The sequence below is a fragment of the Patella vulgata genome, chromosome 8 (assembly GCF_932274485.2).
Source record: "Patella vulgata chromosome 8, xgPatVulg1.2, whole genome shotgun sequence".
Taxonomy (NCBI): domain Eukaryota; kingdom Metazoa; phylum Mollusca; class Gastropoda; family Patellidae; genus Patella; species Patella vulgata.
In genome coordinates this window covers 47,852,486-48,105,196 of record NC_065886.2, presented here as the reverse complement: position 1 = coordinate 48,105,196, position 252,711 = coordinate 47,852,486, and the positions used below count along the sequence as shown (strand labels likewise).

Genomic DNA, 252,711 nt, shown 5'->3' with positions numbered 1-252,711 from the left:
GAAGATTCGTGTTTTTAGCTTGTAGTCCCTCTAGAGGTCACAATTTTTATCTGATTTAAAAAAACGTTTAAAAATATCACCGTTACACCTTAAGGCCGTGAAAATCAGACCACAACTGCCGGACAAAAAGGCCGCCCCTTGTGCGCAAATAGTGTAAAAGTATGGTATATCAAGGTTGTGGACCCTCTAGAGGCCACAATTTTGATCAGATATCGATGAAACTTTAAATTTATGTTTATATCACAAAGGTCTTGATTCCTGTCGATAATCACGCATATCAGAACGTAACTTCCTGGCTGATTGTTCGAAAAAAATGCATTTTTGTACGCCCACATTTTCATGTGGACGTATATTGTCATCGCCCCTGTCCGTCTGTCCACAATTGTTTGTGGACACTCTACAGGTCACAATTCTTATCCGATTTTGACGAAACTTGACATATAGGTTTATCTCCAAAAGATCTCGGCTGCTTTCGATATTGGCATGTATCGGATCGAAACTTCATGGATTATGGACCCTGTTTGTACGAAAAATCACGTTTTTAGCTTGTAGACCCTATAGGTCACAATTTTTATCCGATTTTGTTGAAACTTGAAATGTAAGTTTATAACCCAAAGATCTCGGTCCCTTTCGATATTCGCGCATATCGGACCGTAACTTCCTGAATTATGGCCCTTGATTGTACGAAAAATCACGTTTTTAGCTTGTGGACCCTATAGAGGTCATAACTTTTATCCGATTTAAAAAAACGTTCATTATATCACCGTTACACCCTAAGGACGGCTGAGTTCGAATTTTGTGAAAATCGGCCCAAAACTGACAGACAAAATGGCCGCCCTCTTTCCCAAATAGTGTAAAAATATGGTATATCAAGGTTGTGGACCCTATGGAGGTCACAATTTTAATCCGATTTTGTTGAAACTTGAAATGTAAGCTTATAACCCTTAAGATCATGGTTCCTTTCGATAATCGCGCATATCGGACGGTAACTTCCTGAATTATTGCCCCTGATTGTACTCAAAATCGCGTTTTTAGCTTGTGGACCCTATAGAGGTCATAATTTTTATCTGATTTTAAAAACCATATTATTATATCACCATTACACCCTAAAGACAGCCGAGTTCGAATTTCGTGAAAATCGGCCCAAAATTGACAGACAAAATGGGCGTCGTTCGTTCTCAAATAACGTAAAAATATGGTATATCAAGGTTGTGGACCCTATAGAGGTCACAATTTTTATCCGATTTTGTTGAAACTTTAAATGTTAGTTTATAACACAAAGATCTCGGTTCCTTTTAATATTTGCGCATATCGAATTGTAATTTCCTGAATTATGGCCCTTGATTATAGGAAAAATCACTTTCTTTTTAGCTTGTTCTCTATCCATCTCTCGAAAATGTGGGCGTATCCTGCCTGGCAGCCGCTGGTTAGCTTGTGGACCTGCTAGAAGTCACAATTTGTATTCAATTTTTAAAAAAAAACGTTTAAATATATCATCCTTACATATTAATGAAGCTTGAGTTCGAATTTCGGAAAAATCTGAGTGGAATTGCCAGACAAAATGGCTGCTCTTTGTACGCAGATAGGTTGTGGACACTCTAGAAGTCACAATTTCTATCCAATTTTGATGAAACTTGAAATGTATGTTTATAATCCAAAGATCGTGGTTCCTCCTGATATTTGCGCATATAAGACCATAACTTCCTGGATTATGGCCCCTGATTGTACGAAAAATCACGTTTTTAGCTTGTGTGCTTCTAGAGGTCATAATTTTTACCCGATTTCTAAATAAAAAAAAAACGTTTAAAAGTATCACCGTTACACCCTAATGACTGTTAAGTTCGAATTTCGTGAAAATAGGAACGAAACTGCTTGACAAAATGGCCGCTTTTTGAATGCAAATAGTGTAAAAGTATGTAATACCAAGGTTTTTGACCCTCTAGAAGTCACAATTTTTATCCGATTTTGATGAAACTTAAAATGTATCTTTATATTTCAAATATTTCAATCCCTTTCGATATTCGCACATTTCGAACCAGAACCTTCTGGATTGTACAAAAAATTTATTTTGTTTTTAGCTTGTTCTCTATCCATCTCTTGCAAAATTGTGACATTAGCAAAGCATTCGATAGGGTTTGGCATTCACGTGGCTAAGTGGGTAAGACGCTGGCTCGCTAGCCTATCGGTCGGGTGTTCGATCCCTGCATTGGGCGAGAAAGTTCATCCAGATTTTCCGGTGTGGTTGCCCCTTGTCAATGATGCAGGACGGAGGACCTGACAAGGACAAAAACAAACCCCCGACAACTTCAGTAATTTCAGAAATTTCTCATTGTCGCCGAATGTTCGAAATAGATTTAAACCAAAGATATGGGATTTATTAGACAAGTAGTTTCTTGAGATATGCTCAAGTGGAAAATAAAACGGCCAATGTGTTGGATGATTGTTTTTTTGGTAAAAACAATCATCACTAGAACTGCAAAGCAGTGCCACCGGTGCAACGTTACCCTTGAACTTATGTCACTTCCGGTGCCACGTTATCCTTGAACTTATGTCACTTCCGGTATCAATGAAACCGTTAAACAGATTTCCAGATAAGCAATGCACAAATAGGCGCAGAATCAACCAAATCTAGCAATATCAATTGCATCTATACATTTGTTACCATGTGTTACATATGTCAAAAAAGTGATCCTGACAAAATTTGTTACTAACTTACCGATAAGTTAGCTAACTTTCTAATGGGAGATTAAAATGGGGGAAAAAAATCTGTAAAAGTCATCCTGACAAAATTGGTTATTTCTCGACAAGGGAAGATGCTAGAAGCCATTTTTAGACATCTATATGATCGTATTGATCCAATCTATATGTCCATTGGAATCAAATATCATAATGTTAAACGAATAATAAATATAATTCACTTCAAAAAAATATTTGTTTTGAAAGCTAAAAATACAGTTTCTGCCCAAATGACATTACTTCCGGTGATAATGAAAATGTTAAATTAGTTCTATGAAATGATAAATGGCATAAGGCATCACATGCTGAAAATTTTATGAAAATCAAATAATAATTTACACTTTTATAGACAAAAAACTTTGAAAAGTGACTTGAAGAAAATCATCTATTACTCTGCAACCCTTCAAGTTAGAAATGTTTTTGTGGTACTGTATAATCGTATGGGTTAATTCTATTTGTTGATTGGAATCAAATATAATGTTAAAAACATTACAGATCAGATTCATTTGAATAAAATATCTGTTTTGATGGCTTAAAATACAGTTTTTGACCAAAGGACGTCGTTTCCAGTCATAGTAAAAATGTTAAATTGGCTTGACCTAGTCCAAATTGGCATTAGGCATCAAATGGTAAAAACAAATTGAAAATCGAATGATAATTGACTCTTTTACAGGCAAAATAATGTGAAAAATGACGCATGCAAACTTGCCTATTTCTCGGCAACTGCGCATATTACAAATTAATTTTCACATACATTCTCTTCGTATGGATTATTGCTACGAGATTAAGAAAGTTATGTAGAGATATTTTAAAAAATGAAGACGTGGAATGGGTTGTAAATAGCTTAATTTTACACCTTTTTTCACCTTTTAATCGAAATAGCTCGAAAACAAATTCGAAATTAAAAGATAGGTTGCCAGGCAACAAAACATACGCCCACAGCAGCTAAATCGTCCGGGCAGTCAGCAAGTGTTGTCGCATATTTTTACTTCTTTCGGTAATGAAACATTTATAATACACTAGTCTCTATCATCCAGAAAAATATTCTACGAATATTAGTCTGGACAGGTTGTCAACATTTGAGAAAAATTGGCTAGATAATCTGGTCTTTCACATTATCATTAACAATGTCTAAGGGAGGTAACTCCTCTTAAAACAAGAGGTTTACGTCCATGAAATTAATTTAAGAATGTCATTTCAAAAAATCCATTTGATTGCATGCGAGTTCAATATCTTAATTTTTTATTGTAAAATTTCTCTCTTCATGGTCCATATCTATGCTTTTAAAATTAATCCTAATTCGTCGTCACGATTCATGTTTGTTTATATTAATGCAAGAATTATGGGATTTACTGTGGGAAGGGGCGCAACTCTTAGTTGACTTGGCTAAAGAGACTGGATAATCAACCACATTAAAAACCAAACTCCCGGTTACGCATGGGCAATGGACTTTACGTCAAATATTGACAACCTTCCCAGACCCTCTGTATCTTGAAGACTAGGAGGTTCTGGGTGACCGAGACTAATAATACACTCATGAAGTAATTATCAGAAAACCATTAGAATTTGTTTGGTTTTTAATATCATGGATTTAGCTGTTCAAGTCATAAAAATTCATTGAAAATCAATGTACTTGATCGTCTCAAGCTCTTAAACTCTGTGTATCAATCTGAAGTCAATCGGATGATAACTTTAGCCTCTAGAGCGTCACAAGATTTTTCAAAGTGATCAAGGGCCATAACTGTGACAGTAATTATCGAAAATCACTGAAAATGAATAGACTTCTTTGTCTCGTGACCTTAAACACTGGAATAAATTTAAAGTCAACCGGATATAGACTTTGGCCTCTAGAGCGTCCACAAGATTTTTCAAAGTGATCAAGGGCCATAACTCTGGCAGTAAATATCGAAAATCACTGAAAATGAATAGACTTCATCTCATGACCCTAAACACTGTGTATAAATTTAAAGTCAATCAGATATTAACTTTAGCCTTTAGAGTGTCCAGGGGATCACGGTGGCTAAGTGGGTAAGGCGCTGGCTCGCTAGCCTGGAGGTAGGGTGTTCGATCCCTGCATTGGCCAAGAAAGTTCATCCCGATTTTCCGGCGTGGTTCCCCCTTGTCAGTGATGCAGGACGGAGGGCCTGACAAGGACAGCTGTCTAGTCATTCGGATGAGACAAAAAACCGAGGTCCCGTGTACACATTGGCGTGCACGTAAAAGATCCCTTGACAGTTGGAATTCGATATAAGAGTAGGCCGTAGTGCCGCTGTCCGGGCAAAATTTCCCTCATAGCACACTGTATGGCGTATGCCCGTCTTCATTAGCCCAGTTCGGAGCAAAACAGTAGGACATTAAACCCCATTTCATTTCATTTCATTTCTTTAGAGTGTCTAAAAGATTTTTCAAAGTGATCAAGGGCCATAACTCTGGCAGTACTTATCGTAAATCGCTACTTCGTCTCATGACCTTAAGCACTGTGTATAAATTTAAAGTCAATCGGATATTAAGTTTGGCCTCTAGAGCGTCCACAAGATTTTTTGAAGTGATCAAGGGCCATAACTCTGGCAGTAATTATCGAAAATCGCTGAAAATGAATAGACTTCTTCGTCTCATGACCTTAAACACTGTGTATAAATTTAAAGTCAATCGGATATTAACTTTAGCCTCTAGAGCATCCACAAGATTTTTCAAAGTGATCAAGGGCCATAACTCTGGCAGTAATTAACTGAAATCGCTGAAAATCAATAGGCTTCTTCGTCTCATGACCTTAAACACTGTGTATAAATTTAAAGTCAATCGGATATTAAGTTTGGCCTCTAGAGCGTCCACAAGATTTTTTGAAGTGATCAAGGGCCCTAACTCTGGCAGTAATTATCGAAAATCGCTGAAAATGAATAGACTTCTTCGTCTCATGACCTTAAACACTGTGTATAAATTTAACGTCAATTGGATATTAACTTTGACCTCTAGAGCGTCCACAAGATTTTTTGAAGTGATCAAGGGCCATAACTCTGGCAGTAATTATCGGAAATCACTGAAAATCAATAGGCTTCTTTGCTTCATGACCTTAAACACTGTGTATAAATTTAAAGTCAATCGGTTATTAACTTAAGCCTCTACAGCGTCCACAAGCAATTGTGGACAAACGGACAAACGGAAGGACCGACGGATGGGGGCGACGACAATATACGACCACATTTCAATGTGGGCGTATATAAAAATGGAAGCAGAATCAATCAAATCCAGCAATACCAATTCATTTTATACATTTGTTACATGTAACTGATCCTGACAAAATTACATTACTTCCAATGATAATGAAAATGTATGATCGTATGGGTTTAATCTATTTGTTGATTGGAATCAAATGTCATAATTTTAAAAAGATTACAAATCAGACCCATTTGAATGAACAATATCTCTTTTGAAGGCTCAAAATATAGTTTTTGTCCAAATCACGTCATTTCCGGTGACATTGTAAATGTTAAAATGGTTTGACCTAATCCAAACTGGCATTAGGCATCAAATGTTAAAAAAAATTGAAAATCGAATGAATTGACTCTTTCACAGGCTAAATAACGCGAAAAGTGACGCATGCAAAATTGCCTATTTCTCGGCAACTGTGCATATTACAAATTAAATTTCACATACATTCTTATCGTATGGATTATTGTTACGAGTTTATGAAAGTTACAAAGAAATATTTGAAAATATGAAGACGCTGGATGGGTTATAAATCGCTTAATTTTGCACCTTTTTTCACCTTTTAATTGAAATAGCCCAAAAATGAAATCGAAATTTAAAAAAAAAAAGAGCCCGACATTTTGTGCGTCTTGAATGGGTGCACCCTTTCAGTTATACCAGATTTGAAAAAAATAATATTTACTTTCAAAAAGTGGTATCGAACTGTCAAATTTGTAGTTTTGGGTAAAATTATGTCACTTTGGGTGCCGACAGGAAACTTTAACGGTAACAAAAAAAGTGACATTTCGAAAACGAACCTAATGAAGTTTGTTTTATACAAATCGAACAATAAATAATTAATTTTGGACCGAAAAACTAAATTAGCCAATAGCGGCTAACGCAAATTACTGAAACAAAAAATTTTCACATTTTTGGTCAAGTCAGATGACAATTTAATTTTGTGTAAAATACCATCAAAAAATATTCATAAATAAAAAAGTTTTTTGTAAAAATTTTAATTTTCAAAATTTCACGCCTAATATAAGCGAGGATTCGTCGAAAATAAAAAAATCTGAAGTACAGTAGCTATTCGCCCTGTGTCCGGCTATGTCAAAATTTACCAAATGTTAAAATCCGCCGATTATTGTAAATATTACGGCAATATTTAAAAAAACGACAACTTCGGTGATTTCGGACATTTCGCATTGTCGCAGAATGTTCGAAATAGATTTAATCTTTAAGTCATGTCGACTTTCCCGTACCACCAACGATATATCATCGATCCGACAAGTAGTTTCTGAGATATGCTCAAGTGGAAAATAAAACGGCCAACGTGTTGGATGATTGTTGTTTTGGTAAACCAATCATCACTAGAACTGCGACGCAGTAATGACGGGTTTCACCGGTGCCCTGTTATCCTTGAACATACATGTATGTCACTTCCGGTACCGATGAAACCATTAAACAGGTTTGCATATAAGCATTGCACACATCAAATAAAATGTACGCAGAATCAACCAAATCCAGCAATATCAATTCATTGTATACATTTGTTACATGTAAGTGATCCTGACAAAATTACATTACTTCCGGTGATAATGAAAATGTTAAATTAGTTTTATGAAATCAGAAATGGCATAAGGCATCACATGGTGAAAATTTTATGTAAATCGAATAATAATTTCCACTTCCGGTGATAATGAAAATCTTAAATTACTTGAATGAAATCGTAAATGGCATTAGTTATCACACATAATAATTGACACTTTTATGGACCAAAAAAACCTTGAAAAGTTGCCTGTTGAAAACCGTCTATTTCTCCTTAACTGAACAAGGTAGAAACCATTTTGTGATATCTATATGATCGTATTGACATTACGCATCAAATGGTGTCACTTTTGTGAAAATCCAATAATAATTGACTCTTTTACAGGCAAACTAGCGTAAAAAGTGACTCATGCAATATTGCCCATTTCTTGGAAACTGCTCATATTACAAACTAATTTTCACATTCATTCTCTTCGTATGGATTATTGCTTCTAGTTTATGAAAGTTGCGAAGAAATATTTTAAAATATGAAAAGCCTGAATGGGTTGTGAATAGCTCATTTTTTCACCTTTAAATCGAAATGATCCGAAAACGAAATAAAACAAACTGAGCGCGATGATTTCAGCGCCTTAACAGGGCACACACTTTCAGTCATACCAGATTTGAAAAAAATAACATTTGCTTTCAACCAGCGACTGCCAGGCAGGATACGCCCACATTTTCGAGAGATGGATAGAGAACAAGCTAAAAAGAAAGTGATTTTTCCTACAATCAAGGGCTATAATTCAGGAAATTACAATTCGATATGCGTAAATATCGAAAGGAACCGAGATCTTTGGGTTATAAACTTACATTTCAAGTTTCAACAAAATCGGATAAAAATTGTGACCTCTATAGTGTCCAGAACCTTGATATACCATATTTTTACGCTACTTGAGTCCACAAGTCCACAAGCTAAAAACACGATTTTTCATACAATCAGGGGCCATAATTCAGGATGTTACGGTCCCATATGCGCGATTATCGAAAGGAACCAAGATCTTTGTGTTATAAACTTACATTTCAAGTTTCAACAAAATCGGATAAAAATTGTGACCTCTATAGTGTCCAGAACCTTGATATACCATATTTTTACGCTACTTGAGTACGAGGGACGGCCATTTTGTCTGTCAATTTTGGGCTGAATTTCACGAAATTCAAACTCGGCCGTCCTTGGGGTGTAACGATGATATAATAATACGATTTTTTAAATCGGATAAAAATTATGACTTCTATAGGGTCCACAAGCTAAAAACGCGATTTTTCGTACAATCAGGGGCCATAATTCAGGAAGTTACGGTCCGATATGCGTGAATATCGAAAGGAACCAAGATCTTTGTGTTATAAACTTACATTTCCAGTTTGAACAAAATCGGATAAAAATTGTGACCTCTATAATACATTTATACGGTCGAACATTGATAGTTTTTGCGATTTTGACTGTTTTTTTATTTTTTTTATTGGTCGACCATGACCTTTGACCCCACCCCAAAATTTTTTCCCAAGCGATCATGATGGTTCATTTTTTTTTCTAGAGTACCTGCGATCCCCACCTTTCATTTGAGACCAACTTTGCTTTGATGGGACCTTTTTCCAGCAGACTATGAAGTTACTACCCACTATTAATCATACTTTCCTTTTTATTGCATATACCTAGGGTTAAACAGTGGTTTAAAGAATATTTTATTTCAAGTAGAGATATATATATATATATAAATACACAGAAATAATGAGATTAAGTCAAAGACATATAAATATTGGTCATCCTTAATAAGTATGAAAAGTTTTCAAGACAATCGATTAAGAATTCCAGCCTGTAGGCGACACAGAGACACACAAAAAGAAAATGGACGTGGCTCTGCCCCTGGGAGTTGAGCCACTCGGCAAACCTCGGCAGATTCCGTTACTCTACATCTAGCCTCAGCTGTATGACGGTAAGTGATATGTACCTACGCCTATACAATTGCGATGCGGCACCGGATTACTTCAGTGCAAAGTTGTCCTTGTTTGAAGAAATATGGATGTTCCTTAGGGTATAAGGAATAATTATGTAAAATTTCAAGATGATACGTTAAGAAATCCGGATTGTAGACGAAAAACCAACACAAGAAATGGGCGTGGCTCTGCCCCTGGGGGTCGCGCATGCATCATAAACAATAGAGATCATCTTTAGGATATAAGGAATGAGTATGTAAAGTTTCAAGATGATCAGTTAGGAATTGCAGCCTATAGGCAAAGCATGGACACACACACATACACACAGGAAAATAAATTGTAAATCTTGTGTACGAATTCAAATATTCTCAAGTGGACTATGTTTTTTGTATTAATACTTAATAAATTAAGCCAAAGAAAATAAATTGCAAATCTTGTGTACGAATTCAAATATTCTCAAGTGGACATTTAAAAACCATAGGCTGCCAGGCAACGAAACATAAGCCTACAGCAGCTAAATTGTCCGTGCAGTTGACAAGGTTTCTTCGTTTTACTATTCTAATAATGCATATCAATTTAATACAGATCTGATGATAACTTTAGTCATTAGAGCGAACGCAAGGTTCTACAAAGTGAAAGATAGGTTGCCATCCAACAGCAGCTAAATCGTCCGAGCAGTCGACAAGGGTTGTCGCATATTTATTTTTTGTAGGTAATTAGGGCAATTTAATAGACAATTTCATACAGATGACATTATAATTTTCTTCGTTGGAGGGTTCACAAGGTTCTAAAAACTAAAACAAGGGCTGTAACTCTGGAAGTAATCTACAGAAATTGATGAAATTCGACTGGCTTTTTCGTTTTACTAATTCAAATAATGCATATAAATTTCATACAGATCAGATGATAACTTTTGTCGTTCGAACAATCACAAGGTTCAACAAAGTAAAACAAGGGCCATAACTCTAGAAGTAATTGACGGAAATTGCTGAAATTCAATAGGCGTCTTCGTTGCACTAATTTAAATGATGCATATCAATTTCAAACAGATCGGATGATAACTGTTGTCATTAGAGCGTTCAAAAGATTCAACAAAGTGAAACAGGAGCCTTAACTCTAGATGTAATTAACGGAAATTGCTGAAATTCAATAGACTTCTTTGTTTTACTAATTTAAATGATGCATATAAATTTCATACAGATCAGATAATAACGGAAATTGTTGGAATCCAATAGGCTTCTTTGTTTTACTAATTTAAATGATGCATATAAATTTCATACAGATCGGTTGATAACTTTTGTCGTTAGAGCGTTCACAAGGTGCAACAAAGTGAAACAAGAGCCATAACTCTAGAAGTAATTGATGGAAATCGCTGACATTCAATAGGCTTCTTCATTTCACTAATTTAAATGATGCATATGAATTTCAAACAGATTAAGTGATAACTTTTGTCGTTCACACGATTCAATAAAGTTAAACAAGAGCCATAACTCTAGATGTAATTAACGGAAATTTGCTGAAACTCAATAGGCTTGTTCGTTTTACTAATTTAAACCATTCATATAAATTTCATACCGATCGGTTAATAACTCCAGAAGAAATTAACGGCTTCTTCATCTCACTAATGCAAACAACCAAAACAATCCGATGATAAATGTAAACGATAGAGTGTTCACAAGAAATTGTGGACAATCGACGGACGGACGGGGGCGACAGCAATATACGACCACATTTCCATGTGGGCATATAAAAATGGGTCACAACTCTTAGAATTAATTAGCTTAAATAGGCTCTTCCGTTTTACTAATGTAAATAATACACGTGAATTTTATACGGATCGGATGATAACTTTTGTCAATAGAGCATTCAAAAGGTTCAACAAAGTAAAATAAGGGCCATTACTCCAGAATCTATTCATGGAAATCGCGGAAATTCAATAGGATTCTTAGTTTTACTAACGGCAATATATGACCAAATTTCCATGTGGGTGTATAAAAAGAAGAGTTTTATATACATTCAGAAATGCAATGAAAACAAAAGCCAACAGTCTAATGTCTCCCGCCCAATCTCATATTACATATAACACAACACAGTTCTATGGATAACAATCACTATATTATATACACACGACGTTTCGACAAGAATTCACTGGTCGTTGAAACTAGGCGTTCACTTAAAAATGTTGCCCAAACAGTGACAATGTTTAGCATTATCCGCATTTGTATATTACTTTCTTGTGTTTTTCCACATATAAATTTAACTGTATTTATTGTGATTAAAGGTTAAATTCTTTGAAATTCTAATTAGGCTATACAGCATTTAAGTTTTCTAGTCAGTCGATCTCACTGACAGTCAACTGGTCGATCTCACTGACAGTCAGAATCTAAGATTATTTCCTATATATTACAAAAAAATAATCTATAGGTTATTTCCAATATATTACAAAAAAAGATATTACATTTATTTCTTGGTGAAAATGATCCTGCATGAAAACTAACACATTGATATACAGACTTATAATTTTTATGAAGACTAAGGGTCATCACAGGATATCAGTTCGAACCCATAACTTTTCGTAAGAAGAATTAACTGCATAGGATTTGAAAAAAGCAAGAAAACTATAAAAAGCAATTCACGCATCACCTAGTTTTTATATAATTATATAACTCTCCTTTAAAAAAATATCAATTATTTATGTATCTGTGTGAGTACAAACTTTATCACATACTAGATCTTAGCATTAAGTAACAAGCATTAGATCAAAATAGTTTTTCTGTCAGATCATATTTAATGTATTGCATTAGTAACTTTCAAAAATGATAATGTATGCATAGAAATTAAGCCCTCCTTTTTTTATAATAAGCATTGAAATTGAAACACTAATAAAACAAATCAACAGTGAGACTGATGTCTCCTGCCGGAATCACAAAATGAACAGATGACACATTAATTAATTGCACATTTATCTTTTTCAAAAGTATCGAGTAATCAAACTGATTATCTATGTTTAAGTCTAAGCATAAAATTTTCACTGTCAAACTCAGGTTTTGAAGTACCTGGTAGTGAGTGAAACTATACAATAAGTTTGATCACTCTCCGTCAGTCAGAATCAATGTTATCTTGTCCCAAAGCATCGATCAAAGAAATTGGTTAGGTCTGCTTAGCTTTAATGGGAAATACTAATCATTGAACTTATCAATTCTCATTATCGAACTTAGTCAATGTATTGATATAATGAATCTATACTCAGAGTGTCATGTGTCTCAACCCTGTGCTGTTAGGATCGTTGTTCCACAAGGATCTGTATTGGGACCTCTACTTTTTCTTCTATACATTCTTCCAATTGGTCAAATCATAAGACATGGGGTACAAAACCATGGCTTTGCTGATGACACCCAAATATATGACTACTTTCAACACAACAACTATCTTGCTTAAAGGATTCTAACATTAGACTAGAGTCTTGTCTTAAATGACATTTGAGGATGGATGACCAGAAATAGGCTAAAACTTAACGATGACAAATACAAATTTCTTGTCATATCATCAAAATCACAATCCAGTAAATTGTTTAAAGTGGATTCCATTCAGATAGGTGATTGCTCTATATCTCCCAAGACGCAGGCTAAAAATCTTGGCTATGTGACCGATGAATTTATGTCCCCAGTTCCCCAAATCAATAGTATCATACGGAAAATGCATCTTCAAATGAGAGCTCTTTCGAGAACACGCTCTAATCTTAATATTGATGCTTGCCAGAGTGTTGTTAGAGCATTAGTAACATCGCATATGAACTATGCAAATTCTTTTCTATTAGGAGCACCAGAAACAGCTTTAAACAAACTACAAATAGAGCAAAACAGTGCTGCATGTATCATAACTAGAACACGAAAATTTGATCATATATCAGCTAAGTTACAGAAACTCCATTGGCTTCCAGTTCGAGTGAGGGTTCAATTTAAAGCTCTTGTGAATGTGTTTAAATCAATTTATTCTGACACTGCACCCAGTTATTTAAAAGAACACTTTGATTTCTATTCTCCCCAGCGATCCAATCTTCGTTCTTCAAGTGATCGTAGCATATTGAGGATTCCTAAATATAATAAACGTTCTGGTGAATATGCTTTCTCCGTCAGAGCAGCTAAAATGTGGAATGATCTTCCAAAAACTCTTCTAGAGTCCTCTTTCATCCAGAGTTTTAAGACTAACTTAAAAACCTATTTATTTCAAAAATGATTTTGGAACTGTTTTGTTGTGAATGCGCTCAGAAACACTTATGTGTAATTATGCGCTATATAAATCGAACAATAATAATAATAATAATAATTCTCTCCCAATTAGAACCAAAGTTATCGTGTTCCAAAGTCTCAACCAATCAAATTGCTTACCTCTGCTTAGCCTAAGTGGAAAATGTGCATGATCGAACTATGTCAAGGCACTCACATAATAGACACCAACACCAATTTTGAACATTTTACCTCAATTAGAAGAGAGTTATTGTGTTCCAAAGTCTCAACCAATCAGATTGAAGTCTCTATTTCAGCATCGAGCCTTGTTAAGGTATTGATGTAATAAAACTATACACAAAGTTTCACCACTATCACTCGACCAAAATGCTTATCGCTTTGCTTACCCTGAGCCGAAAATGCTCTTATAATCAAACTTCATCATGGTATTGATGTGATGAAACTATACACCAAGTTTCAACTTAATTAGAACCAAAGTTTTCGTGCCCCAAAACATCAACCAATCCAATTGCTTAACTCTGCTTACCCTAAGCAGAAAATGCTCATCTTCAAACTCCATCAAGGCACTGGCCTAATAAACACCTACACTAAGTCTGAACATTCTAGCTCAATTAGAAGGAGAGTTATTGTGTTCCAAAAAGTGTGACGGACGGACAAACCCATTTAAATAGTCCCCTCCTTTCTTCGAATAACCACAAAAAAACAAATGTGTTTGCAAGAAAACAACTATGACAATAGACTAACACCAGAATGACATCAAAATGGGGTTTTCCAAGCAGAAAGTTATGGCGCAGAATCGTTGTCATATTAAGAGAGAATATCATGGTTAAAATTACATAGCCAAAAGGATAAAAATGGCCATTTTCGAGATTTTTCGCTTGTAAATATCACATAATACATATTATGTATATTTTGCACCAGGAAAATCACAATATTTGTATTAGAACGAAAATGACTAGACAAAAATTAACAGTGTAAAATCTAGTTATGATTTTCTCACTCTATACTTTTCGCCTTTGAAAATTCACTGTAACTTTTTTATCTTTGCATTTTCAATTATCAGATTGTCTCCATTGCATTTTCTCCAATTAACTGAACATATAAATAAAAGAGCAACTACGTAATCCATTAGATTTCAATACTGACACTGGCTAAGTTCAATCACAACTATCATGATCGATTGAAAAGGTAAATTAAAATATTCTTGGAAACCGACTCAGCAATAACAATAATACACACCACTTTTCAGGGATATTTTTTTTTTTAAATTTTCCACAATTTACAGATCTTTCTTTAATGACAGAAACATGATACTCTTTCATTCCTAATTGTCTTGTTTGCAAATATTGCAATGTTTAATAACTGCAAAGCTTTTCTTAATAGGCACCTCCTCTGTAGTTACACTTATTTTAGACATAAGCCCAGTAATCCACTCCCATTCATACCAATGTACTGTCAAAGATTAAAATAATTTATAATAATAATTTATCATTTATATAGCGCCGAATATCCAACGAATTTATTACAATATTTTCAAAAAATTAATCAATAAAATTGGACAGTTCTTAAGAGTAATGAAAAACCCAATGGAGCATTAATTTTAGCCGAGACGATAAATACTGGGGTCTGTTTCACAAAATTTTAACTAAGATAAAATTCAAATTTTAGTAATTTGATTGGATAATATTAGGTTAATTTTAGTGCTTAGCCAATCAAAATTGAGAGAGAGATAGAGAAATGGGGTTTAACGTCCACTCAACACAAACTAGGTCATTTCGGGACTAACATATGGTTTAATTTTATTTCAATATTTCACTTGCGCGTAGGGGTCTTTAGCAGTGGGAGGAAACCAGAGGACCCGGAGAAAACCCACGAGATTGGACAGGCAATCAAAATTGAAGTATCTACTAAATTTTGGATTTTAACTATTAGAGAAACAGGGCCCTGATGTCTTATGATGTCAACTTCGGCTGAATCCGGAATCACACCCTCCACCCGTTCGATTGCAGAAATTTGGGTGGTTGAAAATACAATGGAGACATTTTGATAGTTGAAAATGCAAAGATGAAAATGTTACAGTGAATTTGAAAATGTGAAAAATAGAAAGTAAAAAAAAAAACATAACTTGATTTTTACTTTCTTAATTTTTGTCAAGCAATTTTTGTTGTGGTTTGATTCTAATTAGTAATTGTGTGTTATGTGATATTTACAAGTGAAATATCTTGAAAATATCCATTTTTCTCTTAATATGATATTGATTCAGTGACATAGAAAGTCACGTGATGGAACAAACACTGCTGTTTGTTATTGTTATTGTACTACTGCCATTTTCAAGTTTAGTCTAACAATAACATAAATAAATTAGTAACCATGCAGACTAAACAATATTTGTGTGGAACTGCAACATATATAAATGTAAAGATTATATCGTCTGTGTCCGAAGCCATCAATTAACAATGAACGATGTAAACATTTGCATAAGTAAAATGACCATTCGATACAACAGCACCGTTATAATGGTTGTTCACAATTACAATAGGACCTTCAAAATAAGCATACAGCAGAAACTGGATCATTATTTGCATCTTGTGGAAAATCATTGGGTGAATAGAAACTAGGCCTACATGTAGATGTTAACTTGAATTCATTTTTCATTTAGTGAGGTGTGGCGGATGGGATATGAATTTTTTTTTTAGGTGTTTACCATAATTGATGGCTTTGGAAATGGATGGAAAGTAACATCGATCATATCTTTTATATTTGCTAGCACTGTTGCAGTTCCCCAACAAACATTGTTTAGTCAGCATAGTTACCAATTTTCGTTACTTGATAGTCTGAAAGTGAGAGTAGTAGTTTGCACTTCGTCACATGTTTTTCTTTTTGGAAAAACCCATTTGACGTCATTCTGGATTATGTATATTAGAAACCATAAAAAGTTGATCTTGTTTTTGAGCTTTTAATCATGATTGAGATAGCCTCCAGAGGCACACTGTTTTTGAGGTGCACAGTCAGGAACAGGATCAACTTTCTATGTCCTATTATTATTAATGGACCCATAACCTTGGATAAAGTTAACATCTACACATAAAGTTTAAATGTAACTGGATGATTGACTTAAAGCTGTGGAGTATCATCACCAGCATGCTGAGTAATAAAATTGAGAAGATCTATTCTTGTTGCTATACCAAATATCATCTGCTTCTTACTAATCGAATTAGCTCCAACATCTAATAAAAAAAACATATAATTATCATTAAAACCTGAATGTTGATTATCAATATGGTTTATCCACAATGCTTCACATAAAATTTGAAAAGAGTTTGTTAATCACTGTAGCCTATATCGTTTTCAAAATGTTTTCGGCTACGGGGTTTAACTCTACAGGGGAAAGTTGTGGAACTCTGAACTGATATGGTTCGTCCTCTCGTGACAAAACAAACTTTTACAGAATACACTAAAAAAACCTAGGCGTTATCGTCATCAGGTTTTCGGCACGGGTGATCATTCAAGAATAAATATGGTTCATTCTATCAGGACCACAATGCTTCATACCAAATTTAAAAAGAACCTGTTACAATATAGTCTCTATTGCGTTCACCTGATTTTCGGCAAAAGGGCACAACTCTGGAATAGAATATTGAAGAACACTAAATATCAATAGGGGTCGTCCTCCAATGACCCCAATGCTTCCTACCAAATTTGAAAGGAATATGCTAAAGATAGCTTATCGCATATTTTTTCTTTTGTCAGTAATGAGAACATTTACAACACATGAAAATCTGATTACAAGTAATAACCCATGAAGTAATTATAAGAAAACATTAGAATTTGTTTCGATTGTTTGTCTCATGACCTTAAAAAATTTATATTAACTTTAGCCTCTAGAGCGTCCACAAGATTTTTCAATGTGATCAAAGACCATAACTCTGGCAGTAATTATTGGAAATCAGTGAAAATGAATAGGATTCTTTGTCTTGTGACCTTAAACACTGTGTATAAATTTAAAGCTAATCGGATAGTAACGTTAGCCTCTAGAGCGTCCACAAACAATTGAAGTGGACGCCGGCCGGCCGACAATATACGTCAACATTTCAATGTGGGCGACAAGGTGTATAAAACCTAGATGATGCAAATCGATTACGCTGAAAATTTCAGTCAAATTGCTTCACTCTAAGCTGAGAAAACCTTATTTCAAAATCTCTGTAGCCTCGATTGTCATTGTTACCACAGTCACAATAATTAACAAAGTCTCGATTACATATTTTTATTTTAATCATCAACAGCAGGTTAGATTCAAATCCAATGAAAATCGGACCGATAAGATGGCATCGAGAGTTGATTATTGTCTTTTCATGTTAATAAATGTCTAATTAATAGTTTATATGACATTTCAGGCCTAAAGAAAGACCTGCAATAGGCAGATTTACCTCTGGAATAATTCATGTTTAAACGATTCATATAAATTTCATACAGATCGGATGATAACTTTTGTCGAGCGTTCAAGAGTTAAACAAGGGCTGTAACAGACATTGACGAAATTCAATAGGCTTCTTCAATTTTACCCAGGTGAGCGTATAAAAATTAAAGCCTGTATCGCGTTCACAAGGTTTTCTGCAAAGGGGTTTTAAATCCAGAACACTAAATATCCATAGAGTTCCCTTTCGCATGACCCCAATGCTTCAAACTAAATTTGACGTCCATTAAAAACTTTGAATCCCGGTTGTACGTGACAAGGAGTAGGGTCGCCTGTCCAACCTCATGGGTTTTCTCCGGGTCCTCCAGTTTCCTTCCACTGCTAAAAACCCCTACGCACAAGTGAATTATTGAAATAAAATTAAACCATATGTTAGTCCCGAAATGACCTGAGCGGACGTTAAACCCCATCTCTCTCTCTCTCTCTCCCATTAAAAACTGTAGCCTCTATTGTGTTCACAAGGTTTTCGGAAAAGAGGGGATAACGGGATAACTCTGGAATGGAAAGTCACAGAACTCTGAAAATCAATAGGGTTTATCCTTTCATGACCCAAATCCTTTCGACCAAATTTAAAAACTTTCAATAAAAACTACAGCCTCTATCGTGTTCACGAGGTTTTCGGAAAAGGAGCGTAACTGGTACGAAAGTCACAAAACGTTAAATATCCATGACCACAATGCTTTACTCTAAATTTGAAAAGAATCTGTCAAACACAGGCCAATTGTTGACGACAGACGAATCAAGAACATAATACGCCCACACTGTAATGTGGGCATATAAAATACATTTATTTTCGTTGTACTTACATTGTCTTTGATCATGAACAACTAGAACAAAGTGATCTGTATCTAGCAGCCGTGATAACTGACTCAATGTTGTACCCATTTCAATCTGCAAGATAAAGTTAAGTAATTAGTCTTATTTAGACAGTATCTGTTGCAATATATTGTGCAGTTGTACAAGATACAGAAAGGCAATCTCTTCTTTTCCTGTAATCAAATGCAACATACATAAAAACAACAAGCGAGATTAAATTAGAAAATAAAGGTGGCGTATAATTAAAGAGGCATTCAATTAAAGTGGTATATAATTACCATTTCGTCACACAATTACACTTCTGTAGTCAATGTGATAATCAATGTTCTTTCTACTTTTCAAAGCAGAACTGTTATGCCACTGTTCATTTTACCAGCCGCTGCCAGGCAGGATACGCCCACATTTTTCAAAAGATGGATAGAGAACAAGCTCAACAAAAAGCGATTTTTCGTAACATCAAGGGCCATAATTCAGGAAGGTTCGATCAGATATCGAAAGCAACCAAGATCTTTGGGTTATGAACATGCATTTCAAGTTTCATCAAAATCGGATCAAAATTGTGACCTCTAGAGGGTCCACAACCTTGATATACCAGATGTTTACATTATTTGCGTACCCAGGTAGGGGGTGGGGGCGTGGCCATTTTGTCTGACAGTTTTGGTCTGATTTTTTTTCATAGCACAGCTACTATGTCACATATAATCACGCAATGTCTTGGTGTAAATAAACTAACTTCCATCACGTAGCTTTGGCAGAGATTGACGTTCTTAGTACAAAGCTATCATATGGATTGTTTGAAAATCATTCGGTAATTGAACTTGAGGGATGTAAGTGACTGTTACGTATTCTTTCTTTCGCTTCTATATTTCGAATAATACAATGTCAAAATACAGGTCTTAATACATTTGATGGCATTTGAATTTATGAATTATTTTCTCCTGTTTATGAACAAACTAGACAGGTGATGGCACTGTTCAATGATCAGCGCTACAGACATCTGAAAGTAGACAGAAATCTGTGAGTGGTGAGTAGATGCCCAGATTTCTCTCATTAACCCTTTCATGTCGGTAAAATATGCGTACCCGGTATTACCGTGTACTCAGTAAAGCCCTCGCTAAAATTAGTACCATAACTGCAAGTGCCATCTATTGTATTTTCAATACACTAAAACATATTTCCACGTGTTTCAAAGCGGCAAACCGTAAAATGGCGGAGTGCATAGTGACAACGTAGATGATGCACTCTCGACGAAGTCGTGAATGACGTCTTGCTGACCAACACGTGGACAATTTCGAGGCGGGTGATACACATAATTCGTTTCCAGTTACTTGATAATGATAGTAGTCAGGACAGTGATTGGTATTATGAAGTGTGTGATTTTTTGCGCGACGTTCCGCCCATGGCCAGCTATGTCTCCCGTGCATGATGAACAAGCCCAATGTGAACACGATAGCCCTGTGTCTGCAGGAGATTCTGACAATAATTCTGATGTTGATAATAATGCTGGCCTGCTGGATCGTAAAAGACGTAGGCAATTCCCGAGTCCCGAACGTGTAGATCTATTGACTGACTATATTGATAATGATATGGGACTTGGGGATGAAAGTGAAAGTGAAAGTAAAAACAAGGTATTGCAATCCGCACATGGTCATGGCAGCGGGAGACGTGATGCGCGTGTTTGTGGTGGCATTGCTCATGGCTGCTATTGATATTTTTGTTCATTTTATATATCTTTATCAAAATCCAGTGAAAAAAACAATATCTCATAAGTATTTCATGGAGAAAAATTCGTTTTCGTGTTAGCTTTAGTGAGAAATGAGAAATCCAAAATGGCTGCCACGACGTCACGTGACTACATTATTATGCAAATTTCCAAAATTCTATTTTTTCTTCTTAGAGCAACCTCATGCCCATCCCAACAGACAAAAAGATTTTTCGTAAAAGCTTCCATAAGTACTGTTTGGCATTCAGTTCCAACCCCCCTTTTTTCCTCAAACCAGCGGCTGCCAGGCAGGATACGCCCACATTTTCGAGAGATGGATAGAAAACAAGCTAAAACGAAAGTGATTTTTCCTACAATCAATGGCCATAATTCAGGAAATTACAATTCGAAAGGAACCAGTTTTAAACTTACATTTCAAGTTTCAACAATATGCGCAAATATCAAAAGGAACCAGTTTTAAACTTACATTTCAAGTTTCAACAAAATCGATAAAAATTGTGACCTCTATAGGGTCCACAACCTTGATATACCATATTTTTACGCTATTTGAGAACGAAGGGCGGCCATTTTATCTGTCAGTTTTTGGCCGATTTTCACGAAATTCGAACTCAGTCGTCCTTAGGGTGTAACAGTGATATAATAATATGACTTTTTAAATCAGATAATAATTATGACCTCTATAGGGTCCACAAGCTAAAAACGTGATTTTTCTTACAATCAGGGGCCATAATTCAGGAAGTTACGGTCCGATATGCGCAAATATCGAAAGGAACCGAGATCTTTGGGTTATAAACTTACATTTCAAGTTTCTACAAAATCGGATAAAAATTGTGACCTCTATAGGGTCCACAACTTTGATATACCATATTTTTACACTATTTGAGAACGAAGGACGTTCATTTTGTCTGTCAGTTTTGGGCCGATTTTCACGAAATTCGAACTCAGCCGTCCTTAGGGTGTAACGGTGATATAATAATACATTTATTTAAATCGGATAAAAATTATGACCTCTATAGGGTTCACAAGCTAAAAACGCAATTTTTCGTACAATCAGGGGCCATAATTCATGAAGTTACAGTCCGATGTGCGCGAATATCGACAGGAACCGAGATCGTTGTGTTATAAACTTACATTTCAAGTTTCAATAAAATCGGATAGGGTCCACAACCTTGATATACCATATTTTTACGCTATTTGAGAACGAAGGGCGGCCATTTTGTCTGTCAGTTTTGGGATGATTTTCACGTAATTGGAACTCAGCCGTCCTTAGGGTGTAACGGTGATATATTAACACGTTTTTTTTAAATCGGATAAAAATTATGACCTCTATAGGCATACATGCCAACCTGAGGAGATTGAAAATCAGAATGCCTTGTATTGAGGGTAGAGCGAGGACCGCAGGTCCAAGTTCGATCGGTGCAAAGCAGCGTGAGCGCTGGAGGCGCAGGAGGCTTGAAGGGCGTGGTGTTTGGGGCCCACCCAAGGGCCCCAAGAAAATTTTGAAAAATTAGCACCTATTTAAGGCAGTACCTTGTATTATTGGATAAAAACAGCTGGTGATTTAGGTCCATGCATCTGAGGTTTTTTACCTATTTATTTCTATACACGAAAGTATGCTTTTGGTCATTTACATGTAGGCATGACCTAAATTTGTTGTTAAGTGAAGATAATAGATTACCATTAGCTATGTGCTTAGTTGGGATCGACATTAAGTATATGTTAGTTAAAGGGGTAGTCCCAAATAATCCAGGCCTCGAGTTAAGAAAGAAAAAAATCCCAGTTCATATTTTGGAAGCCATTTTGTTTGTCTTGACGACCGACACGGAAGTAGAAGTTGTAAATTTTTTATACTGGGTTTTATTTATAATTGTAATTTGTTTTTTTTTCACACATGGAAAACAGCTTGAAAACATTTTTTATCAAGTCAGAAGGAAATATGGCTAAGGAAGAAGCAACAACGTTACTGGCAACTAACGGTAAACCCGCCGTGTACTGTATGAGTGTATGCGAGAATGGCTCCGCGTAGCAAATAATATCCGCGAAGCAAATAATATCCGCGAAGTATGCAAATTAGACACGGCCTATGACGAAAAAACCACATGACATTTTAATCTCGATTAGTCCAGACATATTAGCTTATTCCATTTTATATTAATAATAATCAGGGGCTTAGCACTACAGGTGATAGTTTTCAGATATGTAACTGACCTTTTAATTTTTTGGGACTGGGCCTGAAAATTTTTAGTCAATGTCATGATAAATGGGACTAAAGTATCGTTAACGAGAGGATAAGAAATGGGACAGAATCTTGAGGCCTGTTTTGTGAGAGTAGAAATATCAATTCTACAGTCTGTCGCCCCACTCACTAGTGGTACTACTAACTGGGCGATTCACTGTAACTGTGAATATGATAATGATGAGATTCTATAAGACAGAGGAGTTGAAGAATGATGACATAACAAAATTTAGATTATGTAACTGAGCCTTTAATTTTGGGGGACTGGGTCTGAGGGGACTTCAATCTGATTAAAATAGAGATCTATATTTCATTTTGTTTTTTTATACTTTCGATGGCCTACACTCCATGAAGATCTGACAAGTTATAGCCATAGGTCACGTCAGGGGTCAAAAGACCGACTTATGACCCTATGACGTCAGACATTTGATTAACCAATCAGCATTGATGTTACTAGTGGATTACCCACAGTTCCGTGAAAAACATGCCTAAAGTTTGCCGTAACAGACCGTTTCATTGGCTTATCCCTGACACCATTCAGAACACAAGTTAAATAACAACTCTTCCAGATCAAAGTGTAGTAAAGACAAGTAAAACAAAATTTTGAACTATAAAAACAAAACGAAATAGGATCTGTGTTTTAACCAGATTGAGGGGACTTTGTCTCACGGGGGCACTTACTGGACTTTGGGGTCTGGGGAAAGGTTTTGCAGAATTCTGATGGTCAGAAAATACTTACAACCTGAGTAAAATACGTTTTAATTTTTACTGGGATTAAATATGCAACAAGTAAAAATTCTTAAGTTCAAGTTCAATAGATCGCTTAACATTTCATAATTTAAAGATTTTTTACATATTTCTGAAACAAACTATCCTTCTGATAGCTTCTTAACAACTGTTCGACTAATGTTATTCGTATGAAAATCAATAATATAATTTGAATTATGACAAGCCAACAGTGAGGCTGATGTCCCCCGCCGAAATAGGAAAATAATTAGAGGACACATATAAATTTATCACAAATTATCTTTTACAAAGTATTGAACAATCAAACAGTATATCTTTACTTATAGTCTAAGCATACAATGTTTTTGATGGAATAATTATAGCATATTAAGGGGAAAACATGCTCTATGCCTACAGATCTAGAGTTTGGTTGTATCAACGGGTCTATTTTCCATCTTGCTGCAAGTTGTGCAAAGTTCACTGTTTTCTTTCTGTCATTAAATGTCAATTCATTATTGCATACTACATATTTAATTAATTTATAATAGTTTCTTTTTCAATTTGTTTTTTCCATTTATTTGTTTATTTACCTTGCCTATATTCATTGTATTGGATTGTATTGGAATTGCTCAATTGATGCTTTTATCAATACCTGGTTATAATATTATGACATGTAATGTGGCAAGTTGAGTCGGGACATGTAGGCTATAATATAACCTAAATGTATACATAAGTGGATTTCGTTTCATTTTTTTCGAAAATATTGTACAGATAAAAGAGGAGGAATTACAGGGGTAATACATTGGAAAGCTTCTTCAAGAACTAAAGCATAAACTATATAAACGAGCTTATAAAAAGGAAAAGTTTGTATAAAGTGTCCCAAAGCATCAACCAATCAAATTGTTTATCTACTTAATTAGAACTAAAGTTATAGTGTCCCAAAGCATCAACCAATCAAATTGTTTATCTCTGCTTACCCTAAGCGGAACGGACAGACAAACAGACAGACGAACGAACCCATTTTAATAGTTCCCTGCTTTCTTCGAAAGGCGGGGGACAATAAGCATGAACATTTACTCAATTCGAAGATCAACCAATCAAATTGTTTATCTCTGCTTACCATAAGCGGAACGGACAGACAGACAAACAGACAGACGGACGAACCCATTTTAATAGTTCCCTGCTTTCTTCGAAAGGCGGGGGACAATCAAAGTAGGAGAGTTATTGTTTTCCAAAGTCTCGACCAATCAAATTGTGTATCGCTCTGCTTACCCTGAGCAGAAAATGCTCATTATCAAACTTAGTCAAGGTATTACTGTAATGAAACTATACACCAAGTTTCATCAATCTCACTTAATTAGAACTAAAGTTATCGTGTCCCAAAGCATCAACCAATCAAATTGCTTATCTCTGCTTACCCTAAGCGGAAAATGCTCATCTTCGAACTCCATCAAGGCATTGACCTAATCAACACATACACCAAGTTTGAACATTCTAGCTCAATTAGGAAGAGAGTTATCGTGCCCCAAAGTATCAACCAATCAAATTGCTTATCTCTGCTTACCCTAAGCGGAAAATGCTCATCTTCGAACTCCATCAAGGCATTGACCTAATAAACACATACACCAAGTTTGAACATTCTAGCTCAATTAAAAGTTATCGTGTCCCAAAGCATCAACCAATCAAATTGCTTATCTCTGCTTACCCTAAGCGGAAAATGCTCATCTTCGAACTCCATCAAGGCATTGACCTAATCAACACATACACCAAGTTTGAACATTCTAGCCCAATTAGGAAGAGAGTTATCGTGTCCCAAAGCATCAACCAATCAAATTGCTTATCTCTGCTTACCCTAAGCGGAAAATGCTCATCTTCGAACTCCATCAAGGCATTGACCTAATAAAAAACATACACCAAGTTTGAACATTCTAGCTCAATTAGGAAGAGAGTTATTGTGTCCCAAAAAGTGTGACGGACAGACAGACGGACAGACAGACGGACGAACCCATTTTAATAGTCCCCTGCTTTCTTCGAAAGGCGGGGGACAAAAATCTTCATAACAAGGTCTCTCAATTTCTTAGACCAACATACCCATCACAGGGATTGTTTTTTTTTTCAAACATGACAAGTTGACTGGGTTATTTTATATACTATACCGTTGGCGTTGCAATTTAGGTGCACGGATTCATGCAAATACATAATATTTGGGATTTGTCCTTCTATTTTGGCATTGTTTGTTTAGCTCATTAATTTAGTGAGCACTTATTTTGAGATCGACTGCACTTATTTTGCGACTGACTGCACTTATTTTGCGACCAACTAATTATCAATTATCACATTGATAATCAGTGGGTGACAGTCGCCATTGTGATGTCATACTTATAAGATTATTGGCGATGTGCCAAATATGTCGACAAGAAATAATAAATCAAGGTCCTGAAATTGATGTCCACAAGAGACAAATAGCTAACAGAATTTCAAGAAAATAGTGCAAAACGGTCCATAAGAAGAAGATATAAGTATAAAGCATGTAGAAATCCTTCGGAACTAAATCCTATGAAATTGTATAGCCATTTGTTGCAAAAGTTCTTGATGGCCATTTACTCAGAAGATGCTAAATGGATTATAAAACATCGCAATGCCAACACTGTAGTTTTTGATAAAGAAAAGTTTCAAAACATCATACATTTTCTCATTGACAATGCCATATTTGAGGTTGGGGATCAGATAATACAGGAAACTATTGGTTTACCAATGGGAACTGACCCCGCCCCATTTATGGCAAATGCACATTTACATAAATATAAATTCTGCTTTCAGGATCATAAATGAAAAACAGAGAGATAGAGAGAGAGAGAGAAATGGGGTTCAATGTCCACTCGACACAAACTAGGTCATTTCGGGACTAACATATGGTTTAATTTTATTTACATACAGTAGAATCTGCATTAAGCAGCCACCCAAGGGAATTTTCACAACTGACCACTTAACGGGAGTGGCCTCTTAATAAAATCTCGTTGCTTTTTGTGCTGACATAAATTAAATATTACGCTTGGATGCATTGGAAGCGGTAAATTTGACCGTCGCTGAATCTTGCGCCGAACGAAATTCTCGGACATAACATAACGGGAATGGCCTCTTAATAACATCTTGGTGCTTTTTGTGCTGACATAAATTAAACATTACGCTTGAATGCATTGGAAGCGGTAAATTTGACCGTCGCTGAATCTTGCGCCGAACGAAAATTCTTTACTCAAATCTCGGACATAACTTCTGTAAACTTGTCATTTTGTACCAACTTTCGATACTACTGCCTACCATTGTGATGCATTCGATACTATTTATCCATTTTTGTGAAGAAAATCGATGAATTCATTTTATTTTATCAAAAAAGCACATGAACAAAAAAACATCGCTAATTTTATCACTATTTACAGGGGGTGTAACTCTGTATGTAATATTATAGGAGGCGCTAAAAATAAAGAGATACTAGATGATCGTGACAAAACTCGGTACTTTTATTTTATTCAATCAGTATCAAATAATGTGTCGTTACTCGTGAAAACAATGATCAGGTTAGTCGTTTAATAAAACAAAAGATTAATTAACAGATAATCCCGGGTTGATTGTTATTTTTACATTTCTTTTTACCTGAACAGTGGGGATCCAGTTAATTAACTACTACTCACGGGATTAGCGGGGGTGTTACAAAGAACGACAAGATGGTATCATTCAACAATGGCAGTTGAATGGGCGATGTTTTGTTGAATTTATTTGTCAAATAGTGACCACTGGCCACGTTAGAGGAGTGACCGTTGAATAAAGAGATGAAACAACAGAATTCCTACGGGGGGAATTTATCGTGACCGGTTACAAGGAGATGTCGCTGAATAGGAGTGGCTGCTCATACAGATTCTACTGTAATTTGCTTGCGCGGAGGGGTCTTTAGCAGTGGGAGGAAACCGGAGGACCCGGAGAAAACCCACGAGGTTGGACAGGCGACCCTACTCCTTGCCACGTACAACCGGGGATTTGAAACCACGCCAGTCGACTCAATGACAGACTTTATGATACAGCGCGCGCACGCTAACTGTTCAGCCATCCAACCCCCCAAATGAAAAACAGATTACAAAGTAGCTAAAAGTCTAAACGATATACCTTCCGATACATTGATGACATAACACATATCAATGATAACGTAAATTTCAACAAATATAAAAGTGAAATATATCCCCCAGAACTACTATTAAATAAAGAAAATTCTGGCACAATAAACGCATCTGTTCTTGACCCAGACATTAATATAATTAGCAATGATTTAATGTCGGTATTTTTGACAAAACGGAAAATTTGGTTTTGAAGTAGTAAAATACCCATCACTTTATAGTAACATACCAGATATCACGCTATATAGTGTTTTCTAATCACAGGCATTACGATTTTTGACAATATGTAACGATTGTAAGATGCAAATTATAACGAATTATCTTTTTATATATTTCGTTAATAGAGAGAGAGAGAGAAATGGGGTTTAACGACCACTCGACAAAAACTAGGTCATTTCGGGACTAACACATGGTTCAATTTTATTTCAATAATTCGCTTGCGCGTAGGGGTCTTTAGCAGTGGGAGGAAACCGGAGGACCCGGAGAAAACCCATGAGGTTGGACAGGCGACCCTACTCCTTGCCACGTACAACCGGGGAATCGAAACCCCGGCAGTTGACTCACTGACAGACCGTATGATACAGCACGCGCGTGCTAACCATTCGGCCATCCAACCCCCAATATTTCGTTAATATTGATTTCGTTTCACAATATTTTGGTCTAAGAATGCATAAATTTTGATCAGATTTAAGCAAGAAGGTAAGCTAGATTATTTAGGCCTGTCATTGTTTTAGTTTAGCCTGGATGTGGGAGACTGTTATTTAATTGACAACTGGTCTTCAGCACCAGTTTTGTAATGCTTGGAGGGCATAAAACATGGTAAGATGAATTACCGCAGCATATTAAGTTACAGTTTAATCTAATACATAAGTTTTGTAACGTGTTATAGTCGTATATTATTATTCGATGATATTGACAGTCGACATGCATGACTGATTTATCACATGGTTGTGCAGGTCCCAGAAAATTCCAGGCACTCGATGCTATTTTATGTTTCTTTATTAAGATAGTTTATTGATAATTATTGTCAGGTGCTTGATTGGTTTATTTATCCTTTTCAGTCAATCACCACCACTCTAATCACCACCATCACCACTACTGTCACCACCATGTATACTATTCAAAAAAAGTAGGGGATATTTGATTTTGGGGGCATAATACTAAAATATGCAAATGACTACGAAAAAAGTCACTATAGAACCTAACAGAAGAAACATTTCCAGTTACATGTGACGCCCAAACGCACCAATAGCTACCACATGGAATGCAGGTGATGCTTGGGATCATCATGGGTGTCCAACCCAAGATTTGCACGACTCTGACTTTGAATGTTACAGTCATTGTGGCATTGAATTCCAGGGTGGAAACATCTGTTTAATTGTTTTAGTGACCAGAAAACAAATTTTGATATGCGTCGGCTTACCCAAAATGAAAGGTTACGTGCCCTTGGCATGCTACAGATCGGCACAACACAGGCGGTTGTGGCGCGGACGATGAATGTTTCTCAGTCTGTCATAAGCAGGCTATGGTCCAGATACCGTGATACACAATCTGTACAGGACAGACCACGCTCAGGTCGACCAAGGGCGACAACTCAAGCCCAGGATCGATTTATCCGTACCTTGGCCTTGAGAAATCGTGTCATCACAGCAAATCAGATCAGCGTGTTACAGGCCAGTACTACCAGGACAACATCTTGGCAGTCCATGTTGTGCCGTTCGCACGACGTCATGGCCGCCGTTTCATCTTCCAGGATGACAACGCAAGATGTCACAGGGCCAGGATCGTTACAGGTTACCTCCAACAACAGAACATCACCACATTACCTTGGCCAGCACTGAGTCCCGACCTCTCCCCCATCGAGCATGTCTGGGACATGCTTGGACAGAGGTTACGTCAACGTCAACAACGTCCTGCCAATGTCTAAGAACTTGCTGCTGCGTTGCAACAGGAATGGGACAATCTGGACCAAAATGACCTTAGACGTCTCATTAGGAGTATGCCACGTCGGATCAATGCTTGTTTGGCAAACAGAGGAGGATTTACCCGTTACTGACTTGGTTGTGATGCTGTGGTAACTTTGCTGTTTGACCCCGGGTATCATTTTACCCTTATAATGGTCAGTCTGTGCCTTACTTAGTCTAACGATCATTTGGAATAAATCGATGAATGTGAACTTCATTTCATTTTGTCATTTGTTTCTTCGTCAGTTTCATTAGGTGACTTTAATAACACTTAAAAATCAAATATCCCCTACTTTTTTTGAATAGTATATTAATATGTAGCCTACTCTGTCTCTAGTCTTGAAAGATCTTCGATCAACTGTATAAGATTTTGAGATGTATTAACATTGTTACCAAATTAAACAATATTCTACGAGTTTTTGGTTTATTGTTGTTTGTGCCCTACAACGACAAGAACTATTTCTTTCCCCGAATAAAATCTCTTTATTTTAAGTGCACTGGCAAGGGTGGTACACAATTACGCATTTTAAAATAAATCTCGAAACTTCCATTTCTTCAACATACCAAGTTTGACATTTCTTATAAGTATATAACCGACTACATATTGGATAATGATCCAATTTAATATTTATTTTAAATTTTCTGTAGTTACTTAATCCTATCTGGATTATCACCCTTATTTTATGCCTTTATATATACACTTACATAGTTCGATTTCTTCAGCATACCTGTTTTGCATTTCTTGTGTGGGGTATTATGTATTATATTTTGTACAATTACATAACTATTAAAATAGTCAACTGGCAGGGTTTTGATTCCCCGGTTGTACATGACAGGGAGTAGGGTCGCCTGTCCAACCTCGTGGGTTTTCTCCGGGTCCTCCAGTTGTCCTACCACTGCTAAAGAATCCTACGCGCAAGTGAATTACTGAAAAAAAAATGAACCATGTGTTCGTCCCGAAATGGCCTAGTTTGTGTCGAGTGGACGTTCAACCCCATTTCTCTCTCTCTCACATAACTTAATAATTGCGATTACTGTCTGAACCTTCCTATTTTATAAACGGATTTCTTCGATTATGAACAAACTACTTAACTTTGGTTATTATAAACTCACCTGTGTGTTTGAAATTGCCTCTGGTTAAATAAAATCCATTGTACAGCTAAATATCCCATCGAATAAATAAGTTCTCTCTTGTAAAATTGAACTCATCACAAACTTGGACATCGAAAAATACAAACATGGAAGCTAATTACGTCACTTATCGGAATAGATCATTTCGTACGAGGGGGTCGAAGCAAGACTTGCTTATCGTAACGGTGTTTGGCTCTTTTACAACAATTCAAATTTGTGTATGAACAAGCTATTGCTCTCGGACCCAGTAATGAGTTTGGGCGTTTACAAACATAAATACGCCCGTAGTCCCTTATTTTGTTTTCGTCTTGTATTAATTATTTGGTTAGAGAGTTGGGTGGAATTATTTCTTTTTAACACAGGTGCAGAAAAAATAGAACGACATTCGTTTTATGGGTTTTGAATCTCATCCTTAAACTTAAATATCTTTACTATTTCCTGATGACATTTTGTAGATCGCGATCATGCCTTATAAAGACGACAAACGATATTTAGACACCCCGAACTGCTCTTATCAAGAATGTTTTGATTTTAGTATCTGTCAAATAAACAAAAAAGAGTAATTTAATCAGGAATATTATTGACATGAACATTCGGAATGTGGATTAAATATGGAAATTATTGACAAGCGGTGGCCTTTTTTCATATTTTTTGTGGTACCGGTAATCATAAAACTTTGTCAATGGACTAATAACCACAGGGCATTGGGATTAGACCCTGTTATGAAATATGATCAATTAAAATTGTGAAATAAAGTGGGTTTATTTGTAAATGTTAGCCACAAAGTTGCCTATAATTGGCAGGGATTTAATATAATTTATAAAATATACAAGGTATTTACAATTATGGGTCAATGATTATGTGAACGCAATATGATATTTACGAGTATACGTGTAATCAGTGACATATTCATTGTAAATAAGATTTAGTAGACTGACAATCAATTGTTTCCAAATTAATATTATTGTCTTCAGATGCTAATCTTCTTGCCCAAACTCAAACGATCGAAAGGGTCATGTGCTGCTTTGATAGCAACACATGTGATTGTCAAAATTTGTCAATCTATACCCCTTCAAAATATTACGATGGGTTAGCTCATCACGTGACAAGTGCAATGTTGTGATGGAGACTGTCGAACATTAAAGCAAAAACATTGACTTTTCAAGAGAACTTTTTTTTTCGTTGGGATATTTAATTGTGCCATAGATTTTATTCAACCGGAAGTGATTTCAAACACATAGGCAAGTTTTTAATAACAATTATTCAGTAGTTTGTTCACAATCGAAGAAATCCGTTTATAATTTACCACGGTTCAGACAGTAGTTGCTAAATTGATAGTTCATTAACTTTTTGGCGTTATTTTATCCGGATTATCGCCCTTTTTATTGAGGTGTTTTGTCACCTTCTAAATTTTGACGTCATTGGCAATCTACCGCCTTTTTTACGTCACGTCATTCAGTCAGCAGACGGCTGTTTTTTGAGACGGTCTACATTTTCTCATTTGCTTTTCTGCATTCATTCAGTATTGTTTGTTTTTTGCTCTGTTTTTGTGATGGGTGGAACATGTGCCCTAACTATATTCAATATGCCTCGATTCTATTGAATACTAAAACGATTCTTATTGTCTTAGAGCACTTAGTTTTAGACTAGCTGGTTTTTTATACATTTCACCGATGTGGTTACTTGTATAGTTAACCTTTCCTTCAATATGCTTACATTCAAATTTCTTGTAACATATAGCAGATCATGACTCATGCTGGCATTACACAATGGTTTCTCTGGGTTATATTCCTGATTGTTTTCAAATTTGAGGGAAGTCTGTGTTAATTTGAATTGTTCATTTGTTTGTGATTTCTGCATATCGGGTCTTGTCCATATATTTGTTTTTGTGTAAACTATGTGTGGTGCACTTACTATTAAGTGTGAATTCATTTCGATTTAAAATGGTTTAAATATTATCCAACGGTGACATATCATTTATGTCTCAGTCAGGATCAGTCATGAAAAGCCCAATTATTTGTATCGTAACATTTTTTGGAGGGTGCACAGCATGAGCTCTTTCCGAATAGGATAATAGATGCCATTTCTAATGGGAGGCCGGATCATAATATGTTATATAACCGATCGAATTTTGTTTTGGTGAGATAAAAATAGTTTTCGCTCGGATTTGAACGTACATATTTTTATAAGGCGTATAAGAATCTACTTGGAATCAAAATCATCTAAATTTGCTAATCAATTTCCGGAGAATTTTGACTCTGGTATAACAGTATAAATTTGTTGTTCAATTTTCAGAGTATTTTGTACTTTGGTATAATAACTGAAGGCAGAACAAAGGCTTGCTTTCTGATTGGCAGTTTATACTCCAGTAATGATTTGGAAAATAAAATCTATGAGAAACTGAATAGTTTTAAGGATGAAGTAAGAGGTAATTCTTCAGCTGTTCAGTCCAGTGATGGGATTTTGTCTGTATATTCCTGACATGTCCGACGCTATTTTCCAAACGTCCTAAATTGTCCGACCAGGAATATGCCCAATCGGACATCAAGACATGGTAAATAATATCCAAAATTAATATAGTGTAATGAGTGTATAACTACCACTCAACCCGATTATCGTTGATAATAGGCTGGATTAATTAGGTAGTTAAGTGATCAACGTATTTATACTGTCTATACACTTACCTTGATTAACCACTTAATCTGCCTTGATTGGCTGACTCAATTCTTTGTCAGACAATTCATCAATTCAATCCTGAACAGAAGTCATTGCTTCTCCTTTGTCGGACTATATATATACTGAGCGCCATGGAAAACGCATCACTTTTTTTCCCAAATATTTTATTACTAGGTGGTTTTGTATGTATAATATTAAGCAATACTATGAACTATGCATAGTAACGAAATGCACATGAAAAACCCAATATTCACGTGCAGCATTGTGTGTGAGCCCTTTAAAAGCATGTTTTCAACTTAATGTGCAGTACATGAACTGTGAAACGTCAATCTGTCTTAATTTGTTGTTGGACGTGTGAAGGAATCGAGCTAGAGATGCCGAGACTTACTGAAAATCAACGGAATGAAGCCATGGGAATGTCCCACGCTGGCGTGGCTACACGTGCTATTGCCAGACACTTCAATTGTCATCAGTCCACTATTGTAAGGTTGGTGGAACGTGTTTGAGTTACTGGATCAACACGTGACAGTCAACGTCCTGGTCCACAACGCGTTACAACCCAGGCTCAAGACCGCTACATCCGGGTCACTCATCTGCGTGACAGATTCCACCCAGCGACTCAAACTGGTTAAGCAGTCTTCGGAAGACAAGGACCAGTAAGTGCCAACACCGTAAGACGTCGTCTAAGAGAAGTAGGACTCCACGCACGAGGACCTTATGTTGGAGCTATCCTCAGGGATCATCACCGTCAGCGGCGTTTGATATGGGCTCAAGGACACCAGACATGGAGAAGAGTAGACTGGCAAAGTGTGCTCTTCAGTGATGAGAGTCGCTTTCATCTTTATCACGCTGATGGCCGTCAACGTGTGTGGAGACGTCTTGGGGAACGTCTTGCAAACTGCTGCGTCTTCGAAACGAATCGATGGGGTGGGGGAAGTGTAATGGTGTGGGGAGGCTTCACATTTCATCACCGGACCTCCCTACACATTTGCAGGGGTCGCGTTAATGCTGTAGCCTACCGTAATGATGTCTTGCAACCAATTGTTGTTCCGATTCTTCGAGCGCACCCACAACTTCAGCACTTCCATAGGATAATGCACGTCCGCATACCGGCTGTTTTAGTATGGACTACCTGGCTGCTAACAACATCAATGTTTTGGATAACTTGTCTGTGATATTTCTTCAGTGGAAGCCGAAGTTAAATATAGCTATTTCACACACACGCAAAATGAAAGTAGAAATCTCGCGAGACGTGGAATTAAGAGGTGTAAACGTGCCGAATCTAATACCTCTGATGTCGGGAGTTAAGATTCTATTTTGATGGCAAATTGTCGGATTTATGATCATATTTTGAATGGGGTTTATGTTTTTAAATAAATAAATAAACACGCTAAGAAATGTTGACGAATATTTCGATTGGAATAACGTAAGTAGTTACGTTAATTGTTTTAGACGATAGCGCGTGCTTAGAGTCGAATGGGATTATTTAGCTGTTGGTGTCACTCGCTCGTTGTATTAGAGTGATGTTTTCTACGGTTTACGGTCAAATAAATTTTGTGGATGTCATTTTTTTACCTTCCGTATATAAATCGAAATGGAGTATAAGACGAATGCCGGACTTGTAAAATGTATCGACTTATGACCCGAAAAATATGGTAATTTGTGGGGAATTTGAAACCGATACGGATGGGCAGTAGTCGGCACGCTTTCATTCTATGGTATTATGATGTCATGTAATTTTGTTGGAATATTATTGACATAAATTTGAATACCGTACAGGAATTAAATATGAAAAATAACGAAGTGCACCTATTTTTTTTTGTTATGTATGAATTTGAATATTTGTTGACACGTGATTCTTAATTGTGGTTTGAAAACGACTGCTTAAATAACAATAAGAGTTATGTCTCTTTATTTTCGGGAAGAAAATGTCTGACAACTAAAATTTTGAAATCCCATCACTGGTTCAGTCAGAGCGTAAGTGGTCTAAGACCGGTAATAAGATTCAGTATACATTTAATTCTGAATTGATAGATGGATTATCACAGGCAGTATGGGATGTAGTTAACAGGAAACCCAAATATTTTCAGAGGGTTATAGAAGAAATTTGTAATAAACTCAAACAACGCAAAAAATTGATCAAATTAACAGACACCTCAGGAAGGTTGGAAACAATTAGACAATATTCTTCTAATCCCTTTGCTAGTGATTCTGATGATGAGACCAGAATCAAAAAAGCTGAATCATGCTATGCAAGTTGTTAAACACAAGAAACAAACACAGCAGAAATCTTCCACATCTATGCCTAAGTTTAACACCAACTCTAGTTTTTAATTCAGGAATGAAGGGTCTGATCGTTTTTTCAATGGTCGTTATTCTCCTGATCAATATGGTGGATATCCGTCATATGGTGGAAATACAAGCAGTAACAATTATGGACAAGCGTTTCAATCTTTTCGTCCCCAAACCAATTCAAGATCTGGTGGAAGCGGCTTTTCACGAGTTAATAAATGTACAATTGACACTTTTCTAGATGAATTTTCGGATTTGTAACACAGTATTCTGGATGGTCCAGATGATATTTTAATCCTTGGAGATTTTAATATACACGTCGACAAATAAATGACTCAACAGTTAACAGATTTAAAGAGGTTTTAAATTTATTTATAGATTTGGCATGGGTTTTGCTTACTTTGGATAAAACTATTGGAAATGTAACTGTGTTTTGACGAAGAGATAAGACTGTTAGTTTCATTTCTTGCTTGTTTGTACAAGTCCCGATCAATTTCAAGTTTAGATTTACGCCAGTGCTTTTCTGCTTTGCGTCGGTCAATCTTTGACTGTCAAATGTCATCTGAAAACCATTTTCTATTTGGTCATAAAATAATGTTTCTTGTCACTACTGGAGCATGTTCATAAAGTATGTTTGTTAGTACTGCATTATAAAGTTTAATCTGATCGTCAAAATCAGGAACTCCCTGGACACGGTCTAAAAGTTTACTACTTGTTATCGATGTTTTAAAATCTTCAACGCTCAAATTTTTTGTATTGCGATAGGAAATTAAAGTTTGTTTTGGTTTTAGTTTTGCGAAAATCAGTTCACAAATAACAAAATAATGATCCGAGAGGACATTATCTTCAACCTTAAAGACTTGATCAAGTCACTGTTGGCGCAGGTTATCACTAAATCTAAAATAGCTCAACTTGGCATGAACTTGTAACCGTTCACAGGTTTTAAATTCTTTAGTACATATTTTGCAGGGGAGTCGTGTAAAATGGTTTATAGATTACAAAGGCGCTGTCGCCACTGTAAATAAAGGAAGTATGAAAACAGATTTTCAAAATATAGCTTTTGATAGTTTCTTAACTTGCATGAAATCATCTATTGCGTTAGATATAGACTGGATTCCTCGTACTTAAAATGAAAGAGCTGATCTCTTGTCTAAAATTATAGATTATGATGATATCTGGTATTTCTGTACAGTTATTTGATATAATAGATAAACGTTTTGGGTCCCATGTGTGTGACTGATTCGCGTCCAATTATAATGCAAAGTTGTCCGTTTTCTATTTCAGATTTTGGAATCCTGGCACTACTTGTGTTGATACCTTCACTGTAGATTGGCATGGTGTTAAGGGTTTATTTGTACCACCTATTTATTTAATTAGTTGTGTTCTGAAAGACATGGAGAAATGTAAAGCCTATGGAACTATTATTGTTTCCTATTGGAGATCTGCTCCATTTTGGCCTGTATTGTGTCCACCTGGGACAGTCTTTGGTAGTTTTGTCACTGATTATATAGATTACTCCGATTCGATTTGTTACATAATTCCCATCCATCGACTTTTTGGGTAGAAATCGTGGAATAAGTTTTATTTTTAAGGTTTTGATGTTTAATGACAAAAAACCAATGTTGATATTTTTTTCTGAGTAGCTCTTCATAGTATGGGAGGCCATTATTTGAGGCTACCCATTTTGCGATAATATTCCAACTGATTTTGTTTATTTTCGCCAAATTTAAAATGATATCGACTTATCAACTATGATTTGGCAATGTATTAATATCGGCAGGGGACGTGACTATATTTCAGATTTTTTTCCATCACTTCATGGCAATATATCCAAGATGGCGACCATTTTTGACGGGAAAATGGGACGATATGCTGAGTTTGATTAAATAGTAGAGTTTGGTGTCAAAATATATGTTTTCAGGGGCACAGATTCCATTTCTAACAGTTACATCTGTGTAAAATCATCACATGTTCAACTATTTTGGATATTTCCAAGAAACGTCCATTTTTGGCGGGAAAATGGGACGATGTTCTGATATTGATTAAGTAGTCGTCTTTGGTGTCAATATTTATGTTTTCAGGGGCACAGATACCATTTCGGCCAGTAACAACTGTGTAAAATGATCACAAGTTCACCTATTTTGCATATTTACAATATGGCGGCCATTTTTGGCGGGAAAATGGGACGATGTGCTGATATTGATTAAGCAGTCATCTATAGTGTTAGGATATATTTTTTTCGGGGCGCAGATTCCATTTCTGCCGTTTACAACGGTGTAAAATGATCACATGTTCACAGATTTAGAATTTTTGATAGAGTTTGAGGTGAGCTGGATGAGATTGCTATGATTAATGTTAATATTCAGTGGATTAGTGTTTAGAGGTTCATATGGTCTGTTGGTGGTGATAACTTTTAAATGTCTTTGATTTCTCCCAATTACTTCATTAATATCAATGTTGTTGTCATATATATAATCATTCAAAGCGACCGTTTTATTTTCGACGGGCCATGCATTAAAAGGGACAATAACACTCTTGCTGGCTTGACAGCTCCAGAAAATAAATAATAGCCTTATTCTAAGTACTAGATGTTTAAATGTCCTACCTGTTGTGTAAATTGTCCATTACATCCTATTTTACTTGTCCAGAGGGTTCGAAAATGTTTTAAAATCCAAGTCATTTAGTTGAATTTTTCCAATTTTTTAAATTAGGTGTGTTAAGATGAAATTTGTGTCACCAATTAATTGGAATATTGTAAAATAGTACAATTTGTTGACCAGAATAAAGATTGGGACATATTATGCAGTTACAACAAGAGTGGTATTGAGCCTTTAAGACACAATTGTGTGTTGTCTGGGCGTTGATCGATTTGTTCAGAAATTATTGGAATATTAACAAGATTGCCCCTGTTCACTGTTCTGTGTCTTTTTACTGTATCATTTCTAATAGTAGTAGTTGGATTTAAAACATTAATCTTTTTAACCCACTGCATTCCACTCCTTATTATTATTATTACTAAAACAATGAGATTGGCTTGAATGTTATTGTTGTAAGAGTTCAGTTGTGATTGATAGTAGGTGAGTTGATTCAGATAGCTCACTAGCCACAACAGATACAAATTATTATGAAACATTTTAATAAAATACTGCATTCAGAAATACTATTTTAAACAAAAACACACGCTGGACAAATACACAACTGCCTCCTAGGCGCTTACATATTGTTTTCAATCTATACTTCCTAGCATTACGCCTAAATTTTAATGAAAAGGCGATAAATAAATGTTTCTTCGCAATAGTTACATTTAAACAGCAAACACTACTTCGCATAAAAATGTTCCACATGTACGACAATAGAACTGAAATCTATCACAAATTTATCAACAAATTATAACTTATCAAAAACTGTTATACAATTATTTGAAAGTAACGGCTTTACCATGACTGCGCATTAATATTATATATTTGTATGTCGAAATCCACATTAATCCACAATAAATCACAGGCACGAAAAGGACAAGAGCACAAGGCACAGTCAACCACTAAGGCTTTTACAATAAAAGTTGCAGAGATCAAACAATTTGTCAATAAAGGTTGCTAACGGCAGGCCCATCAGGGCTGCCATTTTGAATTTTTGACAGTTGACAGGCACAATGTAAACATTCTCCATGACAGATAAGTCAAAATACAAAAGCAATACATATATTTCACATCAAAATGGTCCTGGTGATCACGCAAAAACATTAAATCAAAAATCTATCACATCCATTATTGATAAATATATAATTATCGAAAAACACTCACAGTACCGTTTGAAGGTACCAGCGAACCCGCGCATGCAATGTAATGCACCAACCCCGACACTGATAATCACCCACAATGATAATGGTATGTAACCATTTTCAAAGAATTGATTGAATTCAATAAAAGAGTAGGCTGGTAGTGCCGCTATCCAGGCAAAGTTTCCCCTCATAGTATACTGTGTAGCGCATACCCATCTACACAATTCGCAGTACAGGACTATTGAAGATAGGCATATGCTAGGCAGAGTGCTATGAAGGCAATTTTCTAGGGACAGTGGCATTTCAAACTGTGAAGGGTTCTTTTATGTGCATGCCAATGTTTACATAGGGGTTTGTGTTTTTGTCCCATCTACACAACTACTTATGAACCATCATAAATTTTAAATGGATTTCTTCAATTATGAACAAGCTACTTAACTTTGGTTATTATAAACTTACCTGTGTGTTTGAAATCAACTCCCGTTCAATAAAATCCATTGCACAACTAAATATCCCAACGAATAAAAAAGTTCTCTCTTAGGCAAAACCAATGCAGCTGTTGCGGGGGTGGTTTAATTTTACAGATAGTTTGACAACCATGTGTTGCAATGAAAACAAAACGCGATCATTACGAACATTTGAGTTTAGGTGACGAAAAATATCAACTGAAGGCAATTACATAGGAGATTTATATTGAAACCATTGATCGCCAGTCTATCAAATTTTATTCACAATGAAAATATCACTAATTGCACGGATACTCATAAAAATAAAGTCTTTATGTTATAAATAATTTATGTGTGTGAACGCTCAAACTCAATGCCGAGCTGAGATTTATAGCTTATTCTTAAACCAAACATGAATTGTCATACCAAAAATCGCATTTGATTTACTATGCTGTCACCCCTTATACGAAATGATATCTCCCGAAGAGTGACGTAATCAGCTTACATATAGGTATTATTCTGTGTCAAAAGTTTTTTATTCGTTGGGATAACTAGTTGTGCAATGGATTTTATTTAACAGGAGTTGATTTCAAACACACAGGTAAGTTTATAATAACCAAAGTTAAGTAGTTTGTTCGTAATCGAAGAAATCCATTTAAAATTTACGATGGTTCAGACAGAAGACACTGTTCTTTGCCAGGCCCTTCGTCCTGCAGTACCGAAAGGGAAAAACCACACTGCATTTTTACGCGACATTACAACATTTTATCTATTTCTTATCTAGAGATATTTTTTTCAGTGAAAAAAAGACTAATTTTAGTCTTAAATATTTCTTAAACCTTACAGCCTTTTGTGCGTTTGCTATAGTTATCGAAATCGCTTTTAATAAAGAAACAATATTGTCAAAGTTATCAAAAAACACTTTGGATTTTTCCCCCACAAATTAGACACTGTGCTTTTCATGTTGGAAGTCAGCATGCTGATCTAAGCATGCACATTTCACTTGGTCTCTAAGACAGCATGGTAGGATAGATTACAAATTACAATTTTTTTTTTTTAAAATTGAATATAAACCAATTTTTATACATATAAATTGTACCCGAAACCATAACTTGTGTACTGTCAATTTTATCTTAAATATCCAATATCAGGATCACATATTTTCACAGCAAGATAACATTGATATTGATTGAAATGTTTGTGCCATATATTTTCATTTATAAATTTTTTTGTTCATTAGTCAATGATATCAACTTTACAAATAGAGAGCAATGAGGGAAATTGAGGCAGTGGACATCAAATTATCATTATAGCAACTAATGTTAAAGGACAAGAAAACTCTAAAAATACCCCGACCACAAATGAAGTGTAGACTAACCCAAACCCTCTATCAAATAGTAAACCTACTTGTTTAAATTGTTTGTACATCACTCTTGATACAGGATCCGAACGACTAACTTTGTTTTTAATTATTTTTGACATCATATTGCCAACAGTAGCCATGCCTATACAATCTCTGAAACAATCAATGGTATGGAATGTTGTACAAAAATTACAGATTTCCAGGATACATAATTGCTAGTAAGAGGGTCATTGAAAAATAGGTTGCAAGACAATGAAACAGATGCCCATAGCAGCTAAGTCTTCCGCGCAGTTGCTAAGAGTTGTCACTAAGAGTTGTCTATTTTCTTTTATCAATGATATGAGAGAGAGAGAAAGAGAGAGAGAGAGACAGGGTATAATGTCCACTTGACACAAACTAGGTCATTTTGAGACTAACATAAGGTTTTTTTTTTTCGTTAATTCACTTGCGCGTAGGATCTTTAGCAGTTGGAAGAAATTGGAGCAGTTTCGGTCCGATTTTTACGACATTCGAACTCAACTGTCATCATGGTATAACGGTGATATATTTTTAAAAAATTTAAATCAGATAAAAATTGTGAACTCTAAGAGGGTCCACAGGCTAACAACATGATTTTACGAACAATCAGGGGCCAAAATCCCAAAAATTACGGTCCAAACCCAACTATCATCATGGTGTTATGATATATTTAAAAGATTTTTAAAATCGGATAAAAATTGTAACCTCTAGAGAGGATCGAAAGGCTAAAATTGTGATTTTTTCATAAAATCAGGAGCCATAATCCAAGAAGTTACGTTTCGATATGCGCAGATATCGAGAGACCAAGATCTTTGGGATATAAACACACGTTTTAAGTTTCATCAAAATCGTATCAAAATTGTGACCTCAATCTTGATATTACATACTTTTAACAGTATTTGCGTACAGGAAGCAGCCATTTTGTCCAGCAGTTTCGGTACGATTTTGACGGAATTCGAACTCCACCATCATTATGGTGCACCAGTGACGTATCCAACCATTTTTTTTTAAAAATCAGATAAAAATTGTGACCTCTAGAGGAATCACAAGCTAAAAACGCAATTAGGGGTTATAATCCAGGAAATAACGGTGCTATATGCACGAATATCAAAAAGTAATTGAGATCTTTAAGTTATCAACATACATTTCAAGTTTCGTGAAAATCCGATAAAAATTGTGACCTCTCAAGTGTCCAGAAGCCATAGGCGTGATTTTTTACCCAATCTGGGGCCATAATCCATGAAGTTGCGGTCCGATACATGCCAATTTTGAAAGGAACTGAGATCTTTTATAGACAAACCTACGTCATATATATTTCAAGTTTCATCAAAATCGGATAAAGATTGTGACCTGTAGAGTGTCCACAAGCAAATTGTGGCTGGACGGACAGGGGTGAAAACAATATACGCGACATGAAAACTATAGCCTCTATCGTGTTCACAAGGGGGAATGACTCCGGGACGGAAAGTCGCAGAATGCTTAATTTTGATAGGGTTCATTCTCTCATGACCTCAATGCTTGCCTACTAATATGAATGAAATTCGTTACCAATTAAAACCTAGGATCGAGATCACAATGTTTTCAGAAAAGGGGATAACTCAGCAACTAAAAGTCGCGAAGTGCTGAATATCAATAGGGGTCATTGGCTTCATCCTCTCGTGACCCCAATGCTTCCCATCAAATCTGAAAAACATCCATTGAAAACTACAGCCTCTATCGCGTCTACAAGGTTTGTAGGTAACGGGACGATAACCCTGGAGCATAGAACATTGAATATCGATGGGTTTCGTCCTCTCATGACCACAATGCTTCAGACCAAATTTGGAAAGTACCCATCAACAACTACAACCTCTATCACATTCACAAGGTTTTTGAAAAAGGGGGCATAACTCAAAACAAGTCTGGGATTGCTGAAAATCGACAGGGTTCATCCCCTCATTGCCACGATGCTTCACGCCAAATTAAAAAAAAAACTGTCAAAAATTGTAGCCTGTATTGCGTTCACAAACCAATCTATTAAAGATAGGTTGCCAGGCAACGAAACATACGCCCACAGCAGCTAAATCGTCCGGGCAGTCAACAAGTGTTGTCGCATATTTTTACTTTTTTCGGTAATGAAACATTTATAATACACTAAAACTTTTTCAAAGTGATCAAGGGCCATAACTTTGGCAGTAATTAATCGGAAATCTTTGAAAATCAATAGGATTCTTCATCTCATGACCTTAAGCACTGTGTATAAATTAAAAGTCAATCGGATATTCACTTTGGCCTCCAGAGCGTCCACAAGATTTTTTGAAGTGATCAAGGGCCATAACTCTGGCAGTAATTATCAAAAATTGCTGAAAATGAATAGACTTATTCGTTTCATGACCTTAAACACTGTGTATAAATTTAAAGTCAATCGGATATTAACCTTAGCCTCTAGGGCGTCCACAAGATTTTTTCAAAGTGATCAAGGGCCATAACTCTGGCAGTAATTATCGAAAATCGCTGAAAATGAATAGGCTTTTTCGCCTCATGACCTTAAACACTGTGTATAAATTTAAAGTCAATCGGATATTAACTTTGGCCTCCAGAGCGTCCACAAGATGTTTTGAAGTGATCAAGGGCCATAACTCTGGCAGTAATTATCGAAAATCGCTGAAAATGAATAGACTTCTTCGTCTCATGACCTTAAACACTGTGTATAAATTTAAAGTCAATCGGATATTAACTTTAGCCTCTAGAGCGTCCACAAGATTTTTCAAAGTGATCAAGGGCCATAACTCTGGCAGTAATTAACTGAAATCGCTGAAAATCAATAGGCTTCTTCGTCTCATGACCTTAAACACTGTGTATAAATTTAAAGTCAATCGGATATTAACTTTAGCCTCTAGAGCGTCCACAAGATTTTTTTAAAAGATCAAGGGCCATAACTCTGGCAGTAATTATCGGAAATCGCTGAAAATCAATAGGCTTCTTTGCCTCATGACCTTAAACACTGTGTATAAATTTAAAGTCAATCGGATATTAACTTTGGCCTCTAGACCGTCCACAAGATTTTTTGAAGTGATCAAGGGTCATAACTCTGGCACTAATTATCAGAAATCGCTGAAAATCAATAGGCTTCTTCGTCTCATGACCTTAAACCCTGTGTATAAATTTAAAGTCAATCGGATCTTAACTTTAGCCTCTAGAGCGTCCACAAGATTTTTTGAAGTGATCAAGGGCCATAACTCTGGCAGTAATTTTCGGAAATCGCTGAAAATCAATAGGCTTCTACGTCTCATGGCCTTAAACACTGTATATAAATTTAAAGTCAATCGGATATTAACTTTAGCCTCTAGAGCGTCCACAAGCAATTGTGGACGCCGGACCGAAGGAGACAATATACGACCACATTTCAATGTGGGCGTATAAAAACTGTAGCTTACTGCAAGGTTTTTAGCAAATGGGCATATAACTCTGGAATGGAAAGTCACAGAACACTCCAAATCAATAGGATTTGTCCTCTCATGACCATGATGCCTCACATCGATTTTGAAAAGCATCTGAACCAAAACTATAGCCTCAAAATCTACTATCACATTAAGAAAGGCTTACGGAAATGGGGCAACAATTCCAGAATGGAAGTTCGCAATAGGGTTCATATTCTCATGACACCTAAATGCTTTAAAACAAATTTGAAAAGAATCAGTTTAACACTATAGCCCCTGTCATGTTCACAAGGTTTTTGAAAAAGGGGCATAACTCTGGTACAAATGGAGAAAAAAAAACCTGAACTGAAAGTTGTGAAATGTTGAGTATCCATAGGACACTTCCTCTCATATTTGAAAAAAATCTGTTCAAATCTATATCTTTTATCATAACTGTGATAGAAAAGATTGTGGAACGCTGAATATCGATAGGGTTCGTCCTGTTATGACTACAATAAAATAATTCATCTGGTTTAGTTTTAACCAACGGCTGCCAGGCAGGATACGCCAACATTTTACAAGAGATGGATAGAGAACAAGCTAAAAACAAACATGATTTTTTGTACAATCAGAGGCAATAATCCAGAAAGTTATGGCCTGAAATGTGCATATATCAAAAGGGACAGAGATCTTTTGGGTAAAAAGGTATGTTTTAAGTTTCATCAAAATCGGATAAAAATTGTAACCTCTAGAGGGTCCACAACCTTCGTATTACACACTACTATGGTGGAATGGTTATGTATTCAAATGGTTTTTAAATTCGGAAAAAATTGTGACCTCTAGAGAATCCACAAGCTAAAAATTCGATTTTTCGAACAATCAGGGGCCAAAATCCAGGAAGTAAAGTTCGGGTATCCATGATTATCAAAAGGAACCAAGATCTTAGTGTGTAATGGTGATATATTCACAAGTTTTTTTTTTAAATTGGATAAAAATTGTGACGCTACAACCTAAAATCATGAATTTTTGTCAAATCAAGGGCCATAATTCAGGAAGTTACGATCCGATATGCGCGAATATTGACAGAAACCAATATCTTTGGGTTATAAACATGTATTTCAAGTTTCATCGGAATTCATTTAAAATTGTGACCTCTAGAGGGTCCACAACCTTGATTTACCAGATGTTTACACTATTTGCGTATAAGGGGCAGCCATTTTGTCCGGCAGTGTTGGCCCGATTTTCACGACATTCTAACTCAACAAACATTATGATGTAACGGTGATATATTCAAACGTTTTTTTTTAAATCGAATAATAGTTGTGACCTGTAGAGAGATCACAAGCTAAAAACGTGATTTTGCGTACAATCAGAGGCCATAATTCAGGAAGTTATGATCCGATATGCGCAAATATTGAAAGGAACCGAGATATTAGGGTTATAAACATACATTTCAAGTTTCATCAACATCAGATGAAAATTGTGACCTCCAGAGGGTCCGCAACCCTGATACACAATATTGTGACACTATTTGCGAACGTGGGGCAGTCATTTTGTCCATCAGTTTCGGTTGATTTTTACGAAATTCGAACTCAACCACCCATAGGGTGTAATGGTGATACATTCAAGCGTTTTTTCTTAAATCGGATAAAAATTGTGACCTCTATGGGGTCCACAAGCTAAAAACGTGATTTTTCATACAATCAGGGGCCATAATTCAGGAAGTTATGGTCTGATATGCACGAACATCGACAGGAACCACGATCTGTAGGTTATAAACAGGCATTTCAACTTTCATCAAAATCAGATGAAAATTGTGACCTCCAGAGGGTCTACAACCCTGATACGCGAACGAGGGGCGGGTATTTTGTCCATCAGTTTGGGTCCGATTTTTACGAAATTCGATTTCAACCATCCTTAGGGTGTAACGGTGATATATTTCAACGTTTTTTTTAAATCGGATAACAATTGTGACCTCTATGGGGTCCACAAGCTAAAAAAGCGATTTTTCGTACAATCAGGGGCCATAATTCAGGATGTTATGGTCCGATATGCGCGAATATCAAAGGAACCGATATCTGTGAGTTATAAACATACATTTCAAGTTTAAACAAATCGGATAAAAATTGTGATCTCTACAGTGTTCACAAACTAAAAACGTGATTTTTTGTACAATCAGCGGCCATAATCCATGAAGTTACAGTCCAATCCATGCCAATATCGAAAGGAACCGGGATCTTAGGGTGATAAACCTATATTTCAAGTTTCCTTGAAATTGGATAAAAATTGTGACCTGTAGAGTGTTCACAAACAGTTATGGACGGACGGACGGACAGGGGTGACGACAATATACGTCCACATGAAAATGTGGGCGTATCAAAAGTAGGACGGACGGATGGACAGGGGTGCCGACAATATACGTCCACATGAAAATGTGGGGGTATAAAAAGTAGGCAAAGCAAAAAATGACTGAAAATTCTAATTCGTTTCAAAGTTTATCATATTTTCTCCTGGTAACCTAAATTTTGTTTCTCTTCATCCCTTTTACTGACAAAACGTTAGATAAAAAGATTGCTTTCTATAAATTTTCTACTTGAACTATCTGGATATCAAAGGCATCATTTTGACTTGGTCAAGAGTGCGATTCAATCAAGTCTTCCTTAATTGGTTTGGTTGGAAGTTACACAATGAAAGGTGTGTGTATCAAAACATTTAACCAAACTCTTTCTGAAAACGAACAGGTTGAGATATTTGGTTGTGTAAAAAAACTCACCCATTATCATCTACTATCGGTACCTGATCAAACCCTTCTTTATTCAATATATCTAGTGTGTCCTGTACAGTTACTGTAGGAAAAACTGTTAAAGGAGCCCTCAGTGAAAGAGCACTGACTTTCAAATTCCACCACCTAAAATGTGGGTAGAAAGAACAAATTTGTTTTTGTTGATTACAATTTTATAGGACATTTTAGCTAAGATTCATGAACACAAAGGAGATATCCAGCTGAAAATTTATAAGCATTTAGATAGATTGATATTATTTCGTAAATCAACAGTTCTTAAATTCTGAAATCGTTTCGATCATAATATAAATCTTTTTCAAACACATGATATTTCTGGAAAATCTGCAGCTTATCCAAAAGGAAAACTTGGATGTTGAGCAAATTTGATAAGGATCTAGGATCCTTGAAAAAATCTTATCTCTAGGGTTCATCCTCTTATTATGCCCCCAATGCTTCAAACCAAATTTGCCCGTCTTCATTTGCCCAGTTTAGGAGCAGATCAGTAGGACGTTAAACCCCATTTCATTTCATTTCAAACCAAATTTGAACAAATCTATTAACCAGTAGACGTGGTACAAGGGTTAATCAGCGAACTGGATGTATGAGATGTGTTGTTGACGTTTGGGAAAGTAGGACGAGGGGAAATGTGTAGGGAGTGAAGTGCTGTAAAGGGATAGTTAGATGTATTATGAATGGTTAGAGTGGCTGTGGTGTTACGGTGAAATACTATGCCGCCACCGTAACACCACAGCTTTATGATTTGTTAGACAGGAGTGATGTAATGGGTGTCAACAACTGGGTATGCTGGTACTGTCGCAACGTAGCCGTGAAATATATATTGTGGGGGGGAAGGGCGGAAACGGAAAAATATACAATGTTGACAGTATGTGCCAGGCATGAGGCTGCGCAGCTCGATAGGGAGTGTGTGGGAGGGTCACCCTCATAAAAATTTTTTTTTTTAAATTTCAGTTTTCTGTAAGCAGTGAAAACACTATTTTGGCATTGTTTGCGGGGTTAAACCTAAAAATCACATTAATACACCTATTGCACGATATTGTGAAATTAGCTGACGAAGACAGCTCGGGCGGCGATTGTTCGACTCGGGGCTGTTCTGTCAGTATCTAACAAACGCATTTAGTTCGCGTACAACTTTTAAAAACCGAATGTCAGTATGGTATTTCTCACATAATTGGTTATCGCAAAAACAGAGTAAACTGAAAGCGAATAATCTCGACTCAAACCTATAGTCTATAGCATACTTACTACACTCGTCACTAGGCTTCCTATATTATTGTTTGTGGACGGTTTACTACTCAGTGATAAGCCTGCGCCGCAAAAAGAGGTCTCGCCTTTTATTATTAGTATAATGACTTCCTCATGTGCGGCAGGTTAGTTTGCTTCTAAAAACACTGTTTTCCGTTCCAAAAAATACAAAAGTAATTTTCTACCAGATGACCATGGTTCTTTTCACCGAGACTAGATAATTTCTCTCGGTGTAAGGATATAGCTATGGATAAGTTCATACAAGGTCAATAAATCCGCGGTCACTTCGGGTCACACTGTTGAGAAAATAAACCGATGGGTTTGTTTAGTAGCAAATCGAGCGTGAATCAACTGAGTTTGTACTGAAAAATTTTTGAGTGATATGTATGAACTGTCTTCACACATTCGGTTTATAATTAGCGATACACAGGTACAGTGGCAAGTGTTGTACTTCACAGACTGTTTACCTCCGAACTACCTCCGCACGAAATCCCCGATTTGGGTACTTGTTAAAAGAAAAAGAAATAGTACCTGTGCGCATGCCAGTAAAAAAACCTAAGAGTTCGCGCATAAAAATGCCCGAACGTACCAGGTGCCAGGTCATCCAGCGGCTGCCAGGCAGGATACGCCCTCATTTTGCAAGAGATGGATAGAGAACAAGCTAAAACAAACAGCAATTTTTCGTGTAACGGTGAAATATTCAAACGTTTTTTTCAATCGGATAAAAATTGTGACCTCTAGAGGGACCACAGGCTAAAAACGCAATTTTTCGTACATGAAAATGTGGCTGTATATAAAAAACGGTTGCCATGCAAGATACACCCATATTTTGCGAGAGATTGACAGAGGACGAGCTAAAAAAACCCCAAAAAACTGTCTTTTTGTCGGGCAATTCAGTCTGATTGTCACGAAATTCAAACTCAATCGTCATTAGGGTATAACCGTGATATATTTGAACAGTTTTTAAAATAGAATAAATATTGCGACTACATTTGGGAACTAAACATATATTTTAAGTTTCATCAAAATCAGATAAAAATTGTGATCTCTAGAGGATCTAAAACCTAGCTATTACATACTTGTACAGTATTTGCACATGTGAAGCATCCATGGAAAATCAATAGGGTTCATCCTGTCATGACCCCAATGCTTACAACTAAAATTGAAAATATTTCATTAAAAGAATGTAGTCTAAATCAAACAAGAATTGTGGTCTCTGGATAGCCTTGGTATTATGTCCTGTCCATCATTGGTAGGTGTAAGTTAACTTCCTGTAGCCTTGATCCTGTTTCAACATGGTTTCTGAAGTCCAAACCAGTATTAGATGCGCTCCTTCCTTTCATCACTGCTATCATAAACTCCTTCAATTGCCAACAGTTGTGTGCCGATTCATTAAAGACGGACGGCCCTTGTGATTATAATAATAATAATGACTTTATTTTCTGAGGGAACATAGTACATGAGTTCTAATTTTCAACATGTCCCTTCTACTCTATAAAACTAGCAACTACACAGTAACAATATTTACAAAGTGCATACAGAAAGTCTAACTGAGATTTCAGTGCAAACGTAAAATTATCTTGTGGTAGTTTATCGGCCTCCAGCATCAAAATTTCTCAAAGAATTTTCTGATCTACTCCATGTTTTGTCTTTCGCGTCGGGGCTTTAGTTATAGTTGGGGATTTCAATATTCACCTCGATATCCCACTTGACAGACATACAAAGAAATTCACTGAACTTATCAACGCATTTAATCTTACTTAGCATGTAAATGAGCCTACTCATCGCTCTGGTTGTTTTCTGATACTGCTCCAAAGTGAAACTGGAAGATATATTCACATTCTACAAACAGGAAAGACCAAATCTCCATTCGTCTGCAGATACTACTTTATTATCTGTGCCTGCATTTAAGAGACTCAGAGAAAAACTATCTTTCCCTATAAATGGCTCAAGAACAATCAGAGAAAATTCAACTATATTACTACTAACTGTGATTTGACTTATTAATGCACTTAGAAACATCACCGGATATGATGAAGCGCTATAGAGTAGAGAGATATAGTAATGGGTTTTAACATACACTCAACCCAAACTAGGTCATTTCGGGACTAACATATGGCTTAATTTTATTTCAATAATTTGCTTGCACGTAGGGGTCTTTAGCAGTGCAGTGGGAGGAAAACAGAGGACCCGGAGAAAACCCACGAGGTTGGACAGACAACCCTACTCCTTGTCACGTACAACCGGGGAATCGAAACCACGCCAGTTGACTCAATGATGGACCTTATGATACAGAGTGCACATGCTAACCAGTCGGCCATCCAACCCTCCAAGCGCTATAGAAGATGAATAATAATAATAATAAGAAGAACTGCATAAAAGCAGTACTGACGTGTTTCGGTACATCGGGTCAGGTCACGACTTGTGGCCCTTGTCATGTCAACAATCAAGTTACACTATGAACTATTAAGTATAGTAATATCCAATTAAAGTGGAAAAACCTGTCATTTTGAAATCTTAGTATAACTTACAGTTAAAATTGTTAGTAGACATCAAGGTCATAAGGTCAATGAACGGCTAGGGTTACTAGACAGTAGGTCAAAAGTAGAAAAAATTTCAAAGTGAAACTGGAAGTAAACAACATCGAAATTCAACTAGCTGTTGCCAGGCAAGGTACGGCAACATTTTGCTAGAGATGAATAGAGAACAAGCTAAAAAAAAAAAAAGAAGTGATTTTTTGTAGAATCTGGGGCCATAATCCAGGAAGTTATGGTCTGTAATGTGCAAATATCGAAAGGCACTGAGATCTTTGAAATATAAAGATATATTTTAAGTTTGATCAAAATTGGACAAAAACTGTGTCCTTTTAACAGTCCACAACCTTCGTATTACATACTTTAACGCAATTTGCGTACAAGGAGCTGCCATTTTGTCAGATAGTTGCGTTTCAATTTTCCTAAAATTTGAGCTGAAGCTTCATTATGGAGTAACGGTGATATATTAAAACAATTTTTAAAATTAGATAAAAATTGTGATCTCTAGAGGATAAAGAAGCTAAATATTTAGAACAATCAGGGACCATAATCTTGGGCCCTTATTCACGAAAACTTTAACTAAGATACAATCGAAATTTTAAGAAATACTGCAATTTGATTGGCTGACCAGTAAAATCAATTTGCATCTATCCAATGAAGTTGCAGTATTTCTTAACATTTCGGTTGTAACTTAGTTTAACTTTTCGTGAATAAGGGCCCAGGAAGTTATGGTCTGATATGTGCGAATATCCAAAGGAACTAAGATCTTTGGGATATAAACATACATTTTAAGTTTCATCAAAATCTAACAAAAATTGTGACCTCTAGCGGGTCCACCACCTTATATACTTTTACACTATTATTTGCGGTTATTTTGTCGTTTCGATCTGATTTTTACGAAATACGAACTCAATCATCAACAGGGTGTAATGATGATATATCTAAACGATTTTTATAATCGGATAAAAATTGTGACCGCTAGAGGGCCCACAACCGTGATATTACATACTTTAACACTATTTGCGTACAGGGAGCGGCCATTTTGTCCGTCAGTTTTAGTACATTTTCACAAAATTTGAATTTAACCATCATTATGCTGTAACCAGGGTTGTAAAAATCCACTAGCCCGACGCTACCAAAAATAACTTACGGGCTAGTGATCTATTCAGACGTACTAATCCTGGGCTAGTGCCCTTTCATTGGTTTGTGAATTAAACTAGTGATGATATAGATAAATAAACTGTAAAACATCCCACATTTATTTCTCAAATTCCAAGGAAAACTCAATCATAACAATAGATTTTCTGTAGTAAAACTTAGAGCTGTATGGACATTTTTTGTACCCCTTCTATTCATTCATTCTTGACATTTCTCCATCTTGCAATCTTTGACAGGTCACTATAAACCAGTTGAAATCAGGTTGATTTAAAAACAAAAGACTCACTTATACTTTATATTAGATTAGTTCTGACATAAATATTTGAAAGCATACCTTTGTATTTTTAAATACAAGATAATTTTTATTTTTTAACATGTCAGGTATTTCCAAAGAATTTAGTACACCTGTTCATTACACACACACACACCATGATGAATGACCCTATCGGCACACAGCATGGCACTCGAGTGATAATATAAACAATTTTACTATCCTGTCTATTTTAATATTATATCAGCGCATCAAACTGATTTGTTTCATTTTGAGACTCTTAAGAATGCGTTTGCGAGAGAACCATGCAGGGACCGGCACATGGTGGGTGACCGATTTTCACAATTTTTTTTATGTATGATGGGTAACCCCTCCAAACCCCACTGCCACAATTTTAGATCAATCGAACCATTTTTAGAGCGTAGAAAAAAATTTGAAATTTTAAGACCGGAAAAAGCCAAAAAATCATCATTTTCAGGCCACTTTTCAATTATTTCGTACAACTAAACTACGGCGAGTAGATTAATGAAACTTTATAGCGTAGCAGATATGGTTAGTGAGTATACATTTTGAAAGTTTGATGGATTTTCATGGAGCGGTTTTTGGTACAGGGACTTATTGCTGCAAGGTACCAAAATAGCTCAATTTAGGTATGTCATTTTATTCTATCTATATCTCACCCACTGCGGGTTTAAGTATTTTTTTTGAATGCTGACTGAAAAGGCAATGATCTATAGTATTAAGATCAAGAAAAAAATTCAGTGGCACTCGACCCGTTTAGTAGTAAATAATTTCCATTTTTGTACAAAAATAACGATTTTCAACAAAAATGACGAAACATAAACCGCTTTATTAACACACTGAAAAGTGTAACATGGCACTTGAAACCAAATTAATGTGGTTTCCAGTTCCATTAACAGCAAGCCATAATAAAAATAGAAATAAACAAATAAATATAAACGCAGATTATATACTTTCATCAAAAAATTCAAGTTTAAAAAATGTTCCATTATCAAAACTACAATTACTTATAACTATCTATCTATCTATCCAATAAGTACCTAATCACGAAAACTGAGCTCACAATTACAATTTAAAAAATGTTCCATTATCAAAACTACAATTACTTATAACTATCTATCTAGCGCTATCTATCTATCTATCTATCTAGCACTATCTTCTATCTATCTATCTATTTATCTATCTATCCAATAAGTACCTAATCACGAAAACTGAGCTCACAATTACACCGCTAAAATTTTCAAACGATGAAGTTTGAAAAGCTTAATTTACTGTAAATGCCAAAAGAGCTGTTCTTGGTAAATACAATTAATCTCTCTAGACTATACTTGACAAACGAATCACGCAATATTTCAAAAAGACAAAAAACAAATTGTATATGAGCGTAAGGTCACTATTTTAGCATACTCCCCACGGTGTTTCGTTTGATTAGACTTAATCCCACTCAACACTGCCGTAGTGAAAGCAAATTTCTGTTCCAAATTATTATTGGTAAGTAGTCCAATTAACAACCAATACCTAACTGCGTAACAATATCATTCTGGTTTAAACAGAGTTTCAAATATGTTAACTTAACGTTACGTCATGATTCACGAAATTTATTACGGCCAATTAACCAGTGCATAGCAGAATATTACAGAAAAACTAATTGCATGACACACGAGGCTATCAACATGGCTACAATGTAAACAATACTGTTTGGAGACGAACAGTACTTTCACTGTTTTTAATACCTTAAATCACTGTCCAAAGTTTTAGGGAAAACCCCAGATTAAACTAAAGACTTTACCTAGGAGCGATTTGATTAAACGGGAAGAATAGACACACTCCCTCAAAAATGTAAGTATCAGAGGTCAATCCAGCAATGGCCAGAGTGACATTTCTCTGGCTATTGCTTCAGGGATATGCTATTGTAGTTTCTTTCGGATAACTGGCCACTAAACCGCATTTTATTTGTGCAAAGGATCGGAAAATGAACAGCTGATTTCATCCGCCATCTTGGATGCTGGAGTGGAAATCTAACTTCGGCCTGACGAATAATAATAATAATATGTACATTTATACAGCGCACGTACTCCATGTACAGATTAATTTACTTAATCTTGATAAGTCTTGATGTAAAACAAGAAAGGGTTTTAGATGATTTAATGATCTCTGGAAGATTGTTACGCAGTTTAGACGCATTCACTGAGCACGATCCGTATCCAAATGATATTAATTTTCACTTTGAGCAACAAAACTGATGAATGTGTGTTCCGCCGGAGGTTACTCGAGGGAACTTGTATGTGCATAAAGTTAGATAAGTTTATTTGAGCTAAGCCATTCACACACTGATACGTCAAAGACAGACTTTTGGAGATGATTGGCAGCCAATAGATTGATTTCTGAACAGGAGTAATATGAGAGTGTTTTGAAGATCTGGTAAGAATTCGAGCTGCGGTATTTTCAACAAGTTGATTTTTTAAAATATTGGCACTAGATGTTTCTACTAACAATTTACAGTAGTCAATCCTTGGGAATACCAAAGAACATACAAGTGTAGCAGCTGCTTCCTGGCTAATAAAGTGTTTATATGGCCAATGTTCCTGGACCAAAGATAACAGTTTCGACAAATTTCACTAATGTGACTGTCCATGCTCAAATTGGACCCCAAGAAGAAACCTAACCTCTTCACAGTGTCTCATGGTACAAATATTGCATCTCATACAACCACATCATTTGAACTTGTATTTTTCAGATGTGTATTTTGACCACGTCATTCTGATTTACTTAATTCAATTAAATTTAATTTGAACATATTTCTTTTCATCCTATCTTTAATGTCATGTGTACACAATTTGATGTCAGAACAATTAGGGAATGGAACATTTTTTGAAAGGGAATAACTTGCGATCACCTGTGTATCATCTGCATAAGAATATCGTCCTAGAAACCATGATTATCGATTAGTTGTCCAAATTCTTAGTACACATTACAGAAAGGACAGGTCCAAGGACTGATCCTTGTGGAACTCCTGAACCTTCTGTACCGGCCCTACAGAGGGTTGCTGGAAGGCGGTTGCATGGGGCATTATCAGACCTAATAATACAGGCAATGAATGATTTTATTGGAAAAATGATGTAAAAAATGAGATCATTTTCGTCAAGTTCAACCATCAAATTTAATATGAAAGAAATCCGTGCCAGTCATTTTGTCAAAACCAAATATTAGTATTAGTAGTCCTCAACTTCCATTATTAATAGAATTGTCCTCAGTCCCGCAGTGGGTGAGATATAGCATCATGAAATTTATATGTTTTAGCATATAGCAAAAACTACGTCTCAAAAAAAAAAAAAAAAAAAAAAAAAAAGTAAGACGCTAGCTCGCTAGCTTTGAGGTCGGGTGTTCGATCCCTGCATTGGCCGAGAAAGTTCATCCAGATTTTCCGGCGTGGTTCTCCCTTGTCAGTGATGCAGGACGGAGGGGCTGACAAGGAAAGCTGTCTAGTCGTTCGGATGGGACGAAAAACCGAGGTCCCGTGTACACATTGGCGTGCACGTAAAAGATCCCTTGGCAGTTGGAATTCGATATAAGAGTAGGCCGTAGTGCCGCTGTCCGGAAAAAATTTCCCTCATAGCACACTGTATGGCGTATGCCCGTCTTCATTAGCCCAGGTTAGGAGCAGAACAGTAGGACGTTAAACTCCATTTCATTTCATTTCATTTCTCAAAAAATAATTCCTCATAGCCTCAAATGGTTTTGGAAAAATTTAATAGTCATATATATTGTAGTAGTAGACATGATCATTCGTAAAAACTAATTAAAAAAAAAAAAAAATCAATAGACAATTTATGGGAAATATTTGAATTTAGGGGTTATTTTTTTAAAAAAATGGCGTTTTTTTTAACCCTAAAATGGCCATAGCTGGTTCTCCGTAACTACAAGGTTGGTGATCCTCATATTTCATGTGGGGTATACGGGGTACCCAATGACCAAATCTGCAAAGTTTGGTCAAAATCGCCTGACATCGCTTGTGCCAGGTTTTTTAAATTTTGCATGATTCTCTCGCGAACTCATTCTTAATAGCGGCAATACTATATACCGGAAAACACCTGAAAACAACCGGAAAACAACCGGAAAACACCATTTTATACTGAATACTGGAAAACACCGGAAAAACACTAAATACCGGAAAACATCCTAAATACCAGAAAACAAAACAAAAAAATTCGAATTTTTCCAAAAAATTGGTTTTACAAAAAAAACATTCCGTAGAAAAATTTAGAATTTTTTTTTGAGAGAAATTTTGGAGAAGAAATTGTTTAAAAAAATCTGAAAATTCTGTTCTTATACAGTGCAGTATAATTTGTGCAACAGAAGATATCTCGAATATCGATTGTCGGAAAAAACATTTTCTCAGGGCCTTTTGTTTCCGAATACGCATTCGGTGTAAGTCTTCAGCCACCAGGAAGTGGTTAACATAGTAATGTTTTATTACGATAGTAGTACATAAAACAAATTGGTTGCCTGAGGTTCTCTGGGAGAAAGTAGCCTCATCGGCTAGAGTCCTCTATTTCACAAACAAAAACAACAATTGCTTCCTTGAAAATTTATCGATCAACCCTTTTTAGAGACGTCCAGCTTACCACTTCCCGTCAATGTAGTAAGATAGAATATGTACTTTTCTCATGGACAATTGGGCGATAGTTGGGGTTTTCTAAAGGAAAACTGGTCAACAAGTTTGGGAAAAAAGCTCGAAAAGTAATCCAGAACAAAATCATGTGTGCGGCCCTCGGAATATGATGGAATATGTTGAATATTATTATGATTCAAGTGATTATATTTGATCCTGGAATGAAAGTAAGCTCAGAAACAAGTAGATTTTTAGCCCTTCCAACGAGATGGATAGCTCTTGGAAAGGATAGACACTTTTCAGATTACAGCCTGTCCAAGAATTGCGTGGCATCCATTTCGTTTGGTGATTAGGACACATAGCGGTTAAACCTGGAACTTCAACTCGAACTATTCAGAGATTTATTAACTCGCTTTTGATGATATTTGCTGTTTTATAATGCGATTTTTTTGTTACCTAGGGAGGAGTTGGCCTAGTCGCGCCTTCCACTAATTCGTACCACCCTGATTCCAGGGTTACTGGTAAGAATCAGGAGACCGGCGCAACCGGCATATAATGGGGCCCTCCGAGGGCAGTGTTTAATCTACTGAAATACTGAAACACTGAAATTTACTGAAAACAAAAATTAAAATACAAAATATAATATGGTCAATGATGGAGGTAGACTGATTGCATCTTTTAAAACATTCAAAACATAATAGGCATCAACAAAATTTTGGAGAAAAAAAATTCGGAACTTTTTTTTTGGGGGGGGGGGGGTGCTATTTGTAAAACGAACATCGTAATGACCTTGACCTTCCTTCATCGGCGCTCACTTGGTCCAAAATCGCACACAGAGGACCAGGCTCCGGGTTACCTATTTAGGGTGTTTTCCGGTATTTAGGATGTTTTCCCGTATTTAGTGTTTTTCCGGTGTTTTCCGGTATTCCGTATAAAATGGTGTTTTCCGGTATATAGTATGGCCCCTTAATAGAGTGACCAGGTAAATAAATACGGCAAAACAATTAATTTGTCAATCAGTCGAGACTATCTCGTGCTTTGCAGTAAGTGCTAATAATAACGTAACGTATACAAATCTTTGAGTAATTTACCGTGATATATTATAAATGACATGTGCTTTATGAAGTATTTACATGGTCTTTAGTGAAAGAAAACATTGTTGTGGCTACCATTCCTGGTTTTGAAGGTCAGATATGATATGGAAACGAATATCGGTTTGTAGTTTTTTTAAACCATTTCACCAGTGCAACCGAACCGTGACTGGTTAACCGAGTAGCCGTATATACATCCTTAATTATTAGGCAATCAAGTCTACGATCTTTATTACCAGCGGCTGCCAGGCAGGATATGCCCACATTTTCGAGAGATGGATAGAGAACAAGTTAAAAAGAAAGTTATTTTTCCTACAATCAAGGGCCATAATTCAGGAAATTACAATTCGATATGCGCAAATATCAAAAGGGACCGAGATCTTTGTGTTATAAACTTACATTTCAAGTTTCAACAAAATTGGATAAAAATTGTGACCTCCATAGGATCCACAACCTTGATATACCATATTTTTACGCTATTTGAGAACGAAGGGCGGCCATTTTGTCTGTCAGTTTTGGGCTGATATTCACGAAATTCGAACTCAGCCATCCTTATGGTGTAACGGTGATATAATAATACCTGTTTTTAAATCGGATAAAAATTATGACCTCTATAGGGTCCACAAGCTAAAAACGCGATTTTTCGTACAATCAGGGGCCATAATTCAGGAAGTTAAGGTCTGATAGGCCCAAATATCGAAAGGAACCGAGATCTTTCGGTTATAAACTTACATTTCAAGTTTCAACAAAATCGGATTAAAATTGTGACCTCTATAGGATCCACAACCTTGATATACCGTATTTTTACGCTATTTGAGAACGAAGGGCGGCAATTTTGTCTGTCAATTTTGGGACGATTTTCACGAAATTCGAACTCAACTGTCCTTAGGGTGTAACGGTGATAAAATAATACGTTTTTTTAAATCAGATAAAAATTATGACCTCTATAGGGTCCACAAGCTAAAAACGTGATTTTTGGTACATAATCCATGAAGTTTCGATCCGATACATGCAAATATCCAAAGCAGCCGAGATCTTTTGGAGATAAATCTATATTTCAAGTTTCGTCAAAATCGGATAAGAATTGTGACCTGTAGAGTGTCCACAAACAATTGTGGACGGACGGACGTTCGGACGGACAGGGGCGATGACATGAAGATGTGGGCGTATAAAAAACGATAGGTTGGCAGGCAACAAAACATATGCCCAAATATTGAAGATTAAATCTTGTACCTTGTCAAACTATGGACTAGTGGATATTAAAATACAGATGTGACGTCATCCTTTGATGTTGGAGTACCATTATTTCAAATAATCGTACGGGCAATGTGCCAAGCGTAACTTCGTAAAATATTAAACTCGAGTGACGTATTTCATTGCAAAGCACGTGCAAGTGTCTGTATTTTAAGTTGTTTAATGGTCTCGAGCTTAAGACATTGCGTAATATATTGTAAAAACATTCAGGCCTCACGGCCCTCATGTTGTCACAATATATTACTTAGTGCAGAAAATCATCAAAGCCACCACCAACCCTCCTACAGATATAAGCAAACCTAAACCAGATAAACCACCAGTGAGAATAACAATACCTTTTCAAGGCAAACAACCGAACCCAAAAGAATGTGTTTATGAAATCACCAGCAGTTGTGACAAAAAATACATCGGAGAAACTAGACAGCCTTTAGACAAGAGAATCAGTCAGCATAAATCTAAGTCCTCTACTACCAATTCAGCTGTGGCCCAACACACACAATTCAACCCAGGACACAGAATTAAAACGTATAGAACCCTGGCAGCCAACCTACCGATAGAAAAAACCCGCAAAATTATTGAGGCCATACACATTAAAAGAAACAGTCCAGACCTCAACCGCGACACAGGGATATTCCTGCCTAGTGCTTATGATGAACTTATTAAATATACCTAAATTATGTGTTTTCCATCACCCCCACTCATTCTTCAGTACTAGACCAGTAAATCTAGATTTTTACCTGGAATAAATTTGCAGAAAGCTGAACTCAACTATTTTTGTATCTAGGGTACTTGCTTAACAAAATACCAAAAGTCTTCCAAAATCGGATTTGCGGGTCTGGGCAAAAATCGACAATCAATCCAAGATGGCGGACGATGGCGGGAAATGGCTTAAAATGCTAAATATCTTCGAAAGGAAGCGTTTTAGACCATATAAATGTATTATGAGTTAATATAAAAATGATACCACTGAATCAGATGATGGGGTCAAATTGTTGCTATGACGTCATAGTGGCGTCATAACACAATATCGAGTCAGAAAAGGAAGTAATTAAATAGAAAGTGACGTCATAATGCAATATCGAGTCAAAAAATAAACAAATTGAATAGAAATGCCCTTTAAATTAAAATAAGAATAAATGGAGGTATTATCGCACCGTAAGCATGAAGTACTGAGAAAATTGATGACCAATCCAAGGTGGCGAATAATGCCGGCAAATGGCTAACAATGTCAAATATCTCCGAAAGGAAGTGTTTTAGACCATAAATTTATTATGCCAATATTGTCTCTATGGCATCATAGTGACATCATAACGCAACGCTTTATGACGTTTTGTGCGTAGCCATATTGACTTTCCGGAGATTTTTAACAAATGTCTCTTCATATCATGTCCACAAATATGAGTATCATTGGGAAAGAGGTATGTCCAATTTGCCTTGATTGTATGAACGATCGACAGATAGTACAAATCGGTGAGAAAGGAGTCAATGGTATAAAAAAGGCGTGTAATGAAAGAGGAGACAACCTGTGTGTGGCCGTTGGTCAGTATGTACATGTTGAATGTAGAAGAAAATATACGAATCCAAAGGATATTGAGAACTTTAAACGTCATTCCACAGCTGAAGCCATCAAGAGAACCAGTAAGAGACTTTCAGTAGGGCCGTTTAATTATAAATCGGAATGCCTGTACTGTGGCCAAAATGTAATAGTAAATATAAAAACGTCCCACCGCCCAGGGGAATCATTCAGTTGTGTTAAAACGGATACATTCGTCAAATCCCTTAAACAATGCTGCAATGAACGTAATGATGAATGGGCATCCGAAGTGAGAGGTCGAATAGAATATTGCAGTGGCGATTTACACGCAGCTGACAGTGTTTACCATAATTCGTGTGACAGTAATTTTAGGCGCGGGGGAACCCTACCAGCACAATTCAAGCAATGCACTAACGTTCTTGAAAGTGAGGCTGAAATTAAAAGAAAAAGGCCAGGACGCCCTGAGAATGAAGAACAGTCGGAGGCTTTCATGAAACTATGCTCTCTAATCGAAAATAATGATGAAAGACAATGGACCATCTTAGAACTTTGTGATAATATGGCTTCATTTCAAGAACATCCTGACATTGGTTCGTACAGTCCAAAGTGGATGAAAGAAAAGTTGAAATCTTACTTCGGGGATTCTTTGGTGTTCTCGCAGAAAGAGGGGCACGGAGATGTAATTACTCTCAGAGAAACAACTCATAAAATTCTATGCACATTTTATGACAATACCAGTACTGATTCTAGTGACGAAGCTAAAAAAATCGCCATGATTAATGCTACAATTAAATTCCTAAGAAACGACACAATATCTAATGTTGAAACTGTAAATGATTCCTATCCAAAATCCAGCGAACTAAGTCTCGCATCTGCTCTTGATTTCCTCCCTGACACAGTTCGATACTTTTGCGAAGGTTTGATCAGTGGAAAGGAAACTAAACAAAAAGTTGCGTCGTTAGGACAAGCTATTGTACAGGCGATAAGACCACGGGCTGTGATAGCACCCTTACAGCTAGGGTTAGCGATCCAATTACATTACCATCTAAGATAGCGACATTAAATACTATGGGGTTTTGCTCATCATACAGCGAGGTTCTCAGATTCAATATGACTGCTGCCTGCTCTGATGCGGATATGCCAATTGGGGCGATGTCTAAACAAATGGCACTCTCGTTTGCAGCTGATAATGTCGATCATGATAAAATTACGATAGATGGAAAAGGTGTATTCCATGGAATGGGGATGATCGCTGCAGTAACACCACGGAACAACATTACTAAGAAAATTCCACGTATAGATATGGCGAAGTTAGATGTAACTGGTCAGAGTAAAATTGACATAAAACACTACCACCATTCGGGACAGACCCGAAAACTTAGTTTTGATGCTCTTCTGAAAGTGTCAATTTGCCCGAAGATTGATATGTTATGGAAACTCAAACCTCATCATAATACACCCAACTGGGGAGGAAGCATGAGTCTGATTTACAAAGACCGTGCTCACCATGGACAATCCTCGTTGTATTTCCTGAATATGATAGATATGCGTTCTAGTGACAAAATGTGTATATTTTCGACATTGTCATATCTCTCAAACCTAGCTCGCAATTACAAGCTTTCGGCCATTATAACGTTCGACCAACCATTATTCTGGAAGGCATCGGAAATTCTGCATGATTTGAATGATGATAATGATTTGAAAAATATTGTGTTGATGCTTGGATCATTTCATACATTGATGAACTTATTAGGCGCTATTGGGACTCTAATGGATGGGGCAGGTTTGAGAGACGTATTACAAGTCATTTATGGTGAAAACACTGTTGAACACATGCTGCGCGGTAAAGCTGTCCAAAGAGCCCTACGCGGTTTCCTAATAGTTGACAAATGTCTAAAACAACATTTGATCAGGCTTTTAGCTGTTGACAATGAAAACTTCGGCCAGACAATGGATACTCTTAGTCAGAAATACGAGTTAATTATGGATGGAAGGGAAACCGTTGAATCACTGGCAGAAGATGAGACTTTTATGCAAGTACTTGATGTTATGAATTCCAAAAAGAACGAATTGTCCTCAAAATCCAAGACGAGTGAATTATGGTTTGGTTTTCAATATATGATGCAAGTAGCTCGAAATTTAGTTAGAGGTGACAGAATGGGTGACTGGCAGATTCATAAAGCGGCTGTGTACGACTGTCTGGAAATCTTTGGGGCTGCAGGACATTTCAACTACCTAAAATCAGCACATATGTACCTTCAAAATATGGCGAAATTAGAAACCACGCAACTTAAAGTAAATGCTATGTTTGAACAAGGACTCTTCGTATTAAGAAGAACCGAAAAATTCTGGGCCAGGCTTGGATTGGATCTAGGTATTGAACAGTTCCTCATGAGGTCCCTCGAGACTTAAGGAGGTTTAACCAGAGGCAGTAATATGATTGAAAAACAAATCGCCTTGTGGACAATGTCGGCACCTGTTTGCTCTCAATATAATCAGGCAATGCAAGAATTCACAGGAAAGATGTTCGAAACCAGCGAACATCACAAAGAAACGATGCCATGTCGCATAAAGCGTGACGCAGAAGATTCTTCGAAGGTTTTCAGCAAATTCAACAACTATCCGCCTTTGATCACATATCCCTCTTTGTGGAATATCATCTCTGGTTTGGAAGCCAATCCACAAGTGAACGTTACTGAGTTTAAAGAAGTGGGCAGGAGAATTATGGAAAAAATGGTAGGACAACAAGTCTTCTCTTACTCATTCAAGCGTAAAGATCGTGCCGTTACAATGGCTTCTACTGCCAGCTTGAAAATAGACGAAGATAGATCTATTAATCCAATTGCATTATTCCAACGCCTCCTTGTAGTATCGCAGACTGGTGAAGTGTCACTTAGTGGTGCCATGGAGTACGAACTTTGTCTGTTCCCACCTTCTTTGTTTGAAAGTAAAAACGTGATGAGGGCGCCCGACAAACCAGCACTGTTGCAAGCCCTCGCAAAGTCTATTCACAATGAAGAAGCTGAAGACAACAAAGCCATTTTAGATTATATACCGAGCACTGACTGGTATGTTATGGACGGTGGTTCATTACTGCACCGTATCAAATGGACACCAGATAGTTCTTATGGTTCAATAATAAAGTCGTATGTGAAACTCTTGGATAAGTATGGTCTAGATAAAACAACGATCGTCTTTGATGGCTACGACAGTGGACCAATGACCAAATATTGTACACAAGAACGACGGCATCCCTGTAAATCTAATAAAGTACACTTTACTATCGATAGCATATTTCACGGAAAAAAGGAAGAATTTCTGTCTAATTCGTCCATCAAACAGCTCTTCATTACGATTTTAGGAACAGAGATTAAGAAAGCTGGAGGGCAAGTTGTCCATGCTAATGGAGATGCAGATCTAGACATTGTACTGGAGACAGTGAACACGGCGCTAAAATATATTCCACAACTGTGATTGGTGAGGACACTGATCTCCTAGTTCTACTGTTGTACCACTTAAAAGACCCAGTAGAGTCAGAAAAACTATACTTTCGGACGGACAAAGAAGCAAAAAACATTAAGGTTTATGATATAGCATTGGTAAGACAAATCCTGGGAGAACGTGTTTGTAAGCAACTACTGTTTCTACACGCTTTTACAGGGTGTGACACAACATCAAGGATTTTCGGAATTGGGAAGTCGACGGCGTTCTCCAAACTTATGAAATCCACTAAACTAGGAAAATCTGCGGATTTGTTCACTACTAGTGGCAAGAATGTGGAGGAAATTTCGAAAGCTGGCTGTGAAGCAATGCTCACGTTATTCAACAGCAAAGAAGAAAGTTTAGGGAAATTACGCCATAATCAGCTGACAAGCAAGGTCTTCTCGTCGAAAAACGTTGTCACGCCTGAACGGTTGCCTCCGACTGTGTCTGCGACGATATTTCACAGCTTGAGAACATATCACCAAATAATGACTTGGAAGGCTGAATCTGGTGATATGGTGGTGACTGATTGGGGATGGAACATGTCTAATGATAAACTCTTACTTTTACCAATCATGACTGATCAACTTCATGCACCGGACGAATTATTGAGAATAGTTCACTGTAACTGCACCACACACTGTGCCAGTATGAGATGTGGGTGTCGACGATACAGACTCTCCTGCACTAGCGCATGTGGTTCGTGTCAAACGGACAGTTGTGATAATAGCATTAAACCCGATATTAATGCAGATGGAGAGGATAATGATGCACTACCTGACATTCCATAGTGTATAATTTAAATAAATGAAATGGGGTTTAACCTCCTACTGTTTTGCTACGACTGGGCTAATGAAGACCGGTATGATTTAAATAAGACACTTAATATATAAAGTGTGATATTACCTCCATTTATTCTTACTTTAATTTATTAAAATCCATTTCTATTCAATTTGTTTATTTTCTGACTCGAAATTGCGTTATGACGTCACTTTATATTTAATTACTTCCTTTTCTGACTCGATATTGCGTTATGACGCCACTATGACGTCATAGCAACAATTTGACCCCATCATCTGATTCAGTGGTATCACTTTTATATTAACTCATAGTACATTTATATGGTCTAAAACGCTTCCTTTCCGAGATATTTAGCATTTTAAGCCATTTCACGTCGTCGTCCGCCATCTTGGATTGATTATCGATTTTCGCATAGACCCGCAAATCCGATTTTGGAAGATTTTTTGTTTTTTGATAAGCAAGTACCCTAGATACAAAAACAGTTGAATCCAGCTTTCTGCAAATTTATTCCAGGTCATAGTGGGTCTGTTCCATAGATTTACTGGTCTATACTGTGGATAAGAAACCTTTGTGAATTTTTATGAGTTTTATTATTTTTCATTTTTCTAATATTATTATCAATTTATCAGTTATATCCACTCTATTTCTTAGATTTATTACAACATGTGGTTTATTCTAGTCTAATTGTACATTTAATCACACAGATATATAATTTAATTACCATTATCTAAACAAACCATGGTATATCATAATTGTATTGTAGGTACTATCCCATTCTGTCAGTAGTATTGTATCTATCATCAATAGCTACTTAATTGCTTAACTTTACCCAATGGCTACTCTTAACACTTAATTAGTTAACAATGGCCGACTAGTGTAGACACGGTGTAAGGCCGGGACAAAATTTTCGATTTTTAACCAGTTTACTGTAATGTAATGTCATATAATTCACAGGACATATTCGGATATGCAATAGACAAACACAGGATAGAATATATTGTGTGTTGTGTGGTTGTAAACATTATAAATTAGGAAAATTTCAGCTCTTCTTTGTGTTTGATGAACTCATGTCAGGTAAAAACTAGACGGACAGCACTTCACCTGAGTAAACTGTTCAACATCTGATTGTGAGTATAATCCCCTATACCAGGTTACGTTTACTAGAAAAATGAAAGGCGGTAGAAAACAGAATAATAAAAGAATAAGGGTTGATCTTTCAATTAGTACTTCTGATAGCATTAACGACTTCCTCGACTCTGTACTTCAGGATGAAGATTCCGTAAAATCTCTTGTAGCCGAACTACTGAAACATGAAACGGATCATAGCTGTGATAGAACCAGAAATTACCAAGCATATCGACAGCCGTACTGACGAATTAGAACAAAGGTTAGATGACCTCGAACAGTATTCTCGACGTACTTGTCTGAAATTCTCCGGAATCCCCGAAACTCCCAATGAAAGCACCGATAACATTGTTCTAACACTAATAAACAAGGTCATTCTTACTAAAGAAAACTGTCGTAAACTTACAGAACAAAACATTGGTAGAACCCATAGAGTTGGCTCCAAAGTGGGTGGACGAAATCGGGATATTATAGTGCGCTTCATCAGTTATAGGGATAGGGCCAGTGTGTACGCCAATAAAAGAAATCTGAAAGTCTACAACAGTGAAAGACCTCACAAAACCTACATCAATGAGGCTCTGACAAGGAAGAGATCACAACTATACTCAAAAGCAAGAGAACTGTTCAAATCAAATAAGATCAAAAACTGTTGGACTTACGATGGTAGAATTTTTGTCAGACCCCTCTCGGACGAGAAGAACGTCTTAATCAATAAAGAAAGTGATCTTGGTGCATTTATTACTCGAACGATACCACAAGAGTTAACGGTAAATCAAGCGACAGCTACTGGTCAGCGTCAACAATCAGTATTTAGCACTTCAACGATACAAGATGGAAATGAATCGGAGTTGGGAGAGTTAACAGCAAATCAAGCGACTGCTACGGGTCAGCGTCAACAATCACTCTTCGACATGGGTGTAGTAATTGGGTCATCTTCTACTCCTGCACCAAGAACTCAAAACTTAGAATAATTTCGCACTGAATAATTGATGTGTGTGATGCTCTCATTCTATATATATACCATCAGAAGTTCCATGTCTTCCGTTTAAACTCCAGTAAGTCCTAAGTAATAACTTCAATTTAATTATATTATATTACAACCAATAAATTAAAGGGATGCCATGGCGCAGCTTATAAGAAATCGGCCTGTAAAGTACCCCAACGACGTTTGCTTTTCCTAAGATTTGTCTATAATATTAAACATACATAGTGCAAGAGCTAAATCTGCCTATTGCGGGTCTTTCTTTAGGCCTGAAATGTAGTCCAGATTACTAGTCAGACTTTATTTAGCCTATCCTGACCATAATCAACTCTCGATGGATCATTTTGGCTGAAATTTTCAGCGGATCCCCTTTGCACTGTCTGGATTTTAACTGTTATAGTTTAAACTGTCAGTTATTTATCTAATCTCCCATCATGTATCTTTAATAATAATAATATTAATAATAATAATGCTTTATTCAGTAATATCTTATGAATGATAACATATACAAAACAGCTAAGTCGTACTGATCACATTCACGTTTTTCACCTCTTTCGAAGAGCTAGTTTATGTATTTGAGGGACAAATTTGCAAAATTGAGAAAGGATAGTATCAATCTCCCTCCTATATTCATAGCTCCAAACTTCGGCCCCATACAACAAAGCGGGTTTAATTACCAAATAGAATATCTTGAAACTGATAGAAATTGAATTCCATCTGGATTTGCGAAGGAAGTCTTGTATTGGAAGAAAGGATTTCCAAGCTTTAACTGTTAACATGTAAATAGCTATTTGTATATAGCTATTATCGAGGGTACAATATGTTAGTGTGTTCATCTAGCTGTTCTTTCGATTGACAACGATAATAACTACATGTAACAGCACCGACTCTTGAATTACGTTAACTTATACCTAATGTATATTAATTTTAAACCTGTTTTTATTGGGAAGGGGGGGGGGGGGGGTGTTTCGAGTTTTTGCGGAGTCGTAATCCTATTTGAGCATAACATAACTTTCAGGTAAATTTATGCGTGTCTAGATAAACAAGTATTCTTTAATGTAAACGATGCAATTTTATAGTGTTACCAGTTTGGTTTTTATCTGTACCATGCCAAAGAAATGTTAATTTTTCCAATAAGATACGAGACCTATTATTCAAAAATACCCCATTCGCTTAATGCATAAAACTTGAGAAATCCTGGCGCAATCTCCACTTTAATAGCATACAAGTACATGGGAATTGTTTACCACAAAAGGCAAGCACTAACGCATTATTACAAACTGTCAAACAATTTCCTTTACATGTATTTAAACTGTCTCAGCGATTACAGTAATAAATTGATTTACAAATCAATCCAGTTATCCCGGATCTCGCACGAGCCATTGTACGTGCACTTTACACCAACCACGTGAGTAACAGTACACGGTCACGTGTACAAGGCAACAACACAGCGTCTATCAGCTTATTAAAGCGGGCATACCATTTGACCGCTTTTGTAAAGTAGCTTGTATATATGTTTCATTATGTTGGTCTTTAAAAAATGTATATATGTTGTTCTATAGATTATCACACATAAACCCAAAAATTATAGATTTTTATTCTTCTGCATTGTCTTTCCTTCATTATTTTTCTGATCCATAAAGTAGCATTGACAACCAAAATTTATCATTTTTATTGTATTACTACCATTATTTAATCAACGAATTTGATATTATTTTTACTTTTGTTATCCCATCACTTCTTTTACAATGTGGTGACATTGAACAAAACCCCGGCCCTAAAAATCTTACTATAGTACATCTGAATACAAGGAGCATCCGTAATAAAATTGATTTAATTGCTTCCGAGTTGGATAGCTATGACATTATCTTGATATCCGAATCGTGGTTAGATTGTAGTATTCCTGATAGTAAAATCTCCATTTCATCTTACCAAGCACCTGTTAGAAAAGATCGCACTACACACGTAGGTGGGGGGGTAGCCGTAAATGTAAAAGACACTCTAGCTTACAAGAGACGCTCTGGCTTGGAAGTTGACGGAACAGAGGGCATCTGGTTAGAAATACATAGTTACAATAACAAATTTTTATTAGGTACATTTTACAGACCCCCTAACTGTACATCAAATATTAACTACTCTATTTTCAATTCATTCAACTTGGCACTCACTGATGATATCTCACAATGTTTTATCTTAGGTGACTTTAATATTGATTTTTTCAACATTTCTAATTCTTTTATCCATGAGGCTATCAATATTTTTGATCTTAAACAAATGATAACTTCACCTACCCGATACAATGATAGTGGGAAAAAGACGTTATTAGATTTAATTTTGACAAATTGTCCGATTCATGTCTCCAAAGCTGAATGCCTCGATAACTTCTGTAGCGACCACTGCCCTGTGTACTGTCAACTTTCATTTCAGAGTCCACAAAAACGATCCTTTAAGCGACTAATTTGGGATTATGGGAAAACGAATACTGATGCACTTCAACAAGAAATCCGCAGTACTGACTGGGACACACTCCTCACTAACAATACGGTCGATGAGTCATGTAGTAAATTTACAAGTGAATGAATAACTGTAGCAAAGAAATATATTCCAAATAAATTAGTAACCATTAGACCACGAGACATGCCGTGGATGAATAATAGCATAAGGAAGTTAAGTAAATTGAAAAATAAAATCCACAAAAAAGCTAAGAAGTCAGATTTGGCAGACCACTGGGCACTTTTTCGTAAGACAAGAAATCAATATATATCTTTAATTCGGAAATGTAAAAGTGAATATCATGAAAGTTTAGATAATAAAATTAATGATGTCAATATTTTTGATCTTAAACAAATGATAACTTCACCTACCCGATACAATGATAGTGGGAAAAAGACATTATTAGATTTAATTTTGACAAATTGTCCGATTCATGTCTCCAAAGCTGAAAGCCTCGATAACTTCTGTAGCGACCACTGCCCTGTGTACTGTCAACTTTCATTTCAGAGTCCACAAAAACGATCCTTTAAGCGACTAATTTGGGATTATGGGAAAACGAATACTGATGCACTTCAACAAGAAATCCGCAGTACTGACTGGGACACACTCCTCACTAACAATACGGTCGATGAGTCATGTAGTAAATTTACAAGTGAATGAATAACTGTAGCAAAGAAATATATTCCAAATAAATTAGTAACCATTAGACCACGAGACATGCCGTGGATGAATAATAGCATAAGGAAGTTAAGTAAATTGAAAAATAAAATCCACAAAAAAGCTAAGAAGTCAGATTTGGCAGACCACTGGGCACTTTTTCGTAAGACAAGAAATCAATATATATCTTTAATTCGGAAATGTAAAAGTGAATATCATGAAAGTTTAGATAATAAAATTAATGATGTCAATAACCTTGGATCAAAGTCCTGGTGGCAGGTAGTCAACTCATTTATAAAAACTACAGGTTCATCGAACCATGACATACCTCCTATAAAAACAAATACTGGCACAGCATTCACACCTATAGAAAAGGCAAATGCACTCAATACTTATTTTGCTGAGCAATCCAAACTTAATGATCTTAATCACCCACTGCCATTAATTAACCGAAATACCAACAGTATAACTAATATTACTCTACAGCCGAATGAAGTTAAAGACATGCTTGACTCTATCGATACTTCTAAATCCTCTGGCCCTGATCATATTAGCGGAAAATTATTAAAATCTATATCTAAGGAAATTTCTAACCCATTATGTACTCTGTTTAATCATTCCCTTAGGTGTGCTATCTTCCCTTTGATCTGGAAACATGCTAACGTCGTAGCGATATATAAAAAAGGAAATAAGGATATATGTTCCAACTATCGCCCGATATCATTACTCTCGATAATAAGTAAGATCCTTGAACGTTGTATTTATAAGCATGTCTTTAACTTCCTTCTAGATAACAATACACTTACACAATTTCAAAGTGGTTTTATGAAAGGAGACTCGACTATCTACCAACTTCTAGACTTAAATGATTTTTATTGTAATGCAATCGATAAGGGTTATTACATGAGAACGGTGTTCTGTGACATCAGCAAAGCATTCGATAGAGTTTGGCATGCTGGACTCTGTCTTAAACTTGATGCTGTCGGGGTCCGAGGCACATTGTACAGTTGGTTTAAAAGTTATATAACTGGTCGATCACAGTGTGTTGTTCTGGACAATGTCGCCTCGGAGTCATCATTCGTCACTTCCGGTGTTCTATTTTTAATTTATATTAATGACATCATTGAAAATATTCAATCAAATATCAAATTGTTTGCTGATGACACGTCTCTCTACTTACTGATAAAAGATCCGTCGGAAAGTGCGAAAATAATGAATTCGGATATCGAGAAAATCAACGTTTGGTCCAAAAAATGGCTGGTTTCCTTCAACCCCACAAAAACAGAATCACTAACAATATCTATCAAACCACACAATAACATACCACCACTTTTTATGGATACTGTTAAAATAAATGATGTGCAAAACCACAAGCACTTGGGTCTTTTCTTCCAACACAAACTTAAATGGGATATCCACATAAATAATATTTGTAATAAAGTATCAAAATTAATCAATTGTTTAAGATCCCTAAAGTACAGGCTAAATAGAAAATCTCTTTGCATAATTTACAATTCCTATATACTACCGCATTTCGACTATGCGGACATTATTTGGGACAATTGCACTGATCGCCTAGCGAACCAACTAGAACACCTTCAACTTGACGCCTTACGCACTATTTGTGGGGCTGTAAAGGGAACTAGCCACCGTTTACTCTATCTGGAAACTGGTATTATTCCTTTGAATGAAAGAAGAAAAAGACATAAATTACAGACAATATATAAAATTATTAATGGAATGGTTCCAAATTATTTATCCAACCACATTAAATTAAAAACATCTCCATATAATCTTAGAAGTAAACCAGAATTAGATGAAATATTCTGCAAAACATCTCTCTATTACAATTCATTCTTTCCATCAGCTATCCGACTCTGGAACAGCCTAGATCCGTCCATAACAAATGTCTTATCACTCTCAAAATTTAAACAAGAACTCTCTAAACGTGATCCGAAAATACCTCTCTTTTATTATATTGGCAAACGTAAAAATCAAATTATACATACTAAACTAAGACTAGGCTGCAGTAATCTAAATTTTCATAAATTTACAAGACATATTTCAAACACCCCCGAATGTTTATGTGGTAATATAATAGAAGATCCTTATCACTATCTCCTTGTATGTTCCTTGTATTCAGATGCTCGCCACAGAACAATCGACACTTTACCTCATACACAACAAAACACTAAAGTGCTACTATATGGATCGGAAACACTATCATACAACGAAAACGTGTCAGTATTTAACGGGGTCCATAATTTTATTGAACAAACCGAAAGATTTAGATTTTAAAAAATATCTGATTTTAATTATTTCAAACTTATGTTTACATGTAAATATTTTTATTGGGTTATGTGTACATATATATATATAATTTCCTTTTATCTATTCTTTTTTCTTCTTTATTTTCAAAATATTGTAATATTATGTAATTTATTGTAACCGGGAGAGGGGTTTATATAGGCTTTGCCTGTTCCTCAATCCCCTCAGTTTTCTGAATAAATATTGTTTATATAAAAAAAAAATTAGTTATTTGTAGAATAAACCCCTTTGATCTTGTTGTTGTCCTGTATGGTTTCATGAATTGTTGTTATAGTTTTCTGTATATATTGATCTCATAATTCTTGCATTACTGTATTAGCTTGATAACGTTGAGAGAATACTCTTCGAAATAAATAAGTAGCTGCTTTTCCATAAGTATGTGTTTTTGTGTACAGATAAAAATTGTGACATGTAATAAAGTGTCCACAAACAAGCCAACAGTGAGGCTGATGTCCCCCGCCGAAATAGGAAAATAATTAGAGGACACATATAAAAATCAAATTGCGTATCGCTCTGCTTACCCTGAGCAGAAAATGCTCATTATCAAACTTAGTCAAGGTATTACTGTAATGAAACTAAACACCAAGTTTCATCAATCTCACTTAATTAGAACTAAAGTTATCGTGTCCCAAAGCATCAACCAATCAAATTGCTTATCTCTGCTTACCCTAAGCGGAAAATGCTCATCTTCGAACTCCATCAAGGCATTGACCTAATCAACACATACACCAAGTTTGAACATTCTAGCTCAATTAGGAAGAGAGTTATCGTGCCCCAAAGTATCAACCAATCAAATTGCTTATCTCTGCTTACCCTAAGCGGAAAATGCTCATCTTCGAACTCCATCAAGGCATTGACCTAATAAACACATACACCAAGTTTGAACATTCTAGCTCAATTAAAAGTTATCGTGTCCCAAAGCATCAACCAATCAAATTGCTTATCTCTGCTTACCCTAAGCGGAAAATGCTCATCTTCGAACTCCATCAAGGCATTGACCTAATCAACACATACACCAAGTTTGAACATTCTAGCCCAATTAGGAAGAGAGTTATCGTGTCCCAAAGCATCAACCAATCAAATTGCTTATCTCTGCTTACCCTAAGCGGAAAATGCTCATCTTCGAACTCCATCAAGGCATTGACCTAATAAACACATACACCAAGTTTGAACATTCTAGCTCAATTAGGAAGAGAGTTATTGTGTCCCAAAAAGTGTGACGGACAGACAGACGGACAGACAGACAGACAGACGGACGAACCCATTTTAATAGTCCCCTGCTTTCTTCGAAAGGCGGGGGACAATAAATGTGAAATGACATCCAGACAGACAGGGGCGACAACATAATTAAGTCCACATGAAAATATGGACGTTTAAAAACTGTAGCCTCGGCTGCGGGAACAAGCCAAATTTGGACTTTCATCTGTATGAACAGACAAAGGTGGCAACAAAATACACCCACACTGAAATCAATAGGCATCTATGACCTTAAACGCTGTGTGTAAATTTAAATTTAATCTGACACTAAACCCCTTTTCATTTCCAAAATAAAAATCTAAACTTCAACTTACCAAGCCTTCAAAGGATCAATATCATTTTCAAGCTGTAGGAAATTCCTCTGACTTAACCAGTCATCACTCAAAAACTTTGACCTAAAAAAAATACATATAAATATAAAGGTATGCAATGGTCTACAATTTATATCGATAGGGTTCATCCTCTCATGACCGCAATGCTTTACACCAAATGCAAGTCCAAGAAACAAACCTAAGGGACACTTTATGGCTATAGACTGGCTTGTCTGGTATCCATGGAAATGCCAAACCAGCACTTGCCAGGCAAGATATGCCCACATTTTGCAAGAGATGGATAGAGAACAAGCTAAAAAAAAACACTGCGATTTTTCATACAACCAGCTATAATCCAGGAAGTTATGGTCTGAAATGTGTGAATATCGAAAGGAACTGAGATCTTTTGAGATATAAACATATATTTTATGTTTCATCCAAATCGGACAAAAACTGTGTGGGTCAACAACCTTCGTATTACATACTTTTACACTATTTGCATTCAAGCAGCATCCATTTTGTCGGTGCGATTTTCCCGAAATTCGAACTCAATCATCATCAGGGTGTAACAGTGATATATTGAAACGGTTTTAAAAATAGTGACCGCACAAGCTAAAAATGTGATTTTTTGTTCAATCCAGGAAGTTATTGTTTGATATGTGCGAATTCCGAGATCTTTGGGATATAAACATATATTTTTATTTTCATCAAAATTGGATAAAAATTGTGACCTTTAGAGGGTCCACAACCTTGGTATTACCTACTTAACACTATTTGCGTACAGGGAGCGGCCATTTTGTGCGGCAGTTTCGATTGTCAAGAAATTCGAACCCAACCTTCATTACGGTGTAATGGTGAAATGATCGAGCGGTGAGGGACCACAAGCTAAAAAAAGCAATTTTTTTTATAATCAGGGGCCATAATCCAAGAAGTTACAGTCTGAATATCGACAGGAAGCAAGATCTTTGGGTTATAGACATAGATTTCAAGTTTCATCAAAATCGGATAAAAATTGTGACCTCTAGAGTGATTTTTCGTACAATCGGGGGTCATAATCCATGAAGTTACGGGCCAATACATGCCATTTTCGAAAGGAACCTAGATTTCAAGTTTTGGCAAAATTGGATAAAAATATCAATTTCTTTAGAGATGAAGAACTAAATACAAGATGACAGGAAGTCAGTTATGACATCATGGACTTACAATGGGCCATCTGGAATTGATTATACTGGATCTCACAGATCACAAGACATCCCACCAAAATAGTGAGGCATTTTAATTTCATCTCCTATGCCGTTACACTATTTTTAGCGGAGTGAGAATCATTTATGATATTTCAGTTAAAAATTTAAGTTCTCTTATTTGTTCAGAAATGGCAATGTGATCCTTTTGAAAAGTACCGAAAAATACAACAAAAGTTTGGAAAATACCCAAAAAATTCTGGAAAAACCAAAAAAAACTCCAGGAAATATATTTCGGTATTTTTCAGATCTTTTCGGTAATTTTTTTGAAATTTTGAGGAGTTTTTCCAGAATGTTTCGGTACTTCTCAATTTTGGGGGGGATTTCTTCCGTATACGGTACAGCCGATCCGTTTTTTTCATTCTTAATTTTAGCTTTTCACTATCCATGGTCATATTAAGACAGCAGTTTAGACATGTTTTAAATATATTATGTAAAATGAATGATTTTATTAGAATTACACCTGTAGAAACAGTGGCCTGGTTGTTATACTTGTAATCTCCCTGTGAAATCGCCCGACCTAATATCCTTAGTGAGTGTCGAAAAAACCTGACTGACTGCCACAGTTTGTGTCAATGTGATCAAAATATCTATTGGGGCTCTCTTACACAATTTCTCTACACGAACGTTTACTTGGCTCATTGAATCTCTGTTCATCCCGACCGCAAGCAAGTTGCAAGGTAAAGAGTCCACATGGCTTTGTTTACAAATGCGTCAATATCAATACCGGAAAACACCATGTTATACTGAATACCGGAAAACACCGGAAAAACACTAAATACCAGAAAACACACTAAATACCGGAAAACACCATAAATAGGTAACCCAGAGCCTGGTCCTCTGTTTGTGGGGAGTTAGGGTTAGGGTTAGGTTTTTCCGGTGTTTTCCAGAGGATCAGCGGGGGGTTAGGGTTAGGTTTTTCCAGTGTTTTCCAGAGGACCAGACTCCGAGTTACCTATTTAGGATGTTTTCGGTATTTAGTGTGTTTTCCGGTATTTAGTATTTTTCCGCTGTTTTCCGCTGTTTTTCGGTATTCAGTATAACATGGTGTTTTCCGGAAGTTTTCCGGTTGTTTTCTGGTGTTTGGTTAGGGTTATAGTATAGTATAGCCCTACAAATGCTATGACCTTGTACTTGACCCCAGATCTTTTGACCGCAACCCTGCAAGCGTGACTGCTGATTGGCCAAAGTTTAATAGCTGTGCAGGATCCAAATCACACCAATGCAAATATGGCTCCGCACTATAAAGAAATAAGTCATCGATTTTTGGCCTGTTTCTAACTTGAACTATAAAATTTACAAATTTTATCGGAGAACTTTATTGACATATTGATTGCACGATTATCAATTGTCCGATTATACCGTTTTAGCAAGAGCGAAGATGACGACATTTCAACCCAAGAATGAGTCGAAATGTGCACGAATCAATAATGAGATAAAGACAAAATAAATGAAAATATTGTCCGATTATACCGTTTTAGCGAGAGCGAAGATGACAACATTTCAACCCAAGAATTCTGCCTAACATTATAGCCACAGCTAAATGAGTCGAAATGCGCATGAATCAATAATGAGATAAAGACAAAATAAGTGAAAATATTGATTTTGATCGAAATTAAGATTTTCACAAAAATGAGTCTATAAATATAATATCTATCGACACAAAAGATCAAAATAGCAATAAAACATTTTAAAACACCTGTATTTGAACGTTTTGTAAGAGTACCGTATTCTTAAATCTGTCCTATTTCTTAAAATTCTCGGCGAAATTAGTTATTTTTCTTCGCTCTCTCAGCGGGACGACCGGTCATTCCTCTTGCATAATAATTGGCATAGTTGTAAAGCTGAGCATCCCTTGTTTACAAATATGATCAAAATATTGTCAATGAATTGATTTTGAACGGATACAATAGAGTTTTAAAACCCCTAAAAAATATAAATATACTCCGCCTGTTGCCATGCTGTCTATACAACTCATTTGCTGATTGGCCCAGACACCGCAAGGCATTATGAATAAATATTTGGTTTTGGCAATAATGTTTTTGGGTACCTACGTGCGATTCACTCTGATCAGTGGCAGAAAAAAATTAATTCTGATCTTCTATAGATTGCTGTTGAGTGTTAATCGAAACCACGTAGCTGATTATGTAAATTAATCGACAAGCGGGGTTGTGTCATTGAGTAATACTATTACTAATCAACTGTCACAGGTCAATGATAAAGCCGTCGACAACTCATTATTTTCTCCGAATAATTAATCCAAGTGGTGATTATTTGATAACTCTTATCTATAGGTCTTAAATTGAAATAAACAAAATGGCCAATATTTTTTTTTTCAAAAAGAATTTTATCGATAGCTGAATTCTGTTTACTGTCGCTTCTTTATACGGCATGCAAAGTAAGGAAAATCTCTTATCACCATGGGTCGAAAAATGAGAATGACCAACGAGCTGAAATGCGATGATTCTCAAGGTCTGCCATTGAGTATCCTCTGAATAATGTTTATATCTACATAAAAGCCAAAATGCACAAAAGTGAACCTAAGCATTTCTTGACTATGAAATTAACATTTCTATATAGGCTAGCCGAGGTAGAACAAAACATTTTGGATATTTTTTAATAGAGTCACATCACCATTTCTATATAGGCTAGCCGAGGTAGAACAAAACATTTTGGATATTTTTTAACAGAGTCACATCACCAGAACTCAAAACTTGATCTTGGACCAGTTGATTTTTCTTCATCGCCAGGTATAAATGTTGATAGAGTTGGTGGTACAGTAGTAAGCCGACAGAACAATAACATCTGTATCATCGCTTCTAATTATTACACGAGAATGGTTATCCACAGTGTCAATTGTATGCAGCAAAATCCTTGTATACGTTTCCTCATGGTTTCTGAAACAATAGGCGTTTCTGGGCGTTCAAGCTGTTTTAATATCTCTCCAAATCAAGATACTTATTAATTCCCTCTGGTTTTGCTTGAACAAACATCTTGGTATATTGCTTTTATAGCTGGCCAGATCATTCTGTTGATAAAGAACAGAAGTTATGGAATGTGTAGTATTTTTACCATTAAGAGTCTCTTCAATTTGATCAAAGTGGCAGTGGCTGAATCTCTCATAGCAGCTCCTTCAGAAGTAACGGGTCTTCTCTATTTAATTGTTCGCATAATAGTGGCGATAGGAAGTGTTTGATTTCGGCGTATGTCCAAGCGCATGCAAAGTCACGGTGCATTTGGAGATAGTATGCGACAGGAACATATTAGCTGGTATCCAAAATTTCAGTAAGACTTAACACCTTCTTGTTGGATATTATGTTGGTTAACAAGCATAAAAGTTTCCATGACCAAGTGGAAGGAAATATTTGCGTAGTGTTAATGTAACACTATTAGTTATAACGGAATATCAGTTTTGTAAATATAAAATTTATTTACACCAGGAACAAGAATATTAAACAGGAACATAAATAAAACAGGAACATAACTACATCAGGAATATAACAATAACACTAACATGGTACATTAAGACAACCATTTCGCCCTTCGCCCACGGCTGATCTTTGTTCTCTTCTGCTTTTCTCCTCTCATCTCAATGTCTTATATATACCTTCGTATTACATTCTATTTAATCAAAGGGTTCGCAGATGTGGAGTTCAAATTGGTTCGAAGTATCTAAATAAATATTTTACATGATAGATTATGGTCTTAATATGATACAAGTTATTGAGCAATTTGTCATATTCAATAACAGATACTGTAACACTATTAGTAGTGATAACAGAATATTAGTTTTGTAAAAATAAAATTTATTTACATCAGGAACATAAACATAAAACAGCTACATAAATTAAACAGGAGCATAAATTAAACAGGAACTAAACTACACCAGGAAACAATAACATTAACACGATAAGTAGAGAATAAATAAAAACATTTTCTATTTTTATCGCTTTCTCTTATCTGATGACAGTCAATTCCTTTTAAGAATAGTTCTTTTCAAACAGATATCAGCTCACAGTCTCGAATAAGAATACTTCATCTTCAGTTGAAAATCTACTGTGTGTAATCACTCTCTACTTCAGTCCAGTAAGGATAACTCATGTTTTGCGTCACTTACCGATTCTTCAAATCGTTCAACCATATCAAAGATCTCTGTGTTAAAATTATAGTTGGAATCTGTAAAACGATTTTTAAGGATCACCAGTTACTAATTCAACGTTTTTTTTCCGAAGAATGGCAACATACAGATATAATGAATTTCTAATATGGTTGTCAGTCCAAAAATGGTTAAATGCCATTCATGATATTGACAAACATATGATGAAGCGAAATCCCATGCAAATGTTACATTTTACTTTATTTGCTTGACATAATCTGTGCGTAATACAGGTTCATATTTCTTCAAAGTTGTAATTTACAGTAGGCTGATTGTTGTCAGGTGACGTCCGCCGCCATCTTAAGGTGTTCGCGAAATCTAAATGAAATGAAATGAAATGGAGTTTAACGTCCTACTGTTCTGCTCCTAAACTGGGCTAATGAAGACGGGCATACACCATACAGTGTGCTATGAGGGAAATTTTGCCTGGGCAGCGGCGCTACGGCCTACTCTTATATCGAATTCCAACTGCCAAGGGATCTTTTACGTCCCATCCAAACGACTAGACAGCTGTCCTTGTCAGACCCTCCATCCTGAATCACTGACGAGGGGAAACCACGCCGGAAAATCTGGATGAACTTTCTCGGCCAATCCAGGGATCGAACACCCGACCTCCAGGCTAGCGAGCCAGCGTCTTACCCACTTAGCCACGTGATCCCCTCGCGAAAACTAAATGATGGTTCTGTTTATAACCCGACTGAATACAAGCCGGGAGAAAAGCTATAGCGTTGTTAATCCGGGCCAATGCAGGGATCGAACACCCGACCTCCTGGCTAGCGAGCCAGCGCCTTACCCTATTTGATAACGAAGGGTGGCCATTTTGTCTGTCAGTTTTGGGTTGATTTTCACGAAATTCAAACTCAGCCGTCCTTAGGGTGTAACGGTGATATAATAATACGGTTTTTCAAATCGGATAAAAATTATGACATCTATAGGGTCCACAACCTAAAATGCGATTTTTTGTACAATCAGGGTCCATAATTCAGGAAGTCACGGTCCGATATGCACAAATATCGAAAGCAACCGAGATCTTTAGGTTATAAACTTACATTTCAAGTTTCAATAAAATAGGATTAAAATTGTGACCTCTATAGGGTCCACAACCTTGATGTACCATATTTTTACACTATTTGTGTATGCGTGACGGCCATTTTGTTTGGTAGTTTTGGTCCAATTTTCACGAAATTCGAACTCAAGCGTCATTACTGTGGAACGGTGAATTATTTAAAAAGTTTTTTAAATCGGGTAACAATCGTGACCTCTGGAGGGACCACAAGCTAAAAACACAATTTTTCGTACAATCAGTGGCCATAATTCAGGAAGTTACGATCCGATATGCTCAAATATCAATAGTAACCAAGATCTTCGGGTTATCAACGGGTCTTTCAAGTTTCATCAAAATCAGATGAAAGTTGTGACCTCTAGAGTCTCCAAAAGCTAAAAACTTGATTTTTCGTACAATCAGGGGCCATAATCCATGAAGTTATGGTCCGATACATGCCAATATCGAAAGGAATAGAGATCTTTGGAAGATAGATCTATATTTTAAGATTCGTCAAAATTGGATAAAAATTGTGACCTGTAGCGTGTCCACAAAAATTATGGATGGACGGATGGGGGCTACGACAATATACGTCCATATGAAAATTTGATAAAAAAATAATTAATAGAATACAATATCAAAAAACCATCGTTTTATCCAACGTTTCGTCAGTAAAAATACTAACTTCTTCAGGGATGAAGAACTAAATACAAAATGACTGGAAGTCAGTTATGACATCATAGGAAGTTATGACATCGTGGGAATGATGACATCATAGACTTAGTAAAATACCTGTCAATCTATAGTAACATACCATATACCACGCTATATAGTGTTTTCTATTCACAGGCATTACGATTTTTAACAATATGTAACAATAAACAACTATTTCTCTCCCGAAAAAAATCTCTTTACTTTAAATGCACTGCCAAAGACGCTACACATTTCTTCAACATACCAAGTTTGACATTTCTTGTAAGTATATAACCGACTACATACTGGATAATGATCAAATTTAAATTTTATTTTAGATTTTCTGTAGTTACCTAACCCTGTCTGAATTACCTCCCTTAATTTTATGCTTTTATAAATACACTTACATAGTATGATTTCTTCAACATAACTGTTTTGCATTTATGGTGTGGGGTTTTATATTAATATATTATAAATTGTACAATTACATAACTTAATAATTCCGATTAGTCGCTAAACTTATGGTTTTTAAGCTTTTAACGTTATTTGATCTGGATTTTCGCCCTTATTATTGTGATTTTTTATCACCATCTAAGATATGACGTCATTCCCAAAATAACGTCGCAACTCAGTCAGCAGACGGCTATCCCTCAAGACAGTCTACATTTCCTATTTGCTTCTTTGTATTCAGTTTTGTTTTTTGTTTTTGTGACAGATGGAACATGTACCCTATATGTATTGAATACTGAAGCGTTTCTTGATTGAATTTAGAGTTTAGACTACTTTTTTATACATTTCACCGATGTGGTTACTTGTATAGTTGAATTTTACTACATATGCTTACATTCGTATTTCGTGTAGCATATAGCAGATCATGACTCATGCTGGCATTGCACAATGGGTTGAATTCAAATTTGAGTGAAGTCTGTGTCACTACAGACCCGGGACTGTACAGCGCAGTGGATGCTTACGGCTAGCCCCCGGATCCATTCACTTTTTTTTAATTGTCTGTATGTTTGTGTTTTCCTGAGTATGATGTCCTGTCCGTGTATTTGTTTTTGTGTAAATTTTGTGTGGTGCAGTCCCCCTGCACTTACTATTAGATACATAACATGAAAGGTTAGCTTAACTAAAACTTAGGTAAAATTTTACAAGTAAGGAAAAATTATGCATGATTATGAATGATTTTGAAACCCCCTGGATTTAACTCATTTAAACCGTTAGGCCAAACTGAATCAAGTCTATGAATCCACAGACTTTCTGCTGTGTTCAATTTTTTCAGGAAATTTTTGTACTAAGGTACACACGAAATCATGACCAGGGGGCAGTTGCACAAAGCAACTTACGATGAAAAATTTGCGTAAGATTATTGTAACGCAAACTTACGTAAAAATCGCGTTTCACTAAAATTCTTAACTTACGAAGTTCGTAACTTTTATCGTAAAGTCTATGGCAACTCTAACCTTGTCGTAAGTTGGAAATTTTTACGTATTAATCTTTGACAAAATGGCCGCCTTGTTACTTTATGCGGATCGGCAACTTCGACGAGAGAGAATATTCAGGGATAGATTAAACCCTCTCGACAACCATACAGACGAGGAGTTAGTTTCGCGGTACAGACTTGATCTGACCAGTATATTACATGTTATTAACTGTATTATTATTATTAATGATGATATCGAAACCGCAACTCACTGATTGCATTATGGTAGGTTTCTAGTAATATGCCACAGGTAGCTTCCAAAAACTCATTGCTGATGGCACATGGAGTGTCTAGACTACTGTCTGATTCATCGTAAATTTTAAACGGATTTCTTCGATTATGAACAAACTACTTAACTTTGGTTATTATAAACTTACCTGTGTGTTTGTAATGAACTCCCGTTCGATAAAATCCATTGCACAACTAATTATCACAACGATGAGAACAATTTCTCTCTTGAAAAATTTGAAAATTTACTTGTAATTTCGACAGAGTCGATGTCAACAATGTCTTCGTGACGTATTGGTCGAATCCAATATACCTGTTGCGGGGGTTGGTTAACATTGAAAGATAGTTTGACAGCGCGATCATTTTAATCGTATATGGGTTTGGGCGACGAAAAATATCAATTGAAGGCAATTACATAGGAAATTTATATGGAAACCATTGATCGCCAGTCTATCAAATTTTCTTCACAATTAAAATATCACTGATTGCACGGATACTCGTAAAAATAAAGTCATAAATAAACTATAAATATCCTATCTTCTTTATGTTATAAATAATTTAACAAGGATCATGAAGCTTACCTCCGAATTCTCTGAGTGTATTTTTAATTTTATACGCATTCTTTCGATCGAATAATAACCGCCTCAGTAACATCTTTAAGCGTGTTGCGGCAGCCCTCAGCGTGTCTATTGCCGTATTGGGTGCCCGGGTGGGTATATAATGCTACTAAGCCCGTATGACCCCGTAAGAAGCGGAACATTAATTCTCGATTCGACAGTTTTGACCGAAGTGTGATAAAGCCCGTAAAACGAATGTATAGTTGTGTTTGTGCGGCATGCGTGTTCAAAAGTAAATAATCCCATCCGAGTCGCTAATCAAATAATTAGAACAAAATATTTCAAAAAGTAAAGCTATAAAATTTGCAGAGATTTTACTAGAATGTAAAAGACGGTAACTAAATACAGGAATGCGGGTAGTTATGTGTGCGAACGCTCAAACTCAATGCCAATTGTCGTAGGTATCCAGACCACTCGGACCAAAGACTACTCGGACTAAGACCAGTCGGACCAAAACAAGACCAGTCGGACCAATTAAATTATATTATAAGGCTAGACAATATGCTATTTATTTATTATTAAATCACAATACAAAGAAGCAAATAATTCTTATACGGAATTCTTATATTTAGAGTTGTTTGGTTCAATTTTGTGTACGTAAATAAATCAACGATTAGTTTTAAAATATCAATCTAATTTTTCTTTACTCTTGCAATGAGACTCGGTATGTCCAGACTTTTGACAGTTTCTACATATACGGGTATACTGTTCTTGTCTGATAGCCTAATTTTACTTTTTCCACATTCGCGGTATCCCCAGTGGTTTCATTCCGTTCTACACCACTAACCCCTGGGTTACTATATATGGGTGGGGTGGGGTGGAGACACGTTTTCAAGTTATCCGCCCTTGATGCGTTAATATAAACAGCACATAATAATACGAAGACTGGACGTTTATATGCCCCTTTTTAAACGTGACTACAAGTGTGGTTCTCGATATTTTGCGATTTGGAATACAATTATCAATTTATTCAAACAACACGTTATTATTAGTTCGAGTAGTCATATTAAAACACACACAATTATCAATTTATTCAAATAACACTTTATTATTGGTTCGAGTAGTCATATTAAAATAAACACAATTATCAATTTATTAAAATAACACTTTATTATTGGTTCGAGTAATTATATTAAAACAAACGCAATTATCAATTTATTAAAACAACATTTTATTATTGGTCCGAGTCGTCTTTCTGTTGGGTCCGAATAGTCTTTTTGTATGGTCCGAGTAGTCTATTTGTTTGGGCTGAGTGGTCTATCACTTGGTCAGACTGGTCTTGAACCGAGTGATCTTTGGTCCGAGTGGTCATGGATTCTTGTCGTAATTGTACTTGAATTTCCTATGCTGTCACCCCTAATACGAAATGATATCTTCCGCAGAGTGACGTAACCATCTTCCATATTGGTATTTTTCTCTGGGAAAAGTTTGTGATATTTCAATTTTTCAAGAGAGAACTTGTTTTCATCGTTGTGATAATTAGTTGTGCAATGGATTTTATCGAACGGGAGTTCATTACAAACACACAGGTAAGTTTATAATAACCAACGTTAAGTAGTTTGTTCATAATCGAAGAAATCCGTTTAAAATTTACGATGAATCAGACAGTAATTGCCTTTTAACTTTTAAGGTCAGGGTCAGTCCGGTTTACCTACTATAATACCGGTATTACTATTAGGCCTAGTATTACTACTATTAAGCCCTGTAGGCCTAAGGAGTAAAGAGTAAGCCTATCGCGGCAAAGACTGACACTTACTTCGTACAAATATTCTCCCAAACTCTGTCCTTCGATGACTTGGTCAGGCTGCTGCTCAATTTTCCTTTCTGAATTCCATAGTTCTGCTCAACGCCCTCAATCAAAACGCCGTGAGCTGCAGGGTTCCAATTTTGTTTACGCTTTTTAGGCTCCATTTCGGCTTTTGGCAGACTGACAGACGACGTATGTTACTATGTCACGCACTATGACGTAGCAAACAAAAACAAGTACACAAAAAATATGAAAATAGCATTTTATTCATAAATACACAGCTAAATCTTAGCGTATATATAAGGAATATATCTTTTCGTGTTTATGTTTCAAAAGGTAAGGATCAAATCAAACATTACGGCTATAATTGTCAACATTCAGACCATGGGAATGTTTACAGAAGTTTGAATGAAGTGACGCAACATGACGTCACGACCATTCGTGACGTATTTACAAAAAAACATATGAGAAAAAGTTAAGAAAAAACTTACTCCTGCCTTTGTGAAATCGGCGTAAATAATTCGTATCTTTTTCGTAAGTTTTTCTTAATGTAGTTTTTTTTCTTAAAGTTACGAACTTTTGTGAAACTGCCCCAAGGTATATTAAAATGGGAGGCTACATGGGGGGAATGGCCAGGTTTTTTAAGCTTTATATTACTTCTGTGCTTAAAAGTCGAGTGCTGAAAGGAGTAATGGTTTGGCCTACATATTGCATACTACATATTGCCATTGGAACTCTGTTTGCTGTGACATATGCTATAACATTTATATGTCATACTGGATGAAAACCTACTATGAACCATTACCTAATAAACCAGATATTTCATGCAGATTCATAGATGATATGTGGGCTTTATCTTCTCTCCCACTAGAAGAATCCAAAGATCAAATTTACTGTAGATATAAATAGCAACTCAGTTAATTTCCTAGATGTAAAAGTTGTCAAAGAAAAAGAAAAGTTAGAGACAAATCTATATTCCAAGAAAACAGATTGCCATCATTATCTTCCTCCATCAAGTTGTCATCTCAAACACACCTTTAACGCTATCCCTTACAGTGGTGCTCAACGATATCCCAAGAAAATTATTCTAAAGGCATTTAAACGCGCAGATCAGAAAACCAGGACTGAATTGTTGACCTACCAATCAAAGACCGATACTAATGTGAACATTATTCCATGGACAACCACCTTTGACCCTCGACAACCTCACCTTCACCAAATGATTAAAGACCGAAGTATTTTAGACAAGTTCACATATGTGACCCACCGTGTCTAATTGCGTCCCATGTTGCATAATGTCATTTTTCAGTATAGGTCAAAATAGGTAAGAAACTGCCATCTGACCGATTTTGAGTTTTCACCAAAAATCAAGTCAAAGGCATAAAATTTTGTACAAACCTGTTTTTACAACATAATAATAATCCCATAGTTCATTAATATGCGATTACAAAGAATTTCGACCACGTTTTTCTCAAATTAATGTATTTATGATTTTGCATCTTCAACATGCCCTTGCTCGGCCAATTTTTGTCTGATTTACATGAAACTTGTTTTATTTTGAAGGGAATTATGTGTAGGATCACCTCATACCAATATCTAAAATAACTAAATTTGTGACATGTGACTGGTTTTGCCATGGTGGGTCACATATGACAAAAATTATGAATAGCAGCAAAATAATAATAGCAAAGAGAAAGAACCACACTATTGGCAATATCTTGAAAGAAAATAAGTTGAGAACTTCTGACACTAGTAATAACCATATTAAGGACAAAATTTCATACAGATGTCAACCTTCTTACGAAAATTATGCAAATCATGCGTAACTATGTGTAATAATCAAGAACTAACCAGTAAAGACATGAAATCATTCAAGATTAGAGACTGTCAACTGTGCCAGTTCTTATCTTGTATTGTCTAACATGTAAAACCTGTAGTATGCAATATGTAGGCTAAACCATCACTCCTTTCAGCACTCGATTTAAGCACAGAAGATTATAAAGCTTAAAAAACCTGGCCATTCCCCCCATGTAGCCTCCCATTTTAATATACCTGGTCATGATTTCGTGTGAACCATAGTACAAAAAATTCCTGATAAAGATTAGAAAATATTGAACACAGCAGAAAGTCTGTGGATTCATAGATTTGATTCAGTTTGGCCTAACGGTTTAAATGAGTTAAATCCAGGGGGTTTCAAAATCATTCATAATCATGCATAATTTTTCCTTCCTTGTAAAATTTTACTTAAGTTTTAGTTAAGCTAACTTTTCATGTTATGTATTTAAGTCTATGCCGTCATCATTCCCACGATGTCATAACTTCCTATGATGCCATAACTCACTTCCAATCATTTTGTATTTAGTTCTTCATCCCTGAAGAAGTTAGTATTTTTACTGACGAAACATTGGATAAAACAATGTTTTTTTTTTATATTGTATTCTATTAATTATTTTATATCAACTTATCTGAATATCAAATGCATCATTTTGTGTCCCCTAGTGGGGCTGCATGCGAATAAAAGCAATCTTTTGTGCAAATCAGGGACGATAATCGAGCATATGTGTCAATATCGCAATTAACCAAGATCTTTTGGATACAAACATATATTTTAAGTTTCATTAAAATAGAATTTATGTCCCTTAAAATTAATACTCAGTTTTCATTACATGTACGGTTTGCTTTATTTACTAGAGTTCATTAACTATAATAATGTACATCCAATCACAAAAGAAATATTTTGGTCAAGTTTAGCCAATCAAAAGGCAGATTTATCTAACGGAAGAAAACAATTACCTCCCTTTGAGCAAAATTGGTATTATTTTTTGGCCATTTTCCATGAGAAATGTCCTCCCATGCATGAGATGAACAGAAGTGTTGTGTTTAAATATGTTGAGTTTCACAGCAAAACCAGGTTATTTGACATATCTGGCTAACAGACAGGAGAGGATTAAAACTCACATATAGTTTCTGATTGAATCTGGCAGTATAACCACACATCGCTGTCCTTCTTTTAATCCAAAGTCCTTGATGGCTTGTATAGCACTGTAAACAACTGAACCACTACTGCCACCTGTTCATTAGAAAAAACACAGAAGATTGGTTGTCAGGTGTCGAAACATATGCCCACAGGCCACACGCCCAACTAGATTGAACATACAACCCATTGTCACAGGTTGGAGTAATAAGCAGGTAAATAAACCCTGGATGATACTTTCATACTGATTGGATGGTAACTTTTGACGATAAGAACGTCCGCAAGGTTCAGTAAATGAAACAAGGAACCATAACTCTAGAAGAAAAGATGGAAATTGTTGAAATTAAATAGATAATATCTGATAGTCTGTGGACAGACGGTGGCAACAGCAACATAAAAACTCATTTTCATGTGGGCGTATAAAAATACAAGCAGTTGCCATGCAAGATACACCCACATTTTGCAATGTGGACAGAGAACAAGCTAAACAGAAAAGCGATTTCTCGTACAATAAGGAGCCATAATAAAAATTGTGACCTCTCTCTAGAGGATCCCCAACCTTGGTCGGGCAGTTTCTGTCCGATTTGAACTTCACTGTCACTATAGTGTAACGGTGATATATTTAAAAGGTTTTTTTAAATTGGATAAAAATTGTGACCTCTAGAGGACAAGCTAAAAACACAATCAGGGGCAATCATTCATTTAAGTTAGGGTACGATACATGCAAATGTCAAAAGGAACTGTATATTTCAACACGGTCGATCATGAAATTCTACTAGAGCAACTCCAGTTCCATTTCGGCATCTCAGACACAGTGCTGCACTGGTTCAGATCTTACCTGACCCACAGAACACAAACTATACCCGTCAACGGAATTCAATAAAATGCCACTATCCTAAAATATGGAGTGCCACAAGGGTCCGTTCTTGGACTGTTATTGTTCACTACATATACTTCTCCCTTAAGCGACATTATTTCAAATCATGGACTTGACTTCCACCTGTACGCTGATGATATGCAGCTTTATATCGCACTGAAACATTTGAAAAAGCCAAACTGGAAAACTGTGTGGCTGAAATTCGTCACTGGATGAAATCAAACCTGTTAAAACTAAATGACGATTATATACTGAACTTATAAAACTTGGTACAAAACATATTTTAAATCAAATCGGTGACGACCGTGTTAATATTGGAGACTGTGCTATATCCGTCAGTAAAACTGTTAAAAACCTTGGAGTAATAATAATAATAATAATAGACTTTATTTAAGAAGGGTTGAAGATTAGGCTATAATAGCCTTTCTAACATCCTGCCCTTCATAGAAAATATATTACAAAAGATATAGACTGATGCATTAAATAACACACCACAATAATTTACAACAGAGGAAAATATATACAAATCAATGTATTGTTTCTTACCTGGTTTGTAAATAGGACTATCCAAGAAAAAAGAAGAAGTAATTCCCACATTATATATAACAAATGATGATTCATAAATCAAATAACACTAATGCAAATAGGAACATGCACCTGCTTGCACCCACGGTGATATTGCCCATTGTCGAACATCTTCTGATTCGATCAAACTCTGTGTAACAAGCTTGTTTTTGCATACAAAATACCGACCTATGACCTAATACTGACAACATGCATTCATATAGGCGCTTGTCGAACATCTTCTGATTTGATCAAACTTTGTGTAACAATGTAGTCTTTGCATGCATGCATAAATAGAGAGCACGGGCTGAGCCTGGCTCCATGTGTTGTCAACCTTGACTACCTTGTTCTATTCATAAAAGCATGCAATCACCTTTGGAAATCACTTTGGTGTCCACTCTAGGGCGCCGTCCTCTCTAAAACAACTTAAATTTTTTTTTTTTTTTTTCAGGCGCTTTATTTGAAATGAATTTCATAATAAGTGGTATTAATTTGTGATTTTGTTTCTACTGTTAATTCTGCTTAATTGTCAGGGCTTCAAAATCTAAAAACTTGACGAAAAACAAATTGTTAATTATGGATACGGGTTTAGAATAATGTTATAGCATGATTTATTTGTTAAAGGCATGTTAATACAGTATGAACATTATTTATTACAGGTATTTTAAACCATGGCTTATTAAATATGTGTCAATACATACCAAAAATAAATCACATAAAACAGATGAATAATACAACGTAGAATTGAAAAAAAGATAGGTTGCCAGGCAATGAAACATACTCCCACAGCAGCTAAATCGTCCGAGCGGTCGACAAGGGTTGTTGCATATTTATTCCTTTGTAGGTAATTGGGGGCTTTTACAAGACAGTTCCATACAGATCAGATTATAATTTTTGCCGTTTGAGGGTTCACAAGGTTCTACAAACTGAAACAAGGGTCTCAACTCTAGAAGTAATCTACAGAAATTGATGAAATTTGACAGGCTTTTTTGTTTTACTAATTTAAATAATCCATATAAATTTCATACAGATCAGATGATCACTTTTGTCATGCAAATGTTCACAATGTTCACAATCGCCATAACTCTAGAAATTATTGATGGAAATTGCTGAAATTCAATAGACTTGTTTCACAAATTTAAATGATGCATATAAATTTCATACCTATCGGATGATAACTTTCATCAATCAAGCATTAACAAGGCTGAACAAAGTGAAACAAGGGCCATAATTCTAGAAGTAATTATTGTAAATTGCTGAAATTCAAAAGGCTTCCTGGTTTCACTAATTGAAATAATGCATATAAATTTCACAAAGATTGGATGATAACTTTCAGGGTTAGAGCGTTCACATGGTTCAATAAAGTGAAACGAGCCATAATTCTAGATGTAATAAATTTCATACAGATCGGCAGATGACTTTAGAGGTTAGAGTGTTCACAAAGTGCAACAGGGGCCATAACTCTAGAAGTAATATATGGAAATTGCTGAAATTCAATAGGATTCTTCTCTTTACTAATTTAAATAATGTATATAAATTTCAGAAAGATCGGATGATAACTTTTGGCGTAAGAGCGTTCACAAGGTTCAATGAAGTGAAACAAGGGCCATAAACTCTAGACATAATAAACGAAAATTGCTGAAATTCAATAGACTTCTTCATCTCACTAATGTAAACCATATATATCAAATTCAAAACAATCGAATAATAACTTTTGGAGTTAGAGCTTTCACAAAAAATTGTGAACGACAGGGGCGAGGGCAATATACGTCCACATTTTTATGTGGGTGTATAAAAAGTATTCAAGTATATGCATAAATGTTTCCCTTTTGTCTAAATCCCATTTATAACTGTTTGATCTCCTTTTTCAGAGCAAAGACTAGTTATTTTGATCGATACTAGAAACCACTTAAGGCTATTATATAATCAGAGAAGATATTTTATGTATTATAAAAAATAAATGTACATTTGGTTTATAGTACACATTAGTTACAATGAAATTGTAGATCAATTTTATTTCCCCTAATAAAGTCTGGCAATAAGCAGTTGTTATATAACACCTAGGTCATCATTGTTCCAAGTTGGTTATCAGCGAAGAGTAGTTTGTGCTCAGGTGGCAGTTTGCTGATTATAATTAGAAATGTAAATAACTACTATGTGAACTGGAAATTCCTTTTAATAATTTAACAAATCCAAGAATAAGAACAAACAAACAACGAATAATCCATTAATATTATTTGAAAAAACATCAAATTTCCAATAAGACAATATATTTTGGGAAATATGATGTAGAAAAATACTTGTAACATAGTCCTATAATTTAATATCAGTCCACGTACACCATGACAATGCCGGCATAGTAGCGCATGTAATAGCCATGCATCTCTCCTTTTCAATGTCATCACATATTTCTAGGCCTTGTAATATTTCTTGATTTACTATGTTGAACCACCAAACATGCAAGTAGACGAGCTGTAGTAGTGATGTGTTGATAGTTTGATAGCTGTATAATAAGTGACTCGTTTTACATCAGTTACGTCACACTAAAAGCCCTCATTTACAACCATTCCTTCCCATTTTGTTGGCACTTGGTCACGGATAAGGGTACAAGGTGAATCTTACAACACTTCAGGCAAGATCATACAGGGACCAAACATCTAAAATCAGTATGTACAAATATTCCATGAACAGTATATACAGGGTAAAATCTACAATAAAATTAAACACTAGCTACAGGGTAAAACCTCCAATAAAACTGAACACTATCTACACAGTAAAATCATCTAAACTCTGGGTGGAGATAACAGGCATAGTCGTATTGGACTCTTCATCCGGAATGAAAACATGCCACGCTTGTCCAGTCAATTAACCAGCTCAAACCGATCCGTCAACTAGAAGTCTGTCATCTTCTATAACACCCTTGCAGCAATAACAAGATACAGATCCTCCCAAGGGGGCAACAACTTCTTACTCTTGAAGGGTTTGGTAATGTTAAGTTGATGCAGCCACAAAAACCTTTCTGCTGACGAGAACAGTTTTAAATCTGAATCCAATGGATCTGCCCTTGAAGGTAAGCGTTACAGAGATCTTATTCTACTTACTGTTGCTTATTTCATTATCCGTATAACTGGGGACCATGTAAAGACCAGTCATCTCCGACGCATCCAACACCATGGAAAAGTTGATACACCCTCGAATTGCTCCAATCTTCTTGTGCAACAACACTGGTTCAGAACTCCAATCGGCATGAGACGGCTCAACATTTATGGAAGCTGTCTGGACATAAAATTTGGTAGCAGAATCTGGAGCCACCACATGTTTAATCAACTCAGAGTTAGCAAGATGTGAACCCTGTTATAAACAAACAAAGCAATTAGAGTCGTCTACAACACTGGTACAGGTTTTCTTTGAAATCACTTCCCCAACTGAAAGGGTACAATTCCATGAGTTAACGACGCATTTATTCTTTTCTAAGAAAGAGCTTTAAATGAATATTGTAACACCAGATAGCAAATAACCAGAGATCAGCTTAGACCCGAAACCTTTTAGTCCAACTGCTTTGCCTAGTGCCACCTTCTCCACCCCATTCCATAGCAGCGGTATTAATCACTGTATCAATTTGCCTCCATAACAACTGGACATGTAGAATTAACCTCACCTCAGAGGGTCCCTTCTAACAGGAAGAACTCGGTAGTCATGGATTGGGCTTTCTGTTTTTAAGACAGGTTGAACACCCTCACAGCCAGTCGACCCCTCACAGCCAGTCGACTGAAGTTTAAAGGATCGTTTCTGTCCCTAGAAATTGATTGCCACTGTGTGTGTTGATCTGCGGCGGACCCTCGAGGATTCCAAGGTAGCTTACATGACGGTGAGCAGGGACGAAACCAAGATAAGGGTTAGGAGATGGAGACTGGCTACAATCAGAAGAAGTGCAGTGACCCAAATTCTGATACCCCCGATTGGGCACTGGAGAGCTGAATCTGGAAAAGGGACGTTGGAGTGTAAGCATATTCTGCTGAATGAACCGCGTGTCATAACGCAGCATACTCTGTTGAATATCGAACATTGCTGGTCTGTCAGCAACACCACGAACTTCAAAGGTTGGTATTGTCTCCATCTGAAAGGACATTTGACGCTGTTGCATGGGAACAGGTTTAACTCCAAATATTCCTTTGAATTAGCCAGAGATCTCTTCCCGTAGGTGACAGCCCGATTCAAGGTGGACGGGGACTTCTCCATTGCCAGACGAGCCGCCTCCTTTTCCGTACAACCACACAGAAAGGCTTCTGTAGCGATCTGATCAATGGTCTCCAGATAAGCTATGGAGAATCCATCCAAGACCAGGAAATGCACCTTCTGAGCAAAATCCTTCAGAGATTCTAGCACCTTTGGATTCACCGATTGCAGTTCCCTCCTAGAGACAACAGGAGCTTCTGTTTTGTTTAAAGCAACAACGCAGCTCCTTGACCAGTGATGAATACCCGGGACGGATACCTATTTTGATGATGTACCTCAGGGCACTACCATGCAGATAATCCACCATACTAGAAAACTTCTTTCTCTCGCTCCAATGTTTGTCGGAGCACCAAACGTTCCAATTGGGTATGAAAGACCAACCAACTGAATGAATCATCCCCCGAAAACCTTACCATCTCTGGTGAGCCTGGACTGTGACCCCTTTTCGGATTGTGATTATCCTCGTCATGGGAAGACACGTCATCATCCAAAATGGTCTTAGTTTTCACCTCAGATGACGAAGGGGAAGATGTGGACATTTCGGGACGGGAACTATTCAACCTGTCTATGAAAGCATTGGCGCGAACATGTGGCACTGATCGAGAATTGGTACAATACCTCTCATCACAACCTGGCTTAGAACCTGGTGCTTGCTGAGAATTAACATCTGACATCAAGGGATCGGAAGCGAGGGCAAACGGAAGTCTTTCCTGTTGACAAGTCATTGGATTATTATCCGAATCGGGAATTTTAGTATGATAGCCATCAGCAGGGACCGAAGAATGAACATTACTCCTAAAGTGATTGGATAAAGATTTTCCATACTTACTGTTTTTTTGAATGGCGCCCAATATGTTGTTGATCACAGTGTCTGAAGTCTCATTGGAATGTGGTGGTTTAACTGGGTCAGATGGAACAGGAATGGAAGTTGTCAGCATTGATTCTGAAATGGGCAACTGTAACCCAAAGTGCTCTAACACCGAAGTAACCTTGCCAACAGGATTTTCCATTGCTTCACAATGTACTGAGCATCATACCTCCTAGTCAACTGATCATAAAGGTTCTCCTGACTAGCTTCAAACTGGGCTAAAGTCAACGCCTGTGGTGCATCTACTTGTCTGCCATCAAAGACATGCCAAAGGTAACATGGCCCTCGTCAACCCATTTGCGCCAAATATCAGGTTGCAACCCAGTCAACTCTGCCATTGTTATGATCCCTAATACTTCCCTTTCTTCTATTATATTCGCCGCCACAAATTTCCCAATCTTCTCCAGACACATTAAGGATCTCAAATCAGCGGTCTTGCATGTCTAGAGGAGACATTCTCCCTTCTTCAATCAAAACTGACAAAGAAAATTGAGAGAATACAATAGGTTATCTGTATTGTAAATTATCACCAAATGGCTGTAAGTCAATATTCAGAAGTTATTTTGTCAGACATTATCTGCCATATACCAAGTTAAATTGACTATTTATGCACCGATACCAATAACAAGTGCAACAGAGACTGTAACTGATAGAACTTGAAGAACCGACTTGAAAAGGTCAGCAAGAGTATTAATTCCTAATTCAGATAAAAATCAGTTAAGAATTAAATACGTTTTCACTGGAGGTATATCAGTAAAATTCATGAAAATTATTGAGAATAAGTACACAGACGCAGTCGTGAATGACAACAACTTACGTGACCACTTTTCTTCGTTTACGTGAAACAAAAGAAAGACAATAATTATCTGTATTAATGCTGTGATCTTTAATATTGTTATTGAAATGTCGTTTATTTACTCTTCTCTCATCTTTCTTCTTCATCCAGATATATATCAAATTACAATAGATAGGCACTTGTAGGACCTTCAGAAATCTCTGAAAGCTATGACCTAGTTTTCAAGCGTGAAATTTACATAACACCTGATTGACTCGACCTAATTGAAATTGCTGAATTAGCACTTTCTCCAGTCGATAAACCAATATCCAATCGTAGTTGTAGACGAGTGAATTTATGGCAATGCCAAAGTAATATTTCTGGACTTACTATGTTGATAGTTTGGTAGCTGTATAATAAGTGACTCGTTTTACATCAGTTACGTCACACTAATCACGTGACCTCATTTACAACAGCCTTATATTTCTTTGAATAATTTGAATAACAACTTGATAACGTTTCATCGTCTTCTCCCTGCCCACTCTTAAATTCCATCCATTGACTATGTTTCTTTTAAAACCCCATAAAATTCTACTAACTATCATTATACTTGAGTAAAGTTAATACCAATTGCCAATTCAATGAAAAACAAGATGACTTGTCATCACCATCCCACACCCTTGCACTTGTTTAGAAGGCATAAGGAAAAACAACTTCTTGGAATATCAATGGGACTAGTCAGAAGAGTCATAATCTGATCACAGTAGCTCAGCAAGGCAGGATTGCTACTCCCTGTAAGGTTTGCACAACAACCTTTGCCTACCTCCATCAGCTACTGTATGTTAAACAATAGATTTATACATCAGAAAATAAAATACTATAATAGGTTGAAGTTTGTACAAAGTTTCGAAACGATTTCTTGAATGGATAATGAAATAGCCCCAAAATCGGGACAGAAGGATGCTAGACGTAAATCCACTGCCTGTGCTAGACCCTTTTGTTATGGAAAAGGGGGGGTTTGGAACTGAATGCCAAACAGTACTTATGGAAGCTTTTATGAAAAATCTTTTTGTCTGTTCGGATGGGCATGAGGTTGGGCTAAGAGGAAAAAATAGAATTTTGGAAATTTACATAATAATGTAGGCACGTGACGTCTTGGGAGGCCATTTTGGATTTCTCATTTCTCACTAAAGCTAAAATGAAAACGAATTTTTCTCCATGAAAAACTTATGAGATATTGTTTTTTTCACTGTATTTTGATAAAGATATATAAAATGAACAAAAATATCAATAGCAGCCATAAGCAATGCCACCACGAACACGCGCATCACGTCTCTCGCTGCCATGACCACGTGCAGATTGCAATACCTTGTTTTCACTTTCACTTTCATTTTCATCCCCAAGTCCCATATCATTATCAATATAGTCAGTCAATAGATCTACACGCTCGGGATTCAGGAATTGCCTACGTCTTTTATGATCCAGCAGGCCAGCATTATTATCAACATCAGAATTATTGTCCACATTGGGCTTGTTCATCATGCACGGGAGACATAGCCATAGGCGGAACGTCGCGCAACAAATCACACACTTAATAATACCAATCACTGTCCTGACTACTATAATTATCAAGTAACTGGAAACGAATTATGTGTATCACCCGCCTCGAAATTGTCCACGTGTTGGTCAGCAAGACGTCATTCACGACTTCGTTGAGAGTGCATCATCTACGTTGTCACTATGCACTCCTCCATTTTACGGTTTGCCGCTTTGAAACCCGTGGAAATATGGTCTAGTGTATAGAAAATACAATAGATGGCACGTTTGCAGTTACGGTACTAATTTTAGCGAGGGCTTTACTGAGTACACGGTAATACCGGGTACGCGCATTTTAACGACATTTTATAAAACCCTGTACTACCGGGTAGACGCAATGAAAGGGTTAATCGCACTTTTATTTTTTTTCAAAAGTATCAAGCAATCAAACTGATTATCAACTATACATTAAGTTTCATCACTCTCTATCAGATAGAATCAAAGTTATCTTGTTCCAAAGCATCGACAAATGAAATTGCTTACCTCTGTTTAGCTTTAGCTCGAAATGTTAATCATTGAACTCAGTCAAGACATTCAGCTAATGAACATCTACATCAAGTTTAAACATTCTACCTCAATTAAAAGCAGAGTTGTTATGTTCCAAAGTCTTGACCAATCAAATTGCTTATCTATCCTTAGCCTAAGCAGAAAAGTCTCATCATCAAACTTAGTCAAGGTAATGATATAATGAATCTATACTCGGAGCTTCATCACTCTCGCTTAATTAACCAAAGTTATTGGCCCCAAAGCATCAACCAATATCAGATTGCTTATCTCTGGTTACCATAAGCAGACGGTGTTTATCATCGAACTCCATCATGGCATTCACCTAATGAACACCTACAACAAGTTTGAACATTCTACCTCAATTAGAAGGAAAGCTATTTTGTTTCAAAGTCTCGACCAATCAAATTGTTTATCACTCTGCTTACCCTAAGCAGAAAATGATTATTATGGAACTTAGTCAAGGTATTGATGTGATATAACCATACACAAAGTGTCATCACTCTCACTTAACTAGAACTAAAGTTATCGAGTCCCAAAACATCAACCAATCAAATTGCTTATCTCTGCATAAGCATTCACCTAATGAACACCTACACCAAGTTTGAACGTTCTAGCACAATTAGAAGGAGAGTTATTGTGTTCCAAAATCTCGGCCAATCCATTTGCTTATCGCTCTGCTTACCCTGAGCTGAAAATGCTCATTATCGAACTTAGTCAAGGTAATGATGTAATGAAATTATACACCAACTTTCATAACTCTCACTTAATTAGAACTAAGTTATCGTGTCCCAAAGCATCAACCAATCAAATTGCTTATCTCTGCTTACCCTAAGCAGAAAATGTTCATCTTCGCACTCCATCAAGGCATTGACCTAATCAACACCTACACCAAGTTTGAACATTCTAGCTCAATTAGAAAGTGAAGTTCTCGTGTCCCAAAAAGTGTGAAGGACAGACAGACAGACAGGCGGACAGACGGATGAACAGACAGACGGACAAACCCATTTTAATAGCCCCCTGCTTTCTTCGAAAGGCGAGAGACAAAAAATTCAAAACCATTCAACAGAGAAATTTGTTTTCATGGAAACACAAAAATTATTAAAGCCGAGAAATTTCTACTTTGCAAAAGGCACAAATACTATTACAGGTTGATGTTTGTACAGAGCTTCATGAAGATATCTTGAATAGTTTATGAGATATGCTCCAGAAAAAAAATTATGCTCCAGAAAAAAAAATTGTACACCAAAAACTAAGTCAAATTTGTTTCCATGGAAACACAAAAAATATAAATCTAAGAAATTCCGAAATAGCAAAAGGCACAACTACTGTAATAGGTTGATGTGTGTACAAAGTTTCAAAAAGATATCATCTTGAGGGTCATTCCATGTCAACTGGACCAATGGTGGGAACATGACCCCCTCCCAAAAAATTATAAAAAAATATATGTTATAGTATTTGACCTTAAACTAAGTAATCCTAAATTTTACCTCTCTAGGTTGGAAACTCGCTGAGATATGGCCATTTGAAATTAGGGTACTAAAACGGATCATAAATTCGGTAATTTTTTTCAGGTTTTTGGATGCCTTTAACTCACATTTCTAATAGGAGTAGGACTCTCTAACTTTGTAATCTAAGAGAGCTTTTGGTGAAGATTTGAATTTAGCATCACAATCATTGTCCAATGCATACTGTTCGTGCCACCAGGTGGCAAAATGTGGAATAAATGAACTATTCACTTTTATTTTCAGGATTTCCACAGCCTCTGGCAAAGTCACTATTGTATACATAAACTGCAAAATTGGCATAGTTAATGTCAGTTTGTCTTATATCATTTACAAAAGATTTTAAGTTGATGGGATATATACTTTTCCAAATATTCAGTCTCGAAATTCAATGCACACTGAAAACGTACAAAATATACTCATTTTCACCTTAAATTTTGGCCATGTGGGACAGAGGTTAAAATTCTGAAAAAGTTTGATAATAAAACTTCAAATACGCTACTATTACATACATTAAAGTCCATCTTGTGTATTTGATGGCTTATATTCTTAATTGGCACTTGAAATCTGTGCGGTGATGAAGTTTTAATGGCTGTTATCCAAATTGTTGACTTTTCACGTTGATTTTAAAATAACTTCTAAATGACCTATACTCCTGAAACGTGTCTATTTAGAGTGACTTATTGCGTAGATTACAAATATGCAATCATTTTGGATGTACATTGTAATGTTCTAATTTTATTTCGGCTCCAAAATGAGAACAAAATGGTTAATACGCTTCACAAATTGGAATAATGGGTTTTGAAGATCAGATTGAAATTATTTCTGAAAGACTTAGACCCCTTATATTTGTCATTTTAGATCAATTCTGAATATAAAATAAGAATAAAGACTCTTTGGGTCTAGAGAGTATCATTCCAATTTAGTTTGGCTTTATTAAAAATAGGTGAAAACGTGTTTTGTCTGCTTAGAAAGTTGAAGTACGACCTTATGTAGTTTCACTATCTCTAGACGCCTCAAAACTACAGGCCGCAATTCTTAACTCATCGTCTTGAAACTATGTATACAAATTTTTTTCTTATATCCTAAGGATGTTCCCTATTTTTTTTGGTGCGTGCCAGACCCCCAGTGGCAGAGAGCCACGCTCAATTTTGCATGTGTCAGTTTGTCGCCTACAAGTCACGATTCTTAATGGATTGTCTTGAAGTTGTGCACACTTATTCCTTTTACCCTAAGAATGATCGCTATTGTTTTTTGTGCATGACCAATCCCCAGGGGCAGAGCCACGCTTATTTTTTCTTTGTGTGTCTGTGTGTTTTGATCATCTTGAAAACTTTTTATACTTATTCCTTATACCTTTAGGATGACCGCCATTATTTTTGGTGCATGCCTGACCTCCAGGGGCATAGCAACACCCATTTTTTTTTATGTTTATTGCCTAGGGGCTGCAATTCTGAATGGATCATCCTGGAGAGTGACAGGGACCAGGCATGCACGAAAAGTTCAGAATTGCAACCTGTGAACGATAACATTGAAATCTGGTGTTGCTATACCCCTGAGGGTCCGCATGCACCAAAAATAATAACAGTCATCCTTTGGGTATAAGGAATATATATGAATAGTTTTCAAAACAATCCATTAAGATTAATTGCAGCATGTTCGCAAAAAAACACACAGACACACAAAGAAAAAGTGGGTGTGGCCCTGACCCCGGTTGGGCAAGGACCAAAAACAATAGCAAATATCAAGTGTTCAGTGATAGTGTAACAACATTACTGTACTTCAACTTTCTAAGCAGACAAAACAAGTTTTCCCCTGTGTTTGAAAGCAAAATTAAATTGAAACGATATACTCCCTGTAGCCAAATGAGTCTATATTCTTATTCTACATTATAAGTTGCTCTAAAATGACAAATATGAGGGGCCTAAGTCTTTCAGAAGTAATTTTAATCTGGTTGTCAAAGCCCAATATTCCAATTTGTAAAGCGGAATAACCATATTTTTCTCATTTGGGGTCCAAATAAAAATTAGAACAATACAATGTAGATCCAAATTGATTGCATATTCGTAATCTACGCAAACATTTACTCTAAATAGACACGTTTGAGGTGTATAGGTCATTTAGACGTAATTTTAAAATCAACGTGAAATGTCGACAATTTTGATGATAGCCGTTCAAACTTCATCACTGCACAGATTTCAAGTGCCAATTAGAAATAAACCATGAAATACACAAGATGGACTTTAATGTATGGTATAGTAGAGTAATTGAAGTTTTATTATCAAACTTTTTCAGAATTTTAACCTCTGTTCCACATGGGCAAAATTGAAGGTGAAAATGGGTGTATTTTGTACGTTTTCAGTGTGCATTGAATTTCGAAACTGAATATTTGGAAAAGTATATATCCCATCGACTTAGAATCTTTTGTAAATTGATATAAGACAAACATACAATAGTGACTTTGTCAGAGGCTGTGGAAATCCTGAAAATAAAAGTGAATAGTTCATTTTCGAGGCAAAATAAAATAAGAACAAAATTTGTAAATTGATAAAAGACAAACTGACATTAACTATGCCAATTTTGGAGTTTGTGTATGCAATAGTGACTTTGCCAGTGGCTGTGGAAATCCTGAAAAAAAGAGTGAATAGTTCATTTGTTCCATATTTTGCCACCTGGGGGCACGAACTGTGTGAATCTCATATTGTGTGTGATGCTAAATTCATAATCTACACCAAAAGTTGTCTTAGATTACAAAATTAGAGAGTTCTACTCCTATTAGAAATGTGATTTCAACGAACCCGAAAACCTGAAAAACAAGCCAACAGTGAGGCTGATGTCCCCCGCCGAAATAGGAAAATAATTAGAGGACACATATAAATTTATCACAAATAAGCGGAACGGACAGACAGACAAACAGACAGACGGACGAACCCATTTTAATAGTTCCCTGCTTTCTTCGAAAGGCGGGGGACAATCAAAGTAGGAGAGTTATTGTTTTCCAAAGTCTCGACCAATCAAATTGCGTATCGCTCTGCTTACTCTGAGCAGAAAATGCTCATTATCAAACTTAGTCAAGGTATTACTGTAATGAAACTATACACCAAGTTTCATCAATCTCACTTAATTAGAACTAAAGTTATCGTGTCCCAAAGCATCAACCAATCAAATTGCTTATCTCTGCTTACCCTAAGCGGAAAATGCTCATCTTCGAACTCCATCAAGGCATTGACCTAATAAACACATACACCAAGTTTGAACATTCTAGCTCAATTAAAAGTTATCGTGTCCCAAAGCATCAACCAATCAAATTGCTTATCTCTGCTTACCCTAAGCGGAAAATGCTCATCTTCGAACTCCATCAAGGCATTGACCTAATCAACACATACACCAAGTTTGAACATTCTAGCCCAATTAGGAAGAGAGTTATCGTGTCCCAAAGCATCAACCAATCAAATTGCTTATCTCTGCTTACCCTAAGCGGAAAATGCTCATCTTCAAACTCCATCAAGGCATTGACCTAATAAACACATACACCAAGTTTGAACATTCTAGCTCAATTAGGAAGAGAGTTATTGTGTCCCAAAAAGTGTGACGGACAGACAGACGGACAGACAGACGGACGAACCCATTTTAATAGTCCCCTGCTTTCTTCGAAAGGCGGGGGACAAAAATACTGAACTTGTGATCCGTTTCAGTACCCTAATTTCAAATGGCCATATCTCTGCGAATTTTAGGCCTAGAGTGGTATAATTTTGGATTTGTTAGCTTTAGTCCATGTACTGTAACATATATTTTTTATAATTTTTTGGCGGGGGTCATGTTCCCAACTTTCCGAAATTTGGTCCACTTGACATGGAATGACCCTTGAACGGATTATGAGATTTGCTCCGGAAAGAAAATCAGGATGAACGGAGTCCATTTCAATATCTCTCTATAACTTTGTTTGGCGCGGGATAATAAATAAAGCACATAATTCATGCGTCATGATTTAATCAAAGCGTTTAATTAGGAATGCATATATGATAATAAATAATGGTATTGTTTATACTCTTGTTTGGTCTATTTCATTTCTTGGTTTGAACATATCTGTGATGACAATATAATGGCTTGGAGAGTGTTTTCGTTTCAAATGGCAAATAAAATTTCCTATGAGAAACATAACAAGCCAACAGTGAGGCTGATGTCCCCCGCCGAAATCCTAAAATAAATAGATGACACATATTCATTAATCGCACATTTATTTTTTTTCAAAAGTATCAAACAATCAAACAGATTATCACCTATACACTAAGTTCCACCACTCACTATCAGATAGAATCAAAGTTATCTTGTCACAAAGCATCAACCAATGAAATTGCTTAGCTCTGTTTAGCTAACTCAGTCAAGACATTCACCTAATGAACATCTACATCAAGTTTAAACATTCTACCTAAATTAAAAGCAGAGTTAATTTAAACATATTTTATTGTTCTATAAACAACTGGATAAGACACACGTTTTACAACTCCAATACATATATACATATTACATAAATGAACTTAAATAATATTAAATAAATTTTATATGAAAAAAGACATGAAGAACACAAAAAAAAAATAATTAATAAATAAATAAACTAGTTCAAAAGATCTTGATCAATACAAAGCATGACTTGTATAATTAATTCATATTGTAAATATTTACTGACATGAATGTTTAAGCTGATATACATATATGATCACATTCTGGAAAAGCGACAAGTGTCTTTAATGTATTTTTGTACGGCTATAAATATAGAACAATTTACGCCATAGTTAAGTTTTTCATTTCCAAATAATAATAGATCGACAGTGATCGGAATACCGATCAAGTTCAAATTATTAATTTCACTGAACATCACAACATGCTTTAAGACAAATCTTGCTATGTTCCAAAGTCTTGACCAATCAAATCGTTTATTGATCCTTAGTCTAAGGATCAAAGTCTCATCATTAAATTTAGTCAAGGTAATGATGTAATGAATCTATACTCAGAGTTTCATAACTCTCACTTAATTAAAACCAAAGTTATTGTGCCCCAAAGCATCAACCAATCAGATTGCTTATCTCGGCTTACCGTAAGCAGACAATGTTTATCATCGAACTCCATCAAGGCATTCACCTAATGAATGCCTACACCAAGTTTGAACATTCTACCTCAATTAGAAGGCGAGTGATCGTGTTCGAATGTCCCGACCAATCAAATTGCTGATTGCTCTGCTTACCCTATGCAGAATATGCTTATTATGGAACTTAGTCAAGGTATTGATGTGACAAAACTATACACCATGTGTCCTCACTCTCACTTAATTAGAACTAAAGTTATATCCCTACACCGAAAATTCTCATCTTCTAACTCCGAACTCCATCAAGGCAGTCACCTAAATAAACACCTACGCCAAGTGTGAACATTCTAGCTCAATTAGAATAAGACTTATTGAATTCCAAAGTCTCGACCAATCAAATTGCTTATTGTTCTGCTTATCCTGAGCAGAAAATGCTCATTATGGAACTTAGTCAAGGTACTGATGTAATAAAACTATACACCAAATTTCATCATTCTCACTTAATTAGAACTAAAGTTATTGTGTTCCAAAGCATCAACCAATCAAATTGTTTATCTCTGCTTACCTGAGGTAGAAAATACTCATCTTCGAACTCCATCAAGGCATTGACCTAATAAACACCTACACCAAATTTGAACATTCTAGCTCAATTAGAAAGAGAGTTAGTGTGTCCCAAAAAGTGTGACCTACGGACAGACAGACAAGACGGACGAACCTATTTTATTAGTCCTCTGCTTTCTTCGAATAAATAGTATAAATTATATAATAAAAATTGGATCCACTCTACCCTTAGTTTAATAGTACAGTGGAGAAAAATCATATTTGCATTAGTGTCATTTGATATGTGAATTATCATTTGCTATATATGGTGTGTGAATTACTTTTTTCTTGGATAGCCCTATTTACAACACAGGTAAGAAACAATACTAATAGGTTTTCATTATTTGCACGATTTAATATTTATAAACTTGCTTTCGAAACATATTCGTTAATCTTATATCAATGGAGATAAGAATATATCGGATAATCAAATTGTGGTTGGTTCGGATATCGGTAAATAATGATAGGATTCATAAAGAAATAAAATATGTATAAGAACGCATGTATGTAACTACAGCACGTATAAATGCACATATACTCTTCAAAAAGAGTAGGGGATATTCAGAAACAATACAAAACTACGGAAATGCACTGCTGTTCTTATTAGAGGTAACCAGTGTATATTTTTGATTTTTGTCTTAATAAGAGTAATTGCTCCACCCATCCTCAGACATTCAGCAATTCGTCATGGCATGCTCCTAATCAACCGTCCAATCACGATTTGGGCAATGTGACCCAGTCCTCTTGCAGTGCCATGGCAGTGAGGTCGGTGGACATTGACGTTGAAGAACATGTCTCCCGATCATGTCCCAGACATGCTCTATAGGGGAATGGTCAGGACTCGTGGCTGTCCAAGGCATATGGACAATATGCTGACGCTGGAGGTAGCCATTCACGACATGAGCGCAGTGGGCACAGGCATTATCATCTTGAAAGATGAAACGTCGACCTGCACATTGAGCAAAGGGCAGAACTATTGGTGCCAGGGTATGGTCATGGTAGTACACACCAGTGACCCTTCCTTGAACAATATGCAAGTTCGTTCTGCCAGTCATGGTGATTCCTCCCCACACCATAACAGACCCACACCCGAATCTGTCATGCTGTCTGACATTAAGGTTAGCATGACGCTCATTTACACGCCTCCAAATGTGAGCATGCCTATCGGTGAAATCCAGAGTAAATCTGGGCTCGTCTGAGAACATTACACGCGCCCATAGACGATAAACCCAATTTCTACGCTGCCTACACCATTGATGCCTGTTTGCAATGGAGGCACAACAAGCAGTTGTCACGCATGCAAAGGGGCTGTATGTAGCATATTTCTGATTTCTGACACATTAAACATGTGGGATACTGCTTGCTGTGTAGAACCCATTTGAAGCATGCCAATAGCACGTAGACGTTCATCATGATGAAGACGTTTCATTGCAAATTAAATGTAACACACTAAGCAAAGATACGCTAAACAGTAAATCTTATGCAAGAACCGATAGGAAAGCAAACATGGATAGGATAAACCAGCACGCGGCAGTTTTCAGCAACCCTTCCTTGAAGTGTCAAATTTGACAATGAACCCCTCCCACATGTATGGCGCTATTGTGTGTCGCACATGCAGCTCAGTGGTTCTATTGGGGCGACAAGTTCTTCATACTCTCAAAACATGTCAAGTGTCCATGACTATTGTATCACAACCTGCATAGGTATTTGCATTTCAATATCCCTACTTTTTTTGAAGAGTATATAAAGACGTACACTTAAAACACACGTTCAAACAGGAAATCGCACAGTAAATTAGATTTAACACCTACATGTCAGATAAAGTCTGCTGGTCCTTTGGTGTAGTTATAACATGCTTTCGAGAAAACTCACCAAACAAAAATACACACCATGTCAGTCGTTCTTAAAACGTACGTTAATTAACACACTCAGTACAGAAAACGTGCCGTCGAAGAGATTTTCTACCCTAGCAATTAAAGCACCTTTCAGTCAATTTCTCACCCCTATTAGATCTTTTGCGATTATTAGAATTTTACCTATATTTGTACAAATTTACCCAAGTAGTTAGAAATCTATGTCCTAACATACAAAAATCACCTATGCTACTACTTGGTGCTGGTTACTATGACTCAAAGCCCTTTACAGGGAAGTTACAACAACTCATTTCCAGGCGCCATTTTGGACCCCAACTATCACCCCATAAAAATTATGATGTCATTGCATCATTCATTTTTACTTAAAAGGACAATAACACTCTTGCTGGCTTAACAGCTCCAGAAAATAAAAAATAGCCTTATTCTAAGTACTAGATGTGTTCGTGTCCTAACTGTTGCGTAAATTATCCATTAAATCCTATTTTACTTGTCCAGAGGGTTCAAAAATATTTTTAAATCCAAGTCACATTTGAAAAGCTTTACATCAGGCTTTTCAAATCATTTAGTTGAATTTTCCAATTTTTTAAATTAGGTGTGTTAAGATGAAATTTGTATCATCAATTAATTGGAATATTGTAAAATAGTACAATTTGTTGACCAGAATAAAGATTGGGACATATTATTCAATTACAACAAGGGTGGTATTGAGCCTTTCACAAAACGTTTAATTTATTTCCTGCAGTATTAAGAAAGATGCTAAATAGAATAGTTATTCAGACTTTTCAACAATATTGCCCAATAATCAACTAACTATAAAATTTTTTAAAGGTGGAGATTATCTTCGATTCAAATATAATACGTATATACATGGAGTTTAACGACCTACTTTTCTACTCCATCAGGGCCAATGAAGACGCGTATTTCATATTACAAATATTAAGGGTACTTTACGTGCACGCCAGTATTTACATTGGACCTCCAGAGCTTTCTTGGCCAAAACAAGGATAGAAACGAGGAATGGGGATAAAGCTGAATACAATCTTAGTGTCTCCATCTGAAATCAGACCGGTTTTGTCTGCATGTGTTGATAGTAATATGCTTATGGCAACCCAAGACCATGAGATCGGTGAAATGAAATGGGGGTTAACGTCTTACCTTTCTGCATCGACTGGGCTAATCAGATCGATGAAACATGTTATTTCACACTAAAATACGTAAATACTTACATAGACGCACAAGCCTGATCGGCAGAAATGGAAGGAGCCGAAAAAATTTACTTCGCTGGGTGCCAGTGAATTAGATGGTCGCAAACACATTTTCCTGAAATTCCAGTCTGTGACAAAAGTAACAAGAAAGAAGTCTAATATAGCCTTATTTTTTTCACTTTAAAACTAAAATCCCACTAGATTTTGGAGAAAAGGGAACAATATAACAATAAATGATATGCTTGAACAAAATCCTGTTTAAAGTCCTGGGAGTCTGTCACAGTCAAGTGCCCAAATCATGAAGCGCGCCCACAGGTGATGTTTGGAATCTGCCCCCCCCCCCCCCGAAAATTTATGAAAATTACAAGGCCGCAAAAGTGTTCCATAATAATTAAGACATCTTAACACCAATCAACAAATCAATCAATTAGACTGTTGCTGTTGCATTCACATGCTGTTGCATATTTATTTCACTAATGAATTAAATATGCCAAAACACATCACACTTAGAACAGAGTGGCACTAGACAACTTTTATTTAAATCGACACTGATTTTAAATGTTTTAACCAGTAGTCAAATTAAAGAAATTTTGATTCCCAAAACATTGATCATATATATATACAATTAATTTAATGATCGATGAACGAAAACTGGCACACAATGCGGAATGACTTCAAACCAAAAAGTAATTAATTTTGGGCACTTTATTTTGACAGCTAGAAGGCAAAAGGTGTTTTCCCAAAAAATATTATTTTAATTTTGATTTTTCAATTTTCCAGTCTGCATGAAAAATCTGATTTTTAAAAGTGTATGCAAGTTAAATATCTTTAATATTGCTTTTTATCTGGTTACCTTTTATATAACTATGTGGGGTTTTTGTTTTATAATATCTATTGACATCCCTGTCTGTCGGGTGAGCCAACTGCGACACAGAAATATAATAAGGCATATAGATAGTGAGTAGGTACTGTTATTTGGGACCCAAGATTGCATCTCAGTACACTTGACGTCATGACATGATATGGAATCTCATGGCTTCACAGTTGTCGCAACTTTATCTATATACGGTTTTGCTATGTACTTCAATTTTCATTTGTGTAGTTGTGTTTTCTTATGAGGAAACACTATAGATGATAATAAAAGATGTTAGATGATAATAAAAGATGGTTTTGTGATACACATGACTTTTGTTTTTAACCACATGAAAATGTGCGCATATAATAAGCCTATCTAACTTGAAATAAGGGCATATAACAAGTGGTTGCGATGCAAGATATGTCCATATTTTACGAAAGATGAACAAAGAACAAGCTAATATATAAGTTTCCAGGCAAAGAAACATACGCCCACAGCAGCTACATTGTACGTTCAGTCGAAAAGGGCTGTCACATATTTATGCTTTTGTAGGTAAAAGGAGCATTTACCGCACAGATATCAATTTAATACAGATCGGATGTCAACTTTTGTCTTTTAGAGTCGTTCACACGGGGTTAAACAAGGGCCATAACTCTAGAAGTAATTAATGGAAATTGCTGAAATTCAATAGGCTTGTTGATAACTTTTGTCATTAGAGCGTTCACAAGGTGCAACAAAGTTAAACAAGGGCCATAAGTCCAGAAGAAATTAACGGAAGTTATTGAAATTAAAAAGATTCTTCATCTCACTAATGCCAACAACATATATCAATTTAAAAAAAATCAGATGATAAATGTAGTCTGTCGAGTGTTCACAAGAAATTGTGGACGACGGACCGATGGACCGACAGACGGACAGACGGGGGCGACGGCAATATACGACCACATTTCCATAAAAAATGATAAAAAAACGATTTTTAATGCAATCAAGGGCCATAATTCAGGAAGATATGATCCGATATGTGCGAATATCGACAGAAACCAACATCTTTTGGTTATAGAGATATATTTCAAGTTTCATCAAAATTGGATCAAAATTGTGACTTCTAGAGGTTCCACAAGCTAAAAACGCGATTCTACGTACAATCAAGGGCCATAATTCAGGAAGTTACAATCCGATATGCGCAAAGTCGAAAGGAATCAAAATCTTTGGGTTATAATATGTATTTCAAATTTCATTAAACTCGGATCAAAATTATGCCCTTTTTTGTACAATCAGGGGCCATAATCAATGAAGTTTCGATCCAATACATGCCAATATCGAAAGGAACCGAGATCTTTTGGAGATAAACCTATATTTCAAGTTTCGTCAAAATTGAATAAGAATTCTCACCTGTAGAGTGTTCACAAACAAATTGTGGACGGACAGGCGGACGTCCAGACGGACAGAGGTGACGACAATATACATCCACATGAAAATGTGGGCGTATAAAAAAGATTGCGGGAATTGTCGGATCAAATTTTTACTACAATTTTCGTCTTCTGCACCCCTGAAAACCTATAGAAGATATAGTAAATAAATTGCATGGTTGCTATGTGATTTTGATTTTGGACCATACTGACATCTTTAACAGCTTTAAACGGACACAGCTTATCCAATTTGTGCCGGATTCAAACCAAAAATACATCATTTTGAAGGTATTGAGATGAAGAATATGAAATAATAATAACTCAATTTTCAAAATTTCTTCATTGAGACTTATCATGCCATCACCGGTCATAATGTATGTCCACTACTGGTGTCAACGTATCAAGTTTATCATGACTTGGATCCCATCTAAGTTTATGTTATTTAAATGGTTTTGGATTCCTCTCTCTTTATCTTTATTTTGATTCACATGAAAATGTGGGCCTATAAAAATTAAACTTACCACACAAAAGACCTTCTTCTCTAATCAACCTTCTGGCCAATAAGAATGATTCTTTATCTACAGATTTATACCATTTATCTACAAGCTATAAATAACACCGTACTAATATTTTGCATTTTCTCTTCTGTCAGCACTAAGTTTTGTTCATAAGATATGACATTTTTTGTTACTTGGGTACATATTAATCAACAAAAAAATAACAACTATGTTTGAAACTTGGCCCAAAGGCATGATAATAATTGGTGCTGATGACAACAAAAGTTGAATTTTCTCAATTATGCCTGGATGGATTTTCATATAATTTGGCTTGAAGAATACTACCGGTAAATGCAAGTCCAAGAAACCTAAGGGACGCCTTTTGGCTATAGACTGGCTTGTCTCGTATCCATCGAAATGCCAAACCAGCAGTTACCAAGGCAAATACACCCACATTTAGCAAGAGATGAATGGAGAACAAGCTAAAGAAAAAAAAAATTGATTTTTCGTACAATCAGGGGCCATAATCCAGGCAGTTATGGTCTGAAATGGGCAAAAATCGAAATGGACTGAGATATTTGGGATATAAAGATATATACTGAGCACTATGGAAAACGCATCACTTTTTTTCCCAAATATTTTATTACTAGGTGGTTTTGTATGTATAATATTATACAATACTATGAACTATTGCTTCACACAATGCTCCCAAACGCAAAAAATATCGGCCCGTGTGCACACAAAAAAAATTGCATGAGATGCACATGAAAAACCCAATATTCACGCGCAGCATTGTGTGTGAGACCTTTAAAAGCATGTTTTCAACTTAATGTGCAGTACATGACCTGTGAAACGTCAATCTGTCGTAATTTGTTGTTGGACATGTGAATTGAGACCACAAACTCAAAACGTGATTTTTCGTACAATCAAGGGCCATAATTCAGAAAGATATGCGCGAATATCAAAAGGATCCAAGATCCTTGAATTATAAATATGCATTTCAAGTGTCATCAAAATTGGATCAAAATTGTGACCTCTAGGAGGTTCACAACCTTGATATACCAGATGTTTACACTATTTGCGTACATGGGCGTCCTTTTTGTCCACTATTTGCGTACAAGGGGCGGCCATTTTGTCCATCAGTTTTGGTCTGATTTTCACAAAATTCGAACTCAACCATCATTAATCCTTTGAACCCTGGCATATATACCATAAATGAGCCACACCCTGGCCTGTGGGGCAAAATTTGACAATATTCAGTGACAAATTATAAAATTGCTAATCACCCAAAGTGCAAACAAAGGGGACACTCTGCAAGTATGGATCATGTGCTACCAGGAAAAATAGTTCTCAAAAATACATAGACATGCAATATGATTTTTCAAGGGAACATTTGTCACCATAGTTCCACAATTCACAAAAAAAAAAACGAAAAAAGTCAAAAATTCAATAAAAACAAATTTTATTACTCTCAACAATATGCAAAAACACCCATGCTTAGGATAATAGAGGAATGTCAGATTCTGAGTGGATTTTGAATCCTATGCAAAAAACAGTCTTATAAATAATGTCAATTATATCCAATAATTGGCTTTGTTGTGCCAGTCTCTCCAACAGTTGTAGGGTGACCCATGTACTCACAGAAATACAGTCCACCGCTGATAGTTCGAGACTACCACTGAAGCGTGCACATTCGCCGTGCCGAGACCAACTTTCTGACAGTATGATACTATAAATAGCCATGGCACGTGCAATTCTCTACAAATCTATCAACTATTACAGCCGTAAAAAATTTATTGTTGACGATTTTGAATAGCAGTTAAATTAAGCTTCTTGGTTATTACAGCAGATTTAGAAATTACGTACGTTTCATTATTTAAATCGCTTTATCATTAACTGTACTGTTAAGAGCGGCATCTTTTGGTTTAGTACAAATAATATCTCTGAATCACTTGGGTTAGGCAGGAACATGATACTAGCAGTAGTTTCATTTTACTTTTACAAGCTTCTTAAAACGATTGTTGAGCTACCTAACGTGCTTATTTCTAAATTCAATTTCTTGTTCTAGCTTTCTGTTACGTTTCGTAAAAAAGTAGTCTTGATTATCCCGACCTGTCAATCAGACGTAGAATGGTCGATAGACTGGTTAAGCGAGACTAATTTCAAAACAAGGGCACGTAACCTATCTTTTACTCAAAAGTGTCTGGATGTTGTGGACGACTCTTGGAACCAGTTTTCAGTCCATTATTTATACATGATTAATGGTCATAGCTTATTAAGTACAACATGATCGTTTATTTAGTGACTATAATTGTGTGAAACTGATTTGAGGCTTGGCATATATATAAATATTGTGGCGTAATTGTCGAGATATATGGAGATATTTATTTATGGTGGGTCACCCTAACAGTTGTTCCCAGGCTCACGTATACAAAGGAAGACTCGACAAGAATTACACCAATATACAGTCTTTGATCGTTTTGGTAAGTCTCTGGCTGTTTTTTTTTACCTTTAAGCTTGTCCATTTTTCATCACAAACAACACATCTTTGATTGGTTGTGGCATGTGGTGCTCTCTCAACTTCGTGCACTCCAACATTCTGTAGTCGCATTTCGGTTAGGGATGGTCGTCGCCGAACAAGCCGAATCTGTGCATAGTCTCGAACTTACTCGTGACACAAATCGCTTATAAACATATGAAATGTTACTCTCCTCCTGTGCAGCAAATTATGAGGTTTATACCAGTCCATAATGATATAAGCATTAAATGCTGCCCACAAAAAAAACAGGAGTCGTCAGGGCCATCTGTAATGTCTACGCGATCTCTGCAGCTTGGTCATTTGGTCATTCTTATCAACTCCGCCCATGTAGGCATTGTACATTTTTACGATATTGGGGCATTTTACAGGCAGTTGTTTGTGTTCTGTAGCATTATACCTAAGTACAGTTACAACAGAATCATTTATGTGAGTCGTAGCTAGAAAATAAATTGGCTTTTTATCACACAAGATGTAGGCGGCGACAGTTCCATTGAAAAAATGTTCATAAGATCCTCTATCCATACTGTGGCGAGTATTCGGCTTCTTTAGTTGATCTGGAAACAATTTCCTGTTAGTCAAAGCAGTTCCTATGATCTTGGTACCATAATTTTGAATCAAATGTTCTGCTAAATTAACTGAAGTATAAAACCGATCAACATACACTGTGAAGCGCTGATTGCGATATGGTTGCAAGAGACGCACAACTAAATTAACTGTAACGCCTAGGTCACGCGTCTGTTCGGGATTGTCAACTTTACCAGTATAGACCTCGGCATTGCAAATATAGCCTGTTTCACTTTCACATAACAAGAAAGTTTTGATGCCCCACTTGATTGGTTTATCTTTGATGTATTGCCTAATTGACAAGGCATTTTTGGTTGGTATCATGCCCTCATCAAGTGACAATTGTTCCCTAGGGACGTATAAATTTCTGAATTTTTCCAAATAGTTGAAGACAGGCCTGGTTTTGTAGATCTTATCTGTTTTGTCAATATTTTCATCATCTTCATTCACACAGTGAAGAAAAGTCCAAATTGCAAGGAATCGGTCACGAGAAAGAACATCTTTCAAGCCTGGAGTACTCATCAGAAAATCAGTTGTCTGCCAGTATTGTTCATACCTATTTTTATTCAGCAACATCTCCATAGCAATTCTGCAACCAAAAAAAGCCTTTATTTCCTCTTGCGACACTTTGGAAAAGTTTTTTGCAGCATAGTTATTTCCTCTCCGCTTGGCAGTTTGTCTCTGTTCGTAGCAATTCCCACAGGTTACGGTCCCAAAATATACTAAAGAAATCTAGAGCAGAGCTCTCACCATTTAAATGTTGTGGCATATTTTTTAGGCCAGGTATTTCATCTGGTCTAAATGGGTCTTCATAGAAATCATCTGTATTATTTTTCCATTGTTTGTTGACAAATGGTGCATCCCCATGACCACCACGACCCCCTCCTCTCTGTTCTGTAGCAGGGACAAAAGATGGATTCTGTAGTTGGTTGTCGTCACAACAATCAGTACTAGGCCTAGTACTAGTAGTAGACAGATTTGCGAATGGTTGATCAACACTTTGACTTTCATGATTGTTTTCACTATTATCGTCGCTACTTTCACTAAGAAAGTCACTATCATTGCCGTAATCAACACTATTTAAGTCCTCGTCATCACTTTCAAGTATTCTAGCAAGTGCCTGGTCTACTGTTACAAGTCTGTGTGCCATTCATATCCGTAAAACAATAATTATTTTCAGGAATATTTGTGTTGACGTCTTCGAGCCAGAGGGGAAACCCCTCACAGCAGACGACACACTGTACCACGTGTTTTGATTGGTCAAGACTTGAGGGAAATCCAAGTGAGTCATACCAGTGTATCACCAAGGGAAACGGGGAAAGCCCTCACTACAACACGTTTGCAGGGCGGAATTCCGAATGTGTCATGCTTGGCCGAAAAACCTGCCAGCCGGGATAATGACATTATTATCTTGGCCGGAAAACTGGCCAGTCGGGTTCAAAGAGTTAAGGTGTAATCGTGATATACTAAGACGTTTTTTAAATCGCATAAAAATTGCGACCTCTAGAGGGACCACAAGCTAAAAGAGCAATTTTGGGTACAATCAGAGGCCATAAGTCAGGAAGGTACGATCCAATATGTGCGAATATCGAAAGGAACCAAGATCTTTGGGATATAAACATGCATTCCAAGTTTCATCAAAATCAGATAAAAATTGTGATCTCTATAACTATAAGGTCCTTGAGATACCATATTTTTATATTTGCGTACAAGGGGCGGCCATTTGGTCTGGCAATTTTGTTCCGATTTTCACAAAATTCGAGGCCAGCCATCATTTGGGTGTAACGGTTATATACTTAAACGTTTTTTTAAATCCGATAAAAATTGTGACCTCTAGAAGGACCACAAGCTAAAATTGCGATTTTTCGTACAATCAGGGGCCAGAATTCAGGAAGTTATGATCTGATATGCACGAATATCAACAGAATCCAAGATCTTTGGGTTATAAACATGCATTTCAAGTTTCATCGAAATCGGGTGAAAATTGTGACCTCTCCATTGTCTACAAGCTAAAAACATGATTTTTCATAAAATCAGGGGTCATAATCCATGAAGTTATGGTCCGATACCTGCCAATATAGAAAGGAACCAAGATCTTTGGGAGATAGACGTATATTTTAAGTTTCGTCAAAATCAGATAAAAATTGTGACCTGTAGGGTGTCCACAAACAAATTGTGGACGGACATTCGGACAGACAGACAGGGGCGACGACAATATACATCAACAAATCAAGATGGTGACTAGCGAAAGCTGTTCTAAATGATAGGTTGCCAGGCAACTAAACATACGCCCACAGCAGCTAAATCGTCCGAGCGGTCGACAAGAGTTGTTGTATATTTGTTCTTTTGTAGGTAATTAGGGGGCATTTAATAGACAATTTCATACAGATGACATTATAATTTTCGTCGTTTGAGGGTTCACAAGGTTCTAAAAACTAAAACAAGGGCTGTAACTCTGGAAGTAATATACAGAAATTGTTGAAATTCGACAGACTTTTTCGTTTTACTAATTCAAATAATACATATCAATTTCATACAGATCGGATGATAACTTTTGTTGTTCGAACGTTCACAAGGTTCAACAAAGTAAAACAAGGGCCATAACTCTAGAAGGAATTGACAGAAATTGCTGACATTCAATAGGCTTCTTCATTTCACTAATTTAAATGATGCATATGAATTTCATACAGATTGGGTGATAACTTTTGTCGTTCAAGCGTTCACAAGATTTAACAATGTGAAACAAGGGCCATAACTCTAGATGTAATTAACTGAAATTTGCTGAAACTCAATAGGCTTGTTAGATTTACTAATTTAAACGATACCTATAAATTTCATACAAATCAGATAATAACTTTTGTCGTTAAAGCATTCACAAGGTACAACAAAGTGAAAAAAGAGAGAGAGAGAAATGGGGTTTAACGTCCACTCAACACAAACTAGGTCATTTCGGGACTAACATATGGTTTAATTTTTTTCAATAATTCGCTTGTGCGTAGGGGTCTTTAGCAGAGGGAGGAAACCGGAGGACCCGGTGAAAACCCACGAGGTTGGACAGGCGACCCTACTCCTTGTCACGTACAACCGGGGATTTGAAACCACGCCAGTTGACTCAATGACAGTCTTTATGATACAGCGCGCACATGCTAACCATTCGGCCATCCAACCCCCCAAGTGAAAAAAGGGCCATTACTCACGGTGTAATTAACGGAAATTGTTGAAATTCAATAGGCATCTTTGTTGCACTAATTTAAATGATGCATATCAATTTCAAACAGATCGGATGATAACTGTTGTCATTAGAGCGTTCAAAAGATTCAACAAAGTGAAACAAGGGCCATAACCAGTGTTCGACACAAACGTCGGTCCGTAGGCCCGAGGCGGACTGATATATCGGAGGACTCCTGCTTGACTATTTCACTTAGGTCCGCCGGGCCTTCGCCTTCTTTCTTATCTCGCATAGTTAGTGTCCACATACGACAATTCGGGAAATGCTAGAACTGTCATAGAAACGCAACCTCCGAGTCTCCGATAGTTGACGGTTATTGTTTACTTGTCATCGACATGATGGAAGCTGCTGTTTTTCCAAACATTGACTCGCGTAACCAGCCTTTGATTTGTAACTGTTTTTTTTTGTCGGCTTTAGCCGCTTGAACTTTAAACAAACCGATTGGTAAAAACAATGAATCGGCCGCTATGGTATCATAAATCAATCTACTTTCGACTAAATTTAACGGGTTAATTATTACTTTTTGATTAAGTAGTCAATCAACTTGCTTGTTGGCTACAATAACAGTCATACCTCTCGGTATGGATTGCGAATCTCGCTCGGGAATCGCGCTTCTTCGACGCTCCATATAGATTCCAGGTACCGGTAGATAATAAAATAATAATTGGATCATGCATTACAGAAATTTGTTACAGAAATTTTAATCTTAGTTGAATATAATCCTCAGAACAGTCATTAATAATATATTTTTCCGACAAAATCTTCGATGCAAAATCCGCCGATGAAACGTGACATCAGTTGGAATTTCTAGGTCAATTAGCCAGCGATGCTAGGTTTAGTTTTAAGTAACGTTTACCGTTATGATTTTTTATTTGATACACATGCTGGCAGAGGCTAAATTTTAAACATATTGTCGTTATTATTATTGAAAACTATATGGCATAGTCGTACGGAATTTTATTTTAAAGTAATTTCAATTATGGCTGTCACGTGATCACTGTGCCATGTGTCTCTCATGGACGAATGAATAAAAACATATTTGCAAGTTATGTGATAGACAAAAACTACAAATTGTGTTATAAAAAATACCACCGTGCTGTATCATTTTATATCCATCCAAAAAACGAAGGCAGTAATTTATTCAGGAATATTACTGACACGAAAATTTTCGGAACGGTGTAGCTGTAGGCCTACCTATTATTAAAGGTAATGGAAGCTTATAATTTTAAAACCATTTCCTACGGGACCTCATTTGACTCAATTCTGGGCTATTGTGCTAACAATCTAGGGCGGGATAAGCGAGTTTATGCCATTCCTCAACGTTATCACCAGGCGTCAAGTTTTTTTGTGTAACTGTTTGAAGTTGGCCTAGTTTGATGAGAAAACCCGTAAATTATGTAGCCGTGAATAGATTTGTTTCCATTAAATTGATATGGAATTAAGTTACTAAACCCTTAATCCTTCTGTGGTGTACTGGCTTTATATGTACTTCCTTTATTCTGATCGTTCTGCGCTTCGCTTGGAAACTATAAATATTATTATTATTGGTTGGGCCTGCGTGTCACCTGAAGGACCCACATGATCACGTGTCACACAGGTCCTGTGCTTGGAAAATGTTTGTTTCGGACACTGGCCATAACTCTAGATGTATTTAACGGAAATTGCTGAAATTCAATAAGCTTCTTTGTTTTACTAATCTAAATGATGCATATAAATTTCATACAGATCGGATAATAACTTTTGTCGTTAGAGCATTCACAAGGTACAACAACGTGAAACAAGGGCCATAATTCACGGCGTAATTACAGGAAATTCAATAGGATTCTTCGTTTCACTAATTTAAATGATGCATATCAATTTCAAACAGATCGGATGATAACTGTTGTCATTAGAGTGTTCACAAGATTCAACAAAGTGAAACAAGGGCCATAACTCTAGATGTAATTAACGGAAATTGCTGAAATTCAATAAGCTTCTTTGATTTACTAATTTAAATGATGCATATAAATTTCATACAGATCGGTTGATAACTTTTGTTGTTAGAGCGTTCACAAGGTGCAACAAAGTGAAACAAGGGCCATAACTCCAGAAGAAATTAACGGAAGTTATTGAAATTAAATAGGCTTCTTCATCTCACTAATGCAAACAACATATATCAATTTCAAAACAATCAGATGATAAATGTAGTCTGTAGAGTGTTCACAAGAAATTGTGGACGACGGACGGACTGACAGACGGACGGACGGAGGCGACGGCAATATACGACCACATTTCCATGTGGGCATATAAAAATGCTCCAGATAAATCTACCTAAACACGTGTAAACATGCCAACATTGAATTAAATTATTTAAACAAGTGACTATGGATATCTGATAGGAATATAATTATCACTGCGAATGATGTAAGGATGTTTATATGGTAAATATTTAGATATTAAACTTAGTTCAGTTAGTCAAGGATCCCAATCGCATTCAGCTAAATTCTTCATCATTAATTGACCTGGCTTTTATTAATTGCCCTGATGACAAAAGAGTAGTTCAGGTTTTGGAATCTGGTATCAGCGACCTTTGTCCAATAGTTCTCCAGCTACATGCCAGTAAACCTCATTCAAATTGTTTTCTGAGAAAGGTTTGGAGATATGAAGAAATAAATGCTGTGGACTACAACAACTTCATTGTTTCCAAAGACTAGAATTCTTTATTCGAGACTGAATCATGTCCCCACAAGCTTACTGAAAACGTAACTGAAGTTATCTTATCTGGAGTTCATCAATTTGTGCCAAATAAAGTCATAGCAGTGAGACAAAGCGATCCCAAATGGATGAATGGAAATATTTGTAGACTTATTCGTTACCGGTATTGTAACAGGGCCCATAAAAAAGCTAAAAGATCAAATCTTCCATACGATTGGCTTGAATTCAGACAAAAACAGACCCACTTGATTAGTAAAATACGAAAATAAAAAAGTCAGTATTACTCAAAGCTTGATAATAACATAAACAAAAATAAATTCGGTAATTCCAATTGGTGGTCTTTGCTAAAAAATATTTTGTTCAAGAAGGTAACTCATCACCAGAAATTTCTCAATTAAATTCGAAGAATACAATATATATTTTGAAAATGCAGGGAAAGCGAACACTCGAAATGATTATTTCTTCTTGCTGTGTACTGACACATTTAGTCCACATACCTTGCCAAATTTATCTCGACGGAAATCGGAAATTTCCAACTTGGTGATCTCACTAGTTGATGTCGAAGAAACACTTCTTTCAGTTAAAAGCAAAAAATCAAGTGGGCCGGACAACATTAACAATTTTATTCTGAAATATATAGCGCCTTCTTTGAAATATCATCTTCATCGACTGTTTCAAACACTGTTTGATGCATCTATATATCCGGTTTGCTGGAAAAAGACCAATATTGTCCCCATCTACAAAAAAGGTGATATTCACAACTGTCCCAACTACAGACATATCGCATTGCTAAGCTCTCTGGGTAAAGTCTTTGAAACACTTCTAACGAAACATATCCATAATTTCATTTTAAAAGAAGGAATTATTACTCCCTTTCAATCAGGATTTCAACCTCAAAATTCATCATTTTAATCAACTGATTGAGATGTACGACAGATGTACGACTACATATGTAAGTCTCTTGATGAAGGGCTAGAAGTGAAAGCAATTTTTTCCGACATAAGTAAAGTCTTCGACAGAGTCTGGTACCAGGGCCTACTACATAAAATCTCATCAATAGGTATTAGAGGGAAAACTTACAAACTTATTGTAGTTAATTACAAAATCGCTCTAAGAAAGTCGTCTTAGGAAGTAAATGTTCATTATCAAAAACTGTTACTTCTGGAGTTCCCCAAGGCTCTATTTTAGGCCCTCTCTGTTTCCTTATTTACATAAACGATATTGTAGATGATATCAACTCCAACATACACATCTTCGGTGACGACACCTCTCTTTTCCTTGTAATCAATAATCCTCTTCTTACTCAGCAAATTCTCAATGATGATATAAAATGAATCTGTAATTGGTCAATCAAATGGAAAGTAGATTTCAACCTTTCGAAAACTAAAGCCTGACCTTTTCAAGGAAGATGTCTGCATCAACATTCAATCTTTCATATAATAACTATGATATAACAGACGATACTAGTCATAAACATCTGGGCGTTTTCTTTAATAACCGAGCTACTTGGGATAAACATATTGACTATCTAACAAGTAAAATAAGTACCATGGTAAACTGTTTCCGGTCTCTCAAATACAGATTAAAACGTAAAACTCTCGAGATACTATATAAATCTTATATTCTTCCAATATTTGACTGTGGATGTCATCTGGAACAACTGTACAAATGAAAAGTCTGAACAATTAGAAAAACTTCATCTGAATGCAATTCGAACAATCACCGGATTACCAAGAGGCACTTCTCACCAGGTATTAATTAAAGAATCTGGTTTCACCTCCCTTTCTTCCAGTCGATTTCAATATAAATTAGTAATTTTCTATAAGATAAAGAATAATCATGTTCCGATTTCCCTCTAAAATCTTGTACCACCTCAAATTTCATCACATCAATCATATCAAATGAGAAACTCTGACAACATTAAACAAATACACTGCAGAACCTCACACTATAAAAACTCTTTTTTTCAGTCAGTAATCAAAGATTGGAATAATCTTGCTAGCAACATATGAAAATCACGAATGCTATCACAATTTAAATCAAAGCTTAGGCAAAATAATTCTGTACAGCCAGCACCCGAACTCTATAGTATAGGCAATAGACAAAATCAAATTATTCTCTGTAAATTAAGAAATCTCAAAAGTGATCTAAAATTTCACAAAATAGTAATGCATATATCAGATGACCCTCTTTGCCATTGTGGAAATGCTATAGAGGATTGTGAACACTTTTTCTTTCATTGCCCTAGATTTCTAAAATCTAAAAAAGAAACAATTGTTAAACTTCCGATGAAAAACAAAAACAGCCAATCCTTACTTTTAGGACAAAAAAGTAATATATATGATGAAAACGCTAAAATATTTAAAACTGTTCATAAATACTTGGATATTACAAAACGTTTCTGTTCGTAATCATACAGAATTTTACTTTTAAATGACGTCAGTTCGGCGTAAATTATATGAAAGTATCCTCTTTTTATCTGTATTAAATGAAGCTTAAAATGTCATAATATTACTGAATGTTTTTTTTCCGTCTATTAAACTTAATATGACGAAGACGACAAACAAATAAAAATAATAATTAAAAAAAAACGGGTGTGGTTTCGATAGCATACCCCCCCGCCCCCATTTATTTATTTACTTTTTTATTATAGTGTGTGCCTTTAAAGGGACATTCGTACGTATCTAATCTAAAAATAATCTTACTGAACAAAAGCAATCAAAGCATAACTTGAACATGTTGGAACAGAACTTCTAAATAAATAAAAGATAGGTTGCCAGGCAACGAAACATACGCCCACAGCAGCTAAATCGTCCGGGCAGTCAACAAGAGTTGTCGCATATTTTTACTTTTTTCGGTAATGAAACATTTATAATACACTAAAATCTGATTAAGAGCAACAACTCAGAAAACCAATAGAATTTGTTTGGTTTTTATAAAGTTCTGCCCCATGCTAACGTTTTGTATACAAAACTTTTAATACTGTATCATGAATTTAGCTGCTCCAAGTCATAAAAATTCATTGAAAATCAATATACTTGTTCGTCTCAAGATCTTAAACTCTGTGTATCAATCTGCAGTTAATCGGATATTAACTTTGGCCTCTAGAGCGTCCACAAGATTTTTCAAAGTGATCAAGGGCCATAACTTTGGCAGTAATTATCAGAAATCTTTGAAAATCAATAGGATTCTTCGCCTCGTGACCTCAAACACTGTGTATAAATTTAAAGTCAATCAGTTATTAACTTTAGCCTTTAGAGCATCCACAAGGTTTTTTGAAGTGATCAAGGGCCTTAACTCTGGCAGTAATTAACGAAAATCACTGAAAATGAATAGACTTTTTCGTCTCATGACCTTAAACACTGTGTATAAATTTAAAGTCAATCGGATATTAACTTTAGACTCTAGAGCTTCCACAAGATTTTTCAAAGTGATCAAGGGCCATAACTCTGGCAGTAATTAACGTAAATTGCTGAAAATCAATAGGATTCTTCGTCTCATGACCTTAAGCACTGTGTATAAATTTAAAGTCAATAGGATATTAACTTTGGACTCTAGAGCGTTCACAAGATATTTTTGAAGTGATCAAGAGCCATAACTCTGGCAGTAATTATCAGAAATCGCTGAAAATCAATAGGCTTCTTCGTATCATGACCTTAAACACTGTGTATAAATTTAAAGTCAATCCGATATTAACTTTCGCCTCTAGAGCGTCCACAAGATTTTTCAAAGTGATCAAGGGCCATAACTCTGGCAGTAATTTTCGGAAATCGCTGAATATCAATAGGCTTCTTCGTCTCATGACCTTAAACACTGTGTATAAATTTAAAGTCAATCGGATATTAACTTTGGCCTCTAGAGCGTCCACAAGATTTTTTTGAAGTGATCAAGGGCCATAACTCTGGCAGTAATTATCGGAAATCGCTGAAAATCAATAGGCTTCTTCGTCTCATGGCCTTAAACACTGTGTATAAATTTAAAGTCAATCGGATATTAACTTTAGCCTCTAGAGCGTCCACAAGCAATTGTGGACGCCGGATGGACGGACGGGGGCGACGACAATATACGACCACATTTCAATGTGGGCGTATAAAAAGCACAAAATATGAAAACAAAATCAACTTGACGTTAACAAAAAATCAAAGATATAATCGTTAAATAAAATATAAATTTTAGTATTCCCCCCCCGTGAGAATGTCCCTTTACGAAAACCAAAATTATCATCTAAATTGTACATAATATGTTTTATACTGTATATTTGTGATAATATAATGACTGCCAGTTGTAAATCTGTTAAAGATCCGTTTTAAGGAAGCAATTTTATATAAGCTGATAAAGCTTGTTATCGTATCCAATATTTATTATATAAATTTTGTAAATTTAAATGAATAAAATATTGTTTAAATAAAAAAATATACATCCACATGAAAATGTGGGCGTATAACAAAATGGAGTGTTTTGAGACGTTCCTTGTTGATTAAAATGGTCATGTGACGTCATTCGACCAATTAGGCGCTTCTGGATACCAACATGTTACCCTCAGTACAATAACAAAACTAACGAAGAGGGACCACATCAAAACAATGAGGATGAAGGTTCAGAAGTCTTGAAAACAAATAGGACAAATTTAGGCTCATTACTGCAGAGAGTGGCTGAAAAAAAGACAGAAATAAAAAGGTTATAGCTATGATTCCAGATGATGGCGAAATCTCAGACCATATTAATCATTTCCATGTAAAGCTACGACGAATTTGAAAATAATATCAGGGATAAAGTGTTTCACCCAATTTGCTAACTGAAGAGATACAAAAATAGTTTCTGATTAGTAGGATCAGTATTTCATGAAATGGTTACAGTTAGAAGACCAGAAGCGATTTGCCAAGGTAAACAGTTAGTTAGTTGAAAAATAATGTTTAGAAAGTTTGTTAATAATTACTAAATCTACATAATCTGTTCATTATTAACTCACAGTGCACATTTGATATTTCAAGGGAGTTAGCTGTTAATCCCTTCCTCTTATAGATATCTATAGTTATCAGAGGAAGGGATTAACAGTTTGACAGGCAAAGTGCTCACATTGCACAGCTAACCATAGAATGTAAATAAACTTGAGTTTTTCCTGATATAACCCACCTAGGCCTTAATTATGGACAATAAATTCCATTTCTTTATTCATTAATACATCCACCTTCATTTATTTCAGAACTGACAGTTACTTATCATCCAGTAATTTCATTATATAATTTAAATGTGAAAGGTTATATGTGACCGCGTATATCAAAGTGATTCGGAATACGCAAAATCTAATTTTGGACTAGAGACAAAATAAGTGAAAATATTGATTTTGATCAAAATTGAGATTTTCACAAAAATGAGTCTATAAATATACTATCTATTGACACAAAAGATCAAAATAGCAATAAAAGATTTCAGAACACCTTTATTTGAACGTTTTGTAAGAGTACCGTATTTTTAAATCTGTCCTATTTCTTAAAATTCTCAGCGAAATTAGTTATTTCCTCTTGCATAATAATTGGCATCGTTGTAAAGCGGAGAATCTCTAGTTTACAAATATGATCAAACTAGAAGAATGCCCGGCTTCGCTCGGGGGTCATAACTCCGAAACCGGAAGTGGTAGACTAACGCCACCTGGCCTATGTTACTCCCCGTTACGAGCTACCGCTATACCCCAAATTTCAGACTCGGGGCAGATCTAGTATTGCCGCCAACCCTGAACAGACAGACAAACAAACAGACCGACAGACAAACGACAGTCACAAATATTAGTATAGATTAATGTCGATGAACTGATTTTGAACGGATACAACCGAGTTTTAAAAGCCCTAAAAAATATAAACCATCTCCGCTTTTTATTGTGCTGTCTACACAACTCGTTTGATGATTGGCCCAGACACCGAGTGAAAAGCATTATATTTATGTGGCTGACTCGAGTGGGCGATAAATATTTGGTTTTGGCAATAATGTTTTTGGGTACCTACATGTGATTCACTCTCATAAATGGCAGAAAAAAATTAATTCTGATCGTATATAGATTGCCGTTGAGTGTTAATCTAAACCACGTGGCTGATTATGTAAATTAATCGAAATGCGTGTGGGTGTCATTGAGTAATACTAATCAACTGTCACGGGTCAATGATAAAGCCGTCGACAACTCCTTATTTACTCCGAATAATTAATCCAAGCAGTGATTATCTGATATCTCATTTCATCTTTAAAAAAATAATTTATAGGCCTTAAATGGAAATGGCCAATAATTTTCTTATCGAAGAGAATTTTATTGATAGATGAATTCACTTTACTGTCGCTTCTTCATACGGCATGCAAAGTAAGAAATGCATCTTGAATATTATTTTTTAAAATTCTCTTATCACCATGGGTCGAAAAAATGTGAACGGCCAACGAGCCGAATTGCGACGATTCCCGAGTCTGCCATTGTTTAATTACATCAAAGCCAGAATGCACGAAAGTGAACGTTAGTATTTCTTGACTATGAAATTGACATTTCTATTGGGACTCATATTTTGATACCGTTACGGTACTGGAAAATAATAATAGACCTATCATACACGCAAAATCTTATTTCAATTCATGAGTTAAATGAACACGCGTACAGCTGTGGCGGCTTCTTTGATGATTATCCAATCATCAATCTTAATCTCCTGACAACTAGCTGGCACTAGGATGCTAATTAATTGATGAGATTAACTGTTAATCTCACCAACGTTATAATATACAAAACAGACTACTAATATATAGATTATTCTTCAGTATAATTAACACTATCATTTGAATATGCCCCATGTGTTATGGATGTTTTGTCACGAAAGGAGCGCATTAACTATGATTTTCGTGGTCAGCACCCTTGAAATCCTAAATAAAAAAAATATTGAACGACAAAATAGAAATAAAAGGCGGAAATCGTCGGATCAAATTTTTACTACGATTTTTGTCTTCAGTACCCCTGAAAAACCATGGAAAGGTATATTTAACGACAAAACAGCAAATAAATGGCCTGGTTGCTATGAGATTTTGTTTTGGTACATACCAAATCTTTGACTTGCTTTTTCTCAAAACTTACTTTTGTGAGTTGGGTAGCTTCGAATGGAAATGAAATGAAATGGGGTTTAACGTCCTACTCCTATACTGGGCTAATGAAGACGGGCATATGCCATACAGTGTGTTATAAGGGAAATTTTCCCCGGGCAGCGGCACTATCGCCTACTCTTATATCGAATTCCAACTGCCAAGGGATCTTTTACGTGCATTCCAATGTTTACACAGGACCTCAGTTTTTCGTATCATCCGAAGGACTAGACAGCTGTCCTTGTCAGGCCCTCCATCCTGCATCACTGACAAGGGGAAACCATGTCGGAAAATCGGGATGAACTTTCTTGGCCAATGCAGGGATCGAACACCCGACCTCCAGGCTAGCGAGCCAGCGCCTTACCCACCTAGCCACCGCGGCTCCCAGCTTCAAATGGACAGAGCTCAGTCAATTTTTGCCCGTTTCAAACAGACCATACATCAAATTGAAGGTAATGAGTTGGAGAATGTAAAAATAACAATAACTCAATTTTTAAAATTTTCTCACTACGACTCAGTATGCCATGGGGGGTCACATATATATTTTACCAGCAGAGAATATGTTGGATAAATTACCAACCTCATCTACTGATATAAACAATACTGACACATCATCTATCCTTGAGGAACTGAATCCAACAAAAACTTTGTATAATTAATCCCAAAAAGTTCTGGATGGGGAATAAATTCTACTTTAGACTGTGATATTAGAGTGACAGAGATGATATTTTGTTATAAACATTCCTCATTTTTGCACTATATGGTTTTAATTTGTGTTTTTATGTTCACATTTTTATGTAAACTAAATGTTTATCTGTATAAATACTGTCTATTTTTTTTTTAAAACTTTTATGTTGTTAATAACTGCCCTCTCTTCAGTAATTTGTAACCAGCGGCTGCCAGACAGGATACGCCCACATTTTGCAAGAAGAGATGGATAGAGAACACGCTAAAAACTGCGATTTTTTTGTACAATCAGGAGCAATAATCCAAAAAGTTATGGCCTGAAATGTGCAAATATCAAAAGTGACTAAGATCTTTGGGATATAAAGATATGTTTTAAGTTTCATCAAAATCGGATAAAAATTGTGACCTCTAGAGTCTCCACAACGTTCGTATTACACACTTCTACACAATTTGCATACAAAGAGCGGCCATTTTGTCGGGCCGTTTCATTTTGATTTTCCCGAAATACGACTTAACCGTCATTATGGTGGAATGGTGATGTATTTAAACGGTTTTTAAAATCGGAAAAAAATTGTAACCTCTAGAGAATCCGCAAGCTAAAAATGCGATTTTTCGAACTATCAGGGGCCATAATACAGGAAGTTAAGTTTGGATATCCGCGATTATCAAAAGGAACCAACCAATTAGTGTGTAATGGTGATATATTCACACGTTTTTTTTTTTAAATCGGATAAAAATTGTAACCTCTAAAGGGACCACAAGCCATGTGGTTTTGATAAACACTTCAAAATCAATTCATCGACAATATTTTGATCATATTTGTAAACTAGAGATTCTCCGCTTTACAACGATGCCAATTATCATGCAAGAGGAATGACCGGTCGTCCCGCTGTGAGCGAAGAAAAATGACTAATTTTTCCTGAGAATTTTAAGAAATAGGACAGATTTAAGAATACGGTTCTCTTACAAAACGTTCAAATACAGGTGTTCTAAAATCTTTTATTGCTATTTTGATCTTTTGTGTCGATAGATATTATATTTATAGACTCATTTTTGTGAAAATCTCAATTTCGATCAAAATCAATATTTTCACTTATTTTGTCTCTAGTCCAAAATTAAATTTTGCGCATTCCGACTCAATTTGACGTGGGCGGTCACATATTTTAAAATCTTTGTTCATTATTTACCTTCAAACAAGATTTTGTGATTTTTGGTAAATTCTTTGAATACATCCACAACAAGTTTTAAAATACAACAATACACATGTAAAACGTAAACTTCAGTGCACTACTCCGCTGCTCTCAAAATGATGTCTTAAGAGGGAATTCCTTCTGACGTCATATATAGATAAACATCAATGGTCCAGTGTGAAACTGTTGCTGAAGGCAGACATGATTGTACTGCGGATGATGTGACCGATGTGTACGACGTCATAATTCATTCAAGAACTGATCTAGGTCAGGGGAAACCTTGATAGTTTATTTCTCACCGCTTGTATCCCCATTATTACACAACAAACCGGTCAGACTTTTATGTTTCCTCTGGTTTATATTTCACATGGAATAAGTATACAAAGTCTTACTAAGGTTGGCGTTGAAAAGTAAGTGTGTATCTTATACTTCTTAACGCCCTTTTAAGAAGAAATGTAGAATTCAGATAGTATTGCTTGGAACTTCAAAACTTGGGTTGTTCAAATTTCTCTTTTTTGGCTAAATATCAGCAGACATTTAGCCAACACAGCCATTTTGTCTTGAAAGGAGAGTGGTACGTACACTTGATGCAGTGTTGAGATTTCAAAATTTTTCTTGACAGATATTTTTACCAAAAATAAAGGTGCATAACTCTTATCGTTGATTAAGCAGGCGATTTCAGACCACAATTAAAAATCATTTGTCAACAAAATATTCAAATTCATCCAGGCAATGAAACATACGCCCACATCAGCTAAATCGTTTGGGCAGTTTACTTTTGTCGGTAATGAAACATTTATAATACACTAAAATCTGATTAATAGAAACAACTCATTAAGTAATTATCAGAAAATCATGAGAATTTGTTTGGCCATGCTAACGACGCTAACGTTAAGTATACAAAACATATAATATCATGGATTTAGCTGTTCAAGTTATCAAAAATCATTGAAAATCAATACACTTGTTCGTCTCAAGACCTTAAATTCTGGTATCAATCTAAAGTCAATCGAAACGATTACATATAGGCATAAACATGGTGTAAAAATATAAAATAAATTAGATGATAACTATGGTCTTTAAAACATCCACAAGATTTTTCAAAGTGATCAAGGGCCATAACTCTGGTAGTAATTATCGGAAATCGCTGAAAATCAATAGGCTTCTTCGCCTCATGGTCTTAACCACTGTGTATAAATTTAAAGTCAATCAGGTATTACCTTTAGCCTTGAGAGTGTCCACAAGGTTTTTCAATGTGATCAAGGGCCATAACTCTGACAGTAATTATCGGAAATAGCTGAAAATAAATAGGCTTCTTTGCCTAATGACCTTAAAAACTGTGTATAAATTTAAAGTCAATCGGATATTAACTTTAGCCTCTAGAGCGTCCACAAGCAATTGTGGACGCCGGACCGACAAGAGGCGATAACAACAATTTACGACCACATTTCAATGTGGGCGCATAAAAATAGGTGCAACTCGTTATTTTTCATATTTAATTCCCGTTTGGTATTCAAATTTATGTCATTAATATTCTTACAAAATTACGTGTTGTCGTAATACGATAGAATGAAAGCGTGCCGACCCGTACCTGTTTCAAATTTCTCCAAAATTACCATATTTTTCAGGTATAAGTCGATACATTTTTCAGTAGAAGTCCGGCATTCGTCTTATACTGCGTTTTGACTTATATACGGAAGGTAAAAAAATAACATCCCAGAATTTATTTGGCAGTAGCCGTCGGTCTACCACGACGAGTGAGTTACATCATCTCCTAAATAACCACATTCGAATGTAGCACGCGCTATCCTCTAAAACAATTAACTACTTACACTATTCAAATCAAAATATTCGTCAACATTTCTTAGCGTGTTTATTTACAAACATAAACCCCTTCAAAATATGATCATAAATCAGAGAATATGCCATCAATATAGAATCTTTTCTCTTGACATTAGATGTGTGGAATTTGTCACGTTACCATTTCAACTGCCGAAGGATCTTTTATGTGCATGTCAATGTGTACATGGGTCCATGTACACATACCACTAGATCATCCCAATCCCCCTTGCGCCCTTATCAAAGATAGTTTGCCATCAGTAGCGGATTATCAGTGAGGCTGATGAGGCTGCAGCCTCAGGCCCAAAGATTTTGTAAAAAAAAATTTTTTTAGACTTGTCTGATACGATTAAAAACGCATAGATAATGAATGTTAGGGGGGTGGGGTTTAGGCCCAACGGGAATCAACATAGGCCCTGACCCGAAATTAGTAAGGCCCACGCCATTTTAAATAGGAGATCTGATCTTATTTTTTCAACGTAGGTCTACAATGTACGTTAAATCCTTGTAAGTTTTCGGTTATGTCTTGCTTAATATATTGTATCCACGTGACGTCATTTATGGGCATATAAAGTTACATTACCAATATCAAACGACTTTGGCTTAGTATAGTCTAAGACGTCATACTAGTTATGACGCGATTGTAGGCCCCTGGATAACCTCAGTAACGAATCCCGTTTTTAATGTTAGCAACTACCTTGGCTCTAACTTTAAAAACTAAATAGGCCCTCCAGCAACTGCCGCCTCAGGCCTTGGTGGAGCTTAATCCGCCACTGTTTGCCATATATACACCCACAGCAGTTAAGTCGTTTGAGCAGTTAATAAGGGTTGTCGCATATTTATTGTTTTGTACGTAATAGGAATATTTAAAAGACACAAAAACTGATCAAGAGAAACAACCCATTAATTTATTAAGTAATTAGCCTCTAGATACTATCCACAAGATTTTACAAAGTGATCAAAGGCCATAACACCACAAGCAGTTATCGGAAATCGATGTGGGTATATAAAAGTTAGAATATTCACAAGAAATAGTGAAGATAACATATTAAATAAATATCACTCACTGATCTATCACATACAGTTGGGATAAAGTCATAACCAATTCCTTCCACTTCATAGAAACTTTTGTCGGTCTTATTTATTTCTTCAGGTTCCGCTATTACAGAACCTTCGGGGTCTACACCAATTATCTTAAAAATATATATACAAATCAAATATATAAAATAAATTAAAAATTCATAATAGTACCTTAGTTCTTTAATGTCAGCTTTCATAAAAGTGATATTGCAGACAAGACGTCAGCAAGCTGAAGCTTCCCTCTGTAGTATTACCACCACTTCCTCAATAACTAATAAGTCTGGAATAGTTCTTGTGATTACTGGAACTTATATATTACATGACAAATGAACTAATGACTTGCCTATGGATGTTGTTGTTGTTTATTACAATTTTAACGTCCAATACATATTACATGATATTACGGACAGATTGAATAAGCTCACATTTTGCCATTAAAACATATGCCATACGTCATGATGAACATAATAATTAAACTAAGCAATAATTAAAGGATTAAATACTTAATTAACAAGGTTAACTCCTGATTAACATTTATTGTTATATAATGCTGTCTCCTTTGTAATGTGTCGACCTCATAATAATAATAATATTTGTAAAGCGCAGCTATTCAATAGCCCTAGGGAATGCGAAAATGAAATGGGATTTAACATCCTACTGCTCCGAACTAGGCTAATAAAGACAGGCATACGCCATACAGTTTGCTATTAGGGAAATTTTGTCCAGACAGCGGCACTACGGCTTACTCTTATATCGAATTCCAACTATCAAGGGATCTTTTATGTGCATGCCAATAAGTGTACACAGGACCTCGGTTTTTCACCCCATCATAACAACTAGACACCTGTCCTTGTCAGGCCCTCTATCCTGCATCACTGACAAGGGGGAACAACGCCGGAAAATCTGGATGAACTTTCTTGACCAATGCAGGGATCAAACACCCGACCTCCAGGCTAGCGAGCCAGCATCTTACCCATTCAGCCACCGTGACCGCCCCCCACCCACTCCCTAGGGAATGCTCTAGGCACTAGAAAATGCTCTCACTTAGGATTGTAACTGACTATATATACTCTTCAAAAGATAGGTTGCAAGGCAACGAAACATACGCCCACAGCAGCTAAATCGTCGCATATTTTTACTTCTTTCGGTAATGAAACATTTATAATACACTAAAATCTGATTAAGAGTAACAACTCATTAAGTAATTATCAGAAAACCATTAGAATTTCTTTGTTTTTTATAAAGTTCTGCCCCATGCTAACGTTTAGTATACAAAACTTTTAACATCATGGATTTAGCTGTTCCAGTCATAAAAATTCATTGAAAATCAATATATTTGTTCGTCTCAAGCTCTTAAACTCTGTGTATCAATCTGAAGTCAATCGGATGATAACTTTAGCCTCTAGAGCGTCACAAGATTTTTCAAAGTGATCAAGGGCCATAACTGTGACAGTAATTATCGAAAATCACTGAAAATGAATAGACTTCTTTGTCTCATGTCTCGGACGGGGGCGACGATAATATACGACCACATTTCAATGTGGGCGTATAAAAAAGTAGGGGATATTCAGAAACAATACAAAATTGAGAAAATGCACTGCTGTTTTTATTAGAGGTAACCAGTGTATGTTAGTAACAGGCCAATTGCCTACACATGAACATAAACAGTTAATATGGGCGGCTTATCTAATAGCCCCATTTCACTTGCAAAGAGATACACTGTCAAAAGTGAAAATAGACATTTTTGATTTTTGTCTTAACAATGAGTAATTGCTCCACCAATCCTCAGACATTCAGCAATTCGTCGTGGCATGCTCCTAATCAACCGTCCAATCACGATTTGGGGAAATCTGACCCACTGCTCTTGCAGTGCCACGGCCAATTCTTGCAGCGTTGACAGTTGACGTCGACGAACACATCTTCCGATCATGTCCCAGACATGCTCTATAATAGAGGAAAGGTTATGACTCATGCACGTGGGGTCAACGAAATGATCCCTTATAGAAAGCCCTGCCAATGTCCTAATCAGAAACATATAACATGTGGTTTTTCTAAGACTATTAAAATGGGTCTGTCTGTCTGTCCGTCTATCTGTCCGTCCGTCCGTCCGTCACACATTTTGTACTTAGGTTAAGCTGAGATAAGCAATTTGATTGGTCGAGACTTTGGAACACAATAACGCTCATTCTAATTGAGTTAGAATGTTCAACTTGGCGTAGGTGTTTATTAGGTGAATGCCTTGATGGAGTTTGAAGATGAGAATTTTCTGCTTAGGCTAAGCAGAGATAAGCAATTTGATTGGTTGATGCTTTCGGACAACATAACTTTAGTTCTAATTAAGTGAGAGTGAGGACACTTGGTGTATAGCTTTATTACATTAATACCTTGACTAAGTTCGATAATGAACATTTTCTGCTGTCATGTCATGCTGATTTCATCAAAACACAAAAGAAATCAGATAAACCTAACTTTATCACTCCATGGAGAGAAAATTGAGCCGTTTACTACAGCAAAATTACTTGGAATTCAAATTGACCTTAATTGGGAAGCACAGACAGCAGATATGTCTAAAAAACATGCATCAAAAGTACTTCTCCTAAATAAGATAAAAGATCATTTACCTTACATACATTTCAAGTTTCATCAAAATCGGATGAAAATTGTGACCTCTCCATTGTCCACAAGCTAAAAACATGATTTTTCATAAAATCAGGGGTCATAATCCATGAAGTTACGGTCCGATACAAGCTAATTTTGACAGGAACCAAGATCTTTGGGAGATAAAGACTTATATTTCAAATTACATCAAAATTGGATAAAAATTGTGACCTGGTGAGTGACCACAAACAAATTGTGGACGAACAGGGTCGACGACAATATACGTCCACATGAAAATGTGGGTGTATAAAAATTAGACTACTAGACATTTCTAGTAGAATCTGTTCTTTTTCTACTGAATTGTAAGTGGTTCTTTTACAAAGGGAAGTAACTGCACCTAGTAGAAGGTTAGCTAGTTTCAGAAGCTCATTATGAGGAGTAAATTGTGCTTCATTCAAAGATTTGTTGAGATAGGAAAGTGCTCATAAAACTTACCTTGCAGTTGGGGCATTTCTCCTTTAATTTCCGTGCTATACCAGTGAGTGTACCACCTGTGCCAGCTGATAGAACCATCATATCCAGTCTATCTATCATTGAGATAAGTATACATTTGTAAACACATGCATTAAAATCCAGTCTTAAAATCGAGGACAAGACATTATCTAAAGACACCTCTAATCCAATTAGATATTATCTCATAAAATCGGAAGCTAGTTAACTTGTCAACTTTAGACTCGTCCACAATTTAGTCATCCACAAGCATTGATTGACTTGCTGCATGGTACTGGTTTTGTCCTCCACAATTATGGGTTGACTCGTACACACATGTTAATTCAGGGATATTTCAAATTTTTGCTTGTGGGACATTATTAATCAGGGTTAATAACGGCCATAATTTGGTCACCAGAATATTAATAGCTTCAGGAAATAGGGTCAATATATTATTATTAAGCTTTCATATGTATTACATATGAAAGCTTATTGTTTCTGTTAAGATTATTATTATTATTATTATTATTTTTTTTTTTGTGTTTTTCCTGCAAATCTTATATCTCAGAATCTAATCGTGGGATCTTTCTGAAACTTTGACCTACCCCCCCAAGAATGGTTGGTGGGTTTGGAATAGGTATGTTTTCAAAACATTTTACACATCCGAAATCACCAAATTTTACGAACGAATGCATTTGACCTACATTGCTGTAACTTTGTGACTTTTTGACCTATTTTACTAAAAAAAAATTCCTTGAGTACCTTGAATCATTTACTTCAAATCTGCTATTTCGGATTTTCGAATTTCAAAAATTCGTCACTGTGAGTTCAAACCGGAAGTTAAAATCAACTTGACAACTTCTTTAATAGTTGCACGATTTTCATGAAATTCAGTATGTAAGTAGATCTTACCGATACAATTTGAAAAATGTCATTAGAAATTTTCTGTATTATCTCCCCTTGATGCAATTAAGGATCAAAGTTTTAAAAAAAATCGACGAAATATAGGTCCGATTGCCTTGAAATTGTATTTCTTTACTAGTTACGACACTACTGATTTGTACACAAAAAATGGAGTTTGTAGCCCAAACCGGAAGTGCTTGAAATGTGAAATATCGCTAAGGCTTTTTTGATATTTTACTTACAGACAAGGGGATTATATTTTCCAAATCCTTGAAGGAAAGCCCATAAAATGTAGGCAGTAGAATTTTGATTTAGGTCAACTGATGGACGCCATTTTGAATTGAAAATGAAAAATAGTGAAAAATCCACATTAATGGGCTTGAAAACATACACAATTGGTCGTGACTTAGAGAATGCGTCTCCTATTACCGAAATTATTACAATTCAGGATAGCCTGGATCATGGTCGAATGTTTGGTATTTGAATATTTCAAAAATTCGAATTTCTCCTTTGATGTTTCCCGTGCCGACAAGGTTGTTTTCGAGTTTAGCTGGTTTTGATTTTGTGCATGCGCTACACAGGAACCAACGGTACCATGAGTACTAAATTCCAGCGAGCAACTTTTCACGTTGGTACCTAGGTACCCTGTAAATTTCAAGGTGATACCTGCATTTGTTCAAGTCGTTTGTTCTTGTCACCTGCCTTTCGTCGTTTTTTTTCTAAGTCAATTTACGGAGGGGAAAAAAGTGGAATTTCGCTGTGACACCGGCACCGATTGTCCGAAAACCATGAAATTTGGACACAATACGCCCATTACCACCCCGGACTTTGTGCTTTGATCCCATTAAAAAAAAAAGAGTTTTAGCAAAAAAACAATTTTCGGAATTTAATATTGGTTTTAACCCTGTCATACCCAGACATGATATACATATTATTATAATCCCTATGAAATATTTTAATTATTTACTGCTATAATATGAATTATCACTTATTCCCCCTTTAAATAAATATCGGTCACCGGGTGCAGCTGTACAACTTCAAGGACCCTGGCCTCAAGTGCATGGGACCAACTCTACATTTTCTGAAATGTCAATAAAAGCCCTGGAATGATTTCATTTAAAAAAAATAATCAGAAAGTAAATCTATTTTTATTTATATTCTATTTGTTGCCAGAAAATATATTTTGTTACTAGTCTAATTCAAATTTAAAAATAAACAATATTTTTTCTGAAAATCAATGTCGAAATTTAGTGTATCATATATGATATAATGGGTCTGAGGCATATTTTATTGATATATAGAAATTAATGCAGTGTTCTCATTATGTGTTAAAAGAGTGCCAGAAATGTCTCGAAATTCGGCCATTTGTGTATTTAGTATATCAAGTATATGCGTGTATTACAAAGCTCTGATTTGTGTGATTTGTGTACACCCCGCTCCCCCCCCCCTCCTCCTCGTGTCACTATCATGTACATATCAATTCTGCTGCCAACCCACCCACGCGAACATGACTAAATTATGAAACATTGTCTAGTCGTTTGTATGTTACGACAAAACGAGGCCAGCGTGGCTCATTTGTGCAGAACAGAAGGCCTTGCAAGGATTAGTGTCTAGTCGTTCGGATGGTACGAAAACCCGATGTCAAAGTGGTTCCCTGTTGGCAGTGGTGAAGTATGGAAGGCCTAGCAAGGATCTGTGTCTAGTCGTTTCGATGGGATGAAAAACGCCCGTCCCCTCGTCCATGGTACAAGGATTAGTGCCTAGTCGCTTGGATGGTATGCAAAACAGAGGTCCCCGTTCTCTCCCTTTGTCCGTGGTTCTTGACCGAAGGCCCGCTTTCCGTGCAGTTTTTTGGGTAGGACGAAAAATCGAAATCCTGTGTGCATATTGGCGTGCACGAAAAATAACCCTTTGCATTTGGAATTTTATGCACCCACCCCACCCTCGAACAACGCTTAACATAACATTTTGTTTTCACTACCTACATTGTAAAATTTGTTTGATTTCAGATGACTTAGCCCCGGTTTTTCACAGTGAAAGATTTTGATGAAACTTGACATGCATGTTTATAACCCAAAGATATGGTTCCTTTCGATATTTGCGCATATCGAATCGTAACTTCATGAATTATGGTCCCTGATTGTAAGAAAAATCACTTTATATTTCGCGTGTTCTCTATCTATCTCTCGGAAATGGAATATGGAAATACACAAGCTAGCTAGTGTGTTACAGGGTGGTGGTGGTGAGGATGAGGTCTTCTATTAGCAATGATTTTTGACTACAAAATATACGCTCTAACTCATTACTCAAACTACAGCAAAAAAACGGTACCGTAAACCCCATTTTATATATTCTTACAATAGCAACGCACTTCGAGTTTAACTTAGAAATGGTTCCACTACTGATGTCTTCCGCCTTACTCCTGCCACAGTAGTGGCTTGTCCTACGGAGTTCCTTTCCGCAAGTTTTTTTTTAGTCAAATGACTACAAAAAGGTTACTGGCCTATGTATAGCTCCCTTAATTTACACATAAACTGACCTAAAACTGCACTGCACATATAATAAACCAATTCCCATTGAAATAAAGGTGAAGCCGTACCGCATAATTATATGATTTGATGAAACCCAACTGCTACCTGAAGTTTCTCGCCTATCGAAGTTATAATATCCGCCGGTGTCATGGCGGCTCGCACATCATAAGAATCATTGCTTTGAAAATGTAGAATGCATTAACACAAAGAAAAACTGATCGGTAACTAGTTTAGTGGTCCAGTCTTCACTATAATTTGTGACAGAATTACTTATTAAAAAAAAACTGAATGATGTAAAAATAAAAATGGTTGGAGTGCCCAAGTTTAGATTTGTCGTTGATTTCATAAACATGTTAGGATATAAAACGTTAAATACTGTGGCCTATTCACCTTCGGTTATGTGTCAATGTCAAATAAGCGGCTTCTTATCAACACGATCGGCTCTGGGCCAGTTTAATTCTACGTATCTCTCGTAGCTGAGAGAAGACAGATTTTTTAGCTGAGAGAATATCTTCCGTCAAAGTGATTGTTGATTCATAGATTCTAATAACCCCTTTTGCAGTTTATATGAAAGCTTTGATATCTGCTATGCAGATCTAGTTATTATTATTATTATTACAGCATATTTATAGTGCGCCCTTTCATATAACATGTTCAGGGGCACTTTACAAAGTGACAATGTAATCATAAATAAACATCAAGATTATGGATATGTTAACGATTGTATACAGAGTCAGTTAAAAGCCTGATTAAATAAATGTGTTTTAAAGTTGTTTTTTAAAATACAGAGATGTACAACATCTTAAACTAAATGGTAGATTATTCCATAAAATAGGTGCTTGATAACTAAAAGAGCGCTGACCATAAGAGACTAGTTGAACAGTTTTGGGCTTTAAAAGTAGTTTATCTGATGTACGTAATGTTCGGCCAGATATATAAAGTTCTAAAAGATCTGAGAGGTAAACAGGAGCTAAATTATTTAAACTTTTAAAAGTAAGTAATAAAATCTTAAAATCAATTCGATATTTAACAGGTAACCCGTGTAAATTATATAAAACAGGAGTTATGTGGTCCCATTTCTTAGTTAAAGTTACAAATCTAGCTGCAGTATTCTGTACTTCTTGTAATTTATCTTTAAGCTTTAAAGGTGAACCAACTAAAAGTGAATTAAAGTTATCTAATTGAGAAGTGACCAGAGAATTAACAAGTGACTTAATTAGTGGCCTCTACAGTTACACATTTACATATTTTACCTATATTTCTGATATTAAAATAGCACAATTTGCAAATTTTATTTACTTGAGCTCCCATTAGCATAAAACTATCAAAGATTGCGCCAATATTACGAGCAGAATAAGATGAAAATATATCACAATTACCAATTACAACAGGGGGGTTATCATGTGCAAATTTACTTAATTGATGCCTTGAGCCTAATAACAAATATTAGGTTTTATCATCATTCAATTTTAGAAAGTTCTTTGACATCCATTTTCTAATTTCACTAATACAGTTCTCAAGTTGCAATTTTGATAAATTGAAAGAAGATTGACAATTAGGTGTAAATGAAATATATAATTGAATATCATCGGCATACAAATGAAGACTGAGAGCATATTTTTTGACAATATCGCCTACTGATATATATGTTTCTATTCCTTTTATTCAGGATGCACTATGTAAGATTTAGATAGAGAGCTGGCTGTTCTTGCTACAATAGTTAAACAAGTGGTTGCCATGCAAGATACACACATTTTGCAAGAGATGGACAAGCTAATAAGGATAAGTTGCCAGGTAATTGTTGCCTTTACAAGATAGTTCCATACAGATTAGATTATAATTTTTGTCGTTTGAGGGTTCACAAGGTTCTACAAACTGAAACAAGGGTCTCAACTCTTCAAGTAATCTACAGAAATTATTGAAATTTGACAGGCTTTTTCGTTTTACTAATTTAAATAATGCATATAAATTTCATACAGATCAGATGATCACCTTTGTCATTCAAACGTTCACAATCGCCATAACTCTAGAAATTATTGATGCATATAAATTTCATACATATCGGATGATAACTATCATCAATCGAGCATTAACAAGGTTGAACAAAGTGAAACAAGGGCCATAACTCTTGAAGTAATTATTGTAAATTGCTGAAATTCAATAGGCTTCCTGGTTTCATTAATTTAAATAATGCATATAAATTTCACAAAGATCAGATGATAACTTTCGCCGTTAGAGCGTTCACAAGATTCAATAAAGTGAAACAAGCCAGAATTCCAGACATAATAAACGGAAATTGCTGAAATTCAATAGGATTGATTATTTTACTAACTTAAATGGCACATATAAATTTCATACAGATCGGCAGATAACTTCAGAGGTTAGAGTGTTCACAAAGTGCAACAAAGTGAAACTAGGGCCATAACTCTAGAACTAGTAGAAGTAATAAACATGAAATTGCTGAAATACAATGGGATTCTTTTCTTTGCTAATTTAAATGACGCATGTAAATTTCATACTGATCGGCAGATAACTTTTGATGTTAGAGCATTTCCAAGGTGCAACAAAGTGACACAAGGAACATAACTCTAGACTCCAAGACAGACCTTATGATACTGCGCGCAGGTGTTAACCATCCACCCCCCCCCCCACCCCCACCCCACCTTGGTTGAGGGGGGAAGGAGATAAAACTTTGTGTATAGTTTCATTATATCAACATCCTGACTAAGTTGGACAATGATTATTTTTACTTTGGTTAAGCAGAGTGATGAACAACTGATTGCCAGATGCTTGATAAAGATAGGTTTCCAGGCAATGAAACATATGTCCACAGCAGCTAAATCGTCCGGGCAGTCAACAAGAGTTGTCGCATATTTTTAATTTTTTCGGTAATGAAACATTTATAATACACTAAAATCTGATTAAGAGTAACAACTCATTAAGTAATTATCAGGAAATCATTAGAATTTGTTTGGTTTTCATAAATTTCTGCCCCATGCTAACATTTAGTATACGAAACATTTATTTAATATCATGGATTTAGCTGTTCAAGTTATCAAAATTCATTGAAAATCAATAGCAGTGGCGGCGCCAGGGGGGGGGGCATTTGCCCCCCCATTAATCTGGTCTGCCCTCTGTTTGCCCCCCCAATAATTTTAGAAAGTAAAAAAAAGTATTTGTGATACGTTTTGGTAATTAATACCTTCTACGGTGAATAAATCCCACATCCCCACTCAGTCATAAACTTGCATGTTGTAGAGCATTTCCGACAGTCTATTTTTCAAAATTTTCTTGGCGAGGTCCCCAATGGACTCGCTACTTTGGCGCTCACAAGGGGAATTTGTTGTGGTTTGCAAGTCCGTTTCTTTGACATTTTCTTCTGGGGGAGGACTCCCTACTTTGACGCTCGTGAGTGGGCTTCAGCGTGATTCGCAAGTCCGTTCGTTTGACTCATCGATCAGTGCCTGAAATACTGCCAGGCTACATTTCCGGCAACCTGTTTTTCAAAATTTTCTGGGGGAGGCCCCCTACCCTTAGTTGAAGCTCATGCCTTTGCCACCTTAACCTTGGACTTTGCCCCAGCTTTGCCCCTCCAATCACCGACGGCTGGCGCCGCCACTGATCAATAGACTTGTTCGTCTCAAGACCTAACTTTAGCCTCTAGAGCATCACAAGATTTTTCAAAGCGATCAAGGGCAATAACTTTGACAGTAATTATCGGAAATCATTAAAAATGAATAGGCTTCTTCGTCCCATGACCTTAAACACTGTGTATAAATTTAAAGTCAATCGGATATTAACTTCAGCCTCTAGAACGTCCACAAGATTGTTTGAAGTGATCAAGGGCCATAACTCTGGCAGTAATTATTCGAAATCGCTGAAAATCAATAGGCTTTTTCGTCTCATAACCTTAAACACTGTGTATCAATTTAAAGTCAATCGGATATTAACTTTAGCCTCTGGAGCGTCCACAAGATTTTTTGAAGTGATCAAGGGCCATAACTCTGGCAGTAATTATCCAAAATCGCTGAAAATCAAAAGGCTTTGTCGTCTTATGACCTTAATATTAACTTTAGCCTCTAGAGCGTCCACAAGCAATTGTGGACGCCGGACGGACGGGGGCAACGACAATATACGAACACATTTCAATGTGGGCGTATAAAAATGATTAAATCTGAGAAATTCCAAATTAGCAAAAGTCACAACTACTTTATAAGGTTGATGTTTGTACAAAGTTTCAGGAAGATATGCTCCAGAAACAAAACTGTACACCAAAAAACCAAGTCAAATTTGTTTCCATGGAAACACAAAACATATAAATCCCAGAATTCCTAATTAGCAAAGGCAAAACTACTGTAATACTAGAACGGTTTATGAGATGTGTTCTGGGACGGACGGACCTCATTTCAATATTCCTCCCTAAATCCTTCGTGCGGGATAACAAGGGCCAGAACAGAAATTATTGAAATTAAATAGGATTCTTCATCTCACTAACGTAAACAACATACATCAATTTCAAAACAATCTTGATTGTAATCTGTTAACTGAACATGTGTATTAGGTTCTAGATGACCTGGAACCTGTTACGTTCGGGCATTTTTATGCGCGAACTCTTAGGTTTTTTTTACTGGCATGCGCACGGGTACTATTTCTTTTTCTTTTAACAAGTACCCAAATCGGGGATTTCGTGCGGAGGTAGTTCGGAGGTAAACAGTCTGTGAAGTACAACACTTGCCACTGTACCTGTGTATCGCTAATTATAAACCGAATGTGTGAAGACAGTTCATACATATCACTCAAAAATTTGTCAGTACAAACTCAGTTGATTCACGCTCGATTTGCTACTAAACAAACCCATCGGTTTATTTTCTCAACAGTGTGACCCGAAGTGACCGCGGATTTATTGACCTTTTATGAACTTATCCATAGCTATATCCTTACACCGAGAGAAATTATCTAGTCTCGGTGAAAAGAACCATGGTCATCTGGTAGAAAATTACTTTTGTATTTTTTGGAACGGAAAACAGTGTTTTTAGAAGCAAACTAACCTGCCGCACATGAGGAAGTCATTATACTAATAATAAAAGGCGAGACCTCTTTTTGCAGCGCAGGCTTATCACTGAGTAGTAAACCGTCCACAAACAATAATATAGGAAGCCTAGTGACGAGTGTAGTAAGTAGGCTATAGACTATAGGTTTGAGTCGAGATTACTCGCTTTCACTTTACTCTGTTTTTGCGATAACCAATTATGTGAGAAATACCATACTGACATTCGGTTTTTAAAAGTTGTACGCGAACTAAATGCGTTTGTTAGATACTGACAGAGCAGCCCCAAGTCGAACAATCGCCGCCCGAGCTGTCTTCGTCAGCTAGTTTCACAATATCGTGCAATAGGTGTATTAATGTGAATTTTAGGTTTAACCCCGCAAACAATGCCAAAATAGTGTTTTCACTGCTTACAGAAAACTGAAATTTAAAAAAAAAAAATTTTATGAGGGTGACCCTCCCACACACTCCCTATCGAGCTGCCGCTCGGTCTGCGCAGCCTCATGCCTGGCACATACTGTCAACATTGTATATTTTTCCGTTTCCGCCCTTCCCCCCCACAATATATATTTCACAGCTACGTTGCGACGGTACCAGCATACCCAGTTGTTGACACCCATTACATCACTCCTGTCTAACAAATCATAAAGCTGTGGTGTTACGGTGGCGGCATAGTATTTCACCGTAACACCACAGCCACTCTAACCATTCATAATACATCTAACTATCCCTTTACAGCACTTCACTCCCTACACATTTCCCCTCGTCCTACTTTCCCAAACGTCAACAACACATCTCATACATCCAGTTCGCTGATTAACCCTTGTACCACGTCTACAGGATGACCTGGCGCCTGGTACGTTCGGGCATTTTTATGCGCGAACTCTTAGGTTTTTTTTACTGGCATGCGCACAGGTACTATTTCTTTTTCTTTTAACAAGTACCCAAATCGGGGATTTCGTGCGGAGGTAGTTCGGAGGTAAACAGTCTGTGAAGTACAACACTTGCCACTGTACCTGTGTATCGCTAATTATAAACCGAATGTGTGAAGACAGTTCATACATATCACTCAAAAATTTTTCAGTACAAACTCAGTTGATTCACGCTCGATTTGCTACTAAACAAACCCATCGGTTTATTTTCTCAACAGTGTGACCCGAAGTGACCGCGGATTTATTGACCTTGTATGAACTTATCCATAGCTATATCCTTACACCGAGAGAAATTATCTAGTCTCGGTGAAAAGAACCATGGTCATCTGGTAGAAAATTACTTTTGTATTTTTTGGAACGGAAAACAGTGTTTTTAGAAGCAAACTAACCTGCCGCACATGAGGAAGTCATTATACTAATAATAAAAGGCGAGACCTCTTTTTGCGGCGCAGGCTTATCACTGAGTAGTAAACCGTCCACAAACAATAATATAGGAAGCCTAGTGTAGTAAGTAGGCTATAGACTATAGGTTTGAGTCGAGATTACTCGCTTTCACTTTACTCTGTTTTTGCGATAACCAATTATGTGAGAAATACCATACTGACATTCGGTTTTTAAAAGTTGTACGCGAACTAAATGCGTTTGTTAGATACTGACAGAGCAGCCCCGAGTCGAACAATCGCCGCCCGAGCTGTCTTCGTCAGCTAGTTTCACAATATCGTGCAATAGGTGTATTAATGTGATTTTTAGGTTTAACCCCGCAAACAATGCCAAAATAGTGTTTTCACTGCTTACAGAAAACTGAAATTTAAAAAAAAAATTTTTTATGAGGGTGACCCTCCCACACACTCCCTATCGAGCTGCCGCTCGGTCTGCGCAGCCTCATGCCTGGCACATACTGTCAACATTGTATATTTTTCTGTTTCCGCCCTTTCCCCCCACAATATATATTTCACGGCTACGTTGCGACGGTACCAGCATACCCAGTTGTTGACACCCATTACATCACTCCTGTCTAACAAATCATAAAGCTGTGGTGTTACGGTGGCGGCATAGTATTTCACCGTAACACCACAGCCACTCTAACCATTCATAATACATCTAACTATCCCTTTACAGCACTTCACTCCCTACACATTTCCCCTCGTCCTACTTTCCCAAACGTCAACAACACATCTCATACATCCAGTTCGCTGATTAACCCTTGTACCACGTCTACTGGATAAAGAGTGGTATTTCACACGTTTTTCATCATTTGTATACTAACCATGCCCTAGTGCCATTAGAAAGTTGATAAACTCATAAACAAAAGCCACCAACAGCTAACCTGTTTTTTCCATGTGATGGAAAGGTTTAGTAGAGGAGGTCAGATTTTAATCTCTGCAAATAATACTCTGTCAAATGGTAATTTTGATATTTCAAACTTACTGTCACATGCTGCTAATATCTCTTCAGCTGTACCATCATAATGAGCAAGTGGATTACTGGGATTACGATACTACAAAAAAAGGAGAGAAAAAAAAAGTATGATAGCCACCTGAAGCGTGGAAACATGCCCACACAGAAGCTTTGACTTGAATAAATAGATTGCAATAGAGAGCACCTTACACCGAGAAGTAGTAAGAGTGAGATTTGTACGTTTTGGGCATAGATATCTCCCGATTTGATAAATTTCTATGAATATCGGTAAAATTCTAATTATCGCAACAAATCTAATACGAAAAGGCTAAAATCTGTAGGTACGGTGTGTTAATTAACAGGGGTGAGAAATTGACTGAGTGGTGATATAATTATGCTAGGGGTGAAAATCTCGGCGACGGTGCGTTTTCTGTACCGGTGTGTTAATTAACGAACGGGTTAAAAACGACTGACACGGTGTGTATTCTTTGTTTGGTGAGTTTTCTCGAAAGCGTGTTATAACTGCACCAAAGGTGTTTTATCAAGGACCAACAGGCTTTATCCGACGCGTAGGTGTTAAATCCAATTTACCGTGCGATTTCTTATTTCCGTGTGTTTTAAGCAGATCGGTCTTTGTTAAGTGTAGGTCTTTATACATGGATTTATACGTGCTGTAGTTACATTTGTTTGTTCTTATACGTATTTCATTTCTTGGTGAATACTACGTGTTTTATACTTCGTACCAAAGTCGGGCTGCAATTATTTATATATTTGTCTTTTTTGTGGGTTTAATTTGTTTATATATTATCGTGCGGACCACTGAAGTATAAATGCACGTTATTTACCGATATCCGGACCAATCTCCATTGATATCAGACTAATGAATCTGTTTTGAAAACCAAGTTTATAAATATAAAATCGAGCAAATGATGAAAAACTATTGGTTTCGTCATGTCTATATTTACTACACGTGGGCGTTTTAATGCATAAATGTATTGTTTCTTACCTGGGTTGTATAAAGGACTATCCAAGAAAAATTTAATTTCCACATATATATCAAATGATAATTCACATATCAAATAACACTAATGCAAATAGGGACATGCGCCGGCGGTGATATTGTCCATTGACCTTTGACTTAATATGGAAATAGAGGCTTTACAAGAACAGCTAATTTTAAACACTTGTTAATATTTCTATTGTTTACGATTGTATGAAATAGCTTTATTATTTTTCTCCCGGTACTAATAAACTACGGGTCCAGTGGATCCAATTTTTATTATGTGATTTATCAACGTGATGACAGATCGAGAGCACAGGCTCCATGTGTCTATTTATAAAAGCATGCAATCACCTATCCAAATAATTAATTCTCTTCAAAAAGAATTGACGGCCTTTTTGAATATTTCCTTCTAGCTCACTGTTAAATTCCACTTGTTGACCATGTTTCTTTTGAAACACCCTAATATTACACAAAATATCATTATGGGAGCAGAGCTAATACGCATAGAAGCGAATGCTTCGGCCCATATCAACTGCCAATTAAAGAAAAAATAAATAAAGCAGATAATTTATACGTTACAATTTAATTAAAACGTTTAATATATGAAGGCATATGCATTTCAATAATGTAATAATAAATAATGGTATTGCTTGTACCTTTGTCTTGTCTATTTTACTTGTGTGTTTGAACATTTCTCTGATTATAATATAATCGCTTGGGTTGTTTTTTTTTGTTTTTTTTCATTTGAGATACTAACCGAAATTTCCTATGAGAAACAAAATAAATTGTATACATGTTGATAAAATATCAAGCTTTATTCAAATGAGATGATAAGAGAAGTAAAACATACATTTATGTCATTGCAATAAGACCAACACTGAACAGACCACAGCATGTCATTCTTGAATTAAGTGTAACAGGTAAAAAGAGTCACACTCCATCCAACTATTTCAGGAAATCCATTAACAGTGTCGCCTTTCGGTCTGAGATCAAAGGGGGTCTGAGATCAAAGGGCAATATTTCGTGTGAAAAGCGTGCTCTCCTGATAGTATAAATTCTATAATAAGGATGAGACTGAATCCACTATTAAGTGATGTGTTTAAATTTAGCCGTTCTCGTAAAACCCATATTTCCATAGGTCGGAATTGTGTATGCAAAGACAAGCTTGTTACACAAAGTGTGATGGAATCAGAGCATACCAGAAGATGTTCGACGGTCAGCTCAACGTGTTGGAGGCGGACGTGAGTTCCTATTATTAGACATGATTAGTGTTATTTGGTATGTGATTTATCTATTGTTATATAGTGATGGAATTCTGTTTCCTTGGATAGCCCTATTTACGACCCAGGTGAGAAATACATTTATAAAATATAACGGTGACGAAACTTACAGGTTATCATTAATTGCGAGATCTTTTGTTTATAATTGTGCTTTCAAAACAGATTAGAGCATCTGATATCAAGAGATTAGAATATATCGGATAATCATATGAAGGTTTAGCGGGATATCGGTAATAACGATATTGCATGCGACTGATTTTAAGACACACGCATTTATACTTCAGTGGTACGCAGGATAATATATAAACAAATTAAACCCACAAAAAAGACAAATATATAAATAATTGCAGCCCGACTATGGTACGAAGTATAAAACACGTAGTATTCACCAAGAAATGAAATACGTATAAGAACGAACAAATGTAACTACAGCACGTATAAATCCATATATAAAGACCTACACTTAAAAAAGACCGATCTGCTTAAAACACACGGAAACAAGGATTTAACACCTACGCGTCAGGTAAAGCCTGTTGGTCCTTGATAAAACAACTTTGGTGCAGTTATTATAACACGCTTTCGAGTCAGTCGTTTTTAACCCGTTCGTTAATTAACACACCGGTACAGAAAACGCACCGTCGCCGAGATTTTCACCCCTAGCGATAATTATATCACCACTCTGTCAATTTCTCACCCCTGTTAATTAACACACCGTACCTACAGATTTTAGCCTCTTCGTATTAGATTTGTTGCGATAATTAGAATTTTACCGATATTCATAGAAATTTATCAAATCGGGAGATATCTATGCCCTAAACGTACAAATCTCACCTTTACTACTTCTCAGTGTTATCCGAAAGGAAAACTTTTTTTTCACCACATAAGGCATGTGCCTTCGAAAAATATATACCCTATACCATGTTCAGAAGCTTTCAGATGGTGGTTAACTGAGGAATGCAGGTTAGAGATCATTGAATTTCGATAGGGTTTGATATCTCATGAACTCAAATGCTTCACATCTAATTTGATAGATTGCCACGCAGCTTGTCTGAATGGAAAAGTTACATTTTGATCAAATTTAATAAGGATCTTGGATTCTCCAAGAAATTTCATGACGCATAATATAGTCCTGTGCTGTAACTAGGGATGTGCAGATGGTACACCGCGGAACAAATTTGTCACAGTATATAGTCCGGCAGAACTATAGCTGAACCTGGAAATTGTATACAAAGTTTTTTTTTATGATTGATTTTAGTAGCCTAGGGTGTCCTCTTTCAGAATCTGCCGGGTGAACCTCGGTCACCCTTGAGCATTTTGAGACATTCAAGATGGCATCCGAGACGGCCGCCACATCAAATAATCCCCTACAGCTTCCATAGTATTTATTGTAGGATGATAATTTTGGTGTCTAACAGTATGTTTCTGGGGTGAAGGAATAAAAAACTGAAATCATTTATTATGTTGTGGGGTGATTAGATGATAGTAAAATCAAACATGCCAGACAATATGGCCCTTTAACTCGTTAGCGGCAGTTGGGGGCGATTATTTCACTGAACCAAACTATATCTAGAGACAAACTATATATTTCTGGACATAAGAGCGTATGAGTGATAGGATAACACCACATACATCCCTAGCGGGGGTTCCAGGTTCAATAGAAATTTTGGGTTTGGCGACCGTACTGTATATTTTATCACATGAAAATTATAATACCAATGTACAATTAGCCTAACAGTATACTGTGCACTAATTATGTCAGTAAATGTAAACAACATTAAATAAAGTAATTAATAATCAATTTTGTTATTATTATTGTTCATCCATCAACAAACCCTTACTATACCCCTGTGCCAAAAAACCTATATTATTGCTCTTATAGCTAGAATACTTGTAAAAATAGGCCCACATGCCATCTGCAGCTTGCTAGCTTCTCATGCACACAAAGTTATTTAATGATTTCTCTGACTATATTAAGGGAATAGATCCCAACACAATAATTTATCAATGCATTAAAATTATTTGAGTATAAATCGTTGCAATCTGAATAAAACATAGATCCTATTTCGTTTCGCTTTCATAGTTCAAAATTTTGTTTTACTTGTCTCTACTACACTAGGATCTAGAAGAGTTGTTATCATAGACGTGTTCTGAATGATGTGAGGCAATAGCCAATGAAACGGTCCGTTACGGCGAGTCATTGGCCTTTTCATGTACGGAACTGTGGGTAAACCTCTAGAAACGTCAACCTTGTATTGTGGAAGCATTTGACCCTATCCAGTAGATTCACCCCAGGTCAAAGTAATTCACAATGGTATTTCTTATTTAAAATTTCCTGTGTAAAGATATATGCTACCACTTTACACAACTGAAAAGGCTGGTTTCAAGCAGGTGATCAGCGATGTCCTCTATAATGTAACAGGGTCGTATTTTGGGACTCTGTCAATTGATGTCCAGGACAGTGTCTTTATTATTGAAAGTTTTGAATTAGTGAGTTTATATTTTGGGTTTTGAGACAATATAAATTAGCTTAAATGTCGTGGGTGGTGGATTTTCTATTGTATGAGTTTGGAATTGTATTGTCCGGATTGTGGTGTTTTATTTTAGTGTTTGAAATGTTTTAGTTCTTTATATGGGTTTAGTTTTAATATTTTTGGTATAGTTCAGTTCTCAAGTTGTTCTCTTTCTGAAAATGTTGTTTATCAGGTGATATGTGATTCTTAGTCCTGGTTGGTTATTTGTAGGTGTAGCTGGGATAAAACTAAAATACATGCATGCATCTTTACCACATTACTGGTTAGCAGATAAGGTCATACATTGGCTCTTTTCCACAAATAAGCTAATTATTTTATACTTCATTTAATAGATAAGGTGACTTTGAAAGGGAAGTGTGAGAATATTTTTACATGTGTTTGAAATATGATTATAGATGTAATAATGTAATGTAAAATTATAAGATGTATAGTCAATAGAACTATTGGTTATGAACATATGAACAATGGCAACTTTGTATTTTCAGGGCCAAGCATAAAATGTTTTGTGTTTATAGTCATGTGTAATGCCAGCATAAGTGTTGTTTAATGGTTATGGTACATGGTATTATGGTATAGATAAACTAGCACCCTATTCCACATTTACGCATTTTAATTCATCTTTTCAATATAATATAAAACTGTATCATTTGTGATTTGTGGGATATATAAACTTATTTAAAACACTTTCTCTTGTTCTCAATCAAGAAATCTATTGCCCCAAACAACGCAGGTTTTACCTACCACCTTTTTACCACACCATTGCAGGTGATTGAAAGGGTAGGTGTGCAATAATGTAGCCCCCAGGGAGGAATAGATTTTTCTTGATTGTAACAAGTTGAACTGTTTACTTTTCAATGAACTTATTGTAAAACTTGAATCTGTTGGCATTTAATTACTGACATTGAAAATTAGAATTTATTCATATCAAGCTTGATTTCTCGTTGTACCTTTGTGATTGTGTTAGACCACTTGGACTGAAATTATGACAGATTCTGTATGAAGGTAGGAACCGGGTAGCAGTGAAGATTGAACATTAATATTTTATGAACTATTGATTAATTTATAGTGTTAATTGTTTCATTTCTCTTTTAATATTGTCTGTTAATGTGGCATGTATGATTGTAAGTATGGACGTTAACGGTATTAATAAATAAATCGGTAAATTTTAAATAAGTTAGGGCATAAAAATACGTAATTACTGATAGACCATAGAACATCATTCAATTCACGTTGCATTATACCAAAATATAGAACAGTTATTCCAGTAATACATTATAAATTGTATTGTCTTTATTTTATCTAGTCAATTTTTCTGATGTGTAGTTTGGGCAGTTGATTGGTTCAAATATGTTGCAGGAGGAAGTTTTGGTCTTGGGTAATACACTAAGAGAGTTAGGTCTTTTTCCAAAGTGTATAGGTAAAACCGAAGATGAGGTTTCTGAGTGGATAAAAGATGTTCTGAAATCTAAAGGATTGCCATCTTGAATATCTTAATTTCCCCATCTGGTTTTTGAAACTATACATATTAAAGATATATAAGCCATCAAAACACATTAGGTGGACTGCATTTCCAAGTTTGTCGTCCTCCTACTGGACTATGTCAGCATTAGGTTTATTTAGCAAATATAAAATTTGTGAAGCAGAAGATTACTAATTTTACCTGATCTAAAATGTGTGAGTTAGGTATTTCTTCCATCAATCTTTTAGCTACACCAATATGAGATTCAGGAGAATCAAATGCAGCACTTGTTGGAGTTCGTACAATTTCGGCTCCTAGAGCTCTAAGAACATCTACCTTTAAAATAGTACTAATAAGTTGGTTAAAAATGTTCACCAAAAATATCCATGCAATGCGTGGAAATATGCCCACACAGCAACCTACAGCAGCTTATCATGAAATCTGATCTCTATTATACCTCCACATTTTGCATTGTCTCATGCCTTACATTCATTTTGAAAAAGACAGACACACAAAACATGGAAATATGTAAACACATTCAATATGTCTTGACAGCTGCTTATCTGAAAGGAAAATTTTTAAGTTGATCAAATTTGATATGCTTTTGAGACATCTGACCTCTATTGTGTTTACAGTGTTTTCAGAAAAGGGGGGTATTTCTGGAAACTAAAATTACCGGGTATGTCCTGAATTGCAATGGTTGTCAAAATTTCTACATCGGGGAGACAAGCACACATCTACGGGATAGAATACGCAACCATGGACAGGATTGTAATATTGAAAATGTAAAAGTAAAATTCCAAATTTTCCCATTTTATAAGATAGGTTGCCAGGCAACGAAACATACGCCCACAGCAGCTATGTCGTCTGGGCAGTCAACAAGAGTTGTCGCATATTTTTACTTTTTTCGGTAATGAAACATTTATAATACATTAAAATCTGATTAAGAGTAACAACTAATTAAGTAATTATCAGAAAACAATTAGGATTTGTTTGGTTTTTATAAAGTTTGGGCCCATACTAACGTTTAGTATACGAAACTTTTAACATCATGGATTTAGCTGTTCAAGTCATAAAGATTCATTGAAAATCAATATACTTGTTCGTCTCAAGACCTTAAACTCTGTGTATCAATCTGAAGTCAATCGGATGATAACTTTAGCCTCTAGAGCGTCACAAGATTTTTCAAAGTGATCAAGGGCCATAACTTTGGCAGTAATTATCCGAAATCGTTGAAAATCATTATGATTCTTCATCTCATGGCCTCAAACACTGTGTATAAATTTAAAGTCAATCGGATATTAACTTTAGCCTCTAGAGCGGCCACAAGATTTTTCAAAGTGATCAAGGGCCATAACTCTGGCAGTAGTTATCGGAAATCACTGAAATTCAATAGGCTTCTTCGTCTTATGACCTTAAACACTGTGTATAAATTTAAAGTCAATCGAATATTAACTTTGACCTCTAGAGCGTCCACAAGATTTTTTGAAGTGATCAAGGACCATAACTCTGGCAGTAATTATCGAAAATCGTTGAAAATCAATAGGATTCTTCGACTCATGACCTTATTAACTTTAGCCTATAGAGCGTCCACAAGCTATTGTGGACGCCGGCCGGCCGGCCGGGGGCGACAACAATATACGACCACATTTCAATGTGGGCGTATAAAAATGAAAACTGATAACATCACGAAAACGAAATTAAGGGTAAACCATTTTATTAAAAAAAAAAATTCCTCGTCAATAAGTAACAATTGGCCATTAACTTCATTTATTTTCTTAAGTCTATCCCAGGATTATCTTCCACTCATTATTCCTAGTGTGTGCATGTTTTCTATTAGTTACTGATATACTATGTAATTATAGACAATGGTAACAAAAGCCAATTAACCCTTTCACTGCGTATACCCGGTAGTACCGGGTATTATAAAATGTCGGTAAAATGTGCGTACCCGGTATTACCGTGTACTCAGTAAAGCCCTCGCTAAAATTAGTACCGTAACTGCAAGTGCCATCTATTGTATTTTCTATACACTAGAACATATTTCCACGTGTTTCAAAGCGGCAAACCGTAAAATGGCGGAGTGCATAGTGACAACGTAGACGATGCACTCTCGACGAAGTCGTGAATGACGTCTTGCTGACCAACACATGGACAATTTCGAGGCGGGTGATACACATAATTCGTTTCCAGTTACTTGATAATGATAGTAGTCAGGACAGTGATTGGTATTATGAAGTGTGTGATTTGTTGCGCGACGTTCCGCCCATGGCTAGCTATGTCTCCCGTGCATGATGAACAAGCCCAATGTGAACACGATAGCCCTGTGTCTGCAGTAGATTCTGACAATAATTCTGATGTTGATAATAATGCTGGCCTGCTGGATCGTAAAAGACATGGGCAATTCCTGAGTCCCGAACGTGTAGATCTATTGACTGACTATATTGATAATGATATGGGACTTGGGGATGAAAGTGAAAGTAAAAACAAGGTATTGCAATCCGCACGTGGTCATGGCAGCGGGAGACGTGATGTGCGTGTTCGTGGCGGCATTGCTCATGGCTGCTATTGATATTTTTGTTCATTTTATATATCTTTTTCAAAATCCAGTGAAAAAAACAATATCTGTCAAGTATTTCATGGAGAAAAATTCATTTTCGTGTTAGCTTTAGTGAGAAATGAGAAATCCAAAATGGCCGCCATGACGTCACGTGACTACATTATTATGCAAATTTCCAAAATTCTATTTTTTCCTCTTAGCCCAACCTCATGCCCATCCCAACAGACAAAAAGATTTTTCATAAAAGCTTCCATAAGTACTGCTTGGCATTCAGTTCCAACCTCCCTTTTTTCCTCAAAAAAGGGTCTAGCACAGGCAGTGGATTTCCGTCTAGCATCGAAAGGGTTAAAACCACAGTGTTACTATGTATAAATATACTATACTGTCCATCTTTATACAATGATGTTATTTATGAATAGTCCCAAGACGGATGAAAAGTACTTTAAAATGTTAAAATGATATTAAACCAGTGTTGAAATCAGTTTGTGTCAGCATACCTTTTATCTTTTCTTCTTTTACTATGAAACAAAGTAGTGCAGCTTTTAGGTTGTCCTAATATTTCTGGATATATATATATTTGCAATTATCAATCAACTAATCATTAATCATTATTCCAAGACAACTGATTAGTACTACTCATTGACGCGATCATCAGCCAGTTGATTAATTTTAATATGACGCCATACCATATATTTACGCTATTTACGTACAAGGGGCAGCCATTTTGTCCAACAATTTTGGTCCGATTTTCACAAAATTCGAACTCAACCATCATTAGGATGTAACGGTGATATATTGATAGGGTGACCCGTGCACTCTACAGAAAGTTGGTCTCGACACGGCTAATTGTGCACGCTTCAGTTGCGTGTCTCGAACTGATTTCTGACTACCCCGCACTCTCTTTGAGTAGATAAATAGCCATGGCACGTGCAATTCTCTACAAATATATCAACTATTACAGCCGTAAAAAATCTATTGTTGAAGATTTTGAATAGCAGTAAAATTTAACTTCTTGGTTATTACAGCAGCTTTAGAAATTATGTTTGTTTTATTTTTTAAATTGCTTTATCATTAACTGTACCGTTAAGAGCGGCATCTTTTGGTTTAGTACAAATACTATCTCTGAATCACTTTCTTTAGCAGGAACATGATACTAGCAGTAGTTTCATTTTACTTTTACAAGTTTCTTAAAACAATTGTTGAGTTGTCTAAAGTGCTTATTTCTAAATTCAATTTCTTGTTCTAGCTTTCTGTTACGTTTCGTAAAAAAGTAGTCTTGATTATTCCGACCTGTCAATCAGACGTAGAATGGTCGATAGACTGGTTAAGCGAGACTAATTTCAAAACAAGGGCACGTAACCTATCTTTTACTCAAAAGTGTCTGGATGTTATGGACGACATTTGGAACCAGTTTTCAGTCTATTATTTATAGATGATTAATGGTCATAGCTAATTAAGTACAACATGATCGTTTATTTAGTGACTATAATTGTGTGAAACTGATTTGAGGCTTGGCATATATATAAATATTGTGGCGTAATTGTCAAGATATTTGGAGATATTTATTTATGGTGGGTCACCCTAATATTGAAACGTTTTTTTAAATCGGATAAAAAAATTGTGACCTCTAGAGGGACCACAAGCTAAAAACGCGATTTTTCGTATAATCACGGGCCAAAATTCTGGAAGTTACATTCCGATATGCGCGAATATCGAAAGGATCCAAGATCTTTGGGTTATAAACATATATTTCAAGTTTCATCAAAATCGAATCAAAATTATGACCTCTAGAGTTTTGATCCAAATTTCACGAAATTCGAACGTCATTACAGTGTAACAATGATATATTCGAACGATTTTTTAAATTTTATAATAATTTTGACCTCTAGAGAGGCCACAAGCTAAAAATGTGATTTTTCGTACAATCAGGGGCCATAATTCAGGAAGTTACGATCCGATATGCGCAAATATCGAAAGAAACCAAGATCTTTGGGTTTAAACATGCATTTCAAGTTTCGTCAAAATCGAATAAAAATTGTGACCTGTAGAGTGGCCACAAACAAATTGTGGACGGACGGATGTCCGGATGGACAGGGGTGACGACAATATACGTCCACATGAAAATGTGAAACTTCCAATCAATAGAAACAGGTAACACAAACCAATTACAGACGGTTTGATGGGAAAATTTGATATTCAGATAAGTTGATATACAATAATATCATTTAGAATTTTTACTGACGAAACGTTGGATAAAACGATAGTTTTTGGATATTGTATTCTATTAATTATTGCACATGAAAATGTGGGCGTATAAAAATCTGCAAAAGGGAGTTAACTCAAGAACAGTAGGTTGTGGAAAGCTGAATATCGATCATGTTCCTGAAGTAAGGACTGTGAGTTACTCAACATTTAGCCTTAGCCTTTCCTAGATTAGTCTCAAACTTTTAGGTACATTATCTCCATTAACCACAGACACATGATACAAGCACATAAAGGAATAGATTCATTTACAGCCATTTTTTTTAGTTGAAAAACTCATGGAAAACCAAAGAAAAGCAACCTTACTAGCATAATAGAAGAACAAAAAGTAAATTAGAAAGGTTTGGACTATGATATGAAGTGGGTCCATAGCATTATCATAGCTGAAAAATGGAAAAGCTCCAGCAACCTTGACATTGAACGAACCTTGAACTTTGCAACTCGATTATCACAGCTAGACAATTCAATTCGAAAGCGTGAGACTTGGTATTCGCAATGATATTTTCTATTGAGGAATCTGAGAGGTCCCCAGCTGGGTCAATAACCAATCAAAACTAGTGACAAAAAATGTAGGGTATTACAAGAAGGCCTTGATAAGTTGTACCATGGACCGTATATAGATGGACAGGCAACGTGTCCCGTTGGTTGCATTCTCTGCCACTCGCACGGGACACGGTGAGATCTCAATGTCAACGGCAAATCAAGCGATGTGATTTTTTACATTGCGGGATTTTATACAGATTAATTTCTCAAACTTCTCCTAAGAATTTACGGTATTCTTATAGTTACTCTGTAATTTTTCAACCGATAAGTATTCCAATCTGGTAGTGACGAATTTTTCCAGTTTAGAACTTTGAAATTTCCAAATGCAGCAGTTGAAATTGTGAAATGATCGATTTCAATATTTTCATAGTTTTTGTAAGCATTTTGGTTTTGTTTAATACTCCAAATTCCTGTATGTATGAAGGATTATAAAATTATGAAAATAAAGTTCAGGTATAATACTGTCTAGAATGATAATTAATTGTGCACAAGTAAAAATTGAAAGCGTGTTTAGTGTTTTTTTTGGATTCATATGGGCACGTCCGAATTAAACAAAGACGATGTGTTCATAAATTTACACCCCAATCATCAGTTAGTAGTCTATCTATGTGTGGGTTGCAAAAAACAAAGAGTAGCAAGATTACTAAAAATATCATGAATTGATTTCTGTTTTTTTGCTTTTAAACTTAATACTGGTAATTGCGCGAAGGGAGGTAATTTTATTTTACTCACGATTGTCAGGTCTATTTTTTGCCGCTGCATAGAATTCTAAAGGCTTCGTGGGCATTGCCAGTCAATCTATACATGGGTCTATGGTTGTACTGAGTTAAAGCAAGATCAAGTCTTCTATTTAAGATGAATATGCTTCTTAATCCCAATGCTTGACACAAAATTTTAACCAGCGGCTGCCAGGCAGGATACGACAACATTTTGCAAGAGAGAGAGAGAGAGAAAGAAATGGGGTTTAACGTCCACTCGACACAAACTAGGTCATTTCGGGATAAACATATGGTTTAATTTAATTTCAATAATTCGCTTGCGCATAGGGGTCTTTAGCAGTGGGAGGAAACCGGAGGACCCGGAGAAAACCCACGGGGTTGGCCAGGCGACCCTACTCCTTGTCACGTACAACTGGGGATTCGAAACCACGACAGTTGACTCAATGACAGGCTTTATGATACAGCACACACGTGCTAACCATTCGGCCATCCAACCCCCCACATTTTGCAAGAGATGGACGGAGACCAAGCTAAAAACAAATTGGATTTTTTATACAATCAGGAGCAATAATCCAGAAAGTTTTGGCCTGAAATGTGCAAATATCAAAAGGGACAGAGATCTTTGGGATAAAAAGGTATGTTTTAAGTTTCATCAAAATCGGATAACCAGCGGCTGCCAGGCAGGATACGCCCACATTTTCGACAGATGGAAAGAAAGTGATTTTTCCTGCAATCAAGGGCCATAATTCAGGAATTTACAATTTGATATGCACGAATATTGAAAGGAACCGAGATCTTTGGGTTATAAACTTACATTTCAAGTTTCAACAAAATCGGATAAAAATTGTGACCTCTATAGGGTCCACAACCTTGATATACCATATTTTTATGCTATTTGAGAACAAACGGCGGCCTGTTTATCTGTTAGTTTTGGGCCGATTTTCATGAAATTCGAACTCAGTCGTCCTTAGAGTGTAACGGTGAGATAATAATACGTTTTTTTAAATCGGATAACCAGAGTTATGGCCCTTGATCACTTTGAAAAATCTTGTGGATGCTCTAATGACCAAAGTTATCATTCAATTGACTTTAGATTGATAAACAGAGTTTAAGGTCTTGAGACGAACAAGTATATTGATTTTCAATGTATTTTGATAACTTGAACAGCTAAATAAATGATATTAAATGTTTCGTATACTAAACGTTAGCATGGAGCAGAACTAAAAGCCAAAGAAATTCTAATGATTTTCTGACAATTACTTAATGAGTTTTTAGTGTATTATAAATGTTTCATTACCGACAATAGAAAAAATATGCGACAATAAAAAAAATATGCGACAACTCTTGTTGTGACTGCTTGGATGACTTAGCTGCTGTGGGCGTATGTTTCGTTGCCTGGCAACCTATTCAAATTTTGGGGTCGGGTCAATGAACCCTATCAACTCGGCGCTCTTCGATATTTTGTTCCGGTATTAACTCACTTTGCCAAAAAATGTGATATAACCAAAGTTATCGTGCCTCAAAGCATCAACCAATCAGATTGCTTATCTCTGCTTACCGTTATTTCTTCTTTACGTTAGAAATCTTCCATAGAAAACAATTTCGTCTGCTTTTTATCGTGTGTTACTATTTTTGTTCAATCGGACACATGTGGAAATTAACGAATAAACTCGATTAACTAGACACACCCAATATAAACTATAATATTATATGGGAATTCTTACTTTGATTTCTTTTTTTACAATACATTTACATGTATTTATTTTTCGATATTGTATTTACAATACGTGGGGGATACACTGGATTTATTTTTTTCAAATTGAATACTGATATAAATACTCGAAATTGACATGTCTCGCAACATGAGTGGTACTACTAGATTCCTTATTTCTAGTTTAATAGTCCCTATTCATAGAGTTATGTCCCTGTGTTATATAGTATAATATAATTATATAGTATTGTGTCTGGGTAGGTCGAGAAGAAAATGTCACACAGAGAATTCAGTTTTGTTTATAAAATTTTATTTGACATTTTGTACACATTGAAAGTGTTGAGAAAGCCAACAGTGAGGCTGATGTCCCCCACCGAAATCCCAAAATAAATAGATGACACACATTAATTAATCGCTTACCCTGAGCAGAAAATGCTCATTATCAAACTTAGTCAAGGATTGATGTAATGAAACTATACACCAAGTTTCATCACTCTCACTTAATTAAAACTAAGTTATCGTGTCCAAAAGTATCAACCAATCAAATTGCTTATTTCTGCTTACCCTAAGCAGAAAATGCTCATCTTCGAACTCCATCAAGGCACTGACCTAATAAGCACCTACACCAAGTTTGAAGATTCTAGCCCGATTAGGAAAGTTATTGTGTTCCAAGGTCTCGGCCAATCAAATTGCTTATCGCTCGGCTTACCCTGAGCAGAAAATGCTCAATATCAAACTTAGTCAAGGTATTGATGTAATGAAACTATACACCAAGTTTCATCACTCTCACTTAATTAGAACTAAAGTTATCGTGTCCCAAAGCATCAACTGTGACAGACAGACGGACGGACGGACTGCAAATCAAAAACGTTAGATTTTAATTTTTGATTAGCATCAGACAAAATATGTATCGCAAATTGTGCTGCGATACTGATTGTCGGCAACCATGTACGCAATACCAAAGAGGCATTAGAGAAACGTTGATCATAGCGAGCATGCACGCCTATCTAAAGACTTGTCGAATGATAAATTGCACAGTAAAACAGTTTTACTAACCAAATTTTGATTTAAAACGGAAGTGTCAGAAAAAGCCTGCTGATCCTTGATTATACACCTTTTGGTGCAGTTATCACAACTATCGAGATAACACACCAATTAAATAATACACACCTTTGACATTCATTTTTTACCTGTCAGTTAATTAACACACCGCTACAGAAAACGCACCATCGCACAGTTTTTCAGTCAATTTCTCGCCCATGTTAATTAACACACCTTATTTACAATTTTAACGCGGTGCCGAGTAATAATCAGGAAATTAATTTTCTTTCGATAGACATACAGATAACATACTAGACAAGTGATTTTTATACGGTCCATGCACAGATCACACTGATAAATTGGTATCGTTTAATTTTGAGTAAATACCGCTAATTTCTGTTCTGTGTTGAAATATTCATAACTATAGTGTATCCAATTTAAATCTTAGTGTTTAATTTTGATTACCAAGCATCTAATTAACTAGTGTTTAGTTTGTCGACACATGTTTAATTATAAGCTTCCCACTTAATTATCACGACTATTCAATAATTAGTTGGACCGTTCAATTTCCCCAAGCCGTGATTAAAATTAGTCAAGGTGTCCAATTACGTAAGGTGTTCAATTTTGTTGTCAAACATCCAATTTCACGTGCGATGTTCAGATATTACGATGTGTTTAGTTGTGGGTCATCGTTCAGTTTTGCCGCAAAATGTATATTTTACCGCACGATGTTAGATTCGCTGAACAATGTTTAAATACGGTGAAATTTTTTTTAGGATTCATACGACGGCAGGTATCTGTATGCCTGTCATTGTCAGGGTATTATTTTTCAAGATCACTACAGTGAAACAGATGTTGGATTTTTAATGGCTACGGGACGAAGCAAAGCTTTCGTTCACATTCATAAAACGTGTATCTATATATCCATTTAAAACAGTATTTCCCACACTGACATAACACATCCACGAATGATAAATCTCACGCATCTGATTTACGTGTGTACACGTCAACTCCCTGCTCTGTTAAATCCTTTTGTTTAAATGTCTTCGCAATTAAGACTAGCAGCATCGGTGTTGCACCAATTACATCATACAGGATCTATAGAAAGCATTTCGGGTTGAGGGGTTGTGCGATTATCTGGGGCAATAAAAATAGAACGCTTGTAGAATTAATACACATGTGTCAGAAGCTAACAGTATGTCTATTGTGTAAGACAAAACGTGAAAATAAACTAATAATTCGATCTATTTATTTCTTTTTAAAATTATGGCTCAGCCCTTTTTCACTGAAAAATCAAATAAAACCTACTAAATACATTTCATGCTAATATGTAACGCATAACTTTACCAAACTTTATTTCAGAGAAAACCAATTTAACCAGCGGCTGCCAGGCAGGATACGCCCACATTTTGCAAGAGATGGATAGAGAACAAGCTAAACAAAAAGCGATTTTTTTAACAATAAAGGGCCATAATTCAGGATGTTACAGTCCGACATGCGCGAATATCGACAGGAACCAAGACAACAATTCTTTTCGTGCCCAAAGCAAATCTCAAGTATTCAGATTCTGTTATGCATACAACAGCAAGCTGGGTTGCAACAAGGGTTCGACCTGTTTGTACGCTCATAAATGTCAAAGATGCCGGGGAGCACATGCCCGGATATCGTGTTCCAACCTGCCCAAAACCTTTAGGCACGAAGACAGGATGTCTGACAATAGGTATAAAACTCAAGGAGGACAAAAACCTCAGAAAAGTGGTCCTTCATCCAGTAAATAAGACCCTCAACGAATTATCTTGCGACCAAATTCTAGCCAAGTATAGTTTAACGAACACAATAGATAAATTGCCTACTCCTATTAACCCAATGCGTTTGGCTTTTTGGCTTCAAGGTTTCGATCTAGATATTACAAAATTTTTGTTAGCCGGTTTTACTTTTGGTTTCTGCATACCTTTCGAAGGTACTCAACAATTTCGTAGTTGTAACAATTTGATCTCTGCACAGCAACATCCCACAATCTTGCGAGAAAAAATTGACAAAGAACTTCAGGCAGGCAGGGTGGCTGGTCTTTTGACGTCCCACCTTTTGAGAACTTTCAGGTGTCCCCTTTAGGAGAAGTGCCAAAAAAGGCTCCGGGCGAGTTTCGGTTAATCCAACATTTGAGTTTTCCCGATGGGTCAGCTATAAACGATGGTATCCCCGAAGAACTGTCTACTGTCCAATATCAAACAGTTGCGGAGGCAGTTCACATGGTTCAGACATTAGGTCCTGGGTGTTTTTTGTGTAAATGTGACATGGAAAATGCCTACCGGCAACTCACCATTCATTTAAACAGTCAGCACCTTTTAGGTTTTAAAGTAGATGGGAAGTATTACTATGATCGTTCGTTGCCCATGGGTTTGAGTTTTTCGGCTCGATTATTTGAAATTTTTAGTTCTTCAATACACTGGATCATGGAAAACAAGTTTGAGGGCACTCGATGCATTCATGTGCTGGATGATTTTTTATTTGCAGCCAAAACTCAGCAGTCATGCCACACAGTATTATCAAATTTTGAACAATTATCTCAGGACATAGGCATTCCGTTGAAACAAGAAAAAACAGTTCCACCTTGCAATATATTAAGTTTTTTGGGACTCGAATTTGACACAATAGCTATGCAGCTTCGCTTACCAGAGGATAAGTTGATAAAACTTCAAAATTTAATAACTGACATGAAATCCAGGCGCAAAACAACTTTATTACAACTTCAATCACTTTTAGGACTTTTGAATTTTGCCTGTGCGGTGGTAATTCCGGGTCGACCTTTCATGAGACGAATTATTGATTTAACTCTCGGCTTAAAAAAGCCTCATTATCATAGGAAGTTAAATTCGGCCGCCAGGGCCGATTTGGACGCTTGGAGTATTTTCATAAACCATTTTAATGGAAGGGCGTTGATAATCCCCCAATTTTCGCGGTCCTCCAGGTCTTTGAACATGTTTTCAGATGCAAGCAATGTGGGTTTTGCTGCTGTATTAAAAAATCATTGGTTTTCACTTCCAGCTTCTAATAACTGGTTGGAATACTCGATTACGTACAGAGAGTTGTTGCCTATAGTAAACGCAGTCCAACTTTGGTCGTCAATTTTGCAAAACTCCAGAATTTGTTTTCATTGTGATAATTTAGCAGTGGTGCATTTGCTTAATAAGCAGACATCTAGAGAACCTAATATCATGAGACTTATTCGTTTGTTTGTTGTGAAAATTATGGAATTTAATATTTTGTTTACTGCCCGCCATGTTCCTGGAGTGTCTAATATTCAATCAGATTTACTATCTCGATTACAGGTGAACGAATTTCAACACAGCTTCCCACACATGGATCCCTCACCTACAGTAGTTCCACAGTATCTATTACAGATCTGAACACTGTTGCAGGAAATTTAGTGACAGATTCGTTAACCCCTGGGTCAAGACGGTCTTATCGTTTAGCTTTCCGTCACTATAACAAATTTTGCAATCAGTTTTACCCTTCACAGGCAGTTTTTCCAATATCAATAACTATGTTGTGTAATTTCCTAGCATATTGTTTCTCTAATCCTTTGGCAGCAAGCACAGTCAATTCTTACGTCTCCGCCTTAAATTTTATTCAAAAATTAACTGGGGGTCCAGATGTTTCCCAGAATTTCGTTTTGCGTAGATTAATAAGGGGTTATCAGAATAGAGCGGTATCCTATGACCAGCGTTTGCCTATTACACAACCCATTCTAGCTCAGTTGGTAACGGTTTTGGGTGGCCTAGGTTTGTCATTTTTCCTGAAAAAATTATTTACAGCTATGTTTCTTCTGGCATTTGCAGCATTTTTACGGATTGGGGAAATGACAGACTCCCCGAACAACCTGCAAACGCAAAATATTGTCTTTCAAAAAGCCACTGATACTGGTGTAATTTCATCTTTAGAAATTCATATGCAAAATTTTAAACACAAGAGGGGTAACAACTATCCAATTCTGACAATCCTAAACTATGCCCAGTGCAAGCGCTTTTAGACTACCTTACTTTCCGCCGCCAATCAAGTTTGTGGTTGTTTACATTCATGAATTCGACGCCAATTTCACGTCATTTTTTTATGCGCCACCTCAATTTAGCTGTTCAAGCATGTGGTCTAAATTGCGCACGTTATAAACATCATAGTTTCCGCATAGGTGCTGCTACGACAGCAGCTGCTAAAGGGATCCCCTTTTCCCAAATACGTCTTCTAGGTCGATGGCAGTCAGAAGCTTTCCAAAAATATATTAGGATTCCAGTGCTTAAACTCTAGATCACTCCTGTTGTCCCACTATGCCATTTCAATGTCAACCGGTGACAGATTTTTGTACAATTTTTACTGAGAAGATTGGGTTATCAGTATTTTAGTCACCGGTTGGTTTTCGGAGAATTGCCCAATTAACAAAACTCGTGAAAGTTTTTTGTCTTTTTCTGGGAATATTTAAGTTTACAATTATTGTGTTTAATTTGTTTTTGTACAGGTCTTTACTGAGAACATTGGGTTATCAGTGATGGCCTTTTTAGTCACCAGCGTGTTTTTTACACGTGTTAATGTTAATGTTGATGGTGTTTGTTTTAGGTTTAATTAATAATATACAGGTCATGGGATGGGGGGAAATTGTTGTTTGAAATCAACAATTTTTGTGGCCGTAGTAGATACCCCATCTTTTGCACAAGGGGACACTTAATGCATGTTTAAATTGTATTTGTGCTATATTGAACCATTTTGATATTAATATATTTTATGTTTTAGTATGTTTCATTTCCATGTTGGAAAAATTGTGTTATTTATTTTGCCCAGTATTTGTTATTAGTCAATGATATGAGGCAAATAAATGACCATTTCAATTCAAACAAATGCTTTTTCGTATGTACAAAACATAGCCATTCCAGGGCACGGGGGATACAAAAGATCTATTTCATATTGTGAAATAGAATTTGTATTGCAGTACAGGGGAGGTAACTCTTGTTATCATTCCTCAACTGCTTCATTTTGAACAAAGCACGAGGCATTACTGCAGCAAAGAAAATGTTGTCAACACAAATAGTACAGGTTTTTTTAAGATAAGAGTTGTCAACACCACCTTCCTTCCCCTCCTCCACCAGTTAGTTTTTACACATATAACGATTTTCAATTGTTTGTTTACTTTTCCTTGCTTTTTCTATAATTGTGGATTTTATACCTAGTTTTTATACCTTTAATTTATTCTCAATTGCCATTGCAATTTTGAATAAGGGTGAATTTTATAAGTATTAATTATGAACATGTTTTGGTTTTTTTTTTTTGGTGCCGTAGTAGATACCCCATCTTTTGCACAAGGGGACACTTAATGCATGTTTAAATTGTATTTGTGCTATATTGAACCATTTTGATATTAATATATTTTATGTTTTAGTATGTTTCATTTCCATGTTGGAAAAATTGTGTTATTTATTTTGCCCAGTATTTGTTATTAGTCAATGATATGAGGCAAATAAATGACCATTTCAATTCAAACAAATGCTTTTTCGTATGTACAAAACATAGCCATTCCAGAGCACGGGGGATACAAAAGATCTATTTCATATTGTGAAATAGAATTTGTATTGCAGTACAGGGGAGGTAACTCTTGTTATCATTCCTCAACTGCTTCATTTTGAACAAAGCACGAGGCATTACTGCAGCAAAGAAAATGTTGTCAACACAAATAGTACAGGTTTTTTTAAGATAAGAGTTGTCAACACCACCTTCCTTCCCCTCCTCCACCAGTTAGTTTTTACACATATAACGATTTTCAATTGTTTGTTTACTTTTCCTTGCTTTTTCTATAATTGTGGATTTTATACCTAGTTTTTATACCTTTAATTTATTCTCAATTGCCATTGCAATTTTGAATAAGGGTGAATTTTATAAGTATTAATTATGAACATGTTTTGGTTTTTTTTTTTTGGTGCCGTAGTAGATACCCCATCTTTTGCACAAGGGGACACTTAATGCATGTTTAAATTGTATTTGTGCTATATTGAACCATTTTGATATTAATATATTTTATGTTTTAGTATGTTTCATTTCCATGTTGGAAAAATTGTGTTATTTATTTTGCCCAGTATTTGTTATTAGTCAATGATATGAGGCAAATAAATGACCATTTCAATTCAAACAAATGCTTTTTCGTATGTACAAAACATAGCCGACTGCCTACACATGAACATAAACAGTTCATCTGGGCGGCTTAACTGACAGCCCCATTTCACTCGCAAAGAGATACACTGTCAAAAGTGAAAATCAACGTTTTTGATTTTTGTCTTAATAATGAGAAATTGCTCCAACAATCCTCAGACATTCAGCAATTTGTCGTGCCATGCTCCTAATCAACCGTCCAATCATGATTTGGGGCAATCTGACCCACTCATCTTGCAGTGCCACGGCCAATTCTTGCAGTGTTGTCGGTTGACGTTGTCGTTATGGTCCGATACATGCCAATATCGAAATTGGATAAAAATTGTGACCTGTAGAGTGTCCACAAACAATTGTGGACGGACATCCGGAAAGATGGACAGGGGTGATGACAATATACATCCACTTGAAAATGTGGGCATGTAAAAAGGAATTGTATAATCATATATTAAGTTTAATTTTTAATAAAGCATGGGGATATCATAAGCATGTTAATTCAATGTTTATGTGGCATGTACTATATTAGATGAGATTGAAAGAGCATTTTAGATTAGAGGTTACAGAACCACAAGTAAGGTGGAATTAATAAGTCGAACAGAACTGTTCTTCAGACTGAAAGGCGACGCCAGGAAACTGAAAGGTCCGACTAATTATTGAACAGTTGTGATAATTAAGCGGGACGCTTATAATTAAACACGTCGACAAAATAAACACTAGTCAATTAGACGCTTGGTAATCAAAATTAAACCCTGAGATTTAAATTGGATACAAGTATAAATTGAACACTATTACCCGAAATTCAATTATAGTTATGAATATTTCAACACAGAACAGAAATTAGCAATATTTACGCAAGATTAAACAATACCAATTTACCAGTGTCTGCCCCTTAAGTTCTCAGTGATTTAACAGCTAACTAACATACCTTTTCCATGCTCATTTTTTCAGGCATCACAATAATGCATCTATATCCTTTCACAGCAGCTGCTAATGCTAAACCAATCCCTGTAATAATAAAATACCGTAGATAAAAAGAACATTAGTCTTCTAACAATAATATGCAAACATCCAGACTCATATATGACTAATGCTATGACTAATGCAGAGGAGAACTAAGGAAGGCATGACTAAAGGAGAGTGGGAGGGAGGTTTAACATCCACTTGACACAAACTAAGTCATTTCAGGACTAACATATGGTTCAATTTTTTCCATTAATTCACTTGCATGTAAGGGTCTTTAGCAGCGGGAGGAAACTGGAGGACCAGAAGAAACGCACAAGGTTGGACAGGCAACCCTATTCCTTGTCACATACACCCGGGGAATCAATAATTAAAGTACAATGTTCGTGTCCACCAATATTACATGTGTGATAGAACTTGTTAAACACATTCCATATATAATATTAACACAGAGTTCATTGCGCAACAAAGATTTGAAGAAACAGGAAGTGGTGCAAAAAATGGAAAACTTGAGTTATCCTTGTATATAACTGACTGAAGTAGAGAGGGATAACAGATACACAATCGAATTTCAGCTCACTGATAATTCCTTTGAAGACGAAAAGTTTTTATATGAGACTGTAAGAGGATGTCTGTTCGAATCTGACAATTCATAAAAAGAATTGACTGTCACAAGATAAGTAAAAGCCAGGAAAATAGAAAGTCATTTACCGTAGCAATGATCACATGGATGGATGGACAGACAGGGGCGACGACAATATATGTCCACATGAAAATAGGGGCATACAGAAATTACAGACCAGTTTCAAATCTATCTTTCATTTCTAAAGTCATTGAAAAAATCATTGCGGATCAACTAAAAGACTACACGAATAAACATAATCCACTAGAAATTTATCAGTCGGCTTATAGAGATCTGCACAGTCAGAGACAGTCTGAACAAGGGTTTACAATGATATTCTTCGTACCGTGGACAAAAAATATGTTATTCTATTTGTATTATCAGCCTCTTTTGACACCATAAATCATCAACATCTCCTGCAGGATAAAGGATAAAACTATCTGATTCATCATTGGAGCTTATCACATCCTAATTAACATGCAGACCGCAATTAGTGTGTGTTGGGGGTTCAAAATCTCAACCAACAGTACTGCTGTATGGGGTTCCCCAAAGATCAGACCTCGGTTCAATTCTAAACGATTCTGTTAACCAGCGGTTGCCAAGCAAGATACGCCCACATTTTGCAAGAGATGGATAAAAACAAAAGCGATTTTTCTTACAATCAGGGGCCATAATAAAGAAAGTTATGGTCTGAAAAAACGCAAATTTCGAAAGGGACTGAGATCTTTGGGATAAAAAGATATATTTTAAGTTCCATCAAAATAGGATAAAAATAGTGACCTTTCGATTTTCCCCTCGTCATTATGGTTGAATAGTAATATATTTAAACAGTTTTTAAAATCGGATAAAAAATTGTGACCTCTAGAGAATCGACAAACTAAAAAGCATGATTTTTCGTACAAGATCTTTGGGACATAAACATACATTTAAAGTTTCATCAAAATCCGACTTCTAGAGGGTACACAACCTTCATATGACATACTTTTACACTATTTGCGTACAAGGAGCCACCATTTTGTCAGGCAAGTTTGATCTGATTTTCACGAAATTAGAACTAAACCATCATTGGGGTGTAATGGTGATAAATTTAAACGTTTTTTCAACTTGGATAAAAATCTTGACCTTTAGAGGGTCCACAAGCTAAAAACCTGATTTTTCATACAATCAGGGGCCATAATCCAGGAAGTTACAGTCCGATATGCGCAAATATCAAGACAAACCTCGATCTTTGGATTATAAACATTCATTTCAAGTTTCATCAAAATTGGATAAAAATTGTGACTTCTAGAGTGTCCACAACCTTGGTATTACATACTTTTACACTATTTGTGTATAAGGAGCAGCCATTTTGTCCAACAGTTTCATTCAGATTTTTACGAAATTCAAACTCAACCTTCATTGATGTGTAATGGTGATATATTTAAACGTTTTTTAAAATTGAATACAAATTGTGACCTCTAGTGGATCTACAAGCTAACAATGTGATTTTTCGAACAATCAGGGGCCATAATCCAGGAAGTTAGATTCAGATATGCACGATTCTCAAAAGGAACCAAGATCTTTGTGATATAAACAAAAATTTAGATAAATTGGATAAAAATTGTGGCCTCTAGAGGGTCCACAATCTTGATATAACATATTTTTATACTATTTGCGTACAAGGAGCTGCCATTTTGTCCCGCAGTTTTGGTCCGAACATTCAAACACAACCATCCTCAGGGTGTAACGGTGATATTTCACACGTTTTTTTAAATTGGATAAAATTTGTGACCTTTAGAGGTACCACAAGCTAAAACCGCGATTTTTAGTAAAATTAAGGGCCATAATTCAGGAAGTTACAATACGACATGTGCGAATATCGAAAGGAACTAGGATCTTAGGGATATAAACATGTATCTCAAGTTTCATCAAAATCAGATCAAAATTGTGACCTCTAGAGGGTCCACAACCTTGGTATACCAGATGTTTAAACTATCTGTGTAGAAGGGGTGGCCATTTTTGACCGGCAGTTTTGGTCCGATTTTCACGAAATTTGAACTGATCCAACTTTACGGTGTAACAGTGATATGTTCGAACGGTGTTTTAAATCGGATAATAGTTGTGACCGTGATTTTTCATACAATCAGTCGCCATAATTCAGGAATTTACGTTCAGATATGCGTGAATATCGACAGGAACGACGATCTTTGGATTCTGATCATACATTTCAAGTTTCATCAAAATCGGATAAAAATTGTGACAACTAGAGTGTCCACAACCTTGTTATTACATACTTTTACACTATTCGCGTACCAGGAGCAGCCATTTTGTCTGGCAGTTTGGGTCAGATTTTTACGAAACTTGAACTCAAAATTCATTGATGTGTAACAGTGATATATTTAAATGTTTTTTAAAATTGAATACAAATTGTGATTTCTAGCAATATAAAAACTGTAGCCACTGTTGCGATCACAAATATTTCTGCTAAGAGGAAAAAAATTCTAGAATGGAATTTTGCAGAGTGCTGAATATCAATAGGGTTTGTTCTCTCATGACCACTACACACCAAATTTGAAAAGAATCTGTCAAAAATTCTAGCCTCTATCAGTCACCTTCACGTGGTTTTCAGAAAAGGGGCATTACTCTGGTACGGAAGCTTGCAGAATGGTGAATATCTATGGGGTTTGTCCTTTCACACCAAATTTGAAAAGTATGCGCTAAAAAATGTAGTCTCTAATGTGTCCACATGCAAATCGCTGACGAACCAACAAACAAGGGTGACTGTATAAATATAAATTTGTAAATTAATCAGCCCTTTTGCCATTAGCATATATTTATTTCTTTGCATTTTGATTGGCAAATTGTATATTGCCTCAATACTGGCTTCAACACAAGAGTTGATGTCTGAGGGGGCAACAATAAAAACTTTCTGTGTACCTGTGTTTCCTGATGTAGGTTCTATTAAAACATCACCTGACTTTAAATATCCTCTAGCTTCTGCATCTTCTATCATTCTCAAACCAATTCTATCTTTAACACTTCCACCAGAGTTAAAAAATTCACATTTTGCCACTGAAATTGAAAAGATAGGTTGCCAGGCAATGAAATATATACGGCCAAAGAAGATAAGTCGTCTGAGCAGTTGCCATGGGTTGTTACATATTTATTCTTTTCCAGGTTGTGGGCATTTACAAGACACCAACCGGCAGTTGCCATGCAAAACCGCCCACAAGAGATAGACGAAGAACAGGGAAAATTGGTTGGACTCATCCTGTCATTGTACAAATGCTTCACATCGAATATGAATAAGCATTTGATAAGGCATGTGCCTTCAAGAAATATAACCTACGTCATGTTCACAAAATTGGAGGGGACTGGTAACTCTTGAACAGGACGTTAGCGAGAGATAATTTCAATATGGTTTGTCCTCTCACTATCCAAATGCTTTACGCTAAATTTGAGAAAAAATCTGTTAACATGCGGGTGCCATGAGATGGATGGAGACCTGGAACAAGCGGTTGCCAGGCAAGCTACGCCCACATTTTGCAAGAGATGGATAGAGAATAAGCTGAAAAAAAAACAAAAACCAGCGGCTGCCAGGTAGGATAAGCCCACATTTTGTAAGAGGTGGATAGAGAACAAGCTAAAAACAAAAACGATTTTTTGTACAATCAGGGCCATAATCCAGAAAGTTATGGTTTGAAATGCACAAAAATCAAGAGGGACTGAGATTTTTTGGAATATAAAGATATGTTTTAAGTTTCATCAAAATCGGATAAAAATTGTGACCTCTAGAGGGTCGACAAGCTTCATATTACACAATTTGCGTACAAAGAGGAGTCATTTTGTCAGGCAGTTTCATTTTCTATTTTCCCGAAATTCGAATTCAACCTTCATTATGGTGGAATGGCGATATATTTAAACAGTTCTTAAAATCAGGAAAACCAGCGGCTGCTAGGCAGGATACGCCCACATTTTCGAGAGATGGATAGAAAACAAGCTTAAACGAAAGTGATTTTTCCTACAATCAAGGGCCATAATTCAGAAAATTACAATTTGATATGCGCAAATATCGAAAGGAACCAAGATCTTTGGGTTATAAACTTACATGTCAAGTTTCAACAAAATCGGATAAAAGTTGTGACCTCTATAGGGTCAAAAACCTTGATATACCATATTTTTACGCTATTTGAGAACGAAGGGCGGCCATTTTGTCTGTCAGTTTTGGGTTGATTTTCACGAAATTAGAACTCAGTCATCCTTAGGGTGTAACGGTGATATCATAATACGTTTTTTTAAATCGGATAAAAATTATGACCTCTATAGGGTCCACAAGCTAAAAACGCGATTTTTCGTACAATCAGGGGCCATAATTCAGGAAGTTACGGTCCGATATGCGCGAATATCGAAAGGAACCAAGATCGTTGGGTTATAAACTTACATTTCAAGTTTCAACAAAATCGGATAAAAAATGTGACCTCTACAGTGTTCACAATCTAAAAACATGATTTTTCATGCAATCAGGGGCCATAATCCATGAAGTTATGGTCCGATACATGCCAATATGGAAAGGAAGCGAGATCTTAGAGTGATAAACCTATATTTCAAGTTTCACAAACAATTGTGGACGGACGGACGGACAGACGTGGGCGACGACAATATATGTCCACATGAAAATGTGGGCGTATAAAAATTGTGACCTCTAGAAAATCAGCAACCTAAAAATGCGATTTTTGAACAATCAGAGGCCATAATCCTGGAAGTTACGTTTGGATATGCGCGATTATCAAAAGGAACCACGATCTTAGTGTGTAACGGTGATATATTCACATGTTTTTTTAAATCAGATAAAAACGTGATATTTTGTACAATCAAGGGCCATAATTCAGGAAGGTTTGGTACAATTTTCACGAGGGTGCAACAGTGGTGTGTAACAGTGATATATATGAACGTATTTTAAAATCAGATAATTGTGACCTCTAGAGGGACCACAAGCTGAAAACGTGATTTTTCGTACAATCAGGGGCCATAAATCAGGAAGTTACGATCCGATATGCCCAAATATTGACAGGAACCAAGATCTTTGGGTTATAACTTTCATTGCAAGTTTTATCACAATCGGATCAAAATTCTGGCCCCTAGAGGGTCCACAACTTTGATATACCAGATGTTTACACTATTTGCGTACGAGGGGAGGCAATTTTGTCTGGCAGTTTTGGTCCGATTTTCTTGAAATTCAAAATTACGGTGCAACGGAGATATATTCGAATGTTTTTTTAAATCGGATAATAATTGTGATCTCTAGAGTGACCACAAGCTAAAAATGCAATTTTTCGTACAATCAGGGACCATAATTCAGGAAGTTATGGTCCGATATGCGCGAGATCTGTGGGTTATAAACATACATTTCAAGTTTAAACCAAATCGGATAAAAATTGTGACCTCTACAGTGTTCACAAGCTACAGTGTTCATAATCCATGAAGTTACAGTCGGAAACATGCCAATATCGAAAGGTACCGAGATCTTAGGGCGATAAACCTATATTTCAAGTTTCATTGAAATCAGAAATCAGTGTTCATAAACAATTGTTACAAGTTTTTAAGCAAAGAGGAGATAACTCCAGAACCATAAGTTGAAGAAAGCTGAAGATCTTCTTATGACCCCAATGCTTACAACCAAATCTAAAAGAATTTCATTTAAAGATACATTCCTGTGTACAAACTGGGTTATTTAATGGTATATATGGACTAAAAACATATTCAAGGTAATTAATTTGTCATAATTTGTCATAATTTTGCTTCAAATCCTTCTCAAACATTGTAATTGCGAAGGAATGCCCTGCTATAAATATTAGATCAAACCAGGTTATGTTTACGTCACGTGACTTACCTTTCTTGGATGACAGAGGAGAATTCATTGCATACATAAGACGATGGTGTCTTTAATCACTTACTATTTATTACAAATATCGAATCCTAATTAAATTCTCGGATTATTCACTACCCGCGCCTTTTTCCGTCATTTTTATCTCAGAAAGTGTTGTACGTCTAACTCTTCATAAAGTTTATCAACTTGTACATCAAGTGCTCAATGTTCGCGTGTGACCTTTGACATCACCTGTGCAGAAATTCCTAATCGTCGGGCTGTCGATTAGGGGAACCCTTATATTTTTGTCTTGTATACGCTCCATGAGTGTGTTTCGGGGAATCCAGTATTTTTCTAGTAAGATTGGATATCTCTACTTTCCATATATACCGAAATTGCCATACTTTTATTGGAAATAACCACCCGATAAATACTTTTCTGGGAACCCATCTTTAACATATAGCCTTCACATTTTTCGTAAAAGGCAGGGAAATGTAATGAAATTGGGTTTAACGTTCTACTGTTCTACTCCAACTGGGCTATTGAAGCCGGGCATATGGTGATACAGTATGCTATGAGAGAAATTTTGCCCAGACAGCAGCACTACGGCCTACTCATAGGCGTAGGAGCCGGGGGGGCAAATTTATTTTCGGGCAATGAAAAATTCGACGACTTTTTTTTTCTATTAACGTTTAGAGAAAAAATATAACTAACTTATTTCTATGAGATCCACACTGCCCGAAAAGTATTTTCTCGTCTTTTTCTTGTCCACTGCATGCCCGAAAATATGCCCGAAGCTCTCTTATGATAGGTATGCCCGAAAAAACGGTATTGCCCGAAAACAGCAGAGGAAACGAGCCAAATGGAAAACTGCTAGGAAACAGCCAGTTGCCAATGTTGCCAGGGTGGATTCGCCCGTTTTCGGTGGTGTGGCAGTGACCAAAACACTATATCAGCTGATATAGTGACCTTGCCCTTCGTTGTTCTTAGTATATTATCTTAAGATGTTTACACTTATCTGTGTACATCAAGCAGAGATCTATGCCTGTACACTGTACATGTCATTCTCTCAAACCACCCACACACTGTGGCGGTGTATAGTAGAATATAATCCATAGTCACATTATACATTGCAGATCGAAGTAGAGGTACCTATATCGCATTTAAAACTTTTGATTCAGTACCGGAATTTAAATTGTTTTCAAAAATTAAAATTACTAGATATACGGATGAGACGATATTTTAGTGTGTTCATTGATTTAAAACTATTACACGTACGGTGAATGTTGCTATTGTTTGCTTTCATGTGCATCTCGGGCAATTTTTTTTTCTGCACACGGGCCGATATTTTTTGCGTTTGGGAGCATTGTGTGAAACAATAGTTCATAGTATTGCATAATATTATACATACAAAACCACCTAGTAACAAAATATTTGGGAAAAAAAAGTGATGCGTCGCGTAAATTTTTAATTTCCGTCCTAGTCCGGACTTTTTTCTGTATGCAAATGAGCTTCGTCGTAGATCCCATATAAGGTATATGTTCTAATATGCTAAGTTCTATTATGCATTTGCCTACAATGCAAAATGCAAAATGGAGAAATGCAATGTGCAAAATAACTATTATACCGTATTTTGTATTATTAAAAAGTGTATTCTGTATTTCAACACCGTGACAATGGTATTGTGAAGCAATGGAAAATGCAAATTGTAAAACTAAAATACGTATTTTGAACTGCTGACATATGCATTTTGCACCGTAAACAATGAAATAATATTGGCACCGTTATACTTCCATAAATTTCTTGTTACCAGATATTAGCAATATAGCTCCTTTACTGTATAGTTTCACTACCAGGTACTTCAAAACATTGGTTCAGTTCGATCGAAAACATTTTCTGCTTAGAATGTTTTTAGGTTAATCTTTATAACACCATTTTAGATAGTTGCAGACAATTTCAAGAAAATTCAGTATGGGAATTTATTCAATCTAATCTATTTGGATTATATATTCACAGAAATGTATTTGCAGTATCGGAATAATGAGTGCATTTGACGGGCTAGATCTATTTGTTAAGGCCAACTCAATTTTCGTTAAGGTGACTGGGATGTAAATAAGGTTAGGGGATGTGATTGTTGGCGAGATTGTAGGTTAGGGTTAGGATTGGCGCTAGCCCTGTATACATCTTGTGACCATTGTCCAAACTTGAAGTTGGCCTTAATCAATTACATCTGACCGCATTTGACGGGGCTTCTATTAAGACGCCGTATGGACGTGCCTCTCATATTTCTAAAATGTTTTACTTTTGTTCCTGAGTCCTGATTTGTACGATCAATCTGGTGAGACGATTATCTCTGAATATCAAAATATTGTTTAATTAATCTAATACCTAGTGTTAGAATTATATTGATTTATATTATATTATATTGATTATATATAATCAATATAATATACTATATATTGATCATATTGATTTCGATATATATATTGATTATATTATATTGATTTCGGGCTATTTTCTCTTATGCCCCCCTGAATTACTTTGAGCTCCTACGCCTATGGGCCTACTCTTATATCAAATTCCAACTGCAAAAGGATCATTTACCTGCACAGGACCTCGGTTTTTCATCCCATCTAAGCGACTAGACAGCTGTCCTTGTCAGGCCCTCTGTCTTGCACCACTGACATGGGGAAACCAAGCTGGAAAATCCTGATGAACTTTCTCGACCAACACAATAATACCAGTACGTATTTCAGTAAGAGGTACATTTAAAATGTTTTCATGTATGGCTTGTCTCATTGGCAATGCATTGATTACCACTAACAATATGTCTGGAAATGGTCAAAACTGTCAAATATGCAACAATTTTAAATTGGAATTACTGGAGGGCAAATAGCCACGGAGAAGACAAGTATGGATTTGTAAAATTGGTTTGATCCAACTGACGAAAATTCGTGGAACATATAAATGACATAATACAGAGAATAGGAGACAAAACTAAAGTATAAATACAATTTGGATCTCCTTAATTTAAAAAAATGTAGAATTACTCTTGCAATATAATTAAGAAGATTTTTTTTACGGGAGCTTTTTTCTCAATTTTTAAATTGGCGTAAGTTTTTTATGGCTCCCGCACCATTTCGTAAACGTGAAGGACTGATGAAGGGATCTAGGCTAGCAAGCTAGTGCCTTACCCACTTAGCCATCGTGGCTCCCCGATTTGAAAATGAATGAAGACCCAAAACAAAGCATTATGGATGAGAGAGAGAGAGAGAAATGGGGTTTAACGTCCACTCGACACAAACTAGGTCATTTCGGGACTAACATTAGGTTTAATTTTATTTCAATAATTCACTTGCGCATAGGGGTCTTTAGCAGTGGGAGGAAACCGGAGGACCCGGAGAAAACCCACGAGGTTGGACAGGCGACCCTACTCCTTGTCACGTACAACCGGGGATTCGAAACCACGCCAGTCGACTCAATGACAGACTTTATGATACAGCGCACGCACGCTAACCATTCAGCCATCCAACCCCCCGCATTATGGATGGACTGACTTGTAAAAAATTAATAATAATTCACTTACATAGCTCACACTTAATGCCTTCTTTCTCTGATATTCTGTTTATTCTAACCAGAGGTGTATTTCCAATATTAAATAATATATTCGGCATGATAACTGGTTTTGGTGAACTAAAAATAAACAAACCAGCGGCTGCCAGGCAGGATACGCCCACATTTTGCAAGAGATTGATAGAGAACAAGCTATAAACAAACAGGATTTTTTGGACAATCAGGGGCAATAATCCAGAAAGTTATGGCCTGAGATTTGCAAATATCAAAAGGGACAGAGTTCTTCGGGATATAAGAAGATGTTTTAAGTTTCATCAAAATCGGATAAAAATTGTGACCTCTAGAGAGGGTCCACAACCTTCGTATTACACATTTTTACACAATTTGCATACAAAGAGCGGTCATTTTGTTGGGCAGTTTCATTTCGATTTTCCCGAAATATGAATTCAACCTTCATTATGGTGGAATGGTGATGTATTTAAACATTTTTTGAAATCGGAAAAAAATTGTGACCTTTAAAGAATCTGCAAGCTAAAAATGCGATTTTTCAAACAATTAGGGGCCATAATACAAGAAGTTAACTTCAGGTATCCACGATTATCCAAAGGAACCAAGATCTTAGTGTGTAATGGTGATATATTTACACGTTTTTTTTAAAAAATGCGAGAATATCGAAAGGAACCAATATCTTTGGGTTATAAACATGCATTTCAAGTTTCATCAAAATCAGATCAAAATTGTGGCCTCTAGAGGGTCCACAACTTTGATATACCAGATGTCTACACTATTTGCAGACGAGGGGCGGCCATTTTGTACAGCAGTTTTGGTCTGATTTTCATGAAATTCGAACTCAACCATCCTTAGGGTGTAATGGTGATATATTGTAACGTTTTTTTAAATCGGATAATAATTGTGACCTCTATGGGGTCCACAAGCTAAAAACTTGATTTTTCGTACAATGAGGGGCCATAATTCAGGAAGTTATAGTCCAATATGCCCAAATTTTGAAAGGAACCGAGATCTGTGGGTTATAAACATACATTTCAAGTTTAAACCAAATCAGATAAAAATTGTGACCTCTACAGTGTTCACAAGCTAAAGACGTGATTTTTCGTACAATCAAAGGCCATAATCCATGAAGTTACAGTCCGATTCATGCCAATATCGAAAGGAACCGAGATCTTAGGGTGATAAACTTATATTTCAAGTTTCATTGAAATCGGATTAAAATTTTGACCGGTAGAGTGTTCACAAACAATTGTGGATGGACGGACAGGGGCAACGACAATATACGTCCACACGAAAATGTGGGCGTATAAAAACCTTCACCAGGCAATGCAACCCCTGATAAGCATTCTTCAAGAGTTTAAGTCCACTCAACACAAACTAGGTCATTTCGGGACTTACATTTGATTTAATTTTATTTCAATAATTTGCTTGCCCATAGGGGTCTTTAGCAGTGGAAGGAAACTGGAGAACCCAGAGAAAACCCACAAGGTTGAACAGGTCACCTACTCATTGTCATGTACAAGCAGGGAATCGAAACTAGGCCAATTAACTCAATGACAGACCTAATGATACAAAGCGCACATGCTAACCACTCGGCCACCCAACTTCCCTGTAAAACATAATAAAATTTGATCTAAATTGGACAAAAGATGTGGCCTCTAGTTGGTCCACAAACTTTGTACACATATCTCATTTTGATTAAAAGATAGTGGAAACAAAATTGTGACCTTTAAAGAATCTGCAAGCTAAAAATGCGATTTTTCGAACAATTAGGGGCCATAATCCAAGAAGTTAACTTCAGGTATCCACGATTATCCAAAGGAACCAAGATCTTAGTGTGTAATGGTGATATATTCACACGTTTTTTTTTAAAAATGCGAGAATTTCGAAAGGAACCAATATCTTTGGGTTATAAACATGCATTTCAAGTTTCATCAAAATCGGATCAAAATTGTGGCCACTAGAGGGTCCACCACTTTGATATACCAGATGTTTACACTATTTGCAGACGAGGGGCAGCCATTTTGTACAGCAGTTTTGGTCTGATTTTCATGAAATTCGAACTCAACCATCCTTAGGGTGTAACGGTGATATATTGTAACGTTTTTTTAAATCGGATAATAATTGTGACCTCTATGGGGTCCACAAGCTATAAACGCGATTTTTCGTACGAGGGGCCATAATTCAGGAAGTTATAGTCCAATATGCGCAAATTTTGAAAGGAACCTAGATCTGTGGGTTATAAACATACATTTCAAGTTTAAACCAAATCAGATAAAAATTGTGACCTCTACAGTGTTCACAAGCTAAAGACGTGATTCTTCATACAATCAAAGGCCATAATCCATGAAGTTACAGTCCGATTCATGCCAATATCGAAAGGAACCGAGATCTTAGGGTGATAAACTTATATTTCAAGTTTCATTGAAATCGGATTAAAATTTTGATCGGTAGAGTGTTCACAAACAATTGTGGACGGACGGACCGGGACAAACTTTGTACACATATCTCATTTTGATTAAAAGATAGTGGAAACAATAGCGCGGTTGGGTAACTGTAACTTAGCATGTCAGCGGGATTGAAGTATGTGTGTGTTAGTGGCGGGGTTTTGGGGTGGGGGGGGTATGATCTATTGATCCAGTACTAAACCTCCATAAAGCTTATCATCTTTGACACAAAAATGTGGGTGTATAAAAATGCAATTATTCATGCAATCAGGGACCACAATCCACGAATTGATGGTCCGATACATGCCAATATCACAAAGGAAACAAATGGTCTGTGTTGTTTTGTTAGAGAAGTCCAATCCATAACCTTTTCGGGTAGTAATCATGGAATTAGCTATATTTTGAAGGTTTTGGCATTTTGTATGAATAGATCTTCATGTGTAGTAGTGTATATTTGTATATATTTGTATTTATTGTATATTGGGTATTTGTTGTATTATGGTATATTTGGTGTTTGTGGTATTGTTCCTTTAATAGTACATCTCTAGCTGGTCAACAATGTCTTTATAATAATTCGAATCTATAATCCCTTTTAACTCACTAAACTAATCATGTCTCAATTTCTATTTCAATTATTACTTGCAACTTAACCTTACATGTATATCACTTGTCTTGTATTACTGTGTATGGTATCAATATTTAAAAAATCAGTCTTTTTATAAACTCCTGTTTTATAGGGTATGTTAATGTATTTGAATGTAATTGTATTAGTTAAGAATTCATTGGAAATATCTTATTCATTCCTTTATTTCAAATAAATGTGGTCCCGCTTTAATTTAAAATATGTATATAATATTTATCATTATTGTAGTTATTTTTATACATTTCTTTATGTTTTTCAGAGTTTTTATCTGTATACTTATTGACCATTCTACAATAAAATATTGAACCTATGACCTGGTGTTTCGTTTCGTCCTTGAATAGAAACCTTGCAACATATGGGACAACATTATTTTAAGGTTGCCATTGTGCAATAGCATTCCAACTCTATTTTTTTATTTTGAACTTATTTATAATGTTATTAACATATCAACTGTCACACAAACGGGAATGTTGTGGGCTATGGGCTATGGGGGCTAGGCGGAGACACCAAAAATATAAATCCCAGAAATTCCTAAATAGCAAAAGGTACAACTATTATAATAGTATAATATACCTTTAGTTTATATCAACATAGACTCTTACTTCAATAGAAACAAGCCAACAGTGAGGCTGATGTCCCCTGTCGAAATCCCAAAATAAATACATGCGACACATATTAATTCATACCACATTTATTTTTTTCAAAAGTATCAAGCAATCAAACTGATTATCAACTATACACTAAGTTTCATCACTTATATCAGATAGAATCAAAGTTATCTTGTCCCAAAGCATCAACCAATGAAATTCCTTAGCTCTACTTAGCTTTAGCTCAAAATGTTAATCATTGAACTCAGTCAAGACATTCCCCTAATAAACATCTACATCAAGTTTAAACATTCTACCTCAAATAAAAGCAGAGTTGTTATCAGGGGCGGATTGGGCCATCGGGCAATCGCCCGAAGGGCCGGTCGGAAATGAAAAAAAAAAAAATTGTACAATTCGTCTAAAAAATCCTTTTCTGCTGAACATTATATGGAGGGGAGGGGGGTATTGGACCGGTCATGGAGCGATGATGATCATGTTGTATGTGGCGGTGGCTTTAACAGCCGCCACGCCATCACTGGAGTCTGGAATGGGCTGGTATAATAGACTTTCTGGGCCGGGTGTGCTGGGTGTGGACCTGAATTCGGAATCCTGCAATGGGGATTTTGAATTTCATCCGAAAATTTCATCGGATTCACCCGACACTAACGAGGTAGCTATATTTTGCGTCCAAGATCAAATTTTATTTTTATTTTTATTTACGCCCGCCACTCCTTACAAAAATCTCGAGGGTAACGCAATTTGTGTGGCCTTACACTCCAATATTCATTATCTGAACTAATGCTATGTTCATTAATCAATATGTAGTGTGTCAAATGTTCAAGTTCGGAGTCAAGGTAAAACAAGATGACTAGTCATCACCATCCCACACCCTTGAACTTGTTTGGAAGGCATAAGGAAAAACAACTTCTTGGAATATCAATGGGACTAGTCAGAAGATTCATACTCTGATCATAGTAGCTCGGCAAGGCAAAGTCGCTACTCTCTGTAAGGATTGCACAACAACCTTTGCCTAACTGTTTCTTAAACATTAAGCTTATACATCAGAAAATAAAATACTTTAATAGTTTGATGTTTGTATAAAGTTTTAAAAAGATTTCTCTGAACAGATAATGAAATATGCTCTACAAATGAAATTGGGACAGAAGGAAGGTCATCAAAAAATAAAATAATAGGTTGATGAATGTAAAAGTGTTATAAAGGTATCTTGAACATTTCTGGGATATGGCTCTAGAATAATAATTATATAGCAAAAAATAATACAAATGTGTAGTAAAAATCATTCAACTGATAATTATTAAATCCGACAAATTTCTAATTAGCAAAAGGCACAACTACTGTAATAGGATGATGTGTGTTCAAAGTTTCAACTAGTAAGAATATATATATTCTGAGCACAGTAGTTCAGCATGTCGGGGTTGCACCATCAGTTGCGCCCAGCGTCTAAATCTTTAGACAAATCTCATATTCCGACACACGGAATATCAATTCACAGAATTTCATACTCTGGTCACAGTAGCTCGGCAAGGCAGGGTCGCTACTCCCTGTAAGGTTTGCACAACAACCTTTGCCTACCTCAATCAGCTGCTGTATGTTAAACAATAAACTTATACATCAGAAAATAAAATACTGTAATAGGTTAATGTTTGTACAAAGTTTTAAAAAGATTTCTCGAACAGATAATAAAATATGCTCCAGAAGCAAAATCAGGACGGAAGGCTGGATTTCAGAAAATAAAATAATGGGTAAAATTATTTTAAAGGTATCTTGAACAGTCAAATGTGTTTCCATGGAAACACATAATATTATCAAATCTGAGAAATTCAAAATAAGTGCCAAGAAGATTTCTTGAACGGTTTATGAGATATGCTCCGGAAACAAAATTGTACACCAATAAACTACGTCAAATTTGTTTCCATGGAAACACAAAAAATATAAATCCCAGAAATTCCCAAATAGCAAAAGGCACAACTATTGTAATGAGTAGATATCTGTACAAAGTTTCAAAAAGATATCTTGAACGGTTTATGAGATATGCTCCGGAAACAAAATTGTACACCAAAAACTAAGTCAAATTTGTTTCCATGGAAACACAAAAAATATAAATCCCAGAAATTCCTAAATAGCAAAAGGCACAACTACTGTAATAGGTTTATTTGTGTGCAAAGTTTCAGAAAGATATGAAAATGTGGGCGTATAAAAACGCGATTTTTCATACAATCACGGGCCATAATTCAGGAAGTTACAGTCCGATAAGCGCGAATATCGAAAGGAACCGAGATCTTTGGGTTATAAACTTACATTTCAAGTTTCAACAAAATCGGATAAAAATTAAGACCTCTATAGAGTCCACAACCTTGATATACCATATTTTTACGCTATTTGAGAACGAACAGCGGCCATTTTGTCTGTCAATTTTTGGCCGATCTTCACGAAATTCGAACTCGGCCGTCCTTAGGGTGTAACAGTGATATAATAAAACGTTTTTTTAAATCGGATAAAAATTATGACCTCTATAGGGTCCACAAGCTAAAAACACTATTTTTCATACAATTTCGTATTTCAGGAAGTTACGTTATGATATGCACGAATATCAAAAGGAACCAAGATCTTTGGGTTATAAACATACATTTCAAGTTTAAACCAAATCGGATAAAAATTGTGACCTCTACAGTGTTCACAAGCTAAAAACGCGATTTTTCGTACAATCAGGGGCCATAATCCATGAAGTTACAATCTGGTACATGCCAATATTAAAAGGAACCGAGATCTTAGGGTGATAAACCTATATTTCAAGTTTCATTGAAATCAGATAAAAATTGTGACATGTAGACTGTTCACAAACAAACGGTCAGGGGCGACAACAATATATGTCCACATGAAAATGTGGGCGTATAAAAAACCTTTTTGGGGTTTTTACTGTATAGTAATAAATAAACCGATGTTATACTGAACACTTGTGTGATTAATTTATTCGTAACTTGACCCCCTACAACAATACAGTCAACTCTGTCAATTCCGACATCTATGGGTTACAATATGCCGGATTAGACATGTCAGAATACTAAATTGCCTCAATTATACCAGAAGTATTATTGTACCTTCAAATACTGGAAGTTTTATTATGATGCACCCTCGAATACACAGAACTTAAAATATAACACTTTCTGTGCATTCAAAATTTTACTAAATTATATCAAACAATTGCATAACAAGACACAATTAACATAACAATACATGTACATAACAATTTACTTTGAATATATATTTAATCATCTAAAGTTGACTAAATAGCACTGGTCATTCAAGCCTTACAATAGGCCGATCAATTGACTGACAGGTTGTGTTTGTCTAGACCCTTAAACCACTTTGTTTGAATTCATCTTTCGCTTTAAAATGTCGGATATTGTAGTAGGACCAATTGAATAGTTAGCGGCTATAACCTGCTGCATGACATCCAATGTCAAATCCGTACAGGCAGGCTTTGCAGGATGATCACACATTATGAACACAATATTATTATAATGATAGTGATTCTTCATCTCAGCAATTTTAATATAACGTTGCTGTATTTAACGTGAGAAACTCAAATCATGTACCAAGAGATTATAAAAATATCATGGAAATCAACAAAGGCCGACGTGTATTTTATGCTCACAGATAATTGATTGGTGATTGCTTGTCGGTTAACACCAAATGATTGAAGGCCGGATTATCCAATGTTAAAGTAGCTAAGTCTCTAACTCAATATCATCCAAAATCTTCAACATTGAAAACACGATTTATTTGTCAAAATAAATCAACATTCATGTTGTGATTTTACCGGAAAAAGATGGGCTTTTGATATCCAATATTTAAGACAAAATAAAAATTTTACCATTGGTACACGAATCGTGTACCATAATGCGCTTCAGCCCCAGTTGTATCAAGAGACTCGAGGGACTAGGCTAGACACATTGCACCAAATCAAACGGCGTATGTAGACTGGAATAACCAGACGCTAGAAATTTGCACTTGCTTGAGGCTAGTGGCTTATTTTGCCGAACATAACTGATTTGAAATTGGAGCAAAAACGGAAACCATTGAATGTAAATCAGTTTATATACATTCATACTACAGTATTGTATGCGTTGCGAACCATTTTTGTCAATTTCTAGGTCCCAAATGTTAGCGATTTAGCTCCTTTAATTGTATGTGTAACAGGACGGGTTATTGCCGATTACACTTGAGCGTCGACAGTGTCTGGCTCTTATGCAACCGGAAGTCCCAGGTTCGTATACAGGATGTCAGGCTTCCCTTGTGGATTAAATTCTTTATTTTGTGAAATACAACAATAAATGACCAAGACGCTTATCGGAGTCAGTTCGTTTTCTTCTTACCAGTGGTAAACCAGCTGAAAATAAAGGACTTGCACCAAGTTTGCATCAACTATCCTTATGTCAGCTATGTCCGATTTACAGAACCAAGAAACGCTTACACCAAATTTTATAACTTCCGATTGAAAACCCTCAGAATCAATTAGAACTGAGAACTCATAACAAAATATAGACAATAATTCGCCTGCCTCAGCCCGAACTAACAATATTTGTACTAAGGTAAGCACCAAATCTTATATCACCCAAACAGAACTCTGAAATAATCAGAAACTCATAACTCTAAAATATAAACACCTTAGCTTTATGCCTGCCTCAGCCCAAACTAACAATATTCGTACTAAGGAAAGCACCAAATCTTATATCATCCAGATGGAGCCCTCAAATAATTATAAACTCCTTACTTTACAATAAGATAGGTTGCCAGGCAACAAAACATACGCCCACAGCAGCTAAATCGTCTAAGCGGTCGTCAAGGGTTGTCGCATATTTATTCCTTTGTAGGTAATTGGGGGCCTTTACAAGACAATTCCATACAGATCAGATTATAAATTTTGTCGTTTGAGGGTTTACAAGGTTCTACAAACTGAAACAAGGGTCTCAACTCTGGAAGTAATCTACAGAAATTGTTGAAATTTGACAGGCTTTTTCGTTTTACTAATTTAAATAATGCATATAAATTTCATACAGATCACATTTGTCATTCAAACGTTCACAATCGCCATAACTCTAGAAATTATTGACGGAAATTGCTGAAATTCAATAGACCTGTTTCACAAATTTAAATGATGCATATAAATTTCATACATATAGGATGATAACTATCATCAATCGAGCATTAACAAGGTTTAACAAAGTAAAACAAGAGCAATAACTCTAGAAGTAATTATTGTAAATTGCTGAAATTCAATAGGCTAGCTTCTCCTTTTCACTAATCTAAATAATGCATATAAATTTCACAAAGACCGAATGATAACTTTTGGCGTTGGAGCGTTCACAAGGATCAATAAAGTTAAACAAGGGCCATAACTCTAGACGTAATAAACGGAAATTGCTGAAATTCAATAGGCTTCTTCGTTTCAGCATTCTAAATAAGGCAAATAAATTTCAGAAAGATCGGATGATAACTTTTGACGTGAGAGCGTTCACAAGGATCAATAAAGTGAAACAAGGGCCATAACACTAGACGTAATATACGGAAATTGCCGAAATTCAATAGGCTTCTTCGTTTCAGTAATCTAAATAATGCATATAAATTTCACAAAGATCAAATGATAACTTTTGGTGTAAGAGCGTTCACAAGGTTCAATAAAGTGAAACAAGGGCCATAACTCTAGACATAATAAACAGAAATTGCTGAAATTCAATAGGCTTCTTCGATTCACTAATTTAAATAATGCATGTAAATTTCAGAAAGATCGGATGATAACTTTTGGCTTTAGAGCGTTCACAAGAAATTGGGCGTATAAAAATATAAACACCATAGCATTACGCCTGCCTCAGCCCAAACTAACAAAAAGATGAAACTCTACTCCAAGCAGAATAAGTGATTACTCCTGCAGGACTTTTCGAGGCACCAAAGACATAGCCTCCCCTTGGAATGCTTACCTCAAGCTGAATAATTAGTTATTCATGCAAGGTTCGCAGTTCGCACCCCCACGACCGTTCGGCCAAGACTGAATCTGACCAGGCTTATATACCCCTTTATACACTATGCACCAGGGAAATGCATATGCATAAACTTTGACACTGCATAAGCGCCAATTCTGAACCCACGCTCCCATTGGCTGATTTTATCACATATTGACCAACAGAAAGTTCCAAACAACAAGTCGACGCCATATTCACAAAATGGCAGCTATTTACGCAATTTCCACCTGTAAACAAACCCCATTACAAGTTCAATGTAATATGAAGGAATATGAATAGATAACTATGCATGGAACAATAATAAACGGCAAGTTTTAGCTATTGTAATGATCTATGAAATACGAAACCTCCACATTCTCCCTTCGCTAAAACAGAACGCCCGACCAAAAACAAGGGCGTGAGAAGACACCAAGAAACCCCAACGAACATACGAAAATAAAAATAGATTCTAGTTATTCATCAGTCCTCATTCCTTGTCGAGAGTTTTAATACAGGCTCGAGCAGGGCCCAATTAAGCGCGTTCTTGTGCTTAGATTTAAGTAGACTTTGCATTTAAGTAAACTTACCCTATTTTGTGTTCCCACAAAATTCTTAAGAACGTTATTGTGCTTAGATTTTAAGTAGACTTCATTGTAAGCACAAGAACGTTATTATGCGTTCCAAGAAAAAACTTAAGCACAACTTCGTTCTTAAACATAGTCAATCTAAGCACAAGTCCCAAGCAAGGTATACGGCTTGCTTACTGCTTCAAAAAGATGGCTGACCGTAGAGTTATTCGGCGGCATTTCTGACACCTTTTGACACCCAAAGAGACAATTACAAAACAGAAAATCCTTCTCCAGAAGAAATTTCAAATTAAGAATGCTATAGAAAATTTCGCTTCTAGGCCTACCCTGAAACCATTTTATTTATTTGCCAATTAGTAAACAATAGGCTACAAACACACAGGCTACTTTAAGATCAGGCGCTCTCACAATTATTCAGTTAGTTTGTATGTGTCTGCGTTTTTTATCTTGTGGCACATTTTATATGTGAATAGGGGACATGTCAAATGCATTGAAATGAACCATATGACGTCAATGAAGCAGACGACAAAAATAAGACGTAATTCACATACCAAAGTTGTTTTTATGACGTTAAAGAGCATCGTTGTCTCAGTTTATGGTAAACTTTACCAGTCACAATGTGCTTAGACTTATACTTGACTTGTGCTTTCGTAAGAATAGTCTTGAGAATTTTCTAGGGACGGTATTTTTATAAGTTTCTTACGTAAGAAAAAGTGAAGCATGACTTTGTGTTGTATGATACCTTGGTAAATTGATCCTCCTACACAAGTGCAGGTGAATAACCAATTTGGAATGGAGATGTCTTGTTCCCTGTCACCTTCATTCAAACTAACAGCTTCGCTGCTGTCATTACACTTGAAAAACGATAACAGAGTTCTATAAAGCGACAAGTTTGAACTCACCCGTTCCGAACTCTCATTACCAATCCCTGCCTCACTAAAACCAATTTTATTTCCATGTTCCGAAAAGCTGTCCCTACATTTAACATTGGGGCATTTATGAGTGGTGATTTGAGAAGGTGCATCTGTGTTGCCATGTGATTCATCTGGTATATGTGTACTCTCATCCATTAAGGATTTGGCTACTAACAATTTCCCGTTAGATGTACAGTTACTAGTGATTTCGTTATGAGTGAATTCTCTAACTATTTCATCTGACCTTGCAGGAATACTTACTGTTTCCTCAAGCATAACTCGTGCACAATTTGAAATCATTTTATTGGTATGTAGGGTTATTAACCCGTTAAGAGTGACGTTTTTAAAACGTTAACTACCCCCTATTGTTTAAAGGGCTAATCCTGATATTTCTTTGGAGAATAAAACTGCTTAATTTTGTGCTAAAATCCCTTAAAATCCTCTAGCTAAGGGCCGAGCAACTAAATCAATATTTGTGATACGTTTTCGAACAACTTAAACCCGTCAGTCTTCATCTGGAAATGGAGACCGGTGTCCTAAGCTGTATTATGCGGTGTCTTGATAAAACCAGACTTTTATTTGATAAAAATAATGTGTAGGTGAAATTTACCTTTCCTTATCAAGTAGAGCACATGGGTCATTCACTATATAGACCTCCCAAGGAACGGGAATAGATTATCAGGTCACCCAACGAAAAAATTGACCCGGATAAGCAGTTTTGACGTTCACGTCCAAACGACTCAATATTTTAGGCTGGAATTTTGAGAGACGGTATATAAACCATTCCTCTATATTTTGGCACTTAAATTTCATACGTACTCCGACTTTTATTTTTGAGACTCTGTTGAAATCGGGATAGTCCCTTTAATTAATTTGACGAAGTGATGAAGAACTATGTACTATGTTCTAAGAATAGGTTGGGGAAAATACCTCCAAGGCGTTATATTACACCCTACACACAGTGAGTGGCAGTTGTCCAGGACATAATATAACGTCCTACACATGCTGCGATCGTGGGGAAATTCCCAAGGGATTCCCCCAAGTGACGAACTATGTTCTAAGAATAGGTTGGGGAAAATACCTCCAAGGCGTTATATTATGCCCTACACACGGTGAGTGGCAGTTGTCCAGGATGTTATATAATGACCTACGCACTTAAAGGACAATATTGGTGCCAGCCATTATCACATATGTGATAGAGCTAGTTAAACACATTCCAAAAATAATTTTAACATAGAGATCATTGCTACGATAGCTGAGTAATACAGGTTTCCTGAGTCGGAAGTGACGAACGCTAAAGGAAAACACGAGTCATCTCTCTATATAACTGACTGATGTGACGAGTGATAACGGATATACTGGCAAATTTCTGCTCACTAATAATTCATTTGGTAGGTTGCAAGAGTGCTCAAAAGTTTAAGGGCTTTACCCCTCAGACACATTATAAGCTGCTGCACTTTCTCTAGGGATGACCACTCATTCCATTCCGCCACTTGCTTTAACTGAATTAGGAAATCTGGCCAATCATCATTATCCCCATTAAACTAGTCCTATACTTTATCCTGTTACTACCTTTAAATAAAATAAAAGACTTGCACCAATTCAAGTTTGCATCAACTATCCATATGTCACCTATGTCCGCTTTACAGAACCAAGAAACGGAGCGTTCGCTTAGACCACATCTTATAACTTCGGAGCGAAAACCCTCAGAATCAATTAGAACTCAGAACTCATAACAAAATATAAACAATAATTCGCCTGCCTCAGCCCGAACTAACAATATTTGTACTAAGGTAAGCACCAAATCTTATATCACCAAAACGGAACTCTGAAATAATCAGAAACTCATAACTCTAAAATATAAACACCATAGCTGCTTCAGCCCGAACTAACAATATTTGTACCAAGGAAAGCAAACAGAGTCCTCAAATAATTAGAAACTCCTAACTTTACAATAAAATATAAACACTATAGCGTTACGCCTGCCTCAGCCCGAATTAACAAAAAGATGAAACTCTACTCTGGAGATCTTGCTTGCCCCGAGCGGAATAAGTGATTACTCCTGAAGGACTTGCGAGGCACCAAAGACAAAGTCTCCCCTTGGAATGATTACCTCGAATTGAATAATTAATTATTCATGCGAGGTTCGCAGATCGCACCCACCGACTGTTTGGCCAAAACTGAATCTGACCAGGCTTATATACCCCTTTATACACTATGCAACTAGGAAATGCACGTGCATAAACTTTCACACTGCATAAACGCTAATTCGGAACCCACGCTCCCATTGGCTGATTTTATCACATATTGACCAATAGAAAATTCTAAACCACAAGTCGACGGCATATTCACACCAGCGGCTGCCAGGCACGATACGCCCACATTTTCGAGAGATGGATAGAGAACAAGCTAACAAGAAAGTAATTTTTCCTACAATCAAGGGCCATAATTCAGGAAATTACAATTCGATATGCGCATATATCGAAAGGAACTGAGATCTTTGTGTTATAAACTTACATTTCAAGTTTCAACAAAATCGGATAAAAATTGTGACCTCTATAGGGTCCACAACCTTGATATACCATATTTTTACGCTATTTGAGAACGAACGGCGGCCATTTTGTCTGTCAATTTTGGGGCGATTTTCACAAAATTGAAACTCAACTGTCCTTAGGGTGGAACGGTAATATAATAATACAGTTTTTTAAATCGGATAAAAATTATGACCTCTATAGGGTCCACAAGCTAAAAATGCGATTTTTCATACAATCAGGGGCCATAATTCAGGAAATTACGGTTCGATATGCGCGAATATCGAAAGGAACCGAGATCTTTGGGTTATAAACTTACATTTCAAGTTTCATCAAAATAGGATTAAAATTGTGACCTCTTTAGGGCCCACAAAATTGATATACCATATTTTTACGCTATTTGAGAACGAAGGGCGGCCATTTTGTCTGTCAATTTTGGGGCGATTTTCATGAAATTCAAACTCAGTCGTCCTTAGGGTGTAATGGTGATGCAATAATACGTTTTTTGAAATCGGATAAAAATGATGACCTCTATAGGGTCCACAAGCTAAAAACGCGATTTTTCATACAATCAGGGGCCATAATTCAGGAAATTACGGTCCGATATGCGCGAATATCGAAAGGAACCGAGATCTTTGGGTTATAGACTTACATTTCAAGTTTCAATAAAATCGGATAAAAATTGTGACCTCTATAGGGTCCACAACCTTGATATACCATTTTCTTACGCTATTTGAGAACGAATGGCGGCCATTTTGTCTGTCAATTTTGTGCCGATTTTCACGAAATTCGAATTCAGTCGTCCCTAGGGTGTAACGGTGATATAATAATACGTTTTTTTAAATCGGGTAAAAATTATGACTTCTATAGGGTCCACAAGCTAAAAACGTGATTTTTCGTACAATCAGGGGTCATAAGTCAGGAAGTTACGGTCCGATATGCACGAATATCGAAAGGAACCGAGATCTTTGGGATATAAACTTACATTTCAAGTTTCAACAAAATCGGATAAAAATTGTGACCCCTATAGGGTCCACAACCTTGATATACCATATTCTTACGCTATTTGGGAACGAATGACGGCCATTTTGTCTGTCAATTTTAGGCCGATTTTCACGAAATTCGAATTCAGTCATCCTTAGGGTGTAATGGTGATATAATAGAACGTTTTTTTAAATCGGATAAAAATTATGACTTCTATAGGGTCCACAAGCTAAAAACGTGATTTTTCGTACAATCAGGGGCCATAATTCAGGAAGTTACGGTCCGATATGCACGAATATCTAAAGGAACCGAGATCTTTGGGTTATAAACTTACATTTCAAGTTTCAACAAAATCGGATAAAAATTGTGACCCCTATAGGGTCCACAACCTTGATATACCATATTCTTACGCTATTTCGGAACGAACGGCGGCCATTTTGTCTGTCAATTTTGGGCGGATTTTCACGAAAATCAAACTCAGTCATCCTTAGGGTGTAACGGTGACATAATAGAACGTTTTTTCAAATCGGATAAAAATTATGACTTCTATAGGGTCCACAAGCTAAACACGTGATTTTTCGTACAATCAGGGGCCATAATTCAGGAAGTTACTGTCCGATATGCGCAAATATCAAAAGGAACTGAGATCTTTGGGTTATAAACTTACATTTCAAGTTTCAACAAAATCGGATAAAAATTGTGACCTCTATAGGGTCCACAAGCTAAAAACGTGATTTTTCGTACAAACAGGGGCCATAATCCATGAAGTTTCGATCCGATACATGCCAATATCGAAACCAGCTGAGATCTTTTGGGGATAAACCTATCTTTCAAGTTTCATCGAAATCGGATAAGAATTGTGACCTGTAGAGAGTCCACAAACAATTGTGGACGGACGGACGTCCGGACGGACAGGGGCGACGGCATAATACCTCCACATGAAAATGTGGGCGTATAAAAATGGCGGCTTTTTACACAATTTCCACATGTAAACAAACCCCATTACAAGTTCGATGTAATATGAAGGAATATGAATAGATATGCATGGAACAATAATAAACGGCAAGTTCTGGCTATTGTAATGATCTATAAAATACGAAACCCCCACATACGCAAATCATCTGATGGGACTTCAGATGTGGGAAGTGACAAGAGTCCACTGTATATATATTTTTTTTCATTTTTTTTTTCCCTTAAATTTCAGTATTATTATTATTGTTATCATTTATATTATTATTATTAGCCCACTTTGAATGGAAGTGCAATTGATTGAATGTAGTTTTATTTATGTATTATATTGTAAAGGTATATTTCTTTTGTCTTTTTTCTTTACATGTTAAAATTTTGTTTATAAAAAAACCCCACCTTTTTATTATCTTAACTGAGAATTCTTCAATTACTTCAATATCAATGAATGAATTCCTATAAAAAGTGTAAACATTTGAAATATCTATTTATAGTATCAGTCATAAACTGAACAGCTAAACATTGAATAAACAATTTATTTTCCACATATTTTTTATCCAAATAATTGTACCTTTATCTTATTTGTTTGTTTTTGTAATATTGGGCCATTATCTTACGGAAATAGATTGATTTTTGATAGCAAGGATTAATAGTTTTAAGTATTGGGTGTTCAAAGGAGATAATTGGCATAGCGAGACATTGTTTAACACAAATTAATGCAATTTGTTTTATGTAATTGAAGTATCAGAATAATGAGGTAGTATTTAATTAACATACATTATGCAAGAGCTAAATCTGTCTATTGCAGGTCTTTCTTTAGGCCTGAAATGTTATCTAAATTATTAATTAGACATTAATTAACTTATCCAGACCATAATCAACTCTAGATGGCATCGCTAGCCTGCGATCTTAAGTGGATTGTGAGCCGATTTACAGCATAACTTTCCTTCTCGATTAAACGATTAAATGGATAATCGAGATTATGCTGTTTATCGTACTGACTTTAGTAATGATGACCGAGGCTAGGCAGAAATTTCATTCGCTTAGTTCTCGGTTCATAGTAGATCAATTTGAATGAAATTTTCAGCAAATTGCCTTTACGTTATCTAGTTTTTAATTATTATAGTAAGAACTGCCAACTCATTATCGAATCTCCCATAATGTATCTTTAGTATTGGGTGGTATTGGGTAGTATTGGGTAGTATTGGGTAAACTGTCCACTTTCATCAGTCCTTAAGTAATTTACTGATATACCTATGAATCACACTATAGAAATGAACTGAAATGGGGTTTAATGTGGCAGAATATCGCCATGAAGAAACGCAATTCAGGAGACAACCACCATCAAGACTGGTCACATTATTTCTGTTGCGTCTTTCGTGTAAATCGCTGGGTTTTTTTTTCATTTTGAGTGGAGTCTGTATCACTACAAACCCGGAACTGTACAATGCAGAGGACGCATATGACTGGCCCCCGGATCAATTCACTTGATTTGATATTCAGGGCTTGCCACGAGCAAATTGGAGGCGAGTAGATGACTACTCACGCAAATATAGACTTGCGCGAGTGAGGCGAGTACATGTATTTACTCACACAGAATGATGTGCGTGAGTAGCCATTTAAATTTCATGTGCCTAATGGCAATGCTCTTGTCACTTCGATGGAAGCGGACGTTGAATAAAGCTATTTCACACATATATGGCAATGCATACTCTTTTACTTCCTAATAGTTCATGATATCTGACGAAACTTTTCCTTTAGTAGACAAAGATTTTAAAAAGTTACTATTTCTAGCACACAATTTACGAAAGAATTGCAATAGAAACGACAATATCCGCTCAATTTTTTATTATCCAGACATGGCAAAGGACATCGGCTTAAAAAACGCCTGGCAGTACGCGTCTCAAAGTATTTTTAGTAACAACAGGTGGCACTGGAAAGACACGCCGCGTGCACAATAGTGCATCAATATGAAGGCATACAAATTGTTTACGGCTTTTTTTATTACGATATTCCATTATTTCTGATTAAATTATTTTTTATATTTGCGCGAGTACTTAATCACTCGCGTCTCGTGGCAAGCCCTGATATTTGGTGTTGATTAACAAAAACTTAGATTTAAGAATAACCTACACTTTATGATGAATATGTGGTGATTCTTCATTATCTTTACTGTAAGTGCATTTACTTGGTAAATCAGGGTTCTTCCAATTCCTATATGGGCTCACTTTTATGTTATGATTAAATTCAGACATCTTCTACCTGAAAAGTATGATTACAGAAATAGAATATAGGAAGTATTGTTTTCGGCAAATAAAGGGTAACTAGTTGAAAGAAGGTTGCAGAATACCTTCTGAACAAAATAGAGGTCATAGTTAGCATTAGAATCTTTCCAAGGGGATATCTGATGTTATATGTACAATAATTATCCAATATGTTGGCCTTTCATTGTAATGAAAGCTTGTTTATAATGGCTGTGGTCATTGTTCAACATTGAGTTTAATAAACGTATGAATAAATAGACATTGTTGTTAGCGATATGACCAAAGTTATTATAAAACTAAAACTTAAGAGCCATTCCACGAGAAAACCATGCAGAAGGTTCGAAGGGGGGGGTCGGCCGATTGAGTTCATATTTACAGGGTTTGGTCAACCCATCGAGCCTACTCCCCAGCCAAAATCATCGATTTGAGAAATCAACCGTTTCTGAGATACAGCCCGATTACGTTTTTCGGTTGATTTTTGTCATTTTCGGGTCAAATTTCGACCATTTTATGTAGCGTTACTATAGCCGTTAATCGACCAATAGCGAACTAAGTTTTGGTTGGTGATTATAGTCCAGGTCTCACCCTACCCTATTATAATGGTCACCCAATGCAGCCTCTCTTTCCGTAGGTGTCATGGCACTACACAAAATACGTGTCTGCAGACACCTGAATTATACTCTTTCTTCAAATTGCGATAACTCCACAGGAGCAAGGTTTGCGATAAAAATGAAAATCGTTTTATTTGCAGCTTGACCTGTTCTAACAACATAAAAAATAAAATCGTTGTCAACTAACCCTTAACAGCATGAAAATTTGTGTCGAAAGTTACGAAATTCGTCACTTTTCGTGTCGAATTTCAGTTTCTTAACTGTTGGGATTTCGCCCGTTACGCTATTTTCCAAATGTCCGGCCAGGAATATGCCCAATCGGACATCAAGGTATGATGAATAATATTCAAAATTTCAAAATTAATATAATAAACCCGATAATTGTTGATAATAGGCTGGATTGATTAGGTAATTACGTGATCAACGTATTTCTCTTATTATACCGTCTATACACCTACGTTGTTTACCTGTTTAATTTGCCTCGCTTGACTGACTTATTACTTTGTCGGGAAATTCACCAATCTAATCTTGAATAGAAATCATTGCTTCTCTTTTGTCGGACTTTTCATCAATCCAATAATGAGTATCAACCTTATTTACGTGATTACCTCGGTGGTTTCTCCATTGTCGGAAAGTTTAATCCATTGATATCAACCGACAGCATGTAGAAACTAGTCCTTGATGTCACATATTATCCTAATAGTATATAACACCCCAAAATCAATGGACAGTCATTATAATAAGTGGTTGCCAAGCAAGATACAACCACATTTTGCAAAAGATAGACAGAGAACAAGCTAAATAAAAAGTGATTTTTCGTACAACCATTGGCCATCATCCAGTATGTTACAGTCCGACATGCGACAATATCAAAAGGAACCAAGATCTTTGGGATATAAAAGTATATAATATAAAAGTTTCATCAAGTCGAATAAAAATTGTGACATTAAGAGGGACTACAAGATCAAAACGTGTTTTTTGTATATTCAAGGATCATATTTTAGGAAGCTACGATGTGATATGCGCGAATATCGAAAGGAACCAAGATCTTATACATTTTAAGTTTCATCACAATCGGATAAAAATTGTGTTTCTAGAGTGTCCACAATCTTGGAATTACATACTTTTACACTATTTGCTTATGAGGAGCGGCCAATTTGTACAGCGGTTTCGCTCCAATTTTCATTAGTTGTCATTAGGGCATAACGGGGATATATTGAAACGTTTTTTAAAATCGGATAAAAATTGTGACCTCAAGAGGAACTTCAAGCTAACAACGCGATTTTTCTTAAAATCAGGGGTCATATTCCACGAAGTTACGGTCAGACATGCGCGAATATCGACAGGGTCCGAGATCTTTGGGATCTAAACATAATTATTTTAAGTCTCATGAAAATCAGATATAAATTGTGACCTCGAGGGTGTCCACAACCTTGCAATTACATACTTTTGCACTATTTGCATACGAGGAGCGGCCATTTTGTCCGGCAGTTTCGACCGGATTTTCACGAAATTCGAACTCTGCCATCATTAGCATTTTTAAAAATCAAAAAAAAAATTGTGACCTCTAGAGGGGCTACAAGCTAAAAACGCGACATTTTGTACAATCATGGGCCATAATCCAGGAAGTTAAGATCTGATATGCGAGAATATCGAAAGGAACCGAGTTAATTGGGTTATAAACGTACCTTTAAAGTTTCATCAAAATCAGATAAAAATTGTATCCTCCATGTGCAGTGTCCACAAGCTAAAAAAGTGATTTTTCTTAAGTTCAGGGGGCATAGTCCGATACATACCAATATCGACAGGAGCCGAATTCTTAGGGGCATAAAACTATATTTCAAGTTGTGTTGAAAATGGATAAAAATTGTGACCTGTAGAGTGCCCATAAACAAATTGTTGACGGACGGGCGGACAGGGGCGACGACAATATACATCCACACGAGAATGTGGGCGTACAAAAATAGCGAGGTGTTCCTATTTTTATTACGTGCTGATTTGAATCTTTTGTTGACACATCATTTTTAATTGTGGTATGAATCTGTCTTCTTAAATAACGATAAGAATTATACCCCTTTATTTTCGGTAAAATGTCGGACAAGAACATTTTTGAAATCCCAACTCTAACTCATTTGTTTTTCATTATTTTCGAATGAGATCTGGTTTTTCGATAGAGCAACGTGTGAACTTCAAATTGTATCCCTGATGACCTCGCGATTGAAGGTCACGGTGAAGACTAAATAGGCGATTTTCATGGAAATTGGGTCTGTTTTGCATAATTGTCGACTTTTATCTGCTGTAACTCGACTGTTTTTCAAAATTTTGAATAGAAATTTCTCATGTTTCATAGAAAAAAAAAAAATAATCATTCTAGATCGAGAATTTGCAAAAATCCATATTCACTGGGGGACGCCATCTTGGATTTGTAGACTGGATACCAAACCACACCGAGACTGAATATTTTGGCAAAGCGGGTTGAAGGGGAGCCGGAGTTGATATATTGACCCTTTGAATAACAATATTGGCGATTGGGTACCTGAATAATCGGCCGATGTAGACTTGTAGATTTGTAGACTGGATACCAAACCACATCGAGACTGAATATTTTGGCAAAGCGGGTTGAAGGGGAGCCGGAGTTGATATATTGACCCTTTGAATAACAATATTGGCGATTGGGTACCTGAATAATCGGCCGATGTATCCCAATCAAAACTAAAGTTTTTGGTAACTTTCGACACAAATTTTCATACTTTGCAAGATAGTTGACAACGATTTTATTTCTTATGTTGTTAGAACTGGTCAAGCTGCAAATAAATTGATTTTAATTTTTATCGCAAACCCTGCTCCAGTGGAGTTATCGCGATCTGAAGATAGGGTACATTTCAGGTATCTCCAGACACGTATCTTGTGTAGTCTCCTGACACCTATGGAAAATGAACTTGAACCGGGTGACCATGATAATGTGATAGGGAAAGACCCCGACTATCACGAACAACCAAAACCTAGTTCGCCAGGGTCATGCAACAGCGGTAGTAGTGCGACAAAAATAGCTAAAATTTGGCCTAAAAATGACAAAAATCAGCCGAAAAACGTACTCGACCTGTATCTTGGAAAAGGTTGATTTCTGAAATCGGCGATTTTGGCTGGGGAGTAGGCTCGGTGGGTCGACCAAACCCTGTGTGTATGAACTTAATCGGTTGACACCCACCTTCGAACATCTACCTGATATTGCATGGTTTTCTCGTGGAATGGCTCTTAAAGAGCACATCAAATGACAATGTAAAAGTTGCATACTTGATTACAAGTATTTTTTGATTACAACCGTAATCCAGTTGATTGGCGCATGACGTCACTGGGCACTACATATCTTATCACTGTGTATGCAAGCTGATATGGAATGACGACATTCTTCAGTTAACATGCTGGTTGTACTAATCATAACTTACTAAGTTATAAAAAACCAGCGGCTGCCAGGCAGGATACGCCCACATTTAGCAAGAGATGGATAGAGAACAAGCTAAACAAAAAGCGATTTTTTGTAAAATTAAGGGCCATAATTCAGAAAGTTACGATTCGATGTACGCGAATATCGACAGGAACCAATGTCTTTGGGTTATAAAGATATATTTCAAGTTTCATCAAAATCGGATTAACAACCTTGATATACCATATATTTACACTATTTGCGTATGAGGGGCGGCCATTCACGAAATTCTAACTCAGCCGTCATTAGGGTATTACGGTGAAATATTCAAACGTTTTTTTCAATCCGATAAAAATTGTGACCTCTAGCGGGACCACAACCTAAAAACGCAATTTTCCGTACAATCAAGGGCCATAATTTAGGAAGTTACAAATATCAACAGGAACCAAGATCTTTGGTTTATAAACATGTATTTCAAGTTTCATCAAAATCAGATCAAAATTGTGGCCTCTAGAGGGACCACATGCTTGATATACCATATATACACTATTTGCATACAAGGGGTGGCCATTCTGTTTGGCAGTTTTGGTCCGATTTTCATGAAATTTGAACTCAACTATCATTAGGGTGTAACGGTGATATATTCAAATGTTTTTTTAAATCAGATAAAAATTGTGACATCTAGAGGGACCACAAGCTAAAAACACGATTCAAGATCAAAATTGTGGCCTCTAGAGGGTCCACAATCTTGATATAACATATATTTACACAATTTGCGTACAAGTTGCGGCGATTTTGTTCGGCAATTTTGGTATGATTTTCACAAAATTCAAACTAAGCCATCACTAGGGTGTAACGGTGATATATTCAAACGTTTTTTTAAATCGGATACAAATTGTTACCTCTCGAGTGACCACAAGCTAAAAACGAGATTTTTCGTACAATCAAGGGCCATAATTGAGGAAGTTACGATCTGATATGCACGAATTTCTAAAAGAATCAAAATCGTACAATCAGGGGCCATAATTCAGGAAGTTATGATCCGCCATGCGCAAATATCACCAGTGGCTGCCAGGCAGGATACGCCCACATTTTCGAGAGATGGATAGAGAACAAGCTAACAAGAAAGTGATTTTTGCTACCATCAAGGGTCATAAATCAGGAAATTACATTCTATATGCGCGAATATCGAAAGGAACTGAGATCTTTGTGTTATAAACTTACATTTCAAGTTTCAACAAAATCAGATAAAATTTTGACGTCTATAGGGTCCACAACCTTGATATACCGTATTTTTACGCTATTTGAAAACAAACGGCGGCCATTTTGTCTGTCAATTTTGGGTTGATTTTCACGAAATTCGAATTCAGTCGTCCTTAGGGTGTAACAGTGATATGATAATACAGTTTTTTAAATTGGATAAAAATTATGACCTCTATAGGGTCCACAAGCTAAAAACGAGATTTTTCGTACAATCCGGGGCCATAATTCAGGAAGTTATGGTCCGATATACGCGGATATCGAAAGGAACCGAAATGTTTGGGTTAAAAACTTACATTTCAAGTTTCAACAAAATCGGATAAACATTGTGACCTCTATAGGGTCCACAACCTTGATATACCATATTTTTACGATATTTGAGAACGAACGGCAGCCATTTTGTCTGTCAATTTTGGGCCGATTTTCACGACATTCAAACTCAGTAGTCCTTAGGGTGTATCAGTGATATAATAATACGTTTTTTTAAATCGGATAAAAATTATGACCATAATTCAGGAAGTTACAGTCCGATATGCGCGAATATCGAAAGGAACCGAGATCTGTGGGTTATAAACTTACATTTCAAGTTTCAACAAAATCGGATAAAAATTGTGACCTCTATAGGGTCCACAAGCTAAAAACGTGATTTTTTGTACAAACAGGGGCCATAATCCATGAAGTTTCGATCCGATACATGCCAATATCGAAAGCAGCAAAGATCTTTTGGAGATCGGCTAAGAATTGTGACCTGTAGACAGGGGCGACGACAATATACGTCCACATGAAAATGTGGGCGTCTAATTAAAACTGGAGGTCCAGCTGACTGATGTTTGGCGTTATCAGTGCGGATAGAAAAAATTCTGAGGGATAATCTTTCGTTCATTCGTTTCTGAGGTTTTACGTCCACTTTTTTTATACATAATATTATACATTAAACATTAGATTGGACGTTAAATCTTTAATAATAAACAACAACAGCTAGAAATCAATGTTTCACTACGCCCGTTGCGCTAGCCACCAGACTATAAGTGTCATACTCAAAAGTCGCAGAAAGGAAATTGATGTATGGACATTCAAATAAAAAGTAGCGATGCTAAACACCGCTAGGAGCGCTGGCTGTACTATTTACCGACATCACAAAAAGTTGACAGAGAAAAGTATACGCCGTGTTATGCCTTGTCATGAATATTCAGAGTGTCAAACATTGACCACGTGATGTTTACCATCGAGAAAAATAGATGAACTTGCTGTCGAGTAGGATTTTGAGAAGCTGAGGTAAGATTTTCTGATAATTTTCATGAATTTGAAGTTGAGAGAAATTTTCGAAAAAGGCCCTCGACGCACAAGATTTTGCTATATTTGGAAAGCCCAATTCATTAACTACTTAGTTTGACCGTTTGTTAAGTCCGTATCCCCCGTAAGAATTCGTAAAATGGCTGAAATTGAACCATGTGGAATTAAAGGGACGTAACTCGTGGTTGATCAGGGATCAGACCATAATTAAAAACCCCCACAGACTTCAGTGTAAAAAAAATGATGTTAGATTTGGACAGGTTTTTTTTATTATATTGAATGTTACTAAAGCTACCAACCAAACTTTAGCCAGACATTTCACTAACAAAGGATAAAAATTGTGAATGTTGTTGACCACCTTGGATTTTTTTTTTTCAGGAACTGTAGCTGAAGAAGTAAGCTACTGCTTATAATATATACTCATCCAAATCCAAACATAGCCAAAGGCGATCCCTGATATTACTTGGTACAACATAAAATAGACAAAAGATGATGATATATAGGCCTACTCATACAATTTGCATAAAGACTATAAAAAGGGGGGCTTGAAACTGACTGTTTCTCAGCATTCTCAAGAAAGTCCATAATTATTATAAATTTGTTATGAATCATAGAAGTTAGTTTAATTTATTGTTTGAAATCAGTATTAGTAATCTTATTTTTGTTATTTCAATATTTGTGATAATATTTATTTTATTTTTAACATTTTCTACCTGAAAGAAGTGGCCTGATGCGTCAAATGTTTTTGTTTATTTTGAAAAATATCGCATATGAATAATGTGATATTTTATATTGTTATTATTGTTTGTTTTTGTAAGAAGATACATGTATTAGAAATCTTATATTTGTTGATAAATGTGATAATGGTTTCTTTTTTTTATCATTTATTTTAAACCGGTGGGTGAACATTTTTAATTTCATATTGAAAAGTAACAGATATGAATTTTGATCTTATTGTAATTTTTTTTTTTAATATTTTTATGACATAGATAATGTCTCGGCAAGATGTATCACCATCTGAATGTTTATATTGTTTTTATTTTCATGGGATAATGTCTCAACAAGAAAGCTAGACTTCTACCACTGATATTATAATATAGTATATCGTAATGCACATGTATCACAAATGAATTTTTTTAATACTCTTTCATGTAGATCATATCTTACTTTTTATAAGCTTACCTTTTAATTTGTTATTAAGCACAGTACATTATGTTTTTATCATTTTGCATATTTATCAGACTATTGAAGTGATCATGATACTCATTGTTTAGGATTATTTGGACTCTTTTAAGATATTCAAATGTTTTAATTATGTCTATGTTACTGTTTTTATTTGAAATTGTAGTGATGTTGATCACAAAAATATAGCTGTTATATAAATCATAGTTTAATTGTTAATTTTCATTCCTGAAACAAACAATCTCAAATTGATGTACATGGCAGCTTATAAACAACTAAAGCAGTTGGCGTGGCAAAGGCGGCAAATCTGCCAAAAGCTTACAGGTTTATTTCTCATTTTGCCACACACTTTCATGATTTTTAAAAATATCCACAGTATACGTTAGTATAACCGGTTTATAATTGTTGTATGATTGTGAATGGCCAGTGGTCAATGGCCTCGGAACCAGTAGGTGCCCAATTATATACATAAACTTGTTTCTCTTCGACATTGACATCATACGGTCAAAAATTGAGATTTAAGGTGTTGTCATGCAAAAAATAAATAACAGAACAGACTGAAAACACTTTAATTAATGTGTGCTTATTCATTCAAAAATAAGCCTCTGTATTAATGTCAAAGCGCTACAATTTAAGTACACACAAATTTGTCCATTTTTTTGCTGTGATTTGTGCGAAATTGGCACGGATCCCAACTTTGAACCTCTGTAACATAAAAAATATATACTAGAATATTATAGCGACAATTTGGCTTTATCAAGTACATCTAGATCTTTAATTAGTGCAATTTTCATAGACCTTGTATAGTTACTGAGATATTGGCTTCGGTCACTTTTTTGCGGTTTTTAAAAAAAGCCGTTTTTTAGCGCCTCTGGTTTGCCTTCTTGCTATAACTTTTTTAATTTTCAATATTTTTTCGAAATTTTTTCAGATTATTCATTCTTGATAGTTCACAATTACGGCATCATTGGTTGTATCTGAAAACCCGTTGGCAATGCTATAAAAAGAATTCACCTATGGAAAGTAAACAAATGGTACGTTCATGAAATATGAATAGAGCTACTACTGTAGTACTACTGTACACGTGTACATGATAGGACAGTCAAATTCAATTATTATTAATATTATCAAATATTAATAATAATTTGAAATAAACTTCGAAGACGGAAGTGCAGGCCTATAAATATTTTGTTTGCTTATAGTTACCTTTAACCTTGTGTTTTACTTGTTTTAGAAAAGCCTACTGAGTGTTAAACCTGGAACTGTAAGGCAGTAAGCCCTTGTTTTTATCAAATATAATGTTTTTAACGATCGCGTACACTTGAATAACGCGGGTCAGTTCATCCCACGACCATTTCACCTCGGGCTTTTCATCCCAACCTATTTTTCATTGGGATGTTTCACCCCCACCCTCGTTATTAGAATAGCAGTTAATTAACTGAGTTGTACTTTATAATATTATTAAATAAACTGTTAAAGACGTTATTAACAGGCCCGTAACTAGGAGGGGGGGGGGTAGCCCCCCCTGTGAAAATATTTTCGACCATAAAAAAAATAGATATACATTGTCCGTCAATATTACAGCACCCCCGAGAACACTTCCCGCCCCCTCGTTGCTCTGAGCTAGTTACGGCCCTGGTTATTAATTGTTAGGGATTAGCATGGAGTAGTAAAAAAAAGGCATGTAATTGAGTTGTATTTACATAAATAGGAAGCCAGATAAAGTAATAAATAAAATTAATTACTTTGATCTAAAGCGTAATCTAGCTATAAAATGATCCGAAACTGGTGTAAATGGATATCACTTCTGTGCAGGCCCGTTGCCAGAGGGGGGCAAGGGTCCCCCCCCCCCAAAAAAAAATTGCGACCATAGCTCCAAAATACCTACCGGTACTGTAGACTGTGCCGGGTGTGCCCCCCCCCCCCCCACCTAAAAACTTCACTGCCCCTCCAAAGCTAGCAAGCTGGCTACGGGCCTGCTTCTGTGGAAGCAGACGTTAAAGCACCAGATAGTAGTAATAGGTGGAAATGGATGCAAAGTGGACGTAAAACCTCAGAAACCAACGAAATTGTATATATATATATATATATATATATAGTTGAATAGTTAATTAAAGCTGCTCTTTGGTAATATATGATTGAAATTAAAGATGGCAAAATAAAACTACATTTTTATGCTAACGTTTTCACCGCGATAGCGGCTCTTCAGGCATTAAAATTAAACAATAATTCAATTAACAATAGTCTATGAAGAGCCACTATCGCGGTGAAAACGTTAGCATAAAAATGTAGTTTTATTTTGCCATCTTTAATTTCAATGAGGTTTTATATATATATTGCATCGTAGATAATATTAATATTATGCATTAAAAAAAAGTGGACGTAAAACCTCAGAAACGAACGAACGAAAGATTACCCCGCGGGATTTTTTCTATCCGCACTGATGACGTCAAACATCAGTCAGCTGGACCTCCTGTTTTAATTTGTTTTATTAATTTTGATTATGACAGCGATTTTATAAGTGTTTTATGGTGACTTTTTGATTTACAAGGACTTTTTTATTTTTCTGTTTTTACCAATAACGAATAATTATCATTCATCTTTTGTATTTATACCAACATGCAGTGACACGTGATCGTTGGTACCATCGAACATGTAATACAGGTGAGTTGACTTTCAATATTCTTGTTGTTACTCTGAATAGACGCCAGACAGCGGGAACACACGGAAGACCCATATGCGCCGACGTCTCACCAGAGAGAACATCCATTGCCATAGACCTTACCGTGGACCGATCCTCATCCCTCGCCATCGACGTGAACGTCTACAGTTTGCTCAACAACACCAGAACTGGCGACACAGGCAATGGATAATTGTTCTGTTCACAGATGAGAGTCGGTATTGCGTATCAACTGCAGATGGCAGGAACAGAATATGGCGTCGACGTGGCCAGCGTTACTCTGACCAATATGTCATGGAACAATACCCATGGGGGGGTCCAAGCGTAATTGTTTGGGGTGTAATCAGCCTGAACCAGAGAGTTGGTCCAGGGAAAGGAGACGGCATCACAGCAGTGCGCTACATCGATCAAGCTCTCAGACCCCACGTCATACCACATTTAGAACGTCATCGAAACAACGTTTTTCAGCATGACAACACTATGCCCACACCGCCAGTTACTCGGGACTTTCTACAGCTGAACGGTGTCAACGTTATGCACTGGCCAGCCCTTAGTCCGGACTTAAACCCGATTGAACATCTTTGGGGTGAAATTCAGAGGAGACTTAATAACGTCGTACCGAGACCGATGGATTGCGCCAGGCTTTTCTGGGAGTTTGGTTCCAGGTGACAATGGCGTCATCAATCGTCTGGTCCACTTCATGTACAGACGCTGCGGTTATTGACACTCGCGGTGGACACACCAGATACTGATCCACGGACTGTGTACACACTCTAAATTTTGGAATTGTGATGAATTAATCACTAATGTGTCAATATACTGTTCACAAAAAATTGCTTTGATCCATTTAGTAAGTCGTTTTCTAGAATGATTTGATTACATTGCCTCTCTGATTTTGAAATCGTACTGACGTTTTTTTTTTTTAGTTTTTTTTTTTGCTGTTTAGTATATGTATTTATACCATTTTATAAATCCAGTTTATTTTAAATATTATATATATATATTATTTAATTAGTGATAGTAAATCCAGTCTATTTTAAATACCCCCCCCCCTCCACGTAATTACTTAATAAAGTTCAGTATTATCCAACTTTGATAGTTTGTCAATGTAGGGGGGGGGGGGATGGCTGAATGGTTAGCGTGCGCGCTGTATCATAAAGTCTGTCATTGAGTCGACTGGCGTGGTTTCGAATCCCCGGTTGTACGTGACAAGGAGTAGGGTCGCCAATCTCGTGGGTTTTCTCCGGGTCCTCCGGTTTCCTCCCACTGCTAAAGACCCCTACGCGCATGCGAATTATTGAAATAAAATTGAACCATGTGTCCCGAAATGACCTAGTTTGTGTCGAGTGGACGTTAAACCCCATTTCTCTCTCTCTTTGTTTCCATAAATCTTACTGGTAATGTCATTGTGTAGGGATAAACAAAATTCATTATTGGTTTTAAATGTAGGGCCAATAATTGTGACTGGTCATACTGTTTGCCTTGGGTGTGCATTTGGGGGGGGGGATAGGTCTAAAGGCTATCTAGCCACCGCCTTGGGTCTCGCCACAGTTACTGATCTTCACGACCTCCCCCCTTAATTGACCGATCGCAGCTGTCAATCAAAATAATAAATCAACCAAACAAAAAACGCCTTCCCTTCTGCGCGAGACGGCTATATTTCATGATCTACGAATATTAGCAGGTAAATTTGTTAACTTCTACATAAAAGTACCTGGGACATCCTTCAGCACTCTGCGTCGTATCAAAACTTGGCTGCGCAACTCCATGACGCAAAAACGACTGCACTGCATAATGGCCTCCTTCATGATCATGGCCCAAAGCATGTCGCCAAGATATTCATAGAGAACAGTCCTGATCGTAGAATGATCGTCTTTGGACGATTCGCTTAACTTCATGATTTATTAATATTTGTGCAGCTTTGATGTAGGTAGTTAATGTTTCCATATCGTCATCATATTACCCCTAGTTACAGCTTTCATCGAAATAACAAATCCACGCCCTTGCTGTTTGCCGAAGTTTGTTTTCGCTTGATTGCACCAAAACACACGAGTTTAACAACTTTGCAAGCTTTTCGCACAAAACCAAAATCGAAGGCCTTTAAAATCCCAGGGTTCTCGGTTTCAACGAGCCAAGTGATGCCATATCTGAAAGAAGACCAACGCAACAACGCTATCAGTCGGTTACGGGTAGGTGAATCCAAGACAGATGTAGCCAGGTTGCTGAATGTTTCCCAGAGTACCATTTCTCGCCTTTGGGATAGGTACCGACAGTGAAGTTCAACACGTGACCGCCCAAGTTCAGGCCAAACAAGAGTGACCCCACCTGCCCCGGATCTTCATATCCAGTTACGTCATTTGCGGAAACGGTTCACAACAGCGACCTCGCTACTGCTGCAGCAATTCCTGGACAGCGTAGGATCTCAGACCAGACAGTCCGTAAACGCCTACGTGAAATCTGATTACGAGCCAGATGTCCGGTTAGAGCTGCTGTTTTGAAATACGCCGACACTGACAAATCCGACTTCAATGGGTTCAGACACATGGTATGGCCACATCAACGCTGGAGAACAGTTTGGTTCAGCGAACAACAATTGCGGTTCCTGTTGCCACGAGGTGATAGTAGAGTGAGGGTATACCGACGACGAAATGTCACTCACTGTGCGTTTCTTTTTTTGAAGAATATATATTATTTAATTAGTGATAGTAGGCCTATTTTATATATTATTGATTATTTATTTTAGTCATTTTCATATTCAAGATTATCTCGCTGCTCGATTGCGTTACTAAAGAAGTAGCTTACCGAGAACCAACACTGACGAAGAAGTACATCACTTTGCTGAACCATGGAACTCCAATTTTGCCGCATCAATGGTACCAGATTTTCGTCATGATGTATCGAGTGCCGCAACCAATGCCGACGAAGAATCGACAACCAATGATCTTGGGGTATCATGCGACATTACTAACACAGACACATACTTGTGGAAGAAAAGTTACTGATTTATTTAGCGATGTTTAGAAGAGTATTCTCTCAAGTGCATTGACATATTGTTATTGTTATTAATGTATAAATTTGTGGGATGAAACATCCTGATATAAGTGGGATGAAATGACCCATATAAATTTGGGATGAAACAGCCTAGATGAACCGGTAGTGGCATGAAACGACCTAGTCCCTGGCGAAGCACCAGGTTGATGCTATAGCGCACCGTTCAAAATACCAAAAAGGGGAGGAGCTAAGCAATAGCTAGCTGAGCAGAAATTCTAACGCATTTGTAGGCGGGAATTAAGAAGCATAACCACGTCTTGACATTGTTAAAAGGCCTGGCCTAATTTCTGACCCTATTAAAGATATTATTATTATTATTAGGGTTTCACACTGCGTAGCTTGTGTGAAACACTATTGTTTTTGTTAAAATTATTAGGGTTTCACACTGCGTAGCTTGTGTGAAACACTATTGTTTTTGTTAAAATTATTATTAGGGTTTCACACTGCGAAGCTTGTGTGAAACACTATTGTTTTTGTTAAAATTATTATTAGGGTTTCACACTGCGTAGCTTGTGTGAAACACTATTGTTTTTGTTAAAATTATTATTCTTATTATTATTATTCTTCTTTTGTTTTGAGTAGATCTCAGCAACTGATTGTCGGATCGTTAGGATTTCTTCGGTTTTATCGGAAAAGTGGGTGTGACTTAGAGGATAAAGCTATTTTGAACGTTCTGCGACAATGCGAAATGTCCGAAATCACCGAAGCTATCGTTTTTAGAAATATTGCAGTAATTTTAACAATAATCATTGGATTTTAACTTTCGATGCATTTTGGCATAGCCGGAGACGGGGCACATAGCTACGCTACTTTTGATTTTTGATTTTCGGCAAATCTTCGCAGATATTAGGCGCTAAATTTAGAAAATTTAAATTTTTACAAAAAACTTTTTTATTTATGAATATTTTTTAATCGTGTTTTACACAAATATAACGAGTCCTCTGACTTGGGCAAAAATGTGAAAATTTTTTGTCTCGGTAATTTTCCTTGGCCCCCATTGGCTAATTCAGTTTTTCAGTCCTAGATTAATTATTTATTGTTCGATTTGTATAAAACAAAGTTCATATGCCCCGTTGTCTCAATTGTCATTTTTTTTGTTACCAATAGTGTTATCTGTCGGCACCGGAAGTGGCGTAAATTGACAAAAAACTACAATTTTGACAGTTAGGTACCATTTTTCGAAAGCAAATATTATTTTTTTCAAATCTGGTATAACTGAAATTGTGCGCCTTTTAAAGGCGCACAAAATGTTGGGACCATGTTTTTTAATTTCGATTCCGTTTTCGGGCTATTTCGATTAAAAGGTGAAAAAAGGTGTAAAATTAAGCTATTTACAACCCATCCAGCGTTTTCATATTTTAAAATATTACTTCGTAACTTTCATAAACTCGTAGCAATAATCTATACGGAGAGAATGTATGTGAAAATTAATTTGTAATATGCGCAGTTGCCGAGAAATGGGCAATTTTGCATGAGTCACTTTTTACGCTAGTTTGCCTGTAAAAGAGTCAATTATTATTCGATTTTCATAAAAGTGACACCATTTGATGTGTAATGTCAATTTTAACTAGGTCAAACCAATTTAACATTTTCAATATCACCGGAAATGACGTAATTTGGGCAAAAATTGTATTTATAGCCTTCGAAACCAGTAATTTATTCAAATGAGTCATATTTGTTATTTGTTTAAAATTTTGATATTTGATTCAAATCAACTAATACAATGAACCCTTACGATCATATAGATATCACAAAATGGTTTCTAACTTGTTCAGTTGCGGAGAAATAGGCAATTTTCAACAGGTCACTTTTTAAGGTTTTTTTGTCAATAAAAGTGTCAATTATTATTCGATTTTCATGAAATTTTCACTGTGTGATACATAATGCCATTTACGATTTCATACAAGTAATTTAAGATTTTCATTATCACCGGAAGTAACGTCATTTTGGCAAAAACTGTATTTTTAGCCTTCAAAACAGATATTTTATTCAAATGAATCAGATTTGTAATGTTTTTAAAATTATGATATTTGATTCCAATCAACAAATAGAATGAACTCATTCGATCATACAGATACCTCAAAATGGTTTCTAACTTGTACGGTTGCAGAGAAATAGGCGATTTTCTACAAGTCATTTTTCAAGGTTTTTGGTCTATAAAGGTGGCAATTATTATAGGATTTACATAAAATTTTCAACATGTGATGATGCTATTTCTGATTTCATAAACCAATTTAACATTTTCATTATCACCGGAAGTAATGTAATTTTGACAGGATCACTGACATGTAGCAAATGAATTGGTTGCTGGATTTGGTTGTTTCTGTGTCCATTTTATTTCATGTGTGCAATGCTTATGTGGAAACCTGTTTAACGGTTTCATTGGTACCGGAAGTGACATAAGTTCAAGGGTAACGTGGCACCGGTGAAACCCGTCATTACTGCTTCGCAGTTCTAGTTCTTATTAGGGTTTCACACTGCGAAGCTTGTGTGAAACACTATTGTTTTTGTTAAAATTATTATTCTTATTATTATTATTATTCTTCTTTTGTTTTGAGTAGATCTCAGCAACTACTTGTCGCATCGTTACGATTTCTTCGGTTTTACTGGGAAAGTGGGTGTGACTTAGAGGATAAAGCTATTTTGAACGTTCTGCGACAATGCGAAATGTCCGAAATCACCGAAGTTATCGTTTTTACAAATATTGCGGTAATTTTAACAATAATCATGGGATTTTAACTTTCGATACATTTTGGCATAGCTGGAGACAGGGCACATAGCTGCGCTACTTTCGATTTTTGATTTTCAGCAAAAATTCGAAGATATTAGGCGCCAAATTTCGGAAATTTAAAATTTTACAAAAAACTTTTTTATTGATGAATATTTTTTACTCGTGTTGTGCACAGAATTAAAGAGTCATCTGACTTGCGCAAAAATGTTAAAATTTTTTGTCTCAGTAATTTTCCTTGGCCTCCATTGGCTAATTCAGTTTTTCAGTCCTAGCTTAATTTTTTATTGTTCGATTTGTATAAAACAAAGTTCATATGCTTCGTTGTCTCAATTGTCATTTTTTTTATTACCAAAAGTGTTATCTGTCGGCACCGGAAGTGGCATAATTTTACCAAAAACTACAATTTTGACAGTTAGGTACCATTTTTTGAAAACAAATATTATTTTTTTGAAAAATTATATGACTCAAAGAGTGTGTCCTTTAAAGGCGCAAAAAATGTCGGAAGCAGTTTTTTTAATTTCTTTTTCATTTTCTAGCAAATTGGATTAAGAGGTGAAAAAAGGCGTAAAATTGACCTATTTACAACTCATTCAGGCTTTTCAGATTTTAAAATATTTTTACGTAACTTTTATAAACTTGTAGCTATAATCCATACGAAGAGAATGTATGTGAAAATTAGTTTGTAATATAAGCAGTTGCCGAGAAATAGGCAATTTTGCATGAGTCACTTTTCACGTAATTTTGGCTGTAAAAGAATCAATTATTATTCGATTTTCAATTTTCTTTCGCCATTGGATGCCTAATGCCATAGTGGACTATGTCAAACCATTTTACCCCTTGCGCTGCCACCGGAAATGACGTCATTTGCTCAAAACTTAAATTTTAGCCTTCAAAAAACAATATTTTATTCAAATGATTCGTATTTGTTATTTTTTTCAAATTATGATATTTGATTCTATTGATCAAATAGATTGAACCCATACGATCATACAGATACCACAAAATGGTTTCTAACTTGTACGGTTGCAGAGAAATGGGCGATTTTCCTTAAGTCACTTTTCAAGGTTTTTGGTCTATAAAAGTGTCAGTTATTATTCGATTTTCATAAAATTTTCACCATATGATATCTTGTGTCATTTATGATTTCATAGAACTAATTTAACATTTTCATTATCACCGGAAGTAACGTCATTTTGGCAAAAACTGTATTTTTAGCCTTCAAAACAGATATTTTTTTCAAATGAGTCTTATTTGTATTGTTTTTAAAATTATGATATTTGATTCCAATCAGCAAATAGATTGAACCCATACGATCATACAGATACCAGAAAATGGTTTCTAACTTGTACGGTTGCAGAGAAATAGGCGATTTTCTACAAGTCACTTTTCAAGGTTTTTGGTCTATAAAAGTGGCAATTGTTATTCGATTTACATACAATTTTCACCATGTGATGCCCTATGTCATTTCTGATTTCATAAAAGTAATTGAACATTTTCATTATCACCGGAAGTACAGTACACTTACATGTAACAAATGTATAAAATGAATTGATATTGCTGGATTTTGTTGATTCGGCGTCCATTTTATTTGATGTGTGCAATGCTTATGTGGAAACCTGTTTAATGGTTTCATTGGTACGGGAAGTAACATGTTTAGGGTAAAGTGGCACCGGTGAAACCCGTCATTACTGCATCGCAGTTCTAGTTATTATTATTATTCTTCTTTTGTTTTGAGTAGATCTCAGCAACTACTTGTCGCATCGTTACGATTTCTTCGGTTTTATCGGAAAAGTGGGTGTGACTTAGAGGATAAAGCTATTTTGAACGTTCTGCGACAATGCGAAATGTCCGAAATCACCGAAGCTATCGTTTTTAGAAATATTGCAGTAATTTTAACAATAATCATTGGATTTTAACTTTCGATGCATTTTGGCATAGCCGGAGACGGGGCACATAGCTACGCTACTTTTGATTTTTGATTTTCGGCAAATCTTCGCAGATATAAGGCGCTAAATTTAGAAAATTTAAATTTTTACAAAAAACTTTTTTATTTATGAATATTTTTTAGTCGTGTTTTACACAAATATAACGAGTCCTCTGACTTGGGCAAAAATGTGAAAATTTTTTGTCTCGGTAATTTTCCTTGGCCCCCATTGGCTAATTCAGTTTTTCAGTCCTAGATTAATTATTTATTGTTCGATTTGTATAAAACAAAGTTCATATGCTCCGTTGTCTCAATTGTCATTTTTTTTGTTACCAATAGTGTTATCTGTCGGCACCGGAAGTGGCGTAAATTGACAAAAAACTACAATTTTGACAGTTAGGTACCATTTTCCGAAAGCAAATATTATTTTTTTCAAATCTGGTATAACTGAAATTGTGCGCCCTTTAAAGGCGCACAAAATGTTGGGACCAGTTTTTTTAATTTCGATTCCGTTTTCGGGCTATTTCGATTAAAAGGTGAAAAAAGGTGTAAAATTAAGCTATTTACAACCCATCCAGCGTTTTCATATTTTAAAATATTACGTCGTAACTTTCATAAACTCGTAGCAATAATCTATACGGAGAGAATGTATGTGAAAATTAATTTGTAATATGCGCAGTTGCCGAGAAATGGGCAATTTTGCATGAGTCACTTTTTACGCTAGTTTGCCTGTAAAAGAGTCAATTATTATTCGATTTTCATAAAAGTGACACCATTTGATGTGTAATGTCAATTTTAACTAGGTCAAACCAATTTAACATTTTCAATATCACCGGAAATGACGTAATTTGGGCAAAAATTGTATTTATAGCCTTCGAAACCAGTAATTTATTCAAATGAGTCATATTTGTTATTTGTTTAAAATTTTGATATTTGATTCAAATCAACTAATACAATGAACCCTTACGATCATATAGATATCACAAAATGGTTTCTAACTTGTTCAGTTGCGGAGAAATAGGCAATTTTCAACGGGTCACTTTTTAAGGTTTTTTGTCAATAAAAGTGTCAATTATTATTCGATTTTCATGAAATTTTCACTGTGTGATACATAATGCCATTTACGATTTCATACAAGTAATTTAAGATTTTCATTATCACCGGAAGTAACGTCATTTTGGCAAAAACTGTATTTTTAGCCTTCAAAACAGATATTTTATTCAAATGAATCAGATTTGTAATGTTTTTAAAATTAAGATATTTGATTCCAATCAACAAATAGAATGAACTCATTCGATCATACAGATACCTCAAAATGGTTTCTAACTTGTACGGTTGCAGAGAAATAGGCGATTTTCTACAAGTCATTTTTCAAGGTTTTTGGTCTATAAAGGTGGCAATTATTATAGGATTTACATAAAATTTTCACCATGTGATGATGCTATTTCTGATTTCATAAACCAATTTAACATTTTCATTATCACCGGAAGTAATGTAATTTTGACAGGATCACTGACATGTAGCAAATGAATTGATTGCTGGATTTGGTTGTTTCTGCGTCCATTTTATTTTATGTGTGCAATGCTTATGTGGAAACCTGTTTAACGGTTTCATTGGTACCGGAAGTGACATAAGTTCTAGGGTAACGTGGCACCGGTGAAACCCGTCATTACTGCTTCGCAGTTCTAGTTATTATTATTATTCTTCTTTTGTTTTGAGTAGATCTCAGCAACTACTTGTCGCATCGTTACGATTTCTTCGGTTTTACTGGGAAAGTGGGTGTGACTTAGAGGATAAAGCTATTTTGAACGTTCTGCGACAATGCGAAATGTCCGAAATCACCGAAGTTATCGTTTTTACAAATATTGCGGTAATTTTAACAATAATCATGGGATTTTAACTTTCGATACATTTTGGCATAGCTGGAGACAGGGCACATAGCTGCGCTACTTTCGATTTTTGATTTTCAGCAAAAATTCGAAGATATTAGGCGCCAAATTTCGGAAATTTAAAATTTTACAAAAAACTTTTTTATTGATGAATATTTTTTACTCGTGTTGTGCACAGAATTAAAGAGTCATCTGACTTGCGCAAAAATGTTAAAATTTTTTGTCTCAGTAATTTTCCTTGGCCTCCATTGGCTAATTCAGTTTTTCAGTCCTAGCTTAATTTTTTATTGTTCGATTTGTATAAAACAAAGTTCATATGCTTCGTTGTCTCAATTGTCATTTTTTTTATTACCAAAAGTGTTATCTGTCGGCACCGGAAGTGGCATAATTTTACCAAAAACTACAATTTTGACAGTTAGGTACCATTTTTTGAAAACAAATATTATTTTTTTGAAAAATTATATGACTCAAAGAGTGTGTCCTTTAAAGGCGCAAAAAATGTCGGAAGCAGTTTTTTTAATTTCTTTTTCATTTTCTAGCAAATTGGATTAAGAGGTGAAAAAAGGCGTAAAATTGACCTATTTACAACTCATTCAGGCTTTTCAGATTTTAAAATATTTTTACGTAACTTTTATAAACTTGTAGCTATAATCCATACGAAGAGAATGTATGTGAAAATTAGTTTGTAATATAAGCAGTTGCCGAGAAATGGGCAATTTTGCATGAGTCACTTTTCACGTAATTTTGGCTGTAAAATTATCAATTATTATTCGATTTTCAATTTTCTTTCGCCATTGGATGCCTAATGCCATAGTGGACTATGTCAAACCATTTTACCCCTTGCGCTGCCACCGGAAATGACGTCATTTGCTCAAAACTTAAATTTTAGCCTTCAAAAAACAATATTTTATTCAAATGATTCGTATTTGTTATTTTTTTCAAATTATGATATTTGATTCTATTGATCAAATAGATTGAACCCATACGATCATACAGATACCACAAAATGGTTTCTAACTTGTACGGTTGCAGAGAAATGGGCGATTTTCCTTAAGTCACTTTTCAAGGTTTTTGGTCTATAAAAGTGTCAGTTATTATTCGATTTTCATAAAATTTTCACCATATGATATCTTGTGTCATTTATGATTTCATAGAACTAATTTAACATTTTCATTATCACCGGAAGTAACGTCATTTTGGCAAAAACTGTATTTTTAGCCTTCAAAACAGATATTTTTTTCAAATGAGTCTTATTTGTATTGTTTTTAAAATTATGATATTTGATTCCAATCAGCAAATAGATTGAACCCATACGATCATACAGATACCAGAAAATGGTTTCTAACTTGTACGGTTGCAGAGAAATAGGCGATTTTCTACAAGTCACTTTTCAAGGTTTTTGGTCTATAAAAGTGGCAATTGTTATTCGATTTACATACAATTTTCACCATGTGATGCCCTATGTTATTTCTGATTTCATAAAAGTAATTGAACATTTTCATTATCACCGGAAGTACAGTACACTTACATGTAACAAATGTATAAAATGAATTGATATTGCTGGATTTTGTTGATTCGGCGTCCATTTTATTTGATGTGTGCAATGCTTATGTGGAAACCTGTTTAATGGTTTCATTGGTACGGGAAGTAACATGTTTAGGGTAAAGTGGCACCGGTGAAACCCGTCATTACTGCATCGCAGTTCTAGTTCTTATTATTATTATTCTTCTTTTGTTTTGAGTAGATCTCAGCAACTGATTGTCGGATCGTTACGATTTCTTCGGTTTTATCGGAAAAGTGGGTGTGACTTAGAGGATAAAGCTATTTTGAACGTTCTGCGACAATGCGAAATGTCCGAAATCACCGAAGCTATCGTTTTTAGAAATATTGCAGTAATTTTAACAATAATCATTGGATTTTAACTTTCGATGCATTTTGGCATAGCCGGAGACGGGGCACATAGCTACGCTACTTTTGATTTTTGATTTTCGGCAAATCTTCGCAGATATTAGGCGCTAAATTTAGAAAATTTAAATTTTTACAAAAAACTTTTTTATTTATGAATATTCTTTAATCGTGTTTTACACAAATATAACGAGTCATCTGACTTGGGCAAAAATGTGAAAATTTTTTGTTTCGGTAATTTTCCTTGGCCCCCATTGGCTAATTCAGTTTTTCAGTCCTAGATTAATTATTTATTGTTCGATTTGTATAAAACAAAGTTCATATGCTCCGTTGTCTCAATTGTCATTTTGTTTGTTACCAATAGTGTTATCTGTCGGCACCGGAAGTGGCGTAAATTGACAAAAAACTACAATTTTGACAGTTAGGTACCATTTTTCGAAAGCAAATATTATTTTTTTCAAATCTGGTATAACTGAAATTGTGCGCCCTTTAAAGGCGCACAAAATGTTGGGACCAGTTTTTTTAATTTCGATTCCGTTTTCGGGCTATTTCGATTAAAAGGTGAAAAAAGGTGTAAAATTAAGCTATTTACAACCCATCCAGCGTTTTCATATTTTAAAATATTACTTCGTAACTTTCATAAACTCGTAGCAATAATCTGTACGGAGAGAATGTATGTGAAAATTAATTTGTAATATGCGCAGTTGCCGAGAAATGGGCAATTTTGCATGAGTCACTTTTTACGCTAGTTTGCCTGTAAAAGAGTCAATTATTATTCGATTTTCATAAAAGTGACACCATTTGATGTGTAATGTCAATTTTAACTAGGTCAAACCAATTTAACATTTTCAATATCACCGGAAATGACGTAATTTGGGCAAAAATTGTATTTATAGCCTTCGAAACCAGTAATTTATTCAAATGAGTCATATTTGTTATTTGTTTAAAATTTTGATATTTGATTCAAATCAACTAATACAATGAACCCTTACGATCATATAGATATCACAAAATGGTTTCTAACTTGTTCAGTTGCGGAGAAATAGGCAATTTTCAACAGGTCACTTTTTAAGGTTTTTTGTCAATAAAAGTGTCAATTATTATTCGATTTTCATGAAATTTTCACTGTGTGATACATAATGCCATTTACGATTTCATACAAGTAATTTAAGATTTTCATTATCACCGGAAGTAACGTCATTTTGGCAAAAACTGTATTTTTAGCCTTCAAAACAGATATTTTATTCAAATGAATCAGATTTGTAATGTTTTTAAAATTATGATATTTGATTCCAATCAACAAATAGAATGAACTCATTCGATCATACAGATACCTCAAAATGGTTTCTAACTTGTACGGTTGCAGAGAAATAGGCGATTTTCTACAAGTCATTTTTCAAGGTTTTTGGTCTATAAAGGTGGCAATTATTATAGGATTTACATAAAATTTTCACCATGTGATGATGCTATTTCTGATTTCATAAACCAATTTAACATTTTCATTATCACCGGAAGTAATGTAATTTTGACAGGATCACTGACATGTAGCAAATGAATTGATTGCTGGATTTGGTTGTTTCTGCGTCCATTTTATTTCATGTGTGCAATGTTTATGTGGAAACCTGTTTAACGGTTTCATTGGTACAGGAAGTGACATAAGTTCAAGGGTAACGTGGCACCGGTGAAACCCGTCATTACTGCTTCGCAGTTCTAGTTATTAGGGTTTCACACTGCGAAGCTTGTGTGAAACACTATTGTTTTTGTTAAAATTATTATTAGGGTTTCACACTGCGTAGCTTGTGTGAAACACTATTGTTTTTGTTAAAATTATTATTCTTATTATTATTATTATTCTTCTTTTGTTTTGAGTAGATCTCAGCAACTGATTGTCGGATCGTTACGATTTCTTCGGTTTTATGGGAAAAGTGGGTGTGACTTAGAGGATAAAGCTATTTTGAACGTTCTGCGACAATGCGAAATGTCCGAAATCACCGAAGCTATCGTTTTTAGAAATATTGCAGTAATTTTAACAATAATCATTGGATTTTAACTTTCGATGCATTTTGGCATAGCCGGAGACGGGGCACATAGCTACGCTACTTTTGATTTTTGATTTTCGGCAAATCTTCGCAGATATTAGGCGCTAAATTTAGAAAATTTAAATTTTTACAAAAAACTTTTTTATTTATGAATATTTTTTAATCGTGTTTTACACAAATATAACGAGTCCTCTGACTTGGGCAAAAATGTGAAAATTTTTTGTCTCGGTAATTTTCCTTGGCCCCCATTGGCTAATTCAGTTTTTCAGTCCTAGATTAATTATTTATTGTTCGATTTGTATAAAACAAAGTTCATATGCCCCGTTGTCTCAATTGTCATTTTTTTTGTTACCAATAGTGTTATCTGTCGGCACCGGAAGTGGCGTAAATTGACAAAAAACTACAATTTTGACAGTTAGGTACCATTTTTCGAAAGCAAATATTATTTTTTTCAAATCTGGTATAACTGAAATTGTGCGCCCTTTAAAGGCGCACAAAATGTTGGGACCATTTTTTTTAATTTCGATTCCGTTTTCGGGCTATTTCGATTAAAAGGTGAAAAAAGGTGTAAAATTAAGCTATTTACAACCCATCCAGCGTTTTCATATTTTAAAATATTACTTCGTAACTTTCATAAACTCGTAGCAATAATCTATACGGAGAGAATGTATGTGAAAATTAATTTGTAATATGCGCAGTTGCCGAGAAATGGGCAATTTTGCATGAGTCACTTTTTACGCTAGTTTGCCTGTAAAAGAGTCAATTATTATTCGATTTTCATAAAAGTGACACCATTTGATGTGTAATGTCAATTTTAACTAGGTCAAACCAATTTAACATTTTCAATATCACCGGAAATGACGTAATTTGGGCAAAAATTGTATTTATAGCCTTCGAAACCAGTAATTTATTCAAATGAGTCATATTTGTTATTTGTTTAAAATTTTGATATTTGATTCAAATCAACTAATACAATGAACCCTTACGATCATATAGATATCACAAAATGGTTTCTAACTTGTTCAGTTGCGGAGAAATAGGCAATTTTCAACAGGTCACTTTTTAAGGTTTTTTTGTCAATAAAAGTGTCAATTATTATTCGATTTTCATGAAATTTTCACTGTGTGATACATAATGCCATTTACGATATCATACAAGTAATTTAAGATTTTCATTATCACCGGAAGTAACGTCATTTTGGCAAAAACTGTATTTTTAGCCTTCAAAACAGATATTTTATTCAAATGAATCAGATTTGTAATGTTTTTAAAATTATGATATTTGATTCCAATCAACAAATAGAATGAACTCATTCGATCATACAGATACCTCAAAATGGTTTCTAACTTGTACGGTTGCAGAGAAATAGGCGATTTTCTACAAGTCATTTTTCAAGGTTTTTGGTCTATAAAGGTGGCAATTATTATAGGATTTACATAAAATTTTCAACATGTGATGATGCTATTTCTGATTTCATAAACCAATTTAACATTTTCATTATCACCGGAAGTAATGTAATTTTGACAGGATCACTGACATGTAGCAAATGAATTGATTGCTGGATTTGGTTATTTCTGCGTCCATTTTATTTCATGTGTGCAATGCTTATGTGGAAACCTGTTTAACGGTTTCATTGGTACCGGAAGTGACATAAGTTCAAGGGTAACGTGGCACCGGTGAAACCCGTCATTACTGCTTCGCAGTTCTAGTTCTTATTATTATTATTATTCTTCTTTTGTTTTGAGTAGATCTCAGCAACTACTTGTCGCATCGTTACGATTTCTTCGGTTTTACTGGGAAAGTGGGTGTGACTTAGAGGATAAAGCTATTTTGAACGTTCTGCGACAATGCGAAATGTCCGAAATCACCGAAGTTATCGTTTTTACAAATATTGCGGTAATTTTAACAATAATCATGGGATTTTAACTTTCGATACATTTTGGCATAGCTGGAGACAGGGCACATAGCTGCGCTACTTTTGATTTTTGATTTTCGGCAAATCTTCGCAGATATTAGGCGCTAAATTTAGAAAATTTAAATTTTTACAAAAAACTTTTTTATTTATGAATATTTTTTAGTCGTGTTTTACACAAATATAACGAGCCCTCTGACTTGGGCAAAAATGTGAAAATTTTTTGTCTCGGTAATTTTCCTTGGCCCCCATTGGCTAATTCAGTTTTTCAGTCCTAGATTAATTATTTATTGTTCGATTTGTATAAAACAAAGTTCATATGCTCCGTTGTCTCAATTGTCATTTTTTTTGTTACCAATAGTGTTATCTGTCGGCACCGGAAGTGGCGTAAATTGACAAAAAACTACAATTTTGACAGTTAGGTACCATTTTTCGAAAGCAAATATTATTGTTTTCAAATCTGGTATAACTGAAATTGTGCGCCCTTTAAAGGCGCACAAAATGTTGGGACCAGTTTTTTTAATTTCGATTCCGTTTTCGGGCTATTTCGATTAAAAGGTGAAAAAAGGTGTAAAATTAAGCTATTTACAACCCATCCAGCGTTTTCATATTTTAAAATATTACTTCGTAACTTTCATAAACTCGTAGCAATAATCTATACGGAGAGAATGTATGTGAAAATTAATTTGTAATATGCGCAGTTGCCGAGAAATGGGCAATTTTGCATGAGTCACTTTTTACGCTAGTTTGCCTGTAAAAGAGTCAATTATTATTCGATTTTCATAAAAGTGACACCATTTGATGTGTAATGTCAATTTTAACTAGGTCAAACCAAATTAACCCTTTCAATATCACCGGAAATGACGTAATTTGGGCAAAAATTGTATTTATAGCCTTCGAAACCAGTAATTTATTCAAATGAGTCATATTTGTTATTTGTTTAAAATTTTGATATTTGATTCAAATCAACTAATACAATGACCCCTTACGATCATATAGATATCACAAAATGGTTTCTAACTTGTTCAGTTGCGGAGAAATAAGCAATTTTCAACAGGTCACTTTTTAAGGTTTTTTGTCAATAAAAGTCTCAATTATTATTCGATTTTCATGAAATTTTCACTGTGTGATACATAATGCCATTTACGATTTCATACAAGTAATTTAAGATTTTCATTATCACCGGAAGTAACGTCATTTTGGCAAAAACTGTATTTTTAGCCTTCAAAACAGATATTTTATTCAAATGAATCAGATTTGTAATGTTTTTAAAATTATGATATTTGATTCCAATCAACAAATAGAATGAACTCCTTCGATCATACAGATACCTCAAAATGGTTTCTAACTTGTACGGTTGCAGAGAAATAGGCGATTTTCTACAAGTCATTTTTCAAGGTTTTTGGTCTATAAAGGTGGCAATTATTATAGGATTTACATAAAATTTTCACCATGTGATCATGCTATTTCTGATTTCATAAACCAATTTAACATTTTCATTATCACCGGAAGTAATGTAATTTTGACAGGATCACTGACATGTAGCAAATGAATTGATTGCTGGATTTGGTTGTTTCTGCGTCCATTTTATTTCATGTGTGCAATGCTTATGTGGAAACCTGTTTAACGGTTTCATTGGTACCGGAAGTGACATAAGTTCAAGGGTAACGTGGCACCGGTGAAACCCGTCATTACTGCTTCGCAGTTCTAGTTAGGGTTTCACACTGCGTAGCTTGTGTGAAACACTATTGTTTTTGTTAAAATTATTATTAGGGTTTCACACTGCGAAGCTTGTGTGAAACACTATTGTTTTTGTTAAAATTATTATTCTTATTATTATTATTCTTCTTTTGTTTTGAGTAGATCTCAGCAACTACTTGTCGCATCGTTACGATTTCTTCGGTTTTATCGGAAAAGTGGGTGTGACTTAGAGGATAAAGCTATTTTGAACGTTCTGCGACAATGCGAAATGTCCGAAATCACCGAAGCTATCGTTTTTAGAAATATTGCAGTAATTTTAACAATAATCATTGGATTTTAACTTTCGATGCATTTTGGCATAGCCGGAGACGGGGCACATAGCTACGCTACTTTTGATTTTTGATTTTCGGCAAATCTTCGCAGATATTAGGCGCTAAATTTAGAAAATTTAAATTTTTACAAAAAACTTTTTTATTTATGAATATTTTTTAATCGTGTTTTACACAAATATAACGAGTCCTCTGACTTGGGCAAAAATGTGAAAATTTTTTGTCTCGGTAATTTTCCTTGGCCCCCATTGGCTAATTCAGTTTTTCAGTCCTAGATTAATTATTTATTGTTCGATTTGTATAAAACAAAGTTCATATGCCCCGTTGTCTCAATTGTCATTTTTTTTGTTACCAATAGTGTTATCTGTCGGCACCGGAAGTGGCGTAAATTGACAAAAAACTACAATTTTGACAGTTAGGTACCAATTTTCGAAAGCAAATATTATTTTTTTCAAATCTGGTATAACTGAAATTGTGCGCCCTTTAAAGGCGCACAAAATGTTGGGACCATTTTTTTTAATTTCGATTCCGTTTTCGGGCTATTTCGATTAAAAGGTGAAAAAAGGTGTAAAATTAAGCTATTTACAACCCATTCAGCGTTTTCATATTTTAAAATATTACTTCGTAACTTTCATAAACTCGTAGCAATAATCTATACGGAGAGAATGTATGTGAAAATTAATTTGTAATATGCGCAGTTGCCGAGAAATGGGCAATTTTGCATGAGTCACTTTTTACGCTAGTTTGCCTGTAAAAGAGTCAATTATTATTCGATTTTCATAAAAGTGACACCATTTGATGTGTAATGTCAATTTTAACTAGGTCAAACCAATTTAACATTTTCAATATCACCGGAAATGACGTAATTTGGGCAAAAATTGTATTTATAGCCTTCGAAACCAGTAATTTATTCAAATGAGTCATATTTGTTATTTGTTTAAAATTTTGATATTTGATTCAAATCAACTAATACAATGAACCCTTACGATCATATAGATATCACAAAATGGTTTCTAACTTGTTCAGTTGCGGAGAAATAGGCAATTTTCAACAGGTCACTTTTTAAGGTTTTTTTGTCAATAAAAGTGTCAATTATTATTCGATTTTCATGAAATTTTCACTGTGTGATACATAATGCCATTTACGATTTCATACAAGTAATTTAAGATTTTCATTATCACCGGAAGTAACGTCATTTTGGCAAAAACTGTATTTTTAGCCTTCAAAACAGATATTTTATTCAAATGAATCAGATTTGTAATGTTTTTAAAATTATGATATTTGATTCCAATCAACAAATAGAATGAACTCATTCGATCATACAGATACCTCAAAATGGTTTCTAACTTGTACGGTTGCAGAGAAATAGGCGATTTTCTACAAGTCATTTTTCAAGGTTTTTGGTCTATAAAGGTGGCAATTATTATAGGATTTACATAAAATTTTCAACATGTGATGATGCTATTTCTGATTTCATAAACCAATTTAACATTTTCATTATCACCGGAAGTAATGTAATTTTGACAGGATCACTGACATGTAGCAAATGAATTGATTGCTGGATTTGGTTGTTTCTGCGTCCATTTTATTTCATGTGTGCAATGCTTATGTGGAAACCTGTTTAACGGTTTCATTGGTACCGGAAGTGACATAAGTTCAAGGGTAACGTGGCACCGGTGAAACCCGTCATTACTGCTTCGCAGTTCTAGTTCTTATTATTATTATTCTTCTTTTGTTTTGAGTAGATCTCAGCAACTGATTGTCGGATCGTTACGATTTCTTCGGTTTTATCGGAAAAGTGGGTGTGACTTAGAGGATAAAGCTATTTTGAACGTTCTGCGACAATGCGAAATGTCCGAAATCACCGAAGCTATCGTTTTTAGAAATATTGCAGTAATTTTAACAATAATCATTGGATTTTAACTTTCGATGCATTTTGGCATAGCCGGAGACGGGGCACATAGCTACGCTACTTTTGATTTTTGATTTTCGGCAAATCTTCGCAGATATTAGGCGCTAAATTTAGAAAATTTAAATTTTTACAAAAAACTTTTTTATTTATGAATATTTTTTAATCGTGTTTTACACAAATATAACGAGTCCTCTGACTTGGGCAAAAATGTGAAAATTTTTTATCTCGGTAATTTTCCTTGGCCCCCATTGGCTAATTCAGTTTTTCAGTCCTAGATTAATTATTTATTGTTCGATTTGTATAAAACAAAGTTCATATGCCCCGTTGTCTCAATTGTCATTTTTTTTGTTACCAATAGTGTTATCTGTCGGCACCGGAAGTGGCGTAAATTGACAAAAAACTACAATTTTGACAGTTAGGTACCATTTTTCGAAAGCAAATATTATTTTTTTCAAATCTGGTATAACTGAAATTGTGCGCCCTTTAAAGGCGCACAAAATGTTGGGACCATTTTTTTTAATTTCGATTCCGTTTTCGGGCTATTTCGATTAAAAGGTGAAAAAAGGTGTAAAATTAAGCTATTTACAACCCATTCAGCGTTTTCATATTTTAAAATATTACTTCGTAACTTTCATAAACTCGTAGCAATAATCTATACGGAGAGAATGTATGTGAAAATTAATTTGTAATATGCGCAGTTGCCGAGAAATGGACAATTTTGCATGAGTCACTTTTTACGCTAGTTTGCCTGTAAAAGAGTCAATTATTATTCGATTTTCATAAAAGTGACACCATTTGATGTGTAATGTCAATTTTAACTAGGTCAAACCAATTTAACATTTTCAATATCACCGGAAATGACGTAATTTGGGCAAAAATTGTATTTATAGCCTTCGAAACCAGTAATTTATTCAAATGAGTCATATTTGTTATTTGTTTAAAATTTTGATATTTGATTCAAATCAACTAATACAATAAACCCTTACGATCATATAGATATCACAAAATGGTTTCTAACTTGTTCAGTTGCGGAGAAATAGGCAATTTTCAACAGGTCACTTTTTAAGGTTTTTTTGTCAAAAAAAGTGTCAATTATTATTCGATTTTCATGAAATTTTCACTGTGTGATACATAATGCCATTTACGATATCATACAAGTAAAGCTATTTTGAACGTTCTGCGACAATGCGAAATGTCCGAAATCACCGAAGTTATCGTTTTTACAAATATTGCGGTAATTTTAACAATAATCATGGGATTTTAACTTTCGATACATTTTGGCATAGCTGGAGACAGGGCACATAGCTGCGCTACTTTCGATTTTTGATTTTCAGCAAAAATTCGAAGATATTAGGCGCCAAATTTCGGAAATTTAAAATTTTACAAAAAACTTTTTTATTGATGAATATTTTTTACTCGTGTTGTGCACAGAATTAAAGAGTCATCTGACTTGCGCAAAAATGTTAAAATTTTTTGTCTCAGTAATTTTCCTTGGCCTCCATTGGCTAATTCAGTTTTTCAGTCCTAGCTTAATTTTTTATTGTTCGATTTGTATAAAACAAAGTTCATATGCTTCGTTGTCTCAATTGTCATTTTTTTTATTACCAAAAGTGTTATCTGTCGGCACCGGAAGTGGCATAATTTTACCAAAAACTACAATTTTGACAGTTAGGTACCATTTTTTGAAAACAAATATTATTTTTTTGAAAAATTATATGACTCAAAGAGTGTGTCCTTTAAAGGCGCAAAAAATGTCGGAAGCAGTTTTTTTAATTTCTTTTTCATTTTCTAGCAAATTGGATTAAGAGGTGAAAAAAGGCGTAAAATTGACCTATTTACAACTCATTCAGGCTTTTCAGATTTTAAAATATTTTTACGTAACTTTTATAAACTTGTAGCTATAATCCATACGAAGAGAATGTATGTGAAAATTAGTTTGTAATATAAGCAGTTGCCGAGAAATAGGCAATTTTGCATGAGTCACTTTTCACGTAATTTTGGCTGTAAAAGAATCAATTATTATTCGATTTTCAATTTTCTTTCGCCATTGGATGCCTAATGCCATAGTGGACTATGTCAAACCATTTTACCCCTTGCGCTGCCACCGGAAATGACGTCATTTGCTCAAAACTTAAATTTTAGCCTTCAAAAAACAATATTTTATTCAAATGATTCGTATTTGTTATTTTTTTCAAATTATGATATTTGATTCTATTGATCAAATAGATTGAACCCATACGATCATACAGATACCACAAAATGGTTTCTAACTTGTACGGTTGCAGAGAAATGGGCGATTTTCCTTAAGTCACTTTTCAAGGTTTTTGGTCTATAAAAGTGTCAGTTATTATTCGATTTTCATAAAATTTTCACCATATGATATCTTGTGTCATTTATCATTTCATAGAACTAATTTAACATTTTCATTATCACCGGAAGTAACGTCATTTTGGCAAAAACTGTATTTTTAGCCTTCAAAACAGATATTTTATTCAAATGAATCAGATTTGTAATGTTTTTAAAATTATGATATTTGATTCCAATCAACAAATAGAATGAACTCATTCGATCATACAGATACCTCAAAATGGTTTCTAACTTGTACGGTTGCAGAGAAATAGGCGATTTTCTACAAGTCATTTTTCAAGGTTTTTGGTCTATAAAGGTGGCAATTATTATTCGATTTACATACAATTTTCACCATGTGATGCCCTATGTCATTTCTGATTTCATAAAAGTAATTGAACATTTTCATTATCACCGGAAGTACAGTACACTTACATGTAACAAATGTATAAAATGAATTGATATTGCTGGATTTTGTTGATTCGGCGTCCATTTTATTTGATGTGTGCAATGCTTATGTGGAAACCTGTTTAATGGTTTCATTGGTACGGGAAGTAACATGTTTAGGGTAAAGTGGCACCGGTGAAACCCGTCATTACTGCATCGCAGTTCTAGTTATTATTATTTTTTTTTTTGGGGGGGGGGGGAAGCTAGATCTCAGCAACTATAAGAGATAGAGGTTTGAAATTTGATTTTCTGTCGGAAAAGTGGTGTGCAGCTACTGCTTAAAGCTATTTCCAAGTTTGTGCGCATAGCGGAAATGCGTCAAATCTTTAACGTGCACGAAAATTGAAAATCGGCCATTATTCTCTTAATTCTCAATGGATTCTTCAGATATTTACATTTTTGGATAGCTGGAGACATTTCTGAGCAGATAGCAGTTCAAAACTGTGGAAATTAGAAAGTTTGTCGCTCTAATTTTTTTGGTGAAAAATGGAAAATTTTCAAAATTTTCTAATTTTTTTATTTTTGGGAATTTTTAAATTTCAGTTATATTTTCGGATAGCTGACATCAATCCGATTCCAACAATATAAGTTTTTTTCTGAAATGTTGACTTTGATTTTTCACTTTTTTTCGCATTTTGGTCAAATCGTAGAGTTCTTATTTTTTTAAAACGGCTCAAACGATTTTTCTGAAACTTCAGGAATATGAAGTCGAAGGACCAGACCAGTCCATGAACTATAAATGAAAATCCCCTAATCACCGGAAGTAGTCAAGAAAGGTATCCAAACTTTGACAAAATTGTGAAAAATGGGCGTCTGTGCGGAAAATGCGATGTATCAACAGTGTTCTTGTCGTTTAGTTAAAGTTTTATATCGTTTAATAGCCAATTGAATTGTCTATCAGATGGTACTTCAGCGACAAGTTTCTATCAAAAACTAAAAAAGTTATATGACCTTGAAAAGTAAGGTATTTTGCGATTTCGAGCAACTTTAGACGCATGTTTCTCGGAAACGCCCCAAACGATTTTTTTAAAACTTTCTCAATCGAGAGATAAATGGGTACTCTGTTGTGTGAAACCACTGTATCATTTTTTGAAATGTCAGGGGTAGCCGAAAAATGAGATCGAAAATCGAAAACGTCGTATTTTTACGATTTGGAGCATTTTTAGAGCTCTATTTCTCGAAAAGTCAACATAATATTTTTTTGGAACTTCTTCTACAGAGAGGCCTATCAGTAGTGTTATATATAAAACCATTGTACAACAGTTGCAAATTTCAGGAGTAGCAGAACAAAGGGATCGAAAATTGAACACGGCACCTTTCATTGTTAAGCGAAACATAAGAGGGGATACAATCTGTACGTTTTGTCAACGTATAGAGCCAATTCAAGAGTGCTTTTATCAGTGATGATATTTGAACTAAATTTATTTCAACTATGAGTGTTTTCTTCTATCCAAAATATGGGTATAGTGACCCTGTAACAGAAATAGTTGATAGCTTTGTGTAATAATTAGTCTTTGAATTAATATTGTTGCTTCTTTGTCAAAATTATCTTATACCGGTAATCATCTGGATAGAAATCGACGGCTCGCGCTGTTTATAAGAAAGTCCAATTTGTTAAGCAGTTGCAGTAGTATCGTACAGTAGTATCGAATATTGCACCTGTGATAAAAGGCGTGACGCTGTTTGAGCATGGACTCTATCTGTAATTAATATTAAAATTTTATTAGTGACGTCAAATCTTTAACGTGCACGAAACCAGAAAATTGGAGATATTTCATTGAATATTCAATCAATTTTTGAACCAGTTACATATTTGAGTAGCTGACATGAACGCGATTTCGAAGTCCCGTGTACACATTGGTGTGGCCGTAAAAGATCCCTTGGCGGTAGGAATTCTATATAAAAGAAGACTAGCGCCGCTGTACGAGCATGTTTAGAGGTCATTTCGGGACTAACATACGGTTCATTATTTTTTATTTCAATAATTCGCTTTCGCGTAGGGGTCATTAGCAGTGGGAGGAAATGGGAGGACCCGGAGAAAAACCACGAGCTTGGACAGGCGACCCTACTCCTTGACACGTACAACCGGGGAATGGAAACCCCGTATGATACAGCGCAGTCCCAAAGGCTAGTCTACCGTGCAAATTCCAGCCAGCATAATGAATCTATATAAGAAACATTTATTCCTACTGGCGATTTACAAACAGTCCCCAAGGCTAGCCTACCGTGTAATTTCCAGCCAGCATAATGTATCTATATAAGAGAAATTTATTCCTACTGGCGATTTACAAATATTGCATGAAGAAATTAAATTCATAAGAACAGAAACACGACTAATGCACAGTATCATATTGATTATAAAAGTACAATGTAGATATTGGTTACACTATATATGTCACAAAACAACAATCATTAGATAATAATAAGTATTTACTAATTATAAAAATCATTTTAAGAGGTAGGAGTTATCCGTTGTTTAATTTAACAGTTATATAATTACTTTTCTCGGAAAAGCCGCCAATGATTTCTTTCAAACTTGCTCAATCGAGATTCTACTGGGTAGTGTATTTTGTGAAACCCTTGTACAATTTTTCTAATTGTCATGGGTAGCCGAAAAAAGAGATCGAAAATTGAAAACAGCGTATTTTTACGAGTTGGAGCATGTTTAGGGGTCAATATCTGAGTTATGCTAGAGTGTGTTTTTTATTTATTTTTTTTTTGGGGGGGGGAGTGGTTGGGATAGTCTTTTGTCATATATCTGGCGATCGTGTGACGCCTTTGCGACCGTGAAAGCCTTCAGCATTGCGCGCAATTCTAGTGATGATTGTTTTTACCAAAAAAACAATCATCCAACACGTTGGCAGTTTTAATTTCCACTTGAGTATATCTCAGAAACTACGTGTCGGATCAATCCGATATCTTTGGTTTTACAGGAAAGATGGCTTTACTTAGAGATTAAATATATTTCGAACATTCTGCGACAATGCGAAATGTCCGAAATCACCGAAATTTTTTTTTTTCTTAATATTGCCGTAATATTAACAATAATGGCCGGATTTTATCATTTGATACATGTTGACATAGCCAGAGACAAGGCACATAGCTACGGGTCTTTAGATTTTTGATTTTCGATGAATCTTTGGAGATATTAGGCGCCAAATTTTGAAAATTTAAATTTTTACAAATTTTTTTTTAATTAATGAGTATTTCTTTATGGTATTTTATCCAGGGCTAAAGGGTGATCTGATTTGAGCAAAAATGTGAACAATTTTTGTCTCAGTAATTTGCGTTAGCCGCCATTGGCTAATTCAGTTTTTCGGTCCTAGATTGATTATTTATTGGTCGATTTGATTAAAACAAAGTTCATATGCTCCTATTTCCAAAATGTCATTTTTTTTGTTACCGAGAGAGTTATCTGTCGGCATCTGGAGTGACATAATTTTAACAAAAACTATAATTTTGACAGTTCGGTACCACTTTTTGAAAGCAAATAATATTTTTTCAAAATTTGATATTACCAAAGGGATGCGCCAAGCAAATGTGCACAAAACATCGGACTCAGTTTTCCTAATTTCGATTTCGTTGTCGGGCTATTTCGATTAAAGGTTGAAAAACGGTGTAAAATTAAGCTATTTACAACCCATTCAGCGTCTTCATATTTTAAAATATTTCTTCGTAACTTTCATAAACTCGTAGCAATAATCCATACAAAGACAATGTATGTGAAAATTAGTTTGTATAATAAGCGGTTGCCGAGAAATAGGCAATTTTCGCATGCGTCACTTTTCACGTTATTTTGCCTGTAAAAAAGTCATTTATTATTCGATTTTCATTTTTCTTTTACCATTTGATGCCTTATGCTAATTTTGACTAGGTCAAACTAATTTAACATTTTCACTGTCAGAGGATATGACATCATTTGGGCAAAAACTGTATTTTTAGCCTTTAAAAGAGATATTTTATTCAAATATTTCTTATTTGTAATCATTTTAAAATTATGATATTTGATTCAAATCAACAAATAGAATGAACCCATACGATCATACAGATACTACAAAATAGTTCCTAACTTGTACGGTTGCAGAGAAATAGACGATTTTCTACAAGTCACTTTTCAAGGTTTTTGGTACATAAAAGTGTCAATTATTATCCGATTTCCATAAAAAAAATTCACCATGTGATACCTTATGCCATTTATGATTTCATAGAAATAATTTAACAATTTCATTAACCCCGGAAGTAATGTTATTTTGGCAAAAAATGTATTTTTAGCCTTCAAAACAAACAATTTTTTGAAGTGAGTTATATTTATTATTCGTTTAACATTATGATATTTGACTCCAATGGACATATATATTGAATCAATACGGTCATATAGATGTCCAAAAATTGCTTCTAGCATCTTCCCTTATCGAGAAATAACCAATTTTCTCAGGATCACTTTTTAAGACCTTTTATCCTTTTTAATTTCCCATTAGAAAGTCAACTAACTTAGCTGTAAGTTAGTAACAGCATCACTTTTTTGACACGTGTAACACATGGTAACAAATGTATAAATGGAATTGATATTGCTGGATTTGGTTGATTCTGCGTCCATTTTATAACACGTCTGCAATGTTTATGTAGAAATCTATTTATCGGTTTTATTGGTACTGGAAGTGATATGATTTCAAGGGTAACGTAGCACCGAAAGTGACATAAGTTCAAGGACAACGTGGCACCAGTGAAACCCGTCATTACCGCTTCGCAGTTCTAGTTCTTATTATTATTAGGGTTTCACACTGCGTAGCTTGTGTGAAACACTATTGTTTTGGTTAAAATTATTCTTATTATTATTAGGGTTTCACACTGCGTAGCTTGTGTGAAACACTATTGCTTTTGTTAACATTATTCTTATTATTATTTTTTTTTTCCACTTGAGCATATCTCAGAAACTACTTGTCGGATCAATCCGATTTCTTCGATTTTACTTGGAAAGTGGGTGTGACTTAGAGATTAAAGCTATTTCGAACGTTCTGCGACTATGCGAAATGTCCGAAACGCCAAAGTTGTCGTTTTTTGAAATATTGCTGTAATATTAACAATAATCGTCGGATTTTAACATTGGATACATTTTGACATAGCCTGAGACAGGGCACATAGCTACGGTAGTTTAGATTTTTCATTTTCGACGAATCTTCGGAGATATTAGGCGCCAAATTTTGAAAATTTAAATTGTGACAAAAAACTTTTTTATTAATGAATAATTTTTTATGGCATTTTACTCAGGGTTAAGGGGTCGTCTGATTTGATCAAAAATGTGAACATTTTTTGTCTCGATAATTTTTCTTGGTCGCTATTGGCTAATTTAGTTTATCGGTTATAGGTTAATTATTTATTGCCCGATTTTTATAAAACAAAGTTCATATGCTCCATGGTGCAAATTCTCAATTTTTTTATTACCGGTAAAGTTTTCTGTCGGCACCGGATGTGACGCAATTTTGCTAAAAACTCCAATTTTGTCGAGTCGGAACGTCTTTTCACTAGCAAATGTTAATTTTTGCAAATCTGATAGATCAAGATAGATGCCCCTACAAAAGGCGCACAAAATGTCGGACTCGCTTTTTTAAATTTTGGTTTTGTATTTGCGCCATTTCGATTTAAAGGTGAAAAAAGGTGTAAAAATTAGCTATTGTTTTGTCAATTCTTTACCTATTTTCAAACAAATGACATTTTCAGAAACCCTGAGACTTTTCTCGGACGATAGCATTTGAAAATTTCGAAATTTCGAAACTTCGTCGCTGACTTCTAGCGTTCGAAAAATGAAAAATGTTGTATAAGAGACAATTTTTGTTATTTTTCAAAATTTTCAAATTTGACCTACATTTTTGGATACCTGAAGACCATGCGATTCCAGAAATATAAGTTTCATTCCGAGTTATCGCCCTTGTCAAAAAGTTAAAAAAAACAGCCGTTGTTTTGTCAATTCTTTTCTTATTTTCAAACAAATGACATTTTCAGAAACCCCGAGTCTTTTCTCGGACGATAGCAGTTGAAAATTTCGAAATTTCGAAACTTCGTCGCTGACTTCTAGCGTTCGAAAAATGAAAAATGTTGTTTAAGAGACAATTTTTGTTATTTTTCAAAATTTTCAAATTTGACCTACATTTTTGGATACCTGAAGACCATGCGATTCCAGAAATATAAGTTTCATTCCGAGTTATCGCCCTTTATTTTTATTTTTTTTTTCGAATTTTCTGCCCATTTTCCCAACCCTTATATTTTTTGGAAAGGATAAATCGATATTTCTGAAAGTCATGGAACATAAAGCTATATAGTCAGACAACTTGATAAAGCAATTTCAACAACTGTACGTAAACCGGAAGTTGTCGAAATAATTTTCTATCGAGAAACTATGTAGTGGTTACTCTATAAACTATATTTGAAACTTCTGTGCAGACCGGAAGTGGCCGAATTTGGTATGGTGTCAAAAAGTTAAAAAAAACAGCCGTTGTTTTGTCAATTCTTTTCTTATTTTCAAACAAATGACATTTTCAGAAACCCCGAGTCTTTTCTCGGACGATAGCAGTTGAAAATTTCGAAATTTCGAAACTTCGTCGCTGACTTCTAGCGTTCGAAAAATGAAAAATGTTGTTTAAGAGACAATTTTTGTTATTTTTCAAAATTTTCAAATTTCACCTACATTTTTGGATACCTGAAGACCATGCGATTCCAGAAATATAAGTTTCATTCCGAGTTATCGCCCTTTATTTTTTGATTTTTTTCGAATTTTCTGCCCATTTTCCCAACCCTTATATTTATCGGAAACGATAAATCGATATTTCTGAAATTCCTGGAACATAAAGCTATATAGTCAGACCACTTGATAAAGTAATTTCAACAACAGTCCCTAAACCGGAAGTTGTCGAAATAAGTCTCGATATTATGAAAAAAACGCAAAAAATGGGTGCTTTTGGGAAAAACGAGATTTCTCCGTCCAATTTCAACGGATTAAACAAATTAATGTATCGTTGGGTGGCACGATGATTGGACTGTCGTATGATACCCAATACATACGGATACTCTGACAAGGCAGCAAACTATGACACGCTGAAAATCAAGTATTTTCTGATTTGGAGCGTTTTTGGACGCCTTTATCTCGAAAACTGCTCTAAGGATTTTTCTTAAACTTTCTGGATCGAGAGTCCTTTCGGTAGTCTTGTGCATGAAACCATCCAATAAGACTTTGAAATGTCTGGAATAGGGTAAAAAAAGAGACTGAAAATCGACAAAAGTCGAAAAATCATGAAATTTTGGAAAATGCTCTATTACTTTATCATTTAAACAGATTTTTTACAAAATGGTTACACATTCAGTTAGCTGACCTAATAACGATTCTAACGATGTTTAATATGTATTGAGTTATTGAAATTTAATTTTCAATATTTTGACATTTTTACATTTTTGGCACATTTAAACATAGGATTTCTCAGGGGCATTTTATCTAATCAGATAACGTAATATATCATTACAGTGCCCTGTGGCTATAAAATTGCCCAAACCGGTTATTAAAACTATCCCGACAATAAATTCCATACCGGAAGTATTCAAAAAATGAAAAAAACAAGCCAACAGTGAGGCTGATGTCCCCCGCCGAAATCCGCAAATAAATAGATGCCACATATTAATTAATCGCACATCTATTTTTTTCAAAAGTATCGAGCAATAAAACTGTTTATCAACTATACACTAAATTTCATCACTCTCTATCAGACAGAATCAAAGTTATATTGTCCCAAAGCATCGACCAAGGAAATTGCTTATCTCTGCTTAGCTTGAGATCGATATGTTAATCATTGAACTCAGTCAAGACGAACATCTACATCAAGTTTAAACATTCTACCTCAATTAGAAGCAGTGTGAACATTTTAGCTCAATTAGAAGGAGAGTTATTGTGTTCCGAAGTCTCGGCCAATCAAATTGCTTATCGCTCTGCTTACCCTGAGCAGAAAATGCTCATCATCGAACTTAGTCAAGGTACTGATGTAATAAAACTATACACCAAGTTTCATCACTCTCACTTAATTAGAACTAAAGTTATCGTGTCCCAAAGCATCAACCAATCAAATTGCTTATCTCTGCTTACACTAAGCAGAAAATGCTCATCTTCGAACTCCATCAAAGCATTGACCTAATATACACCCACACCAAGTTTGAACATTCTAGGTCAATTAGAAGGAGAGTTATTGTGTCCCAAAAAGTGTGACGGACAGACAGACGGACGGACAGGCAGGCGGACAGACAGACAGACGGACGAACCCATTTTAATAGTCCCCTGCTTTCTTCAAAAGGCGGGGGACAACTAAAGTTATCGTGTCCCAAAGCATCAACCAATCAAATTGCTTATCTCTGCTTACCCTAAGCGGAAAATGCTCATCTTCGAACTCCATCAAGGCATTGACCTAATCAACACATACACCAAGTTTGAACATTCTAGCTCAATTAGGAAGAGAGTTATCGTGCCCCAATGTATCAACCAATCAAATTGCTTATCTCTGCTTACCCTAAGCGGAAAATGCTCATCTTCGAACTCCATCAAGGCATTGACCTAATAAACACATACACCAAGTTTGAACATTCTAGCTCAATTAAAAGTTATCGTGTCCCAAAGCATCAACCAATCAAATTGCTTATCTCTGCTTACCCTAAGCGGAAAATGCTCATCTTCGAACTCCATCAAGGCATTGACCTAATCAACACATACACCAAGTTTGAACATTCTAGCCCAATTAGGAAGAGAGTTATCGTGTCCCAAAGCATCAACCAATCAAATTGCTTATCTCTGCTTACCCTAAGCGGAAAATGCTCATCTTCGAACTCCATCAAGGCATTGACCTAATAAACACATACACCAAGTTTGAACATTCTAGCTCAATTAGGAAGAGAGTTATTGTGTCCCAAAAATTGTGACGGACAGACAGACGGACAGACAGACAGACAGACGGACAGACAGACGGACGAACCCATTTTAATAGTCCCCTGCTTTCTTCGAAAGGCGGGGGACAAAAAGTTTTAAAAAATGGCGCTCTTGCGAAAAACTTGATTTCGCCGTCAGATATTAGCGGATCAAAAGAACTAAAGTGTCGTTGAATATCCGCATTAATGGACTATCATATGGCATCTGAATGATACGATTTAGATGGCTATAAAATAAATTATGGTACGCCGAAAATCTAGTATTTTCCGTTTTGGAGCATTTTGAGACGCCATTTTCTCGAACACGACAACTACGATTTTTTTTAACCTTTTTTTTACTCAGAGTCCTATCGGTGGACTATGGCGTGGGTCCAAAAATAAAAGCATTGAAATAATATAAGAGGTCCAAAAAGAGCCTCAATCTTGCAAAAAGGTTGAAAAATCCTTAAATTACTGAAAATGCTCTTCCATTTTTCTTTCTTTGGAAAACAGCTGAATGGATTTTTCTGAAACTTCTTATACAGAAGGTTAGGTAACCAAACAACTTGTTAAAACTATCCCGACAATGATCAAAACACCGGAAGTAGTCGAAAAAATATCCGATATTTTGAGAAAAAAAACCATAAAAAGTAAAAAAATGTCGATCTTGCGAAAAAAGTGATTACTACGCCAGATTCCACAGAATCAAAACAACTAAAGTGTCATTGGATAGTTCGAACAATGGACGATCTTATGACATCTAAATGGTAAAAATTCGCGGGTTATTCAATATATAATGGAACGCTGAAAATCTATTATTTTCCTTTTTTGAGCCTATTCAGACGCTTTTATTTCAAAAACTTCTCTTATTTCCTTTCTTAAACTTATGTTACTTAGATTCCTAACGGTGGTCTATGGTGTGAATCCAAATTTAAAAGCCTCAATATAGTATAAATGGTCCAAAAAGGCCACAATCTTTGAAAAAAGTCGGAAAATCGTTATATCTGTAAATCTGCTTCTAATGGTATCGTGCGGTGCATAAAAATTAAAAAACGGCCGTAGCTTCGTCAATTCTGTACACATTTTCATACAAATGACATTTTCAGAAACCCTGAGTCTTTTCTCGGACGATAGCTTCGTCGCTGACTTCTAGCGTTCGAAAAATGAAAAATGTTGTTTAAGAGACAATTTTTGTTATTTTTTAAAATTTTAAAATTTGACATACATTTTTGGATACCTGAAGACCATCCGATTCCAGAAATATAAGTTTCATTCCGAGTTATAGCCCTTTATTTTTCGATTTTTTTCGAATTTTCTGCCCATTTCCCAACCCTTATATTTTTTGGAAAGGATAAATCGATATTTCTGAAAATCCTGGAACATAAAGCTATATAGGCAGACCGCTGCATAAAGCAATTTCAACAGCGATCCGGAAACCGGAAGTAGTCCAAATAATGATAGATATTTCGAAGAAAAATCAAAAAATGGGTGTTTTGGGGAAAAACTCGATTTTTGTGTCCAATATCAATGGATTAAACAAATTAAGCCTTCGTTGGGTGGCCCGGGGAATGAACTGTCGTATGATGCCCAATTTATACGGATAGTATAAACAAGCAGCAAAATATGACATGCTGAAAATCAAGTATTTTCTGATTTGGAGCGTTTTTATACGCCTGTATCTCGAAAACTGCTCTAAGGATTTTTCTTAAACTAACCCTATCGAGAGTCTCCCCGGTAGTCTTGTGCATGAATCCATCCAATAAGACATTGGAATGTCTGGAATAGGTAAAATAACGTACTAAAAATACTAAAAATCGAAAAAAGTTGAAAAATCGTGAAATTTTGGAAAATGCTCTATTACTTTATTATTTAAACAAATTTTTACAAAAAAGTTACAGATTCAGATAGCTAACCTAATTACGATTCTAACGATGTATAATATGCATTGAAATATTTAAATTTAATTTTCGATATATTGACATTTTTGCATTTTTGCCCGTATTGAACATAGGATTTCCCAGGGACATTTTATCTGATCAGACAATGTAATATATCATTACATAGCCCTGTGGCTATTTGATAAGCCAATCCGGTTATTAAAACTATCCCGACAATAATCTCCATACCGGAAGTATTCAAAAAATGAAGAAAAAAGGTTAAAAAAAATAGCGCTCTTGCGAAAAACTTGATTTCTCCATCAGATGTTAGCGGACCAAAAGAACTAAAGTATCGCTGGTTAGCCCAATTAATGGACTATCATATGACATCTGAACGATACGATTTAGATGGCTAGAAAATAAATTATGGTACGCCGAAAATCTAGTATTTTCCGTTTTGGACCATTTTGAGACGCCATTTTCTCGAAAATGAAAACTAAGTTTTTTCTTAAACTTTTTTTACTCAGAGTCCTATAGGTGGACTATGGCGTGAGTCCAAAAATAAAAGCATTGAAATAATATAAGTGGTCCAAAAAGAACCTAAATCTTGGAAAAAAGTTGAAAAATCCTTAAATTACTGAAAATGATCTTCTAATTTCCTTTCTTTGGAAAACAGCTGAATGGATTATTCTGAAACTTCTTGTACAGAAGGTAGGGTCACCAAACAACTTGTTAAAGCTATCCCGACAATGATCCAAAAACCGGAAGTAGTCGAAAAAATTTCCGATATTTTCAGAAAAAAACCGTAAAAAGTAAAAAAAATGGCGATCTTGAGAAAAAAGTGATTACTGCGCCAGATTCCACTCAATCAAAACAACTAAAGTTTCATTGGATAGTTCGAACAACATCTAAATGGTAAAAATTCGCAGGTTAGGCAAGGCAATATATAATGAAACGATGAAAATCTATTATTTTCTTTTTTTGAGCCTATTCAGACGCTTTTATTTCGAAAACATCTCTTATTTCCTTTCTTAAATTTATGTTACTTAGAGTCCTAACGGTGGTCTATGGTGTAATCCAAATTTAAAAGCCTCAATATAGTATAAATGGTCCAAAAGGCCACAATCTTTGAAAAAAAAGTCGAAAAATCGTTATATCTGTAAATCTGCTTCTAATGTTATAAGGGAGGTAAAACTGTCCAATGGATCTTTCTGAAACTTCTGGTACAGGAATTTAAGTTCCCATACCACTTGTTAAATCTATCCCGATAATGATCCGTAAACAGGAAGTAGTCCAAAAAAATATTCGATATTTAAAATAAAAGACAGTAAAAAAATCGGTGCTCTTGCAACAATCGGGATTTCACCGTCGGGTGTGACCGAATCAAAACATCTAAAGTATCGTTTGGTAGCTCGATAAATATGCTATTGAATGACACATTTCCTGTCTGATTCCTGAAAGCCGGTTCAGTGCTCCTTGCAGGTCTAGTTATTATTTATTTTTTTCCGCGGGAGCCTATTTCTCCATGATCGAAAATAGATATCGATTTGGAACCAAATTTTTTATTCGGAAACAATGTGGTGGCTACTTGGTAAAACAATTTTGAAACTTCTGCGCAAATATTTTGAGGAAAAAAACCGTAAAAAGTAAAAAAAATGGCGATCTTGCGAAAAAAGTGATTACTACGTAAGATTTCAAAACAACTAAAGTGTCTTTGGATAGCCCGAACAATGGGCGATCATATGACATCTAAATGGTAAAAATGCGCTGGTTAGGCAATATATAATGGGAAGCTGAAAATATAGTATTTTCATTTTTGGGGGCTATTCAGATGCTTTCATCCCGAAAACTTCTCTTTTTTCCTTTCTGAAACTTCTGTTACTTAGAGTCCTAACGGTGGTCTAGGGTGTGAATCCGAATTTAAAAGGCTCAATATATACTGGGCGCCAGGGAAAACGCATCACTTAGTTTTTCGTCTAACAAAATGATCCTGTAAACATATCTTATTTATTTTGCTTCTTATTGTGAACAATATTCAAATCAATAACAACACATTTGTACACTTATGGATGTTTAATCTGTAATCAACGGTACAAAGTCAGAGGGGTCAAAACCAAAAGTACGACACAGGTGTCAGTAGCGCGTGTCCTCCAAGGGCTCTTACGCACGCTGTGCAGCGACGTCGCATGGAATTTACCAATGTTTGAAAGAAGGCCTGGGGCAAATTGTTCCATTCTTGCACAAGAGCAGCTTCTAAAGCAGCACCTGTGGTCCCCGATACTGACGGCGTCCAATCTCATCCCAGACATGTTCTATCGGTGTCATGTCCGGAGACATGGCTGGCCAGTCCAGGACATTGATGTTGTTAGCAGCCAGGTAGTCCATACTAAAACGGGTGGTATGCGGACGTGCATTATCCTGTTGGGAGTGCTGAAGTTGTGGGTGCGCTCGAAACATCGGAACAACAATTGGTTGCAAGACATCATCACGGTAGGCTACAGCATTAACGCGACCCCTGCAAATGTGTAGGGCGGTCCGGTGATGAAATGTGAAGCCTCCCCACACCATTACACTCCCCCCATCCCATCGATTCGTTTCGAAGACGCAGCAGTCTGCAAGACGTTCCCCAAGACGTCTCCACACACGTTGACAGCCATCATCGTGATAAAGATGAAAGTGACTCTCATCACTGAAGAGCACACTTTGCCAGTCTACTCTTCTCCATGTCTGGTGTCCTTGAGCCCATATCAAACGCCGCTGACGGTGATGATCCCTGAGGATAGCTCCAACTTAAGGTCGTCGTGCACGGAGTCCTAATTCTCTTAGACGACGTCTTATGGTGTTGTCACTTACTGGTCGTTGTCTTTCGACGACTGCTGCACCTGTTCGAGTCGCTGGGCGGAATCTGTCACGCAGATGAGTGACCCGGATGTAGCGGGCTTGAGCCTGGGTTGTAACGCATTGTGGACCAGGACGTTGACGGTCACGTGTTGATCCAGTAACTCGAACACGTTCCACCAACCTTACAATAGTGGACTGATGACAATTGAAGTGTCTGGCAATAGCACGTGTAGACATGCCAGCCATGGACATTCCCATGGCTTCATTCCGTTGATTTTCAGTAAGTCTCGGCATCTCTAGCTCGATTCATTCACACGTTCAACAAGAAATTACAACAAATTGACGTTTCATAGTTCATGTACTGCACATTAAGTTGAAAACATGCTTTTAAAGGGCTCACACACAATGCTGCACGTGAATATTGGGTTTTTCGTGTGCATCTCGTGCAATTTTATTTTGTGCACACGGGCCGATATTTTTAGCGTTTGGGAGCATTGTGTGAAACAATAGTTCATAGTATTGCATAATATTATACATACAAAACCACCTAGTAATAAAATATTTGGGAAAAAAAGTGATCCGTTTTCCATGTCGCGCAGTATAGTATAAATGGTCCAAAAAGAAAAACAATCTTTGAAAAAAGTTGAAAAATTGTTATATCTTCTTCTAATGGTCTAATGGTATAACGGAGATAACACATTAGTATCAGGCTATCAATTATTTGCTAAATATTGTTAAATATCTTCTAATTTTCCTTTCTTTTAAAAACTGTCCAATGGATCTTTCTGAAACTTCTGGTACAGGAAGTTAAGTTCCCATGCAACGAGTTCCCATGCAACGATTTTCATGAAATTTAGCATGTAAGTAGAACTTACCAATGCGACTTCAAAAATATTAGAAATTTGCTAAATTATCTCCCCTTAATGAAATTAAGGATCAAAATTTTCAAAAAAATCATCGAAATATAGGTCAGAATGGCCTATTTTTTTTTTCGATACTAACCAAGTAATTACTGATTCGTACACACAAAAAAAATGGAGTTTGTAGCCCAAACCGGAAGTGCCACATCTTAAAATGTGAAATATCGCTTAGGCTTTTTTGATATTTTACTTACAGACAAGGGAATTATATTTTCCAAATCCTTGAAGGAAAGCCCATAAAAAGTAGGCAGTAGAATTTTGATTTAGATGAACTGATGGACGCCATTTTGAATTGAAAATGAAAAATAGTGAAAAATCCACATTAATGGGCTTGAAAACATACACAATTGGTTGTGACTTAGAGAATGTGTCTCCTATTACCGAAATTAATACATTTCAAGATAGCCTGGCTCATGGTCGAATGTTTGGTATTTGAATATTTCAAAAATTCGAATTTCGCTTTGATGTTTTCCGTGCCGACAAGATTGCTTTGAGTTTAGCTGGTTTTGACTTCGCGCATGCGCTACGCTGGAACCAAAGGTACCATGAGTACCAAATTCCGGCGAGGAACTTTTCACGCTGGTACCTAGGTACCCTGAAAATTTCATGGTGATACCTGCATTCGTTCAAGTCGTTTGTATAAGGGGAAAAAGGTGGATTTTCGTCGCGAAACCAGCACCGATTGTCCGAAAACCATGAAATTTGGACACAATACGCCCATTACCACCCCGGACTCTGTGCTTTACTCCCATTTTAATCCCATTAAAAAAAAAAAGAGTTTTAGCAAAAAAACGATTTTCGGAATTTTAATATTGGTTTTAATTAATTTTGAAATTGCAAATGCAAAGAGATTTTATCGCCTTTCCCGTATGTGATAGGTTTTAGTACTATACACATTATCCTTAAAAGACAATTTTTTAAAATGACCGCAACGATGTATCGACATTAGAAACCGAAATCGCCTATTTTGACGTTTTTTGACTGCTGAGGCATCCTTCCGGTGGTCCAAATCTCTGGAATTTCTAGCGGTTGGCTGCGCCGCGATGATATTTATCACATATTAAAAGGAGAAAATGCTCAGATATCAAGAACAATAAAAATTCGATAAAATACGGCAATTTTTTAAGCAAAAAAACTTTGATCGGTGGGGGTGGGTTTCGAATTTATTTTCAACGTTCTCGGAATTCCAGACTCTTCTATTTTTAATATGTGATAGCTTGAATCCCAAGGTACATCTCGTGCAAATTTGAAGGCAATCGGCCAAACGGAACGATGCCTGGGCAGAGCAAATCAACCCCGGTAGCGAAAATTTGCTCATTCTTCAACGCGTATTATAATAGATCAATCCGGGTCCCCGATCCACCGTCACATACCAAACCACTCCGAAATATACCCAAAATCCCAAAATCGACCGTAATTTCTTTTGACTTCGCGCATGCGCCACGCTGGAACCAAAGGTACGATGACTACCAAATTCCGGCCAGGAACTTTTCACGCTGGTACCTAGGTGCCCTAAGAAATTCAAGGCGATACCTGCATTCGTTCAGGTCGTTTGTTCGTCACACGGTTCCTGTCGTTCGGCTTTTTCCGCCATTTACGGCTTCAGTAAGTGCGAAAAAAGTGGAATATCGCCACGACACCGGCACCGACTGTCCGAAAACCATGAAATTTGGACACAATACGCCCATTGCCATCCCGGACCTTGTGCCTTACTCCCATTTTGATCCGATTTAAAAAAAAAAGAGTTTTAGCACAAAAAAAAAAGATTTTCTGTCAACTGATGGTCTCCATTTGGAATTGAATATGAAGAACAGTGAAAAATCCTCTTGAACAGACGTGAAAATAAACCACAATAGGCTGTAATATGTTCAATGCGTCTCTTATTTCTGAAATTAATGCATTTCAGGATAGCTCGAGATCAAGATCGATTTTTTGGTGTTTGAAAATTTTCAAAATTTCATATTTCGCCTTTGACCTTTTACGTGCCGACAAAGTTGTTTACAGGACAATTTTACTTTAATTTTCAAAATTTACAAATTTAACCTAAATATTCGAACAGCTAAGGTCAATCTGATTCAAACAATGTTAGTTCCGTTCAAAGTTATTTCATTTATTTTTTTGATATTTTCCTGCCCCTTTTTAGTTCTTTCCCGCCATTTTCGTTTCATGTTCTCATCCGTTCTGTTTTTAAACGGCTTGATCCATTTTTCTGAAACTTCTGGAACGGAAAGTCATTCCGATTACAGCAATCCAACTCTCAGTTATTTCCCTTTAGTTTTTAGATTATTTTGTTGCAATGTTTCTCACTATATTTAGACTTGTAACTTCGCGACTTTTTCACAGATTTTGATAATTATTTTTTGTTGTTCTTTTTTCTTTTAAGATAATTGATATAATCCATGTCACGTGACGATGAATATGAAAGCTTTCATATCTGTATGGGACAGTAGCAGATCTAGTTAGGCTTTCAGACTTTCGTCTGAAAGCCTATTGAGATTACTAAAATTATTATTAGGCTTTCAGACTTTCGTCTGAAAGCCTATTGAGATTACTAAAATTATTATTATTATTAGGGTTTCACACTGCGTAGCTTGTGTGAAACACTATTGTTTTTGTTAAAATTATTATTCTTATTATTATTATTCTTCTTTTGTTTTGAGTAGATCTCAGCAACTGATTGTCGGATCGTTACGATTTCTTCGGTTTTATCGGAAAAGTGGGTGTGACTTAGAGGATAAAGCTATTTTGAACGTTCTGCGACAATGCGAAATGTCCGAAATCACCGAAGCTATCGTTTTTAGAAATATTGCAGTAATTTTAACAATAATCATTGGATTTTAACTTTCGATGCATTTTGGCATAGCCGGAGACGGGGCACATAGCTACGCTACTTTTGATTTTTGATTTTCGGCAAATCTTCGCAGATATTAGGCGCTAAATTTAGAAAATTTGAATTTTTACAAAAAACTTTTTTATTTATGAATATTCTTTAATCGTGTTTTACACAAATATAACGAGTCATCTGACTTGGGCAAAAATGTGAAAATTTTTTGTTTCGGTAATTTTCCTTGGCCCCCATTGGCTAATTCAGTTTTTCAGTCCTAGATTAATTATTTATTGTTCGATTTGTATAAAACAAAGTTCATATGCTCCGTTGTCTCAATTGTCATTTTGTTTGTTACCAATAGTGTTATCTGTCGGCACCGGAAGTGGCGTAAATTGACAAAAAACTACAATTTTGACAGTTAGGTACCATTTTTCGAAAGCAAATATTATTTTTTTCAAATCTGGTATAACTGAAATTGTGCGCCCTTTAAAGGCGCACAAAATGTTGGGACCAGTTTTTTTAATTTCGATTCCGTTTTCGGGCTATTTCGATTAAAAGGTGAAAAAAGGTGTAAAATTAAGCTATTTACAACCCATCCAGCGTTTTCATATTTTAAAATATTACTTCGTAACTTTCATAAACTCGTAGCAATAATCTGTACGGAGAGAATGTATGTGAAAATTAATTTGTAATATGCGCAGTTGCCGAGAAATGGGCAATTTTGCATGAGTCACTTTTTACGCTAGTTTGCCTGTAAAAGAGTCAATTATTATTCGATTTTCATAAAAGTGACACCATTTGATGTGTAATGTCAATTTTAACTAGGTCAAACCAATTTAACATTTTCAATATCACCGGAAATGACGTAATTTGGGCAAAAATTGTATTTATAGCCTTCGAAACCAGTAATTTATTCAAATGAGTCATATTTGTTATTTGTTTAAAATTTTGATATTTGATTCAAATCAACTAATACAATGAACCCTTACGATCATATAGATATCACAAAATGGTTTCTAACTTGTTCAGTTGCGGAGAAATAGGCAATTTTCAACAGGTCACTTTTTAAGGTTTTTTGTCAATAAAAGTGTCAATTATTATTCGATTTTCATGAAATTTTCACTGTGTGATACATAATGCCATTTACGATTTCATACAAGTAATTTAAGATTTTCATTATCACCGGTAGTAACGTCATTTTGGCAAAAACTGTATTTTTAGCCTTCAAAACAGATATTTTATTCAAATGAATCAGATTTGTAATGTTTTTAAAATTATGATATTTGATTCCAATCAATAATAGAATGAACTCATTCGATCATACAGATACCTCAAAATGGTTTCTAACTTGTACGGTTGCAGAGAAATAGGCGATTTTCTACAAGTCATTTTTCAAGGTTTTTGGTCTATAAAGGTGGCAATTATTATAGGATTTACATAAAATTTTCACCATGTGATGATGCTATTTCTGATTTCATAAACCAATTTAACATTTTCATTATCACCGGAAGTAATGTAATTTTGACAGGATCACTGACATGTAGCAAATGAATTGATTGCTGGATTTGGTTGTTTCTGCGTCCATTTTATTTCATGTGTGCAATGCTTATGTGGAAACCTGTTTAACGGTTTCATTGGTACAGGAAGTGACATAAGTTCAAGGGTAACGTGGCACCGGTGAAACCCGTCATTACTGCTTCGCAGTTCTAGTTCTTATTATTATTATTCTTCTTTTGTTTTGAGTAGATCTCAGCAACTGATTGTCGGATCGTTACGATTTCTTCGGTTTTATCGGAAAAGTGGGTGTGACTTAGAGGATAAAGCTATTTTGAACGTTCTGCGACAATGCGAAATGTCCGAAATCACCGAAGCTATCGTTTTTAGAAATATTGCAGTAATTTTAACAATAATCATTGGATTTTAACTTTCGATGCATTTTGGCATAGCCGGAGACGGGGCACATAGCTACGCTACTTTTGATTTTTGATTTTCGGCAAATCTTCGCAGATATTAGGCGCTAAATTTAGAAAATTTAAATTTTTACAAAAAACTTTTTTATTTATGAATACTTTTTAATCGTGTTTTACACAAATACAACGAGTCCTCTGACTTGGGCAAAAATGTGAAAATTTTTTGTCTCGGTAATTTTCCTTGGCCCCCATTGGCTAATTCAGTTTTTCAGTCCTAGATTAATTATTTATTGTTCGATTTGTATAAAACAAAGTTCATATGCCCCGTTGTCTCAATTGTCATTTTTTTTGTTACCAATAGTGTTATCTGTCGGCACCGGAAGTGGCGTAAATTGACAAAAAACTACAATTTTGACAGTTAGGTACCATTTTTCGAAAGCAAATATTATTTTGTTCAAATCTGGTATAACTGAAATTGTGCGCCCTTTAAAGGCGCACAAAATGTTGGGACCATTTTTTTTAATTTCGATTCCGTTTTCGGGCTATTTCGATTAAAAGGTGAAAAAAGGTGTAAAATTAAGCTATTTACAACCCATTCAGCGTTTTCATATTTTAAAATATTACTTCGTAACTTTCATAAACTCGTAGCAATAATCTATACGGAGAGAATGTATGTGAAAATTAATTTGTAATATGCGCAGTTGCCGAGAAATGGGCAATTTTGCATGAGTCACTTTTTACGCTAGTTTGCCTGTAAAAGAGTCAATTATTATTCGATTTTCATAAAAGTGACACCATTTGATGTGTAATGTCAATTTTAACTAGGTCAAACCAATTTAACATTTTCAATATCACCGGAAATGACGTAATTTGGGCAAAAATTGTATTTATAGCCTTCGAAACCAGTAATTTATTCAAATGAGTCATATTTGTTATTTGTTTAAAATTTTGATATTTGATTCAAATCAACTAATACAATGAACCCTTACGATCATATAGATATCACAAAATGGTTTCTAACTTGTTCAGTTGCGGAGAAATAGGCAATATTCAACAGGTCACTTTTTAAGGTTTTTTTGTCAAAAAAAGTGTCAATTATTATTCGATTTTCATGAAATTTTCACTGTGTGATACATAATGCCATTTACGATATCATACAAGTAATTTAAGATTTTCATTATCACCGGAAGTAACGTCATTTTGGCAAAAACTGTATTTTTAGCCTTCAAAACAGATATTTTATTCAAATGAATCAGATTTGTAATGTTTTTAAAATTATGATATTTGATTCCAATCAACAAATAGAATGAACTCATTCGATCATACAGATACCTCAAAATGGTTTCTAACTTGTACGGTTGCAGAGAAATAGGCGATTTTCTACAAGTCATTTTTCAAGGTTTTTGGTCTATAAAGGTGGCAATTATTATAGGATTTACATAAAATTTTCAACATGTGATGATGCTATTTCTGATTTCATAAACCAATTTAACATTTTCATTATCACCGGAAGTAATGTAATTTTGACAGCATCACTGACATGTAGCAAATGAATTGATTGCTGGATTTGGTTGTTTCTGCGTCCATTTTATTTCATGTGTGCAATGCTTATGTGGAAACCTGTTTAACGGTTTCATTGGTACCGGAAGTGACATAAGTTCAAGGGTAACGTGGCACCGGTGAAACCCGTCATTACTGCTTCGCAGTTCTAGTTATTATTAGGTCGCTTTCTGCAGCCGAGATCAACTCAGCCGTCACTTTCTCATCCTTCACTAAGAATACTCACCCTTCACTAGATGCGAATCAAGCTGGCCGCCACTTACAAATTCGCTGGATGATCATGACTTCAGTGAAATCACGTGCTCGGTATGGGCTAATCCGAACCTTCGATAAATAAAATGAATTGAAAGTAGTCTATTTTTAGTAACCCATTTTTTTGCTCAAAATAAAAAAGTTTTATCTCTTCTAAAGTATGTAATCATGAATGTGCCAGAAAAAACACAAGTAGATTCAAAGAGCCATAGAAACCTACTTTCCTGTGATGTATGACACAATAACTGGAATTTCGTATTAAGACACGTATTTTGACATTAAACACTCGCCCCACCCCACCACTATCTTTAATTCAGCCAGTGAAGGCTACCAAACTTGTATCAATTTTAATTTAAAAAGTATATATGCATTCCGCCGAAAATAAAATAAATACATTTCAAGAGAGGATTAACTTTACTTTTCAGTATAGATCTACGGAATTTGGATTAAGCCCCGCATTTTTATTTCAAATACCCTCCCCCCCCCCCCAATATCTTTGTCATAGATGACTGCCTTAACACGTGCTGTCACAGCACGCGGTGTGAATCATTGGGTGAATGGCGCGTGCATTGTTTACATAAGACATAACTGCTTCGGAGAGAATGCTGCATTTTAGTCATTTTAATACCCATTTACACTAAATCGGAAATAATTTTTAACTACAAATACGTCAAACGTCTTTATTTATTTTTCCAATATATACAAAAAATGTTTTAGAATTTAATTTGTCGCAGGAAAAAAGTTAATATTTCTAGCTCATTAAGCCGCATCAATGTCATCCTTATCAGTGATTGTCGCGGCCAAGCAAATATTCACTGCGGATCAGTGTGATACCCCCCCCCCCCCCCGCCCTTTCACTTTTCAAGGCAAGTAAATATAAATGTGCCAGAAAATTATTTATATATTTGAAAACAGCAGTGAACGTGCTTTCTACTGATATGTAGCATGATATCTGGAATTTCGTATTAACATCCGTAATTAGACATTGAATACCCCCCCCCCACACACACACACACACACACGAATTTACTTAGGCCTAATAGAGTTCAATATTATTCAACTTTGATAGTTTGTCAAGATAAGTAAATATCAATGTGCCAGAAAATAATTCATATATTTGAAAAGAGAAATGAATGTGCATTTCAGTGATATGTAACATGATATCTGGAATTTCGTATTAAGACCCGTATTTTTACTGTGAATACCCCTACTCCCATCATTCAATAGAGTTTTGTTTCACTCGAATTTGATTATCTATCAAGGTAAATAAATATAAATGTGCCAGAAAATTATTTATATATTTAAAAAGAGAAATAAATGTGCTTTTTAGTGATATGTAACATGATATCAGGAATTTCGTATTATGACTCGTATTTTTACTTTAAATACCCACCCCCACCCCACATCATTTAATAGATTTTTTAACTGTTCTTCTTTGATCGTCTATCAAGGTACGTAAATATAAATGTGCCAGAAAATTATTTATATATTTGAAAAGAGAAATGAATGTGCTTTTCGGTGATATGTAACATGATATCAGAAATTTCGTATTATGACCCGTATTTTTACTTTAAATACCCCCCCCCCCCCACACACACACACACACACACATCATTTGATCACCTCTCAAGGCAAGTAAATATAAATATGCCAGAAAATTATTTATGTATTTGAAAAGAGCAATCAACGTGATTTCTATTGCTATGTAGCATGATATCTGGAATTTTGTATTAATACCCGTAATTAGACATTGACCCCCCCCCCTCCCTCCCACGTAATTACTTAATAGAGTTCAGTATTATCCATATTTTTTGATAGTTTGTCAAGGTAAGTAAATATAAATGTGCCAGAAAATTATTTATATATCTGAAAAGAGAAATGAATGTGCTTTTCAGTGATATGTAACATATCAGGAATTTCGTATTAAGACCCATATTTTTACTTTAAATACCCCCCCCCCCCCCTCATCATTTAATAGATTTTGGTACCGTTCGTCTTTGATCACCTCTCAAGGCAAGTAAATATATATGTGATTTATATATTTGAAAAGAGCAATGAACGTGATTTCTATTGATATGTAGCATGATATCTGGAATTTCGTATTAAGACCCGTAATAAGACATTGAATACCCCCCCCCCCCACGTAATTACTTAATAGAGTTCAGTATTATCCAACTTCGATAGTTTGTCAAGGTAAGTAAATATAAATGTGCCAGAAAATTATTTATATAGATTAATGTGCTTTTCAGTGATATGTAACATGATATCAGGAATTTCGTATTAAGACCCGTATTTTTACTTTAAATACACCCCCCCCACCCCATTATTTAATATATTTTGGTACCGTTCGTCTTTGATCACCTCTCAAGGCAAGTAAATATAAATGTGCCAGAAT

At 35.8% G+C, this 252,711-nt stretch overlaps 1 protein-coding gene across 2 annotated transcripts; it reads right to left on the bottom strand.

Annotated features, from left to right (window-relative positions):
* Window positions 1-9,175: 9,175 nt before the first annotated feature.
* On the bottom strand, window positions 9,176-205,666 carry LOC126829638 (cystathionine beta-synthase). 2 transcript variants are annotated; one of them, XM_050559636.2, is made up of 16 exons: window positions 205,536-205,666; window positions 196,429-196,557; window positions 178,621-178,727; window positions 172,106-172,240; window positions 168,533-168,612; window positions 152,787-152,921; window positions 146,343-146,412; window positions 135,508-135,599; window positions 132,402-132,527; window positions 111,513-111,597; window positions 89,024-89,135; window positions 74,862-74,942; window positions 47,675-47,809; window positions 41,530-41,638; window positions 18,972-19,056; window positions 9,176-16,918 (listed from the first exon to the last, which is right to left on the bottom strand). In XM_050559636.2, the coding sequence occupies exons 2-16, from the start codon at window positions 196,548-196,550 to the stop codon at window positions 16,806-16,808; spliced, it is 1,587 nt and encodes a 528-aa protein (XP_050415593.1). In that variant the 5' UTR covers window positions 196,551-196,557; window positions 205,536-205,666; the 3' UTR covers window positions 9,176-16,805. The 2 variants fall into 2 exon arrangements, with proteins under 2 accessions (XP_050415593.1, XP_055958612.1); XM_056102637.1 differs by lacking the exons at window positions 9,176-16,918; window positions 18,972-19,056; window positions 41,530-41,638; window positions 47,675-47,809; window positions 74,862-74,942 and adding an exon at window positions 80,149-80,275.
* Window positions 205,667-252,711: the final 47,045 nt, after the last annotated feature.

Excerpts from the sequence above, each read along its gene's own strand:
- LOC126829638 (XM_050559636.2), bottom strand. The coding sequence starts at position 196,550 with ATGTCTGAATTTAATCATAACATAAAAGTGAGCCCATATAGGAATTGG. Across the intron at positions 111,598-132,401 it reads CAACTGTATGTGATAGATCA|CTTGTAGATAAATGGTATAA; the intron begins GTGAGTGATATT and ends TGTTATTTATAG. Across the intron at positions 47,810-74,861 it reads ATTGATCCTTTGAAGGCTTG|GTGGTGGAATTTGAAAGTCA; the intron begins GTAAGTTGAAGT and ends CCCACATTTTAG.